This window comes from Cynocephalus volans, chromosome 3 (genome assembly GCF_027409185.1).
Source record: "Cynocephalus volans isolate mCynVol1 chromosome 3, mCynVol1.pri, whole genome shotgun sequence".
Taxonomy (NCBI): domain Eukaryota; kingdom Metazoa; phylum Chordata; class Mammalia; order Dermoptera; family Cynocephalidae; genus Cynocephalus; species Cynocephalus volans.
In genome coordinates this window covers 146,699,837-146,982,563 of record NC_084462.1, presented here as the reverse complement: position 1 = coordinate 146,982,563, position 282,727 = coordinate 146,699,837, and the positions used below count along the sequence as shown (strand labels likewise).

The 282,727-nt window shown below is 46.8% G+C and overlaps 5 protein-coding genes and 1 non-coding gene across 10 annotated transcripts; 3 read left to right on the top strand and 3 right to left on the bottom strand.

Annotated features, from left to right (window-relative positions):
* Positions 1–13,936: 13,936 nt before the first annotated feature.
* On the top strand, positions 13,937–35,212 carry RAB15 (RAB15, member RAS oncogene family). The gene is made up of 7 exons (XM_063091978.1): positions 13,937–14,060; positions 31,311–31,371; positions 32,361–32,421; positions 32,898–32,975; positions 33,662–33,751; positions 34,819–34,884; positions 35,054–35,212. The coding sequence occupies exons 1-7, from the start codon at positions 13,937–13,939 to the stop codon at positions 35,210–35,212; spliced, it is 639 nt and encodes a 212-aa protein (XP_062948048.1).
* A 5,407-nt stretch (positions 35,213–40,619) lies between these two features.
* On the top strand, positions 40,620–43,485 carry GPX2 (glutathione peroxidase 2). Its single transcript, XM_063091593.1, has 2 exons — positions 40,620–40,841; positions 43,135–43,485. The coding sequence occupies exons 1-2, from the start codon at positions 40,620–40,622 to the stop codon at positions 43,483–43,485; spliced, it is 573 nt and encodes a 190-aa protein (XP_062947663.1).
* A 3,785-nt stretch (positions 43,486–47,270) lies between these two features.
* On the bottom strand, positions 47,271–64,647 carry CHURC1 (churchill domain containing 1). Its single transcript, XM_063088533.1, has 4 exons — positions 64,559–64,647; positions 56,874–57,009; positions 55,029–55,099; positions 47,271–49,712 (listed from the first exon to the last, which is right to left on the bottom strand). Exons 1-4 carry the CDS (start codon positions 64,595–64,597, stop codon positions 49,620–49,622), a joined length of 339 nt encoding a protein of 112 aa, XP_062944603.1. The 5' UTR covers positions 64,598–64,647; the 3' UTR covers positions 47,271–49,619.
* Positions 64,648–92,451: 27,804 nt separating this feature from the next.
* Positions 92,452–208,905, top strand: SPTB (spectrin beta, erythrocytic). Of its 2 annotated transcripts, XM_063090719.1 has the most exons (37): positions 92,452–92,600; positions 118,245–118,367; positions 141,807–142,004; positions 157,803–157,954; positions 159,059–159,232; positions 160,401–160,492; positions 160,889–160,969; positions 161,289–161,404; positions 161,787–161,899; positions 162,720–162,907; positions 164,663–164,780; positions 165,388–165,546; positions 166,444–166,746; positions 167,478–167,628; positions 168,249–169,119; positions 170,217–170,354; positions 174,339–175,101; positions 175,488–175,690; positions 175,801–175,891; positions 177,154–177,300; positions 178,695–178,958; positions 179,330–179,536; positions 180,017–180,106; positions 183,348–183,626; positions 184,207–184,337; positions 185,205–185,409; positions 185,693–186,067; positions 187,437–187,681; positions 188,735–188,873; positions 189,347–189,431; positions 190,195–190,391; positions 190,664–190,713; positions 191,204–191,282; positions 202,831–203,093; positions 205,123–205,296; positions 205,665–205,707; positions 205,894–208,905. In XM_063090719.1, exons 3-37 carry the CDS (start codon positions 141,857–141,859, stop codon positions 206,059–206,061), a joined length of 7,002 nt encoding a protein of 2,333 aa, XP_062946789.1. In that variant the 5' UTR covers positions 92,452–92,600; positions 118,245–118,367; positions 141,807–141,856; the 3' UTR covers positions 206,062–208,905. The 2 variants fall into 2 exon arrangements, with proteins under 2 accessions (XP_062946789.1, XP_062946788.1); XM_063090718.1 differs by lacking the exon at positions 118,245–118,367.
* Positions 107,358–107,464, bottom strand: LOC134374163 (U6 spliceosomal RNA). Its single transcript, XR_010023038.1, has one exon. It is a non-coding gene; the product is annotated as a U6 spliceosomal RNA (small nuclear RNA).
* Positions 208,906–210,528: 1,623 nt separating the features above from the next.
* On the bottom strand, positions 210,529–252,293 carry PLEKHG3 (pleckstrin homology and RhoGEF domain containing G3). 4 transcript variants are annotated; one of them, XM_063089342.1, is made up of 18 exons: positions 252,122–252,293; positions 226,990–227,376; positions 225,855–225,952; positions 224,588–224,657; positions 224,211–224,257; positions 223,971–224,121; positions 223,757–223,888; positions 223,389–223,571; positions 223,133–223,225; positions 221,534–221,620; positions 221,247–221,280; positions 220,797–220,895; positions 217,825–217,863; positions 217,361–217,383; positions 216,562–216,903; positions 215,952–216,065; positions 212,358–213,774; positions 210,529–211,911 (listed from the first exon to the last, which is right to left on the bottom strand). In XM_063089342.1, exons 2-18 carry the CDS (start codon positions 227,335–227,337, stop codon positions 211,187–211,189), a joined length of 4,002 nt encoding a protein of 1,333 aa, XP_062945412.1. In that variant the 5' UTR covers positions 227,338–227,376; positions 252,122–252,293; the 3' UTR covers positions 210,529–211,186. The 4 variants fall into 4 exon arrangements, with proteins under 4 accessions (XP_062945412.1, XP_062945414.1, XP_062945413.1 ...); XM_063089344.1 differs by having other exon boundaries at positions 216,649–216,903; XM_063089343.1 differs by having other exon boundaries at positions 217,361–217,380.
* Positions 252,294–282,727: the final 30,434 nt, after the last annotated feature.

Genomic DNA, 282,727 nt, shown 5'->3' with positions numbered 1-282,727 from the left:
ACTGAGTGGACTTCATCATGCATGCCTCTATAAAAAATAATGTTGAAGTTGTGATTTTAGGAAAACTCTGCTACCTTTGGACAAGCAATAGAAAAGAATCTCTTTCAGGGCCCACATCAAAAGGACTACACCAAAATTGCAATAACAAGGGGTTAAACTATGTAGGATGGGGCATTGTGGGAGAAGGTAAGATAAAAACAGACATTCCGGATACACTTGGAGCCAAGCTCTACTTCCTGCTCAGAGCATTTAACTCTGTTCCCACTCAATTCCAAGTCACACGTCTCGGATCTAGGGAATATAAGCCAGTATGATATTTCTCAACCAGCTATCCCCCTGTTCTCAGTCTCTGGTGGTAAATAGAAGCACTCAGATTCCAAACATGAAGGTAGGATGGCATAAAGGCCTCAGGTGGGTGAACACTATCACCATTGCCATCTTAGAGTACTGTTGCCAGGTTAAGACCTACAGGCGCCAGAATGTTATCAAATCTGGGAATAGGTGGGACTGTGTGGGTTAGGTTCATGGATAGGGCTGCACAACATGGAATGGTCTCATTATACATCCCTCTGTATTGGCATCTTATTGTCTTTCCCTTAATTCTGTTTTGGAAAAAATTGTCTGATAAGGTCTGGGTCATTGAAAGGATAGCTGGAACAATTTTGTAACAAATTGTTGCATCTGTCACAGGTGCTCTAAAGCAATTGCAAATTATATTCTAGAAGTAGAAATCCATTTCTGAAATGCAGCCTCCTCTGCAGGGGGATCCAAAAGATGTTAATAGGAGTATGGCAAAGGTCTCCTGCAAGATAGTGTCTGTTCATTTAATAAATGTTTATTGAGTACCAATAATGTGCTGGGCACTAAGCTAAGTGCTAAGGAGACAGTGGTGAACAAGCCAGACACAGTCTCTGCCCTTGTGGGCCTCATGATTTATCAAAAGAAACAGACGTTAGATAGTAACTACAGAATTGACTATTTCATTACAGTTGGGGAAACAGCATGGGATGGGAAAAAAGCATAGGATGTTGTGAGATTGCATAAAAGGATAGACCTAAGGTAGTCTGGAAGATCTGTAAAGATTCTCATGATGAAATGAGTTAACTAACCCAGGGTGAGGGAATATCCCTGGCAGAGGAAACCCAGTGACAACCAAAAATCAAGTGAAACCAGTAATGAAAAATATGCAGAATTTGTAATCTACATAAGCATCGAGATGATTGTTCGACCTTGGAGTAGCAATGGCCTGCCAGTTGTTCTCCCTCTGGATCTAGTAAAGCCACTCATTCAAGAAGCAGAATAAACAAAAATATTGGCAGTAATGTGGAGAGTGATGTACTTAAAGGGGAAAGTCTTAGTGATAATAATTAATAGCAACTCCAGCTTGGACTGCAGATGGTTTGGGTTTATTTTATTCAAAGGCCCAATATTTTTTTCCTAAATTAAACTGTGAATCATGTTTCTTAAAAAATAATATAAAATGTGGATGGTATTATTTTGTACTTTCACGAGCAAGAAAAAAATTAGTGGTCTAAATGAAACACTAGAGGTCACTTCTAACTGGAGAGTTGGTTTACAGGGTATGCTTTAAACTGCACTCCTTGGATTAAACACCCAAACTATATGTTGGAATGAATTGTTTCTTTTCATATCTTGTGAAGCTGTGTAATAATACATATTGGAACAGTTGGAAAATAGAAAGAGCTCATCTATTATCCTGCTAGGTAATTAATTTCCTCCTCCACATTCACTCCCTTACCATCCATCATCTGTGCCCTCCTACTCTGTGCTCCTTGTCCCTCCTGTTCCCCTTGATGGAATGACTGTCCCAGCCCCCACCTAGGCCCATCCCCTCCCTCTCCCTCCTTCCCTCATCTCTCTTAAAACATCAGACTTGCCTTCTACTTGACTATGCCATCACCCTCAAACATGCTATTTCTCTATTCTTGGGGAGAAAAAAACATTCTTAACCCTTTGGGGGGGGTGGGGGGAGCTGGCCAGCACAGGGATCCGAACCCTTGACCTTGATGTTATAAAACCGCCTCTAAACAACTGAGCTAACCAGCCAGCCCTGTTTTTAACCTTTTTGATTCCACTCCTCCTCCAGCTACCTCTTCATTACTCATTTGCTTTTAGAGCAAAAGTCCTTGAAATAGTTGCCCCTACCAATGTCTCCAGTTCCTCTCCTCCAACTCTCTCTTGAACCTTTTTTGGCTTCCCAATCAGTTCTTGTCAAGTCTCCATTAAACTCCATATTGCTAAACCGAAGACAAGTTCTGACTTCATCTCAAGTCTTCCTACTTGACTTCCCAACAACATTTGATCATTCCCTCCTTCATACACTTTCTTCTTCATGTATCTAGCACTGGTTTTCTTCCTGTCTCCTTGGCCTTTGCCATTTCTTCATATCTCTAATAACTTTGGAGTGCCCCAGGATTCGGGCCTGAACCTCTTGTCTGTCTACACACATTCGCCTGTGAGCTCTGGCAGTCTCAATATTTAAAATACCACCAGTATGTTGAAATTACCTTGTTTATATCTCCAACCTGGATCTCTCTCTTGAACTCCAGAGTTCATGTCTAATGCCTATTTGCATTTCCACATAGATATCTAAGAGGCCTCTCAAACTTAACACAACAGAGCTATGGGCTACTTCCAAACCTGCGCACTCAGCCTTCCCCATGTCAGTAGGTAACTCCATCCTTCAAGTTACTCCAACTACCTGGAGCTATTCTTGATGCCTCTCTGTCACTCCCCAAATGCTTCTCAAAATATATCCAGCATTGTTGCTTTGCCTCCCATGGATTTGTCACCCCTTTTCCCCTGGGTGACAGAGCCGCCAAAGATTACTCAAAGCCCATCTCTTCTGAGCAGTGAGAAGACCCAAAGAGGGATTAATCTCCCAGAACCCTCAAGAGGGAGGCATTCCTTCCATTTGGGAAATTAACCACAAATTGGGGTTCTCTTCCCACATTTATTCTCCAGACCAGAGAGTTACAGGAAGAGAACATAGGTGGGGTTTTTGCTAAGTATAGCTGAACAAGTTTAACAATAGAAGCTGGAAACATTCAGTAAGACAAGCAAGGTGACATTCCATAATGCAATTTTCAAGAAGTTAAGTTGATCCACCAACAAAAGCTTGATCTTAGCAAGCATTCTCTTCTTACAGCAATTTCCCAGTATCTTTACATATCAATCAGTAACCTGTAGGTCTTTGAGCCAGCAACCTTGCTGTGTTACAATTCTTTATCTTACAACAGAGACTATAGCCTGGGGAAAGTTTCCTGTCCCCTGCAAGGTCAACATTTTATATGTACTTTTAAGAATCTAGGCCAAACCAGAAACTGCAAGGCTTTGAAAAACCAGACCCTGTGAAATACATTTGCTTTATGTGTACTCCACATCTCCCCCGTTTTATTTATTTAAAAGAAAAAGCTATAGATCAGGTTTTCACAGTTAAGACAAAAGCATTTAAAGCAAAGTTAGTATCATTTAGCATAGCAAGTCCTTTTAATTTACTTCAGGTGAGGACTGATATCTCTCAGGGCAGCAGCATCGTCATCATTCCAAGTGCTGTGAGTTGGGTGTAATTACCAATTGTTGAAACTCTGGAATGGGATTCTGCTCTGTATAATAGTTGATTCTGAGTCCAGAGAGTTTGTTAATGTTCACCTTTCCAGGACATTACTGCTTCCAAAGCATCTAGTCTTTTTAAAAATTTTTGATCAATTAAAAATCTTTTGTTTAAGAACAGGATGTCTCATCCAAGTTACAAACACCCTCTTTAAGGCCAGGAAAATTTAGAGAACTGCTTTTGTAAAGAAGATGTTATTTACCCCTTTATGATCAAGGCATTCCTCATAAAAGCATTGATGATCGATATCTTGATGGAAAAGATCTTACTGTTCTTTGTATAAATCCTATGGTGCTGGGAAGGCTCATCCCCAGTTGGTATTCTGTCCAACATCAGGGGGAAAGATGAACAGCAGAATGAAGCAGCAGTTAGGTCAAATTAGGGCAATATGAAAGAGGTGTCAGCAGCTTAGAAGAAACATGCTATCTTATAACCAAAGTTTTAAATTATATACTGTTATAAAGAGAGAGAGTTAATTTTCATCGAATTTATAAAAATAGCCACATTGCCATAATAATCACAAGGATACTTAAAGTTATTAAATTTGGGAGGGATCAAATAGGGAGAAAACAAATGCTTTTACTTCTGTTTTAAATGATATTTTTCCAAACTGTGGTTAGTTATAGATAGCTTAAGAGAGAGTTTTTTAGATTTGGAAAACAAAACATTAAGAGAACCAGCAGAGTTTCAAAATAAGGAATTTGTAAAAACCCATAATTCTTTTTAATTAGTTCACTAATTAACTTGTGTTGACCTTTGTGAACCATTTCACAAACCCATCAGTTTCTTCATTAGAATTTTGGAAATTTAGTTTAAACGTATGAACTCAAAGTTTGTCAGGAAACTGTACCTATCAGAGTTTTTCATGAAATATTTGAAAACATAACATTTTAAAATTATAATTAAGGGCCGACCCCGTGGCGCACTTGGGAGAGTGCGGCACTGGGAGCGCAGCAGTGCTCCCGCCCGCGGGTTTGGATCCTATATAAGGATGGCCGGTGCGCTGCTCACTGGCTGAGCGCAGTGCGGCCGGTCACAAAAAGACAAAAAAAAAAATTATAATTAAACCAAAATTATGACCAGTAGCATTTATATCAAGACACAGATTTTCAAGAACCTTACAAGATTTTGGAACACATATCCATAATGCCTTCAGTACTGACAATGCTTTCCCATATAGTCTAATTTATTAAATAAGCCAATTAGTTTTGATATATTTTTTATATATCCTTTGAGAAGCTCCAGGGCCCTTGGAACTCCTACAAGTTAATTTAAACCAAAAGGTTGAGCTTTCAGAATTTAGTTTTGGAAAGTTTAGCCAAATAACAAAAGGCTTAAAACACTTACTTGAATAAAATCACAAATTATTACAAAAATAAAACCAAAGTGACAAAGGGTTTCAAAGGCAGAGAGCACAAGAAATTATCATGAAATAAGTTTCTTAAACCCATTACCTAAAGGACAAAGAAAACCTTTTACAATTTTGTATTAAGAGCAGTTGAGTGAAAAGACCTCTAGTAATCCAGTTTGATTAGTAAACCCAGGCAGTGATTGTGTGCTAAGAACATTTTTATACATTCAGGTTAGTAAATAGGCATCCAATTATCAGAGCAAATTATACAAAGCTCAGTTTGAGTTTTAGCTATTTTTACCAAATACATATTTATGGTTTCCCAGCCAAAAACTTGGTGTATTAGATCTATACCCTTATCAGTTAATGTTAACTAGGGCCTATGTGATATTGGGCTTAGGTCTCCTTTCACTAGCCATTTTGGGTCCCAGGTTTCCACATGGCATTTAGAGCCAAGTAGAATCCAGAGAGGCAGAGGGCAGTATTCACAAAGGTAATGTCTAAAATATATTGTTTCTCCCAGCATGGCCAGGAGGCAGAGCTGAGATAACAAGGAGACATATTGACCTAGAGACAAATTAGGTAAAAGGTTTACATCAAATTTTGAAAATATATTTATCAAAACTTTAGAAAAATTAAGTCACATGAACTTGAAAAGTATACTTATTTATTTAATGAGTGTGCATTACTTATAAGCCAATTTGGTACCATGCAGACAACACAATTACACATACAGATGTGAACATATAGACATAACATACAGCCTACACATGCATGTATGCAGACATAAACAACAAGAACAAACAAGGATCTTATAGGTTTTGTACAAGATGTAAAATAATTTCACTAGTAAAAAGGACAGTCAGGTTTAGACTGCGTTTGTTTTTTTTTAAACTTATTGGTGAGGCCTCACCCTGTTTTAAAGAAAGCAAGGTAACGAATTTACATTGTAAAGCAAAGTATGCAAGGGTTTTCAAGAAGATGCAGAGAAAATTTTCTTTTTTTAAAAAAATGGCATAGAACTTAACCAGAGGATTTTGTGAAGAAATACATAGATGAGCCTAGAAGAAAATTCAGAAGTCTGTTTAAGATAACCAGTTGGATGCCAGAAAATTTGAGACCATCTAGTTAAACAGATAGATTTTAGTTTAGTTTTTTTTTCTCAAAGGAGTTACTGAACTTAAGGGCTAAGCTATTGAAAACTACTTGACTGTTGAAGTTTTTTAATTTACCCTGGGTCAATTTGGAGCTTTTTGTCATTATTGTCTTACTAGTGGGCTCATGTAGGTCAGAGTGGAGATGGTTGTTGGCACCATCATCACTAGTGGTCTGATGTGTACCATCCCCAGTGAGATGGATTGAGGTGTGATGGCGAGGCGTTGAGATTTTGGGATCAGATTTAATTCCTCATATGGCTTGGGGTTCCACATAAGGTTTGACAGCCTTAGCAGGAATCCATAGAGAGCCTGTGGGTGAAAGAACAGATGCATACCCTCTCCCCCATGTTAATAATTTGGCAGGTCTCAACCATTGTGGTCCCATCGGCAGGTGGTGGAATAAAACCAAGGGTCTAGGTCTCTTTTTAGGAGGTATAAAGTGTCATTCTGTGGCCATTAATTTTGGGGAATTGCAATTTAAAAATTTAGTGTAAACAGAGCTTTAAAGACTTGTTCATGAGGGGCCAGTCCTATATCTATATTACCCCTCCTTTGTTTACTTATTTGAGATTTAAGAAGGCCATTAGCTCTTTCAACAATTGCATGGCCAGTGGGGTTAAATGGGATTCCTGTGACATGTTTAATGTTTCAGTTGTCACAGAATACTTGAAAGACTTTGGAGGTGTATGCTGGTCCACTATCTGTCTTAATTTGATTTGGAATCCCCATGGTGGCAAAGGCAGAAAGACAATGTTTTTTTAACATGTTTAGCACTTTCTCCTGTTTGGGCAGTGGCATGAATAAGACCAGAGTAAGTATCAACAGTAACATGTAAATATTTAAGATGTCCAAAAGTGGAATAATGAGTAACTTTCATTTGCCAAATTGCATTACCTTTTATTCGTAGAGGATTAACTCCTCCAGGGAAATTAGATTTAGAAAACCTCTGACAATCAGGAGAAGCACAAACAATATCTTGAGCTTGCCTGTAAGTGATCTGATGCATGAAAAAACTGATGAGAATCAATAGCTTTCTGTAAAACATTATTATACATAACAAAGTGATCAGCCATATCATTTCCAATTGATAAAGGGCCAGGAAGACCAGGATTAATAATATCAGGTTCATATCCAGTAAGTACTTGACAATGGTGTCTTCCCCTAGTGAGTAGCTGAATAAATTTTCTAATTTAGTATATAATTTCCTTTTTTGTTGATGGGGTAAGAAAATCCATTCAATGACTCCTATTTGAGGAAGAAACTGGCAAAGTAAACCTGTGGGACTATGTGAGGTATTCAAAATAATAAAATGAATGACTTGAGATTTAACAATAGGTGTTAATTGTCTGGAATGTAAAAAGAATTCAATCTGTTTTAGTTCTAATTTTGCTTCTTCAGATAAGTAAGGAGGGGAGGACAGATCAGGGTCTCCCTTTAGAGTATTAAACAAATGTCGTAATTGATAAGTTGGAACACCCATAGAAGGGCAGAGCCAGTTAATGTGGCCAAGTAATTTTTGTAAGTCATGTAGAGTAAAAGGCTCCTGAATATGGAAAGATATATTTTGTGGCCATATATTTCTCTGAGTGACCAAAAAACCAATGCATTTCCAAGGCTCCTTTTTTTGAATTTTATCTGGAGCTACTTGTAAATCATCATTATTAACTTGCTTGATTAAATGTAAATAAACTTGTGATAGCAGTTCTTTATTGTTTGTTTGTTTGTTTGTTTTTTGTCTTTTTCGTGACCAGCACTCAGCCAGTGAGTGCACCGGCCATTCCTATATAGGATCCGAACCCGCGGCGGGAGCGTCGCTATGTTCCCAGCGCTGCACTCTCCTGAGTGCGCCACGGGGTCGGCCCATGATAGCAGTTCTGGATTGTCATGAGCATTGTCAATTTGTCTAGTTATAGCATCTTGAAGACAGTTAATAAAATCTATATAAGGCTCAGTGGGTCCCTATCTAACAGTAGCAAAAGATTTAGTGGGAGTATTCCAGGGACTATGTGATGGCTCTAAATGTCCTATTTGTAACTGTTGTTTAACAAGTAAAGTAGCTTGATTTAATTTTTCCCGTTTAAGAGGCCACTGTTCCACCCAAACTGGAGGACCAGGGTACATTGTAATTTGACTGGTGGGAGTGCGACCGTGGCCATCATGATAAATTTTGAAGGAGATGTCCCAATATAAATATCCCATTGAGCAGGGAGGTCTCAGCCCCCTAGAGTTCGAGGGAGATCTGGAACATAAGGCATAATGGGGGCAGTTTGTCCCTCGGGGCCAGTACACAACAAAGGATTTTTACTTTGATAAGGGATTTTGAACCCACCTAATCCAGTAAGTATAACTGGCGAAGAATTTACTTTCCCTAATGTGGTCCAATCCTTTTTAGCAATTATGGTAACATCAGCCCCCGAATCTGTAATTAATTTTTGTTCAACAGATAATGTCAACAGTGGCTGAGTCTTATGTAATCTTCGTATCCAAAACGCGTCAGGGGAAGCAAGAGGTTGAAGTTTAGATTTTGTTTCAGGAATTTTGTTCCAAGCCTTTACGGCTGCTCTAGCTGTTTGGTCAAGTAACATGTCCATGCTAATTTGAACCTCATCTCGTAAATTTCGAGTGAAATAGCATGTAAGGCTTCCTGATATTCTTGTAGCCATACAGCATGTTGAGCAGGAGTTAAAACAGTTTTTCCAAGTGTTTTCCAATGTCAAGGGGTCATATTATACCCATTAGCAATTGATTCTAAGTATTCCTTAGTAAAAGTACTATGTAAGCCATTTTCTGTGATGCTCTTTTTAAACCTTTCAAACAAGGAGAATGGAAGGTTTTCATGTCTCAACTGAGTCCCAGTTCTTACAACGGGAAAGACATGACAAGCATCAACTCCCATGTTATGTCCTTCTTTAAGACAGGACTCCATCAAGGGAACAAATGAGTTATTTGCCTCCAAAGGTGGAGGTGGGGGGAGAGGAGGAGGAGGAGGAGAGGATTGTTTTTCATCGTCTTTAATGGTATAAACATGTTTTTTCCTTTTGTTAAGGTTCTGAATAATTTTTAAAGCAATTTGACAAAATTTCCAAACCACTATAATCAACAATAATTTAGTTAGATGACGGCTAGTTACTTTATAACCTACTGCTTTAAGGAGATGTAGAAGCAGTAAATTATGTTGAACTTCCCTCTTAGACAGTAAACTACACATAATCACAAGAATAGATAGAGAATTGAGAGAGTAAGAAAGCAAAACTTCCGGGCAAAGCCCTAGCTAGACACCGCAGCAGGCGTGCAATCGCTTAATCGAAAGCCACCTCTGTGATCCCCATTACCGGGGTGAGTCCCCCTTACCAGGATTTCCCTCTTGACTGGATGAGTAGACGTCCTCTTCCTTTTTCCAGTCATACTTTTTCTTTTCCTTCCTTTTGTTGGGATGAGTGGCAGACGTCCTTTTTCTTTTCCCCCCTTTTGTCAGGGCCTCCCTTTTGTCAGGATGAGGGGTGGACGTCCTTTTCCTTTCCTTTCCAAGACTTGGCAGGTCAGTCTCTGATCCATGGACCCAGAATTCATCACATTGGGGTCACCATTTGTTGCTTTGCCTCCCACAGACTTGTCACCCCTTTTCCCCTGGGTGACAGAGCCGCCAAAGATTACTCAAAGCCCATCTCCTTCTGAGCAGTGAGAAGCCCCCAAAAGGGGTTAATCTCCCAGAACCCTCAAGAGGGAGGCATTCCTTCCATTTGGGAAATTAACCACAAATTGGGGTTCTCTTCCCTCATTTAATCTCCAGACCAGGAAGTTACAGGAAGAGAACATAGGTGGGGTTTTTACTAAGTATAGCTGAACAAGTTTAACAATAGAAGCTGGTAACATTCAGTAAGACAAGCAAGGTGACATTCCATAATGCAATTTTCAAGAAGTTAAGTTGATCCACCAACAAAAGCTTGATCTTAGCAAGCATTCTCTTCTTACAGCAATTTCCCAGTATCTTTACATATCAATCAGTAACGTGTCTGTCCTTTGAGCCAGCAACCTTGCTGTGTTACAATTCTTTTTTTTTTTTTAAAGATGACTGGTAAGGGGATCTTAATCCTTGATTTGGTGTTGTCTGCACCACACTCTCCCAAGTGAGCAACTGGCCAACCCTATATAGGGATCCGAACCCGTGGCCTTGGTGTTATCAGCACTGCACTCTCCCAAGTGAGCCATGGGCCAGCCCCACAGATTCCTAACCTATGGCATGTATTCCATGGGTGGTGGTTGCTAGTCATGTCTCTCAATTGTAGTATCAAAAGGAGCTCTCTTCTGAGGCTTTCCCATTACAAAATCCTCTACATTTAGACCATCTACCAGGAAGTTGCAAGAAAAACACCACAGCTTTCATTTCCTGCTCTGAGAGAATGAAATATTCCCTAAAAACTATCTGTGCATAGGAAATCATATCTGATTAGGCTCCTGGTTTGATCCTTTTATTGCTGAATTGTGTCCCACCCAAATTCATATGTTGAAGTCCTAACCGCTAGTAACTTAGGAGATGACTATTTTTAGAGACAGGGCCTTTAAAGAGGTAAGGTAAATGAGGTCATATGGGTAGGCCCTAATCCAGTATGACTGGTGTCCTTATAAGAAGAGGAGATTAGGTCACAGACAGGCACAGAGGGATGACCATGTGACCATGGAAACGGCTATCTACAGCCAAGGAGAGAGCCCTCAGAAGAAACCAATCCTGCAGACACCTCCGTCTCAGACTTCTAACCTCCAGAATTGTGAGAAAATAAATTTCTGTTGTTTAAGCCACCACGTCTGGGGTACTTCGTTATGGCAGACCTAGCTGACTAATATAGTCCTGAAGGTGGCAACCAGGACACTGAAGACAACCTGAAATGACACTGTGGATCATTTTGTGTTAATGTGAATTACCATCAGAATTGTTTCCTTTGGTTCCCAGCCCCAATATGCACGTGTCTCTGACAACTTGCCCTCTCCCCTCTCTCCTTGTTATTTCAGAGTTTTTCCCACCATTCTCCATCAGAGAAAAAAGTGAAAGGGTGTGAGTGGAGGACACTACTGAGATGATGGCAGGGTGGAGGTGGGACTATCTGTCCTGTTTCCTCTAATCTGAAGATAAGGAGGAAATCCTTCCACAAGGTGAGCACTTCACTGAAATCACCCAGAGTTGGAAACATGGGGTGAATCTGGAAGAGGAATAGGGGCTCCCTAATGAAGAACCCTGTTGCCCAGCTCTGTTGAGTCTTGGCAGATGGGCTGCCTATCTGTACATCTCTCCAGTTATTCTGCTATTGCTATGGCACATCCTACAAGGTGTCCTTGGGAGCATGCTCAGTGTGGCTGGGGTAGGGGTGGGGGTGAGCCGGGACAGGCACTTGTCTCCCGGGTAAAAGAATCAGTATAACATAATTGAGAGACTGACTCTAGGAGGCTTCTAATGGGAGATAAGAACTATTCAGCAACCATCCCTCGGATGTCTCCCAGCTCTACTGAAATTTGCCCAAGTCCAAGTTGACCACAACTGGGGAGGGTGCCAAAATGTCCCACCGAGTGACTGCGGTCAGGGGACAGATTTAGATGTTTCATTTACAGAGACCCTGGTTAAAGTGAACTTTGTTGTCTCCACTAGTCTATGTGGTTCTTTTGCTAATGTCGTTCCAAAATCTCAGCTCTTCCATCAGAATACACACACACACACACAGAGAGAGAGAGAGAGAGAGAGAGAGAGAGAGAGAGAGAGAGAGAGAGATCTGTGTGATGCTCAAAGTGGCTGGGCCAGGATGAGAATTAACCATTGAAGCCAGGACTTCTACATTTCCCCCCACCCTCCTTTTTTAAGCAATGTAAGCTACTGAATCTGAGGTCAGCCCAGTATATGGCCATATGTCATATGAGGATGACATATCCTCAATTTTTTGAGTATGAGCACTTACTTCCCTGGATTTATTCAGGAAACCTCATTCTCTTTCCTGTCGTGCCTAGGGAAAGCATTTCTTTCAAAGTGAAGTTCCCTCTTAGACTGAGGAGTCCACCTTGGCTTGTTTCTTATTTCCCTGACAGAAGCAGGCAGGGAACCACTGCTGGGCCCAGTGAGGCCTGCGGAGAGGAGAGTGTTTACCTGTACTGGGCCGATCAGCAGGAGGGCCGCGTGGTGCCCAAAGGTGGCCAGCTGAGTTCAACCTGTGCTCTGTAGTCTGTATGGTGGTGGGAGGACAACCTCAGCAGGTTGGGCCTCAGTTCAACAAAAACATCCCTGGCCATGTTCATCCCACATAGGAATGTGGGACTTTCTTATCACCCAGGTGTGCATAGGGAAAACATTACAGTTTTCTGTTCCTTGGTATTTATTGAGTACTGTGTCAAGTGCTGTGCTAAGTTCTTCCCATATTATCTTATTTCATCTTTCCAACAATCCTATAAGGTAGTTATCCTAATAGTCCTATTTGGAGATGAGGAAAATGAGGCACAGAGGGGTTCAGTAATGAGCTCAAGGTTGCACAGCTGGTGAACAGTGGAGCTGGGAACCCAAGTGTGCCTAATGCCAGAGCCCTCCACATGCACCTGAAACCCTGTGTTAACCCAATGTAGAGAAATGCACCTGAAAATCTTAATGGAATCCACAGGATCAATTTCTTTAGCTTTTAGTGTAATCAACGTAGCTATAAGCTTTGGGATTTTCTCTATTATAAATTTAGACATTTTGCCTGAACTATAACTCTTCAAGTCAAGTAAATGGAATTATTACTTTCCTTGACATACTACTGGAAAATATATTCTCCACCTAATATTTAGCCTGAAAACAGCATCCCCCCCCCTTTCCATTGCTTTTTAAAGATCTAATAGACTAGACTTGCTCTCCCCTAATTCTCGTTAGGAATAGGTGTTTTTCTCAACTCCAGAGAGCATTTATTTGCCCCCTCACTCAATTTACTACCACTGAATGCTAACACAATTTAATGATAGTAAATTGGATCTTGAGAGGCCCATTCATTCTTCGGTGCCCCTGGTGCATCCCACATCAGAAGAAATATTTAGTGGTCCGAAATAATGTACTACATCCTGAGCGCCTATCCGACTAAGCAGCTTAGACCGAAACAGAGCCTTTTGCCCGCAGCCACCACCGAAGGATTTTGCATTTGGAAGTGTTTCTGTGGTCATCTGTCTTTTCGCCCTGGTGAAGGAGGTCAGCAGGCATTGCCACCGCGTGAAGACAAATATGGGGACTGGGGAGGGCCGTGACTCAGTCACACAATGTTAACAAAGGGGAGGATTCCAGCAACGACTCGAGAGCTCCCGAGGGGGCCTTCGGTAGTAAACCGTGTTCGAGTCCACATCCTGATCAAGGCCTTCGGACCCGGGTGAGCCCCGGTGAGGAGGCCGGCCAGGCTCCGGGCAGACTTGGGCTGGGACTTGGGCAGAAGTGACGGGGCCGCAACGCGGAGCTCGGTGGAGGTGGGCTGGCCGGGAGCGCAGCGCCCCGCTCAGAACGTGCGTGGAGAAACGAAACGTTCCCCGCAGCCCTGCCCGGTCCCTGGGGCCCTGTGCGTCGGGGTCCCCGGCTCCGAACGCGCTCCCCCACCTCTCCCGGCGGCTGCGTGGGGAAGGGGCGGGCAGGGGCCGCCGCCGCTGTCTCCTCCCACCGCCGCCGCCGCCGCCGCAGCCGCGCTTCCCGCACAGCGAGCGGGGGCCGGGCCCGCCTTCCTCGTCGCCGGGCGCGATGGCAGCGGCCGAGCGGGGCTGAGCCCGCCGCCCGTCCGCAGCCCCCGGCCCGCTCCCGCCCCAGCCATGGCGAAGCAGTACGATGTGCTGTTCCGGCTGCTGCTGATCGGGGACTCCGGGGTGGGCAAGACCTGCCTGCTGTGCCGCTTCACCGACAACGAGTTCCACACCTCGCACATCTCCACCATCGGTAAGGGGCGGTGGCCCCAGGGCGCCCCACCCTCCCCGCCGGCGACCTCGCTCCGGCGGGCGCCGCATCCCCAGCCCGGGAGGCATTGTCCGCCCTCGGGCTGGAGCCGGTGGCGCGGGAGGCCAGGGCCAGAGGAGAAATCCCAGAGGGAGCAGGCCACCGGCTGGGGACCTGAGCCTAGGTGCCCGCAGGTGAGGGGGTCCCCGCTGCCTGCCGTCAGGGACCAGGGGTAGGATCTCCCGCCTCTCGCTGGGCCGAGAAAACGGGGGCGAGTGTAGGCCCAGGTATCCCCCGAGCTGGGGCCTCGAGAATCACGGCCACCGAAATGACATCCCACACCCCAGGTGGAGAGGGGGAGGGGACGTAAAGCTTGTGCTGGGTGAAAGGGATTCAGGGTGGGGAGCCGAGTCACTGAGGTACCCTCAGTTCAGGGATGACCCAATGTGGGGTCAGGATGGGGAAGAGAAGAGGAAGGAGGGGTCCAAGGGGTGAGGTTTCCAGGGCAGAGCTGAGAAGGTAAGCCTGGAGGTGGGACACCTGGAGGAGGGCATAGATAAGGTGAGAGAGGGACAGCTAATTGGCTGAAACATTTGTTTTGAAAAAGGAACGTCAGGAGTACTTGTCCAGACCAGGGGATCAGAAGGCAGGCAGGACACCCCTTAGAGTACATCTTCGATCTGGCAATGCAGGAGCCTGTGGTTACAGGGACAAGGCCTAGTGGCATCCCGGACAGCGCTGTGATGGGGTCATCTATTCTGGAGGTGGGTCCATGGCCTTCCCTTTGAGAAAGTCTCTCCATCCTGGGCCCTAAGGGGCCCCCTCCTGCGGAGGTCTGAGTTGAGGGAACTCCACCCACACCTAACAGGATTCAGCCTCTGCACTCCCAGGCCCCTGGAAACACCTGTTGGTGGGCTGGTCATCCAGTTGGGATGCTCTCCTAGAAGCCCCTGCTGCCATCAGGGAGGGCCCCAGCTCTCAGCTTCCTCTTGAGGGTTTGTCTCCACCCCACCCTTCCTCCTCGCCCCCCCCCTTGCCAAGAGAAAAGAGGGAGCAGGTAGATACAGCCAGAAGGAATGGAGCCTTGTTGTTAAGAGGCAGCCTTCATTGTCAGGCAGACCAGGAGACCTCACTTTAGGGCAACATGACCTTGAATATCACTTAAGCTTCTGAGCTTTAATTTCACATCTGTAGAATGGGAATAATATAGAACCTACCTCCCAAGGTTTTGTAAGGATGAAGTGGGATAATGTTTGTGAAACACTTGGCACAAGGTCAGACACGTGGCGTGAAGCTGAATAAATGCTGCTTGCTCTCACTATTGTCATTAGTGAGCTCTTAGGGTCTCATTGTCTCTTTGCTTCACTTTCTTCAAGGGAGTTAGCGTCAGGGAACAGAATGTCCATTTTTCTCAGGCGAGCTACAAAAGCAGGCTCCTAAGAGCTTGGGCTGGTCTACTGTTTGGATGAGAGACATTTCAGAGAGATGGGTAGGGTAGAGACAGGGCTGTGTGCTCAGGGGAGGGCTCAGGAAAGAGGCAGGTGTTGGGGAAAGGCCTGGGAGTAAGCAAGGGAGTGTCTGAGGAATGAGATGGGGTATGCGGACAGGTTGCAGGCTTGGGGACAAAGGGCAGCAGGTTACCACTTAAGGAAACTTGCAGTGGCTATCCTTGGGACGGGCCTGTTGCTGGGAGCTGCTGAGCTATCTGCAGAGGGCTGTGGGCTGCCTGGGGGCCCCTGGCTTTTGCCTGAAGAACAGTTTGCACCCAAGTGTCCTGGCCACATTGTAAGTCTTAGGAGTGCCCTGAACTTTTCCCTTTGACAGCTTTACTTGCCCACCTCATTTCAGAAGCTCCTGCTTAGCACTCTGGGGAGTTAGCCTCTCCTGGGAGACAAGTGTCCTCCTTCCTGGCAGAAGGAAGGAACCCTATTTGTAAGGAACCTTACAAATGAGGGAACCCTATTTCCAAACTACCAGGATAGCCCTTCCAAGGCTCATGCTCTCCTTAAAGACAGTCCCTCTCCCCACTCCTCTTATCCTTGACCCTTTTCCAATCTTTTCACCTTGTCATCTCCCTCTTAGACACCTTCCTGCTAAGAGGTGAATGCTGGATGGGTCACAGGGACCTCATCAGAGGTGAGTCAGTGAACAGGGAAGGGGGTATCTCCACAGCACCCTCTCCCCACAAGGCGCTTGGTATATTGATCTAAAACCTGAAGATGGTCCCCAACATTCTTTCTCTGCTTCTGATGGCCGGGTCCCCCTTTCCACAGGACACAGAGGACTCTTTAGGAGTTTGGATTCCGTGGAAGAGAAAAAAACCTCTTTCTTCACATCAGCCATTTTTAATCTGCCACACTGGTTTTCTTAGATGCTTTCCTATTTAAAGCTTACTGAGGGACTTGTGATTCTCCCTTGTCTTGGATGTGTTTTTCAACATTAACTAAAACTTAAGGGAAAGAGTTGGATGGTCAAGAAAAGAATTTTCTTTATGTAATACCAAAAGTTTCCCAAGGAGATGGAAGGGGCAACCAGGAGACAAATCAAGGAAATGGATGCTACAAAGTCATATTCATTAATTTATCCATTTATAAAAGGTGTGTGTCCTGTGGACTAGGCTCAGTGCTAAGACCTGGAGGTTCCAAGATGGATAATACACACAGTCCCTGCTCTCAAGCTATGCCTAAACACATTCTTTTACCATGCTGGGCACTGATCTAGGCACCTTTCCTGGAGGATTTTGATTTTTTTTTTTTTATGAATGGGGAAAATGAGGCAATTGCTGCCAAGACAGAGTTCAGATTCTTGGCTCATGTTGATAGCACCTAGGCTGGCACTTTTTGTGATTTACTGTGTACTCCACTTACTGTATAAGAGCCTGTGACATTCCAGAGAAGAGCCTGCCAGGGAGCAGTGAGGAGACCTTCCAGGTAGACTGAGGCACTGACCGTCCCCCTGTCCTTTCTGGCCTGCAGATGGGCAGGTGGCCTTGCAGTTGACTGCCATGGGCATCCCCTTCCCATGTAGTTGTGCTGGCCCAGATGGGGTTGGTAGAGAGGGGACAGTCAGGCCTTGATGTCCTCTGCCTACAGCTATTTCCTGACAAGGCTCTTTTACCTGGTAAACAAATTAATTGAGCATTCCCTACAAAGCAGCAGGCCAAGCATTGTAGAAACATTTTGAAGTCTACTTTCTCCTGCCCACAGAAGCCTATAATCGAGTTGGGGAGGCAAGACACACACAGGCAAAAAAGAGCTATTGCCAAAATGAGATAATACATCTGAAAGTACTCGGTGAAGCACTCTTCAAATGTAAAGGATCGATTATGATCGCTACTGTTACTCTTAATGAAGGTCTCAGTGGTTATCAGAAGCTAATAAGATGTGCTATGAGGCAGCTGGTGAGTGGCGATGGGACTGATGAGCTATGGCTGCGATGAAGAGCTGTTGGAGGCTGGGGAAGGAGAGAGGCCCCTGTGGACGGGAACCAGCTGGGAAGGCTGAAACCTCAGCCATCAAGTGTGGGCTGCTTGTCAGGTGGTTCCTGTAGTGGAAGGGAGCAGATGGAGTGACATGAGCAGAGATAACAGAGGTGGGAGTTGAGTGGGCATCTGTGGGACTCTGGGCAGTCTAGCTGCAACAGAAGGGAGTTCGTAGAAAAAGTGTGAGAACATTCCTCTGTTTGTCTCTGTCTCTCAAACTGTAAGTACCTTGAGGGTGAGAGCAAATCTTATTCTTCTTTGTTTTCATTGTCCCTAGTACAGGGCCAGGCATATCTCAACACATGTTGTTAAATGAATGAATGAATGTCGGGGCTAGTTGGCAGAGGGCATTGAGGGCCTGGCTCAGGAGGTGGAACCCGAGCCTTAACAGTGGTAGAAAAGCTTTTGAGCGGGGTACTTATGACATTAAATGAAAGATGAAGTTAAGACTTGAAGCAGGGACACCAGTCAAGGGTTGTGGCAGTATCTGAGCATGAAGAAGCCTCTCAACTGGTTCCTCCTCTCTTTCCCCTCCCACCGCCTCCTTTGGCACCAGCACCAGCCTTCACACAGTCGCCTGTCCTAGCTCTGTCCAGAAGCAGGGGGTGGTTCAAACCCAAACTGATCAACCTGGCAACTTCTGAAAGGGTCTCATGTGACCTGTGCTGTCTGCCCAGGCAAGAAGATGTCCTACATGGACATCTCTCTTCAGGGGAACTTTGATGACCTTTCTTCATGGTGGCCAGAAGCGAAATGTAAGCCAAACTGAAGGGACTGCCCAGGAGTTGGTTTTCTTCCTCCCATCCTCGGCCTTCCCTGAGTAGACCTGCCACCTGGGCTGTGGACCTTTTGTTTGAAAGGCTGCCTTTGGGCTGCACCCCTTCTGGGTGAGGAGAAGACCACGGCCTGTGATTTTCCAGCTGGACTGGTTGGACGGCTTGGACTGCTGTGGTTTCAGGGCTGCTTTCTCAGGCTAGGTTTGCTCCACAGTATCACCTTTCTCAGGAAGTTCTGTTGGAACTGGCTCTGGCTGCCTGGGGCAAGGACTTGTGGCAATGGAGGGGAAAGAGAAGGTGAGGGAAGGACCAGGGGGGCTAGATCTGAGCCTGGAATTGAGTAACAGACATGGGGTGAATGCTTGGGCATTTCTGCCCTGGGGTCAGCAGGTTTTGAGATGGAGGTACTGTGTAGAAATGCAGTGTGACCTTGCAGGAGGGTCAGGGCTGGGTCTGTGTGCTCCACTGTGTTGCGTTGGCAGGTCTTAGTTCCCTGCCAGCCCTCATGGAGCCTGAGACCAGTCCCTTTCTACCCTGCTCCCTGGGCCCTGTAGAAAGGCAGGGAAGGTGAGAAGAGATGAGTAGAATGGAAAGAACCCAGACTGACAGGCACATTCCCATGGGCTTCCTGGCTCTTTGACCTTCAGACACTTACTTAACATCTTTGTGTTTAGTCTCTGCATCTGTACATTGAAGACGGTAACAGAATCCTTCTTAAAGGTTGTTGCGAAGATTACAGAGGCTAATAGATACAAAGCCCTTGGCTGAGCCCTCAATAAAATGGTAACTGCTGTCATTATGTTATTCCTGCTGGTAAGAATGTTATAGAGGAGAACAAACTGTCAATAATGTGCTGTGAGGTGATCCTACCCATCACTCATGTATTCAGTCACTCTGGCACTATTTACTGAACACCCACTATGTGCCAGGTGCCATGCAAGGAGCTGGGATACAGGGTGAACTAAAAAGTTAGAAATCAGGGAGCCGTCTTCTGTTCCAGAGGAGCACACGAGCAGGCTTGTGTCTCATTTCAGTTTCTGTTCCAATACCCGCATTGCCCTGGCAGCACCAGTGTCTGAGAAGGAAGAGTGAGTTCAGGAGGAGGTGCAGAGGAGTGAGGTGACCCGAGAGGACGAGGGTGGCTGTGCCTCAAAGCTCAGCCCTCTGCCAGGTGTCGCTCTGCCTCAGGCCTCCATCCGTCTTTCTAACACAGGCACAGACCCGACTTCCCACCCTTTCCCCAAAGACATGATCCCTGGGAATGAACGTATCTGACACCCGCAGAGGGTTGTGGCTGATCTGTGCATCCGTGCCACTTTCACAGATCTGCAGATTCACCCATGGCTTGGAGCACCCTGTTCCCTTCTGCCTCCCTGCACGCCCTGGTTTCTCTTCCTTCCTTTTATGCCCCCCTAGCTTCCTTATGCCCCCCTAGCTCTTTCCCCTCCTCAGACAGGTTGGTGATGCGCTTTATAACATGACAGTCGATATTTTGCCATTGGCCTTCTACCTTGATAGCCAGCTCTTCTCAGAGTGCCTTCCTCTGTAATCTAATATTTGAGCCTGTTTCCCTGTAAAACTGCCAGTTTCCTCTATAGGCTTCTGACCTCTCCGTGGCTCTTCTGCCTGGTCAGTGAGCTTTGTCAAGGGGGAACAGGGCTCCCGGGACATCTAATTCCTCCCACTGAGGAGGAAAGAGCCAATCACCAACCTGGTGTTATAACTGGGAAAACTGAGGCCTGAGAGAAGGAATGACTCCCATCTTGCGTGCAGGTGACTCAAACTTGAGCCATCTCCTGTCCTCCAGTTTCTGCAGACTGGCTTTGGGCACACCCTTGTTCAGCCCAGAAGTCCCTTCCACAGCTTTCCGAGTAGAGCCTCTCTCCTGTGAGCCCAAGGGTGAGTGCCCTCCCAGCCTATGTGAGGGCTCTGGCACTAGGGACTGCTGGGCCCCTGTGCTGGCACAGTCTGCTTCCTGTGCACAGCCCCTGATGGAGATGCAGGGGCCTGTGACTGAGGAGTCCACGTGGGGGACCTCGGAGGATGAGATCTGAGTGTTGCCTGCATGTTGCCATTTTGATAACACGTTTACTGAGAACTCTGTGACCATGGCACTGTGATCTATAGAGAGGGCCAACAGTTGAGTTTGAAATGTGAGTTATTCCCTGATTGCTCTTCCCTGATTAAAATTCTCTCTCCACTGATCTTTTCTTCTGGCATATACTGATTTCATTCACTCATTCACTTGCTCAGTCATTCATTTTTTCTTTCATTTATTCAACTTCGTTGAATAATATTTCATGATCTACCTCGTGCCAGGCAATGAGAACATGAAATGAATGAGATGCTGCTTTGCTCTCTGGGAGCTCACAGTGTAGTTGGGGGGAGTCAGGCATCCAAACAGACAACCAGTATATTATGCAAAAGGAATGGCAGAATGCTTTGGACTCACAAAGGAGTGAGAAATCCCTCCTGGGGACACTGGTTAAGGCTTCAGAGGAAGTGACATTTGAGTGGGGTCTTGAAGACTAAGTAGGGTTCTCCAGGGAAAAAAGTGCTGGAGGAGACACACATCTTCTCCCCTGGAGGAGGTGCTGTGAAAAACACCCCAAGATTGGAGCTGCTGCTCTTCAGATTTGCTGGGGCCAGCTGGTCGTGGCCATGCCACAGTCATGCCAGCTTAAGTTCAAGTAGGTCCTTGCTAGGAGTTTGCCTTGCTGGCTCTACTTGAGGGCAGACACATCTGGAGGCCCTGTCCCTTCCAAGATGTTTGCTCTTGAGGCTCCAAGCCCCCTCTTCCTCCATGAACCTTTTGCTACCAGCCAGCACAACCCTGCCTGAGAAGCAGGCTCAAAGGAGGGAGGCTGGAGGAGTGACTGGTCAATGGTCTGGCAGGTCTTGATTAGCCAGCAGTAGGCCCAGGGTGGTGAGGCCCAGGTCCAGGGGTAGCTGGAGCATACTGCACGTATCACCAAGGCTCTCTGGAGGTCTGTGCACATGGCAGTAGGAAGAGCGAGGGGAAGGGAAACAGTATTTCCTGAGTACCTGCTCTGTGTACCTGCTGTGTGATGCATGCTGTGTATACAGATCTCATCATAAAGTGGGGAGAGGGGTTCTGAAGGTGGCCTTGCTGGTGTTTGAGAAGTTTCTTGGTGCATTCTTCAGGCTAGAGCCTCCAGACAATTGTATACACACGTGTGTGCGCACACGTGCACGTATGAGGTTCCCCATGAGAGCCAGGAGAAGGGAAGGGCCTTGCCATGGTTTCCCCGTTGGTAACAGAGGAAAGAATAATATTGGTCCCTTTTTCACTTCTCTTCCGAGTTTGACTGAAATGTGTTCCTACCTTAGGATATTTGCTGTTTCCTCTCCCAGGGCCCTGATCCTTCAGATCTTCTCTCTGCTGGTACCTTCTTGTTATTCAAGTCTCAGCTCAAATGTCATCTCCTTTAAAAGGTCTTTGACCAGCCAGTCTACAGCAGCTTGCACACGGGTCTCCTCATTCTCTACTGCATTATCCTGCTTTTGCTTAACATCCACTCTCTGAAATTATGTATTAGTTACTTATTTATTATCTGTCTTCCCTAGAAGAATGGAAGCTCTCTGACAACACAGATCTTCCTGTATTATTCATTGCCTGTCCTGTAGTGCCTAGCTTAGTTCCTGGCACATAATAATCATTCCATAACAGTTTGTTTCAGTGAATGAATGAATGACTTTTCCTAGAGGACTTTTGCTTTTCCCTGAAGGAAGTCATAGGTAGTATTTGTTCCTTGGGACTCATGAGACAATGAGAAGTTCTCTTTGCTAGGCATGTGTTTGGGACTGTGAGAAGAGGGGGGACTTCTGCAAGGGGTGAAGTGTTTCCATAGCTTTTAGCTCTTCTGCTCAGATGCATGTCATAGGAGAAGCTCAGACATAGCAGGAGTGAGAAAGTGGCTCCCGTGACCCCTGTGCAAGTGGGATCTGCTTGGTGCATGCAGAGATGAGGAGTCGGTGTCTTAGACTAAGGTCAGTGTTGCCTGTCACTCAGGGTCACTACTAGTGTCAGATGATGCCCATTAGCTCAGCCAGGCTGCTGCAATGACCTCTGAGGACCAGCTTAGCAGCCAGGTGCTCTGGAGTGAGGAATTTCTAAGGCTCAAGCACCAGGGCCATACTTTCCTTCCAGCCTTGTTAGAATCACTATTTGACTGGGAAACCCTTGAACATGATAACAGTCCCCGGGCTCCTGGGTCCTGGGTTTCCAAAGACTTACGCTTCAAGATTTTCTGTGAAGGTGGTGGTCTCCAGAGTCATCCTGGTCCCCTTTTTGCCACTGTCCTTGCATGTTGAGTGGGTGTTTGTGTGCATCTGTTTGAGTCTTGAAAAAGAAATCTCCAGTACTTCTTGTAGGTGGGCACCTGAATCAGAGCCTTTGACCCAGTACTCTTGAGGTTAAAACACAGTGAAAGGATCAGGATTCTATCTGTTAAGACCAGGGCCCCTTCCTTCATTTCTGCTTCCTGTCACTTCTGGAACAAGGTGGTGCGAACGCTGACCAATGCATTTGTACAGAGAGCCGGGGTGCACCTTTTCCCTAGAATGAAGCCAGCATGAGGGACATTCAGTCTGCAGTTCCACAGAGGAGAAAGTCAGTTGGTGTGTAGTCTAACCGACTGCATGAGTCACCAGAGAGGAAGAAGAGGGACGCAGCTAGTGGCAGGTTTGGGGCAAAGTTGCCCGCCCCCTCCCCTCACCTAATTGCTGTGAGGCACACTGCCAGGACCCTTTCTCTTGAGTCCTTTCTTGAGCTTTGTCGCTTAGCTTTCCCTCTGTGTTGTTCTCTCCCTATTTTTCCCCTCCCACGTCCCTCAGTGAGGGGGGAAATGATATTATTGGTCTCCTGATACATTTTTTGCTGAGAGAAGGTTTTGAAATAGGGATTACTATGATGCCTTATCTGGTGTGGCAAAGTCAGGCAGCCACCTCCGTCTAGGGTCTGCCTTTCCTAAAGTTTGTCTTGGGGTTTCTCAGGATTGACCTCTTTGTAGTGACCTCCTGCCACAACCCCCAGGAGCTCCACGTGTCCAGCACATGCTGGTTTCCTGCAGGGGGAGGGGAAAAGGGCATTCCTGGGGCTTGTGCTTGGTAACTGGAGCCAGCATAGCCCCAGAGATTGGGTGTCTGCCTTGGGTTTCAGGTATATTAAGTTGTTCCTTGTCATGGAGTCTCATTGCTAATGAAAAGGCTCAGGTCACGCTGCTGGTGCATTGGGCTGAGGTTGATCACAGTGATAACATTTGGCACCCAGAAGCAGCCCTGTTTCCACTGGAGCATGTGGCACTTGGCAGGCAGGCAAGCTAGCACCTGACATTAACCCATGCAGTGCTGGCTGTGGGGAGATGGGTGCTGGCCCACTAGTAGGCACACCCTCTGCCAGAAGTTAGGTTGCAGCCAGACTCTGGGGGCCATTTGGGCTCCACAGTGGGTGGCATTTTCCAGCTTAGTGCTAGCTCTTGGCCTTGCCTCTGTGCCCTGCTCTTCATCCTCTCCCCAACACAAGCCCCCTTCTGCTTCCCAAAGCCCTTCCTGTTCCCCAAGCTGTGGCTCTGCGTTCCCTTGTCTCATAATAGTTTCTTCAGCGAACATTTCCTAAAGCTCTGTGTGCCACACCCTTTGTCATGGGTTTTATGCCTTGTCTTATGATCCTCACAAAAATTCTGACATCAGAAATTGTCATCCCCATTTTACAGGTGAGGAAACTGAGGCAGAGGTTAACTGTCTTTCCCAAGAACAGGCAGGTAATCAGTGGTAAAGGCAGGGTTGGATCCAAACTCTGACCTCCCGATTGTGTTTTGAATGGCTGTGTTGCTATTTCTTGAGCCGCGCTTCCTCTGTGCTTTCCAGGGCTTTCTTGGGACGCAGCAGTGATGAGAAGGAGTGTTCTTTCACCTGGCAGGACCCTGTTTCCTACTTTCCACCGTCATCACAGCACGTCCACTGCTAGACTGGGGAGGCAGTAATCTCTTCCCTGTTTGCCTGCCCAAGACATCTTGGGAGCCAAGTGCGTACCAGGCTGTCTCCCCTGCTCCATCCCTGTGTCCTGCTCCAGCCCTCAGTGCCCAGAGGAGGACGGGGCCTCGCCTGTCCTCCCAGTTCTTTGATGGCAGCCCTGTCACTGCACTTCAGGGCTCCTGTGTGACCTGGCAGTCACTGGGGCTTGCTGCTGGAGGGGGAGAGGCCACACAGCCGGGACACAACAGGAAGAGCGGGGAGGCCTGGGGCTGCCTTAGGTCACGGCTGTGTGGTGAGGACAGCACCGTCCACAGCATATCGGGACCTGGCACTGTCGGTTAACTGAGTGAGGGTTCAGATGGCAGGAAACAAGTCCCTGCTTCTGAGCCATGGGCATTCATTTCTTCTATGCTCTCTGGGGCAGGGAGATTCCACTCATGGAATTGCTGCTTTTTGTCTGGCACTATGCTGATAACGGAGGCAGAGATTTAAAAAACAAACAAGCAAACAAACAAAAAAAAACCTTTGTCAAACACAAAATATATTCTCTGCCTCTTAGGTCCTACATGTCCAGTTTGAGCTAGAAGACAAAAACTAGGAGGCAGTAAGGAGCAGGGACTGTGGTCTTAGAAGTCTTCCTCCCAGCCCGTAGTTGAAGTGTCTTGCCCGCCCACTTGGGGGAGCCATTAGGCAGCAGCAGACAGTCCCAGGCTGTGAATCTTTAGGCAATCCTGAGGCGCTCTCAGATGTCATTAAGAAAAGGGGCACGTGCTATGAGGATACCCGGGGGCCTAACTTGGGGTCTGGTCTGGACTGGAGGCTGTGCTAGGATCCAGTGCCTCAGCCCAACTCCAGCCAGCGTATTCCTCGTTTTTAGGCATCTCCGCTTCTCTCTGCACATCGTCTGTCTACTCATGCTTCTCTTGTTCCCACCTGGCCAGTCTCCTCTGCCCCATCTGCACAGAGCTGGTTGACCAGCTTAGCCAACCTCCCTTCCCCCTGTGGGCCAGGGCACCTTGCAAGTCACTGGCAAGACCACTGATGGTCCAGTTGGGAGCTGCTTCTCCACAAGGAACACACTGCACCCAGCTCTGCTTCCTTGAGCAGAGGCTTTGGGCTCAGCAGTTTTAGCCAGAAAGGGACACTGGATGTAGCAGACACCATGACAGACCTATCTGATGTGCTGGGGAAAAAAATAATGAACTGTGCAGGATGCTTTGGTCACTTGGTTGGGATAGGGCCCCATCTTCCTGACTCTCCCCCAAGCTCTCCTAAAGTTTCCAAGAACCTCTGCTGGAGCTGTGTAGAGGTAGTCTGTCTGTTTCTTAACACTTCTGTTAAGCCTGGTCCTTTCTGTACCTGGGAAAGGAGGTAGACTCTCTTCTAGGGACAAAGAGGTAGCCATGTCAGAGTGATGAATCTGAGCTTACTGGAATCATGAACTATCTCAAGGAGCAAGAAGTTCCCTGAAAATAGGTTATGGTGAGTGTCTTATTCAGTTTGGGCTGCTATAACAAAATACCTTAGACCGGGTAATTTAGAAACAACAGATTTATTGCTCACAGTTTGGGAGGCTGGGAAGTCCAAGATCAAGGTACTAGCAGACTCGGTGTCTGGTGAGGGCTGCTCTTCACTACAAAGATATGGCACCTTCTAGCTGTGTCTTCACAAAGGGGAAGGGCAGAAGGGGCAAACGAGCTCCCTCGGGCCTTTTATAAGAGCACTAATCCCATTCACAAGGGCTCTGCCCTCATGACCAAATCACTTCCCAAAGCCCCACATCCCAACATTACTGCACTGGGGGTTCAGCATATGAATCTGGGGGGACACAGACATTCAGATCATAGTGGTGGGCTTGTCCATGTGTGCACCTCAAAATATCAAAACAGGTGGGGCTGTAGCAGGTGGAATGGAAAACAGTAAGATTCCTCAGCCTCAGAGGGTTGAGAAACCACTGGCCGAGTGCAGAACACCCTGGGTATGTTTTAAGGGACCAGTTTTCCAGTTCTTGTTCAGCTACAGATGTGGGAACATGAGGACAGTACTTGGCCTCTCTGTACCTCACGATAATACCACCTACTCCTGCCTGCTTCATAAGGCTGGCATGAGAACCATGGCTCAGGATTCCATAGCTAAGGGGGTACTATAAAGTCAAGTACTACTATGAGCCTAGTGTGTGGTTCTGCCTAGAGATGTGCTAGAGAGTGATTCTCAAACTTCAGTGTGCAAAAGATCTAGTAGGCGTGGGTGAGCCCTGAGAATTTGCATTTCTAACAAGCTCCTTATGATACTGGTGCTGCCTGGACTGGCAAGGGTACTGGATTAGCAAGGGACTGGACTGTGTAATCCCTTCTACATCAGGTTCTCTGGTTTGTTTTCCTGAATGCTCCCCAGGAAGCTCTTATCCAGCAGAGGGAAGTTAAGAGGGACAGAACCAGGGAATGTCAGGTGCTTTACACACATTAATTTATATCCCTAACAACCCTTAGGAGGCAAGTGATAGTCTCATTCTACAGATAAGAAAATGGAAGCTTGCTCAAGTCACACAGCAAGTGCCGAACTAGGACTGTGGATCCAGGTCTTTTCTGACTCCAATGCCAACGGCTGTCTCTTCCACTACATTATAGCTCTCAAACTTCCCTCTATCTAAAAATCGCCCACAGTGCTGTTAAAAACACATGTTCCTGGGCCTCACTTGAATTATGATTCAGTAGGTCTAGGCAAGTCAGGGTAGCTGCATATTTTTTAAAAAATAACCACAGGTGATTCTAATGCTGAGGATGCAAAGCACACCTTGAGAAATAGAGGACTCCAGTGCTGCCTCTCTTGACACTTCAGGTGCAAAGCTTTTATTCAAATGTAGTTCTCAAACTTAAGCATGTGTGAGAATCACCTGTCAAGCTTGTTGAAACACAGATTGCTGGGCCTTATCCCCAGAGGGTCTGGAATTTGCATTTCCAAGTCCTGGGTGGTGCCGATGCCACAGGTCTGGGGACATACTTGGAGAATCACTGTCCTAGAAGCTTGCTACTCAAAAGTATGACCCATGGGCCGGTAGCATCAGCTTCACAGGAAGCTAATTGCAGCATCTCTGGCCTTATCCCACAGCTAATGAATCGGAATCTGCTTTTTAACACAATCCCCAGGTGATTCGTGGGTACCTTAAAGTTTGAGAAACGCTACCTGGGAGGTGGAGGCAGATGGAGAACATCTCTTCTTCCCATAGATACTAGAGGTGCACTGAGGAGGGGTGAACTGTTATGTGATGCCCCGGGGGGAGCTGGTGAGGACAGTTGAGAGGTGAGACTTAAAAAGGACAGAGGACTCTTCCCCAAGGGAGGGCAGGGAGAACAGGAAAGTCTGAAGAAATGAAGCAGGCCTCAGAGGAAAGGCTTCATTGTGCAGCATTCATGTGGCCCATAAAGCAGTGGAGATGGGGTTCTATTGAGAGCACAGGGATGGGGAGGGGGCACTGGGGCTGAAGCCTCCAGCCAGGAGGACAGAGGCTGGGGAAAGTGGCAGGTGAGCACACATCTGACTAAACAGTTGGCTGAGCAGCTGCAGTAGTGTGCGAGGTGACAAAGCATGAGGCTGTAGGGGACTAAATCAGGCCAATGTTTTGACTTTGTCCTGCAGTGCTCAGCAGTGGAAAAAAACAACAGCCGTGCAGGGACAGGGCAGGGGCCGCAGGGGCACACGTTACTGCGGGCAGGGCTCGATTGGCACGGTGGACACTGTGGAAGTTCCGGGTGTGTAGAAACAGAGACTAGAAGGAATAGATTGTACCCAAAGGTCCTCGGGCTATTGACCTTTTTTAAAATTTACAAAAAGTGGGGGCTGGGTGGCGAGGGAAAAATCCTTCAAAAGACATAGACTTACTCTGTTTCTTACATCATATGTTAGTGCATGTGAATAGCCAAAATTTAAGCATTTTACTTCTCAGAGATGTTAAAACAAATTTTATTGGGTGGCCATTAGGGCTTAAGTTGCAAGATGGTGGGCTGTAACGGGGTGCTGTGAGCCCCAGAATGCCCCAGCCTTGGTCCCTGGCCACACAGCTAAGAACTGAGGGACGAAGTGAGAAGGAACCAAAGCCCAGCCTCACATCCAGTGTATTCTTATCTTCTTGTCAGTCCTGCCTCTTGTCACAGCCTCTTCTCTCATAGGGAGAAATTTCCCTTCATATTGGAAACACCTCTCCCAGCGAAGCCCTTCTCAAAGATCACAGGGAAACAGGAAACTAAGCATAGTTTAGTCTTCTGTGCCTGGTTAACACATAACTCTCCTCTCGTTCCCCCAAGAAACAGTGCAAGGGGTAGCATGGGCTCTGGCATAAATAGATCCATGTTTGAATCACTGCACTTGATGCGCTGACCTTGGGCTAGTTATTTACCTGTCTGGGCCTGTTTCCTTTTAACTAAGCTCTGTAAGGGCAGGAACCATGTCTTTCTCACCACTCTCTGCACTGAGCACTGTGCTGGGCACATAGTAAGTTCCCATAAATGATTGTGGAATAAAGGAAATAAAACCTTTTGGGGCTGGCTGGTTAGCTCAGCTGGTTAGAGCGCAGCCTTGTAACACCAAGGTCAAGGGTTTGGTTCCCCTTACCAGCCAGCTGCCAAAAAAAAAACCTTCTATCTTTCCCCCTCTCCTTGTGACCACTTCTTACAAGGCACTGTCCTTGACCAGGCTTGTTAGGCTAGTTTGAGGATGAGCTAGGTTTATTATAAAATGAACAAAATTTCTGATTATTCTTGGAGGAAGGCACTATATCATGAAACAACTGGAATTTCCTGATTCCCTTCTATGCCAAGTATCAGGGAGAAGCAAGTTCCCAGTAACTGTCCGGGAAGGGAGTAATCACGCTCCTCCTCCCACCAAGGCCAGGTGCCTCTCTCCTTCCTCCCTCCTCCTGTGCGCACTCTTTCTCTGGCAGAAGAATGGATGCCAGACATTGCCCATTTGGAAAAGTACAGCTCGATAGATATGAATCAGCTTGGGCAGGCAAAAATGATTCACGTCTGACCAACTTGATTTAATTCAGGCCATCCGTTCTGTATCTTTTTCTCTCTTGTAATTAAATGATGATTGGCCTCGATGGTGGGAGGGGAGAGATGGGATTTACTGTGTATTTGTGGAAAGCTGGGGACAGGATCGATAAGGGGAGACGTTTTCCCATTTGGCAAATAACTGATGCAAGGTGGCATGGCAGTGGCGTTGGGAATGCTGGCAACTCTGGGCCTTCTGGGCTGGCTGTGCAGCCTGCTGATGGACAGTCCAGACTCTGCCTTTACCGTGTTCCCCATCTGAAATCTGGTTAGTGATGCCCACGCCTGCCCTGTCTCCAGGGAGCACACAAAGACTCGTGCTTAATTAACCTTCTAGACACAGCTCTTGAATCACTGGGCACAGTGCCTGGGTACAGTGAAGGCTGGGGTGAGGCATGGTGGTCTAAACATCTCCCTTCCTCTCTCTGACATCACCCAGAGTCAAGCTTGTTTGCTGCTGGTGATGCTGACTTCTCTTGCTGCAAATTTCCCCAAATCTGTTTCTGCCCTGGGCTGGTTTGCCAAACCCCTTGTGTTTCCTGTGCTGTGGCAGCTTAGCTCTCAAGCCCTTGGGCGGAGGAGCTGTGTATTAGTCTGTTTCTTTTACTTATAACAAAATGCCTGAAACTGGGTGATGTATAAGAAAATAAAATTTATCGCTAACAGTTTCAGAGGCTGGGAAGGCCAATGTCCAGGGAACACATCTGGTGAGCATCTTCTTTAGTGGTGGCTTTACAGCAACGCAGGGGTCTCACATGGCAGAAAGTGGTGGAGCAGAGATAGAGAGAGAGATCCTCATGCACTCTCCTTATAGAGCCCTCATGCACTCTCCTTATAAAGCCACACCCATGACCACCATTAAACCATCAATTTAATCCCCTCCTCAAGGCCCCACCTTTCAATTACTTAATAGGATTTCCCACCCTCAATAGCTACAGTAGGAATTAAGCTTCTAATATGTAGACTTTGGGGAACACAATTCACTCAGTCCATAGCAGGCTGAGAGCTCTGTGCTGCTTTGCCCCCCCCCCCCCCCACGCCATGCCACGCCTCGGCCTCTCCATCTGGTCATGTGATAGTCACTCACAAGCCCCTGCTGGGTGCCAGGTGCTGTACAAGTTTATAATGATAGCTGCAGTTCATTGTGCCAGGCACCGTGTCTCATCTGGTCTTCTGAGCATCCCTGAGATGACTGGTAACATGCCCATTTTTTACTGATAAGGAAATGAAGGCTCAGAGAAGCAGGGTGCCCAGAGTCATAGCTATGAGTTAAGTGGCCAGAGTCAGGATTCAAGCTCAGGCCTGACATCAAAGCCTGTGTTCCTTCTAGTAAACAACAATACCCCCTCTGGTAATCAGGGGTTAGTCAGCATCTGAGATCCACTGAGGCCTTCTCCTTGGTGGGCCTCTGCTAGGTGCCAGGGCTTCATACACAACCACGGGCTTGAAATAGTCCTCTCTCTCCAGGGTCCATGTGCTTTCCCCACATCCACAGCAGCACTATTACCCCTTCTGGTTATTAAAGGGGGTGGGGAGAGAGAGAGAGAACAGGCATGTGGATTGCTATTCCTAGGGATTAGAATTTCAGGGAGGATAAACACAGGCAGTTCTCTCCAGAAGTGTAAATAGGAAGACTTCACACATGTGTAGAATGAGACCCATTGTGGGTCTGTTCGGTGAGGCAGTGATGAAGTAGATCCCTGCATATTCACTCTGCCTCTGCCCCCCGAGTCCTTTACTGTTGGCAATTTTCTGCTCAGGGAGGTAGGGAAGCCCCATTCGAAGTGCCAGCACTTCCTTAGGTCAGCTTTTGGTTAAAGAAGGCCTTTACCTCATTCCACCTCTTTGTCAAATTAAACCAAAAGGAAATCTCTTCCCGTATGAGTGCCCTGGGCCTTTCAGTTCTCAGTGGGTGCCCTTCCCAACTTTCTTGCTTTCTTCCTTTCTCCAGGTGTTGACTTTAAGATGAAGACCATAGAGGTAGATGGCATCAAAGTGCGGATACAGATCTGGTGAGTTGGGGAGGAGAAAGAGGAGGCAGACGGAGGAGGGGAGGACCTGAGCTGCTCCCTAGCCACCACTGTCCTGTGTGAAATCCCGAGGCTCTGGGATAACTGGCCACCTCTATGACGGAGAGAAGAGGAAGGTGCAGAAGCTCAGTCTCCTGCTTCTATGAACCTGAATCTCCAATCTCTTTCTTAAGAAATGTTACAGGATTGACCAAAAGTTCCCAAAGGGCAGGAGGTAAACTAACCATTATGAATTTTTTTTAGAATCAGGCTTTACCGAGCTGGCTGGTTAGCTCAGTTGGTTAGAGCACGGCCTTGTAACACTGAGGTCAAGGGTTTGGATCCCCATACCTGCCAGCCACAAAAAAAGAAAAAAGAAAAAAAAAAAAAAAGAATTGAAGAATTAGGCTTTACCCTTGGGCTGTGCGGCACTGTTTGCAGATTGGAAGGAGGGAGGGCTACAGACCCTGGTGAGAGTTTCCTCAGTACAGCATGGTGCAGTTTCCGCAAGGAGCCACAGGGTGCTGCTGTGGCTCTCTGGCCTGCAGATCCTGGAAGCACTCACTGCCTTTGCCAGCATCAGGAGCTGCCTCCCAATTCCAGAATGAGATGGGCATTGCCTTCAGAGGTCCTATAGGGACTGGGAGTGTAGCAGCATCCCCCTCATCCAACCAAGTCTGGCCACAATGACCAAATTCTAGAGAGAGCTGTCCAAGGTTCAGTTATGGTTGTGGCTCTTAGTACAAATGATATAGTTGTCAGGAGGGGCTGAGGCCCTGCAGGCCTTGTTGTGCCGGTACAGATGACCAGATCTCTGACTGGAGAGTCAGGTGTGTTTGGATCCCCTTCGGGGTCAAAGCACCACTGCTTTTTCACCTCTCAGCTCCCCAGTTTTTTCTGCAAGGACAGGGAGGTTTCCCAGCTCCTGCTCCTCCCCTTTGCAACTGCTTCCCTGGTCCCTGCTCCTCTGAGAGATTGGCTTTCTACTACAGGGACACAGCTGGACAGGAAAGATACCAGACCATCACAAAGCAGTACTATCGACGGGCCCAGGTAAGCTCCCTTTCCAAGGCTTAGAGGTGGGAAGCTGCCACCCACACTCCCAAATCTGGGTGTTTGAGATGTCTGTGCCACTGACCCCCAAAATAGGGCCCTGGGATTGCCTGCTGGGGAGGGAGCCTCAGGTCAGCCTCTCAGTTGTTCAATGATCCACCAGTTATTCTCAGAGCATTTACTGTAGGCTGGTTCCCCATCCCCTCCCCAACTTCCACCCTCCACCCTAGGTCAAAGACCCAGGTCAAAGCATATGGTGCCTTCCTATCCCAGAGAGTTCTGTGACAGGCCAGGAAGAGACAGCTGGGGAGGTGGGGTCTGGGAGCAAAGGAGATGTTTCTGGATGCTAAGGGTCCTCATTATGCTAGCAAGGAGGAAGGAGAGTGAGACCCAGCATTTAAGGAACCATAGCCCCTCTGGCTCCAGGACTGTACACTCTCTGTGCATCCACCTCCTCATCTCTTTTTCTTTCCCAGGGAATATTTTTAGTCTATGACATCAGCAGCGAGCGCTCGTACCAGCACATCATGAAGTGGGTCAGTGATGTGGATGAGGTAGGAGCTGCGGCCTCAGTGACAGGGTGGGGAAAGAGTGCCTCAGAGGGGCAGGCAGGACCATGGCTGGAGGAAGAGTGGGGCTCTCAGAGCTGGTGCAGAACTGCTGCCAGGACACCTTGCTCTGCATAGTCCCTGAGGAAGACCTCTGGGTGAGTCAGACATGAGGGAGAAGCCGAAGCTGCCTTGCCCTCCTGCTCTGTTCCCTGCCAGGCCTCCATGGCTGTGCCCTCCCCAGAAACAGGCTAGTTCCAAGCCTGTCCTGTGAGCAGCTTCCTTCCTGCAATCTCAGGAGCAGGTGGAGTTGCAGACTGGGGTCTGGTCCTGGCTATGCACAATAGCTGTGGAGCTGTGGGCAAGCCATTTGAGCTGTCTGGGTCCTCAGTTCCTCCTCTGTAGAACGGGGGCCGGACTTAAATCCAAAGTCCTTTCCAGCTCAGATGCCAGTCATCCAACCAAAGGAGGCATTAGTTTTAGCTAGAGCATCCTCTACCCTAAGCTCTCCCCGTGACGCTCCTGGGGTCAGCCATGGTACTTGGAGGGGCCTAGCACCTGAATCCAGGCAGCACACTCTGTCCCTATGGCTCTTGAACTTTGCGGTGGTTTGGAGGCCAGTGTAGACTATGGGGGGAGATGGGTGGGAAGAACAGCTCTCACTGGTAGGTCTGCCTGTCCTCTGTCCTTAGTATGCACCAGAAGGTGTCCAGAAGATCCTGATAGGGAACAAGGCTGATGAAGAGCAGAAACGGCAGGTGGGAAGAGAGCAAGGACAGCAGGTAAGGTAGGGGAGTGGACTAGCTGAGTCCACCTTGGGTCTCTGGGGAACTTCCAGGGCAGTCCTGAGAGTGAGACCCAGCAGTCTGTTCACCGTCCTCGGGTCCTCTCACACCTCCCTCAGAATCCTAGAGCACACTGTGAGTGGCCATCCTTGAGCGTTTGCACGTTATCCTTCAGGATGGTGATTTGGGTTCATCCAGAAACAACACCCTCTTAGGCAGCAACTTTCCCACTTCCAAGTCCCCCAAAGCAGGATTCCACTCTGCTTAAGAGATCATCCTCATGATAGTGATGAGAAGGGCTTCAAGTTGCAGACTTTTCTCTAACAGCATCCAGGTACAGCTGCCATTGTGCAATCAGAAAATGGACCTCCCATACCACCCCCTACACACATTCCCGTCCTGTCCTCCTCATGCCTGGAAAGATGTAGGAAGGAAAAAGAGGGACGTCAGAGAAGCCCCAGGGGCAGAGAAGGTGGGAGGATGGTGTGGAAGGCATGTCCAAGCCCGTGGGGAGACCATCCTTCCAGAGCACAGAAGGAAAGGTTGATATTTTTACTGTATGTGTTAAGCAAGTGCTTTTTGGTGTGTGACCCCATTTAATCAATCCACAACCTTGGATGATAGTGCCCTTCCTAGCAGAAGATGAAGCTGGGGCTTAGAGAGAATAAGTAACTCCTTCAAGGTTGTGCAAGCTGTTAAGTGGCAGCACTGGTATTCAAGTCTGGGTCTGTCTGACTTGACTCCAAAGCCCATGTTTTTCATTAATACACCATACTGCCACAACATTTTGGTGTCTGTCTCCTGATGGATGATGTGTGTGTGTTGGGGGTGTGTGTGGGTGAGGGTTGGAAGAACGGGTAGGTGTATTAGTGGAGCATCTTCCCCATTCTCTGCTAGCCTGTGTCTTGGAAGGAACTCCCAGTGTCATCTGAGAAGTTGTCTACTCTGAGAAATTATCACATCACAGCATGGCCCATGAGTGCAGTGGCAGGAGTCTGTGCTGGGTGGTGTGGGCACCTCCCTTCCCTTACTGACTCTCTTTCAGAAATGTCCTTCTCTTGCAGCTGGCTAAGGAGTACGGCATGGACTTCTACGAAACAAGTGCCTGCACCAACCTCAATATTAAAGAGGTGAGTGCTCTGCAGACCAGTTGCTCTGTCTCTCTGGCTGAGTCCAGCAGAGGGGGAGGCCAGAGGAGGGCATGGCAGACAGGAGCCCAGATGAGATGGGACCTTGCCACTGGGTTGCCAGGGGAAGAGGAGGAGACATTGGGCTAACGTGCACCCCTTGGTTTCCCAGTCTTTCACGCGTCTGACGGAGCTGGTACTGCAGGCCCACAGGAAGGAGCTGGATGGTCTCCGGACACGTGCCAGCAATGAGTTGGCATTGGCAGAGCTGGAGGAAGAGGAGGGGAAACCTGAGGGCCCAGCGAACTCTTCGAAAACCTGCTGGTGCTGAGGTTCCTGTATGGGGCACCCCACATGACAACCCCCTTCCCTCAGAGGCCTGTGGGCAGACAGGGGAGGCTGGGCTTTGCCCTGCTGCTGTCCTCGCATTTGATGACCCTGGTGACTATCAGTAGCTGCTACGCCCCCCACCTGGTCCTGAGAACAGCTCTGCTGTCACCTCTGAGCAGCCTCTGTCCCCAGCCCCTCTACCCTGGAGTGGATCCTCAGCCTGTTTCCCCAGCCTTGGGCCTGCTATGACCCCGCCATATGCTGCAGGCACAGTCTCACCACCCTGAGCTCCCCAGATGGTGGCCGCGGCTGGAGTCAGGGCCACTTTAAGCCTCCTTCTTTCTCAGCACATCTGTTTCCTCTCTGCTTCCCACTCTCTTTCTCTGTCCCCTTTCCCCCCAGAGTGTTTTGTATCAACACCCCTCATCCCTTTTCCCTGTGTGTTCTGCTGTGTGGCTGCTGGTGCAGCTTTTCCCTTCCTTCCTAACCCTGTCTGAGGGAATGGACCCAGGTTCATGGGGATATTCTATCCTCTACGCCAGAGAGAATACCCACCCCCCACTTTGTGGGTGAGGCAAAGGCTACAGGGTGCTTCCTCCTGCCCTCCTTGCTGCCCCGTCTTGTGCCATGGGCCTGCCTCACCAGTGACCTTGGGAAGTGGAACATTAAGGTAGGAAGGAAAAACCAACCTGGTGGTCCTCAAGCCTGGGCTGTCCTACTTTCACCTACTCCCTGCCTGAGCTGTGGCCTTGCTTGGCTGCCCGCCTGCCTCTTTGGGGAACTCAGCTCAGAGGCAGATGCTTTGGAGAAGGAAAAAAATGATGAGAGGTGGCAGGGATAAAAAGTCACCTCCATTCTCTACCTCCCATGCAGTGTGTACACAATTTCTCTCCACCTGGGCTCCTGAATTTACAGATGTGGACCAAGGCCTGAGGGTCCTACAGGGGCAAGGAAAACTCTAGGGTCACTGACACTGTCAAGCCAACCATGCACTCCAGAAAGAGGAGCATTTGGAAATGAAGGACCAGCTCCTGCATAGCAGGTTAAGAGGAAGAGAAATCAGGCCAGGGACAGCATTTTGCACAGCACAGGGGAATATGGTATCACGGGGCTTCCTGGGCCCATCTTCCATTCCCTGTGTAAGAAGAGCATTTGCCCAGACTTCCTGGCAGAGGGGAGAGGTGAAATAACCACGTCAGTCTCCATGCACTGAGCCCAGCCTTCAGCTCTCAAGGTTCTCCTGGGACTCACAGTTTGTGGGTGAAATGCAAAGACTCCATGGGCAGAAAGAAGGAAGGTCCTGCGGAGAAACGCTTGGTGCTGTTCTCTTCAGCCTTCAGGACCAAGTGCTCATCATGCCCTCAGCTTCTGAGTAGGCTGAGGGTTTGCCAACTGCACTGTGGCTACAGGGGAAAGAAGAGGACTCCCTCCTCCAGAGTTCTGTGTTCAGGAAGTTTCTTTAACCCCATATGGCCCAAGAGTAGGTTGAAGGAGGCCCTTTAAAGAAGGATCAAGTCAATTACCAGCCCTCCTAGGGTTCCTTCCTCCCTTCCCACCTTCCCAAGGTTGAGGAAGCCTAGGTAAGAGGATCACTCTTAAGCTACACATTAGCTGCATTGCATGACTGGGGCTAGAGCCAAAACAAAGAACTGGGCGCTAAGCATTCACCAACTGAGGACCCAATTCCAGGGCACACGTGTGTGAAGGATGAGTCCCACTTCCTTACTCTTCCAGAAAAGTGGGTGGTGATAAAATCACCAAACCTTTCTTCCTAATACTTATCAAATCAGGAGACAGGCAGCAGGAGTGGGTGGCTCAGGATTTAGGAATGAGAGATAGGTTAGCATAGTGGAAGGAAAAGGAGAGCAGGAATAGTTATCAATCACTGGCTAACGAGAAATTTCGAGAGCTGACTCTGTAGGATGATGCCATGACTATGGCTGGGGCTGCTTCCTTTAGGGCTGACTCCTTGGGTATTAAGACCTATGCAGCATCACACTGGGGGTGGGGTGGGTAATGCCAACTCTCAGTTTGCCCCCAGCCAGGGACTTGAGAAAGACTTGACTTTGGGCACTGGCTCCAACCTGTGGAGCCAGTGATGCTGCTTTCCCTGTCTTTCTCTCCTAGCCCCCTCAGGAAAGAGGGACTGTATTTTTATATAGTCCTAGGGGTTCTGGAAGGGAAAATGGGGTGGGACTGTGTGGACCAATGAGCCCTATGTACAGGACCACAGCTGGGAAAGCTATGGGAACAGAAGGAGGGTTGGGATTTTAGGGTGCAGCTATACTCACCAGGCAGCAGAGTCGGCCTCTTACCCCTAAACTGCTCCAGTCCAGGAGGTGGTCTGGGGTGTGGCAGTAGGCCCAGACTGTTGAGCAGGCTCTCCTGGCCTGTTTACTCATCACCGCCTCTGCACCTGCTGTCTTGAGACTCAGCCCAGCCCCAGGCACATCACCTGCTCCCAAGCCCCCACCATCCCTGTGATGGGTAAACTTTGTGTACTGTGTCTCGGGTCCATTATATGAATTGTGAGCAGGGTCCATCTATTTTAAACACAGATGTTTACAAAATAAAGAATATGACAAACCACAGGTGTGGCTGCCTGTATGAGTCCCTGGGAGTAGGTCTCGTTTGGACCCTGGCAGTGATGTTGGAGGGGGAGAGGTAAGAACTGATAGAAGAGGTTCCAGAACCCCAAAGCAACAGCAGTAGGAAGACAATGGAAGCAGCAAACATTGTTTTCTCTTTTGTACCTTCCCTAGTGCACCTGCAGGGCAGCCCAGAGCAGAGCCCCAATTGCCCTGCAATGGGCTACACTGCAGAAATAAGATTAAGCACAGGCACTAGGAGGATGCTGAACACCCATGTCTGAGGGAGTCTTTAAAGCCAAGATGGTTCTCATCTGTTTGGGATGGATCAGGTCTTCCTGAAGATATGAGGAGGGATTGAATAATCTTTCAGATTTGTGATTGGACACCTCAGGGGAGCAGAGGCAGACTGGAACCTCAGGACTGTGTAGGTATTTAATATTGTGGCATATGGAATTGATGAAGGAGATAGAGAATGTTTGGGGGTAAGGATAGGATGAAGAAGGAGGGAATAAAATAAGGCAAAGGCAGGGCAATAGCAATCTTAAGATCTTAACTACAATTATAATCACTGAAGTAGGAGGGTGGTTATCTTTATCCATGTTCAACAGATAAGGAAACATGCTCAGAGAGCTTAAAAGATTTGCCTAAGGGTACCAACTAACAGTGTAGAACTATGGCTAGAAACCACTGGATTGGACTCTGGAGGGGAAAGCATTGGCATCTCTATTTGGAAAAGTCTCTATAAGCAATTCTCATTTGCTGTCAGAATTGAGAACCACTGACCTAGGCTTTCTGCCTATTAAGCCTGTTCTGTTTCCAGAACAACCACTGTCCTGGAGAAAGCATGAGAATCACACACTTGTTAGTGCATGCTCAAAACTATAAGTTTCTGGAAAGTGGGGCCAGTGTGAGGTAAAGTTGGAGACAGAGGTATTTTATTATTCAATTGTGAAACTTGAGAACCCTGGGAGACTCTTAAGGGTCCCAGGTTGCATCTGGATAAAAGAGATGGTGTGTACCTAAGGAAGAGCAATTACTCCACTCCTCAGCTCAGGAATTTCTATGGCTTTCCTGAAAAGGGCTCGCAAAAGAGCAGCAAATAAGAGGGTTCCCTGGAAGACCAGAGAGTACTGGGAAGTACGTGGGGGATCTCTAGGCATGCAGATAAACCTGGCAAGTTGAAGTTTCACCCACTGTCACTGCCAAGTTCTTAATGACTTAGCAGATTGGTAGGGACACTTATTGGCTGCTTCTAGGAACCCCACCCAGCCTCAGCAGGGGACACACTTCACTCTGCACTTCCTGCCACACCTTCTACCCACTGAGGTAATGGAAACTTGTTTTTAGGGAGCAGCCAGCAGAGACGTTTGGCTCTCAGGTACTTGAGCAGCCATGGAACAAACTACAAGGCATAAAAGCTGAGCACTCCCTGGCGAGTAGTTCCTCCATTTCCTTAACAAATCAGATTCTCAAGACCAGCTGCTCCCCAGCCTTGTTTATTCTTTGTTCTAGAAAACAGTTCCCAATGGATGTGTACCTGTGAAAACATGCTCAAGTAAACATGCTTTGTCATTGAATTTTCATTATAAAATCCCAAAGCCAGATAAAGCCTAATTGCTAGTTTTACTGATGGAGAAATTGAGGCATTAAAAAAAAGTGATTTGTTGAGTTGGTGGGTGCTCGGAAGAATAAAGTGGCATTAAGGTCTCTTTAGTTTCTGTGGGCTTCCAGGGGTGGGCTCCCATGATAGCCCTTAGCAGGTCCTGGGCTGTCCTGCAATAGATTACATGGCTGGTGTTGAAAACATCATGGGTGGCCTACCTGGGTCTAGAACTACAGCAGCTTCGACTTCCTTTACACCTCCTTTTGTGGGGAGATGACCAGCACAGCCCCCAGTGAAAAGTCTTGGGGACTGAATCTTTGACTGAGAAGGAGATAGGTGCATTTCATCCATTCTGAGTTTATCCACCTGTTCTGTGACTCCTCCTCACCTTTTATCCCAGCAACTGACCGCATCTTAATGACTCTGGGGTGGAGGAATGAGCTGGAGGTGGGGGTTGTAATACAGGAGATGATACAATGCAGGGGTAAGGGCAGATGTGTTCTCCAGTATAAGCAACACGACTCACTGAGCAACTTATCAAGACAAACACAACTTCATCTCCAGCTTGCTGCAAGCTGAGGCACCTGTATATTTCTGGAAAATGATGCACTTTCCTCCTAAGGGTCCCTTTGATTTTGTGCTTGTGGAGAGCAACAGCCAAAGAGAAAAACATGAATTGTAACATGTGTATTTCAGCTGTAATCTGAGTCAGGTGGACACGAGCCCCAATTCTCTTCCTCATCTTTCAGATCACAGCAGACCCTGACCTCTCACTGCACAATTCAGAGATTGGCACCAGCCCGCATCCAGTAAATGTCTATGCCAAGTGAACACAACCTGCTGGGGCAAGTAGGAGTCAATCCTTCATCCCTCCCTCCCTTTTTTCCTCCCCATTTGACCTTCAAGGCTCTGGTTTCCTGCAAGTAGTGAATTATTCATGTCTGCTTATAGATACCAAATCGCCCTTCCTGGGTTGCCAGCAGGGTGGGGCAGGGAGGCAGCTTTGTTCAGAGTCTGTAAATAGGAGGAGCAACTTCCTTGTTCAAACAGCATTTGCAGGTGGGTGCCTGCTTCTGCTAAGTCATCCTGGGCATGCTCAAAGTCCCACTGTGAGATCCCTTCTGTCCTCCTTCCTGGCTCCTCCTTCCTCCCCATCCCTTTGATAGACTCAAGTGGGCCCCCGCCACTCTGCAGGGCTCACTCTGTGCTTCATCATGGCTTACATAGCCAAGTCCTTCTACGACCTTAGTGCCATCAGCCTGGATGGGGAGAAAGTAGATTTCAATACATTCCGTGGCAGGGCAGTGCTGATTGAGAATGTGGCCTCGCTCTGAGGCACCACCACCCGGGACTTCACCCAGCTCAACGAGCTGCAATGCCGCTTTCCCAGGCGCCTGGTGGTTCTTGGCTTCCCTTGCAACCAATTTGGACATCAGGTGAGGGGTCCCTTGTATTGTACCCAAGGAGCTGGGCTGATGGTCCAAATAGGATAAGGGGAGGGGGTGAATAACTGTGTGTTTCAGTGTCTAGAACCATGGGGTGGGTATGTTTTGTTAATCTAGGTCTTTGAGTGCATGTGAAATACCAAAGGGAAATATGTTTTAAGATTAAACCCCGAGGGTGTGCAGTTTTATTGTTTATTGTCTTCCCACTATACTCCATGAATGCAGGTACCAGGTCTGTTTTTCTCTCCTGTTGTGTCCTCAGTGCACAGGGTACAGAAGGCAGTCATTAAATAGTTGAATGAATGAGTGGAGGAAATAGATGAATAATCAAATTAGGACTGCACTAACTCAGGAGACCTTAATTCCAGCTAGACTTGGTTCTGCTATTTAATGGCTCTGTGCCCTTGATTTTTCTGTTTTAGTTTCCTCATCTGTAAATTGGGGATAATAACACTTGGCTTATAGAATTATTGTGAGGTTCAGGGGATTGGATATACAAAAGTAACTTGAAAAATACAAAGTAGTATGCAAATGCAAGCAACTTGATGATTTAGATTGAAGACTTGTTTAAATTAGCCAAGTGGAAAATGAATATGGCGGAGGGGAAAGGTTTGCAACATGCACGTGTCTCCTCTGGGAATCACGTGCACCCCTCAGTCTCTGACTAAAGGGTCACGTTGTTATAGATCTTCAGCCCACACACCTCAAGTTATCTTTTAGAGATTCTTCTATTTCCACTTATGATTTTAATTGTATAAGCAGGCAGAATGTCCCCAAGTAAACCCTTTAATTATAATCCCCTTAGTTCAATTCACAGTGATAGGAAAGCAAGGAAGAGATTAGCTGAGATGTAAGCAGGAAGGCCGAAGTATCTTTGGCTATGACAAACCTGAGCCCAAACTGTTACTGCTCTCACTGTTCCTTCCCCATCTCAGTTTTCATTCTAGCCTTTGCCAAGGCCAGAGAAACAGGAAGGGCAAAATCTCTTTAGAGATGTCCCTCCAGCCCTAGAGGTGCCTTCAACCTCACACCATCGCTTCATGGCTAGCTAGTTGCTGGAGGGAGTCCATAACCCACCTGGAGCTAGGCAGCTATTTGCATTGAGATAAGTCTAATAAAGATGAACTCTGGGCTCATAATGTCATGATAGCCTAGAACTGACTGTCCTAATTGGTTCTAGTAGGTTAGAGGCAGAAGCAGGAACTGACTCTCACACAGGGGTGTGGGGGCCTGGGGGAGGTATGGAAAATAAGGGTTCCCACAGGTTTTTTGGGTTGTCAGATGTGAGGAGTGCTGCATGGGGATGGGACAGGGATGGTAGTGGGGAGGGAAAGACGGGTAACTGATTCTGAGCTAAAGCATTTATAACTGAGTATGGTGAGTGAATATAAATGAGGTGCAGAAGTCTTAGCCCTCAAGCACTTATTTCCTCAACTTCTACTCCACTCCCCCCCCCCCACTCCTACCGGCCTATTCCAGAATTCTAAACCTCTGTCCTATTTAATTCAATCCTGTTGGTCACTAAGTAGTTCCATTTAGAGTACACTCATTGCTGTCTCTAACTTGCTTTGCCTTTATGGCACCTGAAAACTAGACTTCCTTGGATGGGGTCTTCCTTCATCAAAGCTTCCTCCTATTTGCACTTCAGTTCTAGGACAAGGGAAGATGAAAGTGAGACACTGTAAATCCCATTCCTCTGGGCCTTGACCTCATCCTTAGTTTGAGAAGCTGAATAGGGCATAGGCAAAGGCTATAATCAACACATGTGTAACCAGAAGCATGAGAGGCAAAACCATGGAGGAGGGAAAGGGAAGGTGGTGGTAGGGTGTGTGCATGCGTGGGGGTGTGTGGCGTGTAGGTACATATGTATGGGTACATAGGTAGCTAAGGAGAAGGGGAGGTTCTAGGCAGTATGACCTGAGCCTCTTTCCCTTTCTTCTGCCCTGAACTCAACTCCTTAAAGCTTCAAATACCTGAAGAACTGCTTGGGGTAGATTGGAGACATAAGCAACAGCTCAAAAGTGCTAAATCTTTAAGTAAAAGAACAAGCTAGAAACTGCAAGAACTTTCAGAAATGGCCTAGCGAGCCTTCAAACAATAGCTGGGAGAGGGAAAACTCCAACTCAAGAGTAGGGCAAAGCAAATGGAGAAGGAAGGAGAAACACGTGCCCAGAGAAAAGAATGATCCTGGGAAGGGAGTACAGGAGGGTGAAAGATTTTCATGTTGTGGATCCTTCATTTCCCCCTTCCCTTTTCCATGCTCTTTGTCTTTTTCCTCCCCCAGGAGAACTGTCAGAATGAAGAGATCCTGAACAGTCTCAAGTATGTCCGCCCTGGGGGTGGCTACCAGCCCACCTTTACGCTTGTCCAAAAGTGTGAGGTGAACGGGCAGAATGAGCATCCCGTCTTCACCTACCTGAAGGACAAGCTCCCCTACCCTCATGATGACCCGTTTTCCCTCATGACCGATCCCAAGTTCATCATTTGGAGCCCTGTGCGTCGCTCAGATGTGTCCTGGAACTTTGAGAAGTTCCTCATAGGGCCAGAGGGGGAGCCTTTCCGGCGCTACAGCCGCACCTTCCCGACTATCAACATTGAGCCTGACATCAAGCGCCTCCTCAAAGTTGCGATATAGACACGAGCTGCTCAGCACACAGATCTCCTACTCCATCCGGTCCCTGAGTGTGCGCCCTCAGGAGACACTGCTGGACCTAAGCTTTCCCTTGACATCAGTCCGCTTTACTGAAGAGCCTTGCCTTTCCTGTCTGCCTGCTCTTTTCCTCTCCCAGCCCTCTGGCTGGTGATTCAACTTGGGCTCCAAGACTTGGGTAGACTCTGGGCCTTCGCAGAATGATGGCACCTTCCGAAACCCTTATGGGTGGTGTCTGAGAAGTGTGAAGGGCCTGGAGCCCCCCACTTCTGTATGAGTCCAATAAAGGGCAGGTGTGGAAATGGCCAGGCTGTCTGTGTCTTATTCCTTGACAGAGGGCAGAGGGAGGGTACAAACTGCAGGTGGGATAGAGGAGCTGGTAGCACACAAAGATTTAGTAGAGGAAGCTCTTCAAGGGTACACCCTAATTACTGTGTGGAAAGCAAGCTCTAGTCAAGGTCTGCATGGCAGTTGGAGTTGTGGGAAATGTGAATTGTATTATTAGTTTATGGCTCTTCTCCAGAACTGGGGAAAAAGAGAGGTAAAGAGGAGAGACAGTGGGCCCCTTGGTTGTGGGTATTGGGAGGTTGTTGAAGGATTATAGTCAGGAAGATGTCACTATTACTGTATCTTGAGAAATTCCTGGGAAGTCAGTTTGGCCAACTTTTACTGATAGCAAGGGCATAAAGGGTGCAGTTACTGGGAACAGAAAGAGTACTTATCCTTTTCCTCTTCACCCTGTGGAGTAACATTTGGTTTTGATCCTTTGCTAGACTGACTTTCCCTCCTTTTTAAAGTTCACATTCCACGCTTGTTCTTCTCAAACTCACATATTCACAAATTCAGGCACAAGACAAACAGAGGCATGAGGGATTGGGCTCATTTCTTCATTTGTGAGGGTGGGGATGGGAGAGGGCTTCCATTTAAAGCCAGACTATAATCTGCCAACATGATCGCTGTTCACCGAGAACAGTTTTGCTGAGTGGTTTGTAAGGATGGTGTCCCAGACTCCTCATCCGCTACAGGCATATTCAACAAGTACCAGCACCACCAAGGCCAGGTTATATTGTGTTCTGGTGAAGATGCCTGCTGGGAAACCACTGCCCTGTCATTTTGCCCTATTAACTTCACTCTAGAACCTTCTCATTTCACCTTTCCCTTCTCTGACCACTAGATGGAATATTTTACTTCTTGTCATTGAAGCCTTGAAGGAAATGGTTTTCCAAACCGGACACACTGCTTGAGAATCTCAATGCTGAGAAGAAAATTGTTTTTCCTTTAATCACTCTGCTCCCCATAACCATATTCTAAGCACTTGCATCATCTGAGAAATAAATGTAGAGGACATTAAGGATCCCCACTGTCTGACCTTCAACTAAACCTCTGTCATCGATTGATAGTGCTTTATTTCAAAAGGGTAACCTGAGCATTACAGTGGGAATCCCCTGGCATCCTTCTGCAGGGCCTTGTGCTAAATTAAGGTCATCCTTTGGCTGCCTGGTTACATCAGCTGGTTAGAGAGCAGCCTTATAATGACAAGGTCACGAGTTCAGATCCCCATTTCGGCCAGCTGCCAAAAAAAAAAAAACTGTCTACCCCCTTGACTTGACTCTTCGGAAACCTCAAGCCTTTCAGATTCCTGCTCTTAAAGTCAACAGCTAGGTATGAATTCTTTGGGGGCAGGACCACGCACTGATTGTAGACCAATGATGGCAGAAACAACTTGCTTTCCTGAAGAAATGAAATAGAGAATCCATGTTGGATGCTAGTGTGATTTGTTCACCATCCTGATAGTGCCATAGCCTGTTGTTACTTCCAATAACAGAGCCAGCTGTCTCACATGTTGGCATTATGCCACAGGCAATTTAGGGCCTGATAAGCCAGTACAGTGTGTTGGGTCTTTCCCATGAGGCTCAAGTTCAAAGAATCATTTAGGGATTCCCAAAGGAATGGGAATTACAGTATAAATGATTTTGCAGAGAGAGAGTCAGAGGGAGCCATAATGATAGAATGAGGGCTCTTTACTTGGGCAAGGTAAACACTGTTTGCTTTAGACAGGACCTGATTAGTTTGGCTCAGGAAGGAACTAAAAAGGCAGGACTGGAGGAATTTGTTTTACAGGGACATTTAGCTTTACTAAATCTTTAGTTGTGCTGTTGTCAGAATGAAGAGAAATGAGGAAATGTTTCCTTTTCTTTATTCCTCATCTTGTTTGTCCCCCTTTTCATCCTCAGAAGTATCAGCTTATGGTCATAAACATACAAGGCAAAGCTTTAATATAATCACCCACTTTCCCAGATAAACAAAATCTTTTAATCAAATTAAAAGAATAGAGGCAGTCAGAAGTAGGGAGAAGTCTAATTAACAAGCTCTCCCAGAAGTGCTGAGATAATGCTACTCAATTTAGAGAAGGCACAGGGAGAATCATTTCTCTGAGGGCATTTATAAAAATTATAGCTTGGAATAAAAGATTTTAGGGGGCCAACGTATAGAGACTGAAATTGATAATTATCTCCATAACTATATTCCCAGAGATATAGCTCCTTAGTTTTAGAAACAATGAGTCAAACTTCAGAACTTTCTTATAATCACCATCACAACCATCATCCAAACTACCATTTATTGAATATTTACTATATTCAAACACTGTGCTAAGTACTTTATATAAATTAGGTTATTTAATCTTCATACGAACCCCAAGAGGAATTTTTATCTTTATTTAAAGAGACGGTAGGAGCCGGCCCATGGTTAACTTGGGAGAGTGTGGTGCTGACAACACCAAGGCCACAGGTTCGGATCCCATATAGGGATGGCCGGTTAGCTCACTGGGTGAGCACGGTGCTGACAACACCAAGTGAAAGGTTAAGATCCCCTTACCAGTCACCTTTTTAAAATAAATAAATAAAGAGAAGGTAATTGAGCAAGACACCTGCCAGGGATGAAGGGCTAATAACAGCAGAGATGAAAGTTAAAGCCAGGACAGTCTGACTCCACAGTCTACCCTTAACGACGACACAACAATGCTGCCTTCTAGCTCAGATTTTTCCTTCACAAAGACCACTGCACACAGCATTGCACAACTTAAAAACACTTTCATTTATATCATTTGATTTTAAAACTATGTGAAGGAGACATGACTGCTCTATTTTTTTCCACTACAGAAACTGAGGTACAGACAGGATAAGTGAGTTACTTGCCCAATGTCCCACCACTAACAGGTGGCAAAGCTATTCTGGACCCAGCTCTCTTGATTTCTTTTCTACCGAACCATACTGTATCTCACAATAGAGACTTGTACTACAGTCAAGAAACATACATTTTAAAATTGAAAGCCTCGAATTCAGTCAAGTAACTAGTCCTGCTCACAAAATGAAAGAATGAAACTGCAAGGATTTCTGATACACTGAAATAAAGAACAGTGAACATAAGCCTCTGAGTGGTAACTTACAATTAAAAAGCCATATCTGGTTGTGCCCAAGCTATTTCATATGTCAGTTAGTATTGGGAGATCCCAAGACCCTTTGAGAAAGTCAGAGCTAGTTAAAACAACAAATACCAGCTGAGCTTTTAACTTCAAGAGACTGACTAGCCAGACCTGTACCGCATAGAGTGAGCAGAGAAAGAATGATGTGCCAGAACAAGCCCACATTTCCAATTACACCCATAGGTGATTTCTTTTCCTTCTTTTATCTCAGGAAGGAAGAAAAGACAACATATGCCTCTGCTTGGTTCCCCTTTATTTGAACAGAAAAATAAGGATTCAGTGGAACTTGGTTCAAGAGGTCTCATTTTATTAGAGCCACAAAAGAATTCTAGAAAATGATAAAAAGTATCACAAAACACGGCACAATGTTGGCTTGATAATAATGAAGTAGATGAACAAAATCTTATGTTTTAAATTTTTCTAATACATGGTCCAAAACTAATAGATACATTCTGCAGTAGGTGAGGATATTGGTAGGGACATAGAAAATCGTACTCTTGGGCTTCAACCGACTAAGTTGGAAGCATTAGCAAACTGCAAGAAGGGGCAATTCAGAGGCTATAATGGGCTTAGTGCTGCTATTTAAAGTAATGAAGCATTTTCTCTGCTTTCTGGATTCATTTCACCAAATGATTTCTTCAGCAGGTCAGATATAGATTTGCAGCAAAATGGAAAACATTTTCCAGGAATAAAACGACTGATCCCTACAGAGCAGCTGACTTAACTTTCATGAATAATAAACCTTGATCTGACATGCCTAGATTCCTCAGAGTGCTGTCACTGATATTCTCAACCTCTTCCTAATCTTGCCAGACCCTTATAACCTCATGTTTACTGAACACTACTATTGAGAGGCAGTCACTGTACTAGTGTGTGACCGGAGTAAATTACTTAACTTCATTGGGCCTTGTTGTTTTTTTGGCTCTAAAACTGGAATAGCAGTAGTACCTACCTCATTGAGTTGTTAAGGAGGATTAAACAATAGTTTAAAAATGCCTCAGCACATAGTTAAGTACTCAATAAACCTTACTATTATTATCATTGCTGATATACAACAAAGCTATTCCTGGTCTCAACAATAAACATTTTGCACACTTTTTTTTTCTTATAAGCAACGCCTTAGTTCAGAATTTCCAAATCTCTCAGATATGAAGAGGAAATAATATTGTTTCTGATGCCTGACCCTTTCAGTTTTGGTGTCAGAATGAGAACTGAAGCCACTTGATTGTATCTAATACTTTACATGCTTTCCAAAGTATCTTACATTCATTGATTCATTTGGATTGCCTAACAATACTATGAAGGAAGTATAATATCAATTTTTGTTAGCCCAATTTCATAGAAATGGGACAATGAAGTCCAGAGTAATGCTTTGCTTAATGGTTATACTGCTACCAAGTGGCAGAGAAGCCTCCATTCCAGAGTTTATCACCCCCAAGCCAGTGCTCATTCAACCATGCAAAGTAAGATGTTCTAAGATCTCTTTAAGCAATTGAAACCATTCTATTTGTTTATGTTAACTAAAATCCACACTTTATTCAGATTTCCCTAGTTTCTACCAAATGTCCTTTTTCTGCTGCAGGATACCATTTAGGATACTACATTACATTTAGCTGTCATGTCTCCTTTCGCTCTCCTTGGCTGTGAAAATTTCTTAGACTTTCCTTGTTTTTGATGACCTTGACAGTTTTGAGGAGTACTGGTCAAGTATTTCATAGACTGCCCATCAGTTGAGATTTGTATGATGTTTATCTCATCATTAGACTTGGGTTATGGGTTTTTGGGAAGAAGACCACAGAGATAAGATGCCATTCTCAACACATCATACATGCTATCAAAACATGGTTTATCATTGATGATGTTAACCTTGATCACCTGGCTGAGCTGGTGTTTGTCAGGTTTCTTCACCATAAATTTACTCTTTTTTTCTCCTTTCCATGTTATACTCTTTGCAAGGAAGTCACTACACACAGCCCATACTTAAGGAGTGGGGAGTATCTACATAAATTATTTGGAATTCTTCTGCACAAGAGATTTGTCTATTCTCTCTGTTATTTATTCAATCACTTATTTACATCAGTGTGGACTACAGATATTTATTATATAGTTTGGGTTATTATCCAATACCACTTTATTTACTTTGTTGCTCAAATTGTTCCAGCTGTGGTCACTGGGAACTAGTTCAGTTGGCTCCTCTGTCTGACATACCCCCAATCATTGTGAATTTATTTTTAGCACTTCATTTTTTTGTGGCACAAGATGCTTCAGGCTCATCTTGTATATTTCATGCCCCAGTCTTAGAATCATCATTTTTCCAAGGAGCCCTTGTTCCTTTTATTAGAAAGCAAGACCTGGGCACTAGGTGTGCTCCCATTCTAGTCATTTTCTGGGTACATTAATGCTAACAAAGATACTTTACTCTGGCTGCACTGATGTCAACTGTGGACTTTAGCAGAAGAGCTCAGCTTCAGAGAACAACAATCCCCTAAATTACTTTTTCTTTCAAAGAATAGGTAAGTCTAAGCAGAAAAAAAAAAACAACACATGCAAAGAATTTTCATTATAACCTAAGACAAAACCATTGGGCTTGCTGTATTGTAAACCAACCCAACACATAGTTACAACAGAAGGATCCTTAGAATAACAGAGTCATTTGCCGGGGGTCATCAGGGAGAATACTGACAGTATCTTCAGCTTTGCCACATAGCAGACACAGCATGGTATACTCCTACAACAAGATAAAGTGCATAATTACCTCAAGGAACAGGGAGAAAGAAGCTTCATAACTTACTCTGTTTGACTGAGCAGTCTTAACATGAATATTCTTTCTATACTTTAATAGGTTCTTTCTATTCTTTCAACACCTATCAGCAATGTCTTAGAATTATTCTGTGTATTCTAGAGCCTTTTGTTTATATAAATCGAATACATGCTGATGCTCTACTTACTATGTATGTAAGAATGTCATCTTAGAAATCCATGGCTATTTCTTGGACTCACTTAAAAAACACACATACCTAGCTTAGTGCTGCTATTTAAAGCAATGAAGCAATTTGAGTGTGGGACCCCAAGGACAAATTCCTGTTCTTAGAGCTATTCCTTTCTAGGATATTTAACACTAATATGCAAAAGAAATTTTTTAAAAGGAGAAAATTCCTAAATTAAAAAAGCCATTTTTGTTTACTCTAGGAAAATAAACAATTATGTTAAGTTCACTGGTATGTCATGCCTCATATTTAGATAGCTAGTTGTCTGGAATTTGATCTATTTAAAAGTTTTATGTTTCTGGCAGACTGGTGACAGAAGGCATTTTTATTTTAGACCAAAGTCTCTAAGGGAAAGTCCTGTTCTTATAGCTGTCCCTTCTAGAATATTTAGTATAGTCATAAACTATAGAGACATATTTCTTTTAAACCTTTTATTTAAAAACCTTTCATCTTCTTTAGGAAAACAAACACCTATGCTAAATCTATTAGTATTTCCACACCCAATGTTGAATTTGCTAGCTGTCTGGAAACTAATCAGTAAAAGCAGTTTGTGTTTCTTGGATCTAGATAGCCAGTAAAGAGGGCTGCAGAGTAAACGACAATTATGGTACAAAGACTTAGAAACAGGCACCTGCCTTTCCATTTCCTACTGGTGAGTTCAGCAGGCGAGCTTAGTTGTAGCAGTGAAAAGGTTGCTTCTTAAAGACCACATTTAATTTTAAAGTCTGCTCTACACAAAGAGTAGTAATACATGCAGACTAGAGCTCAGAGAACAAATACAAGTTGCATGAATTAAAAATAAAATAAAAATCTTCCCTCTCCAAGGTCTTTTACTGCTCTCAAATACTTCTACTGCTTTAACCCACCAGACATTACTAGTGGGATGGCAATCTTTCACTAGAAATTTAGAAAAAGTAATACAGTCAAAAAGAGAAATGTGTAAACCTAGACAAATATCTGAGTTTTCAATCAATCTATCCACTGGGAAGTTTACACTGAGTGCCGACATGCTCGGCAACGTGCTGGGTGTGCTGGAAGACAAGAAAGAAGGCAAGGACAAGGTCTGCCTGTACAAAACTTATACTCTAACGTGGGAGGAAAAATAACTACCACATGATATAATCTGGAAAGATTATTAAATCAGTAAGACTGATTATACCTATAATCTATAATTTATAGGTGACCTGGAATCCAAATTTCATTTCAACTCAATTGTTTGGAATTCAAAAACAGTTTCCCACAGAAGTAATGTTACACATGACAGTTAGGTTCCCAGGAAAACCCACAAGTTTTTGAAATTTATATTGTACAAGTACTATAGACTCTAACCATATATAGCAGTGCTTCTGTGGGAAAATAGGTCTGTAATTCTAACTTGGGATGCCAGGAACACATCTCCCTATACTGCCAGGAATAAGGTGGAATTGGGACACCTTTTGCCAAAACTATCTAAGTAGGGAGAATAATTTCCCCTAGTCATTCATGGGGACCCTCAAGGGATCCACCTGGGCAGGGCCAAGGGGTAGAGACTGGATGGAAAGGTATAGTGGGTGGAATCCCCTTTGGGTAAGACCAGATCCTTTGTTTTATTCTGAGTGTCCCTTGGCCCCTTTCCTCTATTACTCTCTGTTAATTCTGACCCCAAGTCCTTTCCTGGCCTACAGAGGAAGAGAAAGCAGTCTCACAGTTCTGCTCTTGTTTCCTGAAGTAAACACATAGTCCACTGAGGGGCTTTTTGCCAGGGGGATTTAAAAAAGAAAAAAAAAAAAAAAAAGGATACCTATAATCATTTATAAAGTATTTTTCATTTAAATTCTGTGCTCTGTCTCCATGTTCCTCTCTAGTCTTGCCATCAGAAAATCTTACCTTGTTCAGTAATGGTATTACAGTTATTCTAAAAACACCATCTATATCGTTTAGAGATAGATAATGAAAAAGTTACAGAGGTAGTGACATGTTTGGATTTGCTTCAAAATAACACTGTGGGGAGATGTGGGAATGGTGAAGTATGAATAAAGCAAATTGAAGCCAGGTAGTGGAGGTTAATACACTATCTCCCTGCTTTTGATTATGTTTAAATTTCCCATAAGACATTTAAAATAAAATAAAACAATCATGGTGGTAAGTAGGGAATCCCACCTTGAACTACTGCCAGGATAAGATGGGGTCTGGGGTAGGGTGGGGACAGGGTAGGGTTAAGTCACAGCAGCTGAGAATAAAGAGTTCTTGTGGTCATCAGGCCGAGGCGGAAGTTCCAGGAGGCTACTCATTTGAGTCAAGGTTTGACATAGGTACAAGAAAAGTTCAGAAAAGGAAGAAAGTTGTATGGGTTGGATTGTCAAGAGCAAGAAGTTAAATTCAGCTATGAAGACGTAAGATTTAGTTGGCTTGAAGGGAGAGAAAGGGACGATTCAAATCAAGGAAGAAGCATGAATGAAGACAGCAACAGGGAAAAAAGCAAGCACATCACATATGGAGTAACAGGGAAATGAAGCTGTACTTGGAGGTGTGTTAGCAAGGGAGTGCAGGATGACATGCTGAAGGAAGATTAATCTGATAGCAGTGTGTAGAACTACAGTTTGGGAATGCTGCAGTAATTTAGATTTGAGTGGGTACAGTCCCTGACATGAGGTATGGTAGCAGAGACAGAAAAAAAGCAATAGAAACATGGGAAAAAACGAGGGCAGGTGAGGTGTTAGGAGTAGAGAAGGAGATCTGGAAGATATCTAACAGGTTTTTTTCTGAGACTGACTGTATGTGTGCTCACTATATGAGGGAATATAGAGAAAGTTCCAGAACAGAGACCAAAGCTCAGGGGAAAATCAATTAGGAAAAAACAGGAAAGGAAAAGCAAAGGAGCAGTTAAAATGACTTAAAAAGAAAGAAAAAAAGTCAAGCACTATGAACCTCGAGGGAAGAAATGCTTCAAAAAGACAATAATGATTAACAAAATCAGATCCAGAAGAGATGGTAAGAGAGCTAAGAACTGAGGCAAAGTCACAGGATTCGGTTAGATTATAAGAAACCTCTGAGAGTAGTTTTAGTAAGTGAAAATGAAATCAGTTTGTAGGTGATTAAGAAGGAACATAGGGAAATAGGATGAAGTCCTATTCAAGTAAAGAAGCAAAAGGAAGGAAAGTGATGATTATAGGATAAAACCAGAGTGAAATGAGGATTTTAATTGATTTTTAACAAATAAAGAACTAAGTATGTTTAATGTAAAAAATTTCTTAAATCCCACAGAGGAAAAGAGAAGGAGAGAGGGTAACACACAATTCCTGAGAAAATGTAGCAGGGGTAGCATTAGAGAGGAGGAAATAAAACTCTTCCTCTGTAACAGGAGGGAAGGAAGATAGTCTAAAGATGGGACACTGCTAGTGTGGTGTATGTACAGGAGAGCAGTGGGAAATACGAGGAAGGGAAGCTGGGCCAGCCCAGTAAGAACACTGGAATGAGGAGCTTGGATATTATACTGTAGCAAAAAGTGAGCTATGGAAAAGCCAATGAGGTGGCCTGAAAGCATCATTTTAAGAAAAATAATCTCTTGGCAGAGTATAGAACATGGGTTGGGAAGAGCAGATGTTGGAAGAGAGAAGCCTAGAGGTAGAGGGTACAGTTTAAGAGTTTCTTTTCAAGAGAATTTCACATTCTCTAGGCATTATTACCATAAGCCATCCTCCTTTACCACCTTCTTCTTATCCCAGAGTAATTTCTGGGGAAGCTCTGAAAACAGCTGCATTCAGTCATAAAAGAAAATCAGCTAGACTTTGATCACATGGCAGTGATTTACAATGACTTGGTTAGCATAAGACAGGCAATCTCAGTAACCATTTAGGGGCTCTAAAAAGCTCACACGATCTTTAGGAGCTTCTGGAAAATAGCTATAAGCACTCCTTTCCTCCCGTAAAAGGATAGAGCTGTTTCTTTTAAGACCATGAGATGTTCATTCCCCTATTTGGCCACTACTCATTCATTGAAATCTCAATTTTGTCCTAAGTTACACATATCATATAAATATTTTTTGAGGTATAGTTTTTTAGATGCTGAGGAGATACGGTCAAGGTGTTGTTTAGACTGACTTCACATATATACTATGACAAGTGACTAAGCGCTTTCTTCCATGCTAAAATAAGAATGAATGAGAGGGAGTATACTATTTTATGATTCTGTTATAGAAGATTATCATTTTTTTTCTAATTAATATAGTATCAAAATGTGAGGAACTTAAAAAAAAAATCCCTTTCCCTGTTAAAAGCTCTAATCTGATATTTATATCCTATGGATGAATATGTAGTTCATGCAAAATTTGTAATTTAATCTTGAAGGCTTGAAAACGGAGGCAGTGAGGGACTGATGCAGGTTACAGTTTGTCCTGGGCTCTCCCCCACTGTCCAGCTTTTCTTCCTGACCATCAGACCTGTGACTTTTTGGCAACTTCAGGCCTACACCAACCTTTCACAGAATTCTTAACATGATCTCACAACTGCATAAGGACTAATACTTATAATACAATCCTTATTCTCTAGCTTCATGGTGGTTCAGCTTTTCTCCTCAAGCTTGATGCACCCATCTTGTAATTTTACTTAACAAATAATATTAAAATATCTTACTACAATTGAAACTATAGAGTTGCTCAACTCTGCATGCCAACTAAGGAAACCAAAGTTAACCTCCTTATCAGAACTTCCATGCCCAGCCAGTATGGTGGCAGGAGACAGGCCAATACTCAAAGTCAACAACCGTGCAGTCATATTACTGTGCAGAAGAAAAAGAAGCACAATAGTAACCTCATAATGTGAAGCTCTTTATAAATAAAATGACAGGACTGAGATATTTATAAGGCACCCACTTTGATTTGTGACTCTTGTGAACACAGGTTTGCATGGATCCACTCACATTTAAAGTCTCTCTCTCTCTCAACTTGCACAGGTAGAAAAAAGGAATGGTCTCCTTCAATATTTGTTAGTACTTCATTTATGAACACTATAAATAGATTTCCAAGGGTACTTTTATTATCCCCCCCCCTCCCAATAACATACCTATATTTATACATTTACCTGAAATTCATCCATGATACTGAAGGTATATTCATGCCTGGCTACTACGTGATGACAATTCTTACACAAGTCTGCCAAAACAAAGAGAGACTTATGTAATTAAGTCTTGGAAAGTTTCTTAAAACAGTAAGATTTCTACTCTCAGCATGATATTACTTAAAAATAATCTTAACTCAGTCATATTTAACACAGCAGGAAACCCATTATAATATTGTCCTTGATAAGAAATCCAGAATCTGTCACATAGGCAACACTACACAATTAAGGGTTTGAACTCAGAGACTAAACGTGTATATATTGACTCCCACTGAAAGCTCTCTAAGGGAATCAATTAACAGATACTGAAGTGTGTGTGTTTTGTTTGTTTTTTAATTTTAACTTCTCAATATACATTGTAGTTGATTTTCGTGTCCCTTTATCCATTCCTCTTCCCCCCCACCCCCCACTACATCATATCTGTTCATCTTAACACATTCAAGGAACTGTTGTGATTGTTGTGTCTTCTCCCCCTCCACCCTTTATTTGTTTGTATACTTATTTATTAGCAGATACTTAAATGTATTTTTTAAACTAGCTGGACCTATCTACATAAAAGCTTTTATTCTCAGGAATGATAGAAATTGTACTACTATAACCAATCATAAATAAAATAAAAAACAACGTGGGACATTAAAGCAATTTAATGGTAACAAAAGAATCTAGGAAAAATTACAATATATTGAGTACTTACTGTGTGCCAGATACTGCTTTAAATACTATTTACCTATTTATTCACTTACTCTTCTCAAAAAGCTAATGAGGTAGATACTATCATTATCACCTTTTTAGGGATAAGGAAACAAAGGCACACTGTGGTTAAGTAACTAGGAAGCCTTCTGAGCTAGGAGGTGTTGGAACCGGAATTCAAAGCCAAGCAGTCTGGCTCCAGAGCCCTTGATCTTAACCACTATCCCGTACTATCTGAACAAAATACGGTTTAAAGGGAGTGTTTGCTAAAATCAAAGATACTTCAACTTAGAACATTTTTCAGTTGTATGACTTTTTCCTAAAGGCTTGGCATCTTTCATCTCTCTTTCTCAAAATATCATTATCTGCACATTTATTCCTCATATATTCAGAACATACCCAAGAACCAGGAGACAAACAACATTTAAATACCTGTCACAATATCTGAGCACTAAAGTGTGCATACACTTAGTATATTCATAGAAATTCTTAGTGCCAACCTCAGAATTGATTTATTTTTATTATACATAATTTATTTATCTGGTTTCCCAGTATTGAGGACAAGCAGCAGCATATGAAGGTAGCACACTTACGGAAGCAAAAGTAAAAAAATAACAGACTGACAGTGAAATAGGAGACCAAAAAATGCTGTAAAAGCAGAAACAAGACTGAAAAAACCATAGTATTCCAGGGTCACTTTGTGTAGGGGCAAACAGCCCTTAACACTTTAACAGCTGTTGGAAGACATCACTATATTATTCTATAGCAGGTGAAAACTCACATGGATCACCCTAAAGTAATCAAAAAAAATTTTTTTAGGTCTCTGTATCTTGTTTAAGGCAGCATAAAGGCTTTAAAAATATGTCCCTGAAAAATAATTTCATAAACAAAGGAATTCAGTGCCTGAATCACAAGCCTTATTTATTTGAAAAAGTCATTTATGTGGAATATCTGATGATGCTACATATATGAGTTAACTATATTTTCCTCTTAAAAATCTACCTAGTAACTATGTGCTACAATACGACATTGAAATAGGCCTCACAGTACTTTTCATGACATATCAATTTCCAAAAGCTAATATCTGTTAACAGACTCACATTTAAAAAGTCTACTTACGATCATAAGTAACTATTTCTTCTCCATCTTCTTCTTTCAAGGATTTGTTTGTGATCAGCATAAAATCTCGCTTACTGCACACTGCACAGCCTGTAAAGTTCAGCAAGAAAGATCCATTCTCCAGGCAGGTGTTACCCTAAAACATTAAAAAAAGAAATTTACTTTTCTTACATTTCAAAACCTTTCATGGAAATGATTAATAGACTTAAAATCTGTTAAGGTAAAAAACATGGCCAGAATTGCCTTGCTTGAGGGCTATACCAAGAAATGTTTGAAATTACTAGATTTCCTAAAGAAGTTAAGTAAAACTGAAGCACAGTGTTAGGTTTGTAAGTCTCTGAGTACTGCAACTGTGTTTAAAAGAAAGGACTAAATGCAAATGGATACTTAGAAACAATAAGAAAACCTTAATAATATAAAACATTATATAGTAATATTAAACAATAGCCAACAATATTAAATGAAGTATATTATAAAACAAGAATTAAAATTCCATCAAAATGGAAACACTGAGCCAATAATAAAAATGATCTTATACACTGTGATGCTCAGTTAATTGTTGAAATAGCTTTTTCTCAAGCCTTTACAATACCACAAAATAACCAAAAACACTGGGCTCTACAGATGTCAGCCCTTAAGGATATGTGTAATTTAGGCAGAGCAGGTGAGATCTGCAATTTATCCAACTGACACAACAGCATTCAAGACAGAAAGTGTTTTGCTTCATCACTAAAAAACTGTAAACAATTTATATTCATGGCTCCAGAAAAGTCCTTGCTAAAGGTTTACTAATAATGAAGAATTAAAAGTCATTTTATAAATAATCTAGTCCAACCCTATTTCTGGTCCAATCCCAAACTTAGAGAGTATTTTTAAATAGTTAATGTCACTAAAAATCATTCAAATCAACATTTCTCCAATGCATCTATGTGCCTGATACTGTACAAAGCAGTGGATTCAAGGATAAGCCAAATATGTTTTTACCTTCAAAGAGCTTCAAGAAGTATTAAAGGAATTAAGACCCACCTTAAATGCCACAATGAAGTCTTCCTCAATTCTCAGCACCACAATTAATCTGTCCCTTCTGAGTGGCTTCTTAGTTCTATGTATTAAGGAAGAGATTAATTCTGGTGCAGGGAAATCAAAATATTACTACACAGTTTGGAGATATTAAATCACAGGCACATTGACTTAATTACTCAAGGAAAAAAAGCCTTGAGACTAAGGTATAAACCTGCAGCTATTATGAGCAATGCTTTGCTTTTTAAAAAGTAAGCTTTTTTGAGGTATCGCTCACATACAATAAAATTCATATTGTAAGGGTACAGGTGAATGATTTTTAACAAATGTATATACCTATGAAACCACTACCCCAATCAAGGTAGAGACCATTCCTATCTCCCCAGGAAGTTCCTTCAGGTTTTACAGTCTATCTCAAACCTCCATCCTATACCAGGCACCCACTCGTCTGATTTCTATTTCTACAGATTAGTGTTGCATGTTCCAGAATTTTATTATAAACAGAATCAGTATACTCTTTTTCATCCAGCTTCTTTTGCTCAACATAGTATCTATGTTAATCATCCATGTGGCTGTATGTATTGGTAGTTTGTTGCTCTGTATTGCCAAGTCGTATTCCATTGTACAGATTCATCTGTTGAAAATCTGGGGTGTTTTCAGTTTTGGACCATTATGAATAAAGCAGCTATGAAAATTCATTACAAGACTTATGCGGACATATGTCTTCCTTTCTCTTGAGTAAATATCTAAAGTAGAATTACTGAATCATATGGTAAAAATGTCTTTACAAGAAACTGCCAAATGGTTTTCTAAAGTTTCCATTTTATATTCCTGCTAACAATGTATGTGTTCCAGTTGCTTCTCATCCTCACCCACACTAGGTATTACGTCTGTTTTATTTTAACCATTCTAGTGATGTAAAGCGGTACCACATTGTAGTTTTAATTTGCATTTCCCTAATGACTAATGATGTTTAGCATTTTTTCATGGTGCCTGTTCATATTTTCTTTTGTGAAGTGTCTATTCAAATCTCTTGCCCATCTTTTAAGAGTTAGGTTGTTATCTTCTTATATTTATTTATTAGAGTTCTTTATATATCTCAGATATACATCCTGTGCTAAATATACGTATTACAAGTATTTTCTCCCTGTCATTGGTTTACCGTTTTTTTAAATGGTGTCTTTTGAAGAGTGAACAGTTTTGATTTTTATGAAGTCCAATTTTTTGGATCAATTTTTTTCTTTCATGATTTGTGCTTTTTGTCTCCTAAGACATTTCTGTTTACCCCAGGGTTGCAAAGATCTTGTTTTCTTCTAGAATTTTTATAGTTTTAGCTTGTAGGTATAAGCTTATGATCCATTTTGAAATAATTTTTAGATATGGTATGAGGTAAGGATAAAGGTTTATTTAGCTCCATATGGATATCCAGTTGTCCTAGCAACATTTGTTGAAAAGACTATCCTTTCTCCATCGAATTACAATGGTGCCTTTGTAGAAAAATCAAATGACCACATTTATGTGAGTCTGCTTTGACTATTTTTGTTCCCTTGATGTATATATCTATCTTGGCACTAATACCATACTCTCTTGATTACTGTTGCTTTACAGTAAATCTTTAAATCAGGTAGTTTATATCCTAGAACCGGATATTCCAGGTTCTTTTCATTTTCATATAAATTTTAGAATCAGCTTATAAACTTTTACAAAAAAGCCTACTGGGATTTGAACTGAGACTGCCTTGAATCTATAAAAGCTGACTGCCAAGGACTCGAAGAAATCAAGGAAAGCAGAACAGACTTAAAAGAAAAAAGATCTAAATACCAATTTCAAATAAATTGAACTCTGAATTTGACTGCATCCATAAACACGGGTACCTTGCATAATGTGACCTAACTTCTGTAACCTGACCTTGTAAGGAGGCAGAATGCAACTCCAAGGAAACGCTGAAAGAGAAAGATCTATGTATCTGTTGTGTGATAAGTAAACAAATATTTGAAATGGCGAAATGCAAGTATACTATAAAAGAAACTGATGGAACTTTCTATAAGAGCTCTGGTCATGTGAAAGCAGTGAGGGTAACCTTCATTAGTGAGCCATGGTTCTTTTATTAAACGAGGCAAGATAATTAACATCCAAATTTGGGAAAGTAAATTAAAAAGCACACAATATTCAGGGAAGTTTTTGAGGCTCCCATAATGGGAGGAAAAAGAAGAATGCAATCCAAATCAATTCCTTGATAATAATAGTAAACCGTAACAGTTTTGAGAAAGGAAAAAGCATGTTAAGTACCCTTAGGAAATGTGACTCAGATAAATCCTGGTTGATGACTTGAAAAACTATGCAAATGTGCAAGAAATAGATGAAAACTATGATAATTATTATAACAGTATGTTATAAAATCTTAAAAATTTGAGAAATCTGCAATTATTTTGACAAGGATTGGACAATTTGCTTTTTCCAGAAGACTATTATTTCAGATAGTACGAGTTAATAGTTAATGTAGATGTAAGCATAATGTATATGTAAGTTACTATGTATGTTTTGTCAGGGAATGTTTAAAATTAAAAACGGAAAATACAGTTTTTAAGGAACTACCTTTGGGTTTTGTTGTTTTCTCTATTGCTTTTCTATTCTCTGTTTCACTAATTTCTACTCTAATCTTTATTTGCTTCCTTCTGCTTGCTTTGAGTTTAGTTTGCTCTTGTTTTTCACTGTCTGAAAAACAAGATTGTTAGGTTAGGTTATTGATTTGAGATTGTTCTTTTTTTAATACAGGCATTTATAATTAATTTTTTTTTTTTTGGCAGTTGGCCAGTACAGGGATCCGAACCCTTGACCTTAGTGTCATAACACCCCACTCTAATCAACTGTGCTAACTGGCTGGCCCAACTGTAAATTTTAAAATGCAGATTATTTTAAAGCATTCATTTACATACAATTGTTTTACTAATTATTTATCAGACAGCATTTAACTAACTATGCAACAATTTGAATACATGACCTTTGATAGCTTAGTTTTAAATATATAAAACATGTAATTTTAAATTTAGACATCACTAATTCACACTAATGTTTTCTCTCTGATTAATCCAAATTAATGAAATACATCTATATTGCTGTTGCATTACTGAGAAGTTTAAAGTTGAAACTTGAAATATATGAAATACAGGTTTCATTTCCAGTTTGATTTGAAAAATATTTTATTACAGTTTTGTGCCTGTTCAGTAATTTTAGAAAATGCAGCAGAGTTTTAGTTCCAAGTGGTTTGCTAAATGTTTTTATAAAAGAAAAAAAAATTTTGGTTCACCAATTGAGTAAAAAAAATTGGGGTTCCAAAAATTAGTATGGTTCATTTCCAGCTGGATTCATGGCTGAGTTCAAGTTCTCATTGTAACATTACAGTCAAGTAGGCCAGAGCCCTGTTGGGAATTCAGTACGATGTATCTTCTAGTCTGTGAAAAACATCTACCACAAACTTCAGATAATTATATGTAACCAAAGATAAATTATTAACTATTATTTACTCTTACTCGTTCTGCACTTAAAGCTTCCCAACAAGCTAATCCATTTTCTCTGTCAAAGTTTCTGAATGAGGGGAGTATACTTGCTGTCGCCGTCTTCTTATTAATCTATCCTTTGCTGAGCTTGAGCAAAGTGGCTTCTGCTCTTACTGCCCTTAAAAATATGTTACGACTTCAAAGAATCCCAGAGTTGGAAGAGTCCTCACGGTTACAAATGGTCACTCTACTGAACAAGGAGAGTTCAATCCCTCTGTTACTGTTAGAAAGGTTTTTGATCTGTTAGAAAGTTCTTTATTCTGATCCAAACTCTACACCCCTGTAATATCCACCCACTAATTATTTCTAAATCTGCCTTCTGAAATTCCAAAGAAAAGTTCAATTCTTTCTCATGACGGCCCTTTATTTTAGAAGTGAATAAAATCAGAGTAAAGTGCTTCTGAAAGGCACTTTCCTGGTTTTCCAATCACTTCAATACTTTCTTTACTATTCTTCCTTATGCTTTTAAATTTTTTTATTTCTTAAGTTATTTAATTCTTTGAAGCTCAGTCCTTGATTCTCTATGTTGTTTTTCTCAGGTAAAAATCCTTTCTATTTTGACACTTTTATTTGGCTGACTCATCTATCTGAATCTCGTACCCAAACTGCAATGTTACATCTTCACCTAACTCCTCAGATGTTATATCCTCAACCCCAAATGAAGCATGATAAAAATAATTTGACCATTTGCCCTCCAGTTTTGGTTCTTCCCTCCCATATGCCTCTAATTTCTGTAATGATACTTCCAATTTCCCAGTCGCCAAGATTGAAAGCCCTGAGATCATCTACAGCTCTTTCCATTTTCCCTCCTACATAAATTGGTTGAGTCCTGTTAGTTCTTTCACTGGAATAAAGTTTTAGTTATCTCATGCCTACACTACTGTTGCCACGTCTCCCCAAATGCTCTGTGGGGTTATCCTTTTACACTTCCCTCAACCCCATAAGATTCATTTTCCTAAATAACAAATTTCAGAATCATTTCCCTATTCAAAATTATTTTGATGGTTGCCCGCTGCCTAAAGCGTAAAATCTAAACTTCTCAATATGACTTTTAAGTCCTCCATTAGCTCCACTCTTAAGAATCCAGTCTAATCTCTTTAATACTCTCCACTGCAAACTTCTCCCTCATGGTCCCTGTAACGTGCAATGTTCATTATTAGATTCATAAAAATCTTTTTAAACTAAAAAAAGTATGAAATAGAACACAATACAGAAAAGTACATGAAACATAAATGTACAGCATAATGAATAATTATAAAGTGAACATCTATAGAACCACCACCCAAGTAAAGAAATAAAACAGTTTGCACCCCAGAAATCTTCCCCTGTGACCCTTCATGACCATACTCTAATCACTTAGCAATAAACACTACCCCAACTTTATAGTAACTGCTTGCATCCCTTTATAGTTTTACCACCCAGAAACATCCTTAAATAATGTTTTAGTTTGCCTATTTTTGAATTACATTTTATGTGTTCTTTCATCAACACTGTATTTGTAAGACTTAATTCAGTTTGCTGTGTATAATTCCGGTTATTCTCATTGCTCTAATTCAGGGTTTCTCTACCTCAGCACTATTGACATTGGGGCATATAATTCTTTGTAGTGGTGGCTGTCCTGTGTATTGCTGGATGTTTGGCAGCATTGCTGGCCTCTACCCATTAGACATCAGTAGTACCTCCCCCCACCCCATCCCCATTGTGACAACCAAAAATGTCTCCAGATACAGTCAAATGTTCCCTGGGAGGCAAAATCACTCCTGGTTGAGAACCGCTGCTCTAATTCATTCAGTCTCATTACTCATTCATTTGCAGTGTTTCATTCTCTGAAGTAGAGGGTACTTCAAAAAGTTCGTAGAAAATGCAATTAAAAGATAATACAAATCTTTCCACAAACTTTTTGAAGCCTTCTTGAATATCACAGTTACTTTTCCAGTCTACTACTACAGATAACGTTATGAACATTCTTATACAAATCTCCAAGTGCACATGCACGTGTTTTATTCTAGAATGGGAATTGCTGCATCATTTCAATATGCACATCTCCAACTGACAATGCTAAACCTTTTTTCCAGAGGGATTGTACCATAAAAGAATTCATGCTGTCATATATCCTTCTCAAAAGACTAAGTATTACCCATAAAATACTGACACAGAAGCAACTATAGAGATTTTCTACCTCCCAACCAATGCAAAAATCATTGTTCTTGTTATCTACCCCGGCCTTCAGCTCTTTTCTTTTCTACCCTAACCACAACTACTCCTTCAAGTCCCAACAGAAGTCCACCTTTGGGGGGGGGGTAGGGGCGCGGAGGGGGAACGGAGACCAGCGCTATTCCCTGTTGCTCTTCCCTTTCTCTAAACGTGAATAGTATTTATGGATTGCGCTACTCGTTTTTGTTAATCACATACTCCCTCAAACCGTAAGCTCTTAGGCAGCACAGAAATTGCCTTTATTTCTTCTTAGTTATTCCTTTTTAAACTAGCAAAGTAATCTAGCTATACGTATATAAATGTTCAGTTAGTATACCCTTAATGAATGAGAGAGACAAGCTTTGAAACCTCCTGAGTCTAAAAGGAACAGAGATTTAAAAGAAAGTTAACAGCCAGGAAGCCTGAATTCTAGTCCTGGCTCCGATAACTAGAATGTGAACTCGGACAAGTGAGTTGCCCTCTCTGGGCATCAGTTTCTTCATCTGCAAAACGGGGTTGGAACAGATGACCTCAGAAGTCCCTTCCAGTGCTAGAATTCGGTAAGAAAAGTGAAAGTCATCAAATCGAGTTTGAGGATGAGACCGGGGGTAGTAAGGGGAATCCCTCTGTAGTCGACCTGGGTGGTGGTAGTGGGGTTTCCTCTGCTGTCCCCTGGAACTCAAGAGAACGTGAATGACTGCTGATGTCAGCCGTCAGGGCGGGGACCAGTGGGCACGGACGGCCACAGTCCGCTCCAGGTGACAAGCGCCTAAATACAGTTACCGGGTCACTGGAACGGGCAGGGCGGCCGACTCCGCGCCGCGGCCGGCCTCTCTGGGAAGGCCGGCCGGGGATATTAGAAGCCTCAGGGGCCGACAATGGGCCAAAGGAGCAGGAAGTTTTCCACTCGCTCACCCGGTTGGGATATTCTTTCTCCACACAGTCTCCACACATCGCGACGCGGATAACAGGAAACGACCTTCAGCGCTTCCGGGAACATGAAGCCTCGCGAGAGTTAGAGAAGGTTGCCGCATGCGCCCAAGTACTCGACCTTAGGGTATCTGATCTGGGGGAACCTATTCGAAGTCTCCGCCCCTTAGCAACTGTTGTTAGGGCCGGACATGGTCTCCCAGGCAACGACTGTGGGCAAGGGGTAGCACGACCGAATCCGCTGTGGTGGGAAAGGGAAGTTGATCTTATACTGAGTAAAGTTCTCATATTACTACACGCGATCGCTGCCTCAGCTTAGTCCATTCAAGGAGCAGTAATGATATTCCTTTCTGTACCACTTCTTTCTCTTTTTTTTCCTTCCCTTAATAATCTGTTTTATTTTACTTACTTATGTGGCTGGCCAGCATGGGGACCTGAACCCTTGACCTGGGTGTTACAAGGCTGTGCTGTAACCAACTGAGCTAACCAGCCAGCTTTCTCTGTACTATTTCTTAGGGCAATGCGAGTGTCAAGGGAGCAGATCTTGGCAGGCGAATAAACAATAACTGAAAAAGCACTTAGAGCTCTGTAGAGAATCTCCTAAAGAGAGAACTTAAAATGCTAGTAATAAATAACCATCCCAGGGTCCTCTGGAGAATATAGCGATGAGAAACGTGTTTCTGTCTTTCTGAGGTGTATCACAGAAGCACCTCAGAGGCAGCCAAGTGCTATGTAAACAGAAAATGGCCCAGGTCAATTATTCCTATGTCATTTCCCAATCCTGTGGGAATAAATGCTTATGATTGGCGCCATGCCTCTTCCTTTCCCTTTGAATTGAAAGCATCTTATTATTCACAATGATATAATTAACCTGTATATAAATCTCCAAAGTCAATCTCTATGCTTCTGAACAACTTGTCTTCATCACACCCAGCTGCTCCAGTGGAGATATTTAATGGGAACATCAGCATCCTCCCTTAACCCTGCTTTATTGCAGGCAGATCAGTGAAGAAAGATTGGGGGGCATGTGAGACTCTGGGATCCATATTCTTCAAAGAAGAGATTAATAACCATTTCAATGCAAGCCAGTTTAATTGGGTTTGCTAATATGGGAATTATATCTCCACTGAAGCACTGAAATTGAAACCTTTAGTATTTCAGCCTCCAGTAAGGATCTGCAACGGTTACTAACAATCACAGGTGTGCAAAGAAACTGCACTAACTAGTGCCATCAGAGTTTACTTTATTTTTGGAATGATTATAATACCTCCCATTTATATGATATTTTTCAATCTTCCAGAAGTGTCTTCATTTCAGTTTCTAATTTTATGACATTACAACCCTATAAGATTGGTAAGAAAAGTATGTCTCCCCTATTCAGATGAGAAAACCAAGCAAATTAGTGGTTAAAGTTCTTGTCTATGGTAACAAAACTACTCAGTAGTCAGCTAGGACTCTGTTCCTACCCTTGCTTCAATTTCTTTTTTTTTTTTTTTTTTTTTTTGGTTTTTTATTTTTTATTTTTTTTTATTTTATTTTATTTTTTTTTAAATTTTATTTTGTCGATATACATTGTAGCTGATTAATGCTCCCCATCACCAAAACCTCCCTCCCTTCTCCCTCCCCCCCTCCCCCCCAACAATGTCCTTTCTGTTTGCTTGTTGTATCAACTTCAAATAATTGTGGTTGTTATATCTTCTTCAATTTCTAATACAATAGCCACTGGTCATATTAAAAGTAGCAAGTCTGAACTGAGATGTGCTGTAAGTACATCCTGCGCACTAGATTTGGAAGACTTGGTATGAAAGAAGAATGTAAAATATCTCATTAATAAATTTTACATAATTACATGTCAAAATAGTATTTTTGATATATTGGGTTAAATAAAATTTATTAAAATTAATCTCACCTGTTTCTTTTTTATTTTAATTTTAATTGATACATAATTGTACATATTTATGGGGTACAGAGTCATATTTCAATACATATATACAGTGTATCATGATGAAATCAGGGTAATTAGTATATCCATCCCCACAAACATTTATCATTTCTTTGCAATGAGAACATTTGAACTCCTCTCTTGTAGCCATTTGAAAATATACAATAAATTTGTTATTGTTAATTATAGACATATAGCACTACTATAGAATACTAGAACTTATTCTTCCTATCTAGCTGTAATTCTCTGTCCATTAACCAACCTCTCCCTAGCCCACCTCCCCCTAATCTTTCTCAGCATTTAGTAACCTTAATTCTACTATCTACTTCTATGAGCTGACTTTTTTTCAGCTCTTACATGGCTGAGAACATGAGGTATTTATCTTTCTGTGCCTGGCTTATTTCACTTAACATGTCTTCCAGGCTCATCCACATTGCTGTGAATGACATGATTTCATTCCTTTTTATATCTGAGTAGTATTCCATTGTGTATATATACCACATGTCTCTTTATTCATTCATCTGTTGATGGACATTTAGGTTGAGTCCATATCTTAACTATTTTAAATAGTGCTACAATAAACATGAGGGTGCAGGTATCTCTTTGGTATACTGATTTCCTTTCCTTTTTTAATGTGATACTAGAAAATTTAAAATTATACATGTAGCCCTCATATTCCTATTGGATAGGTCTAGTCTATACAATTCTCTCTCTTGATCCATTTTTAAATGCTTTCTCTATTTTTAAAGCCTAATGCCAACTTTTAATTTTACTAACCATTGTATCTATTTTATTCAATTCTATAGATATTTGTTGAGTGCTTTCAATGTGTAAGGAACTGTGTGGACAACAGGAAGATGAAAAAGACATTGTTCTTTTCTACTCTCCAGATATTCACAATATCGTCTGAGAGATAAAATGAATACAAATACCCATAATTACTGGCAGACTATGGTGTAGGAGCACAAAATGGAGAGAATATTCCCAGGCAGGGCACTGGGAAGGAAGAATTTCGGCCTTGAAAAATGTATAAGATTTCAAAAAGCAGAGATTATTAGTATAGGAATTTCAGGTGGACCATATAAAGGAATTTGGATTTTATTCTGCAGGTGATATAAAGCCACTGAAGCCTGGAGCAGGAGAGTCATGACAGAGTTGTGGTTTAGGAGGATTATTTTAGTAGCATTTTATTGGGACTGATTCAAACCATAAGAAGTTGGAGATGTGAAAGGCAGACACTAATGGGAACCACAAGGGGGCGATGTATAGCCTTCTGCCTCGTCACTAACAAAACACGTGGCAAAAAATAAAATTAAATAAATGAAAAATTACACTGCAGTCACAGATCTCAAAGAGCATGTCCTTTGGCATGAACTGATTGCCTGTTCTTAGGCAGGAAAGACAATCTACACGTTTACGAGTGTCTTTTCACCTTCCCAGAGTGATAAGCTATCTTGTTACTAAAATGAGCAAGTGAAAAAAAAAGGTCATCTTATTCATAGGCACAAAAGTTCAAGAGCTAAGGGCTATCCACCCAATGAAGTCCTTCTTCAAGTGAGCCACGTTCAGGGCAGAGGGGCAGCAAATGAGACTGGAGGGAAGTGAACAGGACCAGAAATTAAAGTGTGATTGCAGACATAGGAGTATAAAAGTATCTGAGGTTGACAGGTGGAAGAAAGGAAGCAGAGGCTACAAAGCAGAAGATTAGCACCTGAAAGGAATGAACAAGTAGTGTAAGATAAACAAGTCAATAATAAAAAAAAATCTATTTTCTTTTCTCTTATAAGTAAGTATATAAAGATTGCAGGAACATTTTAGGATTATCTTGTAGTAGAATTTTCTCTATGACAATATGTCTTTAATAAACATGCGGTGTCAATGATGTATGTCAGATATACCCATGTGTTGCAGTTTATGTGTGAGATTGTCTCCTGATAAAGGAATCATTTTAGAAAAACCTTAAATGTTAAAATGGTCCTACTTTCTGGCTTAATTACAGGTGCTAAACTACATCCCTGAGGAAAAACTGAAGTTTTCCCTAAAGAGTGCAGTTTGAATCTCCTTTTAACACCTTTCTATTACCTTTCTTCTTTTGCCTTTTATGATGCCCAGAGCCAAGAGGCTGGAAGGATGCAGTGCTGATCCTACCTGTCCTCTTCATCCTTTGTTTAAAGGGGTAAAGAAGTGCCCTGAGGCTTTATGGTAACATTGTCAGACAGTTTCACAGGTGGAGGGAAGGAAGCTCACCTCCAAGCAGAAGCTCATCTGCTCAGCGAAGGTATATGTCATTCTTTCCATTAGCTCAAGGAAAGTGTGAAATAAGAGTCTGTGGTTGTCTTTACCTGGTATCACCTACCTGGGATCAATGAATCAACAACAGCCATTCTGGGCTAACACAGTGAACACAGGTAAGCCTAGCTGAGGACAGGTACAGTAGATCTCCTAAATGTTCAGGGTCAGCAGTTTTGTGGAGTTTTTTTCTCTTAGCTCGGTAGCTGAGTGGGACTTTCTTTCCTTCAGGGTTCTCATCGCCCATTTTGAGCTACTTCTATTCAGATTACAAATTCCAGTCTTTCAAACACATGGCTTTAAAAGCATAGGAATAGAACCACCATTTCCCTGTGATTCTGTTTTCTTCAGCTCTCACTTTCTTTTCAAATACAGATGATCATTTACATATAAAATTTTCATTATTTATGTCAAAATCTCCGATGTAGTATCTTTCAGGGTAATATTATCTCTCAAGTTTTACATGGATTGGGATGATTTAGCAATCAAAATGGGTCTGGGTTTAGATATGTTTATTGTGGATTGTTCTTTTTCCTAATGTGTGCCCCAAGGATATAGTAAGACTCAGAACCGACTTTCGTTATCTACACCTACATCGACTCTGAGAGGTGAGGTAGTTTGGAATTTTTAGAGAAACTGGGAGGAGTGAGGAAGGGAAGTCAAGAGGCTCCTGTTTTGTCCTGAAGAATGGCCAGCAGAGGGTTTATGTCAAGGTAACTCAGGCACAAAATCCACAGGATCAAGAAACTTGGGTAGTGCTGAAAGTACTTTTGACCTGGAAAGGAGAAGGGGTGCATAGAAGCTTCAAAGAGCATTTGGGAAATAACATGGTGATTTAAAGTTAAAATTTTAGATTCTGGTCCTAACTGCATACCAGGAGGACCATAAGCAAGTTGCTTATTGGTTGAGCTTCAATTTTCTAATCTAATCCGTCAAATAATGAAAATAACAAATACACCTACCTCACAGGATTGCTTTATAAAATGGTACACAAATGTTTTAGATATGAGTATATACATAGGACTCAAGTGTGTTAACAAAAATAACTCTGGACTTGAGCCTGAGGTGGTATAAGGGAAGCTAATAAATTAGGAAAGGAGACTAGTAATGACTAATACCTGCCCAGTGTGTAAATCCGTGTCTGGCCGAATTGGGTAATATGAGACAATATATTTTAACAAATTTGTACAAGGTGGTTTGGGTGCACTGGAAAAGACTGAGTGAGCATGTTGTGTTGGAGAGGACAATGTGGTAGGAGCCTTGCATTAGGGAGTGAAACCACGGGAGATGGAGAGAAAGCGAATGGCCAGGCTCTCCAGGAAGGGGATTTGGAAGGTTACATGAAGCGTGCTACTCTGGGTTCATACCTAACCAGATTCCCAACCCTCCTTCTGGTTCCATGTATTCTTTCTCTTTACAGAATCTTCTTTGAGAACTAATGAAAAAGCATGTAGAGTTTTAGAGAACAGAGGCATATTAATAAGCAGCTATGGTAAACTAAGAATGTAACAGTTACGATAAATACCACTATGTTGCTGCTTGAAAAGCCCCGTGATTCCCTGTTGTCTTCAGGATAAAGACCAAATTCCTTACCACAGCTTTCAAAGCCTTTAAAAATATGGCACCAGTCCCATGTCCTGTTGCTCCTCACCTCTCCTCCTGCTGTCCTGTTCCTGTCATCTGGCATTTCCTATTTCTAGTCTCACCAAATTTTTCATGGTCCTAACCATACTAAATTCTTACAAGTCTTCTTTCTAGTCTTCTTTTTTTGTGTGCAGCTCCCTCTGCCCAGAATATCCCTTTCTCTGCCTGTTAAACTTATATTCAATCTCAGATGTGACTCAAACATCACCTCTTCCACGAAAACCAGTGTTTTAGTCCATTTCTGTGGTTTATAACAGAATACCTGAAACTGGGTACTTTATAAAGGAATGAAATTTATTTCTTATAGTTTTGGAGACTGGGAAGTCCAAGACCCAGGGAACACATCTGATGAGGGCCTTCTTCTTGGAGGGGTGACTTTCTACAGCAAAACAGGGTATCACATGGTAGGAATGGACTGAGCAAGAGAGCTAATATTCTCACTTGCTCTCTTTTTAAAGTCAGCAGAACCATGCCCATTACTCCATGAATAGGAGTACACATTCACAAGGGCACAATCCTTGTATCTAATCATCTATTAAAGGCCCCACCTCTCAAATACCATAATTGGATTTCCCACCATCTTAACACTGTAACAATGGGGGTCAAGTTTTCAATACATGAACTTTTGGGGGGCACATTTAACCCATAGCAATGGGATATTAGTATCCCATTCAAATTGCCTATAACAACACTTTATTCATTCTCCTATTATGATATGCACAGTCACTGCTTAACTGTGAACTTCCACATTGTGCTTGTTTCCCAGCTTTTGGCATTATTCCTGACAGAATGAGTGCTCAGTAAGTAATTTTTGGATTAATTACGAATGCTGAACATATAGTTTCACTCATCCCATCACCTTACCCCAAATTCCATGGCCAAAGCAACCACCATTCCACCTGTCTCATTTGGATTTCACCCCGTTCATTCCAGGTCACTGCTTTCAAAAGTTTTAAAACCTGAGAAGGAAAACAAAATTTTTAAAGAGAAGTTTTAGTTAAAAAAAATACAGAACATTTTTTGAGTCCAATATCCACTTCTTCAATAAATCACTGAAGATTTATTGCTAAGTCATGTCTTCATGCTATGACTAAGGCATGGATGACTCAACAGGGAGAAAAACATGCTCTAATATCATTCCATTTAACACCTTGTTGCTCTCTAGGAAATGATCTGCAAACTTAGAGTTTATGTGTCACCTTATTCCTAGAAGTTTAGCAACACCCTCCTGACTTCAATTGATTCTATAAACTACTCTGTGTTTCTCTTTTATAAATAGCTGGATCCATAATGGTTTGTGATTTGGGCTGAAGGAGGGTAGGTGACTCTTCTATCAGTGTGGTTTCTTAGTCCTCCCTCACCACTTTAGTTAATACTTGAGATGTCAATATCAGAGAGCCTTTCATTTCAAAATTTAAAATGGTGCTGAAAATGTAAATATACCTCGAAGAAGTAATGTGATAATCTTAAAGCTCAGGAATTCAATTCAATTGGATTCATATAATGTTTGGGTACCTACTCCATGCCTGCCTTCAAGTAGCTCACAACCAGGGGAAAAGAAAACCCAGTGATCACAAGATAGTGTAATAACTACTATGGGATGCTACTGGGGCCCAGAGAGAAAGCAGGCATCCTAGCATGGGAGACGTTGGAGATAAGAAGAGACACAGAGGCAGCAAAGATTTTCCAGAAGAGTTGACATTTCAGCAGACTCTTTAAGCTTGGGCAGACATTAGGAGATGTTGGGCAGGGTGTTCCCCTGATGGGAGGAACAACCTGTGCAAAAGTACAGAGGCATGGGAACACAAGTTTAGAAGGGCTGACACATAGGATAAGTAGCACAGATCTAAGTAATGTCAAGTCCTTTCATGATAAGAATAAACATTTGACCCTTCGATCAGGAGAGGCTGACTTCATAATTATGCCTAGGCTCAGCCCTGGTAGAAGATGTCATGTAAAGAATTTTAAAATTGTTCAGGCTTCTTCCTACTACATATCAGGATCACATTTTCCACCAAAATGGTTGTGTGGAGACGTACCCATGTGGATTCACATCCTAGCTCTGTCTCTTATTAGCTGTGAAACATTGGGCAAGGTGTGTAACTTCTCTGTGCCTTTTTTCCTCATTTACAAAATGGGAATACACCTTCCTCACTAAGTTGCTGTGATAATTAAAGGAAATAATCCATATAACGTAGAGTCTGATAAATGTATTAAGTATTCCATAAACGTTAGCTATGATGAAGATGATTCCAGAGAATCTAATGAACATATAAAATAAGTGGGTCATCAATGGAATAGAATAGAGAATCCAGAAATCAACCCACACACTTACTGCCATCTGATCTTTGACAAAGGCACCAAGCCTATACACTGGGGAAGGGACTGCCTCTTCAGCAAATGGTGCTGGGAGAACTGGATATCCATATGCAGGAGAATGAAACTAGATCCATACCTCTCACCGTATACTAAAATCAACTCAAAATGGATTAAGGATTTAAATATACACCCTGAAACAATAAAACTTCTTAAAGAAAACATAGGAGAGACACTTCAGGAAATAGGACTGGACACAGACTTCATGAACACGACCCCAAAAGCACAGGCAACCAAAGGAAAAATAAACAAATGGGATTATATCAAACTAAAAAGCTTCTGCACAGCAAAAGAAACAACAGAGTTAAAAGACAACCAACAGAGTGGGAGAAAATATTTGCAAAATATACATCTGACAAAGGATTAATATCCAGAATATACAAGGAACTCAAACAACTTTACAAGAAGAAAACAAGCAACCCAATTAAAAAATGGGCAAAAGAGCTAAGCAGGCATTTCTCTAAGGAAGATATACAAATGGCCAACAGACATATGAAAAAATGCTCAATATCACTCAGCATCTGGGAAATGCAAATCAAAACCACACCGAGATACCACCTAACCCCAGTTAGGATGGCTAAAATCCAAAAGACTCTGAACGATAAATGCTGGCGAGGCTGCGGAGAAAAAGGAACTCTCATACATTGTTGGTGGGACTGCAAAATGGTGCAGCCTCTATGGAAAATGGTATGGAGGTTCCTCAAACAACTGCAGATAGATCTACCATACGACCCAGCCATCCCACTGTTGGGAATATACCCAGAGGAATGGAAATCATCAAGTCGAAGGTATACCTGTTCCCCAATGTTCATCGCAGCACTCTTTACAATAGCCAAGAGTTGGAACCAGCCCAAATGTCCATCATCAGATGAGTGGATACGGAAAATGTGGCACATCTACACAATGGAATACTACTTAGCTATAAAAAAGAATGAAATACTGCCATTTGCAACAACATGGATGGACCTCGAGAGAATTATATTAAGTGAAACAAGTCAGGCACAGGAAGAGAAATACCACATGTTCTCACTTATTGGTGGGAGCTAAAAATTAATATATAAATTCACACACACACACACACACACACACACACACACACACACACACAAAACCGGAGGGGGGGAGAGAAGATATAACAACCACAATTACTTGAAGTTGATACGACAAGCAAACAGAAAGGACATTGTTGGGGGGGAGGGGGGAGGGAGAAGGGAGGGAGGTTTTGGTGATGGGGAGCAATAATCAGCCACAATGTATATCGACAAAATAAAATTTAAAAAAAAAATAATAATAAGTGGGTCATAATCAAAGGATAGTAATTAACTGCAGCTCCAAAGAATCGCAGAGTTAGAAAAACTCTTAGGAAGTTATCTAATATAATCCTTTGCATCAAAGAAGATCAATGCTTAAATAAACAGTATTTGGCCCTGCCTGCCACGAAGGGCCCTAAATATACCTGAAGAAAGATTGGGGTTGGAAAGGAAGGATGAAATAAAATCACTAGCAAAAAGAAGGGAATGAGAGATAAAGAGAAGAGGAAGCAGAAGTGATAAGACAAAGGAAATAGAAAATACACTTTAGGGGCACATATTCCATTAAAAGTTACCTAGTCCTGGCTCCACTCTTCCAAGGTAGATGGTGACTTCATTTGAGTTCAAATGAACCAAATGAAGGATTAGGGAACTCTAAGAGGTCATACATTCAATAATCCCTTTGAAGTCTAAGTATAAAAAGATCCTAAGTAGAAGGAAGAAGGACATCTCTGGGAATTTTAGGGAGTCATCTTTTCTAAGGAGCACTTTATCAAACTCTGGAGAACGGGTAGAGAATTTCCAGGTAGATTATTGTGTTTATTAAGACCTCTGATAGGGCCAGCCCATGGCTCACTTGGGAGAGCATGGTGCAAAGGGTTAAGATCCCCTTACCAGTCATCTTTAAAAAAAAAAAAGACTGCTGATGTTATGCTAGTTGATAGAAGCAAAAGCATTAAGCCAAGTGTTTACAGGTGAAATCTTTCCAAGAACCTAATTTTAGAGGAGTCATCAAAGGCAAACATCCGTGTATTACTCCACATAAAAACATGAATGCTGCCTAATGCTAGTAGCCAGCTACTTGGTAGGAGGGGTTTTCATAAGGCCTGAACTGTTGGTAGTTTGAACAAAGTGATTTTCCTTCCAGGAGATTTTTAACATCGACCCACACCCCCATTTGATTTTGACCCAATGCTCTTTTGCAGCATTGTTCTGTTAGGTATTTACTCCTGAGAGATGGTTCTGTCCTCATTACCTCTTTGCCACATGTCTTTCACTTTTCAGTTTGTGTTCTAGTGTATTTTCAGAGCCTAAGCTATTGTGACTGTCTTCTGTCTTTTACTATTGTTAGGTCTTCCTTCTTCTTTGGTTGCTGGTAGTTTAGCAGGAATAATGCTGAATTGGGGTCAAATGCTAATTAAGCAAAATCAGTCAAGCAAATCAAAACTTCCCAATATTTGGTTTCAGGTTAGTTAGCCACAGCAGCATTTTCTTAGATGTAGTTTTATTTTGATGTGATTTACATAAGCCCCTTGTTGGGGCTGTCATCTTTTCCTGGGTGACAAAGCAATGGAAATAGAGTGTTGTCAAGACAGAGACCAAAGACACTATTAACTAACAAGGCAACAAGGCACAACCATATGCCACAGACCTCAACCCTGTCCCCACCAAAATCTTGAAGACATTTTTTGGTGTCAATACTGTATCTATTTCTAGGGACATAGAGTTTTTTGTCTTCCTGCCAGAATGATAATATGATGGTAAATTTACTGCTTTGGAAAGTTCACTCCCACCTCATGTTTCATTCCTAAATAACAGACCAAAGACATCATCACAATGAACAATTTTTAGTGTATTTTATGTGTAAGGTACTGACCAGGCACCAAGTGAACAAAGAGGGAGAACATACGATTTATACTCAGATGATTTACTATCTTCAGGAGATAAGACATGTATATTTAAATACATACATAAATTTTAAGAAACAAACAAATAAAAACACATACTAAGTGCCAAATGAACAATATTTAAGTAAGCTGACCATATGGCCCAGTTTATCCTGGACAGTGCCAGTTTATGTGTATTTGTGAGCCATTTAACTCTCAAACATCACAATTTGAATGCTAGACTATAGGGTCATCATATGTGTAGACCAGTAGTCTAGGAATTAAGGGGGGCGGTGGTGATGACCAATGGCTAGGGCAGTTGGTGGGGAGTTCATGGAGCTGGTGGAACTTGAGTTGGGCCTTGAAGGAAGGGTTAGGACATAGGCAAGAGGGGAGCAGCCTACAGGGAGAATGTTAAGAACAAAAGCACCGGAATAGATGTGGAAATAAAGTGCAGGTATGGCACAACTCCAGGGGGCACCATTCACATTACGTTCTCTGTGAATGGCACCCTCTGGACTGCTCAACTGTCAGGTCTAAGGGTATGTCATATTCAGAGAGCAACTGGGAAATTACTTTAGCTGGAGGAGACGATTTGTGTAAGATAAGAATAGAAACAAGCAAAGAACAGACAATGAAGAATATTAAATGTCAGATTAAGTTTAAGAAATTTAGATTTTATCCTGTAGGTGATTGAAAATCCAACTGAAGGGTTTTGAGTCGGGAATAACCCACAAGAAAAATTTTGGGGGGAGATTAATAGTCCCATTTTTTGGGGGGGGGGGCTAGCTGGCCAGTATGGAGATCCGAACCCTTGACCTTGGTGTCATAACACCGCACTCTAACCAAGCTAACTGGCCAGCCCAACATTCCCAATGAAACTGTTCATTGTATTGAAAGGAAAAGAAAGAGGAAAGAGAAGAACTAGTTTCGAAATTGTTGGAAATACCTAGGAGAGCGGTGATGAGTCTGAGGTACAATAGTGGCAGTAGAGAAGGGATAGCAAAAGACAGGCTTGTGAGAGTTTGCAAAGGCAGGATTAATACAGTTTGGTAACTGGCCAACTATTCAAGTGTCACCAAACCCAAGTCCAGCTGCCTGCCCCAAACAAACAAACAAACAAACAAAACTACTCAGAAGTCAAATTGTTGGTGGAATTGTCAGTCAGCTTTATTCAGGAATACCAGTGACCTGAGGGAGATGTTGGGCTAACCCATCTCCCTGGTAAACCTGAAGGAGATGGCCAGACTAAAACCATCTCAAAGACTCAGATTTACTGATGGAGTTTTTTAAGGGGGGGGGGGGGCAGGGGAGGGAATGGAATGTGGGAAATGAATAGCAGGAGGGAATGGGGTATGTGAGCTGTGGGGGCTCCATGCAAGGAGCCAAGTACAAGGTCTCACAAAGGCTTTGTCTGGTTTCTGTTCTTGTTCTTGATGTTATCTTAGGGTCCTGCAGGATTTTTATTTGCTTTAGGGTGGAAGCATTGTCTTTGCAAAATCTCCACGTAGCTTTGCAGGGCTCTGGCTAGCCTTGGAATTCTGCAAGCCTCAAAGAAGAACTATTAGTTTTGCCAGGTACTGATTAGCTTTCAACAGCCTTGCTTTTTCTATTTAGCAAGCAAGATAAAGTTAGGGGATGGGAAGAACGAGAGGAAGAAAAAGCCTGTGTCATTTTAAAATCTTCCCACAGCCCAGGTGGTTTTAGGTCCCAACATGGCTTTCAGTCCTGCTCACTCTAACACGAGAGGAAACAGTCAAGATTGACTCAAAAATTCAAACCTTACTAACTGAGAGAATTGATTAATGTGGGAGAGCTAAGGGGAGAAGTTAGTTTTGGGGGAAAAATAGATAAGCTCTTTTGGGATGAGTTTGAGACATCTGTTTGGAAATATCTAGCAGGAAATATTGCTGAGACAGAAGGTCATGGCTAGAGATGTGGATTTAGGAATTCTGTGGACATTGAATAATTGAATGAAAAAGTGTTCTCCTTCAAGATCGTAAACAGTGGAGAGCCCAAGATTATCACTTGGATTGCAATTATATATTGTAGAGTAGGAAGGAATATGTTTTATAAAGATAGCAGGAGAGAGGTCCCAGAGATGGAAGGAAGTAGGACAGTATGGAGTCAAGAGGGCCAAAGGAAAAGAAAGTTTCAAGCTGGAGAGGGTGGTCTATGGAGCCAAATGTTTGCAAGAGGTCAGGGAAGACAAAAACTGAAAAAATTCATAGTTTTGGGTGGTGAGGATGACATTGGAGTTTTTGGAGTATATGATTTTATTGTAGGTATATAGGTGGACTCCATGTTATAAAGGGTTAAGGGACGAGTAGGGGGTGCATCAAGGGAGACAATAAATGAAGGCCAAGTTGTGAGAAGTTTGGCAGTAAAGGGAAAGAAAAATAAGATGAAAGTTCAAGGAATAGCCTGAATTAAGGAAGGATTGTTGTTAAAGGATATGATATAGAATTTATGTTCTGTGTTGGACTGTAGATAGCACTTCATTTGCTTAAAATAAATTCTGATTTTTCAAATTGCTCACAGCAATTTTCTTCTTCTGAATTACACGCGAGAAGCTTATTAGAGCAAGGGAGGAAAAAATAAAGATAGGAAAAGAACTGATAAAGGATTAACAGTTTGTCATCAACAGATGTTTAAATTGGAGCTAATCTCCTTCATGTAGCTGGGGCCCCTTTCTGTTCAGGCAGAAACCTTATATATCTGTAGCTGTGGCAGACGTTTAGGTTAGAAGAGGATATATCTAAAATACTGATGAATTTGTTTGCTTGCGCTTTTTTCTTTTTTTTTTTGGTAGAGTTTTCTAAAGCCCTCAATCCACCACCCAGTTAAACAACCTTCAGTGGCCTACACATTCCTCAGCCGACATCCATCCTGCTTTCCACTGTCTCCGCCATCAGCCTAGTTCAGCCTAGTGCTCCCCTTGACACCTCTAATAGCCTGTCACCTGTCTCTCTCCACTCCAGCCATTGTACACACTGCTGCCAGATTAATTTTCTTTAAGCAGTTCTGATCCTATCTGGGCCTTGCTTAACAGCCTTCAATGAATTCCCGTTGTCTACTAAATTAGGTACAGGCTCCTCCCCCTGGCTTTAAAAGCAAGCTACAATAAGGCTTTGCTTTACCTTTTCTGTCTTAATTTCCACAATTTCCTTACATTCAAACTCCTCTACAGACATGAAAAAGAGGGGGTCACCTGGTCCTTCTATTTGGAGTGGCCATGTGAAATTTCCCTACAAAAACAACAGGTGATTCACACAAAAGTGAAGGTAGAAAAAGGTGCGAGGGTCATTTTTTACTCTGTTAAATGTGATCTTGTTGTCTGAACCATCCCCCCAAATATTTTGTTTGTAACTTTTATACGGCATTTACTAAATTCTGCCTTATATGAGAGTCATTTGTAGCCTGAGGACAAAGATTATCTGGTCCTTATCTCTAATCCCCTTCGGGGTCTAGTACAAAGCCTTGCACGTGGGGCATTTAATACATTTTTTAAAAATTCCCTGACTATATTAAAAAGAGGTTGTGGGTTGCCCTTAAATAACTCTGCCTTTGCTCACCACCTCTCAAGATGTTTCTAACCTTTGCTATTAAGATGCAAATGTTTTCATTTTTTAATGCAGTTTCTGTGTGTCCTTTATATGGCTATAAAAACATGTTGGAATGCAAGTAATTAGATGGAAGGCACGTTTTACCATTTAACCTAGTTTATGGAATGCTCAATTCAAAGATTTGTGTACAAAAGCTCTTAATAAATGTTATAATGATGATTCTAATGATAAATCCATTTGCAGAAGGTTATTTTAGAAATCAAGGGTTCTTAAACTAGGATGGAACTATATGTAAAATTATGTATTTATGTATGAATGTCCACTTTTCTCTGGAGAGAAGTTCCATAGCTTTCATCAGATACTCACAAGAGTCTGTTATCCAGAAAAGAGTAAGAGCCATTCTTATGAATTGGCACATCTATGGAAATATTTTTACTTTGTCCCTATTCATTACTTGCAAAGAAATTTTTTTAAGTATCAGTAGTTACTTCACAGACGGAAAGAACCAGGCACAGAGAGAATCACTTATATAATTCCTGATGCTGCTTCCAAACCTCTACCCCTGTCCCTGCTTATGCTAAGAGTCTTGCCTTTGGCTGGATTGAAGAACAGAATAACGTAATCACAGACATGGTACATAGAAACCTCACCATCTGCCATGAACATCTTCCTTTCTTCCTCTTTTAGTATTAGGAGGCCTCCACTGTTTTCACAGGAGATTTTTACCTAGATGGTCCCTAACAAGATTTCTAAGTGACCCCTTCTTTCTCATGCAACACTTCTGGCTGATACCACAGCTTTAGTTAAGAGTTTGTTTCAAGAGGAATAAAATCTCCTAAAAGGGCCAATCTCAGATTCAGGATCAATTAATTAGCTTTTCCTGGGGAATTTTAGAAAAAGGGAGTGGGAACTAAACTTTTAGCTTATTATTAAAAATCTGTCTTGGTTAATTTTTTGCAAAAGCTGTCTCTCGCGCTTGATTAATAACAATATTTTCTGTATCTTTCTCCTTTTTCTCTCATTCCCTTTGGGATTCACTCCTCCCCAGTGACTTAATTTAGTTAATGTTCTAATTAGTGCAACTTCCACTCCAGCAGATTTCCTGGGCTTTCACATCAGTGCTTTTCCATATGATAAACTCCATTAAGAAGTAAGTCTCTGAACATTCAAGAAAATGGAAGCAGTTGTTTAATGCAAGGGCTCTACCTCATTTGACCCTATCTTCTAGTCCAAATTTCTTGGCTATCCTGGAGCTTCTTCAGCAGATAATTCCATCAACAGAGAATTAAGGTTGAACTGTGGCATCAAGGCTGATGGCTAAATAAATGAATTTTCTAGTAGATACTATCCATATAATCACTGTAAGTAAAAACATATTTTTATTTTTGCAGCTAGCCGATACAGGGATCCAAACCCTTGACCTTGGTGTTATAACCAACTTAGCTAACTGGCCAGCCCATAAAAAAGTATTCTTATGCCCAAGGAAAACACTATCCTTTAGAATGATATTTTAAATCTACATTTTTCCAGTAATGATATAGATTTATCCTGATACACTCATCTTTTTATTCTAATCTCCAAGGCTTCTCCAGACATGCTTAAGATTGTAGTCTAATCTGGGCTATAAAATTAAAAATCTAAGTGAACCACGACAGACTCTTCTATCTGACATCCTAAGCAACGGTTCTCAACCTTGACTGCAGATTGGAACCAACTGGGGAGCTTTAAAAAAACTGGTGCTTGTGTCTCATCTCCACAGATTCTGATTTAGTTGGTATAGGGTGCAGTGTAGGCAGGGATTTTTAAAAATGAAAAAAGCCGTAGGTAGGGTTGAGGACCAGCACTGTAAAGTAAACAGGACTAACACAATTAGCTTCAATTAATGAAGCTGAAACAGTGCTGTCTTCATGGTGTCATATTACTGTCACAAGACAGTAGAGGGCAGAGTTGACTTACATTTATGCAGAGATAAATCTTAGATGAAAAATAGCAATGAGTTAATAATGTAATCTTAACTTTGTACTTTGTGGGCGTCTTCTGCCACAAAGCTTTCGTTTACTGCTAGAGCCAAATTACTTTTTGTACGTTGGAATTTACTGGGAAGCCCCTGGGCGGTAGCTGATCAATAGGGTCATTATGTAATTTACTGTCCAAACCAGCACACTTCCGAGAGTACAAGGGAACACTGTTAATGATTATGCCAGGACAACAAGTGCAAACCAGGTTTGTCTTAAGCAAACTGGGACATATGGTCACACTATGGTCACCACGTCTTCTGTGGGATCCGGGAGAAGAGCTAGAATCTAGAACATGGCTTCATTAATGAAGGCAATCAGTAGTAACTGAGTACGTATGCTGATTATCAAAATCTCCAGTATTATTTTTCTGTATGCTCATCTATCATTGTTCAGCATCATACCAGGCACCTTGTGCAATAGAAAATAAACTTAAGACATATTTTAAAGTATCAAGCATTATACAACCGAGCCGGGAAGAGAAGACTGATACAGGAAGTTGCTCTGGTAAATAAAATGCAAGAATCTCCTAAAAAATCCTTTCAGGAAGCAGAATATGACAAATAAAGTAAATAACAATTTAGTAAAATACACTATCTCCCCCCCCCGAAAAGATACTACCCCAAATTATATATAGGCTGTCCTTGATTTGTAGTGACTCCACTTACAGTTTGCCACCATGGTCCTTGCATACCTCACTTTCAGCAGGCAAAGATCAGCTGACTTACTGCACTGTTGTGGGTCTGAACCTTAGAAATCCTCTTCCTTGTGAGCATAGCTCCTCGTGCCCTCTGTAGCTCCTAGATAGTTAACATATAGCCACCAACCCCGAAATTGGATCAAGGGATTTAGTTTTAGTAGGGAAGGTACAGTACAATTGGTGAAAAGCAAATAACATAGAACTAATAATTTAAGTCGGCAACAGAAGGATCCCTCAAGTTGAGCGCATCAGGAGCTTAACCCAGGCTGGTTGGTTAGCTCAGCTGGCTAGATCTTGTGGTTAGAGCACAGTGTTATAATACCAAGGTCAAGGGTTTGGACCCTGTACTAGTCAGCTGCCAAAGGAAAAAAAAGCAGCGTTGCCCATTTGAACTCCCAGATCTCTTACCCCACAATGAGATCCTCCTGTTGGGTGTTGCAACCATGCCCTACACTTTTAAAATGACAATAACTATAGTGCTGACCTGTATTTAATTTGTGATCTCCCACAAGATTTTTTTTTTTCCTACCAGTTTTCAACTTGGGTCAAAACTGTCATTCATGGACCGGCCCGTGGCTCACGTGGGAGAGTGTGGTGCTGATAACACCAAGGCCACGGGTTCGTATCCCTATATAGGGATGACCGGTTAGCTCACTGGGTGAGCGTGGTGCTGAGACCACCAAGACAAGGGTTAAGATCCCCTTACCGGTCATCTTTAAAAAAAAAAAAAAAAAAAAAAAACCTTGTCATTCATTATTTTGTATTTATGAAGCTTATTCTTTCTCCTTTGCTGACTTATGTGTGAATCCCTATTTGATTTAATCTGTCTTATAATAATTAGTTTTGCATTTTTTTCATGTTTATTTGAGTGATAAGTATAGTTATCAAGATTGACTAAGCAACCTTAGGAAACTCAAATAATTAAAGCATGGCAGTAAAGAAAAGAAAGTTATAAAGATCAATCCTGTCATAAAATGGTCAGGAATTTTTTCCCCCACAGCCTCAGACTGGATCCAACCACCAGTCTGATGGCTTGACAAATCTTCCCATTGTACACAGGATGGACGGGTGAGGGTGTGAGCACAGGTAAGGCAAATCCTCCTGTACTGCCAATAGTATCCCTGACTGAGAAAAACAGATCAGTTGTACTGGGTTTGTATAACAAGAATAGTTCTTTACCTTCATGGCACATATTTATTTCATTACCTGAGTTATTGATGAAAAACTTCAGAGACTGTTTTCCTTTCATTCATGGCTATTTCATTCTTGCCCTGGCTCTTCCCTCTATTAAAACTTGTTTGCAGGAAAGGATTTAATATTTGCTATTTGCATTTTACTATGTTTTCCCAAATTTTAAATAACTTTGTTGTTTATTTATTGTGAAAATATCCTATGCTTGCAAAACACCCAAACATCATAGAATAATAGAGAAAGAAATAATAATTACTCTGAATCCTACCATCCAGAAATAGTTTAAGATTTTTTTTTAGTATCTTTCTTAATATGGAATTTTATTTCTTAGTCAAATAGAAATTATTTGGAGCCTACTTTTAAAGAATTCAATGCTATATCATGACATCTTTCCCTGTCAATAAGTATAAAACCATATCATCACTTGAATAGCTACAGACTTTATATATATATATATATAGTATAAGTGTGTACACACCATAATTGGTTTAACCAATCCCATTTTGATAAACATTGAAGACATTTCCAATTTTTCTTTATAATCAGCATTATTATAATGAATATCTAGTATGTTCTTAGTATAAAATATAGAAAGCTAGAGCTGAAAGAGTCCTTAGAGGCTAGCTAGTTCAATGTCATTATTTTGCAGATGAGAAACTGAAGCATAGAGAGGTTAAGGAGAAGTAGAATCCAGGTCTCTTGACGCTATGAGTACATCTACTGATTTTTCCAGTCTACCCTGATACTTTCTTTAAAAAAAATTGCTTGGCTATTAAAATGCCACTAAGTGGCACTGACTTTTTTTTCCTTATTCCAATAGCCAAAAGGTTGTACCTTAAAACCTAACTCCTGCCAGGGCCATTTGCATTTTAAGGTTTGTTGTTAGTTATGAAATAAGTTAGCAGATTCCTATGTAGTCTTTGGAGTGAGGACAAGGAATTTATCAAGTACCTGAAATCATATGGGGCAGGAGCCTACTTGTTTATTTCTGGCAGTATTTGTTGGATGTGAAAGGTGCGAGTTGAGAAACAGGGTTAGGCAGAGGTTGAGGTCAGTGATGAAATACTAACACTCACAGCTTTGACACCTTCCAAGAGTCTACAACTTTCACCTGGCTCGGTTTCTGTTCTAGAAGGCCCAGGGCTAGGTGCTTACTTAAGTGTATTTTGGTGATTAAGATGATGATGGAATAGAAACACAGCATAGAGTTGTTACTCTGCACATGTCCAGCATAATCTGGGACTAATTCTTGACTTAATTATTGACTTAAAATATTAGACTATAATATGGACAATCTACATTATATATCACGGGAACTTGTTAATTTAAAAATCATGGGATACTGCTTCCTAGATAAACAACTCTTGAATAAGCAACAAATTTGGAGTGCTATGTAGTCTTTGGAAAATTACTTAACCTCTGAGTTTCTTGGTTTTTTATCTAGCAATAAGGGTAATGATAGCAGTTTACTTCACAAAATCGAATAAAAATGTAAGAGATTTGGCAAAAAGAAAATAATAATCTTTTAAAAATATAATTCGCCATACACAAAGAAAATGAAGAAAAATGATTTTTTAAATAAGAACCAGTTGTATTCTGTATGTATTCCATAAAATAATGTTTGAGTTGAATCACAGTTTCTTATAGACTTTAGAGCATTGAAGAAATATTCAGAGAAGTTGAGCAGCTGTAGAAACATCCCATAGAATAGAAAATGAGATAAATTTGCAGAGGTAATGGAGTGTTTTATGGCAATATCTTTCTAAACTTTATCAAAAATTTCCCAAAGGTCTTGGTTAATAGTATGAAAAAAATATTTGTGAATTTGGAAACCACTCACTAACAAATAAAAGCAATTAACAAGACCACTTATGCTGGCAATAATTATCATATAAATACAAAATTGTTTAACTGGTCGAATTGTTAGAACTCCAGCTGTTATTCCTTATTAACAAACTCAATTTTTAAATTATATTGTCTTCCTTTGATTTGAGTTCCTGGATTGATAAACATTAATAAAGGTGGAGAACAAAAGTTTCAGGCTTTGGTACTCTCAATTATCCACATACAGACTATTCACTTGGTGGAATACTCAAGACAGAGTATTCATGTCAAAACAACAACAACTCACTCATTATAATGCTTTTTGATCCACCTTCCTTCGTTCCTAACCCTGTGTGCTCAAGGCTTTGGCATACTAGAATGTGGGGATTGGAAAAGGACCACTCACTGCCCAAGGATGAGGTCTGAAAGTGGCATTTAGAGGACAGAACAGAGACAAAAGCCATATGAACCATCACTACGGTCTTTGCTATACCTCATTATGAACCCCTGCTCCCATAGATGAACTTGGTGGTAGCTATGGCATACAACTTACTTAATTGACCCCATTTCTTACCCACAGACAGTGAGTTAGGTAGGTATGTGCCAAGGTGGCTCAGGAGCTGGTGAAATTCAGGTACGAATATTGCCAGTTATGTCTCAAGGATGTGAATTCATGTAAATAACTTCATTCAAACATAAATAGGAAAGTGAATCTCCTAGAAAAACAACCACAAATTTGAATTTTAAGTCAAATAGATATGACTTTGACCCACTTCTTTCATTGATCTCAAAGATTGCAGCCTCTTTTAGTTTCCATGTTTCATTTGTTTATTCATTCATCTATCCACTCATCCGACCTTTATTATTAAGTATATTTCATGTGTCAGGTACTGTGTGCTAAGTATATGATGTTAACTTAAAACTCTCTTGAGAGCAGTGGGGAGGCACTGGATGACTTAGAGAAGCAGAATGACATGACCAGATTTCCTTTCTTAGAAAGTATACTTACTTTGGCTGCTATGTGGAAGAAGACTGAAAGGAGAATGAAACTGGAGAGTGGGAGAGCAGTTGAGAAGCTACAGAGCAATTCATGTGAGAAAAGATGGGGCTTGTGCTATGGGTTGAATTGTGTCCCTCCACTCCCCAAATTCATATGTTGAAGTCCTAACCCCTGGTACTTCAGAAGGTGACTGTATTTGAAGATAGGACTTTAGAGAGATAACTAAGGTAAAATGAGGTCGTATGGGTCCAATATAACTTGTGTCCTTATAAGAAGAGGCGATTAGAACCCAGATGCACACAGAGGAAAGACCATGTGAGACAGAAGGAGAAGGCTGCCATCTACAAACCAAGGAGAGAGGCCTCAAAAGAAATCAACTCTGCCAACACGTTGATCTTGGACTTCTAGCCTTCAGAACTGTGAGGAAATTAATTTCTGTTGTCCGAGCCATTCAGTGTGTGATACCTTGTCATGGGAGCCCTAGCAAACTAATACAGCTTGTTGAGCAAGGCAACTGCAATAGGACGTTAGCACCTATAGGCATCGGTTCATCAGCACATCCCAATGTAAGCCTGCCATTACATCTGTGCAAGCTCACATGAGGTGACAAAAAATCTAATCCTATCACAGGAGAGAAGGCTCAAGAACAGCTCAATGAGAAAAGATGCTTATTCATTCCATAGCTGGGTTGATGCTTCCATGAACTCGTGGGTGACAGGATGCAAGCCTTGTTCTGCTTGTTCCCATTATTGGTGGAGGGAAATTTGAAATGGTGTCATGTGCTCCTTCAGCGGGTGGTCAGTTTGATATTTGCAGACTTGCTGTAGGCTCTTAGGTTCCTTCCAGTGACCATTGTCTTTGAGGCTTTTGAAGGGGAAAGTTTGGTCCCTAGTCCTCAGCTCTTGTACACTGCTAATTCAATTGGTTCTGCTGCTTGCCTTTGAGAGTTGTAGAGGATGGGATGCTCTTTGATGTTTCCAGAAATGGAATGGAAATTTCAGCTTAGTTTCATGAAATGCAGCTCTTGGCAAAAGGGTAAAGCAGAAGGGAAGTAATGTCTATCGCGCTGTAGGCACTATTCCGATGTCTTCTGTGCATTATCGTGAGCTCTTGATTCCTCTGTTGTTGCTAGCAGGGATTTGAATCCAAAAGGGACATCAGGTAGGTTCAGGTGTGTTTGGTTTGGTACTTGTTTTAAGTAGCTTTCTAACATACATGCTCATTTCTAATTCAAAGTGGTTTATTTGTTTATTTCCAAAAAAAAAATAACTTTGGTTCTGTGGTTCAGTAAAAATAGTTTTTCTAGGATTAACTTAAGGCAAAGCAAGTTAGTCTAGTTAATTATAGTTTTTGGTTTATGATTTAATTTTATTTAAGGTCTTAGATTTTAGAAATAAAATCATAAACTTTAAACTGTTCATAAAACTGTAAACTACATTAATTTTTTCATGAAAATATTCCTATTATCTTTTAATTCTATTTTTCCATGAACTTCCTTTTTCTTTAATTTTTATTGAATCATAATTGATTGTACATATTTTTGGGGTTCAACATTGACATATGTTGATCAAATCAATATTACTAGCATATATATTGTTACAAATTGTACTTATTCTTTATGCTCCATGTCCAATCTCTCCCCATCTCTATGTCTCCCCTCCCCCCTCTAATTACGCTAGATTTCTTCTCTCCTTCTGAAAGAGTAATGGTTACTCTGTTGATTTGTTGCCTAGATGATCCGTCCAATGCTGAGAAGTGTGTTCAGGCCCCCCCATATTATCATAGAGCAGATGCTGCTTCTGTCACTCTGGAATGAGCTTTGTGGAGAGAGACATTCTGTTCTTTTCTTTGTTCTCTGCTGTTGACTCTCCTTATGTCAATGCACTCCAGTGACTGGCAGACCATCTTCATGGTGGTTGTGGCATCTAGCTGCTTTCATGGCAGCTGTGGTTATTGTGGTGGCTGTGATGAGCCACCCACATGGAAGTGATGTTTTTGGCATGCTCCTTACCTAGTTGGTGGTGGTGATGGCAGTGTGCCTGGTTGTGGGTGGAGGGTCCAGTCCCTGGTTCCATGTAAACTGTATTTAAACCTCTTCATCCTGGTCTAAACTCAGTGAGATTTTACAGTCTGAAAACTCATTTTTTCTCCAGCTCTGAGAAATTTTATTCTACTTCTTATCATTACCTCATTCCACTCTTTTGTAACTTCTATTAGACAGATGTTGGACCTTGGGCATCTCACCTTTGCTCAACTATTTTCACAAGCTTTCCATCTCCTTGTCTTTTGCCCTGTGTTTGGGGGAAGATCTCTTTGGCTTCTGTTTCCACTAACCTGCTCCTCAATTTGGTCTGTTCTGCAATCAGCTAATGAGTTTTCAATATCGGAAATTACTTTAATTAATTTCTAAGTATTCTCACTGATTGTCATGGATGCAATATCCTTTCAAATCTTGCTAGATAGGGCCGGCCCCGTGGTGCACTCGGGAGAGTGCGGTGCTTGGGAGTGCAATGGCGCTCCCGCCGCGGGTTCGGATCCTATATAGGAATGGCCAGTGCACTCACTGGCTGAGCGCAGTGCAGATGACACCAAGCCAAGTGTCGCGATCCCCTTACTAGTCACAAAAAGACAAAAAAAAAATCTTGCTAGATAAAATTAAATTTACTTTTAATTTATCTTCTTTTCCTTTATTAACTTAGTTTCCTTTGATATTCTTTCCGTTAATTGAGTTTGGTATTTTTCTTTCATGGCATTGGTTCCCCTCAACCCACAAAATATTTGGTGATTTTTTAAAAAATTTTTATTGAATGAAAATTGATTATATAAATTTTAGGGGTTCAATATTGAGATATGTTGATAAAATCAATATTACTAGAATATATATTGTTACAAATTGTAATTATTCTTTATGCCCCTTGTCCAATCTCTCCCCATCCCCTTCTCCCTCCCCCCTCCCCCCCTCTAATTACCTAGATTTCTTCTCTCCTTCTGAAAGAATAATGGTTACTCTGCTGATTTGTTGCCTAGATGATCTGTCCGATGCTTCAAGGGGCTAACTGGAGAGAGTGAAGGTTTCCTGTCATTTCTGGGGATCAGTAGATACGTGGGCTCTGTCCCTCAGGTCCTAGGATCCCCATTAACTTTTTTATCCCACAAACACCTGACACTTAATGCAAGCAGGGAAGAGGAGGCTCCTCACTTAATTATTCTGTCCCAAGGCCCCTCTTCTTCTTTGACTCTTGCTTGGAACTTTTCTAAACTATTCCTTCTCCTGAACCTGTTTTGCTTTCCTCTTTTTTTTTTTCCTCTGTGGATCAGATCTTGCCTCTTTTCTATATTTTCAGATATCCTAAAACTTCTTGGAACATTGATTACCCTTTTCCTTATTTCCCTCTGCTGTTAGATTTCTATTTTTATTTTATTTTATTTTTAAAAAGATGACTGGTAAGGGGATCTTAACCCTTGACTTGGTGTTGTCAGCACCACGCTCTCCCAAGTGAGCAAACTGGCCATCCCTATACAGGGATCTGAACCCGTGGCCTTGGTGTTATCAGCACTACACTCTCCCAAGTGAGCCACGGGCTGGCTCTCTACTTTTTTTTTTTTAAAGACATATCTTTTTATGAGACTTGGGGTGGAAGAGAAGGTAAATGCTCAATATACCACTTGGTCCAATCTCTACCTACTATTTTCTTTATCGTCTGTACTGATTATCATATAATACAAGCTCATTGTAAAAAATTCAGAGAATATAGAAATAGATATGAAGTGAAAGTTGCCTTTAATGCCAGATGCCTCTAGCATCCCAACTTATATCCTCTTGGGCTTACCTGTTGATTTCAGCTGGATCTAGGTGAACAGTTCTGTGGGGGCTTCCGTCTCTCTACTTCCCAGCTGACAGCACCTAGTTTCAAATGCTCACCTTCTTTGTTGGTCCCAGAACTCTTCCAAAGCTGCAGATTGCTTATGGGGAGCTTCCTAGGAAGCTTGGACGTGTAGGGTGTCAATGGGGGCTGGAGGCTGGTGGGGACAGCCCCTTGACCAGCCAGGATGAGGGCCAGTCTCCCACTCTTCACGCAGACAATTCTGACGGGATTCCATACTCTCCTTAGGAGGTCCCTGCAGACTTGATCCCTGTTGCCCACAATAATGACCTTGATAATCAACCCTTATATCAGTTTTTTCTTCTTCCCTCTTTCACTCTCCTCAGTTTCTCATTCCAGCTCCCTGAGATCTGTCCCCCACCCTTTTCTCTCCTTATTTGACAATGCCCTTTTCCTCACTGCAAGCCTGAGGAAAACTTCCTCTCCCCCTCATTCTGATTTATCATTTCACTGTAACTCCATTAGCTGTAAAGCATTTGGGGATGCTGTCAGGATAACAGGCTCTGTAGCAAATGAGGTTGTATTGAATTATTTAGATTTCAGCTAAAGTGGAGATAACTGAAGCAGCTGAGCTGGTTTGTAAAATCTTGGGGTAATCTCTCTGCTGATTTGGGGCATTTATCATATTAATTTTTTCTTGTGGTTGAAAATTATAAATTTTAAGCCTACAAAGAAAAATATGTGCAAATATTCAGTTCACTGCCACAAACCTATAGCTAAGGAATTATCTGTCTCATGTAGTATATAATTATGTAGTTGCAGAGCTGCAATTCTAGGGAATCGTGAATTTATTTAATAAGTTTATTCACACAAGGTTTTTACAAAACATAAATACATAACTTCCCTCTTTTTCTTTCAAAAATAGATCAAGGATTTCTACTTGAGATATGACAGTCTCAGCTTTTGAAGTTGGCCTGTTTTTCCTGAGCTTTCCTTGCCAGAATTTGGTTCTCCTCCCCTCCCTCCACAAAAAAGACCTCTCTGTTTCTAACTCGGTAATAAACAAATGGATTCTTAAATGTTGTTAGTAAAGGAGTGGGGAGAAGCCCTGCTAATCTAATGGATGACCATGAATATTCCTGTGTCATCTTTTCCATATTACTTGTGTGTCTTCAGAAAATGAACTGTAATAAGGGCCCAGATGAGGATGGGGGGAGTTCTGTGACTGTGTAATACCTGTGGAGTTTGCCCCATTTAGCACATCTTCGTGTCTAAATGCCCACTCTCAAGAAGTGAGACTGCAGCAGGAAATGAAATATCTTTGCATACGTTCAGTACTTAAACTAAGCTTGAACATCTGGCAATTAAATACCCTTTTCCTGGTGAAACAGCATAATTATACTTCCAAGCAAATAACTCAGGAGTAAGACTGTTCCCTTGTTAAGAATACCAAGCAGCATCGGTAAAAGTTAAAACTCCCTTTGGTTTCTCCTGTGTGCTTTTCATCTCCACTGCCTTTTCCATAACACCTGAGATTACTTGGGTTGCTGGCTGGAGAGAAATCATCCCAGGCACGGCTGATGGAGAAAAGTGATTAAAGCTATAGCAAGACATACAGCAAGCATTATTAACAATGACCTTGTATCGTTAAGAAAGTCAGAAAAATGGACTGCCTTGCAAGCTGCCTATGTTCTTCCGTGAGTCACTCTCCTGCGGTCACTGGATGGTGCCTTGGCTTTCCTTTTTGGCACCATCAGCTCTAGTGTTTCCTCTGGCCAACTGCACCCCATCCCACCCAGGCTTGCATGAAGAAGGCCCGAGCCACCAGGAGGTGCCGGTGTGCTGGTGTGGTAGTTTGCCTGTTGATTACGGTCCCTGCAGTGCGCGAGCGCCGTGGGACTGCAGCTGCGCTCCGCCAGCCTTGCCCCAACTCCATTAGGTCTGCAGGCAGAAACAGCAACACGGAGCCCGGGCGGGAGGCGGGGGCCTCGGGCGCCGTGCCCACCCCCCGCCCTCCCAGCGTCTGCTCTTACCGCCGGCCGGGAGAAGCCCACCCGGGAGCGCGCTTTCTAACACACTAGCCCTCGGGAACAATGTGTCCATCCCAGACCCGCCGCAGCGGGCGCGCACTGCCCGGGCGCCTGCCTCGCCCATCCTACGTCCTAAGCGTGTCTTCTGACATATTTTAAAAGCCGGACTGTATACAGTAGGCACGCAGGGCGGGAAAGGCTGGAGGGCGCATTCTCGCCGCTCCGGACGCGCGAATGAGGCCCCAGCTGCAGAGTCAAACCCTCTGCCCGCCGCAGGGGGCTCGGGGTGGCGCGGGGTTAGAGGAGGTGAATGGCCACGGGGGCTCCTCGCGTTCAATCGGCCGGTCGGGAGGCGGAGGTCTGCCGCGAGAGCCGGGCGGAGGCTGGGCAGGTGCCCCGGGGCGCGGAGGCTGATTGGCAGGTGCGGGAGTGGGTGGGGAAGGCGGGGGCTGGGCCTGGCGCTGCGGGAGGCTGCGGCCCCGCCTCCCCGCCCCCGCCGCGGGACTATCTGGTCCCGGCAGCAGCGATGTCCCCCGGCAGGAATGTCCCTCCTCAGATAATGTTATTTATATCTCTGGGCGGGTCTGCGGCTCGGCAGCACCAGGCGCCCGGCGGCCGCTGTGCCAGGAGCCCCGAGCTGCCCTCCTCCCCCTGCGCCGCTGCAGCCGCCCCCGGGCTCGCGGTGGCCGCCGCTTCAGCCCCAGCGCAGGTGAGTCCCGGGAGGGCCCGGCGGCCCGAGGGAGCCGGGTGCGAGTGCGCGAGGCTGGGGCGCGCGACGCGCGGGGCCCAAGGGACCGGGTGGGGGCCCAGCCCCTGGTGCCAGGAGGAGGGTGGGAGGGGTGCGGGGCCCGGGAGGCCCTGGCGGCTGCGGCAACGATCACCCCAGGACGCGGAAAGCCGCGCGGGCTTCCGAGGCGCTTGGCGAGCTGGGCGCTAGCTTTGGAGAGCGGATCCTGGAGAGTCGCCCGGGGGTGCTGGGAAGAGGGTGGCGGGGGTGCGTACTCTTGTCCACCTGCTCCAGGACCCCGGCCTGGAGCTAAGGGGATTTTGCCTCTATCCTATCCGACCTCCCGCCCGCTGCTCGGTTTCTCAGCCCTGGGGCCCCTCAGATCGTCTTCTGGGGAACTTGGCTGCGCGTGGGGAACCTGCCAGAGCCCAGGCAGGGGAGACAGGTCGGGGCAGGGAGGGGGCCGGGCCTCCGGGTGCTGGCAACGACGAGGAGAGTGGCCCGGTGCAGACAGAGAGAAGAAAGGTCGGAGTGCCCCAAGCTGTACTTCAAAGACCCCTAGTCTTCCTCTCCCGAAGAGTTCATCTCCTCGAAGCTCTTATAGTCCAGTCCACCCTCAACCACCTCGTTATTCCTCTTCCAACTTGGCCCTGAGAAATAGCAGAAAGTGGGAGAGAAATAACAGGCGCTGTAACACAATCCCCAACTCCCACCAACTCACCCAGACTTTCAAGGGTGGGAAATAGCTGCCGGGCTTGAGTACTGTTTCCGTGACAACGAGCCTCAGGTAGGGCCTTGATTTATAGCCTATTAATACACAAACCACTGTTTTCAGTGAGCAATTAGAGGCACCAGGAGTTAATAATAACACGCTTAACTTGCTGAAGGAAAATGAAGCCACTGCTTTTTGTAAATTTAAATTTTAGATGCATCAGATTAGGGGGTGGGGTGGAGGGATACGGTGACAGTCTTTTTAAACTGAGAACTTCTGTGGGGAGAGGCTAGGCTGTCACCTCCAGGTAGGAGGCAGCCATGCAAAACCCATGCCTGTAGGTAGGTAATCATGATCTGTACTTCAGTTTCTAAGGAAAGTGATTCAGGTGGCTTCTGAATAAGAGGAGCCTGCAAATCAAAAAATTTAGACACCTCCCAGCTGTCCCCTAACCTATCCTTAGGTTCACATATGGTTCTGAACTTTATTCTAGAATTCCCTCTTTGACACTCCTCAACCCCTGTCCCTCCAACACCCAGTATGACCCAAGGCAGATCATTTCTTATTCCAGGATCAGGATCAGACTTGAACTCTTTTGCTGTGAGCCCTGGGTTCCAGAATGCCATTGAAAACTCTTTTGTAAGTGCAAAATGTTTGTTAATGTATACTGAATGCCTGGCACTCGCCACAGCTAGGCCTGTACTTGCCTGGAGGCTTGTGGGCTAGCTAGGAAAAGGAATGTTAAGCTTACATTGAAGAGGAGCCCACCAGCCTTGAAACCAACCGACTCCAGAGGTGAATCATTTATACAGAATTTTATCAAAGTGTAGTTGAAAGACATAAGCCTTACATTATGAAAATGTGGCCTTTAGATCCTTTAGCTGTTGCTGTTAGCTTTATCAGTGGCCCAGCAGCAATGATTGGGGATGAGCCAGTCCTATTAGTCTTGAGTTCTCGGAAGACTCAGAATCCGCTCCTGGAATTGAAAACACCCAAAAACTCCCAGGCATCCAGGACGGCCTCGTAGCACAGGCATATCAAGTATTCCTGAGTCCTGCCTAGCAGAGAGCTGGGATACCACCTTTTGCTCTTGTCATTGCCTCTTCCAAGTGTTCTGAAGGTGTCCTGTAGCAGAACACCTGCTAGGTTAGTTTTGGGGGTAAAGGTAAGGCAGGAGGCAGACTCCCACTTGGGATCATATTTGGCAAAATAAAAATGACTATTTTAGGCAAACTAGGTGTGAATGAAAGTTTTGAAATTAAGTCAAAGTCTGACAGGTCTGCCACATTTCTGGAAGTAGACTGTTCTTGTTAAATAAAAAGAATAATAGCTTTCATTTATTCTATTTTTTATGTACCAGTGCCTTGCTTGGGGCCTGACTGGTAATAGACCCTCAGTTAATCTTTGAATGAATGAGGGAATGAATAAATGAATGCTCAGAGTTTTCTTTATATTATTTAACTGTCAGAGTAACTGCAAAGTTGCTCATATTAGCATCTTAGAAGTGAGAAAAGCAGGTTCAGGGAGATTAACTTGCCTCACATCACACAGCTGATGAGAGATGGGGGCCAGGATTCAAACTCAACTGTTTGGTTTCACCCTCTCCTTTAAGGTTAGACATTTAGCAGGTGATATAGAAGTACAAGTTGGAAAGATTTGGTTGTATAGCATTGTCTTTTAGCTGTACAATCTTCACTCCTAGGAACTAGAAGCTTAAAAAATATTGTCTGAAGACAGTATAGGGCATTTATTTGCTCAGAGGTTTTTAGCCTTGCCCATTATTTTTAGGTCATTGTTTCAAGGACAGAACTGTAATTTTGGCAATAGTCAAAGCATGGGTTTTTTGAAAACAGATTTTCCTTTCAGTCCTGGAAGTGGCCAGGAGGGCTTGATGATGCATAGGGACAGTGTGATAGGACAGAGGATGACTCTAAAAAGCTCATGAGGCAAACACTATTGGAGTGGGCAGGAACCTTGGAGGTCACTGAGTCCAGCCTTCCATTTGTGTAGTTACTTGCTTAAAGGTGAGAACTAACTATAATTTACCAGGTAATTTATGTGGCACTGTGGCACATGACTCCCATATTTCTTATCATTCTAGCCCATTTCTTTACTGTTTCTCTCTCAAGGCTAGTATTGGGTTTATTTCCTCAAGTTCTGCATAATTAAACCCCTGAGGTTTTCTTTTCTTTTGGGGAGATTATGAGAGGACATGTTTTAATATCTAATCCTTTCATCTTAGTGATACCTTTAAAAAAAAAAAAGATAAAGTATTGAGGATAGGCAGAAGAGAAGACATTAGTGAGCATTAAACTCTAAACTGTTCTATAATATCCCTATTGCTTGTTAGGTGTATAGATGTGTACATTTTTCTACGACAGGTATGCAGTTACTATCTAGAGACAGTACAAATCTTAAGACAAATAATTATGTAAATTTTTGGTGGAGTCGGGGAGGACTTTAGGGAACTATTGGGACTGTCAGATACTTGTTTTAACCTAAACCCAGTCACCAAATTGCTTTTGAGTAATGTTGCTTTAAATTTCAAAATCAAACACAAAATTTTACTCTCTGCACAAGACCTGAAATGGTAGGAAACATAACCAGCGGGAGTTTTAAAATGATATAAAATACATTTCTGCATGATCTGTAATGTTTTATAACTTCAGGACTGCAGATTAACATCAATGGACTTAGATCAAGAGCGAAAATTGTGTGTGTGTGTATATATATATATACATTTTTTTTTAGAGGTAAAAATAATTGTGTTGTGTGGGCTGATGAGAAATTTGATTTTATAATGAGGACTGGCAGGAAAGTTCATGGGTTCTGAAACCTTATGGGTATTACAAGCTGAAATGACTGTGAAAGAAGTATTTCATCTCAAAAGTAGTTTGTGCTGACTTAGTTGCTTTTTACAGACAGATCTTTGGTTATTCCTCTATTTTAGATAAGAAATCTGGGAAGAGTAAATCCAGTGGTCTGTGTGCTAGAATCATCACATAGCATTTGCTGGGTTTATCACAGATGCTTCATTCCTCTGACAACCCCAAGAGGTGAAGTTCACCTGGTTTTGGAGATGGAGATGGTGATTGAGGGAGAGCGTAGGAGGCAGTCAGGAGAATTCACTGTCAGATCTGGCTCCACTCAGTGAATAGTCAACTCCCCTTGGAAAATATTTAGAAAATGTCATAGTGTGTTTCCCTTTGTTGCTGAGCTTATTTCTTAATTCGCAGCCAAGCAATCCCAGTTCTTCCAATTTCAGCCAGCCTTAGCTGAATATCAAACCACCAGGGGATCCCCAGTCTTAACAGCTCACATAGTCCTAGAGGTGGTCATTGACAGAAAATGCTCCCTCAGTGAATTGTCTGACTAGCTTATGACATTCCCAGACCACCTTTCATTTTTCTCTTTCCTTCTCCTGGTTGCAGGAAATATTACAAAGCTGTCCTCTTCCTACCTCAGCAAGGCCTTCTCAGGCCTTGCTGTGATTTTTTTTTCCACACTATACCTGTGCAGACCTGGCTGAGGGTATAATTATAATAAGGTCAATTAAAACTCAGACATATATAATCTTAGCAGGGGGGGCAAAAGTGGGCTTCCTTTCTTTCATTTGAATGCTATAAATTTAGCAAGTGAAAAGGCTAGAAAAAAGTAGACTTTGCGTTGAACCGGGCTCAGATAATCCAGGATATTTATGAAAAGAATAACAGGGCACTTTGGCAGCTAAAGACAATAATTGCATTGGATTTTACTCAATTCAGGAGTTTCCTCCATTGTGAAAAGGAGCGGAAACTTGGATAACCCTGAAAATGAATAATTGAAAATTACTTCCATTTGTACTAGCTTAAATATGGGTGTATCTTATTTGAGAACTCATAGCACTTCAAATAAAACAAGCATACTTTAAAGACATAACCTATAAGGACTGGAAAGAGGTCTGTAGCCTCATTCTGTCCTTCTGCTCAGTTCCTGCCTGTTTCCAGAAAACCACTAGGAGTAGCCAATCAGCTTCACCTTCCAGCATATTTCTTCAGGGGTGGAAAAGTAAGAAAAGGCCTTACATAATACTGACTCCAGCCCATAAGTCAGAGAGAGACACAGCTGGAAATGCCTGAGAAAGCAATTGAGTTGTATTCAAAAATAGCAAACATTGGATATCTACTGTATACCTTACACTGTTACATGCTGTATTAGTCTGTTTTTGTTGCTTACAACAAAATACAGGGAACTGGGTAATTTATGAGAAAATGAAATTTATTGCTTATGGTTTCTGAGACTGTGAAGTCCAAAGTCCAGGGAACACACCTGGCAAAGGTCTTGGTGGTTGCAAAAATGGTGGAGCAGAGCAGAGAGAGCAAGAGAGACAGAGACAGACTCTCCTCTTCTTTTAAAGCCCTCAGACCCACGCCCCTGACCACTATTTTTAATCCACTCACTATGGCATGGTCTTGCAATCCAATCACCTCTTCAAATCCCCACCTTTCAATTACCACAATAGGTTTTCCCACCCTCTTAACAGTCATGGTGGGGGCAAAGTTTCTAAAACATAAGACTTGGGGGACACAACTCAAGTTTCAGTAAGTTTTGGGGGGACATAATTCAAGCCACTACGTGTGCTGAGGACACACAAGGGGTCAGGTGGAGACCTGCTGATCTAGTGGGGAAATAGACTTGCAAGCAAGTGGTGAGCAATGCAGGAGAGAGAGAGTGCTTTGAGAGAAGCCCATGAGAGGAAGTGGGGAATCCTGGAAGGTCTTTGAAAGGGCCTAAGATTTCCCTGATGGAAAAAAGGAAGATGAGCTGGGGGTGAGGGTGGGGGGTTTAGGCATGTGCCCAGCACAAATGTGCAATAGAGCATGATTAAATTAGGGAACAGGGAGCAGTTCCATGTGGCTGGAGTGTGAGCAGAAAAGGAAGATGGTTGGGATCAGTTTGTGAAGAAGTTTGAACTGTTGGAAGTCACGTTGAAATCAATGCAGGTTTTCAAGCAGGGATTTTGTGTGGGTGTTAAAATAAAGCTTACCAGTGGTGGTGAAGAGAATGTGAACTAGAGAGACCAGCTAGTACAAGATGGTGATCACACAGATGATGGGTAGTCCACTCTGTTTTCAGGATGCTTTTGTATATGGGTCATCTTGTTTTATCTTACAATGACCACGTGAACAAAAGATCTCATTATATTCCTGCTTCAGAGTTGAGGAAACAGGATTAGAAATGTACATTGATTTGTCCAAGGTCCCTCTATTTCCTTCCTGATACCAACTCATTTATAGTCATATCGTTTTTTTTTTTTTTTGGTGGCTGGCCAGTATGGGGATTCGAACCCTTGACCTTGGTGTTACAACACTGTGCTCTGACCAACTGAGCTAACTGGCCAGCCTTCTGAGGTCCCTCTAGTAGTCAGAACTCAATGTCCACCCAGTTTCCTAGTTCTGAAGCTGAGGCTTTTCCAGATCTTCTCCTCACTGGGGTAATTGAATATTCTGGGCCTTCTGGATGAGACTGATTGTTTTCTTTCTTCAGCAGAACCTTCCATCTAAGTTCATTGGTTCTGGAGAGAGGGAGGGGGACACTTGTTACAGTATTTGCTCTTTAAGTAACCACCGCACCTCAAGAATGGCCCTCCAGAGTATACACAGATGATGTCACAAAGCATGAGTTAATGGATTCTCAGCAGCGTGCTGTAGATAAATGATAGGTTTATATGCCCATCAATTGGTGTTTTGGCTTTTTCATTCCCTTACCCCAAATTTACTGGGTATTATTATGCTTATGCCTCATTTTGGACTTCAAAAACCTCTTTTTTTCCCAGTGGTCTTGAGTGCCTTGATTTGGACTTACTTCAGTCTTCAGCAAATATTTACTGAGCTCTCATTTATTTGCCAGGCATATTCTGGGCCTGGGGGATGTAGCAGCAAACATGGCAAAAAAAAAAAAAAAAGTCTGATATCACCGAGCACACATTCTAGTTGGGGGAGACAGGTACTAAACAATAACAAGTAACAGGTGGGTTTATATCATAATTTCAGGTGCTCTAAAGAAAAAGCAGCGTGAAGGGAGTGAGGGGTGGTTCTACTGTTTGCAATAGGATAGTCAAGGAAAGGACTCTGAAGACCCAAATGAAGCAAGGGAGAACATGGGATGTTTGGAGAAGAGATTCAGGATGAGTGGGAATGCCCCGATGGGGGCACTGCTGTATCCAGGCAATGGCAAGGAAGCGGGGTGCCTGGAGTCGAGGAGCCAATGGAGAGTGGTGGAGAATGCAGACCACAGTGGCCGAGAGGAAACGGGTCTGGATCTTGCAGGCTTTGAGGCCACGTAAGGATGTTGGGTGTTAACCCGAATGTGATAGGAAGGCACTGGAAGTCGTGGCAGCGGAGTGACTTGTTCAGAGTTGTGTTTTAAGAGGGTCCTTCTGGCTGCCCTGTGGAGGGTTGATGGTGGCAGACAGAAGTGGAAGCCAAGAGTCCAGTGAGAGCTACCGTGGTGGTCCAGGTGCGAGGTGATGAATCAGGTTGATGGTGGTGGTGAGACGCGGTTGGGTTCTGGATATATTCGAAAGTGGAGTTGATGAGATTTGGATATAGAGGATGAGAAAAAAAATGAGACAAGGATGACTCAATTGTTTTTGGCCTGAACAGCTGGAAGAATAAAAAAGTTATATACCGAGATGGTGATATATTTTATCAAATGTGCTGTGGGCTACTGTTTTGGATTTCTGTTTCCATTGAAGACTTGATTTGGAATAGTCTTAGGCAGATTTTTCATTTAAATATGCCCAAAGGAGATGTTTTATTATGAGTGATTCATGACATCTGTTTGTTTTTGAAGTGAAGCCTTAAATATGCTGTATACTTTGTATTATTACTTTTAGATCATTCTCACAACATTCTACTATATAATAGAGATTAATATGTGTTAGAAACAAGATTGAATTACATTTTACTTTATAATTAGAAGGGTTTAAATGTGCTTGTTAAAGCTGAAACATTTTTGATGCTTTCTGGTTGTCATATTAAAAAAAACAACAAAAGTTTTTAAATTAAAAAATGAATTCATGTCTGGTGAAAGTATGTCCACATTATACAAGGATATAAATGAAAAGTAAAAGTCTTCCCCTACTTTCAGTTTTACTTCTATTAACACTGTCAACAGTTCCCTGGGTATCCTTTAAGAAAAATTCCAAGCATATATAAGCATATGGCCTGCCATATTTTAAAGTTATAGCTTTAAACTAGCAACAGCACATTTGGTTTCATTTTCTGTATGACTTAATAGGCTTTGTGACTTAGTAGCCCTCAGGTATATGCATAAATGGCCTGGAGCCCAGCTTTCTATCAATTAATCCCTCTGCAAACCATCCCACACTGAAACACCAGTTCATCATACAGCACCCCTTCTCAAAGGCCCCCAGTGGTTCTCTTCCAGGTAAAGGTAGAAATATAAACTTATAAAATTGACTTTTAAGAGCTATTGTGATCTGGCTCCAGTCTTTTTCTCTACCTCTTTCCACTCCCATCACAAACCCTCGGATTGACCCAGGTTTGTCGGCTTCTGCTTACTGAGTCCTGAACATTTCTCCCAGATTTGGAGTGGCTTCCATTAGAACCTAGGTTCAAGGCTGTGCAGTCTTCCTGAAACTTCCAGCCCACAGGAATCTCTCCCTTCTCCAAACTTGTTAAAGGTCTAGTTACCTGTACCACCTACTTGAACATAATCACAGACTTCTTTTATTATCATTTAACTTTTCCTGTGTCCATGTATTATTTGCTCAACTAAACAGTAAACTCTTAAGGACAAGAACTAATTTATGATTATAGTTGTGGATCTTATGTAAAGCCCTGACTAATGCTCTTACCCATAGAAGTTCAATGAGTGAATTTTGAAATGTGCATATTTACAGTCATCTCCTACTGGGGCTGTGCTGGTGCACAGTGATTATATTAACTAAAAATTGTCAGACAACAGCTGCCAACAAAGCCACCTTCTTAGTCAGTAACAAAGGTGTTCATGCCCAGGAAATGGTAACTGGACACTGCTCCTTTGGATAAAGAACTTTCTGACATGCCTGGTCTCAGGCTCTAGATGGCATTGCACCTAGTTGTCGGAAAGAAAGTGTTTTCATTTGCCCCTAAATGATGAAGAATAGTTATTTAATGGACATGGTAACCATGCTGTTTATTTATTTGTTTTTTTGAAATTGTGATAAATATACGTAATATAACATTTACCATTTTAACCATATTAGGTGTACAGGTCAATGGCATCAGTACATTTACATGGCTGTGCAGCTTCACTGTCATCCGTCATCCATCTCCAGAACTTTTTTCATCTTCCAGGACTCAGACGCTGTATCCGTTAAGCACTAACTCCTCATTCCTCCTCCCCCAATCGATGGACACTTGGGTTGCTTCCACCAGTTGCCTATTGTGGATAATGCTGCTATGAGCATGGATGTGCAAATATCTCTTTGAGACCCAGCTTTCACTTCTTTTGGATATATACCTGGAAGTGGAACTGCTGGATCATATGGTAATTCTATTTTTAATTTTTTGAGGAACATACAATTTTAATATTTCCTCCTTGTATTAACAGCTCCAAAGGGAAGGGCAAAAATTTATTAACACCCTCACCTTTGGGGCCAAAGTGAACTTGAGAAGTGTTTATTTGAGGACACTATCTTTGGGGGATAGTTTATCATCAAAGTTCTGGAACTTATCCATATATTACATTGCCTGTTTTTAGATGATAGTCTTCTAGAGACAGCTAGGAGATGCTTACTTTGTTTTGTAGAGCATGTAGCCCACACTCAGGTGGGGAAGGGTGTAACTATTATGTGGTGATGTTTTTCAGCCAGAAGGTCTCCTTGAGCTGGATGACAAGGGTCTGGGTTGCTTCCAGTTCCCTTCTCTTGGTTTGCCCTTGGCAAAGAACTTCCTCTTTCTCTGACATTTTTTTTTCAGGGTTTTTTTGTGTGTGTGATGGTGCCTTAATATTTATTACTATCCTCAAAAATGTCCTTGCAGATTTCCCTGTAAAGTTAAGTGTTTCCTCATTTTTGTGCCTTGCCTGACAGCCCCTATCCCTCACCGGGTCCTGCGGTAGCACTGAGTGCTTTCTCTTTCAGTTTTTATAGCCCCTGTCTCATTCCTTTGTTACAGGACGGATCATTTTGTTTTGAAATTGTCAATTTGCCTTCTACACTGTATAATCAAGCTTCTTGTGAGGGGAAACTGGGTCTTATTCTTTTGTTTTGTTTTGTTAATATTCCAGCACCTAGAGCCATGCTTGGTACATGGAGAGAAGTGGCTCAAAAATATTTATTGATTAAAAATTTAAAGAATGAAAGTGTGAAATTACATATAACTGCATTTACATATATTTTAACTTGGAAATCAAGCACTGTTATAATCATGAATTTATAATGACAGTAAGTCAACATGTATTGAGAATTTGCTTAGTACTGTGCTGAGAGCTTTCATGTGTATTTGTTATTTAATGTTGTATCTATACTATTATTATTCTAACTTGACAGATGAAAAAGTCAGGCTGAGAGAAGTTCCTGAAGACCACCCACCTAGTATGGTTAAGGCTAGACTTGAACCCACATGTGTTTATTCCAAAGTGCTTGCTCTGAACCACTGGGCCCACCCATTTTGGGTGGAGGTCAACATTCCACGGCTCTTAATTCTAAAAGTTTCTCTCTTTTTTTATCCAGCATCTTTAATGGTCTGAGATTAGAGAGGTAATCAGTTGCATACCTTTATATGTTGCTTTATATTTGCAATGATTTAAACTTATAGACGTGAATCTCCTTATTAGCTTTTAATAAATAATTAATGCTCTGACTCCCACTTCTGACACAGTTCTTTGACATCTGAGGATGAAGATGCTAATTAGTACTGCACAGTGTACCCACTGTCATAAGCAGTTGTACTAAAACTGCTTTAGAAAGGTCTGAATTATTATCAAATGTGATAGCCTCCTTCCAGACTCAGATGTTCTGACTTCTTTGCTACATGTGACCACTCTCACTTTGAAACTATGCCTTGCCTTGGCTTCTGTGACCTGGGCTCTCCTTTTCTCCTCCTAACTTGTTTACCACTGATTCTTACTTCTTTTTTGTTGTTGTTCCTTCCCTACCAGGTTTTAATTGTTGGGGCTGCCAAAACATCTGAATCCTTATCTCTAGTTCCAGCCTCCCTCCTCAGTTCCAGATCTGCTCTACAGCAGTCTACAAACTGTCCTCGTTTAGTTGTGTCAAGATGTCTCAAACTCACCTTGTCACAATGGGTCCTCACGACTGCCTCCCTCACCCCCAAACCCTCTCTTCTGCCTTTTTCCGTAGCTAGATTCTTGTTGTCAACATCCCTCAAGTAAGAACCTCAGCAGTGTTTTTGGTGTCTCTTCATACTTCAGCCTCCACTTGGCTGCCAGCTCCTGTTCATTCTTCCTTTAGAATTTCAAAAGTTCCTTTCATTTAATTTCCACTGTCACTATTCTTATGTTCAAATAATTGGCATTCAGTCTCTACCTTTCTAATTCATCCTACACTCTGACCTCAGAATTATTTTTAAAAACATAAATCTGACACTCATTTCACTGCTTTGAAGCCTGCAGTGGTTCCCCATTGCCCCCAAAAGAAAGTTTCCATGGTCAGGCAGGGACCTTCACCATCTGTTCTACTCTCCCTTCCCGGCTTCGTTCCCTCTCCATTTACCCTGTGGCGGATGCCTGTGACTTGCTAAACTCGAGGTGCATTTTCATGCCTCCGTGGCTTTGCTTCTACTGTCTTCTATGCCTGGAATGTGGTGCTCCCTTTTCTTAGCCATGGACTCTTACACATATGGGTCTTAAGTTCCCACCAGGCATAACCTCTCTTTGAAGCTTTCCTGAAAGCTCTTTCCCTCTTCCCTAATCCCAGAAGACACGCATTCTCTCCTCTGTCTCTTTTCACATTGTAGCCTGGTTGGTCATGTGCAGGTCTGACTCTCTGCTAGATTGTGAGTTTCTTGAAGAAGGGATGGTGTCTGCTGACCATGGGGACACTGGTGCCCAACTCAGGGTCTGGCTTATGTGGCGCTCAAGAAATGCTGGTTGAATTGGATGACTGGGAGGTTTCAAGAATATTCAGCACTGTATATCAAAAATTAATGACCTATAGAAGATTGTGAAGAAAGGTTAATGGAAGACAATCCCTACTGATGGAGTGGGGCTAAGGAGTGAAGAGGCATGCTTTAGACCTGAGAGGAGGCCACCTTCCCACCTCTGTATTCTCCACTGCTTTCCATTCTTTAGAAGGAAGAGAAACAACTGATTTTAACTTGTAGTATCAGAATATGTCCTTTGCTAGAAAATTTTAGTTATTCATCCAGAATGCAGTCACTCCCACCTCATTTTTCAGTGAATGTTTGAGGCTGACCCTCAAAATGCAGCTATGAAAGGCTCTTTGAGTGGGTGTTTCAGACCCATATATACAAGATATGTTTTATAACAGTAAAGTGTTAAGAAAAAGTTTCAGAAAAAGACCAAAACCTCCTATATAGAGGTTTGTTCTTCTGGGTACATTTAACCTGTTTGTTTGTTTATCCTTAAGGCATGTTGAGGTGGAAACTACCTTGTGCAGTATTACAGGATTTATTGGTTGGTTTGTTCTGCCCTCGTTTCTGCCTTACCCGGACAAAAAGTGAGTCTCACCAGTGGCTGGACTCACCAGAATTCTGCTTGCTCAGGCCTTCGAGAGTGTTTTGTTTCTTTCAACAAAACTCTCTGTCATGGACACACTCCCACTGCAATCCAACCGCTTTCTTCTCCTGCCTGGTTCTGAGCCCAGTGATTGATAGGAGCTGGTGTTTAACTCCCAGAGGTGGTGAGTGGAACGGAGTGACGAGGCCTTTAAAAATGTGTGGCGGGGTCTGAGATGAACTGACAAATGAAGGCCCTCTACGGTCCTGGAAAGATGTGCCCAGGATGGAAGAGGACAAATTTAGGCCTTGGGAAAAACCTGAAGGTAGAGGGATCAAGGAAGGCCCCAGTGTGTTCTAAGGGGTAATGAGGCCAGTGATAAGCAGATGACAGTCAGCAAACTTGGACCAGAGGTGACAGTTAGAGTGGGATAAACTAATAGCAGCTTCTTCAAGCTCAAGAATACCACGAATGCCAGTTGATCATCATCACATCTCAAGAATAGCCAGGTGTCATAGCGAAGGTCACTCACTAGTAGGCTGACTACTAGTTAGTGGCCTGGCTGCATGCTTTTTGAGTGAACAGGTTCTTTTCATTTTCATGGATGGTTTACTTGGTAGTGTTTTAGCCATGCTCTGGTCTCTCTCTTTCTCCTTTAAAATCTAGGCTACTGCTTGTAGGGTCGGTAGATAAAACTCTGCCTTTCTCTGCTAGGTGGATGCGTGCATTCTGCCTGTGCTTTCCACAGTGTTAGGAAATCTCGATTCCCAAATGTTCAGCTTAAAGTCTGAAGCAGGAGGGTCCCTCACCATGTGAAGTTATGAGAACGATGGTGTTTGCAGGTATAGGGAGTGAGGGACAGGAGTAGAATCAGAGCCAACCGCGCTGGGGGAGGAAGTCAGTACTCTCAGGAAGGCACAGACCCATACCTGGGAGGACAGACCAGATCACCTGCATCTCAAAGCTGATTTTCCCCAGGAGACAGGAAAAATAATCGGCCGATCCAGTCCAGCCGGGCTTTTCTCACCCTGGTCGCTGGGTGAGCTGGCTGGGTGCACAGTGGAGCCGGGAACTCGGTACCGTGCACTCAATGTGGCAAGTCCTTGGCAGCCTCGGTTTAGATGCTCTCACTGCTTCTGACCCAGAAAACGCTCAGAAAATGACTGCAGTGAAACACATCTTCAAGGTGAAGCTTTCAGCCCAGGTGGGGGAGGGACGCAGAGTTGATCCCAGGGGTTCGGTGCTTATTCCCTAAATGTGCTGGGAGTGAGCTTTGTTTATGCTCTGACCCAGAGGAAGTCACTTTATATCTCACCCTGTTTCCACCAGTGAAGAGTGCCTTCTGCTTGTTTTGCATAAGCCTTGTGCCGCCTCTGCAGAAGAGGCACAGAAATGAACTGGGAGCTATAAAACTCCTGGCAGTCATAATTCTTTGCAAACAGCGGAATCGAGTGAGCAGTGCATTTGGTTGGCAAGCGATCATTCTAGTCTATACTTGGTTTCTCTAGAAAGCACTGGGAATGCTTTCACATTGAAATGTGAAGGGGGTCAAAATGAAATCATGTATGCATTTTCCTTTTTAAAACCTGGTACTTAAAGCATCAAAACCCCTCAAAGAGAGATGTTCTATGGATAAAATGTACCCAGAGCATCTTGCAGACATCATCGAATAATCTAGAAATGATCCCCAAAGAGCATCTGGTTCAGCTCCCTTGTTATACCAACAAGGGATAACCATAGAGGGGAGTGATGTGCCTGAGGTTGCAAAGTCCGCTAGTTTTAGGGCACTAAATGGACTCCAGGTCTCCTGATGTGTGGCCTAGACCTTCCTCCCTTCCTGTCTCTTCCCCTTTCTCCTTCCTCGTCGTCTACCACTTTCTAAAAACTAGTTTTTAGAAATTATAACATAAACATATACCCATGGTAAAAAGAATTCAAACAGGACAGAAGAGTACAGATGGCACTCCTAGACTCATTACTGCAGGTAACTGTTAATTTCTTGAATATGCCTCTAGAGACTTTCTAGGCACATAAACATATACACATAGATATTGTATATATAAGAGTGTAAGAATATACACACACACACATATGTACATATGTCGTGATTGTTTATTTTTCTTACTGTACTGCAACTTGCCCTTTTTACTTAATGACAAAACACTTTGGACATCTTTCTATATCAGGATATGGAGATTGACCTCTTTCATTCTTAACAGCTGCATAATATTTTATGCTTCTATTTCTTTTTTTTAAAAATTAATTTATTTATTTTTTATTTTCTTATTTTTTCATTTTATTTTTTTGAGATATATAAAAGCTTAAGAAATTTATTGCCAAAAAATATGGAATGCTTCACAAATTTTCATGTCATCCTTGCACAGGGGCCATGCTAATCTTTTCTGTATCTTTCCAATTTTAGTATATGTGCTGCTGCAGCGAGCACTACTTCTATTTCTTCATGATGACTTTCAGAATTACAAGCAGCACCATGGAATTTGAGTCCTGAATTTATGATGCTGATGTAAGAATCTCTATTTTACATGAGTATCTAGGAAGGGGCTTGGCTTCTGACAATGTCACATGGCCCAAAGAGGTCAAGAAATCTGAGACTCTGCTTCTATTTGCTGCCCCTACTTATGAGCCCATGTCATATGCCAGGTGCCACACCTCTTCTAGGCTTTAAATGCCTTCACTCATTCTCACAGCAGTCCTCTGAGTGAGATATCATAATTCCTGTCTTACTGATGAGGAGGCTGAGACTAGTCAAGTCAAGTTTGCTTGAGGTCACACAGTCAGTGAAGGGCCAGACTTCAGATTTGAACCCAGATCTGCTTGGCCCCAAAGCCTGCGCTCTTTCTCACTGTCTGAAATCTAGGACACTCGGAAGAGGGTTATGGTGGGTTTGAAGCAAAGCGTCTTTCATAGCTTCTGAGTTTGGTTGGTTTGGATGTAGCTGAGAGTCCATTACACAGCAGTGACGTGGAGGGTAGTGTGGAGCCGAGACAGATGATGCAGGGAGGTGGGGACAAGGAGCAGCTGCTCTTCTGCACACATTACGGTCTGTTATGTTTAAGGCTGTGAGGAACGCACAGAGGTGATTGACTGAGGCATAGTTTTCTCTGCTTTTGAGAGGTGGTAGCTTTGCGATGGGGACAGACATGTGAGACTGAGTGTAACACAAGGTGGAGCCAGGCGAGCGCCATCGTGGGGCTGCAAGATGCTCCACGGTCTCCAGGAAGCCAAGATTGGTTTGGATTGGGGAACCAGGGGCAGCAGCCTTCCCTGAGGAGCAGCCATTGGAACTGGCTCTTGAAACAGTGCAGGTCCACTGGCCAAGTAGGGGTGATGGCGTTCGATGGGTCACATGGGGGGCATGTGGAGTGTGATGAGTCTGGGGTGGCTGAGGCAGAGGATGGGGGGGGTGCAGTGATGGAGGGGCCCAAAACATGGGTTGAGCGAGATTGGAGCAGGCCTTGAATGCCATCCAGAGAGCTCGCAGCTGATATTTCAGGTCCTGTGGCACCATCAAAATTTTGAACAGGTGAATGAGATGCTATCAGCTGTGTTTTCACACATCCTGTAGAAAAATAATGAAGGGCTCAATAGGGTCTAAATTGGGGCAGTAGGAAATGGAAAGCAGGAGTTGAATTCAAGACCTTCTGAGAAGTCAAAGTATCTGGACTTTCTGTGTGAGGTAGGACCCATTGTCAATTATTGTAGAACCCACCATATAAAGGACCAAAGGTGTTAAAATTACCAATATCCCATATAAAGTATCATGTTTTTTGTTGTCAAAGATATTTGAAAGGATTTTTGAATTATTATTAATTTTGACTTTACAGTTTTTTTTGTGTGTGTGTGTGTGTGTGTGTTTTTCGTGACCGGCACACAGCCAGTGAGTGCACCGGCCATTCCTATATAGGATCTGAACCCACGGCGGGAGCGTCACCATGCTCCCAGCGCCGCACTCTCCCCAGTGCGCCACAGGCTCGGCCCCAACTTTACAGTTTTAATTATGTCCTTTGAAGTCAGTCTTTTTTTTTCAAGTCTTAAAGCATTTTTGCAGATCCTTAAAGTCTTTATAGGTGCATAGTGCCCACTGGCACTAAGTGAGGGGAGAGAGCTGCTAAATGTGACTAGAGTTTTCTAGCTCAGGTGTCTGGGAGGTTGGTGTTACTAATTTATTGAGATTTAAGTCTTAAAAGACTGGGGGTCGGGAGGAGGTAGAAAGGATCAGCAGCGTGTTTCTGTGGAGCTGCCGTAGCAAATGTAGAGCTGCGGGGCAGCCAGGCTGAGGGTGTCAGTCTGACAGTCCCCAGCACAGGAGCCAAAGATCATATGACAGAACAGAGGCCTTAACTAAATGTAGGTAATGCCTACATTTAAGGAATGGGTGGAGGGAGAGGGTCCTGTAAATGTGATCACGATGTAACAACATACCAAGGTTGAAGAACCAGGAGAATCCAAAGCCTTGGAAATCCAGCTTCGAGAAAACCACGCTCGACTGTGTCTAATGCGCGAGAGGGGTCATCGGAAAGGCATGAGAGGAGGCCATTAGCCTTGGAAGAGGCTCGAGTGACCCTCAAGAAAGCAGCTTTTGTGGAGGGTCGATGCTTGATTTTCAGGAATTACAGAGGAAAGCTGTGACGAGAAGGCAGCGAATGCAGACTCCTTTTCCGGAAACTTGATGGAAAAAGGACAGTTTGTGACAGGTTAGGTCAGTGGTGAAGAACATGAATTTTAGGCTAAGAGGGTGAGGATCTGTGGAAAGGAAGTCGGGATGAAAAGGCAGGTGGGGATGGAGAAAGCGTTGGTGGGCGATGGAAGTCTCTGGGAGCCTGGAAAGCACCCGGCGGTGGGGTAGCCAGTCAGCGCGGCCATGCCCATGCCCTGCCGTGGATGAGCAGTGTGATTTTGTGAACAGTTGCTGAGCCCCTGCCACATACAAGGTGCCATGACAGGTGGCAGAGTGGCGTTCTCCTCTCGTAGGAGGCTGTGAGCTGACTACACGCTGTTGAGGGCAGGACCTTTTGTTCATGCTTGTCCTTTATGGCTAGGGCAGGGTCTGGCACAAGGATGTATTTTTCAACAGATGGACTTAATGCACCTGTCCTACGATGTCCTGAGGCAGGCTCCACCCTTTTTCTTTGCTTTCTTAGTGCTCTTTTGTGGGACATATGACATATGAAAAAGAATATGGTGACACACGCGGATGTTTTGGAGCACGCAGTCTTTGCATTCACACTTTTGCACCTACCTGGGTGCTCCTCTGCTGTTCTCAGGTCCTGTTTCTCTTCAAAATGTGGGTGAGTGTTACTGGGACTCCTGTGCCTCTCATGTGGAATTCTGGGGCACCTCGATGTTCTGTAGAAGCAGGGAAAGTGTCTATGATGATCCTTTAGGGGAAACAAAGGGGTTCATTCAATGAGTTGGTGAAAGGTGAGTCTCCTGGTTGAGGGAGATAAGAGAGGATCTTGTTTCCTGAAAGCTGTCTGAGTGTGAACGCACTGTCTTTGCTCGGTTCATGTCACGGGGGATTTCCTCTTTGCCCAGTCAACAGCAGGACTCTTTGCTAACAAGCTCCTGCCATCCCAAACTCAATTTTGGGGAAGGTCAGAGGCCCAAGGACAAAGCCATATTTGCTGCCATTGTCTTAGATTCTAGGAATATAAAGTATTTTATTCAGTGGGAAGTATCTGACTTCTTTAAGTTTTAGGCAATTTTACCTTTTCTCATTGAGGTGAGGTGGGAGACAACTTTTTACTTGCAGTCTTTTCAGGGACACTCAATTTTTTTCTTTTTCCTTTTTTTCTTCCTATTTACAAATGTAATACAAAGTTTTAGTAATGTAAAATTTTGCAGAAATACAGATCATAGAAAATGTAAGTTCCTCATTATCCACCTTTCTTATCCCCTAGATAATCATTGACTATAATTCAATGCATATTCCTCCAATTTTTAATACATATACTAATAAAATATGATTGCTGTTTAGTTTCACAGAAAGCATTTTATATTTCACATATGTTTTATATTTAGTAGTTTACATTGTAATACTCATCTGTACATAAAGGTCATCTTCCCACATACTTGCAGATTTACCTCATTCACATTGTTCCATTATATTCCACTGTATGGAAGAACCATACTTTAGTTAACCAATTTTTAAATGATGCCTAATTAAGTTGTTTCCAGTTTTTTGTTTTGTTTTGAATTTGCTCTAACCAGTAGTATGGGGCTAGTTTTGAACTGCTGGGGCGGGTGGTCTGTTCAAGCTAAGGGGGCTCATAAAAGGAGGCCAAGTTTGTTGGAGAGGTGGAAGGCTGATCTCTATGACTCCCATCCTCTCCTGACATTCTCTCATAACAGACAGAATAGGGAAAGACCTTGCCTGTAGCCCAGGGGAGTCACCTGCCCCTTCTTCCAGGCCAGGTACAGGCACCAGCCTTTTGTTATGATGCATACTCAGACCGAATGACCTTGCCGTTTCATTTTGCTTTTCCCTTTCCTCCCTCCCTCCCTCCCTCCCTCCCTTCCTTTTTTCCTTCTTTCCTTCCACCCCCCTTTCCCATCTCTTACTAGCTCAATGTCCAGTTGCAACTTTCCCCCAGCTCTCCTCTCTTCTTCCAGTCACCTGTGGGTGTCCAGGCTCCGCTCACCTTCCCCTGCCTACACAGGGCCTCCCACTGCTCTTGACTTTGATCTCACTTTATCCCTGCTCAAATTTCCAGTTTCTCTGGATGGCACCCTTGTTGGTATCTGCTGGCTTCCCCTGTGGCCTCCTCTGAAAAATATATTAAACCTACTGCTTTTCCACATCACTTGCCCTACCCCTTTAAAGGATTTAAACAAAAATCAATCTTAACACGGCTGCTCCAGCAGCCTCTTTGCCCAATGTCACCTCACCCTCTGTTTACTGTATGGTGAATAGTAAATTTCCATTCCTTTCAAGGCGACTTCACTTCTAGTAGAAACTCCTGCCATGTGGTGTGGCAGAGAGAGTTACATGCTTTGGCTATAGTGTGACCTGGCTTGGAGTCCAGATTCCAATGCTCACTAGCCATGTGGCCACAGCAGGTAATTTAATCTTTTCGATCTTCATTTTCCTCCACAGTGAAATGGGGAATAATAGTACTCACCTTGAAGATAGGATTGTGTTACGGTGTGGATAAAAATGTGTGTCTCTTCAATCGTAGTTGTAAACTTAAAAAGTAAAAACAAATGTGTGTCAGATGCCTGGCACATGGTAAGTGAGAAAAAATGGTGGCTACTATTGTCATCATAGTCTGTTCTCTTTAGCGAATTAAATTTTTCATTGATCTCATTATGTGTTATCAGGGGTCAAAGAATCAATGCATCCCGGTTCCTATGGAAATGGATCCTATAATGATGTGAAATTTTGAATGTAAATGTTTTTGACAAGTAATAGTTCTCCTATGTTTTGCAATAGTAAATAAAATAATTAACAAACAAAAAGTTAGGACAAGAATTTAGATATCTCCTTGAAGTCCCTTGTGCTAAAAGTAATTTGTATTTTCCAGAGATTAGCTGTTCTCATTTACCTCAAATAGTTCCCAGAATGCAGATTTTTTTTTTCTTTCTTCTCTGAGGTCCAGCAGTTGTGTTGGGGATGCTCTTTGTGGTTTGATTATTGACACAAATGTGCACCAGAGGGTTTCTCAGCAAAGATTTTCCCAGTTCATTTGAGGGTTTGTCATAGATTAGTTTGGCAGTGGCTTTCTGGAACCCTCACTATCAAATCTGTGTACTCTGGTTGCTTGCAGAAGACATGCTGCATTTTTGGATTTCATACTTAGTGTTCAGGAGTTACTTGGTTGGGGGTCTAGTCTTTGTTTGCTGGTGCTAATCCCTTACAGGTTTCACCAAACCATATGGACAAATGATAAGGAAATTAAAGCATGACTCAAATTTTCTTTGTGTCACAAAGGAAAACCAAGAACTTTGTTCCCTGCACACAGAGGTAGTGAACTTGTCCAAGGTCTTACAGCATGTAGACAACAGCTATGGCTTGTCTTCTGTCTCTTTTACCAACGATCCTTATGGCCTCTGACAGCAGCTGTCCTGCACTTGGGGCTGAGTTGTCCCTCCTCTGATGCCAACTGGGAAACGAATTCTGGAGGACCCCTGCCTTTTAAGCAGAGCCCATCTCCCTTGAGCTGTTTTGAACTCCTGCACGGATAAGCATTCCATACACCCAGGGAATCTTTCACTGCGTCTGTGGAGGGTGGCTGCGTTCTTCCTGGAGGGTGTTAGTAAACTCAAGGCATTCCGTTTGCAAAGTTTGCTCCTGCTAATCCTTTTGGGGCAGACTGGGGAGTATGGTCTCTTCCTTTTCAAATGGGACAAGGCTTTGTGAGTAAGAGAAATGACTTGCCCAGAGCATCCCAAAGTTATTAGCAGGACTGAATTTTCTCTTCAAAACCTTGAAATTCTTGCTCCCTTACTGCACTTGGCTAAGCCTCTTGAAGGGCACTGTGCTGGTGGCTCAGGGGCAGGTCAGCGGTGCTGAGGAAGCTGGATGGTGTGATGTAAGGGAAAGAACTTGGCAGTGGGTTCCTTGCTCCCTTCCTCCCAATCATAGGCCGGATGTTCCTTCTCAGCTGGCAGCTGTGAAGAGTCCTAGTGGGGAGATTCAGGAAGGACTCTTGGCCCGACCTTGTAATGTGAGTGTCAGGAAGCTCTTCTCTCAGGAGATGAGCTGCCCAGTAAAACACAACACTCCTGTCTGCTCCTGAAGCGAGATGCCCAGAGATACAGCCTTTCTGGCCTTACTGCATTTTTAGGCTTAAGCCAATGGAAGCTACTTCTTTAGGGCACTGTTGTCTTTTCTGGAACCTCTATTTTTTTCCTTAATGTCTTCCTCCCATTTCTTGCCTCCCCTAAACCAGGCTGCGAGGCCAGCTGGGTTGTGCATGTCCCTGCCATCTGCCAGGCCTCGCTCCTCAGGCCAGAGCCTGGGCTGGAGCCAGTGCTTCCGCAGCTCTGCCCTGCGTCCCAGCCCTGCGAGCCTCTCCATGGCACCCAGCAGGTGTCCTACTAGGGTGCCCGGCTGTGATGCCAGCCTCGCCCCAGCCCTGCAGGAACGGTTGGGGGGCTCCAGGCAGGCCCCTCTGAGGCAGTCGTGGTGGAGTAGGAGCTCTTGGGCTCCACCCCCCAGTCCCCCAGTTTTATTTCTTTGGTGTGTAGATGTTTTTCATGGGTTTGGTGGTCTCGAGGGCTCCATGTCTGGAGGCCACTTGCTGAGAAAGGTTCACATTTCTCTTCAGTTGGTTATGTTGTGTTTGAACACAGCACAGTGACGTTCGGTATCCTGTGACAGAAATATTTTATCAGATATAATCTCTTCATCTTCCTAAACCATAAAGTATAGCTTGTTAGAGTATTATTTTCATATTTCATAAGGAGCAGTGTTTAGAATGAACTGTCCTCTGGCAATGGGCCACGATCTCCACGCTGGTGCCCCCTGTTGAACTGCCCTGTGTGAGAGGAATAGTTCTTGCTAGGTTTCTTTTCTTCTCATGGACACCTTGTTAACTGTCTGTCTCTCTCTCTCTCCCGCTCTTTTTGCTTTTCCGAGTTTTTGCTGCTTTCTTGTTGTACTCATCGCTCCTCAAAGTGCTCTGCTGGCTGGGAAGCCCTTTGCCTGGTTAGTGGAGCGTCGGGCTGTCCTCCTCTTCCACGGAGCCAACTGGTTCCAGGCACCCCTGCTGTCATTTGACCACAGAGTGGTTGTGAAAGGCACCTGTTTTCTGGCGAGTTGCCATAAGTTAAGGGCAGGGGCCTCAGGGATGGTCTCATTCAGGTGCCACTTCCTTAGAGGGATGGTCATGGAGCCAGGCCCATCTGAGGGGCATCGGCAGCCCTCCTCAGCCAGCCCCTCTGTGCACAGAGAACTCATTTGTAGGAGAGTTTCAGGTGAGGTAGTGCTCCTGTTTTGTTCACCAAGAAATAACAAGTTTCTCAGTTTTTCCCTAATGAAGGGCAAGGCCTTGCCTTGAGCAGGAGTTGAGCCTCCCAGCTTCCTGGAGGATGGGATGGGGTGTAATTTGAGGAGCTTTCCTCTCACCCACGTGACTTTCTGGGCCCAGCCTAGCCCAGCTCATGGAAATTCTACAAGACTAGCTGAGGCACGACTGAGGTAGTGTATCAGTCTGTTTCTGTTGCTTATAACAGAGTACCTGAAACTGGATAATTTATAAAGAAATGATATATATTTCTTCCAGTTTTGGAAGCCCATAGTCCAGGGAACACATCTGGTGAGGTGACTGGGTGGTGACTCTCTACAGCAACTTAGGGTATAACATCATAGAGAAAATGGCCTGAGCAAGAGTGAGCTAACCTTCTTACTTGCCCTCCTCAAAAGCCATCAGAACCACAGTCTGTTCATAAGGGCACAGTCCTCATAATCTAACCACCTCTTAAAGGTCCCACCGTTCAAATACCATAGTCGAAATTCCCACCCTCTTAGCACTGTTACAACGGGGAGTCAAGCTTCAATGAGTTTTGGGGAGACATTCAATCCGCGGCGGATAGGGAGTCCAGAGTGGTGGCCTGTGGTGGAGAGAGGGCTTTCTCAGTCAAGGATCTGGAAAGCTATTGAATGTTTTTGCACAATGATAAGTATTAAATTTTACTGAGCTCCCACTGTATGTGAGATCCCAGGCCAGTAGATGCAAGAAACATCCCAGACTGCTCAGGACTCCCAGGATCTTCAATCCTGCCCTTTCTCTTGCTATTTTTTTCTAGCCTGTAGACAAGGTCAGGTTTCTCCCATTGAGTAAAACTGTCCCTTGGCCCTGCATGCTTGTCTACCCAGTCTCAAGACTCCATACCCACGCCTGTTGAAGGAATGGACTCCACTCATTGTTTTTCTCACTTATTCTACTCCCTGCCGCCATTGAGCCTCTCTTCCCAGTTTCAGTTTACTGAAACTGTTCTCACTGTGGTCACCAGTTGTGAATAACTAAATTCTCAGGGGTATTGGACATTGTTGTTTGCTCCCAGCTTCTGGAAATTTCTCTTGCGAGGCATCCTGATGTGGTTATCTCCTGACTTGCCTTGTTCTTTGACAGCTTCCTTGGCCAAGGCAGAGGTTCCCCAGGGTCCATCTTCAGCTCCCATTCTGGGCACCTTGCACTCTCTTTTGGGATAGTCTTGCTCATTCTCAGTGTTTTTATTGCCACCTGTTTACTGCTCATGACTCCAGATATCTCCAGCCTCCAGCCATTTCCCTGTTTCAGGACTTGGGTACCCAGGCTCAGGCTAAGCATTTTCACCCAGACATCCCGTAGGATGTCCAGGACTCTTACTTCCAGCTTTGCACATCCTCTTTCCCCATTCTTTGCCTGTCTAACTCTTATTTGTCCCTTAGACGTTCATTTAAAGGCCACCTCCTCAGGCATGCCTTCCCAGACCCTAGACTAGGTGAGGCTTCCCTGTTCACGTTTGCCTAGTACCTGTACTTGTCCTCTGCTGCACTCAGCAAATTGTAAATTATAAATTATCTTTATAATTCATTGGCTATTTGTCTTCTCTACTGGACTGGAAGCTCCACAAGAGCAGAGACTGTGTCTTGCTAGTATCGCATCCCCAACACCTGACACCATGGCTAGCACAGAATGAGGGCTTGATACATATTTTTGACCCATTTACTCATCATTCCTTCCTGTAAACTTCCTCCTTTTCTTGTAATTGCCATCCTGGTTGATGGAACCACCAGATGCTTGGTCACCCAAGGTGGAGAAGTCATTCTTGACTCTTCCCTTCCTCTCTCATGTGCCACTTCCACTCACCCAGTAGTGTCCCAAATAGTTTTGTAACCTTATCTCTCCTCTCCCTCTTGGCTACCAAAGCCCTAGTTCATGCCCACATCATCTCTTGTCTCAGTTACTGCAGCAACATTCTAATCATTTTCCTTGCCTGTGATCTTGTTCCTTCCCCTTCAAATCGATCCCTCCATATCCCTGCCAAAGAGATCTTTCTAGAGGGCACACCCGCCCGTGCCTCCCATTTAGAACTTTCATCAACTCCCCCATTCCTCAAGTTCCTTCATGTGGCATATGAGGGCCTGCTGCAATCTGGCCCTGTGTGCCTGTCCAGCCTTCTCTCTCATCCTCACCAAGCTGCTGGCAGTTTCTCATGGACTCCAGGACCACCCTTCCTCCCTGCCTCCTTCCCTCCCTTGCCTCTGCTTGTGCTTCCCTCCTGCTTGGAATGCCCTTGCCTGCCATGCCTGCCTCCTCTTTTCCGTTGCCCCCAGGTATGCCTGGATAACTACTGTTGCTCCTTAAAGACTCAGCTCTGATCCCCACCCATCCTTGCAGAAGGCCTTCTATGCCCATCTACTGTGCTGCCATAGAACCCTGGGTATTTCTTTATCCTTGTTCTCATCACATTATATTAGAGCTTAGCCTGTTTTTTGACTATCTCAAATACTAAACTACAAGCTGCTGAAGGCAGGAACCAGGTTTTAATCATCTGTGTAACCCCCACACATGGCTTTTGTAACCCCCATGCACATAGCATGCCTTTTAAAGGAAAGAATGAATGAGCCCAAAACAATGGGACTGATGGACTGACTTCTACTACTACTACTACTACTACTACTACTACTACTACTACTACTACTACTACTACTACTACTAGCACTACTACTACTAGTGATTTTAATAGGTATTGATTGTACTCTTTCTAGATATTTTTTTACATATATGAAGTCTTTAACCTTCACAAGAACCCCGAGTAGGTAATGTTAGTATTCTCATTTTACAGATGAAGAAACCAAGGCACAGGAAGGCACAGGGAGGTTACATTATTTAGTCCAAGGTTACATATCTAATAAGTGGCAGAGCTGGGATTTGAACCCAGGCAGTCTGCATCAGTGCCCTGGCTGTTAGTCCTTGTACTGCCTTTCCACCAGCAGAGATGACATAAATGAACTTTCAGAACTATGCATCTAATTTTTCTTTGCAATGCTTAGCTGGTCTGACAGGGTTCTCTGTCCTTGGAGGGTGAAAAGAATCAAAAAGTGGTTAACAGGGCAGCAATGGGTCTCTCTGGACATTTCTGTGGGGTGTGGGTTATTACCTGGGAAGTTGTATCAGGTTCATAAAGAATGCGCCATGTAGGTAGATAGAAAAAAAAGAAGAAGAATTGGATTGGGGCCAGTTTAGTCCCACGTATAATACTTCTTCTTTCGCCAGTGTCTGAGACCACATTTAATGATCTGGTCCTTCGACTGTCACCCTGTTGAATGAGAATGGGAACACATCAAGCTCTGGTCATCGCTGATACCTCAGAAAAATAGAGTTTGACAGAAGGAGAAGGTAAAGTGGAGAGAGATCACAAAGAATTATGGAATCATTGGGAAAGGAGGCATTAAAAAGAAAGGGAGGCTGGGGTCACCCTAAAACAACTTCATTTATTGCACACTTTCCACGCTGGCAGGGAACCTAAAGGATGGGAAGAAAACATGAAACACTGGCATTGTATCTATGTGGCTTCTCCCAGTTGGAACTTCTGATTAGGGAGACCAGGAAATGAGCATCTGAAGCAGTCAAACACGTGTCTGACGCTCAGTAGCATTCAGACAGTAAGCCCTCCCTTCCTCTTCCAGGTGCGAAAGGCCCAGCAAACTTTTTCAGTAAAAGGCTAGATAGTTAATATTTTCAACTTCTGGGCCACGTACAGTTTCTGTCACATTTTCTTGTTTATTTGCTTGCTTTACAATCCTTTTAAAATGTAGGATCTACTCTTAGCTTGTGGGCCATACAAAAATAGACTGGGGGCTGTCCTTTGGCTCCTGGTCTAGAGTAATAACCTAGCTGTATCTGCAGGCTCTGCCACATGCAGATCCAAGAGTGACTGGTCCAAAGACCCAAAGTCATACTAAGCTTTGTCTTTGAATAGTGGAGCCTATGTGGTATGAGATAATGAATACTCTAGACCACGGTTCTGCAGACTAGAGCCCTCAGGGACTCCTTGTTATTGCCAAGGTGATCAGAGTATTACTAACCGCATGGTCCCTCTTCCAGGTCTGATTTCAATGGCAACAAAGATGTGTTTGGGTTAATGAAAACAGAAAATGTCCTTACTTGACTCTGAGGGTGACTTCATACTAGTAATGGCCCTCATCTCAGTTACTAAGGTGGAAATCTCTGACATTAGAGTTGGAGAAATGACCTGAAATGAGGAAGATTCCATTTGGGAGGTAAAAATGCAAAGTTCTGCTCTTAGAGAGGAGATGTACAAATATCACTTTGTCTGGACTGAATGAGGTTCAAGTGTCCAAGTTTTAATAAAATGGGACCAGAATTTCCAATTACATTGTCGTCATTGTCCCTGTCTTTTTCAAAGGACCTAATTTAAATATTGCTGTGACCGTTGTGTCACGTATAGAGTAGCTTTTTAGACATAATATTGAGAACTAAGAAAATAGCAAGGCTAACCCATCTTTTGCCTAATTTCCTACTCAGTCAATGGGGAAACTTTGACTTGTGCTGTTTCCCTTCCATGTCCATGATCCTGTTTTTTTTGTTGCTGTTATTGTTGTTGCTGTTGTGTTTTTAAAAAGATGACCGGTAAGGGGATCTTAACCCTTGACTTGGTGTTGTCAGCACCACACTCTCCCAAGTGAGCCACGGGCTGTCCCATGATCCTGTTTTTGAAGTCACTAGGGGATATGTGTTTTGAAATTCAGAATTTTTTAGATTTAGAAACATTATACAGTGTTTGGGGTGGTGCCCCCATAATCAAACATATTATTATTTTTGCAGCAAAAGTTATGAGTATTTATACAAAGAAGGATAAATAGAGACCATAACTCAGCCTAACCTGAGTTCAGGGCAGATTTTGCCACTAAATCCATTACAAAAAACTTTCTGCTTTGAGAAGTTTTTGAATTTCAGAATTGTTGCAGACAAGAGATTATAATTCATATGAGGTCGCTTAGACTAGAAGCTTTGTGAGTGAAGCGGACGTATCCTCCACAGTGCCTAGCATGGTACATGAACATAGTAGGTGCTCATTAAAGGTCAATTAATTTTTATTAACATAAACATGGGCATAATTCAAGAGTATTATGTGGCTATTAAGCAACTTATTCTTATTTATCTGTCCATTTTTCTAATTTCTAACTGTATTTTTGAAAATGTTAAAACTCCCCTTTAAGCTATAATTAAACCAAATGCTACCTTGATGGATCACAGATTGAAAACTAGTAAATGAGGTAAAAGCAATTGGATTCTCTGTGTGTTGGCAGGTGAGTGGGTGATGACCTAGCTAACTCATGGAGGTGTCTTGCACTTTTGTTAACTGAGTAACTGTAATATGCATAGTAATTGATTTATTAACAATATTGATCAAAATTGAATATCAGAAGGTTTATTGTGCCCTGGTCCCAACTACTAATTTAAACCATAAACTGAAAATGACTAGGTGATGTAATAACAATATTGAAAACAGTGTCATCAGCAGGGGAGAAATGATGAAGTCATCCTCTCAGAACATCTGGCTAGCTCTCCGCACAGGCCCGAGTCTCATTTGGGAGCTCCCGTTAGAGAGAAATGAGGGGAATTTGGAGTGGGTGTTAATGAGAGCAAGCAAAATGAATGTGATTTTAAAAATGGGACCAACAATAAAAAGCTTAAGGGATTTGGATCGTGACACTAGAAAGTAGGAAGAGTGAGAGTGACCTCGTTAACTGTGTGACTATAATCAGATTTCTACCTTTGCTGAAGGTAGAATAGGAGGAATCATCATTTGGTTGTTATTTTTTAAGTAGATTAAAATGGCAGTGAAGGAGTTAAAGCAAAACGTAAAGCTTATAAATGTGCTGATTGTGAGTCACTAGAAGAGATAATCAAAGAGGGACATGAGGGACAAAGAGGGACATGGACTCCTGTATTCTCAGAAGATAGGAGTGGCCTTGGTTGACTGATCAGCATAAATATAATGCTACCAATGGGAGGGATAAAAGCAGTTTAAAGGTGAGGGATGCGGGAAGTCACCTGGCCACAGACTGTGGAGGAAGCAGAGGTGTGGGGTGCCTCCCTTGGTCTCAGCCAGGAGAGGGTCGCGGTGGGGCGCGTGGGGCACTGAGCAAACCAGGCACCTTCTTGTCAAGAGCTGGTCTGTGCTGGCTGACACAACAGCCAAGGGTGGGGTGCTCTGTTGGGCATGAACTCTGCAGTGAGTTTCAAGTGGTTTATTTAGAATCTGGCCAGAAAAGGGAATATGACAGGTCAGCGTTTCCCACCAGCTGGCTTGGTGTCTCCTGGCAGTAAATGCTCTCATTGCGACTCTCTTGAGTCTTCCTTGCTCGTTTGGCTTGGTGGTTCCTCCCGGCCCTCGATTTCCACTTCTGAGTTGATGTTCTGACACAAAGCCAGTGTGGCTTGAACGGAGCTATAGCTGACCTGGGAAGGTAACTGAAGGACAGATGAATGGGCTTGTCCCTACTTGTCCACCCACCCCCTGATTCCCACTGGGCACAGGTTGGAAAATTCTCCCGTAGATGCCGCGTTAGAGTCTTCTTAGCCTGAGACCGGATACTGCACTTGGAAGAGGGCTGTATGCAGATATGCTCAGCCTGTTCTCCATGTGGATGGAACACATGTTCCCATGTGGCCAGGGTTTTGGCCTTCGATGTTTTTACAGAAAGAAAATCACAGCCAAGTTAGGCTCTCTTCACAAGCCTGTTGGATCACTGTTTCCTAGTGAAATTCCATTTTAATTTTCTGGGGCTTTGAGGATTAGATACCCAACCAGGAACTGACCAGGCTTGAGGCTACTAAGCTTGTGAAAAACTGGGAAAATCACACTCCAAAGTGACTCTACACATAGACAAGTGGTTTTTATGACTGTTAAGAAATATGAGGTGGAGGCACTATGGGTAGGTGATTGGCTCCTGATATCTTAGTGGGCTGGCTGCAGACCACCCTCGACCTTGGCATCGTGTTGCTGGGGAGGACTTCCCTCTGCACATGCACTGCTCATCGGCTCTCTGAGGCTGTGGCAGGAGCTCCTGATGTTCCCTTTTATCTTATTAGCAAAACTCTAGGGCAGATTGGAATCTGATAGTTGAGTTGACTTCTTTCTGCTGTTAGCATCCAAAAATGTGAAGGATCAGTGAGACAAAGACCCTTTCTGATATATGTTTAGACTCAGTTTAAATAAGCCATGAATGTATATGGGTCATACAGTACCTGAATATACTCAGTTATATCATCTGCCTGTCATTGTCTTACTGTAATGAGATCATGAATTCCTTGAAGGGAGGAGATACTGTCTTTCTTTGTCCACAGTATTCTGCCATGAGCCCTGCAGGTGCTCAATAAATATCAATTGAATTAATGAGCTGCCACAACACAGGTGCACACATTTATTTGCCTTGTGCTTTCATCCAGCTACAAATACTGACAGCCTGCACTCTTAGGTGCCCTTGCAGAAGCCGAGGTCCCACCTCTCTCTGTACCTGCACAGGCTTTCTGGAGCTGTTTATCATCTATACCCCTTTAGTCAAGCATGCTCTGCAAAGTATACGGTCTTGTTAGCCTTGTACATACAGGCTATAAAATACATACCCCAGCTTTGAGGGTCTTTACGACTCCCCTACCACCCCCGATGTTTTCTGAGCCTTTCAAACGGTTTGAGGAGAATGAGGTCTACTCCCCACTCTACTTCTGGGGCAGGGTTTTTAATTACCATGTAGTCTTTGTTCTGTTGTTGAGATCAGGCTTCTCTGTGTAGGGAGGAGGGAATTCCAGTCATTCTGATGCATTATAATCAGGTTACTTACCACAAGTCAGGAGTAACTGTTCTCTGCTTTCATCCTGATCACAGGAGTGATACAGGAACGAACGTAGCATCTAGTGTTTCGCTGGATGCTTCAGGCTGTGTTTGCAACAGTGCTACAGTGGTGGTTTTCAATCTTTTAAGAACTGTGAAGTCATTATAAATTTTATCTAAACTCCATGGTCTACCTTCTTCATGCATAAAATGCAAAGTGGATTTTTAAAAAATCAATATTGCTCCAAAATGCCTGACCATGACAAGATATATTTAATAAATAATATGCGAACATTAAAAATCAAAATGATAAATTTTAAAAAGAGTCAAAAAAATTTGACTCAAAAATGAAGGGAGAGGGCCGACCCCGTGGCTCACTCGGGAGAGCGTGACGCTGGGAGCGCAGCAGCGCTCCCGCTGCGGGTTCGGATCCTATATAGGGATAGCCAGTGCACTCACTGGCTGAGCGCAGTGCAGGCGACAACAAGCCAAGGGTTGCGATCCCCTTGCCAGTCACAAAAAAAAAGGACAAAAAAACCCAAAACAAAAATGAAGGGAGTAGATGAGCCTGTGGCCAAGCTCATCATTTCACATTGTTGGAGACACACATGGGAACTTCTGGTTCCTAAAAAATGATAATTCCATGTTATCAGAGGCTGTTTTAGCTTGGCAGGTCTCTAAGTTGGGTGATAGTGCCATCTCCTAATGCTAGTGTCATCTCTAGAATCCCGCAATTTGGTAAAACTTTCAGTCTGAGAGTGCAGCACAGTGCTCAGAAGATTTTTGTGGAATGTCCTTATTATCATTCACAGGCCAGCAAGTTTTGCTCTCCTCAGTTTCTAGTTGATGGGGATGAGATTGGCAGGGATTTTGATCAAAGTGCTAAGACTATAGCTTGTAAAATAGGTTTTCAGTTTCCAAAGACACACAGCCACTTGTGCCGTGCAGTCAGGTCTGTTCTGTATTCATGAGCTTTATGTATGTGTTTATAATATATGTACCAATAGGCATGCACAGGATTATTAATCTTTTGGCGGGCTGAACAGCTACTTCTGTTCAGAGGCAAAACCTTGTTAAGTGGATATTTTCTGATAAGGATGTCCACATGCAGTGGGTGTAGCAAAGTGTGTAGGGCACCAAGAGAGATAAGCAAGGGGAGTGGGCAGTCCTGCCAGGCCTAGATAATGGGGTGGGGGCTTAGGAGGAGTGCATGATGTATAGGCAGACCCAGCCTGGTTTGCTTATGGATTACTTTAGATCTTTCATTTCTCAGTGGTTAGCTTGTTTTCTGTCTGTCTCTCTCTCTCTTTAATAAAAGAGTATTATTATGTAGTGAGTGCAGACACTCAAGGACTCGGGACTTCTGGGTCTTATTTCTGGCTGGGTTAGTGACATGAAATACTCAAGCCTTTTAGGAACAGTAGCTTCCTCTCCATCTCTAAAGTAGCGTGCCGTGGTCACAAAGGGAGCAGGAGCCAGACACCTTTCCAAACACCGAGAGCAGGTGGAATCCCTGTAGTGTGATTTGGATGTATTTTGGAAATGTTTGGTTATTTTGGGTAGAAAAGGGGTAGGGAGAGGGGGAGAATAATAGTAAATCTGACATTTACAAATAGGAGATGTTTATGGAAAGTAGTAGCATCTTTTTCATGTTACTTTTCAATTAAAGCCCTGCTAAATGTTACTGTGAATTACTGGACTGTTAACAAAGTTGAAATTTATCATTAGAGACAATCCATCCAAAAGTTCTGCTGTCAGACCAGTGTCAGGCAGGCGTAGGTTGAATTTCACTCTTTGCTTTTCATGGTTGTGTGACCTTGGGCAAGTTCCTAAACTTCTGTAGCCTTCAATTTCTTCATTTATAAAATGGAGACAGTGAAAATCACCCAGGAGTGCACTGATAATGAAAGGAGGTGTGTATATCAGGCACTTAGCATAGTGACTCACATGTACTAAGTACTCGCTAAATATTATTATTATTGTTATTATTGTTGTTGTTACTGTTTTTGGTGATGGTATTCTACAAACGTCTGTTGATGGAGATGCAAATTCCTATCATGTGTTGGGACCTTTGTTATCCCTTCACATGTATATAGACAATTCACAACTGAAGCATTCATTTCTTGGCACTGAAGGGTAGCTATAAAAATAAAGACAGGTTGAGTTTTCTAACTCATCATTTTTGCACTGTGACTCCTGCTAAGCAACTCTTGGAGAACGTGGCCCTCACATGTTCGTGGTGAGGATTCTCCACTCAGCTTCGATGCACCATTTTGAGGATGGGTAGACTCCACTATTGTTGGATCTCAACTGCAGTCTTTCTTGTTGGGGATTTTCTAGAGGCCTAGCCCACATCCCTTTTATAATTAAAAACAATCTAATAAAACAGGTTGGCTGAAAGGAAATATACCAAATTAGTAATGGTCCTGTCTAAGCACGGGCTAATGCAAAGCTCTGTTCTGGAATGGGAGGCTGATGGTGGTGACTGCCTAGAGGGTCCACTCAGAAGAATGGACAAATTCTGCACTGAGTAGGAATGGTTTGGGTCAAGGCCCCCCAGCTTATGTGAAGAGCAAAAGGGTAGTGTTGGTATTCCGCAGGCCTGCCGCTGAGCCTGGTGAGGTATGCTGCCGTGAGCCAGGCCTCAGTCCCCTCTTACAAACCCACTTCTCTCTCAGAGCAAAGCTCCTCAGGGTAGCTTGGCAGCTAATGGGCTTTTTCCAAAGAAGTCAGCCACTGAAGCAAGCCAGAAGCCTGTGCTGACTCTAGACAGAATGTCACTCCTGTGCCTTTTTTTCTAGCACCCGAGACTAAAGATTGTGATGAAAATTAAGGAGCTGTGATGAGATGTGACCAAGTAGGAATGAGAAACTAAGAAGGCACTGCTTTGTTATGAAGAATTGTGGCATACATGCAAACGTTGATTTTTTTTTCCCCCAATGGAGTAAAAACATCTTCTTTTTTGGATGGAAAGAAGGAGGTGGCAACATGAGAAATCTTGAGTGGTGACCGCATGACTGCTCTGCATCCTTCCCCCTGGCGTGTCTTTATAGACGTGTCTCAGACCTCATGGTAGAGAGATGGATGTCTCCTCGTGTCTGCTCCTGGCACCACGAAAGCCCTGAGAGTGCAAAAATATAGGCTGCCTGTTCGATCAGAAATCTGTCACCTGTTTAGAGGACCTGCACAGATACCCAGAAAGGGAGATGGCTAGGACCTGTGTAGGTGCCATATAAACACTGGATAACATATTTCTGATGATAAATGTCTACTTCTACATGTCCCCCCACCCCTTTTTTTTGCAACTGGCTAGAATGGGAATTCGAACTCTTGAGCTTGTTATCAGAACTGCGCTCTAACCAAATGAGCTATCAGGACAATCTGTCCCCATCTTTTAAGAGCTACAAGCAGAGATGGGAAATAGTTGCTGGTTTATAACTGGAAAAACTGAGGCACAAAGAGGGGCTGACAGTTTATTCTTCTGAGTTGTGGAAACAGCAGCAGACTTAGGACAGTGTTGTTAACCTGCATGTATTCACGGCCTGTACTACGTGTGAGGTGCGCTGTTAAGGCCTTTAAATACATTATCTCATTTGATTCAAACAGCAGTGCTGTGAGGTGATGACTATTTTTAACTCCACTTTATAGATGAAGAAATGTAGGCTTAAAGAGTTTAAATAAATGACCGAAGGCCACACAGCTAGTAAGTGGCTAAGTCTGAAGTCATCCCCAGGCAGTCTGATCCCTCACATCCATAACCACTATGCTATACTGTCTTGTTCACTTCCCCAGATCAAAGTCACCTTAGTCTACTATTTCTGGCACTAAATCCCCTGCATGATACCCTCTGGTCTTTCTGGAAACTGGCTCAAGCCCTTGCTGAATGGAGGAGTATTGCTACCATGTACCAGGGAACATGGAGCTGTGGCAAGTGTCTTGGAGTTGTTTGCTGACTATTTTAGCAATGATCACTCACTTCTCCGCACCTTTCAAATGACCTCGCCTGGCTTATGTGTCCACTACCCTGGCCTCACACACATGCCCTCCTAGGAACAGCAGGCACTTGGCAGCTCTTGCTGCCCCTTGCTCCAGGCAAGTTATTTGGCATCAGTCTGCTTTAAGAGAGGAATGTGGTAGCAGTTACTTTGAAAGCAGCTCAGCTTGATTATGGGGTGAGGCATTGATGTGCTGTCCAGTTAGGAGCTTCTGGAAAGCCCAGTTACAGTGCTCAGAACTGGGGGTTCCCTTGTCCCAGCTGCTTCCAGATGATAACATTTGCCACGCTCTTTAACAGATATGAGGAGAGTGTTATCAAACCGCAGCACCTTGGGAAACCTTCTGCAAGAAGCCCTCTCTTAGTTCCACACTGGGGTTTCCCTTCTGCAAATAAGTAGATGTGTGCTATGTTAAGAAAGATCCTAAAAAGATAGGGGGGTGGGACTTAAGAGAGAACCTAGGAGATTGGATGTAGACATTGCACTTCTGACTCTGCTGCTCGTCCATCCTGGGAATGTGACCCTACCTTGCTTTCCTATCTTCTCTATGTCTGTGATGATTCGAGGGAAAGGTGCTTGGTGATCCTCACAAGAATTGTGGATCTGGTGAGGCTAGAGACCTGGTGTGTTTGTGTTCTAAAATCTCAGGGTGTGGATTAGCTGTGACCTGAAAGGGCCGCCCTGGCCTCCATAGATCATCTTTCTTTCCTGTTGCCTTCCCTGATGCTCTATTGGCTGGTGTTGAGCTGGATGTGGAAGAATTCATCCCGGATGATTTAAAAACTGTTTATAACCTCCCACTCCTTTGATCTCCACATTCTTTCCGGCAGGGGGCTTGGGTCAGTCTGGGCAGTGCTCGGGGCAGTGATCATGGTGGGGAAGAGCAGGGGCCTTGAGCCAGATTGTCTGAGTTTGAATCCTGGCTCCATCACTTACAGGCTGATGGACTGGGGCAAGTCACTGAACCCTCTAAGCCTCAGCTTCCTGACCTATAAAATGGGGATAATGAGATTGGCTGCCTCTTGGGGTTGATTTGAGGTTTCGATGTGATGTGCTTGCAAAGTTCAGTGCCTGGTGCAAGGTAAACTCTCAATAAATATTTGATGACAACAGCTTCGTAGCTGGAGAACTGTACTCTCTATTAGCTGGGTGAGAAAACTGGAGCACAGAGAGGAGAAAGCAGTTTTTCCAGCCATGCCAATGAGGAACGTTTAGATTACTTGCTGACTATAAGCTCCTTGAGGACAAGGACCATTTCATTGTGAGCACATATATAGCATCCATTCAGGAAATATCTGGTTAATTAAATTGATATTCATAATGGTAGCATACATACAGTTGTATAAACCACCACAATCACCCTCCAAAATTCCCCCATGCTCCTTTGTTGTCAACTCCTTTCCCCAATCCTAACCCCTGGAAATCACTGATTTGTTTTCTGTCCCTATAGTTTTGCTTTTTCCAGAATGTTATATAAGTCGAATTATACAATATGTGGCCTTCTGAGTGCAGCTCTTTCACTTCGTGTAATACATTTGTAATTCATCCATGTTGTATGTATATCAGTTCTTTCCTTTTTATCACTGAATAGTATTCTGTTTTGTGGATGTGCCTCAGTTGGTTTAGTTGATGAACATTTAGGTTGTTTCTAATTTTTGGTCAGTATAATAAAGCCGCTATAAATATTTGCATAGAGGTTTGTGTGTGAACATGTTTTCATTTCTCTTGGGTAAATACCTAGCAGTGGGATTGCTGGGCCATATGGTAAATCTATGTTTAATTTTATAAGAACCTGCCAAACTCTTTTCCAAAGTAGCTGTCCTATTTTGCATTCCCACAAGCAGTGAGTTCTAGTTGCTATGCATCCTGACCAGCATATATAAGTATATATGCAGTTTAGTAGTGTCTTATTGTGGCTTTAATTTGCATTTCCTTAATGACAAATGAAATTGAGCATCTTTTCATGTGCTTATTTGCCATTTTGTGTGTGTGTGTGAAGCATCTGTACAACTCTTTTGCTCTTTTTTTTTTTTTTCTTAAAAGATGACTGGTAAGGGGATCTTAACCCTTGACTTGGTGTTGTGAGCACCACGCTCTCCCAAGTGAGCCAACAGGCCATCCCTATATAGGGATCTGAACCCTAGACCTTGATGTTTTTTTTTTTTTTTTTTTTTGGCTTTTTCGTGACGGGCACTCAGCCAGTGAGTGCACCGGCCATCCCTATATAGGATCCGAACCCGCGGCGGGAGCGTCGCTGCGCTCCCAGCACGGCACTCTCCCGAGTGCACCACGGGCTCGGCCCCTAGACCTTGATGTTATCAGCACCACACTCTCCCAAGTGAGCCATGGGCCAGCCCTTTTTGCTTATTTTTAATTAAGGTTTTTTCTTATTATGAGTTTTACGAGTTCTTTATATATTCTGAATACAAGTCCTTCATCAAGTATATGTTTTGCAAACATTTTCTCCTAGTCTTGCGGCTTGTATCCTCTTAACAATGTCTTTCAAAGAGCAGATGTTTTTAATTTTGGTGGTCAAATTTATCAAAATTTTCTTTTATGATACCTGATCTTTTATAGATTGTACTTTTGTTGTATCTAAATTATTCTGCTTAACCCAATATCGCAAAGATTTCTTTTTTTTTTCTAAAAGTTTTATAGCTGTAGGTTTTACATTTAGATCTATAATCCATTTTCTGTTAGTTTTTGTATATGTTGTGAGAGGTATGGGTCAAGGTTCACTTCTTTTGCACATGGATGTTCAGTTGTTCCAGCACCATTTGTTAAAAAGACTGTCTTTTCTCCATTAAGTTGCTTTTGCGCCTTTATTGGAAGTTGTTGACCATATATGTCAGTCTATTTCTGGACTCTGTTCCACAGATATTTATATGGTTATCCTTTTGCCATACTATACTATCTTGATGACTGTAGCTTTGTGGTAAGTCTTTAAATCAAGCAGTATGAATCCTCCAGTTTCATTCTTCTTTTCAAAATGGTTTTGACTATTCTATTTTCTTTACCTTTCCATAGAAATTTTACAATCAGCTTGTTGATTTCTACAAACACATTCTGCTGGGATTTTGACTGACATTGCATTGAATTTATAGATCAGGTTGAGAAGAATTGGCATCAAATATGGATCTTCCAACCCCTAGGCATGGTATATATATCATTTATTTAGATCTTTCTTTTGTTTCTGTGTCTTGTAGTTTTTAACCCTATAGGTCTTGCACATATTTTGTTATATTTATAGTTAAGTATTTAATGGATTTTGGGGGTGCTATTATTCAATAAATATTTGTTGAGTTAATGAATAAATAAACACTGCCAACCTACTTATGGGTGCTTGTCTTGATTATGTAATCGAATGCAAGATGCTAGAATAGGATTGGAAAATTCATGAAATCTCTTTCATGAATTTCATGGTTATGAACAGTCCAGCAGTGAGGTCTGAGTATATATACCTCTAGGAGGCAGAAAATTGGGCTTCATTGTGACACCCTCCCTGCCATGTTCTTTACTCTTGGACATCTCCTTCTCCCTGACCAGGGTCTGCCTCCTAGCGCATGTTGTGCACTGAGAGGTCTACCCCTCTCAGGGACTCTCTGGGCTGAGCTGGCTTTCTCTGTAGATGAATGCAATAGACTGTTGCCTCCCTTGCATGATTTAAAGGTATTGAGTAGCCTGTCTGACCAACCATTTCTCACCAGATGGCCTCTTTTAGCTCCTAAACTGCCTCTTTTATACCCACCCCTCCCCACCCCCCTGAGGAAGGTATTATATTTTCATAGGCCCTTATTGAGATGTGTTTCCTGGGAGAGATACTCTGGCCCCTTGGGAAGGTACATACTTATATCTGTTCCATCCAATTAACATGTACTAACTGAGCACCTACCATGTGCAAGGCACTTTCAGACCTACAAGGTGATAATGACATCATTCCCTTTAAGGAGTTTACAATGATAGGGAATTAGGTTGTCACAGTCAATTTTGTTTAAAAGTGGGGGTGGTGGGTAGGTCTGAAGGAGTGCTGCTTGGGTCATTCAACTCAGTGGAGGAACCTGGCTTCAGGGGAGCTTGGGAGGGCATGGATGCTTGAGGCAGGGGTGTGAGGGGGGGTAGATACGCGGAAGGGGCAATGGTATAATGACAATAAGCTTTGCCTATTTTATACTTTCCTTTTTGCCATGAGAGCATCTTGAGCAAACCCACAAACTTCATACTGAGAAGTACTGTATGTTATTTGTAGATCATGATACCTTTGGGGCTGTTTGGTACCATATAGTTTATATATCATTTTCATGTAACTTCATTTAATCTTCACAGCAACTGTGTTTGATAGTGGTGAATGTATTAATTAGGGTACCTTAAGTGCTCTAATAAAGAACTCCAAAATGAAATTTTATTTCTTGCTTACATCATGAATTAATAAATCAGTGTAAATCGAGGGGAAGCTTACTCCTCAAAGTCAACCAGGAAGTCACGTTCCTTCCATCTCATGGCCTCGTCCTCCGAGTTCTAGGAATTTAGGGGAAAGAATAAGAGAATAGTGGGGAAGGTTGCTGTGGCTAAGACCTTGAAGTGGTGCACGTCACTTCTGCTCATTCAGTCACACAGCCATGCCAACCACAAGGACACGTGGAAGATGTCTCCAAGCTGTGTGTGCAGAAAGAGTAAAATTTGGTTATTGATAGGCCCAAGCAGTCTCTGCCACAGTAGCACAGTATGTGTCCTTCCTTTTAAAGATGGGGAAACTGAGGTACAGAGTGTTTAAGTGACTTATAAAAGGATGCTCACTTGCTAAGTATGGGAGTTAGGATTTCAACCTAGGTTGTCTGCTTTGACAGAATGGGAATAATAATAATAGCAGTAGTAACTAATAATACCTAACAATTTGTGAGTGTGGGTGTGTATTCAATGGGGTGGTAGACATAAAGGCCTTAGTAAATTCCAGATTCCCTTGCTAGCCCTGTGCTCTGCTACACAGTCCTATAAAGAGTCATGTATCTTTCCTGAGGACCGGAGGCAGTGGAGTGACCACCTGAGCCAGGAGCTGGTGGGTCCCCATCAGCAGAGCCTGGGGAAGGGGGCTGAGTAGACCCTAGGGGTTAAGGGGCACCCTCCCTGCAGACCTGGGAGATTGTACACAGCCGGAACTGATTCTGCCAGGCCCAAAGAGGCTGCACTTGCCTTTGCTCAAGACTAGAGCCACCTCTTGTGGGCACCTTCCCATATGTCCCCAGAGGACGGCGCCCTGGACAGGGATGGGAAAATCCTGCAGCCAGCAGCTCTTCCCTCAGGAGTCCTAGTGCACCTGAGCAAGTTTTAAAAGATGAATTTTAATTTAATTATTTTGAAAGCTCTAGCATGAATGAATAACTAAATTGACACCCATAACTTATATATTATTTATAGGTTAGACTTTTAAAATAGCCTTTTCGTTCGTGTGCAGAGATGTATGGATAGACACCATTCTATGACTGACATTTCTGTGACACAAGAAAGAAAATATAAAAGACTTCTCAGCTAAGCAGGGTAGGGCTTTCCTGTCTAGAACTCTGGGCAAGAAGCTGCAGCTTTCATCAATTTGGGGGTGAGGGTATTAAGGCGTGGGTTGAGTCAGAGCTGCTCTGAGGGGTTTTAGGACTCTCAGGGATTTGTAGGAGCTCGGGCCCTGTTGCCCCTGCCCACCCCCCTGTCACATCGTGCAGCAGGAGAGGAAGAGGCGGCTGGGAATGTGCGGTCGTGGCAGGCAGGGCAGCAGTGATAGCGTCAAGGTGGTGCTGATGAGTCCATGGCACTACTGCTATGTCCCACATTGCCAGCCCCCTCGCCACCTGACCTCCAAACTGGTCTCCAAGCAGTGTGTCCTTTACAGGGGTTGCTCTTATCTTCTTCAGGAGCAGTGCTCTGCATTTCTCAGTTCTCGTTTATTTATTCAACAAATGGTTTTTAATCCCATTTCATGTTCCTGGCATTATGCTAGGCCATTGGGACAAAAAGAATGAGTAAGGATGTCTCTGATCTGAGCTTACAGTCTGTTGGGAAAGGCAGGGAAATAGATTATTATTTTACAATGTAGCAATGATGGGATCACAAAAGAAGCACCGGCACCCCCCCCCCCACGCCCCCACTGCTGCAGGGGATGGTGGTACAGGTGGGAAGCTTCTCAAAGGAAGCAAAGGCTGGGCTGGGTTCTGAAGGATGTTACTCTGCAAATGAGGGAGTGTTTTCTGGACTTAGGGAACAGCATGTGCAAAGAACATGTCCAGAGAGAGCCAGGGATCTGAATGGAATTTGTTATGGCTGGAATGGTAGAATGGGGGAAGTTGGGGGGAAGATGTGCAGACAAAGGAAGAAGTGGAGGAGCCCAGGATAGAACTCTGGGGAGCCTGAAGGGACAGGTAGGGGGAGAGTAGCACACAGAGCAGGCCAAGAAGGAAGGGCCAGAAAGTTAAGAAGAGAACAAGAAGCATGTCCTGGAAGACAAGAAAAGTGATTTCAGGAAATTTTGGAATGGCCAACAGAGCTTAATGCTGCTGGGAAGTCAAGATAAGACCTGAAAAGCATGTAGTGTTTTAAGCATCAAGGAAGGGCGGTATCGGTGACGTTTGGCAAGAACAGTCTCACGAATGATGGGGGAAGCCAGATCTCAGCGAGCTGAGGAGTGAGTTGGTATAGCGTGAGGAAACTACCACAAATATGGATAAATACACCATATTTACTTTTACCTTAGGAGCAGAGGGCTGAGGTCATTACACTTGTCAGTTCATTGTCATATTTTCCAGGCAAGGCCCTGTCCTTGGTTGGTTGGTTGGTTGATTTCTATTTATCTTCATTTTCCTTTTCCATTTCCCTCACTCTGCCTAAAAGCAACCATTTTTATGTGTTAAGAATATTCATTTTATTTGCAGATGTACTTGTAATATGTGCGTTGTTTTACAGGCATATGTTTACAAATTATGTAAATGGTGTGTTACAGATCCCACTCCATTTCTTATTTATCTTGTCCAGCACTATGTTTTCAAGCTCCTCCAATGCCACCATGTGTCCTCCATATGTTCATTCACCACATTTTATTCACCTGTCCATCCCCCAGCGATGGGCACATAGGTTATTTCCACCTCCCTGCTCCTGCAGTCAATGCTGCAGGGAACAGTCTTGCATATGTCCCCTTAGAGACCTGTGTGAGAATTTCTTTGGTCTCTATATCCAGGAATGGAGTTGCAGAGGCTTAACCTGCCTGAGCACTGGCAGACTGTCTTCCAAAATAGTCAGGCCAGTCCACGTTCCCACTAACAGTGTATGAGGTTCCCACTGTCTCTATCACCATCTACATCTAGCATTATTTAGCTTGCTAATATTTGCCGGTGGTGTCTCCTTATTTTTTTAATCTGCATTTCTCGGGTCACTAATGGGCTTTAGTGTCTCTTCATAGGATTTAGCCTTTTGGGTTTCCTCTTCTGTTAATCACCTGTTCGTGTGCTTGGCAACTTTGTCAAGAAGTTTGGCTGTGAAAGGGATTTAAAATAGGAAAGACCTGAGCATGTTAAAATGAAAATGGAAGGTAGAAAAAGCTAAAGATTCATCTTCCTCGCAGGAGTTGAGGGCTGGACAGAAGAAGGACTGTGAGAATCTGGCCTGACCTGACAATGGCAATGAGGTTGGGGGAGGGAGGCAGGCTGAGGAGGGGAGTAGGTGCGGGGGTCATCCCCAGCTTTCCCTGAGCTCATCTTGACTGCCTGCTCCACTTGGGTGTAGAGGCAGTGGAGGATCCGTGGGGTTGGATAGAAGGGCAAAGGCAGCCTCACTCAGATTCTGAGAAAATGCTACATATTGTTTCTAAATGTTTGAAAATTGTGTTTGTTTTAAATTGCAAGAGGGGAGGGGAGAGAAGGCTAAATTTCAGTATATGGGATATGGCACAAATAAAGTTGTAGAGGCATGTGACACAGTGGTGGGGGACATGTAGGCCCTCCTGCTTGGAGCAGAGTTAGCGTAAGTGAGACTGAGAGCTCAACACCTAATGGTGTAGGGCTTTGGATTAGACTGTGTTGCTGAAAGCTTACAGAGTAGGGGTCTGTCATTACGAGGGGCTGTGCAGGGTGAACTGAAGGAGCTGAGAACAGGTAGAGATGGACCATGACATGTGTCCAGGTGGGATGTAGTGAAGGCCTGAAGTCAAGTGGCCACTTTAGACCATAAAGGAATGACGAACAAAAGACACTTTACAGAGGCATAATGACTGGCTTTGGTGATGAATTAATATGTTTGTTTTCTTACATAACCATAATGCCGTTATTATACCTAACACAAATGACTATAATTCCTGGTTACCTCAATATGGCTATGGCTATCTTTTCCATTTTCTGCTGCTATAGCAGAATACCAGACTGGGCAATTTATAAAGAATAGAAGTTTATTTAGCTCAGAGTTTTGGAGGCTGGGAAGTCCAAGAGCATGGCATCTGGCAAGGGCCTTCGCCCATGGCAGAAGGGTGGAAGGGTGAGAGAACTCATGAGACAGAGAGTGGAAATTGGGCCAAATTCATCCTTTTTATCAGGACTCCACTCTCTATAATTAACCCACTCCCACGATAATGACATTAATCCATTCAAGAGCACAGAGCCCTTGTGACCTAATCACCTCTTAAAAGTCCTCCCTCTTAATACGGTTGTAATGGCAATTAAATTTCAGCGTGAGTTTTGAAGGTGACATTCAAACCATAGTGTCATCCAATATTGAGTCTATATTTCAGATATCCCTGATTATCTCAAAAATGTGTTTTGACAGTTTTTTGATTCATGATCCAAACAAGGTACCCGTTACATATGGTTATTACATCTCCTAAATCTCTTTTGATCTATAGCAGTCTCCACTCCCGGTCTCTTTTGTTGTCTGTTTTAGTGCCATTGACTTGTTGAAGAAACTGAGGCCATTGTTTGCAGAATGCCCCATATTCTGGGTTTGTCTCTCTGCATCCTCATGTTGCCATTTAACTTGTCTCTCGATTTCCTATAATTCCTGTAAATGGGAATTTAGCTGTAAAGACTTGATTAGATTGAGGTTCAGCATTTTGGGCAAGAACGTCATGGGTCATAATGTCCTTCGTGTCACATCATATCAAGAGTCCCACAGTGTCTAGTTGTCCTGTTCTTGGTGATACTAAGATTCATCTGTGAATCCGGGTGTTGAGAACTTGATCCCTCCATTGTGAAATTCCCCCGTCAACCTGTTATCTACTGGTTTTATTTTTTATGATCTTTTCTGAATCAGTTATTTTATTAGAAATATCATTTCAACATTATTTCAAGGCAATTATTTCAACCTACTCTCGACCACTTCCAATGTTGAGACCTTACTACCTCTACGGGAAGTTTTCATCAGAGAAGAGAGAAATCACTGTGGGTATTCTGGAACAGTCCTCATGGAAGAAGAGAAATTGGGCATTGAAGTTTTCAATTAAACTACTGTAGAATGTTACTTATTCTGGGAGAGGAGGTCAGTGGCTATCTTGAAAGAAGTGAGTTGGGAGAGAGAAGAGGAGGTGGGACTGGGTAATAATAGCTTTCTGTAAATGTAGATATTGAGCTCAAGAATTCTGATGTAGACTAATCTTTGAAAACCATATATATTAAGAATATCATCTCACCTCTCTCTTTTAGTCATCCCCAGGGAACATTTGCCTCTGTGCAGGATGTGAGGTGCTGATAGATACTGTCGTGAAGATAGAGGAGTGATGGACCGGTCCCTATATCAGGGCTGAGCAGCACCTGTTCCCTGGCCAAATCCCTGTAAGAGCTGTTGGAGCTGTGATCCCACCCGCTGTCTCCCCCCCACACACACCTCATTCCAGCAGCTGCAGCATAGCTAAAGCAAGTTCTTAGTGGGAGATTTTTCCATGATGAGGGTGGACAAGTTGTGACTTGTGGGCCTGAAGCACCTGCCTAGTGACAGAAACTGGAGCAGAAGGGTCTGAGAAAGGCCTCACTAAAAGGCAGTGGACTAGAATGGTCAGGAAATTGCAAATGCGTGGGGATCCTTGATGATGGCAACCACGGATAGGACTTTAAGAACCCCAAACCCCACACACCCTGTTGCTGATGGACCAATAGCCAGGGTGGGTTGGGGTGGGAACCCCATCAGAGCATGGAAAAGCAGAGGGTGCTCTGGGGAGAGGAAGTGGCTTGGTCCAGGGACTGTTGGGGATATCCATCTGCTGGAGAGGTCACCTACAGGTGGCATGGTTACCTGGGCCTCACCATTGCCCCACAGGGCTGAAACTCCCCGGTTCTGTCCTGGGAGCTATGTACTCAGTCATAGCCATGTTGAGACTGAGCTGTAAGTTCTGGGTGGAGTTGTTTGGTAGGCAGATGGAGGTGCCAGACTAGAGCTTGGGGGTGGGGAGGAGGGTTAGGGCTGAAGATAGATGTAGAGTAAGCACTCTGCACCCGGCATCTCTTGGGTTCTCATTCTGTTTTAGTGAGTGTGTGTGTACATGCAAGCTTGTGTTTCTATTTTCCTCTTCTTTAAGGTGTCTGTGAATCTGCAGTGAGATTACCATCAGAGGGAGTGGCCCCTGGAAGCAGTGTGTCCATTTGTGGAAGAGGACAGGCCATTCAAAGGGACAAGAGTGGACTTGGGCACAATCCTAGCATTGTGGCGCGTACTGTGTTTGGGGTGATGACTGATTTTCCTTTTTGATGATGCATTGGCAGAAAAGTTACCAGGGAAATCAGGATTTAATCTTCTAACCTGGGTAACCATATACCAAAATATGTTTAGAGCAGGTCTGGGGTAGTATAAGAGGCAGGACAAACTAGAAAGCAGGTGAATGGCCAACCCTTATAGCTAAAGAAAAAATAAAAATAGAGTGGGTCTAAGTTCTGTTTAAGAAAGACAGTGTCCAAGCTTTTGCAAGAGCCTACACCCCGGCCTCACTGAGGAAGAGCAGTGTCACCCTCTGTCCCCCCATTTCCTACTCCCGAAGTGTATCTCTGTGCTTTGTTGTTTCTCACCTTTGTTGGGCACAGGGAAAAGGAGAAGATGCTATTGGCTTTGTTGGGGGGCTGAGGGAGGGAGAAAAGACAAGAGCATCCTCTCTGCTCAATGCTGGCACTGTGAGGAGGGCTGATGTGAGTCCTAGCTCGGGCTTGGCAGCACCCCGCAGGCAGGGAGACGAGCTGCTGCTGCCCCTTCCTCCATTCCTCACCACTCCAGGGATGAACTGGGCATGGCACGTGAGGTAGAGATTCCCAGGCCAAACACCCAATCTCAGAGGCAGTCGGGTTCCTGGGCATGTGTGTGAAGGGTAGAGCTGTGGATTGCAACAGTGATACTGGGAAATCCACTTACCAAGTACGTGTTCCTTGGCAAGTGAGCACTCTGTACTGTCACATGAGCTTTGCAGTACTGAGCTGTGGGCAGGTCTTCTAGGGGCCTGTTCTACTTGAAATATAACCTGGGGTCAGGGGGTGGCAGAAGCACACAGGTAAGGGTAACATTGTGCTTTTGGAGATGAGACTGCCCAGCTGCTGGACAGGAAGGTGGATGGACAGGGCAGGTGGACCTTCCTGGGCATGGAGTCACACAGACCAGGGAAGACCCATCTACACTTTGATGAGGGTCTGCTGGGCGAAGAAAAGGACTTTTTGGTGCTTGAGGGTGAATTGGGGAGTAAATGGACAAAGAACACTTCTGCCTCTTTTCCTGGGTTTTCAGTCAGGGCCATGAGGTCAGTTAGGGTCTAATTTTAGCCATGTACTCGCAGTCCTTAATGACTCATGGAGGACCACTCTAGATGCGCAGCTGATTTATGTCTTTGAAAATGTGCCCAGATCATCGCAACTCCACGGTCCCCTCAAGTATCAACTCAAACGTCACTTCCGTGACTCTCCATTTGGTTAGATGTCCCCACTATGAGTCCTAACATATGCTATTCTTTTTAGTCATGGTAGTTTCTATACAGCCAGGCCTTTAAGGGCCGTTGTGATATTAATGGAAATGGACTTAGGTGACACGTGAATTTGGACTTGAATTTGGTTTCAGGCATGTCTTTGGGGTTTTTTTCCTGGAATGGTGATCTGTAGATTTCCTGTTTTCTAATTTTCTTCCTCTCTGCCTCTCATCCCTGATTCTCCGAGATATCCCTTGCCTGAGCACCCTGGCCCATCCCACCACCCCCTTGACTCTGATGGAATGCCATCTGCACAGGGGCTGGGGTGGGCACAGCCGGGGGTGGGGAGCAGGAGGAAGAGGGCCTCACTTTCATTTCTGAATATTCCTTCCTTGGTGTTTGTCTCCAAAGACAAACAAAAAATTAGAGTTGTGTATTTAGATGTACGTGTATGTTTTTTTCACGTTCCTGGCAGAGCTGCTGCCTGGCTGCTGCCTTCTCTGAGCCACTGTCGGGGGAGGGATGGCATTTTTAAGCAGGATGAATTGCAGTGGAGTCGCTGCTGTTCTGCACCCGGGGCCATCAATCTTGTTTTGAGCGCTAGGCCTGCTGGTCTGCTTGGTCAGGCTCATCTTTCTAGGGCAGACTTATTTATGGAGCCATAGCAAAGGTAATCTCACTCCCCGGCCCCACAGGCTGGGCCTCTCTTGGCCTCTCTTAAAAATAGCCCAGGATGAAGAGGGAGAGCCAGGGTCTGGTTACCTCCTGCACTCAGGGTCTGATCTTGCCTCACCTCCTGCATCTAGCAGCTCAGCCCTTCTCAGGGCCTGCTGGTTGGGCTTATGGCCCTGCAGGAGGTGGTCAGCCACTCAGTCTTTCTCCAGCTCAGAGTTCCTAGCCAGTGGTAGTTCCCCTTAAGGGGAGTAGAGAAGGCATGGGGAGTGGGGAATCCTTCCCAGCTATCTTGGCTCAGCCTATTGAGTGGGAAATCTCAGCCCTGGAAGCTGTGTGTTCATTTGTGGAAGACGACAGGCCATTCAAAGGGACAAGCGTGGTCTTGGGCACAGGTCTGGCATTGTGGGGCATGCCATGTTTGGGGTGATGACTGGTCCACCTTACACCTTCCCTTCCACTGAGTGGCAAACTCCTGTGCCTAGCCCCTCGCAGCTGGGGAATGCCCTCTGACCCCACATGCTCTGTTCTTTCCCCACCTGCTGTGTTCTTTCCCTACCTGTGTCCCTAAAATATATTCTGTCCAAGGGGTTAAATTGGGTCATAGTTTGGCCTTTGGTTCTAGCCACAGCAGTAATCCCCTGGAAGACATTGGGGAGGCCTCATCGTGTATTAGGCTTTGGGTTTCTCCCTTGTGCAATTAGAGTAATAATTCTGGCTCCTGTCATATCTTAAAGGGATGTGGTGGGATTGATTAATCAGATTGGGGGGTGGGGGGAAGAAGAGTCTGAAATGACTCTGTTTCTGAAAATTAAGGGCTGTAGCACTGCAGTTACACTTGGATTGGTGAGCGTGCTTCATTACTTGTGCAAGTGTGTGCACTTCAGTGTGTGTGTATGTGCTGGATGTGTGTGTTGGGTGTCAGCCCATGTGTGTATGTTGGGGGGGGTGTGTGTGGTGTGTGCACACGCTCATAGAGGGAGGGATCTGCCTCCCAGCCTCCCCACCCCCTTTGCTCTCTCGGATATGAAGGTTCTGGGCCCCTTGTTCTCTCTTACAGACTTGATCCTGGAGTCCCTTAAGCTCCCTGGGGAGATGACTGAATGGCAGGTTCAGATGAGGAAAGCTAGTGGCTTGCAAAGGCCCAGGGCATTTGAGATTGAGCCTGGCCTCTCTTGCCTCTGGTCTTACTCTTCTCCCCTACCCCACCCTCACCCTCCGATTACTTCTTGAGGTTCCTAGCTTGCTGTGTTCCTTCTCACCTTCAGAACTTTGCATCTGCTCTTTATTCCCTTAGTTTGGACTCTTGTCTCTTTCCACCTGTCCCTTCACAGGGACCTCCAAGCTTCCTTTAGGAATCAGCTTAATATTCTCTTCCCCTCACACCCAGCCCCAGCCATGAGTCCCCACCTTGCCCCATTCTTTCCCACTTCTGGCACACACCACACCTTATTGTAATTGCTTGTTTCATTGTCTGTCCCACCTGCCAGAGTATGAGCTCCATAAGGACACAGCCCTTCCTGTCCTCCTCATAATTGCCCAGCAAACCACCTGCCACCTAGTTGGGGCTTGGTACATATTTAAATTAATCGCGAATGAATGAATGAATGAAATGAATGGATAAGCAAAAAGGTTCAATGACAGGCAAGTGAGGACCCAGTGCTCTTGATGCCCGTGTTCCTTGTGTAGACTCCCGACCCACAACTCCACCTTCCGTGGGATTCCCTTCCAACTACCCCTTCAGCACCATTGTCCTGATGGGACAACAGGTTCCTCTGGGCTGCTTGATCTATCCTGGGATTCAACAGGAGACTTTGTCCGAGCATCTGGTTGCACTTCAGAGAAGCAAACATGAGTTCAGCTTCTGAACGTTGGCCTCTGGGAAAGAACTCCCCACCTGGGCTGCTGGCATCAGCAGCGGCCTGCGGCTCCCATCCATCTCTGCCCATGATTCCCACCTGAGTCGTCCCTGCTTGTCTCCATCTCCCCCACCAGGTCGGATCCTGGCCCTGGTGCACAGGGTGGGGGCTGCCCTTCCCAGCTGTCTCCCTCCAGCCTCTGGCTCCCAGGAGAGCCGCCCCTCTCATGCTCCCCGCGGTGGCAGTGGCAGTGGCAGCGGCAGCGGGTTTGGAGGCAGCAGCTCTCTGCGCCTGATGTCGCCACCTGCTGGCCGTCCTGACCCTTGCTGCGTTCAGCTCTCCGTCCCTGCCACTGCTGCTGTTACTGCTGCTGCTGCCGTCGCTGCAATATTTTCTAACGAACAACCTAGGGACCCCAGGTAGGAATCGTGTCCCTACAGATGACACGGTGTGCTGCTCCCACGAGGGTCTGCTCCTGTTGGATGTTCCAAATAAGTTTCCCCTGAGAAAAAGTGCAAGGGGGGTGCTACCTGTCTGACTGTGTCGCTGTCCCTCCAGGGACTCTTCCATGAAGACTGAGGCAGAGGTGCTGAGAAGAGCCTACTGACATGACATCAGCCACGGAGTTTGAAAATGTGAGCAGCCAGCCACCGTACAGCCGGATCAATGCCCGCTGGGATGCCCCAGATGATGAGCTGGATAATGACAACAGCTCAGCCAGGCTCTTCGAGAGGTCTCGGATCAAGGCCTTGGCAGGTACAGTTTGGGGATAGGGGTTTAGGGGAGCATTCCACAATCCTGCAGTTCACATCCCTCCTATCTGCAGGGAATCGTCTGTGTTGGGGGTGTGAGCCCCAGCATGGCAGTGATGGAGATGCATTTGCCTGGCCCAGAGGGGCTGGGCACCCCCAATCCCCACCCCAGGAGGGAGCATGGCACAGGCAGCCTCTGCTGCAAGCGTCCCCCAGTTCCTCCCAGGTGCCTCTGAGAGGCAAGGATGTGCTGGAGTTGGTGCCAGGTGGGCTCTGCCCTCTACCTCTATCCTGAGTAATCTGTGGCCAAATTTACAAGTCCAAGAAATTCTGGACGAGTGTCTGAGGCTCTCAAAGTCCAAGTAAGTCTGGATGAGTGTCTAAGGGGCTGGGCAGCCAGGCACAGGTGTGTGGGGCCTCACGGTGCACCCGATTCCCTGCCTGGGCCTGGAGAGAGGAATTATCATCGTCCTCTCTGTGGTCCCAAAAGAAGAGTAATTCGAGAAGAAATTGAGAACAGATAACATTATCCCTGCACTGCCTCAGGAAAGAGGATTTTCTGGAAGAAACCTCTCATCCTTAAACTGGAATTAGATTTTGACTTAGCAGGTTCATAATAGATTTCTGTGCATTTGGGTGCGTGCGTGTGTGTGTGTGTGTGTGTGCGCGTGTGTGCGTGTGTGTGTGAGAGAGAGATTGAGAGAGATAGAGAGAGAGAGAATAAGAGAATGAGAATATGTCTTAAATCTGTAGTAGAAATGGCTTCTCCTCCCCCTACTGGCTGAGATCTGAATCTCAGGATTGTTTTTGTTTTTTTTTCCACCAACCCTCTAACTATTGCATTCCCAGGGTAACTATATTCTGACCCCAGGTCCTTGGCCAATAAAGAAAGTTTGAGTTATGTGGGTGTGTGGAGGGGGTGGATTCCTTCATCTGATCCATCAGTCAGTAACCCAGATCGAACTGTTTCCCCATCCTTGATTGGTCCCATCTTCTGCCTTATGAGAAGAGCACAACCTTTCCCATAAATATTTTCTGGAGTGACCCTCCCACTGGCCCCATCCCTTATGGCCCTAATTTAAGTTCAGGGTGGTCCTCTTCTGCCTTCTCTCCCTCCATTCCGCTCCCAGGAACCGTGGTCCCCAGCTGATCTTGAGGCATGAGTGGGGCCCGGGGCCCCTCTGGAACCATGAAGACCTTTCACCTTGGGAATGTCGGGCTTCCCATCCCATTAAAGGAACATGGTGTCTCATCTCCCTTGCCATGATGGGGCATCCACTTGTCTCAGCCATCACCCTTCAAGTCCTTGTTCTTTATAGAAACTCAGTTTCTTCTTCCTTCATCTCCTTCCCAGCTTCCCTGACCCCACAAAATCCTTCCTTGGTTTTCCTTAGGAACAGATCATAGCAGTGACCCCTTGCTTTTTGCCTGTGCAATTTTAATCTCTTTAAGTAATGAAACTTCTAACCCTTGGGTTTGTCGGTCTGGGTTAACCTCCTTTATATCTTTGTGCTGGCTGGACTTGGAGGCGATGATCCTGGTGAAACAGGTTGAGGGGGTCTCATATTCTGTAAGGTGTGTTGAAGGATGGTGTGAGGAGTGGGGACTGTCCTTTGTGCAGAGATCCTATGATCTGTTTCACAGAAACCCTATTTTTTAAGAAACCAAGGTAAATTCCGTTTTAACAATTAGTTATTGTACTGCCACTATGTTTAAAGCTAAACCCATGGCCAGATATAAAAGGGAAACCACAGAGATGAATTCAATATAGTGTCTGTCTCTAAGGAGTTTATAATCTATTAGGGAAAAATGAACTATGCTAGTAATTAACATAATTAGCATGAGTAGAATTAGAGAAGAACTGTAGGAAAGGCACATAAATTAAATAGCAATGGGAGAGTCAAGGAGGAGATGCAGGGAGAACCAGGGAATAGTTTGTGGAGGAGGCAGCCCTTGAGCTGGGAACCGAAGGGTGCATGTGACTGACAGATAAGTGGGCTGAGGGTGTCTCCAGTCAGCCTGTATGTATGGTAGCTAGGTCTCATGAGCCACCTGGGAGGCTGGTGGAGATGGCTTTAAGAGGCAAGTGCCATGAGAGCATCGCATGTGAAACTTAACGGCCAGCCCTAGGTCGAACAGGAAAGAGCGTTGTCTAACCTTGACTGTGCCTAGTGGAGCCCATTCCTCACCAAGAGCATGCGTCTTACCTACCGGGGAGTGTGTGTCCCCCAGGCAGAGGGGAAGCCACAGAAGGTAGAGTTGCATGCCTGGACCTTGATGATTCAGAACATTTGGCCTAACAAGTAAACCTGTAAATGTGGGGTCCTTTCAAGATTTTTAAAAACAAACAACCTAAGCAGTTCACTGACTTTCTTCTCCTGAGAGTCCACTCTGAGTGACCTGTACTAGAAGCTGAAGCCTTGAAAGGATCCAAAGTGGAGTGGCCAGAAAGACCATTCTGCTGCGGAGGCGGAGCAGAGAAAGGCAGTGTGTCCGTCTTCCCCAGTTTTAACTTGTTGACAATTTCTCCTTCAGTACTGTCTTTGGGGCCACCGTAGCAGTCTAGGCAGGGGTCTGCTTTTCCAGAGGCTTTAAGAAGCAGAAGCCACCTTTGGTCCCCATCACTTCAGCTCCACAGCTGCTCTCCCACTTGTAAGACTGTTGTGGCAAGAAAGGCACTCAGCCCTGTGTCTCTTGTAGATGGTGGTGCTCTGCTTTGTAGGCATACGCGGAATGGTTGGGAAGCTTGGCCTGGCATTTTCTTCCTGAAATGGAAAGTCCTGTAGTGAGTAGGAAAATGTGACAAAACCCAGATTCGAGTCCTCTTTCCACCTGGTAATGCCACTGCTGTGGAGGATCACTGACTCAATTTCCTGTTTTACAAAATGAGGACAATAGTACTTTCCCAAGGTTTTGTGAAGATCACAGAAGATAAAGTTATGTGAAAGTTTTTTACTAGTAATAAAATGCTCGGTGCATGTGAGAGATTATTAGTACTAAGAAAATTTCCTGTAAATACTTTCTGTGCTTTCTCTTTTCCCAACTTCAGACATGTGAGATCATTTGCTCAGTCTTTGTCCCAGTTACCTTGGTCTGTTCCAGCACCTGATTCTTCCTTCTTAGTTCCTACCCTCCTTTACCTTGGAAGGCTTGATTGGAAGAAAAAGCTAGGGACCTGAGAAATTAGGCTAATGCTTATGCTTGGAGCTCTTGGCTTCTTCCTTTGCCCCAGATCTAGTGCCATGGCAATGAAGCCCCATGTTGTGCAGGTCTCTCTCTCTATAAGGCCACCCAGTCTAGGATCCTAGCTGTGTCTCTGCCATCCAGCTGGGTGACATAGGAGGCCCAAGAAACCAAAGGACGATGGGTCTGGTCAGATGCTCTTCCTGACCTGGTACCTCCTGCAGGTCCTTCTCCACTTACTGACCTGTGGTTAGAAGACCTGCGTTTGGTTAATGGGACTTGACCTGTTCTGCCTCTTAAGTAAACTTCCTCTCAGCTCCAGTGGAAATATTCCCTATTCTTCCTTTCATACCATTCCCAGCTCTTCCTCCCTGGGCCTAAATAGACAAGCCATCTGGGTATTCTGCCCTAGTATATAAAAACCTCACCTCTCTCCAAAATTAATGATTTTCCATATGAAACAGGAAATCAGCCTGACTAAAGTGAAGGGGGATGTGGGTAAGAAAACATTGCAGAAGGCTCCTATAAGAGAATAGATTTGACATTGGCATTGCCAAGGAGAGGGCCAGGGGCCCAGCAGGAATATTTGCTGTGTAGATCTCTGAGCAGATTTTAGCTTCTTAATATCAGTCTCTAGCAGGCAGCACTTCATTAAGTGGTGGGTAGCCCTGAGGCTTCTTCCTGAGCAGGGGACCATTCCTCTGCTTCGATGACTGCTTCTGGCACCTTCCTACCTTTGGGAACTGCTTTGAGGGATTAGAGGAAGGGGAGCAGCTGCAAAGCCCAAGTTCCTAGCCCTCCAAGAGGTTCCAGCCTTCATGTTTCAGTGGGAAGGCCCCCAGTGTCTCCTAGAGCTACTCTCATTGTCACTGAGACCCCACGTCCTCTCTTTCCCCTTTTCATCCTGGGAGCCACTCGGCAAACATTTGTGACTGTCTGGATGAAGGATGAAGCACTGCAGGCTGCAGGGAATCTACCAGCCAGAAAGCCCACCCTCTGCACTCTGTCCTCCTCCCAGGAGAGGCCCCTGCCTGCCTGCGTGCCCCTCCCATGCCCCTGGTTGCATACTCCAGCCACTCAGGTGAGGACGCTGCTGCAGGGCAGGTGCAGCCCAGCTGCGGGGAGAGGGGGCAGAATGCAACAGATACCCCAAAAGAGACACCCTGTATGTTGGCCTCCCCCCCTTCTCTCTTCCCTCACTCTTCTCCTTCCCACTCACCCTGCCTTACACATGCACATGGCTTGGCATCCCAGCACCCCACGTGCTACCTGCAGTGTGATTTACAGCTCCTCGGTGCGCAGAATCTTCTCGAAGGTTGCAGCTCGGAGAGTCCAGGGCTTCCTGAGATGGGCCTGTGAGAAGGAGAGGACAAATATGTTCATCTTCAGTCTTTTTTTTTGTTCTTTGGCCCATTGAGCAATTATTAAGGGATAGACTAAATAGAGCCCCTCCTTTTAAAGCCAATGGCACAAAATTGTGTAGCTCACTCAGGTTTGCCATTAAATTGGAATCCAGGTGATGTTTCAAACTAGAGATGAGCCTCCTTTCTGCATTACCTCTTCATAGCCTTCTTGCTAGAAGTGAGATGGGGCTGAGTGGCAAGGTTGGCTGAGGACAAGAACGTGGCTGGGCCGCAGGTGCACTGCAGGTTGCCTCCCTGAGCTCTGAAGCTCGTAGTTCCTGCTGCTTTGAACCTTGATCCTCTTCCCGTCCCACTGTGCCCGGGCCCCAAGGCTAAGTTCTGTGACTGGCAGATGTTCATCAGAGCCTTAGACTGGTGGCCCTCAGACCTACTGCTCCCTGCCCACTCTCCTTGGGTGGTATGGGCTCCTTCCTGACTTCGGTAGTAAGGGGCCCTGAGAGTCTCCTCAAGAGATATGTGACCTCTCCCTCAAGTCTCTTTAACCACCTGTGCTGGGATGAAGTTGATCCCAGGTGCCTTAGGTGCCCCAGGTGCTTTGTGTCCAGAAGGTGAATGGTTTCCTTCAGGGGGCAGGATTCTACCACAGCGGGTGGTCAGCAGCATCTTGGCTGCCTGTTAAGTCGACAGACTCAGATGCAGCTGCTAGAGCCCAAGGCATCCATTGTTCATGGTCCCAATGACTCCTTCCAGCTACCTGTGAGAACAAAGATGGTGTCATTAATGGGAAGTACATTTTTTTCTGCTTGGATTTCAAAACATAAAATGAAGTTTTATTTAGAGGCTATATATTGGGAAAATATACTATTCACATAAATATCTACAATCATCAGCAATCATTTTACTGGAGTGTCAGAGGAAAAAATAACTGGATCAGCAACTTTCTCTTAGAGGTCAGTCATTGTGAGATTGTTCCCCCACCCCAGGCAGGCCGCCATGTAGATAAACCTGCCAGTTACCTGTGCACATAAAGCTGCAAGAGTGGCCAACATGCCACCTGCGCTGTGTGGTCCAGGGCAGGTTTCCCTTTCCCATGACATAATACCTTCTTCTAATGCCCCCTCTCCACTCCTGATAGAAGCTGCTCTTCCTCTCTGAGAATGCTTTGCAGAGCCAGGGCTTTTCCCCTTCTACGGGTGTCTGCCATCTATCATTGTGAAGGTGCTTTATCAAATATTAATACATGGAGGTTAATAATAAAGCTCTGTTCTCCCCATGCAGTGCAGTCTGAGTGAGACACGTTAATAGCCTCCTCCATCTTTGGGACATTCCTGTGGGCTGTCAGCTTCATTCCCAAGGGCAAGCTCTGACACCAGCCTTGACTGTGCATATGGCTGTTAGGAGCAGCCAGCACCCACTCCCTTTTCCCCATGGGCCCTCGTGCATGCTGCCTGGCTGAAGAGGTGCCAAGGGCATTGTTTTCAGAGCATCTGTAGCGATTGCTCATTTCCCTTTTTATCATGTCACTGAGAGAGAATAACAGCAAGGCTAGTAGCAGTTGAGTCTCTGGGAGAATTTTGCCTCCAAACCCTTTGGACTTCAGACTCTGGAAACTCGATCAACCAGGGATTCTCACTTTACACTCTATTGAGAGGGGTAGATCAAATAGTGGCACACGTATCTACATACATATACACACATGCATAATGACAGATTATGGTGAGTGCTGTGAAGATTTACTGGGGACTGTACGAGTTTATAGTTTGTAACATAAACTATAACTTATAAATCATTCAGAGGATTCGTAGAGGCTTGAGCCAGAGCATCAGGTCAGTGGTAGAGATGGGCAGGGCAGGCAGGAGCCCCCTCCCAGAGGGCCTTAGAGGCCAGGGACCTGGCAGAAAGCAGAAGGAAACTCAAAAGGGGTGGCTGAGGAGTTTAATGGGGGGAATTATTTGCAAAGGAGTGTCAGGGTTGAAGAGTCAGAGAGAGGGAACATTAGTAGGGAGAGCTGTCAGGCCTCAGGACAGGAGCTGCCGGAGGGTAGGAGCTGCTTCCAACCCATCAAAGTGCTTCAGCAGGGAAGTGACATGGTTAGATTTGGGGTTTTAAAGTTCACTCACTTCAATAGGAAGAACAGGTTGTGGGGAAGCTGTGCAGAAGTCCAGGAACGAGAAGATGGCAGCTTGAGCCAGCTTGGTGGCCACAAGTGAAGATAAAGTGTTCCATCCAGTAATAGTATTCTTCTGTCCTCCTGCTGCTACAGTTAGGTGACCTTGACCACATTGCTTTTTTGCTCCAGGGCCTCAGTTTCCTCAGCTGTATCACTCGGGACTTGAACTAGATGACCTCTAAGGTGCTTTCAGCTCTCTGTTTTTGTGGTTGTTGTTGGGGGGTTTTTTTGTTGGTTTTTGGGGGGTTTTTGGTGGCTGACCAGTACGGGGATCTGAACCAGTGACCTTGGTGTTATAAGGCTGCGCTCCAATCAACTGAGTTAACCGGCAAGAAGCCACCTATGGAGCAGTGCTGACAGTGTGCCACTTTACCCTGAGCAGCGTAGCTTCGCTTCCTGGCTTGGGGCAAAGGAATCGATGCTTTTTAGCAAATCAGTGGATTCTTCAGAAATTCTCTGCATTCATTAAAGGCATTCTCTAGGTTGAGGCCTAGTCCTGGGCCGTCTTCACTTCTGTGGTCCCCAGTGAGCTGGATCTCTCTGCGCAGCCACCACCTGCAGGCATGAGGACATGCCTGGTATTTGTATGACTGCTTAGTGTTCCAGGTGCTTTTCATCCAGATTCTCTCACTGACCCTTCAACCACTCTGTGAAGTGGGCAGGGTGTAGCTGTTACCACTCCCCTTTACAGATGAGGATGGTCACAAAGCCAGGAAGTGGCCAGGACAGGGCTAGAATCCCAGAATTTTAAAATCATCTCAGTGATGTTTGGGCTGCAGCACTCAGGCCCTCTTGAATGTTCTTCAGTCCTACGCCATCTCATCCTTCTCATCCCACCTGAGATGCCCCTTCCCGTTTTTCTTTCCATTACCAGACCCTTGAGCCTCTTTGATCAAAACCTTGAACTCATTTTTACTTCTGTCTTACATTCTCCAAATACTGTCACCTGCCCAGGCCAGTTGAGCCTTGTTCTATGATGTTTTCCAGATCAGCTCCTGTCATTTCACTTCCATAGTTAACACATCCATGGGGCCATGTCACCTCAATCAGAGACTTCTGCACCTGCCTCTGAGCTGATTTCCCTGGCCCCAGCTTCTCCCTTGTCCAGTCCTATTTACACAGAGCAGTTAGAATCTTTGTCTTCCAACAAATTTTTAGGAGGTTTTTGCTTTACTTAAAAACATCCAGGCTCTTCATTACCTGGAGTATAAAGTTCAAATTCCCTAAACTGTCCTTAAGCTGCTTTGCTCTGGATAAACTAACTGCTTCTCATTCCCACCCCCAAAACATGCACACATGTTCAGACATGCACACATGTACGCACATGCACCCACACACACCTACTTGCCAGTTGCCACCTGCGGGGCTATGAGCAAGACCCTCCCTTTTTTTCCTTCCCATTCTAAAACCATTGTCATCTTCAGACCTCAAATCAAAACTAGCCTTCTTCAAAAATAAAAAACTTTTTGATTTAAACTGGTCTATGATAACTTATTTTCTTTTGCTATATTATATACAGATTCTATTTTATTTTTTTAAAAGGGGATTACTTTTATCTTTTAAGTATTTTTATTAGCAAAATATATATTTAATATAGAAAAGATTAGAAAACAGATAAAAAGAAAGCTAGAGACATTGTTAATATTTCATGTAGGTATTTTGATGTCTATAGATGTATGACTATATATATGTGTAAATATTAAAATGTTACCTATACCATTATAATCTTAGAAACTTTTTCACTTAACAATATACTAGGAATAGTTTTTCATGTCAGTAAATTATCATTTTAACAGCCATATAGTCTTCATTTGTAATATTATACCCCAAGCTAGTTTACCAGCCTCTGAGTGTAAAACTCTTTAAAGCTTCACTTTTAAAGTCAGTCTGTGCTTTATTCTTTCTTGCATTTCCAGATACATAATAAGCATCCTAAAGTTCTATCTTAGAATCAACCCTAGCTAGATTGTATTTAAGTGTTGGGGAACTGTGTGCTAGCTGTTCACGTACCAGTGTGATGAAAGTTAGTTGGTTGAAAGAAAAATTCCTCCCCAAACCAGTTAAATAGGAACAGTAGAATTCGTTCCACTAACATTATTTATGATGTGTCCCTGAGGGTCTATCCCTTTGCTAGGCATCTGTGTCATTGAGGTTTATCACAAGTTCATGGCAGTTAAAGTATGGTTTACACTAGTTCCGTAAACCTTGGCTTCCTGGCACGAAGAGGAGAGAAATGCCAAGTTGGGAACCTGCAAAGGGCTCGGTGTGTAATGATTGTTTCTAGGCCCTGGCCCAGGCTGTGGCCCGGGGGCCTCCCACAGTGCCTTTTCTCTCACTTGTCTTTCCAACCACCTAAATTTACCCGTAGCTTAAGGCTATGAGATGGTAAAAATGCAGACTTCCTCAAGAAGGATACTGTTTTAGTCAGTTTTCTGTTGTCTGTAACAGAATACCTGAAACTGGGTAATTTATAAAGAAATGAAATTTATTTCTTACAGTTTCAGAGGCTGGGAAGCCCAGAGTCCAGGGAACTCGTCTGGTAAGGGCGTCTGCTGGGTCGGAACTCTCTGCAGAGTCCCGTGGCAACCAAGGTATCACATAGTGAGAGAATGGGCTGAACGAGAGAGCGAACCTTCTCACTTGTTCTCCTTTTAAAGCCATCAGAGCCATGCCCATTACTCCATAAATGGGTCAACCCATTCACAAGGGCACGGTCCTCCGGATCTCCACCACCACATCGGGGGTTAAGTTCCAACGTGAGCTTGGGGGGACCTTCAAACCACAGCAGATATCTTTTTGACTTTTCATCATTTATTTCTCAGGGTTTATGAACTTTATATCCTACTTTTCTATGTGACATCTGTTGTTTCTTATTTTAAGAGTCATACATGTTCACTGCAGAAATTTTAGAAAACATGGATAAGCAAAATGGATAAAAAGTCACCCACAGTCTTACCACCCAGCTATAACAACGCCCAGCTGTAGCTTTTTTCTGTGCATATAGGTCTATAAAACTAGGATCGTAGTATGCATGTAGTTTGATAACCTGAATTTTTCCTTAAAATGTATTATAGCATCCTTTCTTGTCATTGAAAGTTCGTCTACAATCTTATTAATATCCTCATGAATGAACCAAAAATATTAAATAATCTCTTGTTGCTGATTATTTAGGTCCCTATTCCCTATTCTTGAGAGCAGATTTTTAACAGAGAAAAGGGGGAGGCAGGAAGCACTCAGGGAATTTTATAGAAAGCCATGAAAGGAAGAAATAGCTCCAGAAATGGTAGATTAAGGTTCCAAAGATGAGATATTTCAACTTTTACTGTCTGGCTTAAAAACAGTCTCCTAGTTTTAAAACAGCCCCACTGGGGACTGTTGGTGACAAACTTCCTGGATGCCCACGACATCAGGAGGTGAAGCAGGTACCAGAGCCGGTGGGGCCAGCGGCCAGCGTGCTGCTCGCCAGGAAGGGAGGAGGGAAGTTGAAGGAAGAGTCAAGAGGAAGCTGGTGAAGGTACAACACAAGAAAGAGAGGAGCCTTGATGCTGAGGGGAGACATTCGTGCTTTACAACCCCTCAGGGAATACTTAGAGGACAAGGCCTCAGAAAGGAGCTGTGTGGTGGGAGTAGGCAAGTGTCCCTCACTGCCCTCTCGGGACCCACAGACCTCACTCCCCTTTTAGGGTCCCTGGGCTGTAGGGAGGACTCCTGCCTTCTGCACCTTCTCCCTCTCAACCTTTTCCTTCTCTTGTGGGCTCAGGTGGTTAAAGATGCTTGGGATTTGTGCCTGATGCAAAATCCCTAAGGCAAGGAAGCACTAAAGGAACTAGACTATCTTGGAAAGAAGGGGAGAGAAAAACATTTCTTTAGAAAAAGGAAAACATAAAAGGCATTGAAACATCATACTCTACCCCATAAATATGTACAATTACTATGGGTCAATTATAAATTTAAAAAAAGAAAAAAGAAAACATATGATGGTACTTCAAAAAGTTCATGGAAAAATGGAATTAAAGGATAATACAAATCTTTTCATGAACGTTTTGAAGACTTCTTCTGTTTTGAATAAGGAATATATATACCTAGTGGGTAAAACTCAAAAGCTATAGAAGGACAAATAAGTTTTACTCCTACCCGTGTCTCCCCCACCACCGCCACGCACACCCTGTTCTCATAACCTTGTGTTAACCATTTCTGTGTATCTTTCCGGGAGTATTTTAAGCCTGTACAAGCAAATGCTCTGTTGTTGTTTTTTTTTTTTTTCCCCAGCTTCAGTTCTTTTTACTGTATACTGCTCTATACATTTTTTTCCACCAAATATAACTTGAAGATTGTTTGATATTAATACATAAACAGCCTCTTCATTTTACAATTAAAAAATATTCCATTGCATGGACATGTAATTTTAATTTAACAAGTCCCCTACTAGTAGATATTTAGGTTGTTTTCAATCTTTTGATCTTTGGGAATAATGCAATGAATGAACCTGTATGTAGATTATTTATCAGATGTACAAGTATATCTGCAGGGTAAATTCCTAGAAGTGGAATTCCTGGGCCCAAAAGTATGTGCATTTGTAATTCTGACCTGTCTTGCCAAATTGCCTTTCATAGAGATTGTATCAATTATACCTTCTCCAGCAACATGTGAATGCTTTTTCCCCCACATCCTTGCCAACACAGTAATTTATCAGACTTTTTCATCTTTGCGCATCTGATAAGTGAAACATAGTGTCTTGGTGTACTTTCATTTTACTTTTCGACCTTTAGTATGAAAAATTTCAGACATACAAAAAAGTAGAGACAGAAGCATAATGAACCACTGCCTAAATTTAACAGTTGTTAATATTTTGCCATATTTGGTTCTGTTTGGGAATTTGAAGTATTTTTAAAGTAAATTAAAGATCATCATGACATTTTACCCCTAATCACTTTATTATGTATCTCCAAAAAACAAGAACATTTCCCACCTAACCATTATACCATTATTACACCTAATAAAAATTAACAATAATTCCTTGATCTAATACCCACCTGATATTCAAATTTTTCCAGTTGTCTCAAAAATGTCTTTTTTTTTTTTTTTTTTTTGTGACCAGTAAAGGGATCACAACCCTTGGCTTGGTGCCACCCACACCACGCTCAGCCAGTGAGCACACCGGCCATCCCTATATAGGAACCGAACCCGCGGCCTCGGCACTCCCGGCACGGGCGCACTGCGCTCCCAGCACCGCACTCTCCCGAGTGAGCCACGGGGTTGGCCCTCAAAAATGTCTTTTATATTAGTTTGTTCACACTAATTAAGGACTATATATTTTAGTGTATATGTGTTTAATTTGCAAGCTTTGGCCTTCTGTGCCTGTTTGCTGGGCTCATTCCTCTCCCTGTCTCCCCTCCCCTAGTGCCTCTCCAAAGTTTTCTTCACAATGTCCCCAAGTACTCCAACTGGACATGGCCCCTCTCCTCGTTGACCCCTCAAGCATTTATTATATGTGCTATTTATCTGGTAACTAATCCAGTATTACCTTGTGGCAGCGTTTGTGTTATTCAAAGGAACTGCTAGTTTGTATGGTTGCAATACTAACTTTGTCAGTTTGTGTCTTGTTTCCTCAACTATATGACGAGGCCTTGGGGAGAGTGGCCTGCCATATGCCCCATGCCCCATAGCAGCTAGGGCAGGGCCTTGCACATGGTAATAGCAGTAGTGATTGTGACAGTGGTAGTCACATTGCTGCAAGCTTTCTGTGTGCCAGCACTCTCCATGTATGCAGTCACTCATTAGTGGATACATTTTTGAGGGTTTTGATGTCATGGGTATATTTGACCTCAAACTAAACCTTTGAAGGGGAGTGTGAAAGAAAGGTCACTGATCATGATACCTAGACAGTAATTCTGAATCAGAGCTGATCAAGTAGGAAGATGAGTCTTCTAGGGGAAGGCCTAACCCATCGGAAGGAATGAAGACAGCCCCCTGGGAAGGGAAGGAAAAGGAGGAGGACAGAGAAGAATGGAGAGGCCCTGAGTCTGATGGCAGCAGGGGCTGTGAGCCAGTCCGTGCTGGGGGAGTCACCCCCTTTCCTGCACTGGCAGGGTTAGGAGTCTGGAAATAAGGCCCAGCTCCTGGCAAGGCCTTGCCAAGGCCTCCTACCCACAGCAGGTCTCTGCAGGATGGCCCGAGTCCCCTGGGAACAGCAGGCCTGGTGCACAGCTGCCTCCCCTCTGTCCACACCACCAGGAGTCCCAGCCCAGCTGGCTCTGGGCCACCATCTCTCCTGCACTTGGAAGGCTCCCAGTGAGCATCTGGGCCATGCAAGAGTGAATGTGCTGAGCGTGCTGATGTGGAGCAGCCGGAGCAAATGAGCTAATGAAAGTTAATCCCCACCCGTGGGCCTTTTCACTCCTTATCATCATTAGCTTCTCGGAATCCCTCTCATGTCTCAATTTTGCACAGTGCTTCAGGGTGCTGGGGATTCTGGGCATTTTCACCCAGAATTCAAGTAAAAGTAACCAGGAGGCCACCTGCTTATACTCTAAACCTGTGGCTCCAGCATTTTGGGGTCCAGGAGACGTCATTCATGTATTGAAAACTGGGGAGGTCTGAGGATGCTTTATGATACTTCAGCACCAAAATATGTGCCAGCCAGAAGCCTAGAATTAAATTTCATGTCCCCAGCTAGAAGCACTTCCTTACCCTTGGCCACACACAAGCAAACAGGACTCAGCACCCATGTAAGGAAATTTTTGGATTCTTAGACAGGAAAAGGAGGAAGGAAGAAAGGACTTCAGTTTTTTTGAGGACACTTACCTCTAAAGGGTCTAAAAATTTCAGCCCCTTAGTGAAAGGTTTCACACTGATTGGAAGGCTTAGCCATTTAAAGGACGGATCTGGTTTGTAGGGAAAGCACCGTGTGACTGTGGCTGGCTCTGTTGAATCCAAATATGCCACAGAATAAGTGTGATTGCTTTCTGTCCATTATTTCATTAAAACTTTAGTTACTAATGGTTACAAAACTATGCTGTCTACCCTAGGTGAATCATTGAACAGTATATGCATGTATTGAAAAAGCACGCTGTACCCTGCAAATATGTACAAGTAAATGTTAAAAAAAAAAAAAAAAAAAGACCAACTTCAGTTACATTTTGCTGAAGCAGCCCTTGAAATCAGGAAAGCAGTTTAATTTGCTGCTGACGAAAAGGGTAAGGAGAAGGGGGTTCCTCCTGAATCTTTACCCAGAGGCCTAGAATGAATGAATGCTATTTTAATTTTATATTTATTTAAGATTTGTATAGTCAGTAGTAGTACTTTTCCTCTTCTTGGAAGTCTTATTTAGATGGCTGCCATGAAATTTTTCATATATGACTCAAACACTCATCATATTTATGATAGAGTCTGTGTGTCTCAAAGACACTATCTGTCTGGTCCTTGAACTCCCCACCTCCACCCAGAGCCTGACACCTGACTGGTGGTACAGTAAACATTTACTGAATGAATTAGCAGATGAATACAGCGTCTTAGTTCCTAACACTAAAATAGCCATGAAGTAGGAAGGAATTTGATGCTACAAGCCTCAGGAACTGCCGGGATTATACCCTTGAGGCAGCTCTGGCTAAGCTCCTCTTTGTTGTTGTTAAATCAGATGTTTAATAATTTATAAAGCCAACCCTTCCACGGTTTGGGCTCAGTTGAGCACACATTCAGCCTGCTCCCACAGCCTTGACATTCCTGCCTGGCGGGGCTACTCTAAGTCTGCCCTGGCTGTGACCTACCCCCGCACTCCTTCCCCAGGGACCCTCCACAACCCCCAGGCCCAGCCAGACTGCCAGGTTCGCTCCAGCCCTGAATCTGCAAACCGAAGTGCCCAGAAGCCAGCTGCCACAAGCTGCCACAAAACCAAGCAGAATGATGTTCACTCCTTTCTCTCTCTTCTCTCCTTTGTTTCTATCTCATTTTTTTTTCTTTTTTGCCACTCTTCTCTCTTTTGATCTTTCTCCTCTCTCTCATTCTTTCCCCTTTCTGTGTGCTATCCCAGTCTTCTGTCCTCACTCCAACATTTTGTTTGCACTTCCCCAGTGCTAACCTGGACGGGTCACCAGCATTCGTTTGTACAGAGGTGCTAAGTAACCTACCTGAACTGGTACAATGTGGGCCAGGATCTTGGTTTGGGTCGATGCTGATTTAGGGTGGGGGTGTCATGTCTCATTCCCAGGACTGAAGATCTAGAACCCCCGCCTGCAGTTCTGGTGTGAGCGTGATAGTGTGATGCAATGCATAGCCCCTGCCCAAGCCTTCCTCATCCCTAACCCCACGTGGACCATACATTCTATATTCGTTCTCTATTCCCTTTGCTCATCATTCTCCTGCACCTACCAGGAACTCCTGAGAGCCGGCAATTTGTTATACCTCTCTGTGTCATCAGGCCTAGCACAGGCCTGCCACATGATAGGAATTGAATACCGTTTGTACAGTCAGCCACAATACAGCTATGGAGCACCGACCGCGTGCCAAGCTTGGGGGATAGAGAGATGAATGAGACAGACTTCCCTGGGTTCTAGGAGCCTACATTCTTGCAGGAGAGACTTACCTTTAACTAATACTTGGAAATGCAAATGCAGGAGCCAGGGCACATAAGGGAGACCCACGCCAGGAGAAGTGCCATTTACAGGAGGAACAGGAATGAGGAGATGGGGTTGGGGCAGAGTAGAGGGCCAAGAGAGAGCATTCTAGGCAGAGGGGATATTTGTTAGGTGGGTGAACCTGGCATTGAAATCTGAGCTCGATGGCACAACAGTACAGAGTATTCTGACTGGTACAGGGAAACAGATGGCTGAATTAGGGGTGTCTTGATACTGTGTGTAAAATGTGATGATGGTGGGAGTGAGCTCTTCATTGCCTTGGTCCTGATGGCATGTGGACCGGTGTTGATGAAAGGCTATGCTTTGATCATAAATGCTCTGAGGAAGGGGGTGGAATGAATACATAAATCTCCTCTGCCAGGCATGGGGGAGCCCGGGATGAAGGTAAAACTCCATGTCACATTGACCCTGCCAACCTCAGCGCCTCACCCAAGGCTCTTCTCCCCATCCAGATGAGCGGGAAGTTGTTCAGAAAAAGACCTTCACGAAATGGGTGAACTCCCACCTGGCTCGAGTGTCCTGCCGCATCACCGATCTCTACAAGGACCTGCGTGATGGGCGGATGCTCATTAAGCTGCTGGAGGTGCTGTCTGGAGAGATGCTGGTAAAGCTCCTTCTGGGCCCCTTCCCCCTGGGCCCTGTGGCTGGTGTCATTAGCCCCTCTTCAGGAGAGACATGGTCAAGGTTTCTCCCTGCTCCTGTGGGAAGTTCCGGTACTTACAGTGTGAAGTGTCCATGTGGCTGACTGGGTCCTCTGGCCTCTTCCCAGAACTTCTTTCCTCCTCCTGATTACTCCTACCCCTCATGCCCCTCCCAGGGCCATGCAGATCTCCTGACTTCCCCACTGGGGTCTGGGCACCATAGCTACCTGAAGTGGCCTGGCCCTCCACCCCCTCACATGGGCTAATATGTATGGATTGCTGGAGGAATTTGCAGCCCTCTTAGAACCAAGAGAGAGGCGTGGGAGATACTTTTCTGTGTGTTTTACCGCTCTTGCAAGTGGACATCTATTAGAGGCCCTCTCAGTTGTAACCCACCCAGCATTACTGCTGCCCCTGAAGAGAAGTAGATGAAGGTTCATGTCTTGCTCAGTTACTTCCCTGGTGACCTTGGGCCTATCAGGCAGGATCCTCTGCCTTCATTTCCCCCATGTGTAAAATGGGGTGACGATACTTGTGCCTGATGAAGTGCTCTGAGATACTTGGGGTTTGAGTGAAAAGGTACCATGTTCTTCTGTCACCTTTCAACTCCAGGCTGAAGTTCTGCTTCTTACCTGCATTGAAATTTGCAGGGAAGGGAGGAGGTTGGTTGACACTTTATCAGTCACCAAGCTAAAAGCCACTCTTATCACCAACCTACAGTAAATAGTTCTAAGAACTATGTGCCTGGCACATAGTAAGTGCTCAGTTAACTGTCTGTTGTGTTGCTATGTTCGAATGACATTTATCTTCAGAAGGCTTTGTTCAGACCCAGAATGGCACTGATGCAGCCTGTTGCAGAGCTCTGGGTGCTTTGGGGGGTGGGGGGAACTTCTGAACTTTGCTGAAAGGAAGGGGTTGACAAGTGTCGAGGAGTGACTGTGGAACTTGGAGTTTGGCCAGGAGGGTGGAGGGTGTGTGCTGATGACAGAAGCTGGTCCAAGCTTCAGCTGCCTGTGGGGTGATTGTGCAGTGCCCCCATGCCCACGGGGGCCACTGCTGTCCCCCAGCCAAAGCCTACCAAGGGGAAGATGCGCATCCACTGCCTGGAGAATGTGGACAAGGCCCTACAGTTCCTCAAGGAGCAACGTGTGCATCTGGAGAACATGGGCTCCCACGACATCGTGGACGGCAACCACCGCCTGGTCCTGGGCCTCATCTGGACCATCATCCTCCGCTTCCAGGTGGGTCCCCGGAGCAGAGGAAGTCAAGGGAGCCTCTCAAAGTAGGGCAGGGCTTGGGGGTCTCATATAATGGTGAATAAAGTGTGAGTGTTTTTTGTGTACATTCTGGGCGTCTAGAAACCTGTCCTACGGGACAAAGCTTATAGGAAGGAGAAACCATCTTCTGTGTCACCCCAGATTGCTGAAGCTGAGAGTAGGTGGCTCAGTCAGTAGTGTAGTCTTTTGAGAGAGAAAATGGAAGTTAATTAGAAGCTGGGTTGAGATCTCGCTGGAAGATCTGCTTTTTATCCCCTCCCCTTATATGTGTAGCATCTTGGTGTTTTAAATAATTTGATTCAGAAATTGCAAAAATAGTACCGAAGATGGGCCGAGCCCGTGGCGCACTTGGTAGAGTGCTGCGCTGGCAGCGCGGCGACGCTCCCGCCGCGGGTTCGGATCCTATATAGGACTGACCGGTGTACTCACTGGCTGAGTGCCGGTCATGAAAAAACGACAAAAAAAAAAAAAAAATAGTACCGAAGATGTACTTCAATATTTTTCAATCAGAAACTTTTCTCACCCTGAAATTCAAGGTCCAGATTATTTGTAAGGAAATTAAAAAGAGCAAGGGAAGGAAAATAAGGCCTTGCACTTGCTGGTTTGGGGACAGAAAGAATCTAGCCTGAGGAGGAGAGGACAGGGAGGAAGAAGATATTGCAAACCAGAAGACTGGAGGCCTCATGTGGGTGGTCCTGGGAGTCTACTCTCACTCTCCATGAGGGTGCGAGATTAAACAAGTAGCAGCAGAATCGGCAAGAATGAAAAGGCAAGAGGAGCTACTGATGAAGGTGCAATACCGTTTAATATTCGTGTTGCTCCTCAGCCTCACGGCCGTGCACCTCCAGAAGCGACATCAGGGTGTCTTGTCATTCTTAGTATCTTATTAGAGTTACCCCATTACAGCTGTCTCGTTTGACATGAGGAAGTCATCCCTGTGCCATTCTGGCTGACTGAGGCAGGGAAACAGGCCACTGGTACCAGGGCCTCAGGGTATGGTGTTGCACAGGGCTGGCACTGCAGGAGGATGGCTACAGAGGAGGACAGAGGGAGGGACCATCCCAGGGAAAGCAGGGAGGCACCAATCCAGATGCAGAGCTGCCTCAGATCTCTCTCATTCTGCCTCCCTCAGATTCAGGACATTGTTGTCGAAACTCAGGAAGGTCATGAGACGCGCTCAGCCAAGGATGCCTTGCTGTTATGGTGTCAGATGAAGACGGCAGGGTATGCCCCGGAAACTAGCCATTACCACGTTCCCACCAGCCCCTTGCTCCCTTGAGCACTGCCATCCCCAAGAGACTCTAGATATCACCCAGAGCTACAGCAGCTTCAATGTAATCAATGCAGTCTCTCCTGACCTGATTCTTTGAGGCCTGGAATACAGGATTCTTTTCCAGAGTTGCCTGCAGTCAAACCATAGGGTCAGACCGTGGGGTCCATTAGGTGTATGGGCCACATCTTATGGGGGAGCCTCTTTGTGGGGCTTAGCTGCTGCCCTCTGAAATGGCTTGAGAAGGGACAGGTCCATTCCTCTCTGGTGTATCGGCCCTCAGTTCATACACTTGTTTAAAGCCACAAAAGAATCTATTTCTTTGGTCTTAATGTTTCTCTTGAATGCAGCTACCCCCGAGTCAATGTCACCAACTTCACCTCCAGCTGGAAGGATGGCCTGGCCTTTAATGCCCTGATACACAAGCACCGGTAAGAGGGAGGAGAGGGCTTGGGGACTGACATCGACAGCATTCCTGTGGGTGTTTGGATGCATTGTACTTAACATGGAGGTCCCAGGAACAGTACCTCCACCATTCTACGCCATGGCTTCCCTGCTTTTCTTATATCCCTGCCACCCACTTCCTCATGTGCTGGTACCCGGCTGCCCCCGCTCCTCTGCTGCTATTCTTCTTTCACCTCTGCCCGGCCACCTCCCTGCACCTGCCAATGTCTTTGCTTCAGTCTGTGGCTACCCTGCTGGTGGTGATGTCATGGCCACTCCCTTTTAACAGTCCAGCTTTGTCCCCAGGCCCGACCTGATCGACTTTGATAAACTGAAGGACTCTAATGCCCGGCACAACCTGGAGCATGCATTTGACGTGGCCGAGCATCAGCTGGGCATCATCCCGCTCCTTGACCCCGAAGGTGAGCCTTTTGCTGCAGCAGTTGTACAAGATGACACTTGCTGGCGGCTCCAGTGCAGGCGAGCCATGGGGATGCTGACCAGGCCAGGGCTCTGCTCTGGGTCTGCTCTTCAGCTCCAGGTTGGTTCCCAGCACCTCACCTGGCCTGTTTGGAGGTTCATCATGGACTTTGGATTCCTCTTCTTTCTTCTTTCTTAATTCATGGTCCTAATACAATTCCATCACTCTCTAACATTGCTACCCTTTACTGTTCTGTCCTTGCCCTGTTGGTTGTAACCTGGTGCCTGTAGTTGAACCTCATGCTGTAGGATCAGGGGATAAATCCTCTGAGCCTGACTTTGGTTTCCAGTTGGGTCCTGAGATTGCACGCTTTCCCCTTACAGATGTCTTCACAGAAAACCCTGATGAGAAATCCATCATCACCTATGTCGTGGCATTTTATCACTACTTCTCCAAGATGAAAGTGCTGGCAGTGGAGGGCAAGCGCGTTGGCAAGGTACTGAACTGTTTCATAACCAGAGCATCAACCTTTCCCTGCTCGCCACACGCAGGCCTTAGCTGAAAGGCCCCCTTTCCATCCCCAGGCCCCAGCTGCAGCGGGGGATGCAGGTCGCTTATCCCCCAGCTTCCTCTAAAGCTGACAATTGCCACATCAGTGGCTTCCAAGCTTCACTCCAAAGCAGGTGGATGGTCTGTCCTGAAAGATGTCACAGACTGCAGCTCTGTATCTATCTTCCACCTAGAGACCTTCCACATGAACATCCCCACAGGGACTGATATGGGCTTTTCTTTGTTTTGTCTATTGTGGCTTCAGACCTCTTATGCTCCCACCCCTCTGTAGAGCCCCTCATGCCAGATTTCTTGCCCCTGCTAAGTCGTTAGCTCCTACAGGGTAGGAACCATTTCTCACTCATCATCGTGTGCCTGGTGTTTAGCAAAGACAGTGCCTGGCAGCCCTGATTCCTAATAAACATTTTAAAGGAATCGAAACTCTGGCCCTTGTAGTGGCTAGTATCCTGGCACAGCAAGCTTACCGATCTTTTATAGGGTAAAGGGAGGGGGAGCTGCTCCCAAGCTCTAGCAGGGCCAGCTCCCTGCTGATTTTGCCAGTGCAAGAGGAGGGCTTCACCCTTGTCCAGTTCACTCCTTCTGCTGTAGCAACAGTCAGGGGTTCAGGGAGCAAACCTAACCTAGAATACTCCAGGGCTGGAGAGGTGGGAGCCCCATTTCAGGGCACCTTGACTGTGATCTTCATTGATGGCCTCATTGGTGACACTGCCCTTCTGATGAGAATGAATAATAAGGTGATTCCTTAGGTCATTGACCATGCCATTGAGACCGAGAAGATGATTGAAAAGTACAGTGGGCTGGCCTCAGACCTGCTCACCTGGATCGAGCAGACCATCACCGTCCTGAATAGCCGCAAGTTTGCCAACTCGCTGGCTGGCGTCCAGCAGCAGCTTCAGGCCTTCAGCACCTACCGCACTGTGGAAAAGCCACCCAAGTAAGGACTCAGTCATGGGGGAGGGTGGTCCTCAGTGGCTGGAAACCAACCGCCAAAAGCTAAAGCCAGGTTCTAGGTCTTACAAGGTGTACTGCGAGGCATATCCTGGAGGTTAGAGAGCTCACCTCTGCCACCTGCTTCCAGTCCCTCTTCACCATCCTGCTCCCTAGCCATCAGCTTATAGGAAACAGGAATTGATGAGAAACTACAAATCATAGTCAAAGAAAGTGTTTTTCCAGACCTCTGAGGGGGAGCAGAAGGGACATCTCAGACTTCTGAGTCTCTGAAGAACCTGTGCTGGAAAGCTCCTCCCTGGTTGGTGCAGAGCTGTGGGATTCTTTTCTGGTGATGACCTCAGCATCCTCAGCCCCTGAGCTCTCTGTGCGGGGCCTGTGGATCATCAAGTACATCCTTCTTTTTCTCTCCCATCTGTCAGTGCTCATTAGCAGAGCATTAAGCCGGCTTCTCAGGATCTCTGCCCCACCCCAGTGCATGCAGGGCCTGTGTGCATATGCTTGCACATACACATGCCCACACACACAATCACGCAGGCACATATGCCCATCCACATATATGCACACGCACACAACCATGCACACACACCACATATGCACATGCACACATGTAAACATAACCATACACACACGCACACACACATACACAAACATGCACACATGCATGTGCACAAACACACACAAGTATTCCAGCTTGCCTGCTGTTAGCATGTCCAGCTCCCCTGAAACCGGTTTCTAGCTAATCGGTGGTACCCTCTGCTTTGTTCCTCCCCCTCCCATCTCCCACACTCTCCATTCATGACTCTCAAACAGGGAAAGATGAGACACCAAGTCTAGGATATACCATAAACAAGTATCTGGTTTCTGGTCTGACACTAACCTAAATTCAATACAGATAACATTCCCTATGAGTCTACCAGGCAGTGCTCGCAGTGGTGTGATCTCTTGGCTCTGTGGACTGTGCTTCAGAGCCACAACCCTCTTCAGTGTTTGTGAGAATTGAGATCTACTAGGCTGGGACTTGGGGTGGGGACCTTGCTTATAGTTGTTACTTGCCTGCCATGTCAAGAATGTAGATTTGGGTAGATACTTAGGTACATGCAGGAATGTGATACTGCCCAGTTATCTGAAGCTTGGGCCCCACATGCCAGACATCTGTCCTGCTACCAGTTCTTGTCTCCTACACTCACAGTCCTCCCAGAGCCCAGCCTTTCCTGCCCTCTTGGAAGCAACTGGCCTGTAGGACTTGTCAGCAGATCTGGCTCACGAGGACTCAGGTGAAAGTTGCTTTCAGTGAAATATATTCTTAAGTGGATAATGCGGCTTCTAAGGTTTTATTGACTCAGCAAAAAACTGACTAAAGAGCCAGTCAGAAGCCTTCATTTGCAGAACATTGTAAGGTTTCCTTGTATGGATTGGTAAAACTTGGTACTTACAGGAGTTACCGGAATGCTCCAGTTAGTCACTCTCCTGTGGAAGCAAATGATAAATGCTGCGGTAGCCATTGTGTTTTCTCTTATGTGTGTTGTGAAGACCCAAACCCCTGTTACATCTCAGCTGGTGAGAATGATAGATGTTTCTATAGGTAGACCTATAGATTCTCTTTACTTTTTCTTTGTTTTTAAGGGAAATATGCTTTAGTCTCCAATCTCCAAGATGCCAGAGTTCCATGCTGACATCAGCAAAAACTTTGGCCGTGAGCATCTCGACACCAATCTCCCTCCCTCTGTTTTCTCGACAGGTTTCAGGAGAAGGGGAACCTGGAAGTCCTGCTTTTTACCATCCAGTCCCGGATGAGAGCCAACAATCAGAAAGTGTATACGCCCCACGATGGGAAACTAGTGTCTGACATCAACCGGGTACAGGGGCATTTTCCATTACAAGTTGCCATGGGTTAATTGAGTTTCCGATAAGGGCACTGGGAATGGTCACTGGACAAGGTTAAACCAAGCCACTTTCTCTGCTGTTGTTAATTACTCGTGCTGGCTATTTGGAGGAGTTATCCAAACCTGGTTTTGTAGTCTCTCCTCTATAGAACCTTGAGTTTGTCTTTGAACATGGAATATTAACTGCTTGTAACAGAAGGGAAATGCCTAATGATGTTTCAGAAGTTTGGAGACTTACACCTACCCGGAAGCTCTCATAGTATGGAGGTAGCCATTTAGTCAATAAGAATTTAGTGAGCACCCACAGAGGGGTGAAAAGCATTATATTAGGCCAACAGTCTAAGGCAGGTTTAGGGGAAGAGGGAACTGAGAGGTCATGACCAGTTCCCCCTGAATCTTTGGTTGGCCCAGACATGAAAGCCAAAAAGCTGTTATGAACTTTAATCTGCCAACCCCTCACCCAAGAGCACCAGGCTCTACCTAGATTCCTGAAGTCACTCTGGGGGGGTTCAAAAGATAGAACCCCAAACCCAGGTGTTTCCCCTGTGTCTCAAGGATTCTTGTTCTGCTCCTTATGCAGGCCTGGGAAAGCCTAGAGGAAGCTGAATATCAGCGGGAGCTGGCCCTGAGAAGTGAGCTCATCCGGCAGGAGAAGCTGGAGCAGGTGGCCCGGCGCTTTGACCGAAAGGCTGCGATGAGAGAGACATGGCTCAATGAAAACCAGCGCCTTGTGGCCCAGGTAATGGGGGAGGCATTTGAGGATGGCGGGAGAGGGGAAGTTCTTCCGAGCCCCCAGTTCTCAAGGGGGCTGGAGCCCAAGCTGGTCTCTCAGCAGTTTCTTGCAGCCGAGCTTCACATGATTGGATGGATCAAGGTCCGCATCTGAAATAGAACTCTCCAGGATTTATTAAGTCTCATTTTTAGGAAAAGAGCCTCACAGTACAGAACTGGCCCCTGAAGTTGTCTTATGTGGGCCAGTAGCATCAATTAAAACTGGGGTTTGAGTTGACATTAAACAGTGGTCCTCCGGGGACATAGCAGAATTACAGAGTGCACCTTGTCTGTGTCTGAGCCTTTTAGACTCTGGTCTCTGGGATTATGACGTGTTTTACTAGCTAAGAATTGACCCCAGGGCTGATTCTCTATCAGACCATCGGTTCCCTCCCACTTAAAGCTTGGATTCAAATTAAATTCAGTCCCAAAAGGGGATAGCGAGTGTTCTGAGAGCGTTGGAGAGTATACGTGCACCCCAGATAGCATGTGGGTAACCCATCTGTTTTCAGCTGCGTGGTTCCTGAGTGGGAAGCAGCTCCTTTTTGCCAGAACTGGACAGGGCCACTCGAGGCAGGGTGGGGAGTGCCAGCTGGCCTCCAGAGGCTGTTAGTAAAACACATGCAGCGTTATTCACACGTGGCGCAGGAGTAAAATCATGAGCTTCTTTTAGAGATTCTTGTGAGACATTTAATTTTTGGATCTTGGCTCTGATTAAGATAGGCTGCAAAAAGACAGCAGAACTAACTCCTTGGGAATGGGCTTTCCCACCTGGCAGTTCTGAAGGGACCTACCACTTCTCTGCGTTTGGGGATGAGTCAAGGGGAGTCTGACTGAGCTGCCTGTTTTTCTCCCTGTGGGGCAGGATAACTTCGGGTACGACCTGGCAGCCGTGGAGGCCGCCAAGAAGAAGCACGAGGCCATCGAGACTGACACAGCTGCCTACGAGGAGCGGGTGAGGGCCCTGGAGGACCTGGCCCAGGAGCTGGAGAAGGAGAATTACCATGACCAGAAGCGCATCACAGCCCGCAAGGACAACATCCTGCGCCTATGGAACTACCTGCAGGAGCTGCTGCAGTCCCGGCGCCAGAGGCTTGAGACCACACTGGCACTGCAGAAGCTCTTCCAGGACATGCTGCACAGCATAGACTGGATGGATGAAATCAAGGTGAGGCATGAGGGGGCTGCCCATCCCCCACGCCCTACAGCATTCACCTGGGGCTTCAGTGGCCCTGAAGTTAGCATATGCTTTCTCAGACACCTCCCAGCCAATCACATCCCTGAGTCAAAGTGGAGAAACTGAGGCAGCATAGTATCTGTGTGCATCTGCCTATCTGTTGCTTGGCTCACTCTGCTCCAGGCAGATGATACCAGCTCAGGACCATAGTATCCCCAATGACCAAGAAGTCTTGGTTTATGGCAGCACAGGTGCCAACTTGGAAGGCCTAGAAGACACATCCATCAGGAGCCTGGAGAATCGGGTTCTCAGTAATTACAATTTGATGCTAGTTCAAATCCAGACACCTCAGCATAGAGGAAGCCAAAGAAGTCTGAATTCTCCTCTCCCTCTACTGCATTGGGTCTCAACTGAGGATACATATCACACTGACCATGAAGCTTTCTAAAAATGCAAATGCCCAGGCCCCAAACCTTAAGACACGCAGTCGATGAGCATGGGGCTTGAGCTTCTGTGAGCTGTTCATGGATGATTCTGATGGGCACCCCTGGTAGGAACTCCTACTCCATAGCTTCTTCCATCCCAAGCAGCAGGCTTTTTCCAGCTGCACCCAACTCATCCTGGCTCAGATACCATGGACATGCCCTTTGGAGGGGTCCCTTCTTGTAGTGGGTGGGTCTCTTCACTTGTCCTTGTTCCCTATACCCTGTCCTCCTTGCCAGGCTCACCTCTTGTCTGCTGAGTTTGGAAAGCACCTGTTGGAGGTTGAAGACTTGCTACAGAAGCACAAGTTGATGGAGGCTGACATTGCCATCCAAGGGGACAAAGTGAAGGCCATCACTGCGGCCACCCTGCAGTTCACTGAGGGGAAAGGTGAGGCCAAGCATGTCTCCCCCATCAAGGCCTCTGATGCCAGAGCCCCATCCTCAGGCCCAGCACACCCCCTTGGCTAGATCTCCTGGAACCACCTTTAGAATTCTGCTTCTTTCATCAAGTAGTGGCACAAGAAAGAAGCTTGAGGGAAAACTCTACAGACAGCAGGCAACTGCTTTGGTAATCTGTGATCAGGAGGGTGTTTATAAGCACCGGTAAGGCATCACCATCTCTCATTCTCCTTGCTAGTTCAAATTATGACTGAGACAATTTAGGATTCTAGTTTCTGGTCTTAAATGAGAGACCTCACTGCCTCCTTGAAGAATCACCTTGGAATTTATATCTAAACATTTAAAAAAATAATTTCATGTTGTACATTTCTACTGAGAACTGACTCAACTTTTAATCTTCCTTATTCCTGAAGTTTAGCGGGCACTAATTATAAAGAATCTGGCCTGCCCTCTGAGCAACTGCCCCCTCCCCCCCCCCGCATCCAATCCCAAAGCCCCAGGGAGATGGCAGCTTCTAGATCATGTGGTTCTAATCTGGTAACCGATCTGAAGATTGCCCATAAATGAAATCCATCCCCTCTTTGTCCTCCCCACTTCTATTCCTCCCAGGGTACCAGCCTTGTGACCCCCAGGTCATTCAGGACCGCATCAGCCACCTGGAGCAGTGCTTTGGGGAGCTGAGTGACATGGCAGCTGGGCGGAAGGCTCAGCTGGAGCAGTCCAAGAGGCTCTGGAAGTTCTTCTGGGAGATGGATGAGGCTGAGAGCTGGATTAAGGAGAAAGAGCAGATCTACTCCTCCCTGGACTATGGCAAGGATCTGACCAGCGTGCTCATCTTGCAGCGCAAGCATAAGGCCTTTGAAGATGAGCTCCGTGGGCTGGACGCCCACCTGGAGCAGATCTTCCAGGAGGCTGAGGGCATGGTTGTACGCAAGCAGTTTGGGCACCCACAGATTGAAGCCCGCATCAAGGAGGTGTTGGCCCAATGGAACCAGCTGAAGGAACTGGCTGCCTTTCGCAAGAAGAACCTCCAGGATGCTGAGGACTTCTTCCAGTTCCAGGGCGATGCAGATGACCTTAAGGCCTGGCTGCAAAACGCCCACCAGCTGCTCTCAGGTGAAGATGTTGGGCAGGATGAAGGGGCCACACGGGCCCTGGGGAAAAAGCACAAGGACTTCCTGGAAGAGCTAGAGGAGAGCCGAGGTGTGATGGAGCACCTGGAGCAGCAGGCCCAGGGCTTCCCCCAAGAGTTTCGGGATTCCCCAGATGTGACCAGTCGGCTGCAGGCCCTCCGGGAGCTCTACCAGCAGGTGGTGGCCCAGGCAGAACTGCGTCGACAGAGGCTGCAGGATGCCCTGGACCTGTACACGGTGTTTGGGGAGACGGATGCCTGTGAGCTGTGGATGGGCGAGAAGGAGAAGTGGCTGGCCCAGATGGATATCCCTGACACGCTGGAGGACCTGGAGGTCGTGCAGCACAGGTCAGAGTTAGTTCATGTTTTCCTCACCTCCCTGCACCAAGGACTGGGCGCCACCTCCCACCTAGTTTGGTAACAGCCTCAGATGAGCAAGGGTCTCTTTGAGAGGCCGTGGGATACCCTTTGTTGCAACATACAGGCATCAAGGGACATGAGTTCTATTCTGGCTCTGTGGCCTTGGGTACTTCACCCACTGGGGCCTTGTGTTCCTCAAACAGAGGGGACTTTCTAGTTCTAGTTATTCACTTACTTTTCAGCTACAGCAGCCTTTGCTCAAATGAATTGTATATGGAACCCTTACATAACACACAGGAACAGTGGAGCTGCTCTGGATATGGGGGCTGAGAGGCCAGGACCTCACCAGCTATAGCCTTCCATGGCAGTTCCTAAGCTACAGAACTCCAAGGGGCCACAGAGACCAGTTTGTAAGCCACTGGTCTGCAAGGCCACTCTCAATTCTGGTATTGTGATTCCATCAGTACCGGATGTGGAGGCACGCCCCAGTGTGAGGCACTGCTCAGCAGCCTCAGCACAGGATCCAGGGAGTCAGGGAGGGGAGAGGCTGCTCCCTGGAGCAGTGCCAGGGAGCTCCCACACTGACACTGGAGCATCTTGGGCTTTTACCCAGAAGGTTCAGCCTTCATAACTCCCCCTACCCCCGCAGCTCTCCCCTATGCTACTCAGGAATGGAGCACCTGGCTGGGGAGGGTAACCTTTGGGTCTGTGTGTCAGGACAGTAGACTCAGGGTCCAAGAGCAGCAGCTGGGACAGTGGTGGCATGACAGGTGGTCCCTGTGGCGATTGTCAACCCCCTCTCCACCACACACACTGTAACCTCTTTACAGCTTTCTCTCCCCTTCATGCTTCTCTGTTGAGCCAGAAGCCTATGTAATAAGTAGCCAGCTCTCCACTAGCCTGGCCCAGAACAAGAAAATGGGGTGTGCCAGCACGTGGCTCCTTCCCCCTCTCCTGGACAAGTGTGTTGAGGAAGTGAAGGGAGAAAGCAAGAGCTCCACTTTTTGGAGCCTGGGGGGCCACTGGTCATGAAGTGTCTGCTGTGGCCACACCGATCCTCATTCATTTCTCTCTGTCCTTATCAGGTTCGACATCCTGGACCAGGAGATGAAGACTTTGATGGCTCAGATTGACGATGTAAACCTCGCTGCCAACAGCCTGGTGGAGAGTGGCCACCCACGCAGTGGGGAAGTGAAGCAATACCAGGACCACCTGAATACCAGGTGGGGTGTGGGTAGGGCTTGGGGCTGGGTGCATTTTCTCCCAGCACCTGACATCCCTGGGGGCCTGGCCCCAAATTCAGGCTACCTGCTGTGCACAGCCATGTTTGTACCCTCAAGGCTCCTTTCCTTCTCAGCCACAGTCTCCTTCCTGGCGTTGGGGCTGTAGCAGCAGAGAGGAAGGGTCTGTGTGGTGAATGGCAGGGTGAACAGCCCAGGGAGGGAGAGAGGTGCATGCAAGGAGCTTTGAACACTGTGTCTGGGAGGAGAGGCGGGTATGCCTGCGGGATGGAGAGGACATTCTGAGTGTGCCCATAGTTAGAATCAGGCCATACAGTACTCATGCTGTATCTCCCTGGACAGTCCTGAGCAGGGAAATTGCTTTCTGAGAGCTCTTAAGTACTGTCCATAAAAGAATGTTTCTGCCTGTGCCAAAATGCAGTGTCGATAATGAGACTGGCTTGAATGAAAAAGAGAATTAGCAGGGAGCTTTGAGCAAGCTTCTGACCGGAACAAAAAACAGGCCCCGAGGAGCCTTTAGAGAGGGGGTGCTTTGAGTGTGGTGTGTAACTGCCCATTAGTTCCTGGAGGATCTTTGAGGACAGAGCAAAGACCCGTGTTCCGTCCTTACCCTGGGCCCTGCACGTGCAACAGCACATGCTCACCGCCTCCCCATTACCCCTGCCCTTTCCCCACACTTGTGCCTGAGACTTGCTGTACCTGAAGCAAGCTGGGGGGTGGGCTTAGGGAAAACTCAATTCGAAAGAAAAGGATCGGCACAGGGGAGACTCCGTTGGGGGCTGAAGGGCAGGGGGTGTCCAGGATACTTTGGAGCCACTGGAATGGGGCTGATTGTCTCATCAATTGGGGACCGTAGCTAGGGGGGTTCCTTTGTAAATCTGATGTTTATGCAGAAGGGAGGACGCCTTCAATTTGTAGGTTGTGTGTGTGAGAGAGAGCGATTGAGAGATTGTTGTAATTACTGCTTAACTGAGGAAACTAGAGCAGGTCTAAACCAGAGAAACTTCCAGACAGGAAGAACTTGTTAACTATACAGTGAGCTGTCAGAGGATGTTGATCTATTCAGACACCTAAGTCATGTGCCATCCCAAGTGAAAAACATCAAGGTACATGCCATCCTTAGGTGAGAAAATACCTGAGTCATGAAATGGTAAGATGGCTCTGCATTAAATCTGAGAGCTGACTGGAGAAGCCATCCAGTCTAGCCAGGGATGGGGACCTCACTCCCTTGCCACACAGCCGGTCCCATTTGGGGGCAACTCCTTTTGGTTTGAAAGTTCTCATATTGAGTAGAAATCTGCCTCCTTGAAATTTGTGTACATTGATTCTGGCTCTGCCCTTTGACTTCTCTTGACTCCTCTTCCATGTATGAGTATAGCTCTTCAAATATTTTTTAAAACAACTGTCATTCTCCATCCCCAGTCCTACCTCTGTGCCTCTGTGGTGTGCATTCTCCTCTGGCTACATATTCCAAATCCTGACCATTCTTTAGGTGAATCCAGATTCATCTCCTTCCCAGTTTCCCAGATAAAAAACCTTCTTTCTCTCCTCTTTACTGGTTTCAAGCTTCACATCCTACCTCTGTTATAATTACTTTTGTGCTGAAGGACTTTCCTGCTAGACTATAGGCAAAGGAAGACCTATATCTTTCTGTATTGCCTGCAGTGCTTGCACACCAAGCACATTCTTGTCTGAAGTCCCTCTGTTTGGAATATTCTTTTCCCAGATATCCTTTTGGTTTACTGTCTTACTTTATTCAGGTCTTTGCTCGCATGCCTGCTTACTGGAATGACCCTCACTGACCACTCCATTGAATGTAGCACATTCCTGCCTCTTACCAATTCCCTCAGGCTCTATCCTGTTACCTTGTTTTATTTTTCTTTGCTCTTATCACCACTTGATGGATTATAGACTTGTTTGTCTGTGCGTGCTTGAATGAAAGCAAGGACTTGGCTTTGTTCTTTGCTGTATCGCAGTGCCTAGGCCAGTGTCCAACACAAGGCACATGATAGTTGCGTGATAAATAATGATTGAGTGAATAGAGACAAAACTGAAAATTTCCTGTCAAGCTTGGTACATATGAGTCTTTCAAACACTTATTGAATGTGTGATCATCTTCCAATGTATGCTTTTTAGTTGATCACCATGTTTCTAAAAATGTCAGGCCCAGGAGCAAACCTAGACTGCCAATATTGCCTGACAGGTGCTAACGAGAGTGTCTCTGTCACCTTTCTCAATCTCGGAGATGGTGCACTGCAGGGCGAAGGTGTGGCTCGGGAGGCAGACTAGACCCAAACCCAGCCTGTCCCTCGTGTGGCCCCCACTTGGTGAGTACAGTGAGGCCACACCAGGAAAGGCCTGGTAATCACCATGGGCCTCTTGCCAGACCCTCTCCCAGGAGCAACTCACTATCCTAGTGGCTTCAGACCAACTGGGAGAAAACCTGCAGCTCCTTTCCCCCAATTTCCCAGCCTCAGAGCATCTCTGTGTGCCAAGCACAGAACTCCCCGGAGCATAGAGACTTCACAGCCTAGGAGGAGAGCCGAGGCCATCTTCAGATTCTCTCTCTTCTGCCTTATGTATTCCCAGTCCCTTCTAGACCTGTCTTCCAACCCAGACTAGCCACTGTTGTCACACCTTGGGAACACCCACATGCACTCTGCCCAGCCCATCTGCTGAGCCCCTCAACCTGCCCCCCTCCATCCCTCGGTGCTGGGGAGACAAAGATGACTGAAACTCTCGGAGTCCCACCCTTAGATAGATCACTCCAGTGGGGGCATTGAAGGTCAGTTCATTGAGACCCAGCTCAGATGACCTCCATGAAATCTGCCACTGTCACCCTGTTGCTCCTTACATCTCCCTTAGTCCTCTCTGTCTGGTATGTACTTTGCACATAGTACTTTTTACTATAGTTATTTTGTGAGCTTGTCTTCATTTCTCTCCAAATCATATACTCCATAGAGCAAAGTCTGGTAATGTCTGTATTCTCCCCAAGTCTAACATAATTTCTATCCCCCTCATGCTGTTCAAAAGAGATGGGTTCGGGGCTGGCTGGTTAGCTCAGTTGGGTAGAGTGTGGTGTTATGCCACTGAGATCAAGGGTTCAGATCCCCAAACTGGCCAGCCACCAAAAAAACAAAAAAAAAAAAAAAAAAAGGAAAAGAAAAAGAAAGATGGGTTCAGTTAGCAAATGAACATTTAGCATACTCTCTACTCTCATGTGCTTATATATTACAGTGATGTAGAATGAATAAACCTGGGTCCAAAGGGGGTATCCCCAGGGCCTGGCTGATGGGCACCTCTTTGAAAGAGGCTTATTATAGGCTGCAGGTCCACCCCAGGCCCCCAGGACATCCACCAGACCTTAGCACATTTCCCTGTTTCATAGCAACACCGCACTTGAAGCTTAAGATTATATTACCATTTTAATCACAATCCCAGCTTCTTCCTCCCCTCCCCCCCTCTTCTTTTTTACTAGGCCTCTTTTCTTTTAGATCTAAGGTGATTTTTTTCAGGCACTGGTGTACTTTGAATGTGGCCTCAGGCATTTGTGTGATTCCACTAGGGCAGCTGGGGACCCTGTGCCCTGAAGCATTCTTGTAGTTAATAATGTGAGCTTTCTAATTATTTTTGGTGTTTCAGAAACTTTGGGGAAATTGTATATTTGCCTAAAATCTAACCATATGCAGAGCCTTTACTTTCATGCTCCTTTACTTGTGGTTGGAATCACATCACTGTGTGCCTCCTGCTGACCCAAAGATCTGATCAACACTTATATATGTCTTGGGTAAAATTGGATAAATGAAGTTCGCTCACCTGGTTTGTTGGGTAGATCATTTTTTTTTTTTCCAGCATACAAGGTCTGTTGGGGGAGGCTCATGGGAAATCAGGGAAGGGATGCCTCATGGGAAGAGTTGAGGAAGAAGCTATCTCTCTCTTTCCCCTGGGCTGTGTCCCCTCTGGCAGGTGGCAAGCATTCCAGACCATGGTGTCAGAGCGGCAGGAAGCGGTGGACTCGGCCCTCCGGGTGCACAACTACTGTGTGGACTGTGAAGAGACGGGCAAGTGGATCACAGACAAGACAGAGGTGGTAGAGTCTACCAAGAACCTGGGGCGGGACCTGGCAGGTGTCATTGCCATCCAGCGGAAGTTGTCAGGGCTGGAGCGTGACGTGGCCGCCATCCAGGCCCGCGTGGAGGCCCTGGAGCGTGAGTCGCAGCGGCTGATGGAATCACACCCTGAGCTGAAGGAGGACATTGGCCAGCGGCAGTCATACGTGGAGGAGCTGTGGCAGGGCCTGCAGCAAGCCCTGCAGGACCAGGAGGCGTCCCTGGGTGAGGCCAGCCAGCTGCAGGCCTTCCTGCAGGATCTGGACAACTTCCAGGCCTGGCTGTCCATGGCCCAGAAGGCCGTGGCCTCTGAGGACATGCCCGAGTCACTCCTGGAGGCTGAGCATCTCCTGCAGCAGCATGCAGCCATCAAGGATGAGATTGACGGGCACCAGGAGAGCTTCCAGCATGTCAAGGCCTCTGGGGAGAAGGTGATCCAAGGCCAGACAGACCCAGACCCAGAGTACCTGCTTCTGGGCCAGCGGCTGGAGGGCCTGGACACCGCCTGGGATGCCCTGCACCGGATGTGGGAGAGACGTGGCCACTCCCTCGCCCAGTGCTTTGGCTACCAGGAGTTCCAGAAAGATGCCAAGCAGGCTGAAGCCATCCTCAGCAACCAGGTAGAGAGAGGTGTTCAGGGCTGGTGGGTGTCTCAGGGCAGCACCACCTAGTCCTCTGGCAAATTTAAGTCTACAAATGTGCTGTAGGGCTCAGGGACCAAATTACGCTTTTCTTGGACTCTCTGTAGTCACTAATTGGAGAGGAAATCCTCTTTGTTCCTCATCATGTGCCTTATCCAGGCCTGTGTCCCAAACCATGCATTGTTCTTGGGTCAGTCAGAGGCTGGAGGAGTGAACTTGGCCCTGGGGAGTGCAGGGGCCCGGCCTGGGGAGTAGATCCTGCTCCTCACACAACTCTGGGGCACCATTCACATCGCGGCCCAGCCGCTGCCCTCTCCACCTCCTCAGCTCATCCTCAGCCCTCTCCTGGAAACTTCCTTCCACAGGAATACACTCTGGCTCACTTGGAGCCCCCAGACTCCCTAGAGGCTGCAGAGGCTGGGATTCGGAAGTTTGAGGATTTCTTGATGTCTATGGAGAACAACCAGGATAAAGTCTTGAGTACCGTGGACTCTGGAAACAGGCTGGTAGCTGAGGGAAATCTGTACTCAGACAAGATCAAGGAGAAGGTGCAGCAGATTGAGGACAGGTACTCCCTTCCTTGGGGTCACGGGGCCTTGGAGACACATGGGGGCTGGTGGCGCAAGTGAAGACCCCGTGGCCGCACTGTTATGACTTGGGCTTTGGCTTCCCTTCCAGGCACAGGAAGAATAATGAAAAGGCCCAGGAGGCCTCAGTTCTCCTGAGAGACAACCTGGAGCTACAGAACTTCCTCCAGAACTGCCAGGAGGTGAGGCTGCAGCAGGGCAGGGGCCGCTGCTCGGGGGATTCCTCTCTAGGAGCACCCTAGAGGTGGAAAGTGCACAGGATCCTTTCTAACTCAAGAGTTGTGGGACTCCAGCAGTGGGAGCTCCAGAGACTTGATGGCTTAGATTGTCCTCCAGAATCTTTATTTCCACAATCATTTATTTATTTATTTACTCTTTGTCTATTTTTCCAAACCCGAAAAGTCATCCTTTAATTCGCCAAGTCCAGGATAGAGCTTCTCCAAGAGTGGCCTGAGGACTGTCTGTTAGAATCACCCAGGGCCCTGGTCAGGGCAGAATTCCAGGCTATGCCAACTGTGCGTCCATTCACACAGGGCGCTGTGCCCAGAAGGGCCCGTGCTTGGTTTAATGCTCTGCTTTTGCCATCTTGAAATTCTTAATACTTTTGAACATCATTTTTCACTGGGCTCCGCAAGTCATCAAGCCAGTACTGGCCCTAGTTAAAGCAGACTTCTGGGCCCCACTCAGGCCCCAGATGAATCAGAATCTTAAGGGGTGATAGAAAGAAGCATTTTAAACAAGGGTCTAGTTGGAGAACTGCTGGCTCAGAAGGATCTTGCTCAACCTGGGGCCGGCTGTACGAGGAAGGTCTCTAGTCCGCCCTCCCTGGCCCCTTCCTTGACAGTCCTTCTGGGTGGGATGGGGCTGTCCGTGACTTCTTCCTTGCCCTTGTCTTCATGCCCCTTTCCTCTCAGCCCAGACAACTTTGTTTTCCTCTCCCTCTGCCCTTGGTACACTCCAGGCCTTGGGTCTGGTGCCAGGACATCTTGGAAACACTGGATGCTCATCACCCTTGTTAATTATAGGATCTGCCCTTGGCTTCTTTCTCAGATAGCATTTTCTCTGTGCTTGTTATTGATTTCTCACCCTACTTCCAAAGGAGGGATTTATTCATCCATCCAGTGAACACCCATTGAGTTCCTATAATGTGCCAGGCCCAGTCCTAGGTCCTGGAAATATAGAGCAAAGAATAAAGTACCCCTGGTCTCACACCACACACACCCTAGTGGGGAAGACACAGCTGTGCCCACGTTTGGGTCCCAGCATGGTGCGGGTTAAGTTGCCTGTGCTGGGACTTAGGGATCCAGAGTTGGAGATTAGTTCTCTTCTGTGCTCACACTTCCTCCCCTTGGCCTCCTCCTGCAGCTAGGGTGGGCAGCAGGTCCTGTCCCACCAAAGAGATACCTTTAGGGATGCACAGTCAGACTCCGTCTTCTGCCCACAGCTCACTCTTTGGATCAATGACAAGCTTCTGACATCTCAGGATGTCTCCTATGATGAAGCACGAAACCTTCACAACAAGTGGCTGAAGCACCAGGCGTTTGTGGCAGAGCTGGCTTCCCACCAGGGGTGGCTGGAAAATGTTGACGCAGTAAGTGAAGCCAGGGGGCAGTGGGGGCTCTGCTCAGACATGCTCACCTCAATGGGACTTCACCCAGGGCACAGGCTGTGTCTTGAAGCTTGCTGGACAGTATGGATAGAACTTGGCAGTGAAGAAACTTCTCTAACTAGTAGTTATACCTGCAGAGCTCTTGATGTAGCCAGTCTTGTTAAGCCTGATCAGAATTGATGCCTCTTCTGGATCACCTGAATCTGGGGACAGTCCAGGACACTGAGGACACTCCAGTTAGAGCTTCAGCATCCGGTGCCAGGACAGCACTTATCTCTGATTACCTTCTGTGGTCCTCACCAGGGCTCCAGCACTGTCTGCCCAGGGTCAGGGAATACATGAGATGACCAGGGTGGTTCGGGGGAGCCACTAACCCTCATTGTTTGAATGGGCAGAACCACTGGGAGTGGTTGTTCACACGCTCATAGATGGGGAACAAGAGGACTCCTCAGTAACGAGCTTGCCCAGTGGTGCAAGTCACATGTGGCTGGGGTTAGATCTGGGAATCCTGTACCTTTGCTCCTCCCACCTGTGGCTGTCCATGAAGAAGTGGGCCTAGGGTCCACACAAGACCATGCTGCACAGTGGTTAAAGGTGTCACCTCTGGAGCCAGACTGCCTGATTCCTTGACCTCCCTGTGCCTCAGTTTCTTCATCTGTGAGCTCAGGGTGATAATAGTACCTACTCAATGGAGCTGTGAGCACTAAATATTTAAAGACAAGTGAAGTACTTAGAATAGTACTTGGCAAGGGCTGGTCCGTGGCTCACTTGGGAGAGCGTGGTGCTGATAACACCAAGTCAAGGATTAAGATCCCCTTACCAGTCATCTTTTTATAAAAAAAAAAAAAGAATAGTACTTGGCAATTATCGGGCACTCGATAAATATTGACCATTATTAGTAGTATACATTCTTAGGTTAAAATCACATCACACTGTACCTACCCAAAAAAGGCACTTTTATGCAGGTGAAAACCAGATCAAGCAATCTCAGTAACTAAAGATATCACCGAAGGTTAGTGCACAACCTCTGGGAAGAAGATTTGGAGAGGGTGGAACTCACAGGGGGGTTTCCGTGCTAGTTGTACCTGGATGGATCTTGAATTTTCTTTTCTTAGTTCCAGCCGTCCCTTGTCTGCCGCTCTCCATACTTCAGTATCCCTGAGTCATGTGCCCCAGAAACTGTTCTCCCTGCCCTGCCTTCCCCCACAAATAATCTGGGGGGTTCAGGGTGGTTCAGATTCTGTTTCAGTTGAACCCTCACCTGAGTTCTGAGCAGATTGCTTGCCTGACTCAGGTAGCCCCTTGCAAGCAGCTGGAGCAGGGCTGCTCCAAGGCCACCTCGGGCTCAGAGGGTGACTCTCCTCCTTCCCCTCCAGGAAGGGAAGCAGCTGATGGAGGAGAAGCCCCAGTTTAGGACCCTAGTGTCTCAAAGGCTGGAACACTTGCACCGGCTCTGGGATGAGCTGCAGGCCACGATGAAGGAGAAGACCCACCACCTGTCGGCCGCCAGGAGCTCTGATCTGCGCCTGCAGACCCATGCTGACCTCAACAAGTGGATCAGTGCCATGGAAGACCAGCTGCGGTCGGATGACCCAGGAAAGGACCTGACCAGCGTCAACCGGATGTTGACTAAGCTGAAGGCACGTGAGCGAGTGGGTTGTAGAATCAAAGTGTTAGAAGGTATCTTGGGAAGCAAATCTGAAACCCTAAAGTAAGTACTTCTGTTCCTATTAGCTGGACTTTTATCATGCAAAAATGTTTCCTGGTTTATAATCCTGTCCTACCCTCTTTGCAGTGGGTAGGACAGGGATCCAAATGGGTTAGTCAAATGATGCATGAGAAATATAGGACAGAGGAGGGAAACATGAGAAGCAGCATCCAGGGAGACTTCTTGGAGGAGCCTGAGCTCAGACTGAGCCTTAGAGGATGGGTGGAATGCAGATAAATGAAGAGGAAGGATAGGTTGCCCAGGTGCCAGGGCTGGCGCTGACACCGTCCGCTTGTGTCTCAGCGAGTGGAGGACCAAGTGAATGTGCGGAAAGAGGAGCTGGGGGAGCTGTTTGCCCAGGTGCCCTCGCTGGGAGAGGAGGCAGGAGACGCAGACTTGAGCATTGAGAAGCGGTTCCTGGACCTCCTGGAACCCCTGGGGAAGAGGAAGAAGCAGCTGGAATCATCCAGAGACAAGCTGCAGATCAGCCGGGACTTAGAGGATGAGACGGTGCGTAGGCCACAGCCTCTTCCCATCCCCAAGGCTGAGCCATCAGCTGCCATTGGGGTGGCTGGCTGATGTCCAGAAAAATTCTTGGCAGCAGATGACTGATCACCTCACCCCCTTATCTCATAGGATTGTTGTGATGATTACATAAAATGGAAAAGTTAGTCCAGTGCTGTTTGAATGGTAACTCACTGACCACTTGCTAGTATTGTTGGTGAACACCACAGACTTCGGGGTCAGACAGACTTGGGTTCAAGATCCAGCTATGTTAGTTTCCCACTGTGTGACTAGGACCAAGTTATCTGGAACCTCAGTTCAAAGTATCCAAATATCTCCATCTTTAAAATGGGGGCAAACCCCAACAGGGTGTTGGGAGGAACTAGGGAGACACTGTGGGAAAGCTCTGTCTGGCCCACGGTGGGTGCTTGGGAGAGGGTAGCCATGATTGTCATGAGCTGTCTCCCTGCCTTCTGGTCCCTGCAGCTCTGGGTGGAGGAGAGGCTGCCTCTGGCCCAGTTGGCCGACTATGGCACTAACCTGCAAACTGTGCAGCTGTTCATGAAGAAGAACCAGGTGAGTCCTGTCTCACCTCACCAGCCCCACCTGCCCCACCTGCCCCCTCCTTGCCCTGCCTGGCCCCAGGAAGGAAGCCCCAGCCCTGTCCAGCAGGCCAGCGACAGCAGATTATTGCTTATGTTGGTAGCTTTGGGGTCCCCAAACTGTATTTGTAGTCTCACAGCAGAAAGAGCAGGCTTTGGTGATTGCAGAGAGAATTTTGGGAGGATCACAGAGAAGGGAGGAATCTGGTGCTTGGGAACTTGGGGCCATTCAGACTCCATCAGGTACAGGTGAGTGCAGGACCCCAGAGGCTCTGGCCTGGGGTTGAATGTGCTTTTGTAGTTCTGTATTCAGTGGCCGCCCTGAGAAGAGTCTGATCAGTTCTGGTCTCTGTCCCATGTCGCTGCCTTACCCCACATCTAGGGCTGAGGTTGGCATGTGATTCTCCGGACATGTGGGGTTACTTGTGGGGCTCAAATCCCACTAGGAAGCCACTAAACTTGGACTCTGAGCCCTTGGAGCAAACATCCATCTGCTGTTTGACTCTCTCCTAGGCCTGACTGGGAACTTCTGTGGCCCTGGTCAGAATCCTGGACATGAGTAGATGCCACACTCTTCCTCTGGCGTCAGGGCTGTTGGAGGGAGACTGAATCCTCCAAGGAAGCCAGCTGTGTGGCTTCATGCCTGGCCAGGGGCTGGCTGCAGATCCTTCTCTGCAGAGAGTCCCTCCTCCTTCCTGGTCTGCTCTCTGGGCCAGCAAGGAAAGCCTGAAAACTTAGATCCCAGGGAAGAGCAACATGTCCCAGTGTGCCACATCAGCATTGCTGCTCCCTGGGGAAAGAAGGTCATGGCAGACAGCACTCCCTTCCCCCAAATAGCAGCAGCTGCCATCTCCTTACAGGACTGTTTGAGCTCAGCAACTGTGCAAAGGCCTGAGTTATATTCAGAGAGGTTTCCTCAAAGCTCCCTTGAACCCTTTGCTTCCAACTGACATAATCTAGACACAGAGGCTCCAGTGACCACACGCAGGGACCTGAGCTAGAAGATAATAGAGATTCAGGCTCAGTTAATGCCACAACCTTCAATTAAAGGAAGAAGGCTAGTAGGAGACAGTATTCTTGGGACCTCAGTTTCCTCGATTGTGAAATGTGCCCACTCTGGTCTTTCTAACACCAAGGACTTGATTCTGTCTAGCCTCAATAAGTGTTATTATCCAAAGGTTTTCAACTCCCCTGGCTGGCAGTTGCTATTTCAGAAAAGGGACTAGACAAATAAGTATGGGGTTCCCCTAACCAAAAAGGGAAGGACAACCTCTTGGGAGAGCATGGCTGTCCTAGTAAAGACTATTTTAGGCTATCCTGGCTAAAGCATAGACCCAGTTTTATCATTTCCTCACTTAAAACCCTTGATTGCCATTGTTCTCAACCTTCAGTGTGCACTCACCCAGAGGGCTTATTAAGTCACAGTTGACCAGGCTCAACCCCAGTTCTGCTGAATCAAACTCTGTGGGTAGAGACTGATAATCTGCATTTCTAGCAAGATCCTAGGTGTTGCTGATGCTGCCAGCCAGGGACTCCACTTTGAGAACCATTGCTCTAATGGCTATCCATTGCAATTAGAACAAGTCCTGCGAGGTGCTGCTTAAATGGGTCTTACCTTGGCTGCACATAAAAATCACTTGGGGAAATTTTGAACATACGCATGCCCAGGTTCCTTCTCAGATCAATTAATTAGGATCTCTAGGGATGGGAACCTAGCTGTGTCTGTTTTCCTAGATTATTCAATGTGCAGTCAGGGTTAAGAACCACTGTCTTGCCTGATCCGGCCCCCTGCCTACCTTTAAATCACATCTCTTGTCACTTTCCCCTCCTGCACAGAATTCCTGCTCTTCTGGCCCTCCCTCTGGCCTTCAGACAGCCGAGGCTCATTTCTGCAGGCCCTTCCCTTTTGCCAGGCGTGTTCATCCCCAGATCTTTGTGTGGTTGTCTCCCTCCCATTATTCATGTCCCACTCAAATGTCATCTCCTCAGAAAGCCCCTTCCTGACTCCTCTAGCTAAAGTGGCCTCCAGCAGACCTCAGCAGACATTCTTCATGCTTACCATTTATTTCCTCTGCTGGGTTGTAAGCTTTATGAGTGCCAGGATTTTGTTTGTCACGTTTCCACATTGTCCCTAGTACCTAGAACAGGTCTGGTACATGGAAAAGAACTTAATATTTGTTGAGTGAATGAAGACAGGGAAGAAGACATCTAAGTAAGCACCCTGCATAGAGACTAGAAAGTAATTGCTTAAAAAGAGAGAGAAATACCTTTTTAGGGCACCTTGCAGAGGTCATAAAATCTCAGGGAAAGTAAAGCAGCAAATACAGCTGACAGCATGGGTTGTTTTCATGCAGTTGTAAATTGTCAAAATCAAGATTCTGAGCATAAAGTGCAAAAAATGCATTTCAGCAGGTTAGGTGACTTGCAGATATGGCTATTCCATATATACAAGTATCTTAAATGCTGGTGGTCACTGTACTGCCCATGTGGACAGCTCTCACCCCTGCCTTCCACACAGTTTTAAAGGCCATGGGGAAATTGCAGAAAGTAGGGGAATGAGGTGTAAGGAGCCCCCACACAAGCAGCAGCTAGGCCTCAAGGACCCAGGGAGTAAACAACGTGTGTGTCAGGACCTCCTGAAGAAAAAGGTGACCCAGTAACGAGAGTGGGAAGAAAAGGCTCAAACAGAAAATAATACACAATTCACAAAAGATTTGAGAAATATAAATAAGCAAAATAAAACCTGAAACTCTAAACAAGTGGCAGCTGTCAACTGTTCTTTTGTATGGAGCAAAAGCTGCTAAAACAAGATAACGAAAAGGCCATTTTTAAATGGTTTTTCTTTCCTCCAACACACACACCTAAGAAATCAAGCTCTGTTGAAGCCTGGAAAGGATAGGGAGCAGTCAAGAGCACAGGCTTTGGAGTCAGGTAGAGCCGTGTTCACATCCGGCTCTGCCCCTCACTGCCTGTGAGTGACATTGATGCTGTGTGCATTTCTAAGTGCTTGTCTTGGGAGGCTCCTTGAGGGTTAAAGAGGAATGGTGCTCATAAAGTTAGCACCAGATCAGTGGTCACTGGGCAGTCGTGATTACCATCAGCTGCTCCATTCTAGCAGGAGAGAGTAAGGGGGCTGAGGGTGTCAGGCTCGCTGCAGAAGCAGCTCCCCTCCCTGGTGGGAAGCCCCTTCCCTGAGCCCTTCCTTCTGGCCACAGACGCTGCAGAATGAGATCCTGGGCCACGCGCCACGGATCGATGACGTGCTGCAGAGAGGGCAGCAGCTGGTGCAGGCGGCGGAGATCGATTGTCAGGACATCGAGGAGCCTCTGGTCCACCTGCAGGGCTCATGGGACATGCTACAGGAGGCTGCAGCTGGGCGGCTGCAGCACCTGCGGGATGCCCATGAGGCACAGCAGTACTACCTGGATGCGGGTGAGGCCGAGGCCTGGATCAGTGAGCAGGAGTTCTACGTCATCTCCGATGAGACACCCAAGGTCTGCTTTGGCAGGGATTGCCAGCCAGGGTGCTGCAGTGGAGGGGAAGAGCTGGGGTGGATGGCTGTGGAAAGCCTTGTAAGCCCAGGTGTGTGAGGAGTGAGGGCAGGGGGAGCATGTGCTAGGAATGCACCATCTCCCTGGTCCCTTATGGTGCCTCCTTGAGAGCACCTCTATGATGCACGTGCTGCAGCTAGGTGCCCCGTTTGCCCACTTATATTTGCTCTAACCTGAGGATTCTTCACTGTTTTGGCCGTGGATTCTGTACTGGCGAATGCTGTGGGAGGGATGAGAGGTGAGGCTAAGCTGTCTCTCAAAGCTGAAATGATATAGGAAGCTTTCTGGGGCAGAAGTTGGAGGTGAGTCTGGAAGGAAGGGTAACTGATAAGAACCTGGGTACTTGAGAGAGGAAGGCAGGGCACGAGTGGTGCTGGGAAGGGACCGTGCATGGTCCCACGTGGGTGTCCTGTCAGCCTGGCTCCCTCCCACCTCGGGCACCTCCAGGAGCTGGGCTGTGACCTTCCAAGGGAGGGAGTATGGCCGGGCTGAGCTCTGGCACTGACCATCTGCTGCCTCCTAGGATGAAGAGGGTGCCATCGTGATGCTAAAGCGGCATTTGCGGCAGCAGCGCACAGTGGAGGAGTACGGGCGGAACATCAAGCAGCTGGCTGGCCGAGCCCAGAGCCTGCTGGCCGCAGGCCACCCCGAGGGGTGCGTGCACCTTGGGCCAGGGGCACCACTGGCCCATATCCCAACAGCTCTAAGAAGGGGAGATGGGAACAGTTTTTCCCAAAAGTAGGAGTTTGAGAATACTGCTTCTGGGCTGTTGGTTGGCCCAATTCCATTTTATGCCTTGGTTTTGTGTAACTTTAAACTGAGCCAGCTAAGGCCTGGCTTGCAAAAAGATTAGAGAATGGAATAGCAAAACTACCCTCTTGGTGAACTGGGAGCTCCAATCTTTTGAAGAGTTAGAATATACTAAGAGACACTGATGGCTAATTTGCTTCTCTTTTTATGGTCTAGAAGGTACTTTAGGACCTCACAGTGTCTCAGCAAAATCATTACATAAGAGGGAAGGTAGAAAATCCATACCCATCTGCTCTGTTGAGTTGTGTGGATTCTGCATAAATGGAATCCAATGGGCCAGACACTTCCAGCTGCCCCCAGTCGCCATCCTGTCCTCAGCTGCCTTTAGGGCGTCCACCACTGTGGGTCCTCAGCAGCCACCCCAGACATCTCCCAAGGAGCCCCAAGGACTGAGTCCTTGGTACGGCCTGTCTCTCCCTGGAGCACTAAGCAGCAGCATGCTCTGGAGCCCCACTCAGACAGTGCTGCTCCATCAGCCTTCGTGGGAGAATAATGAAGAAGTTCACCGCTCACTTCCCAGGGGGAACTGGTGGGAGGTACTGCTCCAGAACAGAACTCCAGGACACAGTTCCGTCATCCCCCGAGGCATCATGGTCTAAGGGGAAAGCTTCTGTCATTTCTCCTGGGCTTCCCTTCCCCACCTACCTCTGCCAGGGGGGCTGGGAAGCTCCTGACTGCCACCTCGAAGGGCTTTCTTGGCTTGAATTCCAGGGAACAGATCATCAGACTCCAGGGGCAAGTGGATAAGCAGTATGCGAGGCTGAAGGACGTGGCAGAAGAGCGCAAGCGGAAGCTGGAGAACATGTACCACCTATTCCAGCTGAAGAGGGAGGCCGACGACCTGGAGCAGTGGATTGCGGAGAAGGAGCTGGTGGCCTCTTCCTCGGAAATGGGGCGAGACTTTGACCATGTTACTGTGAGTAGTCACAGCGCTGCTTTCATTGTCTTCATCCAATGCAGTAGACACAGCAGCCACCATTCCGGACACACACGACACCCCTGCCAGTTGCAGTGCTGCACAGGACACAGGCACGCCGGTGTGCGGCATGGCCCAGGGCTCAGGCCTGCGGTGGAGAAGGTGTGAGGGTGTGGCTCCAGGTGGTTGTAGTCACTGCCTGGGAATGTCCACAGCTAGTGTGTGATGATGCCTGCCTGCCCTGAACCCCCTGTAACCATGTTTCTGTCTGCCCCATGTCCAGCTGCTCCGGGACAAGTTCCGGGACTTTGCCCGAGAGACTGGGGCGATCGGGCAGGAGCGGGTGGACAACGTGAATGCTATCATCGAGCGGCTCATTGATGCAGGCCACAGTGAGGCGGCCACCATCGCCGAGTGGAAGGATGGGCTGAATGAGATGTGGGCGGACCTGCTAGAGCTCATAGACACACGCATGCAGCTGCTGGCTGCCTCTTATGACCTGCACCACTACTTCTACACTGGTGCGGAGATCCTGGGCCTCATCGACGAGAAGCACCGTGAGCTGCCCGAGGACGTGGGTCTGGATGCCAGCACAGCCGAGTCCTTCCACCGGGTGCACACCGCCTTCGAGCGGGAGCTGCAGCTGCTGGGTGTGCAGGTGCCTTCTGCCCCTCGCTGACCACCCGTGGGCACCGGGGCTCTGTCTCTAATGTCTTCCCCTCTACCAGCTTCCCGGCCCAGTGTCTGGGGCCCACCTGACTACTAGAGGAGAAACCCCAGAATGGGTACCAGGGGCAAGGAGCACTGGTTTTCAGATTTTCTTTAGTATCAGAAGTAGTTCTTTAAACTGAATCCTCACAAAAAGCCAATGCATAAAATTCCTTACAATGTAGTTTCTCTGGTTGTACAATATTATTAAACATATATACAGCACTTCTCTTGCACCAGGTACTGTTCTAAGCAATATATGCAGTCGCCGTATCCTCATACCTACCCTCTGAGGTAGCTACTAATATTGCCTGCGTTTTGTAGGTGAGGAAAGTGAGGTGCAGAGGGTCAGTAAGTTGCCCAGAAGCATGCAGATGTGCAGGAGCTGGGACTCAGACCCTGGAGGTCTGGCCATAGACTCCACATGCATAGCGTGGTTCAGCCTTTCCACATGGGAGCTGGAGGGGCCCCAAGGTCTTATGACTAGATCCCCTCCCCCATCACTGGGGTGCCCTGTGAGGCACTTCCACATGTCCGTAGTGTTTCCCAGAGTCCAGTGAGATAGAAAGTGCAGAGGTGAGGGGCCCTAGCTGACAGGAGCTCCCCAGGCTTCCAGAGTAGTAGGGACAGGTGAGCTGGCTGAGTAGTCCTGGGCCAGCCCAGCAGGGTTCAGGGAAAGAACACCAAGAGAGGTTGGGCCCCTGGTTCAGACAAAAGGGGACCTCTTAGGGAGTTATCCTCCAGCTGGAGGTGGGGCCTGGTGTGTGGCTGTTGTTCTTGGGGTTCCAGAGCCCCTGAGACAGGCATAGCCCCATTGAGGTCTCAGGAGTGAGGCTTTATTGTGCCTTGGGTTGGCCTCATCAGGGGATCTGGGCAGCCCCTTTCCAAGAGGGGCATCTTGCAGAGTGGTTACAGATGGGACTCAGGAGCACGGTGCAGATCCCCGCTGTACCCCTTTACTAGTGCAAGGGCCAGTTACTTAGCCTCTGTGTGCCACAGTTTCCTCATCTCAAATACAGGGATAGTAAGAGTACCTCTTCCATGGGTTTGCTATAAAGATGGAGAGTTAATACTTACAAAGTGTTTGGAACAGTGCCTGGTACACAGGAGCTCTCATTACTGTACTTCTGAGGAGATCAAAGGACGTGCAGTCCCTCTCCCAAATCCTCCTCAAAGGGGCGCCTTGTCCTGTAGCAACCACTGGGTAGGAGGCTGCAGACCCTACTTCCCAGCAGGGCCCTGGGGAGGGAGTCCAGGAGGAGACAGGAGCCTGACATGCCTCTGTCTAGGAAACAATGTCCGGTGTTGCCTGGCCGTAGGTGCAGCAGTTCCAGGATGTGGCCACCCGCCTGCAGAAGGCCTACGTTGGGGAGAAGGAAGAAGCCATCCAGATCAAGGAGCAGGAGGTGTCTGCCGCATGGCAGGCTCTACTCGATGCCTGTGCCGGGCGCCGAAACCAGCTGGTGGACACGGCAGACAAGTTCCGCTTCTTCAGCATGGCCCGCGACCTCCTCTCCTGGATGGAGAGCATCATCCGGCAGATTGAGACCCAGGAGAGGCCCAGGTAAGGGGAGCAGCTCCACTCCATGGCAGGCGAGACTGGCAGACCAGGGTGCTGCACCAGGCAGGGCTCCTTCCAGGAGGGGCAGTCCAGGACTGTTGGGTGCATGGGAACCCCTGGGGGGCACCTAAGGCTGGTCCAGGCAGAAATGGAGCAGCTCAGCTTCTGTTGAGAGGATCAGTTGTTTCAGAGCAAGGGGAGTCCTGACTATGGGGAAAGACATTTGTCACTCGGATTTTCCAGTGGGGGCAGTGACCACTGTTGTCAGTGAGAATTAACAACTCGCATGTCCAAAGCTGGGCAGGTCCAAGACTGTTCACTCTTCTCCCAGTGCTGGGATGTGGGGGGCCACTCCCCCGAAACTCGGAAGAAGCTGATTGTCTGTGAGAGGTGAGGTCAGACACACAGGCAGTGGGAGCCCCGGCAGGGATTGGAGCTCTCCACCCAGGTTGGGTCTTTTAGCAATTATTGCTGGCCCATCTCTGCCCCTCTGCCCCCAGGGCACCTGTTTTGATGGCCATACTTTTATTTTTAACATCTTTGTTGAGGTATAATTCATCACAATCTAAGTTTAGATTTTCCACCCCACTCCCAACAGCCACTCCCCATCCCCTCTCCTCCCCAACCCTGGCAGCCACTGTTCTACTTTCTGTCTCGAGATTTGCCTGTTCTGGAAATTCCATATAAATGGAGTCATATCATACATGGTCCTTTGTGACTGGCTTCTTTTACTTAGCCCATTGTTTCCAGTGTTCATCCATGTTGTAGCATGAATCGATACTTCATTACTTTTTATTGCCGGCTAATATTCCCAGGCTTCTTTGGGGGTCCCTGTACCCCCTGCCCATGCCCTGGCCAATGGAAGGCATAGGCATCAGTGGTCCTGCTGGGACTGGGCTGGCAGAGGACTTCTTGGCTGGCCAGAGAAAGAGAAAGGAGCTGGGTCAGACTCCCAGAGACAGGTGCCTCTGGTCGTGACTCAGGGGCAAGCCAGAGAGACCCAGAGTTTCCTTCAGCTCAAACTGCCTGTCCTGCCTTTGACCTCCTGGTCCCTAGGGATGTCTCTTCTGTGGAACTGCTCATGAAGTATCACCAAGGCATCAGGGCAGAGATCGAAACCCGGAGCAAGAACTTCAGCGCCTTTCTGGAGCTGGGCAAGTCACTGCTGCAGCGGCAACACCAGGCCTCGGAAGAGGTGAGGGGGCTACGGGGACAGAGACATGCACCCTGCATCTCCTGGTGCCCACACTTGCCAGCCAGGCAGCATTCAGAAAGGAGGCTCTGGGCTGTGCTTTTTCTGAGGAGCTTGTCTTTCATTCATGGAGAATCGGGGCTGCACTCAGGCCCAAGAATTAGAGCCATACCAAGCCCGTTCCCTGCCATAAAGAGCTGGCCACTTCGTAAAGGAGAACAGGCTTATAACCTATCCAACACTCACATGTGTGCAAGCTTTGGAGTTGGTGACCCCATTTCACAGGTGAGGCGCATGTGCCTCAGAGAGGTTGAGTAACTTTCCCAAGGCTGCACAGCTGACAAGTAGCAAGGTCAAGACTTGAAGCCAGAACTGTGGGACCAAACCTGGCATTCTTTGCAGGACCCATCTGTGTACTGCCTCAGGTAGGGGAAGCTCTACCAAAGCCTGAACTTTTCTCCCATCCCTCCCCACAGATCAGCGAGAAACTGCAGCAGGTGCTGTCCAGAAGGAAGGAGATGCATGAGAAGTGGGAGGCCCGCTGGGATCGGCTCTGCATGTGTAAGTATGGCCTGGGAGCCGGGGAACCCTGAGGAGGGGGATGCAGGGGCCAGACCATAATTGGGGAGTAGGGGATTTTCACCACTGCCTAGAGAAGAGACCCCACAGCACTGCTCATTGGCAAAGCTCTGGGGCCAAGGGCCTCAGGTCCAGGCAGAAGATCCTAGTAGACATGCTGCTGGAAGCCTACCCCTAACCAGCCAGCATGCCCTGCTCCCTGCCCACCCTCTGCCCCGCTTGTCCCAGCCCAGTGCCTGGGCTGGTGTCCCTGCAGAGCTGTGGCCTGGGATGAGGGCAGGGTACGGCTCTAGCGCATCCCGATGTTTGCTCTGAGGAGTGTCAGGCACAGAAGGAGGCTGCAGCTGGAGGCTAGCAGAGGTAGAGAAAATCTCATCACTCAGGTAGGAGCTAGAGCAAGAAGGCCTGGACTGGTCCCCTGGTTGCTTGTTGATGATCATGCGAGACAGCCAAGGACTGGGAAGAGAAATCAGGCAGAAGACTGCTCCTCAAAGAGATATCTAAACTATATTTTATTTTTAGAGTAGAGTTCTAATTAATGTGTTTTAAAAATATAACCATTGATGGAGAATGGGATAGGAGCCCAGTTTGGGGATGGAGTGGCCTCAGGCAGCAGGGTGCCCGTACAGCTTAGGGACACCCGTGCAGGCCTCCTGGTGGCCACCCCGGTCCCGGCAGGAGCAACTACTGAGTGCTAACAGGCTCCTGGCCTTGCGGTGGATCTGTGGCTTGTTCTCCGTGGCAGTGCTGGAGGTGTGCCGGTTCTCGAGGGATGCCTCCGTGGCCGAAGCGTGGCTGATCGCCCAGGAGCCCTACCTAGCCAGCCGGGACTTTGGACACACAGTGGATAGCGTGGAGAAGCTCATCAAGAGGCACGAGGCTTTTGAGAAATCCACAGCCAGCTGGGCAGAGCGCTTTGCTGCCCTGGAGAAGCCCACCACGGTGAGCCAGGCCCAGCGCTGGGGGCTTGGGAGATGGCAGCCATGCCTGGGGACGGGGAGGCTCAGTCAATAATTCTGGCCAATTATTTGGTGCCTAGGATGGTGTGAAAGGCTTGGCGAGCTGGGAGAGAGGGTAGGAAATACAAGTGTTACGACTCAAGGAAGAAAGAACACCAGATTGCGTTGGTGTGCAGGGCTGTGGGTTGCAGCAGTCACCTGAGAATGCAGCTCCCCTTTGTGGCTGCTCTGACCCTCAGCCTTTTCCTCCCGCAGCTTGAGCTGAAAGAACGCCAGACGCCAGAGAGACCCGCAGAGGAGACTGGGTGAGTGGTGGCCATGCCTCCCGGGAGCCTGTGCTCTGGCAAGGGGGGAGGGGGGTACTTTCAATCAGAAACCAGTCCCCTGACAGTTGAACCAGACACATTTGACCTCTCATACCTGGGCCACTTGTCAGAGAAACCCTGAGTGTCTGGAGCTTGAAGTCAGAGGAGCTTTTGTGTCCCAAATCACAGGTGGCCTGGAGACCGGGCACCAGAAGAAGGGGGTGGAGAGTGGGGACTGCAGCTCCCCTCCCTGGGAGCCACTTGAGCACGTATCCCAAGGCCATGTGGCCTGGAACCTTGTCCATTTTGGCAGTCTCTGCCTTAACTTTTCCCATTAAACCTCTGGTCAGCTCCTTGCTAAGCACCCTCCAGGCTGCCAGGACCTCTGGATGGGAGGATCCTTGGTGCATGGGTGGGAAGCCAGGCCATGGAGGCAGGTGCTGGCCTCAGACAGGTGCTTGTTGTTAAAGAGCAGCTGTGTCTTCCATAGGCCTCAAGAGGAGGAAGGCGAGACAGCAGGGGAGGCTCCCCGAGTTCCCCACCGTGCAGCCACCGAGAGAACGTCCCCGGTCAGTTTCCTGTCCCATTTGTCTAGTTCCTGGGAGTCGCTGCTGCCAGAGCCCGCTCATCCCTACTAGGCTGAGCCAGGGCAGAAGGACATGCATGCACCACCTACCCCCACCCCCCGTCGTGCCCCCAGGCCCCCCCAGATGCCTCGTTCAGATCAGTCTACTTTTTTACTTAGGTTTTCTTAATCTTAGAATAATTCTCCTTCCTTCAACCCGCAAGAAACTGACACGTCAGACCACAAATGTGACTGCACTAGTTTGGTTTTATCTAGTCTAATAAATTTTATTGTATAAATATATCACCATCCACATCAGGGGAAAACACTTTATACAGAGATGATTCATCTTTGTAGACCAGCTTTTTCCCCATTTTCCTTCCAACTCCATCCACAACACAGCATCCCCTCCATACACACACATGCTCAGACACATACCAGTGGGCTGTCCCACCCTGCCTGCCCCACCCTCAGGCATTGTCGGCAGTGAAGTAGGGATATCCATGCTTCCATCAGATTCCTCCCTCCTATGCAGAGCCCTCTCTCCACCTCTTCACCATCCTGGTCTGATGACTGTGGATCAGCAGGTTTGGTTATAGAGCTGGTTCTGAGGCAGAACAGACTTGAAGGAGCCCTTCAGGAATGAGGGGGAATCCCAGGGCTCCGGTAACAGGGGGCCAGCCCCCGAACTTGTAGAAAAGGAGGGCATGCCAGAGGCCTGGGGGGGTGGGGTGCCAAGACAGATCGGCTGCCAGAGGCCTGGGCATATGCCCTTATGACATTGCCTGGAGCAGGACCCGTAGGACCCCCTGTGGTCTGTGCAGGGAGCCTGGGAGGCTGTCACCTAGGTTTGGGGGGATGCTCTGGGGAGCAGCTGACTGAGAGAAAGCAAGAAGTCAGCGTATGCCTTGTATGGCTTCACCACTGAGTGTACCCCCTGTAGCATGTGGCTGTGGGGGTTAGGGGAGCAACAGATCCTTCATGTACCCACCTCTCCAGGTGCCTGGGTGAGCTTGCCTGAATCCGTGAGTAGGGGGTTAAGAAAATTGGTATTCTAGGTGGAAATTTCTGGTACACTAATCACCCTAACAAAATGCACATACAGTGAGGCCTTCCTGTGCAGAATCCCCGTCAGGCCCAGATTTCAGCCCTTCCCACCCTCTGAGAGAGAAACACACATGCACACACCCCCTTGCTCTCCAGCCTGGCCAGAGCCTCCCTTTCTGAGCTGCACCAGCCCATCATGCCCAGCAGAGGGCACTGCTGGGCTCCTGATGGAAAGCCTCTCCCAGATGTTCCCTCTGAACTGCAGTCATCGCATGCGGGGGTCTTGCCTCCCTGTCTGTGGTGGTCTGCGTCCCAGCCCCTCTTTCCCAGCAACAGCCCTCTCCAGAAGGAGAGAAACCTCTGAGGCTGGCACAAACTGTGGACACGGGCTGGGGCTGCCCTGCCTCCTGCCCTGCCTGCGCTTCTGCTGCTGTGCGTCCCTGTGTGTCTGCATGCACTGGTGTCAGCTGTGCAGGCTCCCTTCTGACCACCTGAGCGACTCCACCCACTGTTTGTGTCGTGTACGTCCGTGCAAATACGATTTTGTGTGCATCAGAGCCACCTCCATCCAGCACCCAAATGTCACTGGGTTGGGGGAATAAAACCTGCTTGGACCCGAGTGTCTCTTTGGCGGGGAGGAGGAGTGGGCCCATGTTTGAGACCCTTCCCAGAGAGCCAGCCACACCACCAGATGGGAAAACTGGCCTGTGCCCAGTGTCAGAAGGCAGCTGGCAAATCAAATGAACACCAGGCCGGATCAAATGAACACCAGGCCCACGGCCTCATGGAAACAGATTTCCTGCTGCTTCTCCTTTCTCAGCCCGTTAAGTTTTCATGAGGATCCACAAAACTCAGAGGAAGGGCCTAATACCCTCTATTCAGTCTTTGATATCAGAAGGACAGGAGGATGGAGCCCATGCAGGCTGGGAAAGCCCACCCAGCTTTGGAAGGCTGCTCAGAAAGCCGTCGCAGACCCTCCAGACTGCCCGGCACCGCTCCTTTACAGAACTGCCAGCCTCTCCCAGGAAGGGACAGCTCTGTGCTGTGCCTTCTTGCTGGGACAGGCCTGGTCAGGAGAGCAGGTGGCTCTCCTGCTGGTCCTATGTGTTTGGTCTGGTGTTGGTGCCCCGTAGAATAGATAACATGTGGTGTTGCTTCATGTGAAACCCCTCACTAGTGCATGTCAGCTTCCTGCAGGGGGAACGGATGGGAGTGGACCGGGCAGGAGTGGACCGGGCACCCTTGGCCCAGTCTGGACAGCTGTATTCCACAGGGCAGCCACCCTGCAGGCCCTACCTCAGTCCTGCCTTTCCTGCGTGTGTGCACGCACACACGTGTGTACACACGGTGACCGGAGCCGCTATCCATGCTTCAGCCCTTCCTCAAGCCCATCACTGCAATTCCATTGCCTCCCCTCCCCTCTCACCTTTCCACATTAGATCATGTTCTGGTAAAAAACCAATCCATCCACACAGGTAAGTGCATGTGAGGCCAAGCAGAAACACCAACGGCTGGAGTAGAAATCAGGACATCTGGGTTCTAGACCTACATTCTGCTAGAACCTTCCTGCATGATTTTAGATAAACCACTCCGGATTCTCTGAGTCCCCTCACCCTTATATAGCCCTCTCTGCGGGATTACAGAAAGTCCAGAACACTCCTGTAGGTCAGCAATGTAGCAAATTAAAGGGAGGGGCGGTTTTCCCCACTTTCCTCTTGGTCTTGGCTCTAAGGTACCTGGCTGGTTTGTCAGGTGGCACCTGGTGTGAGGCTAGAGGTGGAAAGAAGAGGCAAAGGGCTGGGGTGTTTGCCCCTATTTGGGGAAGAGAGGCAGGGTTGGGCCTCTGCTGCCACCTAGGTTAGTGCCCTGAAGGAGGCCCGGGTACTGGAGGGGACCTGGCAGCAGGTGAAGCCACTTTCCTTCCTCTCCATGCTGTGGCAGCAGGGGGCACACAGACCTGCCCCGAGCCTAATGTGTCTCCCCTTCACCTGGATGTATGGCTCTGGGAAGGGCTGGGGGTCCTGCCAAGCATCCCTCATCTTCCAGGCTCTGGGTGCTTCTGAATCCCCAATGTAGCACTTGTGGTGAGGTGTTTCCTCCTGGAAGGGAAAGAAGTAAATTTCCTGGAGAAGAAATGGTATTAATGATGATGCAAGTCACCCTAGTCAGCCCTGGGACGTCTTCCCAGCCCTGTGGCCTGTTTCTTGGCTTTGGGGTGGGAGGTGGGACCTCCTCTAGGAACTCGCCCAACAGGGCTGCTGTGACGACATGAGTTGACATCCCTAACAGGGACTGGTGCTTCTAGGGGCTGTGACAACAATAAAGAGTCTCCATCAGGGCTCACCGGGACTAAGATGCCCTGTCTGCCTCCAGACCCCAAGGCTAAATGAGTCTAGTTCACTGGGGACCCTGGGATGCGAGGCCACTCCAGAAGACAACTGCCTGGGTGCTATTCATCAAATTGTCAGGAAATCTCTTACCCAAGGGCAGCTCCCAGATGCCACTCTTGCGTGTGGCCTTCCAAGACTGCCTTTGACAGCCAGCTTCCCCAGAAGGGGACTGAGCGTCTTTTTAGCACTGAACATGGGGAGTCAAGACCCCTCAGCAGCACTTGTGAATGTATGGGGCAGTGCCCGGGGGGCTGAGTGGGCACTGGGCTTGCAGCCAGGAACACTGTTCAGCCAGTGCGTGGCTGACTCCAGTGGCTGTCACCCCCTTGGCATCCTGAGTGCCCCCAGCAGCAGCAGCCTCCTGGCAGCCGGGAGCTTTAATCAGTGGCCAGCGGCAGGACTCTGACGTCCTTGGATGGGAAAGATGTGGGTGTGGAGGCAGCAGCTGTGTTTCTTGCCTGAACAAGCTTTCCCAGTCCTTTCCCCCGCCCCCATAAGCACTGCTTTTTCAGACGTTTTGCAGCGAGTGCAAATCGTATGTTCATAATAGGCAGACCCAGCCTGGAAAGAATGTCAGTTTTCCCCAAAACTTGGGTGTGTCCCTGTCTCCCCAGGATGTCTGAGTCAGCACGACAGGGGTGTGTCTGCCTTCATTCTACACTGTGCCCAGCTCCCTGGGGAGACCTGCTCTAGGTTCCTTCTGGACATGTGCCCTCTGCTGGGGGTGCTCGGCTCTCTTTGATGTGGGCAGATACAAACTTCCTGGCCCCTCTGCTCCAAAGACTCTTCCTAAGTTCTTCATTTCAAGCTGTTTTTCAGAGCATCCCAGATACTGATGTACTTGGGAGGAGACTTCATTAAAATTGGAGGCATCTCAGAAATGGGATTGAAGCTGACGACTTGACCATTGGTTGGCAGATCTGGATGGGGAGTTGATATCTTTTAATTCTCTAGTCTTTGCATTGATGAGTGACTGGTTCAGATGGTGGGTGTGGTGAAGACAGCTTCCAAAGAATCTCATTTTCCTCTTATCCTCTGATGGCAGTGGACCAGGGCTCCTCCTCTCCTGCAGACTGCCGTTCCCCTCTCCCCCTCACTCACCTTACCTGGTGGCCTTCTGCTCTGCAACCCCTCCTGTCGTCTGGCCCGGGCTTCCCAGGTGCTATCTCAGACAATGGGACCCTGGGGTGCAGAGTGTTGAGTGGCTCTGCTCCCCCCACCCCCCTTCTCTTGAGAGCCCCTCTCCACCCCTTGCCTGCAATCCAGAGGACTGCTCTACGACGTCCCGCAGCCTCAGCCCTCCCTGGCTCTCTCCCCCTGTACAGCAACAGCTTCTGCTTTCTTATTTCAGACACCTGTTTCTACTTAGCCTAAGTTGCCACCTCTTCATCTCTTTGGCTGTTCTCAATTCAACAAACAATTTCTATTTCTTCTCTTGCAAACAGCTGTCTTCTCAATAGCCTTTCCAACCCATCTACCAACAGCCCCTCGCCCAGAGGACAGGAGCAGAGACATCAGGCATTGGGAGAGAGTAAAAGCTCTCTGCTGCCAGAGTGGCCAGGTCCCTCCACCTGATGGTCACCCAGCACTATTTGGTCACCTGAGGCATCTAGCGATGAGTCTTATCTGGCCCAAGCCCCTCTTCCAGTCCCTTCCAGCATGGCTGTGACATTACTTTGCCTTAGCTGATCAGCCACATGTCTTTCATAAGATGGGCTCATCTCACTTAGACCATGAACCCCATCATGTAGGTGCTTTCCTCTGGAGTGGTGGCACCAGCCTTCCCTCTTGGAGCAGGATTTAGTAGGAAAAGCACAGAACTCAGGGCCAGAAAGACCCGTATCCTCAACCTTCCATAACTAGATGTGTGGTCATGGGCAAGTTACTCATTATTCCAGAGCCCTGGCTCCCCTCGTCTGTAAAATAGGGGTAGAAACAGTACCTGCCTTGCAAAGAGGCTGTGAGGATTGGAAGAGGTAATGTAGGTAAAGCATCTGGCACCTGATCATTTAAGTCCCTTCATTTTGTCTCCATCCTCCACCTCAGTTCTTCTTCTCTTAAAAGAAACATCGTCTGTATGAACTTTAGCATCCATTACCAAATCCCTCCCAAACCAACCTTCCTGGAGTTGCCCGTCCTTGTACATACACTCTGGGCATGGTCATCACATAACGCGTCTCATTGCTAAGGTCAAACAGTGTGTTTCTGGGGTACATCCTCATGCCCTAGTTCTCACCAGCATTTCCTTAAGAGAAGACCCCCTCGCCTGTGTTTTCTTGCTTATAGTGTATCTGGATTCACTGAGCATCTTCAGAACCTCCAAACGACCCTGTGGTCCCATGCCAGATTATTTTTCTCCTTGGAGCCTGGAGAGTTAATTGTCTGTGTGCAGCCATCACCTATTTTAGTCCTAGAAGAAATTTAGTCATCCTGCCCACTTCCCCATCCCCGTTTTGAACATCCTTTCTTTTCCTTTCTTTTATTCTGGTGGCTGGCTGGTACAGAGATGCTGATGTTTTGAACATCCTTGCGGAGGAGCCTCCCGACCTTCTGCCTGCTTCCCCCACCCAAGCCAATTTCCTAGCAAGGCAGAACCCTAAAAAGTCAAGCTTAGAAGACTCCTGCTTGACTTTGCAAGACTCTGCAAAGACTCTGAGCTGGCCAGCCCCCACCCACCTGGCACCTGGGGCCTCTCCCTGTTTGACTACAGTCCTGTGAAGGCCTAAGAGGCCCTCCCATCTGTGCCTGTTTCTCCCCTGATGTCCCTCAACCAGCATCCAATGCTTCCTGTCCCCTGCCCTCCTCTGACATCATGGTCTCAGCAGCCATGGCGCATGTCCTCCCCTCAGACGCCTCCCCTGCCTGTCCCCCAAACCAGAGAACCTGGCTCTGCTGCAGGCAGTGCCTTCCTCACTCCAGCCCCCACCTGGCCATTCTCCCTCATGCTGTCACTCTCAGTCATGGCCTAGGTGCCCCTGCCAACCCTGCCTGACATCCAGGATTTCCTCCAAGCAGCTGGGCCCTCTTCCTTCAGAGTGTCCCCAGCTCCTCTGGGTGGGTCTTTGTGCCAGGCACCCTCAGCAGTGCAGGCGGGATCTGTGCTTCCTCCTAATGACCCGGGGGCTGCAGCAGCAGACCCTCTGCCCCACAGCATGGAGGACAGAAGGCAGGTTCAGATCATCTCATCTGTCCAGGGCCTGTCCCTACAGCCACAGTGCAGCCACATGAAGGCCAGCTACAGGCCCAGCCCCCTCAGCCAGCATCACCCCTCCTGGCACTCTGTCCAAAGATCACTGTGCCTGGTGAGCAAGGCAGAATCTCCTCTCAGACCACAGCATAGTTCCAGGGGCAGCAGGAGCACTGTCCCTCCTCCCTTCTCTTCCTCATCCTATTTACCCCTGGGGCTGGGGAGGGTGGGCCCTTCTGCCCAAACCATGCTGCCAGCCTGACCCTGGCTTCACCCCTCACCATGGTCTCATCGTTCAGCGGGTCAGCTGGGAAGTCCTTGATGGATCTGGCCCAGAAAGATGCAGGGACGAATTCATCCACATCAAGGGCCTCATGCTCACTGCGAGCAGATGTGGAGCCTGGGGTCAGGCAGCTGGGGCATGGGTGGTTCTCTGCCCAGCCGCTTACCTCTGTCCATTCTCTGACCACCCTGTGTGCCCAGCACCAGCCAGCTGTCCTGTGCTGTGTCGCCTCCAGATTTGAAAGGCCCTGTGAGGACAGGGAAGCAGAAGCCATGGGTTCTTGCTCCAGGTTAACTGCTGACTTGCCATGTGATCCCAGCTGGTCACTGAGCTTTTCTAGAATCCGCTTTTCCACACATAATAGGAGAGGCTGAATCCAGTGACCCCCAGCTGCAGAATTCTGAGAACCTACTGTCTCACATCAGCTTCATCTACCCCGCTCCATCACTCACGGACCCCAGCCTCCCCCCAACCGGGCCTGCTTCCCCAATGAGGCCCCCATTGATGATTCTACCTACACCATCCTGCCAGTGGCATGGCTAGCAATGAAAGGCCCCGTGGACATTCCTTATCTCTTACGAGTTGCTAAATCAATATTGCCACACACCGGCTCACATGCTTACAGCAGGGCTATGCGCAGGATTTACCCACGAAGCATGGAGGCCGGTGGTGGCATCTGGCTGTCCCTTAGGCTTGCTGCTCTCCACTGCCTTGGGAGCTTTCCCTGTGCAGATTGGAACCCCAAGAGTAATTTCTTTAGAGCTGGCCAGTTAGCTCAGCACCAAGGTCCGGGGTTCCATCCCTGTACTGGCCAGCTGCTAAAAGAAAAAAAAAAAGTAATTTTTTAAAAGATGTTTTTGCTTCAGAAAAGGATTTGACCACCTGGATGTAGATAGATAGAGAGACATAGTCTTCCTTAAAGTCTTTTCATTACAAAGTTGTGAGCTCTTTGTAAAAATCTACTTGTGAGTCACCAGAATCTTCCACTAAGTAGCACGCTGTTGTCCTTGGCCCTATCTGGTGACTTTTGCCTTCGCCTTCTGGGGCCCCTCCACTTCAGTTCCCCCTCTAAGCTTTGTGGTGGGGCCTCAGGCTGTTTCTGCCCTGCCCTGAAGGGCTTACCTGTTTGCGTGGTTACCCTATTCCTGTCTGGAGCCTCTGAATGTCCCAACTGGAAATGGCTGAGGAAGGAGGGGGTGAGGCCTTGCCGGCCAGTGGCTGAGAATCCCCCTTCTCCATTTCTCAGTCCTGAGCATCCCCTACTCCAGGGATAAAAGGGTGTTTGAGATCATCATGCTAGCCACACGGGACACTGGCAACAGTCATTGCTCAGCAAAGTGCCAAGGAGGAAAGTGGAAGATAGGCAGGGGTGGAGGACCGTGAGAGAAGCAGCACTTACAGACGCTGTCTCACTCTGAAATGCTCCAAACCACCTGTGAAGTATGCACTGCGGTCACTCCTGCTGACCGACAGAGCCAGGAACATTCAGTGACTTCCTGACTAGAAATCGCTTGTCCTCCCTTCCCCCCTCCAGGCCCTGTTGTTTCCTCCTCACCAGGGTCGGCCAGCCTCCCTCGAGAGCTGAGGAAGGGAAGAAGGGATTGGTCCCAAAACCCCTTTGTCTCCTGCACCCCACCTTCATTCCACACCCATCTTTCTCATCTGTGTCCCCTCCCCAAGCCCAGGGAGGAAGGGGAGCCCTGTCAGCCCCGGGCCTGGGAAGGGACAGCAGCCACCAACACCTCCCTCTCCCACCCTCTTTCTTGCCTCCCCCTTCTCAGGTCTTGACCTTCAGGGTGGAGGGGACAGGATACTTTATAAAATGTCTCCACGTGAACAGTCAGGAACACAGAAGAAAGCTTTGCATACATTGGAAACCCCCCATTTTCCAAAGCCAACCCATGGCCCAGCCATATAACTTTTGATCACACACACTGGCCATGGCCTCTGAGTGTCCCTGCCAAGGAATGTGGGCCAGGCACTATTAAGAAGAAAAAGAAGGAGGGTGCATTGAGTTGGGAGTCAGCCCTGGAAAAACCCATCTTTATTTTCAGAGGACAGTTTCCTAAAGGAAGGAAAATGGAATGAAAGTAAAAATATAGGAAGAAAATGTGAACACAGAGGTATCTAGCAAAACCAGTCCAAGGAGGGTAGAGACCGGGTAAACGGGGCAAATGTGGCTGTGAGGGTCTGGTGGGCTTCCCCTGGGGCAGGTGCAGGGGCGGCTCTGGCCCATCACCAGGAGCAGCAGTGCAGCCCACGCCCCGTCCTCTGGAATCTCCCAATTCCTGGAGGAAGAGCCGGCCCAGCTAGGCTTGAGGAGAGGTGGGGGATGAAAGGAGGCTTCACTTTCTGCCTTAATAATCCACCTCCTGGGCTTTATATCCAAGTCAGGTTGGCCTGAGTGGGTGCACAGAAGGACCCCAAGCCCAGGCTCCCAGTCCCATTCCTGCCACCCCCGCCCTTCTTCCCTGCTAAAAGGTGATCCAGGCAGGGCTTTGGGGCCTCCAGATCCTTGTGGCCAATGCTGAATCACTACAGACACTCTGAGTTACAAACACTGCAATAGGGATACAGATGAGTGTGACCCGGCCACAACCCTCAAGGGGCTCTAAGGCAGGAAAAGAAGAGCACCCTGAAGATGGGATAAAAACCCAGGTCTGTGCAATTCTGGAGTACATGCTCCTAATTGCCTACTATACCTATTAGCTGTGTGACCTTGGGCAAGTCACCTAACCTCTCTGAACATTGGTTTTCAAACTATAGATTGAAAGTGTTAGACTAGAAAAGTGGTTTCCAAACTTTTCTAGCCCCATCACCCTTTCTTTTAATGAAATCTCACTGAAAACCCAGCTTATAGCCTACCTATTGAACAGTCCTAATTTGACAGGATACAAACAGGACCAGCTTTACCTCTCCTCCAACCACTGCCCTCAGACATGTCCATTGAGCCTCCCCTTCCTGTTCCTTAAGGCATCCTCAGGCAGACCCTGGTCACTTTCAGCTGTTAAAAAGTCTAGCCAGTCTGTTTCAGTTTAAAGCTTCAACCTGAGGGCTGGCCTGTTAGCTCAGCTGGCCAGAGCATGGTATTATAACACCAAGGTCAAAGGTTCGGATCCCTGTACAGGCCAGCTGCCCACAAAATAAAGCTTCAGCCTGATGTCCAGTGTGGTGCCCACATCCTCCCATGGTCTGAGCCTGGTCTAAAGGACCCACAGTGAGGAGGAGAACATGGCCCGCTCTCTCCTGGCTCCTTCCTCTTCTCCCCAGCACTCTCTGGATCTCCTTCCCCAGCTGTTGGGGCAAGGAGGAGGCAGTAGAAAAAGGAACAGAGCCTCTTTACTGCCTGGGGTGGCTCTGGTCCTCCTGGGCTGTCCACGTCCTTGGTCCTGCAGGCATCCAGACATGGCCTGCTTGGGGCACTTTCCCATCTCATGCTGTAAGTCTCCAGCAGGCCTTTAGGACAGTGTTCTGGCCAGATGGCTCAAGATAGGCTGCCTTTCTTGGTGCTCATTTGGCACTTAGGAGACCAACTCATTCTTCCCCTCCCCACCCCCGACCCCCCCACTCCCTCTGGCAGTGGGAGGCTAGCTTCCCCCTACTGCCCCAGTCTGTCCCACCCTCTCCTGCTTCTGCAGCAGGCACAAGGGCAGATTGGCAAGGCCTCTGCATAAGGAGGTGCCCTGCCAGAGAGCAGAAAGTCTGCTTCTCCTTCTCGGGAGCACCAGCTCATACAGCGAGTGGCTGGCTCCAGTGGGGAGGCCCCTCACTTGGCTCGGTAGGGGCCAGGGATCGCCCCGCCTCCACAGGGAGGTGCAGGGGGTAGAAACGACCGCATTTCCCCAAGGCAGTGACTCCTTCTGCAGGTGACTCTCAACTCCCACTGCACATTAGAGAGCATGAAATGCTTATTAACAAATGCCAATGTGCTGACCCCTTCCAGGCCAGTAAACATCTTGAGAGTGGGGACTGGGGTGGGTTTTTTTTTAATTTAAAGCCCCCAAGCTGATCATAGAAAGTAGCCAGGGTTAGGAACCACAGCCCTGTCCAACAAATTCCCCGCAAATGATGGAAGGAGGGCCTGTTAAACCTGATGATGCCTGGGAGGGTCTGGGTTCTCCCTTTATAAAGGGGGCAGAGGACTTAAGACCTGATGCCCTTGGCTTCAGGGCTTTAGACACATTTTGATGGTACCAGGAGTGTTCCTGTTCAACATCCCAGCACAGTGGTTTTCAAACTTGTCTTAGCAGCAGGACCTTCTTCATATGGAATCTTGCCAGAGCCCACATATCACTCGGTGTATCTGGCTGAAGCAGGGGGTAGGGTCCTGGGCAGGGCAGCAAGCCTGAGCTTTGCCTGCAGCATTGGAAACCCCTCCCCTCATCAACACTCAGGCCCCTTCTGTGCTCTCTAAGCACCTTCTGTTGATATGTAAGATTGGAGAGAGGGGACCACCCTGCTGCTCTCTGAAAGGGGAATGCATTTGAAATGTAGCCAGAGGCCCGGGCAGAGTCTATGGAAGCAGGTGTGTGCATAGCAGGCTGTGGGAGCGCCAGTGTGGGCCAGGAGGCTCAGGTGAGGGCCTGCTGCCATCCCGAGGCCTGAGCCCCTAGAAAGGTGTGCTCCTCCCCTATGCTCCTGTCAGGGGGAAGAGGAGGGGCCATGGCCTCATGACCTACAGCCGCCACCCCCACCAGGGCAGCACAAGGATGGGCAGGAGGAGAAATCCAGTGGGGATGAGAGGCCCGCCACAGAGCCCCTCTTTAAGGTCCTGGACACACCTCTGAGCGAGGGTGATGAGCCCACAACGCTGCCGGCCCAGCGGGACCATGGGCACAGCGTGCAGATGGAGGGCTACCTGGGCCGCAAGCACGACCTGGAGGGGCCCAACAAGAAGGCATCCAACAGGTGTGTGGGGGAGGGGCAACTGGGGGGGTGGGCACTCCCAGGAATCTCTCCACCAACAGAGCCCTGGCAAGATGGGCATGCATACAGGGAGAGGGCGCCCTGTGCCTCTGTCTGTGAGAGCTCCTGGGCAACCCAGGGGCTGGCATGATGGGAATAAACCCATCTTCAGTTCTGGTCCTGAGTTCAAATCCTATGACTTCATATGAGTTACTCAGCCTCTCTTAGTTTCCGCATTTGTAAAATGGGGATGATGATAACAGTATACAGATACTGTGCCTGGCACAGAGGAGGTGCTCAGTGAACACTAGATGTTATTATTCCTATAATCCCAGGACTGAGCAGGTAGATCTCGGTATTAATACCATATCCTTGGCCAAGCCCCATTTTTTTTTTAACCAGTCTGAGCCTCAGTTTCTTTAGCTGTGAGATGGGAGATGATTGGGGGCCGGTGGCATGGCCTACATGCCTGTTGGAGGTCCTTTCCAGTGCTATCATATATTGACCATGATCCTGAGGAACTGACTCAAAGGCTGTGTCCTTTCCTGACCCTGAGGCAGTCATATGCTTGGGTTTGGTCTGTCCAGGGCTGCCTCTGCCCAGGGTCTCTGGGGCCTCTTTCTCCTAGCAGTACCCCAGGGTCCCAGAGAAATGCAGCAGTACCAAGAAGTTGAAGCCAGCTGTGTTCCCAGGTACACCTGGAAGCATACAGAGCACATCCTGGGGCACTCTCCAAAGCTGTTTCAAATTCCAAAAATGAACAATTTGGGGGCCCTGAAGAGGTTTCTTGCTTAAATGAAGACTCCACCAGGAAAGGGGAGACTAACATTTATTGAGTGCTACTATGTGCCAGGAATTATGTTAGGACGGATAAAATCTTCAGAACAACCCTGTGATATGGAAGTATCCATTTTGCAGATGGGGAAACAGTCTCAGAGAGGTTTTCATTTGTTCAAGGCAGGATTTTACTACAAAGACCTGCTAGAGAAAAGATCCCTGAGCTGCGAGTCAGAAATGTGAGCTTCCTAAAACTGGCTCTGCAGCCAACTCTGTGTGGGTTAAGTTCTGTCTTTGACCTTCCAGTACTTCCTCCCTGTGTGCCCTGCTAGGTCTCTACCTTCCTACCCTTAAAAGGGAGGCAGGGAGGAGGGAGAAGGAAAGGAGGAGATAAAGAGAAGGAGGAGAAGAAGGGATGAAGAAGAGGAAGAAAAGCTTAATGTTTCTTGGTGTTTGTTACTGTAAAAATGCAGCAACATGCTTCCCCATCTGTCAGTTTGGAGCCTACCAAACGCCAATTGAAACAAGCCTTGATTTGCACAAATCTGTTTCTTTCAAAGTGCAAGTACAGTACACTGGGCATATATCATCAAAACAAAAATATATATCATCGAAACAAAACCTGGCTCCATTCACTTCATAGTTCTGCAGTGAGAATCAAATATGCCAATGGATGTAGAAATACTTCAGAAGGTTAAGTTTACACTTGTTGGTCTTAAATTCAATAATTTTACTTTTAGAAATGTATCTCAAGGTAAGATAAGAATTAAAAGCAAAGATTTATGCCTAAGAATGTTCATCACTTTGCTACTTAAATTGCAGATGAATTTTCTAGTATTATAAGGTCCACCAATAAAGGGATTGTGTATCTATATGATGGGATACCATATAGCTATTCAAAATTATTTTCAAGAAATATTTGATATGGAAAAATACTCATGATACAGCGTTAAGCTTTAAAAGCAGGATATAAGATTGAATATACAATATAATCCAATTTTAGCTATCTATGTGAATAGACAAAAATGTGAAGAGACTAGAAGAAAACACATACAATGTTAACAATAATTATCTTTTGGTAATGAAATTACATGCAGATGATTTTTATTTCCTTTTTTAAAACAAAAAAAATGTATTACTATTCATCAGGGCAAAAATAGTGTAATAAAAAAAAAAAGAAATGGTAAAGCTATAGGAATTGATTATAAAGATGTTGTAACAGGACTGAGTGACCTGCCTGTCTGCATCTTTGCAGGTCCTGGAACAACTTGTACTGCGTGCTCAGGAATAGCGAGCTGACTTTCTACAAAGATGCCAAGAACCTGGCCCTGGGGGTGCCCTACCATGGGGAGGAACCCCTGACCCTGAGACATGCGATCTGTGAGATTGCTGCCAACTACAAGAAGAAGAAGCATGTCTTTAAGCTGAGGTGAGGGCTTCCTGTCCACTGTCCCTTGCCTGGGCTCAACCCTCTGACCCGTCAGGCTGATGGCTTGATTTAGCCTTAGTGGCCAGGTAGAGGCCCACTGTGTGGGACCAGCTCTAGGCTCCAGCTGCTACTCAGAGATTTTCAAATCAAAGAGGCCCTGACTTTTACTTCTCTCAGAAGGTGCTGTGCTGCCTGAGGGCTCTGGGAGAGAGCTCCGAATCCTAACCACTAGACCACCAGGGAACTTCTGCCTGAGGGCTCTGGATATTAGGCTCGGGGAACTGCGAGATAAGATCCAGCCTTCTGCCCAGGTCCAGGTCCCCGGAGGTGGCCGCATGACAGGAAACCCTTTGTCTTTGTCCTCCCAGGCTGAGTAATGGCAGTGAGTGGCTCTTCCATGGCAAGGACGAGGTAAGTACGGGCGGCGTAGGCGGACGTGGCTAAGAAGGGGACAGGTGGAGGGGATCCAAGCCACCCGACCTCAAGGCTCCCTCCGAACGGGCAGTCGTAGGAGCACCCCCATCGCTGCCAGCCCGGCCCGGGAGGGGTGGAGGGCTCTGGCCGCCCCAGACTGGGCCCTGACCCCCCGCCCCGCAGGAGGAGATGCTGTCCTGGCTGCAGGGCGTGAGCACCGCCATCAACGAGTCCCAGAGCCTCCGCGTCAAGGCGCAGAGCCTGCCCCTGCCGTCCCTCACCGGCCCCGACGCCAGCCTCGTGAAGAAAGACAAGGAGAAGAGATTCAGCTTCTTCCCCAAAAAGAAGTAGCAGCCGGCGGCCCCGCAGCCGGCACGTGCAGGGTCTCCGCCGCGCCCGCTCCTCCTGCCGCCTGCCGCCCGGCCCGGCCGCCCGACGCCTGCCTCCGCGCCCCCGGCTCCGGGGACAGGGGGCTCCAGCTCCTGCGCCCTCGTGGGGCCTCCGGGCCTGGGGCAGGAAACGGTTCTCTGAGGCACACGCCCCTCTCTCCCACCCTCCTGCCGAGCTGAGGGCTTTCCAGTCCCCTACCCACCATAAAAGCTGGAGAAGAAGGCTGATGGGGTCCCTCAAACGCTGCCCACTTCCAAAGTCAGTCTTGCTTGGGGTCACCTCCCACCGGGTCGCAGCCAGGGAAAGGGAAGAGGACACTGGAAGTGCCTAACCTGCCCCCTAGTGGCATAAGGAAGGAGCCTTCAGGTGGGCCCACACAGCTCTGGGCAAGGGGGTGCAGCGGGGCTGAGGGGACAAGACCAGACGCAGGGCCTTGGGTGCTGCCAGCATCCTCCTTACCGGGCTTCCTCCGAACTGGGGCTGTCACCTCAGGGGCCATCACATCCCTTCCTCTCCCCTCCTTCCACCAGGAAAAATAAAACAGCACCCTGCAAGGTTGGCAGGTCCTGACTGAAGGAGCCTCCTGCTGCCCCCAGCACACTTTGCTGCCACCACAGGTGGGAGGCAGGCTCAGCGAGTTCGTTAGAGCTCAGGGCCTAAGGCTCAGACTTGAAGGAGGGACAGACAGATTTCAACACTGCCTAAGGCTCTGCATCTCCAGGCTGGGACCCTCCCCCACTCCCAGTAGCAGCCAAACCAGCAATATACCCGATAGACGCAGGGCGACAGATGCAGGGCCACTTAGGGAGACGGTGTGGACCCCCACATACAAGATGGATACCCCAGCATCTGGAGTAAAGCATCCCAAAGCCAAATGCCCAATTGTGTCCTATCTGCAGCCTGTACCACAGGACGGTATTGACTGGCCAGACAGCAGAATTTGTCATCTGTCACCTTGTGGTAGCAAATGTGGCCATGCCTAGGTATTACCACCTGCATGACACAACTACCCCTGGACAGCTGGGACAAATGCCAGAGCCATGAAAGCATGGCACTCCTTGACCAGCTTCTCCTGTCTTGGCTATGGGTCTTGGGGGGTTGCATGGGTACAGAGGTCAAACATCTACCCCTTCCCCATCCCTAAGCACCAAAAGTGGTTCTGCAACCTATGTTCCCATGCTGCTAAGGTCAGACTTCCAGAGGGGAAACCGCTTGCTCCATAGACTTTCCCCACCACTCTGCTCTGAGAACAAGACATCTCCAGCCCGGTATCTTAACTGGAGTTAGGTCCAAAAGAGGAGTCTGGTTGGGGGCAGCAGGCGTTTTCCTCCAGGGAGACCATAAAAGTCCCCAGGGCTTGCAGTCACTGTTTCTGTCACCTTCCCCATGGGAAGGAGCCTTAGATAGGTGGAGATGAAGTGGAGGCGGCTCAGGTAGAAGCCACAGGGGTAGGCCTTCCCAGGTACCCTTAGTGCTGACCAGCACGTGCACAGCTCAGAGATCAATTCCTGACACTATGTCGGGGTGAAGCCAACTTCAGCAGACAGGAACCACAGGAGGGGAGAAGTTATCCATTGGAGCCTGATATCCCCAGGTCAGTTGTTCCCATTTCTGCAGCCAGGGTCTTCATTTGGCCTCAGTACATACGACCCTATAGACCTCTGCTTCTACAGGGAACCTAGTGTGTACCATTCACCAGCCTCTTTCTGCATCTGCGGAAACCAAGACTGGAGGCAGTAAGGCTACTACATTCACCTGGCAATAAGTAAGGTCTTTCGTACACTCGGGGGCATGTCCTCCTCTAGGGCAGAGAGCATATTCCTTGCTGAAGGGCAGATGGTGGCAAGCACCTCCCTCAACTGTTTCCCCTGGGCCAGTCTTTAGGGAGCCAAGGGACAATGGTCCATCCCCTCCCCTCCACGTGTGCCAAAGTAGCACCTGAAGTGAAGAATTTCCAGGAGGCAACTCCACAAACCCAAGAAAGGGCTCCAGTGGAAATGCTAGGATTCCAGCACCCCAGGTCCCCCGACTAGGCAAGGGCAGCCAGCTGCATGTGACCCACCATCTGTGGCCGGCTCCCTAGGCATTCCTCCCACGTCACCCCAGCCCCAAGACACTCAACTGATGGACTGAAACTGCAGGTGCCCAGCTTTGGGAGACCCTGAGCCATATCAGATCTAAGTTCTCCTAGTGCCCTGGCAAGGTTTCTTTTTTTTCTCTCTCTCCTTACATTTTCTACTTTGCAGCCTTTTCTTTGACAGTATTCCCAAACAAGGTTATCACAGCTCCAGTCCACACCAGCATAACAGGCTTCCTCCCCAGGGCAGTTTAGAGGAAGCTCTTCTGGGCAAGTTCAAGTGGTTCTCTTTCCCCTTTGTCCCCTGGCCTCAAAGGACTCTGGCTGAGGGAGGTGTGGAGGGTCCTCAGGCTTCCCTCCCCCACCCTACCTCCACTAGCACCCACAACAGGAGGCCTGTGGAAGGCGCAGCTTCTCCTCCACACCACTCCTCCTTCCTGCCTATCAGAAAGCAACCAGGGTCCCCTAGGCTGGTCCTGGATCCCCTTCCTCCCTCAGTGGGAGAGGGCAGAGATCAAGAGGAGGAAGAGGCCAGCAGACAAGTAAGCTCAGGGAGGACACAAGGAAGGAGGTGGCTGCAGAGGAACGCAACCCCACTGGGCACAGACCATGCAATCTGGGGCTGGCCCTGGGGCCAGCTGGGCTTTGTCCTCCACCTGCTCAAATGTGCTTCCACCAACCAGAGGAAACCCATTTACTAGTTTTTCTAATAAATCAATAATGCTCCATATTTGTTTCTTATTTGACTAGCCTCATTTCCCTTGAACTGGGCCTGGGGGGGGGGACGGGGGGGACCCACGGAGACAGAGGGACAGCCAGACTCTCTGGCTTATCCCTGGGACTCTTATGGGATAACTGCACATAGGTCCTGTGCCTCAGCAGAGACCCTGAGAAAAGCTTGCTCATTCGTGCATTCAATCAACTTGAAGCCCAGCTGCATAGCAGAATCATCTCTAAACAAAGATCAATCTGGGCCTTTTCCCACAGAGCCCAGGAGAGAGATCTCAGTCCTCACAGGACAGCAGAATCACCAGAATCACTATGCCCGGGATTCACCTCCGGAGGGGCAGTTTCACTTGGTCTGGGTGGATGGAAAGCAGGCACTGTATTTTCTTCAGAAGGCTCCCCACATGATTCTTTCAGGCAGCCAGTGAGAACGGCTAACCGGGCCCAAGTTCGCCAGACATACCTCGATGGTCTTGTAAGGATCACCTGGGGAAGGGGTTAGCTACAACTTCCTAGGCCCTACCCCCTGAAGAGTCCCAGACAGGGAGTTTGAGAAGCAGCAACTCATCCATCACTTTCAATTTATAGATGAAGAAAAAGCAAGACCAGCTAGTTAAAGGTGAGGCCCACACAGAATCTGAGGTACGTAATTCCCACACTGTCCGGTGCACTAGTGGCTACTCAGTGTCATATCCTAGACTGGCCTGGTAGGGGCCAGCTTTGTTCTCAGTGACTGTTGAAGTGGCCACAGAAGATTCCGGATAGCTGGTGGGACAGGACTAATTCTTCCCTGCTCTGCTATCTACACAGGAGATGCTGCCGTTTGCCTCCGATCTTCCCTTAACCTTGCTAGAATCAGCAGACCCATCTTCAGTCTAAGTCTGTCCTCCTGGGTCAGAAGATCCACGGGCCCAGACCCAGCAGACTGATGGGAACACCTGTTGAACATCTCTACCTCCGGGCCCCACATCCCCCTCCTCCCAGGCCCCAGCCAGAACAAACCAGGCAAAACAAGGCCGGTCCACCATGGAGAAAGTGCAGAAAACCTAATCGGAAATAGGGAGGCATTCCTAGTCCTTCTGGAGCAAAGATGCTTTTGAGAATGTGATAAAAATGGAGGATCTGCCCCAGAAAAATGGACTTGTACTCTTCATGCCATGTTGCAAGCCACTTTAAGATATCTGTAGGCTCTTAAGTTTAGAATTCCTGCCTTCTAGGATGTCTCCTGGGAACTGGAGAGTGAGAGAAGAGCAAAAGGCACCAGACATTGGAAACTTCTGCTTATTACAAAAATGTTCCATTCGCCCTCTCCCACCCCCCTTTTTGTAGTCCACCTTTGGCCCGTGGGAAAGAGCTAAAGGCTAGCACAGTGGGGCTCCCACCCCAAACAGGACACCAGGCTGCTGCAGGCAGACAAGAAGTGCAGGGGAGTAGAAGCAGCAGAGAACGAGCTCCCTCCCTCGCACCCTGCTGCCCTGCCTCCCCCACAAGCACCCTGGTGCCTTGTGCTTCCTGAGCCTGGAGGACAAACAACTGAGTGTGGAAGGGACAACCCCATGTCCCCATGTCCCCGCCTCCCCAAGATACCCCAGCCGGGCCCCAGGAAAGAGGCCACACACAGGTCAGTTGGTCAGCAGTGGTTATTGCACCATGGGCAAATAATGAAATGTGTGTACATTAGCGACAACCACAGGGTCAGCAAGGCAACCCTTAAAAAGTACCTGAACTCAGTCCATCGCATTCTTCATGGGAGGGGAACAACAGGAGGACACATACTCACACGCACACACACACACACACCACAGAATGAAAAGCAATAAATTATCAGCCTTGTTCCTGCCTGGAACCTAAGAAAAGGCACAGTTCAAGAGCAAAGCCTCCCCAGGCCACTCCCCGCGTCTCCCGGGGTGGGCCGCTCAGTCTGGCAGTGGCCACCCAGTGCTGGAGGCCTGAGCAGTGCTTGCTCCCCCTGGGAAGAGGTGAGCTTAAATATTTGGCTTCTTACCAGAAAAGAACTATTTACAAGGAAAGTGGCCACACTGGCCTCAGAGGAGAAGAGGGGCTCATCTGGGCCTACATAAAGTTGTCATAAGCCCCAGGGGAGTGCCAGCACATGACACAGGCAGGTGAGTCCACCTGCACAGTGGAGCATTCTTCCAGGAGAGTGGGAGTGGCCTTCCTGAGGGCCCTGGGCAAAGGGTCACATGAGCCCAAGCTTTGGGGAGCTAGGCCAGGCTCCTCCTCATCCCCCAACATGGCTCGTCCTTCCCCCAGGAGGCAGAGTCAACCTATAGAGTTCAAGGTCTGGAACTTGTCCCTCAGGTTTCTCACTCTGCCCTGCTGGCTCAGGTCTGCTGGGTCCTTGGGACCCTCTTCCTTCAGCCGAAATTCTGAATCTTGGCTTTGCCCTGCCAGGGCCTCCTGCAAGCCTGGTCCCTGCCCACTGCCCTTCTCCTCCAGCCCCACTGTGGGGCCAGGCAGAGGCCTCTTCTCCATGATGATCACCCGCCGGTCATCCTCCAGGGTGAGGTCTGCAGTGACATACAGGGTCTCGCCTCCGACCAGCCCTCTTTGGGACAGCGACCCGGGAGGCTGGGGCTGTGCAGCCTCTCTGCCTCCCTGGCCCCTTTTGGTGCTCAGGCTGCAGCAGCGGCTCACCCTGCCTGAAAGAGGAGGCTCCACCATGTTCTCAGGCACCGAGCGGCTCCGATTGACAGGTGGGCCATGGGGCCGGCTGCCCTTGGCCGGCAGCACCTCATCCTGGGAGGCGTACTTGGAGCAGAGCTCCCGGACGTCAGGCCAGTTGAAGGTCTCAGTGTCAAGGGGGCTGAGCGGACTTCGGGTGCGGGCCCGGGCCCCAGGCGAGGTGGTCCTCGGGCTGGTAGCAGAAGGGCTAAAGGAGAAACGCCGTGGCGAGATGTCCCCAGCTGAGGAGACCTTGTGGGGGCTGTGCTCCTGGACCATCAGCTGCTCGTAGTTGAGAAGGGACAGCACTGGCTTTCTCCTGCCTGCGAGGAGAGAGAGCAGCCTGAACCACTGGGCGGGAGGGAGGGCTGGGAGGTGAGGGCTCCGGGCCATCTTCACTTACTTTCCAGGCAAGGTTGGTTGTTGGGGTTTGGAGTGTGAGAGATGAGGTCTCATTGACCCTCTATAGCCCTTTATCAAAGAGCAATGAAAAGAAGGAAGGAAAGGCTGTGGAAAGGGGGTCAGGAGTCAAAGGGAGAGATGGGAGCTTCTGTTCTCATCGCGGTAGAGCTGGGGCCTGGGCCTTGTTCCCCCAGTGGTCTCTGCTCCATAGGAAGGGCTGGGGGGAGGGTATTGAAAGGGCTCAACCAGGTGTGCAGCTTGACCCACACGCTAGGTGCTTGGGGTCCAGCCCCTCTCTTTGGAAGAGGCTCTTTAAAGGTCACTTCTGCCCCTAGACTCCCCGAGCCAACTCCCACCCCCATCGTACCTTTGCCATTTGGTGGCTCTCCAGCCTCCTCCTGTAGGCAGGGAGTGGTAAGGCTCTTCCGGTCCCTCTCGGGAGCCACCTTTTCCCACTGCAGTGGTGGCCTGGCCATCCCCGACTTGTTGCTCTTGATGCGGAGGCTGTATTGGCGGGCCAGCTGGTAGACCCTGTTCTTGACGCGCTCACTCACGTGGCTGTCCATCACGTGGGAGAGCTGCACGATGCGGGGGTGCAGCGGGGCCACCAGCTCCCCCCGGGCACTGCTGCTCAGCTCCTTTACCAGCTCTTTCAGCTCCCGGGCCAGGTGGGCTGGGCTGGGCCGCTCGGTGGGGGAAGCGCTTTCTGGGGAGGCGGTGACCGACTCCTCTGTGATGGCCCCCAGCTCGTGATCCTCCAGGATGAAGAGTGGCTCATGCAGGTCAAAGCCATTGGCCTGGCCTTGACCTGGCCCCTTCCGAGGGCTCCCCCCAGAAGACTCCATTCCCTCCCAGATCTTCACAATTTCCGAAGAAGGGCGGAACTCAGCATCTGTGATGGGAGCTGGGTCCCCTGGGTCTGCCTGCCGTGGTCCTGGGAGGTCAAACAGGGCCCACGAAGCTGGCCGGGAGCCCACCTGTCTCTTGTGCTCCACTGGAGCCTTCGGTTCTGGGTCTGGCCTGGGCAGGCTGTTGAACCTGGAGACGGAGTTTCTCACCAGTCCCTTGGGGATGTAGGAGAGGCTCTCCCGGCGCCGGACGCTAAAGCCTGCATCATGGTGTTCTGCGTTTTCGTAGTAGCTCTTAATTTTTTCCAGTAACTGCCGGTCTCGGGTGGAGAGCATAGATTCCTTCTTCTTGCAGGAAGACCTGTCGGGCTCCACCAGGCAGCCTGGGCTTGGGGGCTCTGTCCCATTGACAGAAGGGCCACTCTCTGTGGCCACCCCCATGCTGATGTCCACTTCTGGGGGGAGCTGAATGTTGAGGGAGTCTGTGGTGCTGCCGGGCCAGGCTGGGCCTTTCTCACTGCCCTCCAGGCTGAGCACACTACTACTCCGGCTGACCAGCAGCGGGGTCCCAAAGCCACCGGACTTGCCATCCTCCAGTGCCAAGCTGCTTCGCCGAGAGAAGCTGCTGACGAACCGTTCAGCAATGATGCTGGCCTGGTCCAGCACTGAGGGGGGCAGGAGGCTCTCAGGCTCCGGGACAGCCCCCATTTCCTCTTCCTCCTCACTGCTCAGGGCCTTAAGGTCCTCAGTGCTCTCAGCCACCATGAAGTCCACCATCTCACCTGGGTGGTCCATCCCCAGCAGCCCCTGGTGGGCATCCATCCGTGTTTCCAGGACTTCTGGAGACTTTGTGTCTGAAGGCATCTCCTCGGTGCTAGGACCTTCCACAGCAGCGAATACTTCCTGCTCAGTCCCCAGCTCAGGGTCTGCCTCAACCTGGAACACAGCAGAGAGCTCGCATGAATAAAAAACGTCCTTCATGAGACCTGGGGAATGTGGGGACAGGATAGCCTGCTTAAAGCCCAGTGACAGAAGCCTGCAGCTTACGACTGAAGGCAATCAGAATGGGCACAAACTCAAAATTAGGGTGACAGGTTCTTAGGGAGAGAGACATGATCATGTCCTTTAGTCACCCTGCAGCTGGGGTGCTGGGCTCAATCCTCAAACCCAAAGAAAAGGCTACGAACACAGATGGGGTAAGGTGGTGACACCTCTTAGTGTCAGCCTGCCAGCAAACTATAGGTACAAGTTGAGAACATACAACACCAGGTCAGGCATCCCGCAGGGCCACGGCACCAGGACTGCCCTGCCCAATAGTGAGGCAGCTCCCTAAAGCCTAGAGGCTCCCCACTCAGGGATACTGGGGTTTAAAGCCAGGCCTGAGTGACATGAGAAGCCATTCCAACTTCCCTGAGGAGCCAAGGCCTCTTTTGTGGACCTGGGTCCAGAGGGCAACACAGCCACATACTGTAATCCTGTCAGAGGGTGAGGACCGGGAACTTTGCTCCTGCCAGCCAGCCTTAGCACCTGTGTGCCAAGCATGACTGCATCTGCCCAGCAGATGAACAAGGAAGGAAACACATGTGAGAATTCCCTCTTGACCACCCTGAGGGTAATCTGAACCACAAAACTGGCTGGCACAGGCAGCTTTACAGAGCGGTCTTTAGAGAAAAGAGAAGAGCAAACACTTTAAATCCCGAGGAATCAGACCTGATTCCAATTTTTCTATCCAAAATCTGCAGTACAGAACCTACGATCTATACCTGCTGTGTCCAACCCAGGGGCCACCAGCCACTCATGGTTGTCTGAGCACCTGAAATGTGGCTAGTCCAAATCAACACCTGCTGCAAGGGTAAATCACACATCAGATTTCAAAGACTTTGCATTAAAAAAGGATAAAACATGTTTATAACTTTTAAAATTGACTACATGTTAAAATGATGATATTTTGGATATATTGGGTTAAATAAAGTATACTACTAAAATTAACTTCATCTGTTTCTTTTTAATTTTTTAACATGGTGACCAGAAAACTTAAATTGTGCACATGGCTCCCATTCTATCATTATTGGACAGCATCACTTGCAATGGTCTGAATGTTGGTGTCCCTGCAAAATTCATATGCTGGAATCTAATACCCAATGACTAAGAGGTGTGGACTTTGGGAAGTGATTTAAGTCATGAGGACTCCACCCTCAGGAATGGAATTAGTGCCCTTATAAAAGAGGCTCTAGGGACTTTCTTGCTCCTTTTGCTTTTCAACACAGCAAGGAGGAGCCATCTATGAAGCAGAGAGTGAGCCCTCATCAGATACTCAATCTGCTGGTGTCCCAATCTTGGACTTCCCAGCCTCTAGAACAGTCAGCAATAAATTTCTGTTGCTTATAAACTACCCAGTCTAAGGAATTTTGCTATGGCAGCCTGAGCTGACCAAGACACCGCACTACATTCCTATCCAGTGTCATCCAGGCTTCTCAGTCTTATCCCGGCTGTGAGGCCCAACCTGGGATCTAGCCTTAGTTCATGACCTTTTCCTTGTATCTTTGGGAATGCAAATGTCCCAGCTCCTCACAACCCATAGACAGCATGGAGTAACAGGAAGAAGAGACCCAGGTCTGATCTGAGCTCTGCTCCTCAGAAACTGCCCAGTCAGTGTCAGTCACGCCATTCAACCTCTCCGAGCCCTTTTCCTTCTAGAGCTGTTGCAGAGACCAGAAGGAAGAAATAAAATGTCAAACAGGTGACAGATGTCCAAGAGATATCAATACCCTACCCCTCTGCCTAGTTGGCCACAGGTGTGATTCAAATGGCTGTCATGCTGGCAGGGGCAGGTGGCCTGGCCAAGGGGGCCTCAAATCTGGTTTTCTTTCACTAGCTGTGTCCTTTGGCACGGGAGTGCATCTGCCCAAAGGAAGGGCACCTTTTCCTAACTCACAGTAAGGGGCTGTCTGCTCACCAAACCATACACCCCTAGGCCAGACAGGCTTCCTAAAGGGGTGAGAGTCCTGGGGGTAGGGAATCCCCATTCCCATGGGCCTGATGGGAGAGCCCATGCCAGAAGCCCTTGCTGCAGAACTGGAGGTCTGGGCTCCAGTACCTATGCACTAGCTCACCTCTGGCACAGAAGAGATAGACTCAAAGCTCATGCGCTTCTCAGCACTAGTTGGAGACCGGCTGCTGGGACTTCTGCAGCTCTTGTGGCCTTCAGACTCTGTGCGCCTCTTTCCCTATTGCAAACAGAGGTCAGCCGTCAACTCCAGGATGACTGGAAGCTGGTCCCTTCTGCATCCCAACATAGGCAGCTCTTCCTGTACCCCCAGAGGGCTGGGCTACACTGAGAGCCACCTTAGACCTCAGCCATGTAGGGTCGACCTGAACTGCCAGGCCTAGAAGCTGCAGAACCCTGCCAGGTGTGAGGCTTAGGAAAAAATCCAACCCGCTTTCCCTTCTGGGCCAAGAGGACTTTACCTTTCCATCCCCACTGTGCTGGCTTCCCCCCTTCCCGCCACCCCCACCCCATTAATCATGCTCACGGGTATTATACCAGTTAGTGCCCAGTACTGGAACAGCGCATGCCAGGGGCTCACCAGGGAGTGACAGCGAGAGAGGGGTTAAGAAGTGCTGATCAGGGCAGGGCGGGGAGGGCAGGGAGGGAACTCTCAGATGGGCATGCACGTGCCAGGGAACATGCAAGGAGGAGGGGAGATCAAAGAGACACCTCACCATAGCGCCCCGGGAGAAAAGTAAAGCGTTGGCCCGATAGTGCCAGCAGTGGAGGGCGGCCAGCAGGGAACTGGCAAAGTCGGCTACCTGCTCTGCCACTGCCAGGCTCTCCTCCTCCTCCTCCTCCTCCGAGCCTGGGGGCTCCAGCCTGGCCCCCTTCTCGCTGCCTTCATGCCCTGCCAGGTCCTCCAGAGAGACCTGAAAGGCCTGCTCTTCCTCCTCCTCCACCACCTCCTCCTCTTCCTCTTGCTCCTCCTGGGCAGCCCCTTCAGCTTCTGGCTGCAGGCCCCCGGTACGGGGGTGCTGCCTAAAGTCCAGCAGGGTGCCAGTGCTGCCTGCATGCTGTTCAGAGCACAAGACCCCCTCGTGACTGGCCTCTTGGGCAACCTCCCTTCCTCCTGCAGGCGGTTGGGGCTGGAGGGGCATCACACAGAAAGCTGCATCTGCCCACCCCTGGGTCTCCACTGGGTCCAGTGAGGAGTGGGGCTTTCTTGGGGTCTGGTCAGGAATTCAGGACCCAAAGAGGCCCACCTGACCCAGAGAGAGAGACAAATGCAAGGGTCCAGGCTGGGCAGGCCACCAGCAGGGTGCCACTTCAGGAAAAGGTCCATGTCTTATTCATCTCTGTGACCCGCATGCCAGAGCCTGGCGCACAGCAGGCGCTTTACAGGTATTTGCCCAGTGAATGTAGATGACAAGCTAAAGGGAGCCAGCACTGACTGGGCAGTCCCGGGCAGTCCCACCCACCCTCTGTGCAGCCAGTCCCTCCTCCCTGGCTCCCGCTGCCTGCTGGCCTTACCTTCATTCCTGATGCTCTGGCTACTGCCACCACCGCCGGGTCCCCAGCACACGGGCGAGGGTTAGGGGAAGGGAAGAGATCAATAAGCAGGAGAAAGAGCCTCCTCACAGAGGCTAGAGGTCCAGAGCCCCCGAACAAGGCCTCACAGGGCGCCCACTCCCAGGCTTTCAAAGGAATGACGGACAGAACAGCAGCCTGGGGGCTGCAGAGCGGTGCAGATCTGTGCATGTCGCTCAGCTCCTATCATTTCCCAAGGAAGGAGAGGAAGGCATGTATGTGGCAGAGAGAGCTCAAGCCCCCTCCTCAGACAGCAAGGGGTGAGGCCCTCTGCAAAGGAGGAACAGAGCAGAGTCCGCTCTAAACTGTTCACGGCAACCCCTCACCCAGGTCTGTCACCCACTTCACCTCCCTGCCCCCATTCTAGAGCTCACTGCGAATGGCTGTCCACCCCGTCACACACTCACCTTTTTCATTTAGTTGCCTAAGCAGGTGTCTGGAGGGCTCTGAGGAGGAAAGCAAATGGGCAGAGTCAGCGCAGGCCAGGACACAGCTGTGCCTGGCCCTGGGCCCAAGCTCACAGCACCACCAGCCCAGCACCAGCTTAAAGGTCACTCTGCCTTGGCCCCTGGAAGTGTGAGGGCCTCAGAGAGGCAGGGCCCAGGCCCCTCACATCCAGCCCCACAGGAGTGCCACTGCCCACAGTCCCTGCATTAAGGCACCTCACCTAGGTGCACCCTTTGGTGTAGGAGCCATAGGCAGGAGACTGAACCCCACACTGCCTCCTTCATACCAACTAACCACAACTCTGGAGGTCCCTGGCTCCACCTCAAGCCCCCCGCCTCCCTTGCAAGGAGCACGTCAGCACATTAGCTACACCCACTGCCAAGCCCCCTCGCAGCACCCCAGCTGGAAAGCAGAGGTCGCACCCAACTTTCTATGGCCCTTAAGGCCTGGTATCACAAAACCTCAATGCCTGCTGGGGATTGTTGCCCGGCTGTACAGGGGGTGACCAGGCCCTGGGGACAGGACACAAAACACATCCATTAGGCTGATATACCCCAGCCTTTCTGGGGACAGATTTGAGATAGGAGGGCAGGGACAAGAGGACACTGTCTCAAGGGATCTCACCACAGAGCACATAGCCTTAGCTCATACCTATCCTTGCCCAAATGATATTAAAGTGGGAGGTCCTGGAAAGGCCATGATTTTCTATAAAATTGGAGTCAGAAGAAACACCAAGGTCTCTCAGCTGCTTTACGGCAGGAAAGCATATTGAAGAACTTCTGTACTACTGAGGCGTGCACACACCCACAACATACGCACACTCTAATCGGCATCAGTGTAAGTACAGACCTAACTGCAACAACAAACTTGACTTATCCGTACGGTAGAGTGGTCTGCCCATTTCAGCTCTCTGGAAGCAGTGAGCAGAAAAGCCTCGAGGCAGGCAGAGTGGACAGCAGGGTGCAGGCACTCATGCTCTTACAGATGGCCTGTGTCCTCCCCCTCGGGAACTCCCTGGTCTACCCTACACACAGTTCCCACAAGTTTGATTGATTGATTTCTAACAGTTAGAAGGCAGAAGAAAGGCTACTACAAACATGCTAACCGATGAGAACAAACACTCAGAGTTACAGAAGACCTGTAAAGATGGATACAGCGAGCACCTCAAGTGCAGGCTGTCTCCATGGCAGCCCATAGCCCCACAAGACCAGTGCTCTCAAGCATCAGGCAGGTCACACACCGTAAGTGATGCTGTGGTACCCACTGCAGAAAAGGAAAAATTCACCTGTGCTCAGCAACTGCTATTTTTAAAGTCTCAATAGTACAAACCATGTTCTAGAAAGATGTCTGTTTCAGTTAAAACTAAAACAAATTTTAGTATTTACAGGCTAAAATCTCAGCCATGTGGAAATTTCAGCTCTCTAAAATGGCTCATTTCCTGAGAGTCTCGGATAGCTAAAGTCTTCCTTTTTCTTTTTTGGTATCAGCATTTTTGAGATATAATTCACATACCATACAGTTCACCCAGTAAAAGCGTACAATTCAACGGCTTTAAGTACATTCACAGACTGTGCGTCCATAGTTGAAGTTTTGATGCTGACGTTAGGAAGACAGTGTTAGTATTACCACCACACCATCGTCACTTGCTGAACACTTCCACATGCCAGAAGCTTCCAATTCTAAGCTATGGCAAGAGAGAATGTTAGAGGGACAGGAAGTATAGGAGAAGGAAAGGACAGGGAAATAAACAGGGCCAAAAACTACTAAAGCAACACGCTCAGTATTGGGCTTTTAACCATAAAACTTGCAACAATATCAAGTTTGTCTAGGGTTCAAGAACCACCCAGAGCAATACCAAACAACACAAAAACACAAAAGATTTCCAGAGTCCACCTGCCTCCACCTTCTAGAAGGCCAAAGCCCACACGTCAATCCACACAGGTGTTCAGGGGACCCGCGGGTTGTGGCCAATCAAAACCCAACGCACCTGCAGATGTAAGGACACGGCTCTCAGTCACTCTAAAATCTTTCTCTCGGGCCGAGCCCGTGGCTCACTCGGGAGAGTGTGGCGCTGGGAGCGCCGAGGCTGCGGGTTCGGATCCCATATAGGGATGGCCGGTTTGCTCACTGGGTGAGCGTGGTGCTGACAACACCAAGTCAAGGGTTAAGATCCCCTTACCGGTCATCTTTTAAAAAAAATAAAATAAAATCTTTCTCTCCAGGGACCTTTAAGACAATTCTCACCCCAACTCCCACCTTGTGTATACGTTTGGCAGGCACCTGGCTTAAGCCAGATCTGTCCCTGGGCCTCGGACTGCATGTCAGAGCAAAAGCAGATGAAGAAAACACACACTCATCACCACAGAGCTAAGAGTATAAGCAAGGTTTTCTCTTTTTTAAATAGATGATTCATTCTAACAAATCCAAGAACCCAGTAGCAAGTCCAGTAATGGAAAAGAATCCAGGAGAGGAAAACGGAACTTTTTCCTAAGACCCAGAGTAAGTATTTCCTGCCTGGATTTGGTGCCACTTGAAGTCTAACTCCTTTTCTCCACGTCCTGCTTCTGCACTGTTGATTCAGGCTGGGTCAGGGACCACACATGACGTCCCAGGGTTACTTACTCCTGGCTGCCTCAGAATTCCCAGTGACCAAGGAGGGAGGTTTACATCAAAGGGGAGCTAAGATGGGGTGCCAAGGCCTGAGTGACCAAGTATTCCTAAGGCCTTGAAAAAGGTGGGCTGCCCAACCCTGGTGGACAGGAGGGGCCCAGAGGGACCTGGCAGAGAACAGCACCAGCACAGGGAGAAGACACTCCGCAGATGCCATGACCCTCTCTTTCCCTTTCCCAGGCCCAGATGTTGCCACCAGTGGGCCCCTGCCTGGTCCAAAGCCCCATGAACAGGCCTCCTGCCCACATACCCCTTCCCTTACCAGATTGCCGGCGCCCCTGGCGCACATGGGCAGACACCTCGTCCTGAGAGGTCCAAGCCTTCTTCAGCCGCTCTGGGCTGTAGCGGTACCGATTGGGATCTACACCCAGGAGGGAGACAATCAGGCTTTTGGTTCCCAACCAGCCTTGGCCTAGACCCTGCCCATACCCAGCCACACCTCTGCCACCACCCAAGCTCCAGGGGCCAGAGTACTCCACAGCTCCCTCCACCTTCCATCTTCTCCCATCTGGGAGCTTCAGGCACAGACCGTCCTGCCCCTCAGCAGGACCACATCCCTAATTGTGCAGTTGACCTTGGCCTCTGACATAAGGAGCCCCCCTGTCCTCCCTGCTCCTGGAATTAAAGAATCAGGCCAAGCTTCCCCAGGATGCAGCCTGACCTAGCCATGTGCACAATGAGAGACAGAACAGGCAGAAAAGGGTACACTTACAATAGGAATCCATTTCCAAGATGGCTTCCTTGGCCTGGAAGAGAAGGAAACCCACCTGGTTACTACCTAGCTGTGTGCTGCACCCCCTCATCCACAGGACTCGCTCTTCCTGCGCCAGGACTCCCCACAGTGCCACAGCAAGGCCCATGGCATCTACTGTACTGACACCGCTGTCCAGTGGAGCCAATGTCCAGAAGGTGGGGCCCCAGCAGATGCTTCAGAGCTGGCATAAAGGGACATCCTCTTCCTGCACCCCATCAGGAGCCGGGGGGCTCCTGGGAACTCACTTTCTGGGGAATGGTGGCGTGGTGATTCTCCAGGATGAGCCTCTTGATGTGGTGAGTCCAACTCCGTTTCTCCTCCACTGTCTTGGCCTGGGGGGACCCAAGGGAAAGGGACCAGGGGCTATTCTCACAGGCCTGAAGCTGCCTAGCATGTACGGTGCTTTTGCCCAGGGGGAAAGAGGTGAAGAGAGGGGCTGTGCTGGGGCCTCTGTGAGGTTACTTTGACTCCTCACCATACGTCAAAAGGTGCCTGCAATGATCCCTGCTTTACAGATACACTCTTCTCTCCTGTCTATGGACCTCAGAGCTCGAGACTCTTCAGCTTTTGGGTCCCAGGACTTATACCAAGGACACCGTAGGCTTCCCTGGTTTTGAGACCTTCAGACTTGGACTGAGCCACGCTACCAGCAACCAGTTTGCAGATAGCCTATCATGGGACTTATCTTCACAATCACATGAGTCATTTCCCCTAATAAATCCCCTCTCATATATTTATAACATAGCCTATCGATTCTGTCTCTCTGGAGAACACTGAGTAATGCAGAAAATTGGTACTGAGGAGTGGGGTATTGCTATACAGATACCTGAAAATGTGGAAGCAGTTTTGGAACTGGGTAATGGGCAAAGGTTGGAGGAGTTTGGAGGATTCAGAAGACAAAAAGATGAGGGAAAGTTTGGAACATTTTAGAGACTGGTTAAATGGTTGTGACCAGAATACTGATACAAATGTGGACAGTAAAGGCCATGCTGATGATGTCTCAGATAGAAAAGAAGAACTTATCAGGAAATGGACAAAAGTCACCCTTGGTATACCATAGCAAGGACCTTGGCTGCATTGTGTCCATGCCCTAGCTAGGACTTTGTGGAAGTTGGAACTTAAGAGTTGTGAACCAGAGTATTTGGCAGAAGAAATTTCCAAGGAGCAAAGGCATGATGTAAAGCCAGAATTTATAATTAAAAGGGAAGCAGAGCATAAAGATTTGGAAAATCTGCAGCCTGGCCATGTGGTAGAGAAGCAGAGAGCAGAAGAAAAATCCAATGATACAGCAGAATGACTCATTGCTAAAGATTTTAGCATGGCTATGATGCAGCCAGATGCTAATAGCCAAGACAGTGGGAGAAAGGCCCTGAAGTCTGCTAAGGCACCCTTCCCATCACAGGCCCAGAGGCCTAGAAGGACCAAATTGTCTGGGAGGACAAACCTGAGGCGCAGCTGCCCTTGGGAACCTGCTCCCTGCATCCCAGCTGCTCTGGCTGGAGCAACACTGCCTCAAGAGGACCCAAGTGTGGTTCATGCAGCAGCTCTGGAGAGCACAAGCTGGAAACCTTGGTGGCGTCCACGTGGTGTTAAATTTGCTGGGAGCAGAACCTGACAGCAGTGGAGGCATGGCAGCCTCCACCCAGATTTCAGAGGATGTATGGAGAAGCCTAGGGGCTCAGGCAGAGACCGGCTGGAGGGGCCATCTACCAGAGCAATGCCAAGCAGAAACGTGGGAGACACTGGGGCTAAGGGCAACCAGGTGGACAGAGCAGACAGGATTCGCACGCAGGAGTGCTTGGCAGTCTTGTTCCCCGGCCCCCGCACCCCGGCTCGCCCCTCACCTGGATGCTGTACTGCTGCTTGCTGTGCTTGTAGTGGGTGACGGTGAAGCACAGGGAGTCTCTGGTGCTTTCGATCAGCATCAGGGAGGAGCACTGGGGGCAGAGGGGAGGGGGAGTCGAGTATGAGAGAGCGGCTCATCCCCTCAAGACAGCCTGGGGAAGCAGGATGAAGTCTGATGAAGCAGACAAGGAGAGAGCAGCCCAGGCCCTTTGGACAGGAGAGAAGGCAGCGGAGGAGACAGAGCAGCCTGGTTACCGGGATGTGACCCTTGTAGACAAAGTGATCTCCCCGCTTCTTGGTGATGAGCAGTGTTTTGTCAAAGAGGAAGAAGGTCCTCTCGTTGCGCACACGGTGCACACGGAACGTGCCCTCCAGGACGAGCTCCCCGTAGGTGGTCAGGTCTGGCCCCTTCCAGTTGATGAGCAGCGACTGAACCTCCTGCAGCAGAGAGGCCCCGACCCCCAAGGTCAGGCCACAGGGGGCACAGGGGGCTCACACAGACCCTGCCACAAAGCCTCTCCCCAGACACCACTCTTCAGCTCATCCCAGCCGGGCAGCCACATTCCCTCTCCCAAGCCCCAGTCCACCACCCCTGCACCTGCCCTGCCTTCAGCCCAGAGCACCTGGAGCCGGACCGCATGCTCATGCCGCCTCTTCATGTCATTAATGTACCAGGCCACACAGGTCATGGTGTCAATGGCATCCTCTACCACCTCGAAGCCATCCTCTTCTTCATCAAAGTGTTTGGCAATTTCCTGTGCAGGAGACAGGGGTTTAGGTAGCCCTAACTTGAAGACCCTCCCCCATGGCCCAGGTACTTGGGAGGCTGTGGGCTACCTGGAGCAGCAGGTGGTACTTGAGGATGCGCTGGACTGGCTTCAGCAGGTAGGAGCCCAAGGGCAGTGAGTGCTGCAGCAGCTCCTGCCGGTCCCGGAAGAACTTGGCCTGTTGCTTGTCCTGCATACACTCTGTCAGGGCAGCCACTGAGCTGGGAGCGAGGAAGAGGGGCTGTCACCGCCTGGGGAAGTCTGGACTCACCAAATGGCTCTACCTCCCCGCTCCACCCCAATTACTCACTTGGGGTAGTTGTTGCAATACTGGGTGTAGATATCAAATTCTTGGCTCTAAGGAGAGACCAAAAATAGTGATTTCAGGGAGCTTCCCATTTGATTGTAAACCTGGTGGTACCAAAGTCAGGTCCCCAGCTTCCAGTGCATGCTCTGTCTTCCCTACCTCCGAGTACCTGCAGATCCATCTTTGTACTGTTTGTCCAGGACATCCCATTCACCCACCAGCCCCTAGCTCCACCCCAGATGCCCTCCCTGTTCAAGGCAGGGCACCTGGCACTTCCCCTGTAGAGGGATCCCCAGGACTCAGATGTCCCCTTGTGCTGGAGTTCCTGTCCCTCTGAGCTTCCAGTAGGGCTGGAGGGGCAAGGACTCAGCCTTTCTTACCCTTTCCACAAAGCAGCTAGCCACAGCCACGGGGTCATTATTGCAGCTGTCCAGGTCTCTGAGTAGCTGGCTGGGTGAGGGGAGAGTGGCCATTAGACCCAAGACCTCTGCAACCACTACAGTCAGCCACACGCCCCCTCCCCAACCTCCTCATGCCCAGACTCACAGCCATCCCTGTTGTCATGCTAAAGAGTTGGGGCTTCCACCCTCTGAGTGGAACCTGCCCAGGGCAGCAACCACAGAAAGCAGCCAACACCACCACAAATACAGAGTGAGGGAGACCTGTGTGCTCGGCAAGCAGGAAAGGAAGTGGGGACACCAGTACCCACCTCAGGAGGGGATACAGCTCCTCTGCGGGCAGAAGGAGTCAAACACACAAAAGCAGAAATTAAATGGGGAGAAGAGAGTGGGGGTTCCAACAAAGGAACTCAGGCTCCCAGTTCAGAAGGATGTGGGAGACAGGGGGAGACAGGGGGAGACAGGGAGAGACAGGCAAGTCCCAGCACCCTTGTTCTTAGATGGGGTCACTGTAGAAAACCCTGGAAACAATGCCCCCCACCTCCTCCATCTGTGCCCCTCCACTTTTCCCAACCCCTACCATTGGCCTAAGTCTTGCCTATGTCCTGCCCTCCCAGACTTCTCCAGATCTGCCCATCTTAAGGAACCTGGGGGAAGGTTCCTCCTGTCCTATCAATGCTGTGGTCCGAAAGCAGCAGACTTGGGCCCTCATGGAGCCCCCTTCGCCCTGAGACAGCCATGAGACAGCCAGGCCTCGTCCAGCCTCCCCCATCAGTCTTGCCTGGCCAGTGCATTCCACTAACAGGACAGATCATCTCCAGGGAGCCCTAACTTCCCCTGGGGTTGGTGGGAAGGAAGAGAGGAAATTAAAAGATGTGCAAGTGGGAGACAAAGATGAGAAGAACTAAGGAACCACCCACAGGGAAGAGCACCAGTGTGCGAGGGTCCAGTGGTCTCAGAAAGGTACAGGCCCAGGCTGGACCCAGCAAGCACATGCCCTCAAACGATCTCCCCACACCTGCGATAAAGCACATCAGCCCCAGGGCACATTTTCCCAGCTGCTGCCCTCTCTCCTTTAGGGAGCTAACTATACTGTTGTACAGGGAGGGACCACCCTCCCCATCCTCAAGGATCAGGCCACGGTCCCTCATGTCATAGCCCACGAGTCCACAGCCATCCAGGGAATCCCCCCAGGCCCTGAGGTGGCCCCCCAGGCAGAATGTGGTGAGTGTCAGGTGCACTCACATACCTGTTCAGTGCATAGATGTTTTCTATGTTCCCGAAGAGGGCACTGACTTGCTCTGGCTTCAGCAGCCCAGGTGTGTCGATGATCTTCAAGAGGTAGTCCTGCATGGAGAGAGGCAGTCAAAACTCGGTCCGTCCTGGCACAATCCCGTCCCCTACCTCCCCTAGCCACACCTCATTTCTATACTGCATTATGCAGCTACGTCACAATTTCACAGACATTAGCGACTGTACTGGGATAGCGTCCACCCAAAATTTCATGTCCACTTGGAGTCTCAGAATGTGACCTCATTTGGAAATAGGGTCTTTGCAGATGTCATTAGTTAAGGATCTTAAGATGATATCATATAGAATTTAGCGTGGGCCCCGCATCCAATGACAGTTGTCCTTATAAGCAGAGAGGACACAGAGAGACACAAAGAAGGTGGTAGGAAGACACTGGGATGATACATCTACGGGCCAAGGAACGACAGACCGCCAGCACCACCAGAAGTTGGTTGAGAGGCATGGGACGCATTCTCCCTCAGAGGCAACCCAGCCAACACTCTGATTTCAGCCTTGTGGCCTCCCGGACTGAGAGAGCATACATTTCTGTTGCTTTTAGCCACCGACCTGTTGTAATTTGTTAAGGCAGCCCTAGCGAAGGAATACACCTCTCTCTGCAGCAGGACAGAGGGCTTCCTCAGTGGCAGCCACCTTTTCCCAGGTGCCCTGCACGGTATGAAACACTTCACCTGCATTCACCCTGCAAGGTAGGTGTGTCTTCATTTTACAGGTGAGGAACCTGGGGCTCAGGGAGCTACACACAGGACCCCACAGCCAGAAAACAACAGAGCAGGCATCTGGATGTAACTGGAGGTCTCCGTGGGACAGTGTCTCTCCAACTTAGCTTCCTCCCCTCCCTATCCATGGTGCTCACTCCCTGGACATCTGCAGGAAGTGCTGTGGCCCAAGCCACCCAGACAGCCACACATCACGAGGATAACTAAGCGTGAGGAGCCAGCAGCTTCCACGAGGGCTGGAGACCTGAGGCCTCCCCACTACTCCATGGGAAGCAGATCTCCAGAGACTAACCCATCAGGGACAATGTTCCTTCCCGGGGTGAAAATAGGTTTAAGCCACCACCGGAGGCCCCTCACCTCGACGATGCTGCGCAGGTCCTGCACGTACATGCGCTCGGTCTCCACGATCTCCCGCACCACCCGGCCCAGGTAGCTGAGCTTGTTGTGTGTGGGCCCTGCTGCCACCCGGCTGCTGAATGGGGACAGGGACCCCTTCATGTTCAGCCAGCCACTGGAGTTGTTGTTGCTGTTGGGGGCATGCCGGCCCCGTGGGGAGCTGGCCCCATTCTTGGCGGAAGCTTCAGAGCCATTGGCCTCCATGGCACTGCGGCTGTCACAGGAGGAGCCCGACGAGGAGGTGGAGGAGGTCAGGCTCACCGGCCGCTCCTGGCTGCCATCCTGGCGGAGGGAGGTGGAGACGGGCATCCTGGCATTGCTGCCGGGGGTGGGCACCCCGGGGAGATTCTGGAGCAAAACACACAAAGAGTCAAGCTCAGAATCCCCACAGAGACAGAAAGCAGAGGGGTGGCTGCCAGGCGCTGGGGGGCGGGGTGGGAAGTTAGTGTTCAGTGGGTACCAGGTTCAGTCTTACAAGATGAAATACGTTCTGTGGATGGATGGAGACGGTGGTTGCACAACAACGTGAGTGTACTTAACACCACTCACTGATCTGTACCCTTAAAAATGGCTAAGATGGTAAATTTTATGTTAAGTATATTTCACCGCAATTAAGAAACAAAACAAAACAAACTGAATCCCAGGGAGGGCCCTTCTGTCAGTCTCTATGAGCATTGACAAGGATGCCCAAGTAATACTCCTCCCTTATTCCAACAGTTCCATCTCCATCTTTCCCAGAGTGGAGGAAAGGTGGCCCACGTGACCATACAGAGCTCAGAAAGGTGAGACACCAGAAAAGCCGAGAGGACATCTCTGGCAGTGCAGTGACCCAGTGTGCCTTCTGAGAATCAAAAGCCCAGCCCCACTGCTTGGGCACAGTACCTGGCCTCTCAGAGCCTCTGCTCCTCACCTGTAAAATGAGGGTGGATATGGCCTATCCCAGGGCTGTGTCCTCAAGGATGAAGTGACCTGCTGCCTATAAGGCTCTGAGTATGGTACCTGGCACAGAGTATGTGCTCTGTAAACCTCAACACAGTGATGATAATGGTAGTTGTCAAAAGGCACTTTCTAAGTGCCCACCTGTCAGGGCCTGTGCTGAAGTCACAGGACAGGGACAGGCAAAGATCTGGCTCTTACAACATTAAGACAACACACATACCAAAGGGCAATATTCTCCCAGGAGAGCCAAGTCTTGTGAGTACCAGTGGCTTCAGCACGAACCTGAAACCTAGATACTGACAGGGAGAGGAGGTGGTGGCAAGGCTGAGCCAGCATTACTCCTGCCCCACCCAGCACCTTGTACAGGCCCCTGAGTCACCCCAAGCCCCAGGAAATTCCCTAGGGATGAGCCACTGGTGACGCTGCTCCCCTGAGCACAGCTGGGTCGGGGCAGCATGGGAAGCAGGAAACTGCACCTAGGTGAGGCAAACACAGCCTCAGGTGGACTTTATTCCCTGAGCAGACGGTGCGGCTCACAGGCAGGTCCACCTGAAGCAGCAAGAGGAAGTGGGGCAGAGCCTGCTTCAGGCTTTGGCCTTTGGGAAGGACAGGGACACTCCATGCCCACCCCATAGGATCAGAGCTCACCAACACCACTTTTCAGAATGCACGTTTGATTGCTATTTCCTAAAGGGGAAGAAAAGTTCCTAGGCATCCCTCTCATCCCTACTGAGCCATCAACTTCTCTAGCTCTAGGGCTCAGAAGGTTCTAGACCACACATGGCCAAGGGGCAGAGGCTTGAGCTACAAGGAGAAGGATCTAGAAGGTGCCATCACTCCAGTACCCTTGGCACTAGCCCAGTGCTTTTCTGTGCCTTTGCCCCAACCTGGAAGCTGGCACCCCTGGGACCAGCTTTTCCAAATATTGTTCTCCCTCCCCAGACGTTATTTTCTCCCAACCCACCCCATGCCATAATATCCCCTCAACCTGTGTAACTTAGACCCATCCTTCATGTCTTGGATGAGAAGCCACCCCCTCTAGGAACCTTCTCCTATGCCCCAAACCTACGGGACCCTTTCTATGTACTCTTATGCCCCCCCCAAGGTTTCCCCTGCTATAGCACTCACTAAGTGATGTTGTGACTCGTTTGAGACCCTTTGCCCCAGACTGTAGGTGACTTACGGGCAGGGGTCTTAAGGGCTGATTTGGCAAATGAATAATGATGATGAACAAACTGAGCTGAAAGTCGGTGCATCGAGACCTACTTACCGTCTAACACACCCTAACCCAGCAAGGACCTTCTTGAGCTGGAGCACAGCACTTTGTTACTCTGTGTCTCAGCTGGAGGGGGTGGCCTCCTAGGTGCTCTACATGAGCCTCTTATTTTGCAGATGAGGACACAGTGGCAGTGCTGGGACCAGTCCAGTGTTGCCTTCCGCAGCAAGATACAAGGAAGACCAATTAACAGGATCATTTTGGTGAAATTGTTAGAGCATCTCAGAAGAGACCCCCCTGGGAAATGTGGCACTGCTACTTTTTCCTCCCTCCTCAAAAGAGCCTTTACACTTAATCAGCTAAGCCCTTCTACAGAACCAGCGGGCGGGGTGACACCATGTCATTCCAGCACCAAAGACAAAGACCCAAGTTCCACCCCCACTGTTAACCCCTAGACCTGTGGCATTCTGATGTCCTTCAAAGCACACCGCACAGTCAGGCAATTACCCCCACCCCACCCTTCCCCATCAGTCCCAACTGGAACAATAGGGCAGGGACTTGTGGCCTAAGACCTTTCCCAGATTAGACTTGGGGTCAGTCAGCTCCTATGGGGAAGCTAAATGGAAAAGGCCCAAGTCCCAAATGGATTTCACAGCCAGCCAGGTCACAGCCTTAAAGCAAAGGATTAATCAGTCCCTACCCCCCCAGCACACATAATCAGATTTGTCTCTAAAGGGTATCTTCTAAGGGTCACTCTTTGGGGACCCCACTGTGAGAGGATGACAACATAAGCACACTTCAAGCTCAGAAACTAAAGTTTTTACTTGGAGATGTTTTCTCTGGTCGAACCTAATAGCTGCCTGCCTGCAAACCAAGCTCACATTTTGAAAGTAGTGCCCATGCCCAAATCCTCCTAAAGCTAAAACAAAGCATAACAACCAAAACTGCTAAAATGTCCTAAGTTCATACATATTAAGTCACCCCTCATAACAACTTTATGAGGTGGGTACTAATATTACCCCCATTTTACAGATGCAGACACTGAGGCCACAGAAGAAGTAAGTGATAGGGCCCGGATATGAACTCAGACACTCGGGCTCCAGAGTTCTTCTCTCCTGCCTGCTGCCTTCCTAAAGGATTTCACGCCAGCCAGCTCCACAAGCAAAGGATTAGTCACAGCCCCTGGATGCCATGGCTTTGCCTCAGTATAAGCTATGGGGGACATATGCAGACTTGCCAGATTGGGGCTTATAACATGACATTCCAAAAAACTGAGAGTTAAGATTCCTTATGGCTATTTCTGGACCTGCTACTATGTAACCTCTGGCCATTTGTTCTCCCGTTGGAAGAACATGGTACAGTACAGACTGCAGGTCAAAGCATCACAGGTCATGGGGAAGCAGAAAGGAGAAGGGAAAACGGCATGAAGTCTCCAGGATCAGACTGTAAATTGCTCAACGACAAGAGGAGCGCTGTCATCACCAGGAGACCCATGATCACAGGGCCCTCTCTCCTGGGCAGGAGGCTTGGCTGGATAGGAACCTAGAGCCCAAGAGAGGAGGGCGGGAGAACAAAGGAGCAGTGAGGACAAACAGAGCAGGGTCCAAGGTCGGGCTGTGAGGAGGAGCCACCTGATGGTGCCAGATGAGAGACGTCACATCGAGCAGGTGTGTTCTGGCCCTAAGAGGCTGCCCCGAGCCATTATGTGTGTGCAGCTCAGACTCCCACAGCAACGGCTAGAGCACCTGCCCACATGCTCCCGAGGGAGGGCCAACCCTGTCTTCCTACCTGATGAGCATCACCCCCTATTGTAAGAGTCACCCCCAAGCCAGGATGAGAACCTGCGTCTTCAAACTGGTCCTGGAAGACACTATCTGCCAGGGAAGTACTCACAGAAGGAGACAATGCCCACGCCCCCCATCCTACCACACTCAGTTAGTTCCCCTAAACATCCCCCAGCCATGACCGCTTCCATCTTTCAACATGAATCAATCCAGTCAGTCATCAACCAGTGAAGTCAGTCTTCGAGAACACTGTATATATCAAGTCCTACACCTGGGAAGCCCTCTTTGACAAGGTCCCCAAAGACCTTTCTTTTTGATGGGCCTAAGAAGACGCTCAGATGTATACCTTTATGGACACAGGGGCAGGAAAGAAGAGATTGCTTCCCCCTGCCACCACCACCCCACCCCCGTCTAAATTTAAATGTAATCCACACCCTTCCTCCACCCACACCAGTCTGGGTTGCATGGCCCCTCCTCTGGAGGGCCTTCCCTGAATATCCCCAGGTGAGGAGGCAGGCAGGCTGCAGCAGGCCCCTTGGATTCCCAGTGCAGTGGACTGAGGCCATCCTTCCCTTCCCCACTAGGCCTCAGCACCATGCCCCCAGCAGACCCAACAGAAAAAAAAAAAAAAAAAAAAAAGACATGTCCTCCAAACCTGGCCTCCCTGTTCTGTCCTCAGGACACTGAGGCCATAGGACCCTGCTCCCATCCTCCCTTCAGTACGGGTCATCCCATAGGAGCACTCACCTGGAACTCTCAGAACTCGGCATCTCTGGTCCTGGGGAAGCCCCAGGAACCAGCCACACTCCCTCTGACCCTCCCTCCCAGGCCAGCGAGCTGAGGAGAAGGCAGGAGAGCGGGAAGGGATGCTTGGGGGTAAACCCACTGGTGGGCAGGTATGCTGCAGACTCCCCCGAAAACCTGTGGCTCAGAGAGGATGATGTCATCCTTCCAGCTACCACCCCTCACCCCACACCCAAGAAGAGGAAGCCCCCCAGCAGCACACTTGAAGGCGGGCAGAAAAGGAGCGAGAGGTGCCCCAAACACCACTGCTCCAAAGGGCCCCGTGGGGGAAAAAGTCCCCCGTACCTGCACACAGGGAAATCCTTCCTCAGGGACAGCGACTGTGTGGCCCTTGTCCACCTCTCAGCCACAGACATCTCCTAGACATTCCTAAGGCTCTCAAAACCAGGGCAGCCAGCCGGCCTTCGGCTCTACCCCAGATCAATCCCCCCAACTCCACTTTCAGGTTCTCCTCAGAAAAGGCACCAGAAGGAAGCAACAGAAAAAAGCTACTTTTCCAGAAAAACAGGGTGATGAGCAACAGGAACTTACAGAGATCTCAATGGAGATCTTGAAATCTCTCAGCTGTACTCTGGCCCGCAGCTCGACAACACCCCATGCCGCACTGCTCCCCAAATTGTCCCCAGCAGAAGCCCCACTCCTGCCTGTGTGTGCCTACTGCTCCCCCAGCCCTAGAGGCTCTCCTGAGAGAGGGGAGAATGCCCAAGAGGGTCTGGCTCTTTGCCCCCTCCCCAGCAATTTCCTCATTCTGAACCCCTCCCATTCCTCCTGGAGATTCAGGAGCCCTGAGCACCCTAAGAAAAAACGAGAGAAGGCTCCCTGGGGACTGACTTTGTGTTCAATGTGAGCAACGTGACTGCCTGCAGAGGCTGTGCCAACAGCGTGACCAGGGTTTCTGGGCCACCCAAACCCAGCCCAGCTGGCTCAAATTCATTTTCTCTCGGGAATTTGTTTCCCCACCACCAAAGAGCAGCAGGGGCCCAGAAAGTTTGACTGGGTCGCTGAAGTAAGAGCATGGCTGCCAGGAAGAAAAAGAATTGTGGTTGCCATGCCAATGGAGACCTCCCACCTGAATTCCAGGAGGAAGTCTGGGCCAACAGGCTGAAGTCTAGAAAACTCCCTCAGCCTGGCCTTGGAAGGGAAGGAAAGCCCCTGGCACCTTGTCTTAGAGGGAGGACCGCTCACCAACACCCTCTGTTCCCACCTCCCCACAACCACATTTGTTCATGTTGTTTCTTAAACCTGGAATGTGTCCCCAGACCCTGTCCCTATACAAATTTAAGCAATCACCTCCTTCAGAAAGGCCTCCTCAAACACTTCCAATCCCTCCCCACACACACAATTATAGGCTAAATAAATAAGGTCCCCTACCAAGGATATCCACCTCCTAATCCTCAGAACCTATGAATGTCACCTTTTATGGCAAAAGTGACTTTGCAGATGTGATCAAATTAAGAATCTTGAAATGGGGAAACCATCTTGGATTATCTGGGTGGACCCAATGTAATCACAAGGATCTTTATGTGAGGAACCCAGCAGGAATCAGTCAGACAGAAGTTTATGCAACAAAAGAAAAGCAGAAGGGCGGAGAGAAAGAGATCAGAAGAGGTATGCTGCTGGCTTTGAAAGTGGAGGAAAACGGCTATTAGCCAAAAGATACAGGTGGCCTTGGGAAACTGGAAAGGACAAGGAGACAAATTTTGCCCTGGAGCCTCCAGAAGGAAGACAACCCTGTGGACCCAGTCTGACTTCTGACCTCCAAAACTTTAAGATTATAAACATGTGCTGTTTTAAGCTATTTAGTTTGTGGAATTTGTTACAGCAGCGCTAGGGAACTAATACACATATTTCTTTGAACTCTAATGACCCTGAGTATCACTTCAAGCACTGGTCCTTGGGAGTTCCTAAGTGCAAGTGTTTCTCCTGGATGAGACAGGAAAACCCAGAGGGCCAGGACTTCACCCCCAGGGGGCCAGGTACCACTAGGTGCTCAATATGTGCCTGCTGGAAGGACTGCAGGATGGTGCCTGGAGCACCTTCACCACTCCCACAGTCAGGAGAAAGGTAAACAGTGGTGGAGGTCAAGACCAAAGCCAGTTCCTCCTAGACTAATGAGTTTCCACATTAGTCACTGCCAGTAAGTTTCTAATCAGCCCAGAAGCCACCCAGGATTGGTGACTGCTCAGTCACCCCAGCAGTCCCATCCTATATGGCCTATGCCATGACACATACTAAGCAACCAGCCACAAAAGACTGGGAGGAAGGGCAAAGTAGCCAAGTTTGGGGAAGGGCCTGCAAATATCCCAGGGAAAGCAGTCCACCGGGAAGTTTCACACAACATAGAATAAAGCCAAATGAGGGCAATTACTGTTGATCATAAATTGCTGTTGCTCACGGCTAGCAGGTCAACTTGGCTTTCAGCACAACTTGTCACCATGCAGGGAAATGATACAATGTCCGTAGAATATGGAGCACCCAAAGAAAGCCCCAAAAGATGGTGCTAGGAATTACCCCTGGAAATTGCAAACAGATACAAAGTTCCCAGAGGCCCCACCTCTCTCATCTCTAGGTAAAGATTCACAGAACCACTGCTTCTTATCAGCAAAATTCAGGGACTCAGCCCTGCAAGTCAGCCATCTTTTTGGCCCCAGCCCCTCTTCAGGGTGTGCTTGTTTTGAGGCCTCTAGGTTGGGAGGGAAGCTGCAAAAAGGAGGAATAAGGAGTCACATCTTCAGAGCTACAGCATTTATTATGGCATCAGGTTCAAAGGCATTGGAGGATCTCCATTGGAGAACCAAGTAGAAACGAAACAGAGGCGCCCCACTTGGTCCCCCCGAGTTCTTAGCAGAGCAGAAGAGAATATGCAAACATGAAATGGGGGTTAAATGCACTAAATTCATACACAGGATTTGGAGTCAGGCAGACCCAGTTTGAATTCCAGGTCCCCTACTTTCCTGTCCTCCTACTTTTCCTGTATGGGGCCTTGGGCAAGTCACTTGCCCTTACCAACTTCAAGTTCCTCATCATCCCAAAGTGCACAGTAATAGTGCCAACTGCACGGGGTTGTCTCCAGGATTAAGATGATACAGCTAAGTATTCTGTACATGACACAGTGAGCCCACCAAGAACGGTGGTAGCAATGATGATGACAGATAAATCACTTATTTTTTCCACAAGCACCAGAACGAGAGATTTTTCTAACTGTACCTAGAATTTTTGACCCACGTCTTTATTAATAATAAAGGTACAAGTTAAACTTGGTGAGCCAGCGTGACCTAACCCTTCCCCACCAACCTAGTGTTTACCCATCTCGTATGATCCCAACATGGATACAGACCATGATCTGACAGGAGCAATTCAGCCAAAAAGGAAAAATTGGATGATACCCCTACTCGACAGATAGTCAAACCAGAAAATGGAGTATGAGTGAGTCAAAGGCTCAATGCTGTAGCAGACAGGGCACATTCCTCAGGGTTCCACAGGGAGAAATAGCATGTATTGCTAGGAGCTGGAGAGGAACAGAGCCATGTGGGACCACAGGTCTGGGCAAGAACAGAAGTTAAAGGAAATTGCAAAGGCACAAGCAAGTGACCAGCAAAAGCCATCCTTGACCCTGATCCTTGGGTTTTCTACCCCCCTCCAGGATAGACATCCAGGAGAGCCAGGGATAAGACAAAGCAGCCAGGTGCTGGGAAAGGCCGTGGTGCTCACCCATTTCCTAAGTCTCAGGGAATATCAAATAGTGGAAAAGCAGAAAAACGTGTATGAAAGTGCCTGAGGACCACAGCCAGCACTCCTCAAAACCACCCTAGCTCTGCTCCTAATGCGCTGAGTGAGAAGGAGTAAGCCAGTGAGCTCTCTGTGCCTCAATGTCTCCTCTCCCATTTGCGGTGAGCTTCAGAATTTACTCACAAGTATTTACCAAGCACCTACTTTGCAGAAAGACATTGTGGCAGCCTTGTGGGAGATACAATGATGAATTACACACAGACCCTACTCCTAGAAGCTAATATTCTATTAGGAGAATCAAGGTAAGAGCATCAATAACAAAAGGAGGTAGAGAGTGGTGTCATGGGTGGTATAGGAGCTCAAGGCTGCCTCCAGCTAGGGAATTCCTTCATATAAACAAACTATTCGCAAAAAAACTCCTTGAGTGCTGGTTCAGAAGTGTGAATAAACAAACTGTGCTAGCAGAAGAGGGAGCAGCTAGTGCTACCTGGAGGACCAGTAAGCTCTCCAGGAGGAAGTGACATTTTCACTGAGTCATCAATGATGAGTAAGCTTTTGCCAAGTGAAGAAGAATCTGAGGGCATTTGATGCCAAGGAAACAGCATAAGGGGAAACTAAGTCCCAAAAGGATCTGCACTCCCCAAGGATCTGGGCAGGTGGCAGCAATAGGCCAGGCTGGAAGGCAGGCTGAGGATAGCCTGCAGGACACATCCAAGCCAGGTCTGGAAGAACACTACTGAGACAGGTGAAAACACGGCTCCATGAGACAAAGTGTGAGAGCATGCCCTAAAAAGGTAGAAATCACCACACGGGGCCAAGGCTGCAGATGTCTGAGAGCCAAGGAGTGTTCAAGAAGAATGCAGAGGCCCAAGAAGGTGCTGACTGTTCTTAGAGAGCTTCAAGGAGGAGAGAGAGGGACCAAGGGCACATCGGCTAGAGAGAGGAGTGAGACCTATTCCAAGCCGTGGCAAGGTGAAAGCAGTGAGGCCCCAAATAAATGTGAAGATATGAAGCTACACACAAATGCTTCTAGAAGCAGAAAGAGAATGCCTACTCTAGAAAACTGAGACTTCAGGTCTTAAGCAGAAGGGAATCTCAGATGGGCTGAGGGGGGGGTTAATGTGCGTCTTTCCACCTGAGAGCTACCAGCAGGGCTGCTCCCCAAAACACAACTCCCCTTCCAATTCTAAGCATGAGCCTCCAGACCCAGAAAAGTACATAAATGTGAGGAGCCCCCTTTCGTGAACTGCTGCAGTGGGTTAAACCACCCTGGCCTTCCCCATCCCTCAGGCCTCTCTGCAGGCATTACAGCAGGAGAAGACCTCTAATGAACCCCCTTTCTTTGCCCTGAGCTCTGACCTTGGACCTGGTGCCTGACTGAGAAGTTACAAAAGTGGATTTTCCAAGCCAGACCTTAAGGACTCACTCACAAGTGAGTCTCAAAGGCAGCCAGCCCTTCAGCCAGCAGGGGCTCATGCATTTCCCCTCGTGGATCCCCATCCTACAGAGCCCAGGAGGCCTCCCCCATCCCACAGCATCTGCCTCCACCCCCCACCACACACACACTACCCCCCTGCCCCATGTCCATCACTGCCCCTTCTAAGGGGCCTCAACCAAGGAGGCCTAAGAAACTCATCTAACCAGTTCCCGGGTAGAGGAAAGGAGCCTTTCCCCCTCAGCTGAGAGAACACAGACCAGAGCTCAGACAGGTGGAGCAGCTGACACCAAACCCCAGATTCTGGGGTGCACATGGCATGGAGAGGCGCAGCCCAGACAGCAGACTCTACTCCTGGGAAAATGAGGCCTTGAGTCAGGGTCAGGGCCACGATCTGCCCCTGCCTCCCTGCCGCTGCCACCCAGAGCTATGGAAATGGTGGGCACTGGCCCTGCCTGGCCCAGCATCCAATGGGAAGGGAAAGGGTGGGGGAGAACCTCTTTTCACCTGCTCTACCAGATGCCACTTGATTTGATCCAAAACAACCACCCTCTGTGGATTCTGGGAAATGGAAACTTCAGGAAGATGTGGGAGATTAACTCTGCTTTTCCCAGTGTGTGTATGGTGTGTGTGCGCAGGGTCCCCCGAGGACCTTCTCTAACCACCCCACTCTGAATGTTCAAGATGACAAGACCCTCTGAAGCCCCAGACAGAACCATTTGCAGTTACCTCTGAAAGGAACACAGTACTGTCTTGCTGTCACCCAGCCACATGGACAAATTCACTAGAAGCAGCCAGGGCAGGATAAAAAAGGTATACCTGCACCACTTATGGAGCTCCGTTTCTGAACCCCCAAGGGAGAAACCTGCCTTTTGCCCCAAAGCCTGTGGTTGGCCAGGTTTCCTGAGCCTGGCAAGGCTTGGAGGCCCAGAGCTGAGAGAGTCCCATCCCATCACACCCTACTCGCACCGCCTGGCCTGGTCCCAGTAAGTACCTACCACCTTCCTCAAAAGGGCTCCCATCCGAGCACTGAGAGGGTGGCCAGGGGCCAGGGAGCTGCATCTTCCCCAGCACCGGCAGCCCAGCAGTTAATAGGCTTGGGGCGAGCAGCGCTCTGCCACCAACAGCCCAGGGAATTAAAGCGCCCGACGCCTCCTGCAAAACCTCTTCAATAAACGTTCTATTCAGTTCCGCGTGTGGGTCATACTTTCTGCATTTCTCTCATTCCTGATTGCTGGGGGCCCCCTAGCACAGGAAATGCAGCTTCCCACCGCAATTCAGCAGGTCCCCGCTGGGTGAGGACCCAGGCCCCAGCCCTAGGAGGCTAGGGCCACACATCTAAAGACGTGCAAATATCTCCAGCAACTAAGCACATGGGACACTAACTGCAGGAAGTCAAATACCGAAGACTCCAAACAAAGCCAGATCATTCAACAGCACAACAATACTCTATTTATGCAGCACCTCCCCCATCCCAGGCCCGCAAGCCCTGATGATATTAACCCTTCTGTCCTCCTCACACCAGAGCCGAGGGGAAGAGCAGGTGGGCATTGGGAACTATTATCCCTGTTTCACAGATCAGGAAACTGAGGCACAAGTGGCTCCCAAGATGCCAGGCTGAAATAATCTCAGCCAACATTTACTAGGATGTACTAGGCATTGTGCAAAACACAATGTAATCTCACAACACTCACACACCCAGGGCCACACAGCTAAGTAGGTGGGAAAGCCAGAGTTTGCTGGAATCCTGTGCTCTTCACCATTTTGCAACAACCTCCCACAGGGCCCAAGAGATGGAGCCAAAGATGGAATGGAAAGCCACCATACCCTCAGTCCCTTCGTGGGAATGCCCTCAGGCACTGTTACCCTTTTACAAGTAATGCCATGCTCAGAACAAGTTCCACATCAAGGGGCAGCCTCACAAAGAGGTCAAAATGGAGTCACCTGGGAATTCATAACTCACCAGCAGATGCTTCCAGAAACGCTTCTGCGACCAGCAGAAGACAACCCGAGGACAAGTGCACAGGCTGTCCTTCCGCACCCACACACTGTCACAGCAGGGTACTAACCTGCACAGTGGCTCAGCGAATGCGAGTGTCCTGGACTGTTTTCTGTGAGTGCTCTGTCACTTTAACCCAATTACAACCTCCTAAAGGTAAGGACCGGGTCTTCCGGGTTCTGTGCTCCTTTATTCCCCAGGCTTTCTGACACTCAAATCCCTTCTACTGATTTTGGCAGCTGTATAAAAATGTGCCAGAAGAAGGCTAAGGCACACAGGATGGGGAATACTTTCTGGGCTGTTATGATGAGAGAAAAAGGAACCCCCAGCAGAGGCACAGATAAAGGTGTGGGAAGGAGGTCAAGCTGTTCACCTCCTCTCTGCTGCCTGGTCATACCCAGCCCAGATGGCAGCTCCAGAATCAGGGCTGAGGTGACTTCCTGTTTGAAAAGAAGACTACTCAAACTCACTCGTGTTTATTGACAGTATAAACCTCATGCCAGGCGCTGGGGTCATAGCAGGGAATAAGACAAATCCTTGCTCTGCTGGAGCAAACATCAGAGTGGGTCAAAGGCCACAAAAGATAGACAAATAAGTAAGATATTTCTAGATAGTGATAAGTGCTATGAAGAAGACAGAGCAGGGAAAATAGACTGTACCTGAGGGATAGGAACTCCGTGAGGCAGGGAGGCCCATGAAGGCTTTAAGGGAATGATTCTTGAGCGGACACCTGTATGATGAGAAACAGCCAGACATGCAAAGCTCTGGGAGAACAGCCTTCCAACAGTCTTCTCCTCTACCCCTCCTTAGCAGTCCACTCACACGGTTGATGTGCCCTAGCTAGCTTCATCATCAACAAGTGCACACTTCCAAAATACCTTGCTTTTAAGCATCCCACTCTCTGCAGCCATTGAGGAGGAGTTCAATATAAAAATTACAAACCACACCAAAAAACAAACCATCACAAGGGAGTCAGAAGATGGAATAAACTGGCACCCAAAGAATTAGAAATAAATAGAAAAATCTGAAAAAGATTTCTAAAAGTGAATGTTTAAATGACTGAAAAAGGAAAAAATAAAAACCATAATGAAAGAACAGGATAATATGAGGGGGACAGGAACAGACCAATTCAAAAAAGTACTAAACGGAAATGAAATAGACAATATTAAAATTTAAAGCACAATAGTTAGGTTAAATAGAAAATTAAACTCAGTTAAGGAAAGAATTAGTGAAATAAAAGATCAACTAAGGAAAACATCCTGAATTCAGTTCAAAGAGAAAAGACAGAAATATGAACATTAAGACTTAGACACACTGGCCAGCTGCCCCCCCACCAGAAAAAAAAAAAAAGAGAGACTTAGAGGTCCACAAAGAAGAAAAAAGAATGAGGGAGAGGCAAATTTCAAATAGATAATGTGTAAGAATTTTCCAGAACTGAAGAAAGACATTTGTCCTCAGATTGAAGACACATACCAAGTTAAATTTTTAAAAAGTCCACATTTACACACAACATAGTATAAGTGCAAAATATAAAAAAAAAACAACCAAAAAATAGTATCTTAAAGGATTCTAAGAAAATATCATGAACTATCTGCCAATGAGTTAGATATCTTAGATAAAACAGACAAATTTCTAGAATGACACAAACCACTGATTACTTAGAAAGAAATAGAAAATTTGAAAAGACCTATAACAAGTAAAGAAATTGAACTAGTAATTTTAAAACTTCCAATAAAGAAAAGCCCAGCACTAGATGATTTCACTGGTGAAATCTACCAAACATTTAAAGAATTAATATCAATTCTTCACAAAATCTTCCAAAAAAAATAAAAGAGAAAGGAAAACTTCCCAACTCATTCTATGAGGCCAGAATTACTCTGCTATTAAGACCAGACAAGACATCACACAAAAAAGCTACAGTCCAACATCCCTTATGAATATAGACACAAAAATCCTCAACAAAATACTAACAAATTGAACCCAGCAACATATAGAAAAGAATACTCTATGACCAACTGGGATTTAACCCAGAAATGCAACATTGGGTTAACATCTAAAAATCAATTAATATAATTCAAGGTGATAATAGAATAAAGTACAAAAACCACATGATCATTTCAATAAACCCAGAAAAAACATTTGACAAAATCCAACATTTTTCCATGACAAAAACACTTAGCGAACTAGGAATAGAAAGATCATCTCCAACCTTATATCAAGCATATATGAAAAACCCACAAATACATCATACTCAATGGTGAACGACTAAATGCTTTTCCACTAAGATTAGAAACAAGACATGGGTGTTCTCTCTTGCCACTCTATTCAACATTATACTGGAGGGCTGGCCAGTTAGCTCAGTTGGTTAGAGTACAGCCTTATAACACCAAGGTCAAGGGTTCGGATCCCAGTACCATCCAGCAGCCAAAAAAAGGGCAGGGGGGTTCAGTCAACCTTATAACAGAGTTCTAGATAGGGCAATTAGGTAAGAAAAATAAGAGAAATCAACATTAAAAAGGAGGAAATAAAACTATCTCTATTCATAGATCATCCTAAGAAATCTACTACAAAACCATTAGTACTAATGAAAGATTCAGCAATGTGGCAGGATATAAGATTGATATACAAAAATCAATTCTATCACTATACACTAGCAATTGAACAACCCAAAAATAGAATTAAAAAACAATCTCATCTATAACAGCAGCAAAAAGAATAAAATACTTAGAAATATATTTAACAAAAGAAGTGAAAGACTTGTACACTGGAAACCACAAAACACTGGTGAAAGAAATTAAACAATTCCTTTAAAAATAGAAAGACAGTCCACGTTCACGATCAGAACACTTAACATTGTTAAGATGGCAATACTTGCAAATTAATGTACAGATCAATACAATTTCTATCAAAATACCAACTGGCTTTTTGGAGGAAATTAACAAGCTGATCCTAGAATTAGTATGAAAAAGCAAAGACCTAGAATAGCCAAAATAATCTTGGAAAGAACAAAGTCGGAAGACTCACACTTCCCAATTTCAAAACCTACTACAAAACTATAGTTATCAAGACTGTGTGGTATGACCAAGCCACCAGTGGAAGCCCTCTGGTCTCCCCTGTGGGAATGAGGGGGGTGTCACAGGCCTCAGTCCTGCCTCTCCTCTTTCCTCCTTCTTCCATCCCATTTCCTTCCCCTTTCCCCTCTCCCCCAACTTCCCAACTGCTCCACAACAACATCCTAGAATGTAAAAAATAATAACATTAATAATAATAAAAAAAGACTGTGTGGTACTGTCATAAGGACAGACATATAGATCAATGAAATCTAATTGACAGTATGGAGATAAAGCATCACATTTACAGTCAGTTGATTCTCAACAAGGGAGCCAAGACAATTCAATAGGGAAAGAATAGTCTTTCCAACAAATGGTGCTAGGACAACTGGATATTCAAATGTGGAAGACGAATTTGGACACCTACTTCACATCATACACAAATTGTCAAAATGGATCATAGACCCAAATGTAAGAGCTAAAACTATAAAACTCTTAGAAGAAAAGATAGGAGTAAATCTTTGTGAAAATGGGTGAGCAATGGTTTCTTGGATACAACACTAAAAACACAAGCAACAACAACAACAACAAATAGATAAATTGGACATCATCAAAATTAAAATTTTTTTTGTTTCAAAGGGCACTAACGAGAAAGTGAAAAGACAAAACACAGAATGGGAGAAAATATCTGTAAATCACATATATGACAATGGAATTATATCCAGAATATATGAAGAACACTTACAACTCAACAATACAGACAATCCAGGTTAGCAATGGGCAAAGGATCTGAACAGACATTTCTCCAAAGAAGATATACAAATGGCCAATAAACACATGAAAAGATGCTCAACATCATTAGTTACTAGGGAAGTGCCAATCAAAACCACAATTAATACTACTTCATACCCACTAGGGTGGCCAAAATTAAATCAATGAACAATAACAGGTGCTGGTGAAGAACTGGGGAAATCAAAACCATTGTACGTTGCTGGTGGGAATGTAAAATAGTAAAGACTACTTGGAAAACAATTTAGCAGTTCCTCAAAAAGTTAAACATAGAGTTACCTTACGACTCAGCAATTCTACTCCTAGGTATCTGAGAGAATTGAAAACATACATCTACACAAAAACTTGCACATGAATGTTCCTAGTAGGATTATTCATAATAGCCAAAAAGTGGAAACAACTCAACTATCCATCAACTGATGAATGGATAAACAAAACAGTACAGTATATCCATACAATGGAATATTATTTGGCAATAAAAAAGAATGAAAGAACTGACACATGCAACAACATAGATGAACCTTGAAAATATCAGGCGAAATGAAAGAAGCCAGTCATAAAAGATCACATATTATATGATTCCATTTCCGTGAAATGTCCAGAACAGGCAAATCCAGAGAGATAGAAAGTACATTAGTGGTTGCTTAGGGCTGGGGAAGAGAAAAATGAGAAATGATTGCTAACTGGTACAGGGTTTCTTTTGGGAGTGATAATGTCTTAAAATTAGTGGTAATGGTTGCACAACTCTGAATATACTAAAAACCAATGAACTATACACTTTACACAGGTGAATTTTAAAATATGTGAAATAAATCTCAATAAAGCTATAAATTAAAAAAGTATACAAGTATAAATAAATAACTAATATCTTAAAAGAAACTATCAGCTGGAAAAGTATAGACTATTCTATAATCAGTGCTAAAAAAATTGGCTATTCACCTGGGGAAAAATAAAATCAGTTCCATCTTGCAAGGTTGAGCGGTTTTCAACCATGGCTATACATAAAAATCACCTGAGGCATTTCATAACCATGCCTGGGCCTTCACCCCAAAACATTTTTATTTTATTGGTCCGATGTGGGGTGAGGCTCAGGCACTAGTATGTGTTTTAAAGCTCTTCAGGAGGCTTTAATGTGTAGTCACTGTTGAGAACCAGTGACATATAAAACAATACATTCCAGATGAATTTAAAATGTAAGTGTGGGAAGCAAAATTTAAATTTAAAAGAAAATATATCAAAATAGATATTTATAAAATCAGGCTAGGGAAGGACTTCTTGAACAAGACACGGAAAGTACAAACAAAAGATAGGTAAACCTGACAATAAAATTAAAACCTTCCTATGAAAAACGATTGTTAATAAAGTTAAGACAATCCACAGATGCATATAACCCACAAAAGATTGGTTATTTAACATATATATTCATATTTTTTAACTCCTACAAATCAACAAGAAAAAGACAAAGGCAATTAAGAAATGTGTAAAGGGGGCTGGCTGGTGGTTAGCTCAGCTGGTTAGAGTGTGGTGTTATAACACCAAGGTCAAGGGTTCGGATCCCCGTACTGGCCAACCACAAATTTAAAAAAAAAGAATGTGTAAAGGATAGAATTCCCTCTGAAAAAGTATGGAAGAACCTCTAACATTCCTCAGGGTGGAGAAGTGATGGCTAGGGGACAGAGTGGAAGACTTCTCACTGTATTCCTTTTTCGAGTTCAAATCATATAGATATATTACATTGTTAATTTTTTTTTTTAATGTAAAGGGCAAAAGAATAATAAACACATGGGCCAACACACATGAAAAGTGCTCATGCCTACCTGTAATCTAAATTCTAATTTTAAAAAACAGTTTTTAAAATAATTTTAAAATATCGTTTCATATCCACCAGATTGGAGATAATCCAAATGTTAGTAAAATAGTAGCTCTCTTATTTCTGGTAAGAATACACTGATTACAAATCATTTGGGGACATTACGTGGCAGTATCTTGAAACCACACCTTATGACCCAGTCATCCCACTGCTGACCCACACACTGGAGAAGACTGGCCCATGGATAGAGTGTTATTCATAGGGGTGAGAACATGGAAACAACCTAAGTGTCCATCAATAAGGGAACTAAACATAGTTATATAATAGACAGCATATAGCAGTTAAGATGAATAAACTAGATTTAAATATGTGGGTACTTCAAAATATTCATGGAAAAATAGGATTAAAAGATAATACGAATCTTTCCATGAACTTTTTGAAGTACCCTCCTATATCAACAGGGATAAATCTAGAAAACAGTGTTAGATTTTAAAAAGTCCAAGAAGAACACATTCAACACAATACTATATAAGTCAAAAGGAAAATCACACAATACTATAAGTTACTTATAGATAACAGTAAAAAGCATAAAAAACATGCATAGGAATGATAAACACCATATTCAGGAGATGTTACTTCTGGGGAGGGAGGGAGAGATGAGAAAAGAATTAGGGAGGAAAACAAAGGAAGCTTTGGTTGCATCTGTAACATTTTATCTCTATGAAGAATGAGAGAAGCTCGGTTGGTTACAGCGTGGTGCTGAAAAATGAGAGAAGGAAGTATGAGAAAATCAACACTTGCCAGATCCGTTAAATGGGTGGTGGGGACATGGGGTGGGAGTTCCTAGTCAGGGGCGGGCCCAGCCACCCTGGAGACTAACTGGAACAACCAGCACCAAGACTGCACAGCACAGCATCTTTCAGCAGCATCCAGACCCAAACAAAGGAACAAAGCTCCTGATGGAAAGAGTCCTGGGATTTTTGAAATTGCAGCTCCTCCCTGTCATTTTCTCACCTCAGAAGGTGCTGTGTGGCACCCAGATAGGTACTTAAAATATAAATGCATTCAAAGCATCCTTGTTTCAACTGAGGCCAGCACCCTTTGGTATAACTGGCAATCTGCTTAGGTGGAGCTGAATTAAGATCAGACCCAACCCAGCTATACAGCAACATAGTCAAACGTTGGCTAGCTGGACCCCTTTTTGGACAGCAGAGAGAGCTGTCCAAAAAGCCATTGTCAAGTGTGAGGAGTTTTGAAACAGTCTAGGGTGGAGCTAAGAGCATGTGCTCCAGAACCATTCAGAAGTCAAACTTCATCCCTGCCAAGTGTTAGCTGTGTGATCCTGGACAAGTTACCCAGCCCTGTGGGGCCTCAGTTTCCTTATCTGTGGACAGGGGGGTAATACCACTTATTCTGCCTTGTTGGAAGGATTAGTAATATCATTACCTAAGTATCAACACCTTTCGAAATTTTAGCCAATCTTACTGGGAATCTTTTAAAAATATACGTATCCCTGCCTTCCTAAACAGAGTCAAGGGAACATACCTTAACCTTTTCTTGATGACTCAGGGTCACAATTACCAGCAAAGCATCAATTATCAAACTGATGATCCCTGGAGGTCCAAGGTATGCCAAGCCCCCTAAAAAAAAAAAAAAAAAAAAAAAAAGACCCCTGGCTCTTAGGCTAGTACTTGCTTTTCCTAGTGTTTTGATCTCAGTCTGCTCTCATTGCCAACTCTCAGTTGTACTGTGGTCATATTTTCCTCTGTACGATGGTTTCTTTATCCTCTCTCATTTGCTGCTTATCTGTTGTTGGTTCAGAGATAGGATAACAGAGCTTATATGTACAGTTAAACAGGGGCTGAGAAGGCTGATTTGAAGAAAATGTAGGAACTTGAGTCCTTGGCCTTCCTGGCTATATGCAGATAAGTAAGGCTGCAGGGTGGCTGAGTTCCAAATAGGAGGTTAAGATGGGAGAGGTATTAAGGGATATTATGGGACGTGTTATGGGATGAACTAAAACCAAGGCTGTAAGCACACCGTGCTGTCCACTTTGGGTTCAATGTGAATGGGGGCAAATCTGCAACAAGCCTGGAAGACTGGTCCCAGTGATTCCAGGTACCTTTACACTTTTGCAGGCTGGAGGAATACCGGGCTTTCTTGTCCTACTGCCAGTGCAACTGACCACAGGTTAACTTTAGAATCATATGTTCTGGGCACTTTCAGATAGGAATGGAACATTTGTGAAGAGCTTGAAATTTTTTTTAATTCCTAAGGTTTCATCACACAGTAGCGTTTTACTTATTTGACAAATATTTAGTGGAATCCTACCATACAACAGGCACTGGGGATGCAGCAATGAGCTGGATGGATAGAGGCTATGTGAATACTGGTTCCCTTTTCTTTTCAATAAACACTTGTCATCTATTGCACAAGAGTGCGTGCACACATACACACAGTCTCACAGCCTGGAGAGTAAAGGATATGTTTTTAAAGAGCTTCCAGAACCTGTAGAACCCACTTTCCTCTCGGATCGTGTTACCATGGTAAAACAGACTTCACTCCTCTTGCACCCCTCCCTTACATTCTCAGCTCAGACTCCAGCAATAATCAGAACAACTTCCAGGACCTTCAAACCATGTTTCACAAAAGGCTGCCTGTGTAGCGAACATCATGCCCAATAGAACTTGGTTCAGGTTCTGCGTTCAGCCCCAGAGTCTGCTCAGCATGAAAATAGAGCACAAGTCCTTAAAAACCCATTCCTTGAGCTTAAATCAGGGCTCCCTCCCCAAAGGTCAGCCAAGAGAACTGTACAAAGCCCCATTCTCCCTTTTGCTTGCATACTCAGACTGCAACAGCCCACCCAGGGCTGGACATGACCCCTACCACTGCCTTCTTCCTCTAACCCCATGGAACAAAAGCTGGAGCAGATGTGACCACCAAGCCAGATGACCCTCAGCACGGGACCCCAGCACAAGCCCATCACGCCCTGTTGGTCACACTGTGTACTGCTCCTGATGCTGTATGAGAACGAAGATGAGCAAGTGCAGCTCCTGCCCTCAGAGAGCTTCTAATCAAAATAAAGACACTGGAGCCAGACCCATTTAGCAAGGCCAGCTGACATCCAGAGGGGCTGCCAGCATCTCCAGATGGGCCTCCTGCTGATCACAGGTCAGTCCGCCTGTCCAGCTTTTCTTCTGCTGGCTTCAGGTCACCCAACATCACAAACATGCTTGGGGCTGTTTAGGGCCCTCTCTGCAACTTCCTCTGAGGCCAGATTATATCCAGCTTTACTCGGATTCCAGGCACCAACTGGCAGGCCTGGAAAGTTCCTTCATCACAGAGCCTGCCTGGCTAACCCTGGGCATGCTGCAGGCTCTCAGGGGAAGTGGTCTCACTGATGACCACTTCCCTGGGCCTCGCCCTCCCCGGCCCACCCCTCACTTCCTGAGCCAGGGCAGGGCCCCCAGGAAACTGCTTACCGCAAATTTTGACAGCAGTATTTCAGATCACACCCCTCCCTTTGAGGCCCAAGGTTCCAGCTGAGAGGGGCAGAGTTCATTAGCCGTCTGGCTGGAAGCAGCATAGAGCTGGGCAGGCCTAGCCCTGGGCTCTCACTATGCCTGTCCTTGTTACTTTAAGTTCTGGTCCCTGGTGAACTCTCATGGAAAGTCTTTGTGGGGCTGCCTCAGAGCCTCCATCAGAAGCCTCTTGCCATCTCTGTGGGCTCTTCCAGAAGAGCTCCACCCATCATCTGCCCCTCTCCCTTACTTCCCCTGCCTACCCCCCACCAGCACAACTTATCTACCCAAGGTTGGGGGAGGGGTGGACAGCCTTCCCAGCTATGAGGCAGAGTGGAGAGGCCAGGGATAAGGTGTGATTCATTGGGACTGGTTGGAAGCTGGGGAATTCCAAAGCCAGGGAGGTCAGGGCTGCTGCCCCGGGTCACCCTATCACCAGGGTGTCCTGCATCCTCAACTATCTGTAATCTCGGGTAGAAAAGTCTCACCTACTAGAAAGTCTTCACTAGACTTTTCTATTTTCACCACCCTCTCATTCTCCCATCCTGCCCAATGCTTAAAATGAAAAGCTTTCCCATATAGAGTCCTTAGCAATGGCATTCAATATTTCATGCTACCCCTACAGAAGTTGGTTGGAGAAATAATTCAATGAATGCCTCTATAGCCTTTGTTAACATCGAACATACGCTAGGGCATTGTTCATTCTCCATGCCACATGTGGTAGGTATGATGACTAATTCCATTTTATAGGTGAGAAACACCAGCTCAAAGGAGTTTAGCACCCGTCAAAGGCCGCAGGGCTGGTAAGCTGTCAAACGGGATTTGAATCCAGGTTTGTCCAACTCCAAACCCTACTCCTAAATGCCACACTGGGATGCTGAACTGAGTTTCAAGAAAGGGAAATCAGAAATGAAGGAAAATACCTCCTTTGGGCATCACCTCAAAAGTGCCTTCTCAGGGAAGCGCCCGTGGCCATCCCACCCAAACTGTCATTTCACCCCTTCCTTGACAATCCATATCCACCTTCCCTGTCTTATTTTTCCACTTACCACTAACACTGTATTTCAATCTATCTTATTTATTGTCAGCTTCCCCACTAGAAGTCAGCTCCATTAGGTCAATGATTGTGTACTGTGTTCACTGCTGTGTCCCCTGCATCTAGCATTCATACACAGTAGGTGCTAAATAAATAACTGTTGAACGAATGAGTACTTTAAAATAGAACTAATAGGCATGAATATAGGAAGAAAAGGGGGATGGATGATCCATCCATTCCGGGGAAGAAAGGAGAGCTGAAAGAAGACAGGGAATCTGGCCAGGGGTGGAGTTGGGAGTCCCAAGAGGAGACTGACAATGGGAAATGAGGGTCTGCCAGGTCCCCTGGAGGCTCCAGTAGAGCCTTTCTGCTGGCAGTAGTGGTTTCCAGCTGCCAGGGCCTCAGCCTAAGGGCTTCTGCTGGGGAGGGAGGGTGGGGTAGGGCGGGCTTGCAGCCCTGAAACAAAGACTTGTGGACATGCAGCTGGCCAGAGAGGCGGGACAGAGCAGTGGCCTGGACCAGAGGGGCAGCCTGGGATGGGGGAGGGGCGCAGATGAGGAGCTAAAGACAGCCCTTGGTGCAGCTGCAAAGGCAACACTCTCCCAATGCCCAGAGTCCCTGCAACCCCAACACAACAGAGAATAGCTAGATGGCTTCACATTTAACCCTCCAAAGCCAGGGCCCAGCCTGGGCTCATGGCCAACCCCCAGGTTTGGGGCCAGAGCCTTCAGGTGGGAATGGCGGGGCAAACCATACATCTGAAACCCAGACCTTTTCCTTCTCCAGCCCTGGTCATCCCTCAGGCCATGGCCTTTAGCCTCGTCTGGTGTAAACACAGTGACCCTGGGATAGCTGGGGATTTGGCAAGGCAAATGTTTACTCTGGAACTGAGATATTACAGGCCAGGGATATAAACTTCCACCATTAGCTCCTGGTATCTACCACCTTCTGGCACACATATATCCAGTAAATTATAAAGCCCTTGAGGCTTTGCCCAAGTTTTGCTCCCTGCTCTTCTGCAGAGCATCAGATTGATAGGGGCACTTGGGCTGAAAGGCCCCTCAGATTAGCCTACTCCCTTTACACATGAAGGCAGCCAGAGAGGGGAGGTGATTTCAGCCTGGGCCAGAAATCATGAGCCCTTTACTTTGTACAGGAATTTATGGAGCATATGAGGATTCTTATCATAGCCCCTATTTGATTCTTATCATAGACCCTGTAAGGAAAAGCTGGCAAGTAACCCCGCTCTATTCATGTGGATACTAAGTCAGAAAAGATAAGTTGATTGTCCAGGTCATCTTGAAAAAATCACGGTTTAGACAGTGAGGAAATCTGAGTTCTGGTCCCTAGTTGGCCAGTAAAGACCCAGGCTGAAATCACCTCCCCTCTCTGGCTGCCTTCATGTGTAAAGGGAGTAGGCTAATCTGAGGGGCCTTTCAGCCCAAGTGCCCCTATCAATCTGATGCTCTGCAGAAGAGCAGGGAGCAAAACTCAGGCAAAAGCCTGTGCTGGACTCCAGTCCAGTGCTCTTTCCACTCTCCCTACTATGCCACATCTACTAAAAGGCTGTAGAAAAGCCCCAAAGCAGCTCTTAAATAAATCACTCCTTCAGCAGTTAGGACTTGGCCTGGGGGCTTACCTCATCCCCAACTCCCTGCTCCATCCCCTGGGCAAGATACTCAGGGAGCCAAGGGGCTGTCCAAACCTCCCAGGGGGGGCTGTGGCATCAGAGGTAGCAGGAGTGTTAACAGCGGGGTGTACAAAGGGGAGACGGGGCCATGCCAGCCAGGTGGCAGCCCAGAACCACCGGGAAGGGGTGAATAACAGAAAGTGTAGGCCATCTTTTGGTTCTTACTCCCTAGGTTTCCTTCTGGGGATGGCTGAGGTGCAGTCACTCAGGATTCCACTCCTAGTCCAGCAAAGGAGACAGAAAGTCACTGTCCTTTAGGTGAGGCGGCAGATATGCTCAGCGGGGAAGCCCCTCCCCCTCTCTGGACTGCCATTACTCTCCCTGATGATTATTTCTTGAACAAGTGCTATGTGATTGGGCTGCACGTAGAGGCACGACTGGGGAGACTCTTGGAACCCCCATTCCAGGATTCCCAGTAAGATGATGCGGTCTGGGTCGCTTGCTGGAGTCCCCCCGAGCTGGGGTCAGGCCCCTACAATTGCCAACAGCTTAGCGAGTGACCTCGAAGACGAAACTCTTACGCGGACTCTACCACGCCGCCACCCCCCAAGGCCACACTTCTCCGGCCTCCAAACATTACATTTCCCACTCCGTTTTACCTTTTGTTTTCAAAGTAGCTCCAAAGAGTAAAAGCAGCTACTAAACAACGTCTTGAAAATTTCGAGCTTGCACGCTTTATCCTGGCTTTCCAAACCAAAGATCTGAGAGTGGGGAGTAAGTTACCAAACCGATTTCAGGTCTGGGCGAGGTCGAGGCAGTCGGTGGCCTCTGTGCTTTCGGCTCCCGGACACTCCGTTTCTGACACCCATCTAATCCCTCCTGGACAGGTAGCTGAGATTCCCAACAGCTAGCACCGTGAGGCACCGACCCGGAACAGGCTGCAGGCGCCTCTCGGGCTCGCAGGACCCGGGAGGTTCGAGTCCTTCCCCAGGAGGGTCCACCCCGCTGGGGCCCACGGTCCGCGGCAAGGACCAGCTCTTGGCGCCCGGGCGCGCAAGGGTGGGCGCAGCGGAGCGGGCTTCCCGGATTTCTCCTAGAAGCCACCCGGAGCACTCGCTCCTTTTGTTTCCGGAGTGGGGGCAAAAAGGACAGAAAACGACTCCTTGCACGACCCTCCCGCGCTCTAGCCCTCTGCCGGGAGGGTCGCCCGGGAGGAGCCAACACAGCCCCCGGCCCTTCTCGGTCGTCCTGGGTCCTCACCCCGTGCGGGGGCTCCAGCGTGACTCCGGGAACTGCCACTTCGCCGACTGCACCCAGGTAGAGTGAGAGGGGAGAACCGAGGGACACTCACCGAGCGGTCGCCGCCCCGCGGGTTCCGGACACGCACGGCGCGCGGGGCTGCCCAGGTGCCGCTGCAGCGCCGGCGCGAGTTTGAAAGTCGCTCTCGGAAGGGGTTGAGGCCGCCGGCTGCTCCCGCCCACGGCCAGCCCCTCGGCCGTCCCGGACGCGGCCAGCTGCGAGCGCCTCTCCCCGGGGACCCCAGCCCGCGCGCTCCTTCCCAGCGCCGGGCAGGAAGTCCGGCCCGCCGCGAGCCGGAGCTGCAGCGGGAGGGAGGGAGCGAGGGAGCGAGGGAGCGACGGAGGGGCGGGCCAGGAATGTTTCCAGTGGGTGGAGACTCGGGCCCGCGGCTGGAATCCAGCAATTGGCGGCTCGGCGGGGGCCGGGGGAACCTTCGCTGCGCAGCGAGCTGGAGCCTGGGGTGAAGGCTGCGGTGGCGGCCGGGCGCGGGCGCGGCCAATGCTTAACGCCGCAGGTGGGGCGAGCGCTGCGCTCGGGCGGTGTCGGTCCCGCCGCCCGCCGGCCCCTGCCGGGCAGCCCAGATGCTTTAAGATACCAAGACGCAGGTGCGGGGGGGTCACCCTGGTGTCACAGATCTGCTATCACCGCTTCCCGAGCGGGCACTGGACAGCCAGAACACCTGCATTGAACGGACAGGGACCAGCAGGCCCAGCAAAGGGGGCTTTCTTCAAGCCAGTCACCATTTGGGATCAGATTTGGAAGTCCTTGTCCTAACAGAGCAGGTCACCTCGGCCTTTCTGAGTTAGGATGGCGGGTCTTGAATTCCTGGCCCGAACTCTGTCCCCGGGATTCCTTTACAGATGTAAATCCAAACCTCAGAGCAGGTGACAGGAAAGAGAGGAATCTGATAGCGGAGGGAGCTCCACGAAGGACTGTTAGGTGGAAAAAACAAGATGCAGAAACCTGGGCGACAGAAGACCCCGTTTTTGTAAAACAAAGACAGAGAACCCTGTCTATGTCTGCTCACACGGAAAGATACACACCTGGAAATTGGGAGGCAGGGAGGTGAAGGTAGGGGATAGCGACGTTCAATACAGACATGTTGCACTTTGAGCTAGAGCATGAGTCTAAAAATCTGTAATAATTCATCAGTAAAGATCCTGAAAAAAAAAAAAAAGATATCCCAACACAAGCCAAGAAAGAAGCCCAGGTGGGACTCCGGAAAAGGAACGACTCCCACTGGTTCGGTGCTGTCCCCAGTTGATTGGGAGGAGGAATGGAACACCGATATCAGAACCACTGGGTATTTTTGATGTCCGCGTGTAGAAAAGTTGTATTAAGTGTGTATAGTAAACGATTTATATAGTTTTAGTTAACAAAATAAGCCCCCACCCCCACCACACATACACAAAAAAATGCTGCTCCTGGCAAATGCAGGCAGGTTCCAGGTGATTACAGGAAGGGGAGGGCAGGGCGCGGGAGGAAATGGCTTTCAGGTGACTTTGAAACAGGATCCCGGCGGAGGGAGGGGTGAAGACAGCCCGGCATCCTCGCTCCTGACTGCGGGGAAGCGGTAGGCGCTGGGTCTGGCGGGCCCCACATTCCTCAGGGCGGGAGGGTCTGTTCCAGGCTTGCAGAGCCCCAGACTCGCGGACCGCGAAGGTGAGAGCCGAGGCTGCAGAGCCGGGAGGGAGCGATCGGAGATAAACTCCGCTGCACCTGGCGCCGCAGGCCGGGGTCGGAGCTGGAGGGGAAAGTGAGAAGCCCCTCTCTTCTGGCCTGCCAGGGGGCAGTCCATCCTCAGGCTTCCACGTTTCTTTGTTTCTGCTTCCTTCTCTGATCGCCTGAATCCTACCAATCCCTTCCTGCCCACCTCAAATTCCAAAGAAGAGCCAGTGACTTCAGCCAGGCCAGGTAATAGTGTTAATAACAGTAATAACTGTCATTTGTGAAAGCTTGCCATGTGCAGGGCCTATGTGACACTCATACAGAAATGTTTACAAACATTTTCTCCCTGGATCCTCACAACCACCTTGTGAGGTAGGAAGTATCCTTAGCCCCGTTTTACAGATGGAATATTGAGGTGCAGAGGGATGGAGCAACTTGGCCAGGATTTACATAACCAGCAAGAGCAGAGCCGGATTAGAGCCCAGATGGGTCCAACATTTGAGTGCTTACTGCGTTCGCCATTGTTCTAAGTGCTTTACAAGAACAATTGCAGTTACCAAAGAAGAAACTGAGGCAGTCATACAGTTAATGGGTGGTAGACCTGGGAGTCACAACGGGGCAGCTGTGCTCTTAACCACCACCTACCTCTTCTGCTTTCTTTCTGACACTTCTTATATATGCAATTCAGCACTTGATTATAATGTCCTGCATTGTTTCTAATTGTTTTAATTTACATCGCATATTTCCTAAAAAGATCATAATCTCCCTGTGGCAGAAGTCATGTAGGAAGAGCTCAATAAAGTAATGTTGAATTCAGATGAAACAACCCAAAGAGTTTGTGAGAAATTTCACAATCTCACCTCCGAGAGTAAAAATCTGTGTCTGGGCCCAGGGGCTCCAGGCTACAGACCCTCCCTCCGTAGCTCAAGAGCCTCTCTCCTTCCTACCAACTCTTGCCTCAGTGTCCTCACCCTGCTATTAAATCATTTATTATTATAATAATACCTTGTGTCTCAGTAATGTCTTTAATCCAAGATCTCAAAGTGTTCTAACAAACACAGATTCATCTTCACAGTATCACCACTGAGATGAGGAGATGGAAGGATTCTCCCCATTTTATGAGTGAGAAAACCAAGACAACAGAGAGTGGCGATGACTCACTGTGGAAATCAGTGGCTGATTTCAATCAGGGTTGACTCTCCCATCTCTTCCCCTCCTCCTTCTAACTCTTGGCTGCCAGCACTTGCATGAAAATTTCAAATCCCAGAGACAAAGGCCATTGAGTTTTCACAATAAAGGACATTTCCAAACTGTCATTTCAGCTGCTCTATTGTGGTAGACCTCAGGAGAGGGAGGGGATATAAACACAGTGAAGGTTTCCTTGGGCTCTTGGCTCAGAGAAAGCCATGGCTGGCTGGGATGGAGAAATGAAATCCCAAATATGGAGGAAATGCCCCCCAAAGGTGGCCTGAAAAGCCCCACCAAGCTCTGAGGTCTCAAAGCTTCCAGAGTCTCAAGTTGCATTTTAGCAATGTTTCTCAAAGGATGAGCCATTGGCAGCAAAAGAAAAAAATTAATTGGAATCATCAAAATGTAAAACTTTTATGCATCAAAGGACATCAAGAAAGTGAAAGGACAACCCAAAGAATGGGAGAAAATTTTTGCAAACATATGTTTTAAGGTACTTACTGGAAAACATAAACAACTCCTACAATTGAATAATAAAAAGGCAAATATCCCAATTTAAAAATGGGCAAAGGATCTGAATAAACATTTCTCCAAAGAAGACATATAAATAGCCAATAAAAACATGTGAGGATGCCCAACATCATTAGCCATCAGGGAAATGCAAATAAAAAACACAATGAAATACCGCTTCACACCCACTAGGATGCCTATAATCAAAAGCACATAATAATAAATGTGGGTGAGGAGGTGGAGAAATTGGAACCCTCTTGCACTACTGGTGGAAATGTAAAACAGTGTGGCTGCTTTGGAAAAGAGTCTGGTAGTTCCTCAGAAGGTTAAACATAGATTTTCTATATGACCCAACAATTCCACTCCTAGATGTATACCCAGGAGAAATGAAAACTCCTATACATACAGAAACTTGTATACAAATGTTCATAGCAGCAATATTCATAATAGCCAAAAAATAATAACAACGCAAATGTCCATCGGCTGATGAATAGATAAACAAAATGTGGTCTGGCCATACAATGAAATATTATTCATCCATATAAAGGATAGAAGTATTGATTTATGGATGAACTTGAAAACATGCTAAGTGAAAGAAGCCAATCACAAAGACCAAATATTGTATAATTCCATTTATACGAATGGTCCAGAATAGGCAAACCTTTGTAGACAGAAAGTGGAATAATGGGGCTGGCAGGTTAGCTCATTTGGTTAGAGTGTAGTGCTGTTAAAACCAAGGTCACAGGTTCAGACTTGGATTCATACTGGCCAGCTGACAACAACAACAACAAAAGTGGATTAATGGTTGCCTAGGGCTGGAAGGGGTTTGGGGCAGATTGAAGGAAATGGGGAGCAACTACTAACAGATTTAGGGTATTTTTTTAGGAGTGATACAAATGTTCTAAAATACTGTGATGGTTGCACAACTCTGAATATACTAAGAACCATTAAGTTGTACACTTTATTTTTTATTTTTTATTTCTTTTAAAAGATGACCAGTAAGGAGATCTTAACCCTCGACTTGGTGTTGTCAGCACCACGCTCAGCCAGTGAGCTAACTGGCCATCCCTATATATGGGATCCGAACCCGGGGCCTTGGTGTTATCAGCACCACACTCCTGAGTGAGCCACGGGCCAGCCCAAGTTGTACACTTTAAATGGATGAATTATATTGTATGTGAAATAAACCTCAATAAAGCTGTTTTTTTGTTTTTTGTTTTAAAAGTGTGAGCCACTACCACCTGTTCCAGAGTTACCAGGGCTGTCTGTGATCAGAATCTGTCAGAATCCTGGGTGGGCAGGACCTAATGCTGCATTTCAGCAGAACATGCTGAATGGTTTGAGAATGACTGAACTGCAACTCCTCAGAAGACCCAGTGATTCCAAGCCTGTGGCCCAGGCTTCCTGAAATAAGTGAAAAGGAAGGTTTGTCACTAACTCTGAGAGGGCCGTGGCCTCTGAGGTCCCCTTCTTGAAGTTCTTTAGTAGCTTCTTTCCCCCAGTCTGGACTTGTTAGTGTCAGAAAAATCTGACATCAGAAAGTGGAAGAAGCTTTGGGGAAGTGAGAAGACTTCTCCCTCCTTCACTACATTCAGCTGCAGCTGCTATCATAGGGAGCTCTTGAAGGAAATGAGCTGTTTGAGTTTGTGTCTGCAACAGAAGCATTTGCCAATTACTTGTGGTTTTTCAAGAACCTGGGAGCCCCATGTGAACCATTTCTGGAGATCACTTATGTTCACCTTCGTTATCAGTAGGTAAACAGGCCGCAGTCAGCATTTATGACACCAGAGACCAGAGAGTTGGCATTAAGACATCAGCCTTTGATGATCTGGGGGTTGATTTACAGAGCATGCTGTTCCTTCTCTGACTTCTTGCCTCTGGGCTGTTTTTCTATTTGCACTTCCACCTATAGACAGATGAAGTGTAAACATGGAACAGTCAAGCTTTACCCTGCTTAATGCTAAGGTGAGAGATTTTCTGGGGTGGGTATAGACACTGAAATGGTGGCTGAAATAGTGTTTTGATTTGTGTGGGTACTTCATTGATCAATGTTGTTAATATCCCCAGAAGACTTTTCACCTCTACTTGAAGTTTTTAGACCGGGGTGTTCACAAGAATCACCTGGAAAGTTTCTGACTCAGGACTGATGCAGACCCCAGGAATCTGCATTCTCACTTGGCTGGTGATTCAGATGAATGAGAGAGAGCTCCATAATCTACACTTTGAAAACCACTTGTCTGTTTTCTGCTTTGTCTTTTCCCCTCCCGGTGCTTCCTCTTCCTCCCCTGAAATACAGAAGACTCAAAATAAAAACCCTGCAATTCCTCCCAGTGTTCCAAAGATAAAAGGACATTGCTTTTAAGACCTCATGATGTTGGAATAAGTTAGGCTATTATATTTAATCAGATGGAAGAGTTCCACCTTCATTCGTGTGACATGCTTAATCTTCAACACCTTGGTGACAAGCAGGGCAGGGCACATCTACCAAGTACTACACTGTAAGCCTCAGAAAACAAACTGAGAGCTTCATTAGCAGGTAATTGCCCAGTTACTTGCAGATGGAGGCAGTTCTTCCTGACTGTAATTTTGGTTGTTGATGTTTTCCTCTTAGGGAGAGGCCTGTGAGTTCTCAGCCCTGGCTTCTCTGTCTTGCCCAGAGAGGATGGAGCATCCGTGTCAAGGAAGCAATGGGGCCCAGATCTTCATACCCTTCCTCTGGTTTCTGTGCCAGACCATACAGAAACACGGGCTGGTTATAACCACATATGGGCAACTGGGACCCATTCCATCGAGCTTCCTGTCACTCCTCCTGGGAAATGAGAATTGGCCCAAGAGTGGACAGGATAACTGTTCTTCCACCTGAACAGTGACTGGGCTCACAGATCTCACGCAGTCCCATCCTGTTCTAAGTTCCTTCATGAGTGGTACCTGGTGGAGGTCACCCTGGCCCACTATCTTTTTCACTCTTCTGCACCAAAGCTGCCATCTTAGAGGATTTCCAGGATCTCCTGAAGGTCTTGGATTCTGCCATCTTAAGAAAACTCAAACTGGATCTTTCAGCTACAGGCAGCTCTCTTTATCTTTTGCCTCCACACTTGTCTAGGGAGAAAAGTCTGGCTTCCTAACCCCACATTCTATGATCCAAATACCCTTATCCCAGGCCTGTGGCTCTCCCAGACCTGCTAGGAGATTAGGGGATAACATTGTACTACATAAGTATTCTCAGTCCATCTTCACAACAATCCTTTGAGGCAGGTAATAGTTCTCTCCCTTTTTATGGACAAAAACATCGAGGCTCAGAGAGGCCAAGTCCTATATCCCAAGTCATGTGATCCTTAAATGAATCGAGGCCCCTTTGCAGCCTAAACCTGTGCTCTTAGCCACCACCCTACCACCTAAATACCCCACCTCAGCTCCCGAGGAGTCAGCCGCTTGACCAGAGCGGAGGAAGTGGGAACAACTTCAGGAAGTTAAGCCCAAGGGACCCAAACCGGCCAGCTGCCAAAAAAAAAAATATATATATATATATATATATTTTTTTTTCCAAGGGAAAAATCCCCAACTCTGCTCAGGTTTGAATTAACTTAAAACTCACCAAAAAGCCTTCAAGGCTCACAACTGAGTTACAAATTTGTTCCACGGACTGGTAAATGAGTGACCCAAAGAGAAGGAAGAATGTGTGCAGGGTCATAAATTTGATGAGGGGGAAAAAAGCAAAAAGTCTCTAAATACTTGTGGCATCTCAAGCTAGATGGCTATAAAAGGTGAAGCAGGGCCTTTCTGTGGCGACCGCAGACGTTTAAGCCCTAATCACCGCTCTGCTGCCTGGTAGTCCTGCTGCTAGAACTCAGAGAACATCCTGTCCTCCCCTTCTCGGGAGCAAAGCTGAGGTTTACCAAGTGCTGCTGAATGGAGCAGGGAGCCGGACACGGCTGGACTCAGAGACTGCCGCAGACCTGGAGAAGCCAGAAGCCCCAGAATTGTCTCCAGAAACTTCTCAGCCCCAGCTGTCCTGCATGCCACCCCTCCTCACAGAGGATCTTGCTGTTTCTATGACAACACCTCACCTCCCCACCCCTGTAGCCCAAAAGAAAGGCACCATCTCAGGCATGGGGGGCTTTGCAGTCTCTTTAGAAGCATGGTGCTTAGGAACACAGACTTCCTTTTTTCTTTGTATTTTTATTTTGTAGGAACACAGACTTTGAAGTCAACAGACCTGAATGCTAGCTCTGTTTCTTAGGCTAGCCATTTGATCGCTCTGTGCCTCAGTTTCCTTATCTGAAAATAGGGTTAGTAGCAGTAGTATCTATCACATAGGGTTGTTTGAGAATAAATGAGAAAATATTTGTAAGGTACTTAGCACAGTTCCTAGCCCACAGAGAGAGGTAGCTAATAATGTTATTTTTATTTCTGCTTCTAAGTTTTAGGTTCCCAAGCGCTACCTATTTCAATATCCTAGCGTCCCTAATACCACATCAAGTCAGAGAATCTTATACCTGGAAAAGGGCCTAGAAGTCAAATAATATAATTATTTTTTTCCTACATAATTTTCACACATATACATCTCTAGAAATGAGATAATATCCATAAGGTACTTAGCATGTGCCTGGTAAATGCTTAATAAATGCTAGGGGATTTTGTGGCTTGTTTGTCTAGGTGAGTATTTACTGAGTATCCATCCATCTATCCATCCAGCCAATAGTCACCTATGGAGTTCCTGGTTGCTACGAGAGATGTACACGTAGTACAAGACATGGTATTGCCCCAGGAGGGAAATGTATAACCAAATCAAAAGGAGACGAGCTGAAAGACAATTGGAGAAGAGTTGAGGGCCTGACTGTACTGTGTTTTTTAAACTCTCAGGTGTGAATATTACCACACCTGAAGGGAAGAAAGAGGTTCCCTCCCTTTTTAACAATGAACCAGAATGCATATACTTAAAAAGTGTTGCCTTTCAAAGAATAAGGGTATGTGCTTATCTCAAAGATCTTTTCATTACTCAAAAGACCTTTAAATTATTTTTAATAGCTTTAATGTTGGCAAATCCTGGGCTTTTTAAGGTTGGGGTAGGATGTTGGCGCAATAGCCAAATGCCTTTCACACCCAAGTCTGGAGGAAAATGTCATCTCCAGCTGTGTTAAAATGGACCAGGATGAGGAGCGACAGTGGAGTGAGGACACTGGTGTCCCCTGCATGGCTCCTGAGCCAGCTGTGAAGCTCCAAAGAGGAGCCGATTCAGACCCACCCCCCACCCGTTCTTCCCTCTCCTCCCTTTCCTCCATCCTCACTGCCTCATCTGAAAAAGAGCTCTGTGGTAAGAGGCTAGATGGCTTTGTAGAGGAATGCAACCCTCCATCATCTTGGGCACTTAAAGCCAGTGCTTATGTCTCAGCTAAGAAGAACAGCAACAGACCTGACCCCAGTAGCTCTCACACTGGGAGGTCCCAGCTTTTTTCTACCTAAAATGCATGTTTCCATGAGTTTTCTAATCCCCAAATGTTTATTGAGGTCTGTTATGTGCCAGACATGATGCTGGCTCCTGTCAAGGACACAAAAGCATCAGACCCCGTCTCTGACCTTGACCCCATGAGTCAACTGTAAACAGTAAAATCTTTAAAGTGCCACTCTAGACAATGAAAGCAGACATTGGATAAAACAGTTCACAATTCTTTGGTAATTATAATTGGTACTAGAAGGCAAGGGTAGAAAGCTCACCGTAGGCTGGAGTGGTCAGGGAAGGCTCTGGAGGAAGAAAGCTCTAACCAGGGTCTTGAGAGATGGGAGCGTTCAGGGAGCTGGAGAGGAGAGGTGATGCTAGGAGTACAAGACAGTATCAAGAAGGCAAACCTATGGTCAAGATTGGTGTGTGTGTGCTGATGACACCAAGGCCACGGGTTCGGATCCCTACGTAGGGATGGCTGGTTGGCTCACTTGGGAGAGTGTGGTGCTGACAACACCAAGTCAAGGGTTAAGATCCCCTTACCGGTCATCTTTATTTTTAAAAAAATGTGTGTGTGTGCGTGTGTGTGTGTGTGTGTTTGTGTGTGTGTGTGTCCCTGGTGTACCACCTCTGGTTCTCTTGTTATATCAGTCTGATCATACTTTGCAGGTATCTTGGCAAGGACCTGTACTTGGTCTTCAAGCAGAGTTTTCCTCACCCCAAATTTTCTAGCCTAGTGACTGTATTAGTTAGGGTTCTTTTGGTTGCAAGTGACAGAGACTCAACTTAAACTCACTTAAGCAGAAAGGGTTTTGTCTCATAAATGGTATGGAAATACATTACTTTGCAAAGTGTTAAGGCACAGCTGGTGCTAGGTGCTCTGGTAATATCACAGGGCTCTCTTTTCTCTGCTTTTTTCTACTCTTCTGAGACTCACTTTGCAGGCTGGCTGATGTTGTGAGGCAAGGAAGACAGCAGCTGGCAACCCTGCACTCACATTCCCCGAGCTTTGCAACCCCAGTAGAAAGAGAGGAAGTTTCCCTGTAGGTCCTCTTCTTAGCCTCTTGTCAGGGTCCCAGAAAATACAGATAAAATAGATTCACTGACGGAGTTCCAAATTTGGCTGTCATGTGGGGAATACTTGATACTGTGGGGTGGACCCAAAAGACTAAAAGGACAACCTCGGGCTGGACTGGGAAAGAATGCAAGGCTGTGCTGTATGATTCTGGAAAACCTCATCCTGTCTACAGATTTCCCAGATAGACACAGGTCCCTGCTTCCTCCCAATCCCTATGTTTAGACTCTTTTCACAGGGAAACAGTGAATTACCAGGAGAGCCTGCATACAGACAACAGCTACCTGTTGTCTATCACAAGGCACTGAAGCAGGTTTCCTACCTGGACAAACACCCGAGGAGATGTGGTTTTAGGAAAGGGATCAAAATCAGAAGACCAGGTTATGCTGGCACACCTTCCCATCCCAGGAAATTTGTTAAATGGATTTGGTGAGGAAAAGGTGAGCAGAACAGTACCCCTGCTGCAGGCCAGAGCTCACTTAAAGGACTTGGGTGGCAGCTTCTGGACTGTAGGTGTCACATTCAGAAAGATCAAGATTTCAGAGCCTAAGGCTGCCTTGGTCTCAACTTTGAGTGGGGACTGAAGACATTTTCTACCTGCTCATTCTCTGCTTTTGAATTCTCAGTAGGCAACGAGCTGTGGGGCCCCCAGCCTAAGGGAGGGCAGCTTCCAACTACTCCAGCTTAGAATCATAGTGAAGAAAAAGCAGAGGAGGCACAGAGCAGCAATGTCCTACAGAACTTTCTGTGATGATGGAAATGTTTTACATCTACAATGTCTGTTACAGTAGCCACTGACCACATGTGGCTATTGAGCACTTGAAATGTGGCTAGCACAACTGAGGAATTGAATTTCTCATTTCATTTAATTGAAATTAATTTAAAAATTCAATAGTCACATGCAGCTAATGGCTATGTATTAGACTCTAAGCCTCAGCGAACATCCTTCCTCTACTTACCTCCAGGGCTTAGAAGGGAAAAAGGCAGGATAAATTGGAATGGAGCAAACCAATCAGTGATCCACATCAGGAAAGGCAGATGGTGTAGAATGGGAAACGGGAAGACCCTGATGACAACCTCCTTCCTAGACACAGACATCAGCTGCCTGAACTCTGGCAACTGTCAACCAGCCACTGCCTCTAAAAAGGACTTCACAAAAGGTCATCTGAGGCTACCAGGTGGCCCAAAGTCATGGTCCAGTGAGGAAGGAAATAACTTCCACACCTTCTAATAGCCCCATAGGGAACATACTCCCCCCATGACTTTGGAGACCCCACATCCCATACTCTTCCCCCACTGTGGAAAGTATCTCAGGCTGTTCCTGAGGACCCAGATCACACACCCGTCAATGGCCGGGTCCCTGCAGGATTTCAGTTCCACATGTGTCGACTCAGTGCTCCCAGATCATCGGAGAAAAGGCTGAACTTAAATAATTTCCTGTCCAAGAACAAGCTGTCACCTAACACAGTAGGAAACCATCCAACCTAGATAGCTGGCGTAATGCTGTGCTCCACCCACAGCCTCCAGCCTAGAAAGGGATCTGCTCTATCAGGACAGTCAGGAACTAGATGAGTCAGTCCTGATAACCCAGGAGAGACCTAAACTAGACCTGCAAATTAAAACCAAGGCACAGGCCCAGGATTTTATAAAAAGTGAACTTGTGGGAAAGTAAGATGGTTATTCCCATCGAACTTGGATCCCAGCTGCTCACAGACACCAGAAGCCAGAACAGGATACCAGGGTGGTGTGGGAGGAGCTGGGAGAACCCAACAGTGGGAAATACTGCAGAGGCCAATGGATGGCAAAGAGGAATGTGTGCCATGCTGATGCCAACTTGGCTCCTTTCTGTGCACCTTCCACACTGTCCTGTGACTCCTGTCTCATGCTTCCTCCAGCTTACAGGGACAACCCTCCCGAGAAGCTGGGCTTTGACCCACTCCCCAGCTGTCAAGAGAGAGAAGGCAGAAGCCTGAGTTCATGCCCTGAGCTTGCCCTGGCCCAGGAGTGACTTATACAAGTTCTGAGCCTTCTCTGACCAGTTTCCACATTTATTTGGGATGTCCATTTAAAAAACTAAATTGAGCTTACACCCCCATGTTTATTGCGGCATTATTCACAATAGCCAAGAGGTGGAAGCAACCCAAATATCCATGGATGGTTTAATGGATGAAGAAAATATGGCATATATGTGCATACAATGGAATATTATTCAGCCTTAAAAAGGAAGGAAATCCTGTCAATGTTACAAGATGGATAAACCTTGAGGACATTAAAATGAAGTAAGCCAGTAACAAAAGACAAATACTATATGATTCCATGTATATGAGGTACCTAAAATGGGCAAACTCATGGAAACATAAAGTGAAATGGTGGTTTCTAGGGACTGGGGGGAGCAGGAAATGGGGAGTTGGTGTTTAATGAGTATAGAGTTTCAGTTTTACAAGACGAAGAAATTCTAGAGATCTAGAGATTCACATTGCACAGCAATGTGGATATGGTGAACACTACTGGAGACTCAAAAATGGGTAAGATGGCAAATTTTATGTTTTACGACAATTAAAATTTTTTAAATAAAAAAGTTAAAAATTACTTAAGCTTTTCATGTATTGTTATCATTATACAAAATGTGGAAAATTGGGAAAGTATTTCTTGTAAGTTTTATGAAAGTAAAAACTGTCCATAATTTAAACATGATATAATAGAAATTATAAAGAAAAGCAACAGTTCCCTGCCCCACTCGGGTCCTCCTCTCCAGAGACAACAAGTTTTATACTTTTCTGCTTTTCAGTGGTCATCACCCTAACATTACGTAATTTGCTGCTAAATTTTTATTCATCAATTTCAGATATCTATGACTCCTGCCTACAAAAGATGAGAATTTAGCTCACTAACCGAACCCCCAACCCCTTCTCCCTAAACCTCTTATTTTTAGTAATTACAATTTTCAGTTATTCTATTGGTTGTCTTGTAACTTTAAAACAACGTACTTAACGCTCCCTTTGATTTCTGGTGGGTCAATTTTTAAGTCTCCCCACGTAGGACAATGAGTTTGTTGGGGCCCTAACCTGTCTTTCCACTGAAACGTCCTCTCCCATGCCCAACTTCTGCCAGTTGTGCTTCTGCATTTATGTCATTATGGTTGACAACATCTAATTCAATCTTTCCTGTTCTACAAGAGATTGATTCTAGAGGTTGAAAACTGATACACCATATTTACATAATTGGGATTTTGTCAATGTCGTTCATTCAGTGAGAAGGCCCCACATGTCCCTCACTATGGGTCCACTGTCATATGGAGATGACCTTTTAACAGGTGTTAAGAATACCTGGTTATAAAGGTGTTTGATGAGTATGAGGGGTTTGGAATCTCCCACGCTTAAGCAAATGTTTAATCTCTACAGATTTCTCACAGTTAAAACAACAATAAAATCAGGGCAGAGATTATGGAGAATACCATCCTAAATGAAGTTAACTGTTGCCAGTATGGAAAGGTCCCCTGTGATCCACCCAAATAAAATCTTCCCACCTGCCTAACTGACCTCTATAATTAGCAATTCACTCCCTTGGTGTTAAGCAAAGCTCTCAACAAATACTCCCATGAGGGTCACCAATTAAGTGGCAGTCACCTTGGTGCAACCCAGTTTATCAGATCTCTGTTTTCCTGTGTGTCGGGAAGGGTGAGCCAGCTCTGATAAACACAGGCCCCAAGCAGATGAGGCCGCCGCAGTGCCAGAACGGGAAGGCAGCTCTTCCCTGGTTTCCTGGCATTGCCAGGCAGCCCTTGCTGGGATGGGCAGTGAGTGGCAGCTGAACTTTCCTCCCTTTACAGCTCCCACTCTCACCAGGGACAAGAGCAGCTCCCCAGAGCCTGCCAAGGCTGATTCTGGTTGGGCAGCAGTGGAGAAGCCTGAGATGCCACCATGGCTCCAGGTGTGGCAGCATCCACCTCCCCAACCCAGCTCTGCAGGCACCCACCTGCCCAGAGCAGGTGAGGGAGAGCGGGTGAGGAGGAGGGAAGAAAATCTGGGACGAAGACCCTGGACTAGCTCTAGGGAAAACCTGAAGGGGCTTCAGGAAAGAAGAGTCAAGGGCTGCCACCTTCTGCTTCAAAATGCTGGGGTTGGCCTAAGTGGAGGAATGTTCTTTCTACTCCCTGCTTTTCCATCATAGCTTGATCATTTGTGAATTGCTTGCTTTGTGTCTGTCTCTACCCTATGACTGCAGGCTCCCTGAGGGCAGGGCCTGCCCTGTCTTGTCTCACTGTGTCCTCATCCCCAGCACAGTGCATGGCAGCAACAGCTGCCAGCCAATTGCAGCAACAGGCAAGTGCATGAGTGACATGCTCTTTGGTTTACAAATGCCCTCCTCAGCAGGTCTATGGCTATTTTTGTTCTGCCACAGCCAGGCAGCATCAGCGGACTACAAAAGAAAAGAGTTCTGTCTCCAACCAAAGTGACTGTTTCGGGTTGGTCTAGGGTATCAGGATGACCCAGTGCCCTCCAATGTGTGTAGTGATGCCCACCAGACTCTTGCAGTTCAAGGTCGTAGAAGTGAGTGCCTATGAAGAAGGAAGAGAGATACAGGCACCAGGAAAAGTGGCTTTTAGTGTCCATTTTATATATTTACAATATTCACAAATATATCACACCTGTGAGAAATGACCTGTATCCAAAGTTTTTCACTGCACCTTTGTTTGAAATAGCAAAGCTTGGAAACAACCTAAATGTCCCATCCATTGAAAATTGGTTAAATAAATGACGGTACCTCCATGTAATGGAATCCGATGTGGCCATAAAATAATGAGCAAGCCTTTGTGTGCTGTTGCTATGAACATTCTCCAAGATATATTGTTAAATGGGAAAAGTAAGGTACAGAACAATATATATGGTACATACCATTTGTGGAAAAGAGGAAGAAGAATAGTACATACATATATAGATACGTGCATATGTAAAAATCTCTCCTGAAGAAATATTACGAATCTGGTAACACTCACGTGGGGAAAGGAGGTGGTTTGGGGACAGGTGGGAGGGCAACCTCTTTTCAAACTTTTGAGTTTTGAATCCTGTGACTGTTACTTATTTTAAAATGCAAGTAAAATTGAATTTTGAAATAGATAACAACAAATGCCTCATTTTATGCCAGTCAATATCTTTCAAGTCCATTTTCTAGTTTTAGCAAATGGGGTATGTTATCTGTGCAATGGGTAACGTTATCTCCATTTTTCAATTAAGAAAGCAGACTTGGAGAAATAAGGCAAGTGCCTAAGTGAGTGTGTGCAGGCGTGTGAGCGTGCACGCTTGTGAGGGTGTGAGCATGCAAGGCCCTGTGTGGGCGTGTGAGCACGTGACTGTGGAAAGCGAGTGCCTGACTGTGACTATGTTTGTGAGTCTGTGTAGCGTGCACGCAGGGACAGGTATATGCGTGACCACATAAAGCATAGGTGTACAGACACGTGTGTAACCACGTAGAGCATGTATATGAACATGTGTGTGAGCACGTGCAATGTGTGAGAGTTTGCATGAGCGTGTGCCCTGAGGCCCAGGGCCAGCCTGGAGGAAACCAGTTGCTGAAGTAGCGGAGAAGCTAAGGAGAGAGAAAGTTGCAGGGGAGCCTCTGCGGGTTGTTGTGGGAGAAAGAGGAGGAGCAGAGGCTGGGGCAGGCCTGGGGTGGAGCTGCATTCAGGAGCTTGTAGAGAAAGCCCAAGAGGGCGGGAAGAGCACCCCGTGCCTGGGGCTGAAAGTCCTCAGGGCCAGCACTTCTCAGGCCAGGCAAGGCCCAGGAAGCAACATTCCTACTCCCAAGTGAGACCCCCCCACCCCACTTATGCCCGATAAGTGGGGGCCTGTTAAGTGAGACCCAGCAGGAGCAGTAACTAACCACATGGACTAACCTGGGAGAAGCTGGGGTGGAGATGGAACAGTCCACGTGGCAGCTGGCAGGCTGTCTCCCTCTGCCCTGGATGCCTCACGGATCATCCCTCCTGCGCCAAATGCTGGAGCAGCCCCTCACCTCCACCCAGCTTGGAGCGTGGGGAGGGCTCCAGGCCCCGGGAAGGGGAGGTGAAATGGGACGAGTCCAGGAAGGGTACGGGGATTGGGGGCATAGTGGGGATATTTTCAAGTCTGGGTGGCCTCATGCAAACTGCCGTGCTTGGAGGGCTGTGTCTGCACAGCTGTCTCCTGTCCATCCAGCTGGAGCACCTGGAGCTCTCTATGCCTCGCCTTGGCCAGACATGCCATGTCTCCATATTAAAGTCCAGATGTTAAAGTGGCAGTTCAGCCTCTGTCCTGGCCACTGCCGCTCTTGCCAGGCTGCTGAGGGTGAATGTGCGTATGCACGTGTGCATACATGCTCGTACGCATGCCGTGTGAACAAGAGAAAAGCTCCTTGGAGAGGGGTTGATGTTGCCCTTGAAGCTGAGGATAGAATCACCTACTCTTAATTCTCCTAAGAAAGCCCAAGCCACCACGGTACAAAACTGAGAAGGGTTCTGCTATGGGTTGAATTGTGTCCCCCGAAAGATGTTGAAGTCCTAACCCCCAGTACCTGTGATGTGAATGTGACTTTACTTGGCAACAGGGTCTTTGCAGATGGTAAATTAAGCTGAGGTCATTAGGGTGGGCCCTAATCCAATCTGACTGGTGTCCTAATTATAAGGGGAAACTTGGAGTAGAGACAGACACACACAGGGAGGACGCCTGGTGATGATAAAGGCAGGTGCTGGGGTGATGCTCCGAAGACTGCCAGCCAACACTGGAAGCCAGGCGGGAGGCTGGGAACAGGTTCTCCCCCACAGCCCTCAGAAGGAACCCAGCTTTTGGTACTTTGCATGGCAGCCCCAGGAAAGTAACATAGGCACTATAACACAATGGTCAAATATGTGGAACTGAGCTTGACTCCCACCCACCACTTGGCTCTGCCACTGTGGGCAAATCACTCAAGTGCTAGGACCCTGTCTCTTGAGGAAGCACTGGTGAGACACCACCCTCTGGTGTCGTGAGGATCCCATGGATCTGGCCCAGTGCCAGGCATATGCTAAGGGCTTAGTAAACTGTGGCTGTTATTGTTATTAAGAACACAGCTGGTTTCAGGTTCTCTGTTAAAATTCCTGATGACAAAATTATCTCCAACCTCCACAAAGTCCAAACATGAGAAACCAGGACAGGAAAACAGAAGAGAAAGCCACGTTGGGGCGTGCCTGTCGTGCCAGGCACAGTGCTGTGTGCTTTCCCTGAAGTAATTTATTTTTTTATTTTTTTATTTTTTTAAATTTTTATTTATTTATTTTTTTGTCTTTTTCGTGACCGGCACTTCAGCCAGTGAGTGCACCGGTCATTCCTATATAGGATCCGAACCCGCGGCGGGAGCGTCGCAGCGCTCCCAGCGCCGCACTCTACCAAGTGCGCCACGGGCTCGGCCCCTGAAGTAATTTAAATCCCAGCATCCAAAAGACTTAGGAGTGCAAGACGTGCTGGGGGAAGCACCTACAGGTGGGGACAGAGGGTGAGGGGACGAGTCTGATATGGGAGGCAAAGCAGGCAGCTCAAGGCCCTGAGTCCCTCTGTGCCCCCTCTCTGCCTGCCTCTGGCCATGCCCCCTGCATGGGAAGGCGCCTTGTAGAGGATGTGCAGACCACAAACATCACAGCCAGTGGAGCGGGAGTCACCCGACCTGCAATAATGCACCTCTTTGCCCTGGTGGAGACAGAGGGCACTGTGTGTGCCACTGCGGCCTGAGGCTTGTGCACAGCTCCCCGCTCAGAAAAGTGCAATTGTCCCGGGCGGCCTCCCAGGCCCGGGGCTACCACTGGTGCGTCACAACAAACCCAGAGCTGGGGAAGGGACAGCCTGTCTCTGGGGACAGAGCCACTTTGAGACTCCAGCCTTAGAGACGCTAGGAGCCAGGGAAGAAAAGAGAAGCAGGCCGAGGTGGGAGCTTTGGGACAAGCTGGATGACGCAGAGCTGTGGAACCATTTTGAAGGTGCTAGGACAGATCCTTACAGAACTACACCCAGAACATTCATCAGAAACATTGGTGGTCAAGAGCAGGAGGTGGGAAATCAGAGTGCCTGGGTTCAAATCCCTGCTGGGACATTTACTGACTAAGAGATTTATGGCAAGATTACAAATAAGGCATAGTCTCTTTCAACGCATGGATTAGGAGGCTTGTAAGGATTAAATGAATTGATCTTTTGGTCTATATTGTTCCAAATGAGATCAGAAAAGCAAAATGTTTAGCACAGAGCTTGGTACCTAGTAGCTTCTTAATAAACATTAGCCTATGCTCTGCACCTCTCACTTCTATCCAAGAAGCCACAGTGCTGGGGAGGCTAGCAGCATGGCCTCTTTTCTTTAGAGGAATCCTTTCTGTAGCACAGAAAGGTGTTTGGTGAACCTGCTTAGAATTGCTCTAGGCAAATGATTCTGTTCAGTTTCCTCCTCCGGGCTGGGCCCCAGCCAGCCCATACAATTGCTTTGTTTTGCAGGCAGGAGCCGGTAGCCAGGTGTGGACAAGGAGGCCCTCGTTTGCCTGCCTCTGCTTTGCCTCCCAGTGAATTCACATCCTGTCTGCCTGAGCCTCAGCCCAGCCTAGTTCTGGGGAGATTATCTTTCCTCTACCTCACGACCAGGCATCTGGAAGAGCCGTGTTGGCTCTTCACACCCCCACCTTCATCAAACCAAATGAGCTTCCAAAAGCCCTGACCAGCTAGACACAGCCCTCCCCTGCCCACAGCTCAGGACCCTGCAGGAATTGGGCGGGAATGTGCTTCCTGGGCCCATGCCCAGTCCTGACTGAGGCTGGGCTGAGGGCCTCTCCTTATCCCTCCCCCACAGACACACAGGGCTTTATAGTCAGATTATGCCATGGAAACTATGCACACGGCCTGCCCTGTTCACATGGCCTCAGAAGAAAAAATAACAGAGCCTTCTCTCTCTGCCAAGACCCACAGTCCTAGCAGGCCTGAACTACCAAAGCAGGCCTCTTATGTGAAACAGGTCCCTGTGAAAATCTCAGGAGGACTTGTTTGAGGGTACCCTCAAATCACTCACCCTCCCCCAGCCCGTAGCCTTCTGCCTGTCTCAGAGATCGAAGGGCTTGGCCCCACCAGAAACATGCTGCCTTATATGGCAGTTTCCTTCTGAGAACAAGTCTCATTTCCCCCTCTAGTGCCTTCCTTAGACCTGGGAGCCCCACTCTGATATCATCTTCCAGCCACCCCACTCCCCATGGGATGATGTCAGCAGAGCCAAAGGGACTTGTCCGTTAGAGTCCCCCCCCCACCACCTTCTAGACCTATGCTGTCTAACCTGATAGCCACTAACCACATGTGGCAATTAAAAATTAATGCTACTTCTTAGAAATTTTTAAATTAAAAATTCAGTTCCTCGGGTGCATTAGCCACACTTCAAGTGCTCAATTGCCATCTGAGGTTAGTGACTACCATATTGGACAGTGCAGATATAGAACATTTCCAGCATCACAGTGTTCTACAGGATAGCACTGTTCTGGACCAAGATCTGAAATTCCCTGGTCAAAAGGCCCCTAGTCTTCTTGGACCTGTTTTGGTGTCTTCCCTGGTCTGATCTCCCAGGAAAAGGCCCCACCACTAGCATGCACACCCCTGCCCTGAGGGGTGGCCAGCGGGGGCTGTGGCTGAAGCTAAAACTTGTGAGTTAAGGAGTCCTCAGCATGCTATAGGCCAGGACAGATGGGGAGTGGGCAGGGGGCCAGACCAGCTCTCCCTGTGCTGTCACATTCTTGTAGGAGACCCCAAGGCCACTGGAAACTCGAACTTCAAACCTGGCCTTCCGGGCTGTGATGAAGAAATACTTTTCAAGGTAGGAAGATAGAATATAACTTATTTAAATTTTTAAACAGCTTTATGGAGGTATAATTCACTTATCATACAATTCACCCACTTAAAGTGTAGAACTCGATGGTTTTGAGTATATTCACAGAGTTGTGCCACCATTGCCACAGTCCATTTGAGAACATTTTCATTACCCCAAGAAGCAACCTCATATGCTTTAGTTACCCCCCACCTAACAGTTAAACTCTAATATTTAGGCACATGGCAGGTGGCCTTCTTTGGCCTGAAAATGTGAGGGTAAGCCTGTCTCCCTCCTACCTCTAGGGTCAGTCCCTGAGGACAGAGACCAGGTGCGATACCTGTGCCCCCCTCACCCTCCTGCACCTGGTGAGATGCCCGCCACGTGGTGGGCACTCTGTAAATATGTGCTGGCTCTGTTGTTATTGTTGCAGGTGCTTTTCTGTGAACATGAGAGAAATCCAGTGATCACAGGCAGAATGAGAAGTCTAGAAATCATGTCATGTGAGGGATGACAAGGATGTTTAGCCTTGAGAAGGCTAAACACAGTGGGTAGAATAACAGCTCAAACCAACCATTACCCAGAAAAGGGACTAGGAGCACTGGGTCCAAGTTCCAGAAGCCAAATTTCTAGCCACAGGATGAGTCTGGCAGTACGTGTGCAGGATGAAAGGAAGTGAGCGCCCTAGTACAGAGCATGTTCCCGCAGGGCTGCAGGACCACCAGTCTGGGACACTACAGTGTGGCCTCTTGCTCCAGGTAAGGGAAGAGTGAGCCTAGCTGAGTTCTAAGGTCTCTTCTGTTTCTTGGATCCTGGGCCTGGAACTGCCACAGGCAGAGAGATTTCTAAGAGACACAGACACAAGACCCACAGACCTTTGTCCTCTTTATTTTCACCTTATCATCAAGATCAGCAAAAGGAACTGGGGGCTGGGGCCTGTCCCAACCTGGGGTGTGTCAGAAGACGGAAGGTGACCGGGGCTGGCATGCAGAGTGGAGAGTTGAGCAAGTGAGCTGAGACTAATAAACCCAAGAAATAACAGGTTCAAACAGGCCTTGGGGAGGTTTCTGGAGCCAGGGCCCAGGCCACAGTGCTGAACCAAGCACCCTGAGTCAGGCCAGGCAAGAGACCACACTGCCCTAGACCTGGGCTGGGCTTTCACTTATCATTCCTGATGTGTGAAGCAGGGGGCTCGGGAGCAGGCTCCATTTAAGTGGCCAGGGGAAATGGACATGCAGTGACTCCAGTGACCAAGAGAAAGAGTTCGCTTGTCATTGGCTCTACAGAGAAAAGGGAGGACTTGGTTTCTCCAGGTTTATCATAAGTTGCTGGACGGTTGAGCTAAAGAGCATGGGCCGAGGACCCGTGTGTCACCAGACGGGTGCACAGAACTGGGCTTCCTTGGGGAGAGGAAGAAGAAAGGAGCTCCATGTGCTGAGTGCCTGGCACCAGGCTCAGCATTTTCACTAGCTCACACTCAGATCATGTTTACTGCCTGCCAGGCACTGTCCAGGTGCCACACAGGTACTAACTAGCAGCCCCACAGGAGAGGAAGCTGAGGCACGGGGAGGCAGAGTACCTGTCTGAGGTCACATACCTTGCAAGGAGTGAGATAAGGATTTGAACCCAGGTGCTCTGGCTCCAGGACCAGGCTTTACCCACCCGGCTGGCTGCTTCCCTAGTGCCTGTTTTCATTCCTTTGACAACCAGGGTGGATAGGATCATAACCTCTGTTCTTCCAAACGAAAAAGGCCAGGCTCAGAGCCTAAGTGATTTGCCCTCAGTTATGCCATTAGTAAGCCACAGAGCCAAGATTCAGCCTGGGTCTGTGTGACCACAAGGTCCATGCTCTTTCTTTTTTTTGTCGTTTTTTCGTGACCGGCACTCAGCTAGTGAGTGCACCGGTCATTCCTATATAGGATCCGAACCCGCGGTGGGAGCGTCGCCGCGCTCCCAGCGCAGCACTCTACCGAGTGCACCACGGGCTCGGCCAAGGTCCATGCTCTTTCTGCCACCCTACACTGAGTCTCCAGGAGGGAATAGGTGAAGGCTTTGTCAGGATAGCTGCTTTTTAAATCACAAAATATCAACTTCATTTTTAAAGAAATAAAGCAATAAAATCCCTGTGATAATGGTAGTATAATCAGGCTAGATAAATTCGCTGGGCCTCAAACAAATTAGTGGTGAATAAGCGAGGCCTTTATTTGAATTTATCTACAGCAGTGTTGTTGTGACTTCAGGTGCCAGCTGCTCATCCTGACATTGTGTACATCATGGCCATTGCACAGGTGAGAGTACAAAAGGTTCACAAAAAACCCTTTGTGGAGTTGGCCTGTTTTCCAGCTTGAGATAAGTTATACCAAGCTCTGAGTTATGTTTGTGCCTCTGGTGTCTTCTCATCAGCCCCTGCCCACAGGCTGGCTCCCCACCCCCAGTCCGCCGACCTGCCTCCCTTCCTCCCTTCTGTCTAGAGGCCCTGCGGAGAGGTGGAAAGAGCTCCACACCCGGAGTCAAAGGACCAGGCCTACTTATGTCCTCAATTAGCTGTGTGAGGTTGACCAATCACTTGGGTTCTCTGAGACTATCTGGAAAATACGAACATTGAAACCAGTGACCTCCAAGGTCACTTACACCTCCGGGACTGGGACTAGAACTCATCGTTATTTGTTCATTAAACTGGCTTGGGCCAGACACTGTGCTACATGCTGGAGAAACTGAGATTACTACAAGCCATCACTGGCTCGAAGGAGCTCCCAGCGTAGCGCTGTGATATAACAGCACGGCGAGTGTCCTAACGGAGGCCAGTGGGTACTGTGCTGACTCAAAGCACAGAGTTCTTGCTTGGAGGGGTCAGAAAGTCTTCAAGGAGGAAGAAACCTGTGAGCTGAACGTCAAATGATAAGGAGATGAGGGGGGACCTTGGAGCCAGAGGGAACAGCATGTGCAGAGGCACAGAGGTGGGGACCAGCAGGGCTTAGCCAGCCCCTGCAAGTCGGCTGGTGTGGCTGGAGCAGAGATTGTGTATAAAAGAGAAGATGAATCTTCAGAGATGGGCAGGGGCCATGTCATTCAGGCACCGGGACCTACAGAAGGGTTTTAAGCACAAGAATGACACGGTCTGATGTGTGTTTGGAAACATGACACCAGTGGCGAGAAGGACGAGTAGCGAAAGCAGGTAAGCAGCCCTGTGGCAGAGAGACCAATCAGAAAACTGTCTCAACAGCCCTGGTGAGAAACACTCAGGGCCTCAACCAAGGCAGGAGCAGCAGATTGAGAAGAAGGCAGAAATGAGAGTTTTTCTGGCTTAAGAAGGAAGAATGTCCAGTGACAAACTGGGTGCAAAAGATAAAATAAGACAAGAGGTCTAGAAGGGGTCCCAATCTCTGACTTGGGAGCTTGAGTGGGTTAAACACAGAAGGAGAAACAGGCTTGAGGGGAAAGAGAACGAAGAGTGTGTTGTGTGAGTGGATGGAGGATTCTGTTAGTTTAGAGAACTTGTGCTGTAGGCCGGCCCGTGGCTCACTGGGGACAGCGTGGTGCTGACGACATCAAGTCAAGGGCTAAGATCCCCTCACCGGTCATCCTTTAAAAAAAGAAAGAAAGAAAGAAAGAAAACTTGTGTTGTTTTAAAGGCAGTCCCTTAACAGGCCAGCAAAAACACTCCCTTGAAAATGACTGCGTTGTTCCTAAAACGCTACAGTAATGGAGATACCGTTTTTGTACCACTTTCAGAAGCATTTTCAGGAAGCTATCTTCTCTGACTGCACCACAGTGCTTCTGGTCCTAGGGAGGGAGAAAGATGGATACCATCCAGAAAAAATCCACAGGGCAGAAGAAGGAAGAGAGGGCGGAAAGGAAGACTCTGAGAAGCAGAAAGAGGAAGTACAAACCCTCTGGGGCTTGAAGGGAGTGGGTGGAGGTGGGGGATGGGGAGATCAGATGTCAGTGCCCCTCAGCCCTTTCCAGATCTTGATGGTGGTGTGGAGAGCAGCAACAGAACTCCACAGAGGTTGAGAACATGCCAGAAGCAAAAATGATGTGTGCCCCCCTTGGTTGGACCCCTGGAGCAGTCCCTTACAGTGTGTCCCCATGTTCACCAGAAGTGGCTACAGCCAAGAGGAGACAACTGCCTGGTGTGCTGAATCTGGAGAGAGACCCGAGATGTCCCTCTCCCCCCCACTCTGCCCACCCCAGCTCCCCTTGGCTTGAGTGTGGCCCAGGAGAAATCCAGAAGTTCCTAAGAGACCCTAGGGAACACAGAGGTGGTTGAAAGGTGAGCACCTGTAGACCTGCCTTGGGCTCGAGCCAGGAGGTAAGTGGAAGGCACGCGCGACATAGGACAGGCTCAGGTTTTCATCTACAGAACCAGCACAGCTGAGGCGGGACCCATGAGCCGGGGGAACCACCAGGTCCCCCCAGCCAAGACCCCGTCTGTGGATGTCAGCAGCCCAGGTAGGTGTAGGACATCTCCACAGAGGCCCCTGAGGACCAGAGGCCAGCACAGGGCCCAGCACCCAGACCAGCCACCCGCACCCATTGCCCCAGAGTTAAACAGAGCAGGGGTGCAGGGCAGTGGCAGGAGGGGCGACAGCCCAGGCAGGCGTTTGGCTGAATATTTATCCAAAAGAGCCTGCGTTAATTTAATAAAACTAATTTACAGTGGAAGACACTGGTTTTCCTTAATCGTCAAGTTTAAATTCTCCCACTTAATATTAATGGGAGTGGGAATGTGTGACGAAGTTTACGTCAGTTCTAGAGAATAAAATGGCTGACTTTTCCTCCTGTTTTACACAGTGGAGTCGTAGTCTGTACTGTTTGACACCTCCCAAAACTTTATTTTTAAGTCAGGTTTATGGGGTATAATTTGCACATAGTAAAATTCACCCTTTTAAAGTGTACATTTCGATGAGTTTGACAAATGTGTACAGTTGTGTAATTATCACCTCAATTAAGATATAAAACAGTTTCATCACCCCAAAAAGGTCCTTCTTACCAGTTTGTAGTCAATCGCCCTCCTCCCACCACAGCGTCTGGCAACCACTGACCTGATTTCTGTCTCAGTAATCTTGCATTTTCCAGAATGCCACGTAAATGGAATAATATAGTGTGTAATATTTTGTGCTAAACTTTCAAACATATTTCCTTAACTCCCTCAGCTTTCTCCTCTTCTCTGCCTTCTCTGCAAATTGCTTTATATGGACAAATCCAGGATCAGCAGCAGCCTCGGCACCCTCCCCCAACCCCGCCACCCGACCCTTTGTGTGACAGCTGTCCCAGGGTCGCAGGTCTGGATAGCTAACATGCTAATCCTGTTGTTTCTCTGCAATGTTTGCCTTTCTCATTTAATCCTCTTCTCTCCTCTTTGCCTTCTGGGCACTACCCACCCCAGCAGCCTGGAGCCCGGGGAATCCACGTGGACTGGCCTCCCTCCCTTTGAGCTCCATGCATCCCTCCTCTCCTGCACAGACTTCCTCCTTTCCTTCTCATCTTCTGTCCTCTGTCACCTTGGTTTCTGGACCCAGATCATCCTGTGATCTTATTCACCACAGATACACCCTGCTACCCAGCTCCCTCCTGGCATCATTTGGTTGACTGGTTTGAGGTTTGTTGACAGTTAGGGTTTTTCTCTCTCAATGCTGCAATTTCCTTTTCAACTCACGGCAGATTCTGAGTCTCACAGCAGATTCCTTGCCTGGAGATTCTAAAAGGACTGTGTCTTTACATGCCCTGTTGAATGGTAAAGAAATAAGGAGGTGAAAAGGTAGGACAAGAAGGAACAGCATTTGTGCTTAGGGGCAGGGCTCAATTTGTCCAAGTAGGGAGGACCTCAAAGGTGTCTTTCTTCCCACCCGTGCCAGACATTTGCAAGATGACTGACAGTACCTCAAAGGAGCGACACACCCCTTCTTCCTCCACCATGCGCCTTTGCAAATTGTCACACCCAGAGAACTGAAGGTCTCCCTGTGTCTCAAGCAAGGGGGGAACTTGGTTTAGGAGAGGTGGACAGAAGCATATGGGAAGGAGAGTTGAGATGGGAGAGAATGTGGCTGGGGAGCGCTGGCTCCCTCCTCACATGACAACCCTTCCCTGGTGCCACTGACACCTTGACAGAGGGTGTCCAGGCTGTATCCAAGCTTTTCGATGAAACTGGTATTGTCAGAGGCCTTTGGCTTTATCACTGCTCCAGGGACAGGAGGGGCAGGGAGGCGGTGTCTGTGGTCATTCAACTCCCTTGAGATCCAAGTGATCTGGAATTCAGCTCGGCAGTCACACTGGTTTAGTCCTAAATTCCTTCACTAACTACCCCTGAGGCCTTGAGAAAGTTACTTAACCTCCCAGTGCTTCCGTTTCCCCACCTGTAAAATGATGGTGGTCATAGGAACTAACCCATTGGGTTGGAGTCAAGATGGCACATGAGAATGTGTGTCAAGCTCTGGGCACAGACAAATGGTAGCTACTGCTATCGTCATCATTCTTATTATTTCCAGTTAGGAATTAAGGATGCTGAAATCTCAAGCTATTCCAAGTGAAGCCAAAAAGAAGATAATCCCCAAGTCTCAGGGTAAAGAAACTTTGTGACACCCTCAATCAAATAAAACTCAGATTCTCCAAGGTCGACAGTGAAGGGGAAATCCCACCCCGGTAGGGATTTCCTCACGTGTAGTGGGACCAGTGAGATGAGGGACAGCTCTCCAGGGGAAGGTGAATCTTGGAGGACAAGCACAGCCAAGAGACCTGGCCACCCTTCCCATGTGGAGAGTCTCCTGCCAGCAGGGCCAACCTCGGAGGATATGGATTCCTATGAGGCCTCTGTGTAATTCATTTTACTGGTTCTTCCCAGGATGTGAAATGTCATCCTAGGACAAAACCCAGAAAAGAGTGGGCTGAATGCCTCTTTAGAGAGCTGTAGCCCGCTGTTGAAGAAAGCGGAGTCTACCTGCCCAACAGACCACAACCGTGTGCCTGTATGGAGAGCAGCAAAGATAGGTGAGGAAGCAACAGTTAACTGGTTTTTAGCAGTTGTGATATAAGGCTCACCACAATCCTGCTAATCTAGTGTTATTATTGTTATTGTTCTCATTTTACAGAACACAGAACTGAGGCTTGATGAATTCAAATAGCCTGCCTAGATCACAAGAACAGGACGGGTCCTTCAAACCCTCGTTTGACTCTGAATCTGAACTTGGATCTGTTTGAATTCAGAGCCTGAGTTCCTACCAGTATTTTGTCTTTTAGAGGATTCTAGATCATATTTCAATCTAGCAAGAAAAGCATGCATAAGATCTGCTTCCTATCTAGCTACCTCTGAGTATTTATTTTTTTATGAAATTCTGGGAATGTCTCAAGGCTCAGCCCCAAAGAATGAATAAGTGGCTCATTTCTGCCCCCTAGAGGAGACAGCCTACACCACTGAGAATAAAGGCAGGAAGGCCATGGATAAAATGTGTGCTCAGAATCCCACGGGGCCAGTGGCGCAATGGATAACGCGTCTGACTACGGATCAGAAGATTCTAGAATCCCAACAGGTCCCACCCTGCAAAAACTTAAATCTAAAAAAAAAACATCCTTTAGTTCACAAAAGGGAGGTGATAACAGGTTGGGGATTATCTGGACCAAGAGTGAGAACAGTATATCAGGGCAAGACAAGTAGTCAGACTGGAGCTCTCATTTTTAACACATGCCCCAGAAGATTCTTATGCTTGGGCAAGTTTGGCGAACAGATGTGTATGATTTATTCATGCTACAGGGTTTGAAGAACACCTTCCATCTACAACCCACTGTTACTATAGCATGTGGTGGACCCCCAGAGAGTTGAGCACAGATCCCTGTTCCAAAGAAAGCTTGGTCAACTACATTGTCTCTCAGAGCCTTGGCTTGCTAATTGAGATAATCACCCATTTTCTAAAAGGTGTAGAAGCCAGAAAACCATGCTGTGCTTGCAGACAGAGTGTACTTTACTTAATCTCCCTGCACACCCATGTCCTTGTCTGTAACATCAGAGGGTGAATACTCATCAAGCTTCCTTCCTGATCCAAGGTTCCTGAGTCTCTTTCTCTACTAGACCCCACGCCCCTGTGGAGAGGCTACAGGGAAACCTTATTTAGGCGCCCTGCTTAGGAGACTGGTCTTTGTAACTGTGCAGATCCATTTCCTGCCAGGCGGCTCACGACCATTGCAGGAGCACCCGGAGCCTGTGGTCTCCTTGCTCCTGAGGTCCAGAGCTTTGGGAATTTCTGTCATTGGCATTTACAGCCACAGGGTAGAAACTTTCTTTTCACTGCTATGTAGAGTGTAAAGTTGACTTTCTGTTCACACAAGGGCCCTGGGGAAAGTAAAGTTGATTTGGAAAAGGAAAGTTCTCTAGAAACCCAGAACTATGGCTTCTGAGATCCTGAACTCTGGAATTGGATGACCAGGCTTCCGACTCTAGCTCTGCTACTCAGTAGCTGTGTGATTTGGGGCAAGTTACCCAGTCTAAGCTTGGTTTCCTCATCTGTAGAATGGGCATAAGAATCATGTCTATTTCATTGGGTCATGGAGAAGATTAAGTGAGATGAGGCCATAAAACATGTTTAGACTAATACCTGGTGTATGACTAGTGTCCTAGAATGCTCCCTATTATTGTTATTATTAATACTGCTGATGTTAGTTTTACCTTCAGAGACTGTCACAGTTGGGAAATGGAAAAGCAGTTCACAATCAGGACCCCACACAGAGATTTAGCGTCCAAACGACTCCTTCAGGGAACTGCAGTTGAGCCCTGCAATAATCTAGAAAGTCATGTATCCCCTCACTCTTGTTTAAAGATGTCCCAATGAAGTCAAACCTTCCTCTTCCAAATCCTTCCAGATGAGTCCTTTAGTGGGTTGGTGGGCTCACAGTGTCACTATCAAGTCACCAGAGGGGTATGGCCACTTGGGTTAGAGCCTAAGGGAAAAGAGAAGAGTGAACGGTTCAGGAGCAGAGACCACAGCCACCTCATTGACACTCATCACAGGAGCAAGCCCAACAAGTGAGACCAGTAAGGGCCGACACGGGGCCTGCTTGACCCTCTAATTGTCTTCAGTTGGAAGACAATACTGCCTTTGCCCTTGTGCTTTTGATTTTGATGAAAATTTAAAAATAAAATAAAACTCACAAAACACCCAGGCACTGCTGGGCAGCAGCAAACAGACATGTGGGATTGGCCAGAAAGAGTACTATGACCTTAAGACAACTTGCTTATTGGCTGCAGAGAAAGGTCTCAATAAGAACCGGCTTCAGCACAAAACCACAGCTTTTGATTGCGCACCATCTCACTCTAACCCAGAAGTGGCTGCTGGGGCCTGTGCAGTGGGGGCCTATGTAAGGGTGACAGTGGTGCGTAGAGGGGCCCTGGGCTCTGGTCTCACGACTCACGAACGGTCCCACACTCTATTAGCATTATCTCCAGATGACAGATTGAAAGAAGGCGACATTCAGGATGGAACTCTAAAATCGTGTTCATCACTACCTACATATAGAGCGCTATAAAATAATACATTTAAAATATGTCCTGGATCATCTTGTGAAAGCACAATTACCTTTATTATATTTTCCTGTGATAAAAGTATTAATTTGTCAAATGCAAATATTTAAAATATACCACAGTTCTCAGTGAACTTTTTTTTTTTTTTTGGCATTTCTTTATATTTTAACATACAAGGAGACTTAAACGATGCTAACTGTAGGTCAGTCTTATCCTCTGAAAGGGCTGGCCAGGACCTGGGCATCTGAGCAAAGAATCAGGGCAGGTAATGGGATGTTTCCTGCAAAGACTGTTGCTCCTCTTTCTAATAGGCTTTCCCAGGATCTCTTTGCTTCTCAATAAGAAGCGATATGTGGTAAAGGATCAGTCCTCCGCTCCTGTCTACCCATGGAGAAGACACATCTGCAAGGACAAACCCTGAAAATGCTGTTCGTTCAACCAAACTGACAAGGGCCTCTGCGTATATCCACAAAAATGGTGTCTGTCTCCCCTCCCTATACCCATCCTGCCAGGGTTTGAACTATAGACAGCACTTTTTTTGGGGGGGGGGGATTCTACAAACCATGGCCCAGACAGCACCAGCAAGTCTTCTTTGACCTCTCTGTAAACTTCCCAAACCTAAATAAAATAAATCAAAATGCTAACTCAAGTATCTACCACCTGCTCCTGTCCCCATATGGCTAAGATGACGTACTTGGCTTTGAAATATAGGACTTTTTAAAAAATCTGACATACCTCTGAAGTCAGTTTCAAGACAAAAGTGTAGAAGCCTCCCTCTCTGATGTCCTCTCTTGAAGTTAACAAAAATGTAGGTGATGGGCCAACTCCAGCAAGAGTGCTGGCAGCCAAGGCACAATCACAGACAGATCCTTTTCTCACACAAGGTGCCAACATTGCAGACTTTGGAGGTGAACTTTTCTCATGAACTGTAGCTAGCAGGAAAATCCAGAAGGGCTTAGAGTTGGTACATAAGTCCCCAGAGTTTGTATCTTTTTCAGAGACAAATCATTCAGTCAATAAATATACATATATCTTAAGGCAGTATTTTTAAAATTGAGATATAATTTACATAACATAAAATTCACCATTTTAAAGTTATAATTCAATGTTATTTAGTATATTCATGCAACCATCACCACTCTCTAATTCCAAAGCATTTCTGTCCTCACAAAAAGAACCCCCATACCCATTAGCAGTCACTCCCTATTACCCACTCCCCCAGGTCTCCGGAAACCATTAATTTACTTTCTGTCTTCATGAATTGGTCTATTCTGGACACTTTATATAAATGGAATCATATGATATGTGACCTTTTATATCTGACTTATTTCACTTAGCAAGGTTTATCCATGCTATAGCATGTATCGGGACTTCATTCCTTTTTTATGTCGAATAATAATCCATTGTATGAATAGACCACATTTTATTTATCCAT

Bases quoted from the DNA above. Each gene is read 5' to 3' on its own strand.
- RAB15 (XM_063091978.1), top strand. From the start codon at position 13,937: ATGGCGAAGCAGTACGATGTGCTGTTCCGGCTGCTGCTGATCGGGGAC. The intron at 32,422-32,897 runs GTAAGCTCCCTT...TTTCTTTCCCAG, and splicing joins AGTACTATCGACGGGCCCAG to GGAATATTTTTAGTCTATGA. The intron at 33,752-34,818 runs GTAAGGTAGGGG...CTTCTCTTGCAG, and splicing joins GAAGAGAGCAAGGACAGCAG to CTGGCTAAGGAGTACGGCAT.
- CHURC1 (XM_063088533.1), bottom strand. From the start codon at position 64,597: ATGTGTGGAGACTGTGTGGAGAAAGAATATCCCAACCGG. The intron at 57,010-64,558 runs GTGAGCGAGTGG...TTAATGTTTTAG, and splicing joins AGAAAGAATATCCCAACCGG to GGTAACACCTGCCTGGAGAA. The intron at 49,713-55,028 runs GTAAATGTATAA...ATCTTGTTGTAG, and splicing joins GTATCATGGATGAATTTCAG to GAGTATACCATGCTGTGTCT.
- SPTB (XM_063090718.1), top strand. From the start codon at position 141,857: ATGACATCAGCCACGGAGTTTGAAAATGTGAGCAGCCAGCCACCGTAC. The intron at 166,747-167,477 runs GTGAGGCATGAG...CCTCCTTGCCAG, and splicing joins ACTGGATGGATGAAATCAAG to GCTCACCTCTTGTCTGCTGA. The intron at 191,283-202,830 runs GTCAGTTTCCTG...TGCTCCTGTCAG, and splicing joins CCACCGAGAGAACGTCCCCG to GGGGAAGAGGAGGGGCCATG.
- PLEKHG3 (XM_063089342.1), bottom strand. From the start codon at position 227,337: ATGCCCGTCTCCACCTCCCTCCGCCAGGATGGCAGCCAGGAGCGGCCG. The intron at 223,572-223,756 runs GTGCTCTGGGCT...TCTCTGCTGCAG, and splicing joins AGCATGCGGTCCGGCTCCAG to GAGGTTCAGTCGCTGCTCAT. The intron at 221,621-223,132 runs GTGAGGGGCGAG...GGGTCCCCCCAG, and splicing joins AGCAGCAGTACAGCATCCAG to GCCAAGACAGTGGAGGAGAA.